We start from the raw sequence: 288,358 nt of genomic DNA, 5'->3' as shown, positions 1-288,358 counted from the left end.
CGACTAAGTTATTTCTTTCTGTAATTACTTATTGATTTTCGGCTATTTTTCCTCAACTTATTGATTTTTTGTTACATCAATAGTTATTGAATATTATTTTCAATATATTTATCAATTTATTTTTGGTTGCATCCATATATTTTTATTATCTACTGACTTTTTTTTCCCATATCTACTTTTTTATTTTTGGCCATATGTATCTACTATTTCTTATTTTTTTCTAAGTCTTTTTACATATTTTTTTAAAGCCAATCAACAGGCTTAAGTAAGCTCTAATAGATTAGCATTAATGAGTAATACTTCATTTAAATATTCTTAAAATCTACTTAAATTAACAATGTGTATAATAAACAAAAGGTATGTATATAGCATAATCTAGGCGGAAATGGCAAGTGTGACATCGCGAGTCAGGAGAGACAACACCGCTTGCTTCTTAAATGCCTCCGCTTGCTGTAGGAACACATCGACAGTACCGTTTAGTGAGATTTCGTTCACTGTTCTGAGGATCCTTAGCAGAGGGGAAAAGAATCCGATGTTAGTTTTATAATTTCCCACAACAAAGACGGGATTGGTACGCAAGTTACGTCAAGGTACATTAAGCTTTATGCAAAGACATAGTGATCTGGCGTTCTATCTTCTCTGCCTACCCCCACCGCGAAATGACTGAGTGGTTTGTTTGTTTTTTTTTTCTAAATCTATTTTCGATTTTTTCAATTGAAGATGTTTGTTTTTTTTTTATATCTACTTGTTTATTTTGCGCGCGCAGAATCAAATACAGTTCTACAGTTCAACATTCTACAGTTCTACAGTTCTACAATTCAACATATTAATGTTAATCTTGATAACTCCATAATATGTCAAATTTATTCACTCTCCACAAACATTTGGACAGACTCAAAGTATTATTTTAAAAGATTCTTACAAGAAAAATAAATATAACTTTATTTACGCATTTAAAATCCACTTACTTCCCATGAAAGACGACATGACTGAATTTCAGAAAGTCAAAGTCAAACTAGGGGTGAGTCAATAAAATCCCTAAGGGGTTAGTGATGTTCGCAACCGGTTACAAGAATAGAATAATTTGATCATTTGTATAACTGAGATACTCTACAATATTCGCAGATTTATTAATCGATTATGAAAATCGATATAATAAGATTTTATAAACGGTAGCCACATAAATCATTTGAGATAAATAAGAAAATTTCCTGAAATACATTGAAAAATTGAAATTGAAAAAGATGACAAAAAAAATGTTAAGGCATTTCGGTTTGTAAAAAAAAAATCTAAAAAAGCTCGCAAAAGTAATTTCTAAAACGCTCACCAACTCGTAACGAGATAAAATTGTTTTAAAATTATTTTTAAAAGTCGAATTTTTTTATTTATTTATTTTAAAGAAACAAGCAGTTAACAATGAAATACGAACATTAAAAAAATACAGTTTAAAGACAGATCAGCAATGTTTCTAAATAAGAATTATACATATTATTAAATTGTGTTACAACAAAAGGGTGTGTTTATGTATATTTGTATGTGAGTAAGTGTAGATGTGTTTTTATATGTATTAGTGTAGGAGTAAGTGTTCAGGTGTGTGTAAGTGTGAGCATCATTAAATAGTAAGTGGGATTATCTGGTAGCCAGAAATAAGGAATCTTAATTTATTTTTAAATAAATTAAAGGGCATGTAAAATATATCAATAGATGAAAAAAAAGCGTTAATGTTAAATCAAGAACGATAGAGGAAAGAGTGTTGTGCAAAGTTAGTGCAACAGACTGTTTTCACAACAGTTATTAGGATAGCCGATTATTTTTTACCATAGCTGATTACTTTTTGCCAAAACCTTATTTAAAAATGTTTTTTATCTACACCTCGCAGCGCAAAAAAAACTGTTTTGGTACATAAATAATTTGTTTTATGAAAGCAAAATCAACGGGTTTACATTTACAAACAATTGTTCTGTTTCTTTAATAAAAAAAATAAAAGAAAAACTAAAATATAAAAAAACAGACAACATAAAAAACTTGAAAATAACGTAAAATTTTTCATTCTCTGTTCACGTCAGAAATAAAAAGCCAACAATTATTGTTACATTGATCAAACAGAACAAATTGTTCTAAGTAATTATCTTTATTTGTAAAATCAAAAAAAAAAAAAACTCTTTAAATATCTGAAATTTTTCTGCACAGTGAAAAAGGTGATAATGTGCATAGCAGTCGTTTGTTATTTTCTTTCTTCTTTCAGTCTGTTTTGGTTAATAATTGCATTGATTTGCCTTTTGTGGGTTGTTAAGATAATATGGATATTTAAAGTATTATATTTAATCCCGATATATTTAATAACTAATAAGTTTAAAATCATTTCATCATTTGGATTCTCCCAAAAGACCTGGTCCTGACGGTTTTACCACGTTATTCATATGTAATTTCATTGTACTGTTATAATTTTTCAATAAAATAATGTTCATTTTCAATTACTTGGAAAAAATGACGTGTCACTTTTACATGCAAAATTGTTCATCAACATAATAAAGAAAACTCTAGGCTTACATATAAAATCTTAATTGTAGGCAAAAATTATCGCCGAACAAATTTCTCCTGTATTTTCCCCAGCACAAGCTATTATGGTAAGAATTCCTTTTTACGTGGATATTCTACAATTTTTAAAAGATGTTTTAATCACATTGATATCTATCATATAAGTTAACAAGTTTTTTAAGAACAATGCAATAAAAATTTGGGGAAAAAAACTTTCATGCATTTTTTAAATATTTTCATATGTATCTTGTGTTATTGAAGCAATATTTATTTTAGTTAATGGCTTTTCTCTTATGCATATAACTTTTACTCGTTAGTACTGTTTTTTTGTAACTTTTCAAATATTTTTTGTTACTCACATTAATTTCCTAATTTTTGATATTGCATTTCTTTTATTTCAATGACTTGTATTGTTTTTTTTCGTTCATATGTTTTTATTGTAGATTTAATAATAATTAATTAATCACTACGTACTTAAGCATGTATTATCCTACATAATATGGAAACTTCACTGGTCCATTAGAAATGAGTCTACCTTGTTATATTTCAACTCACTTCATTGTACTGTATGCTTCTTTAATTATTTTTTTTTAAATCATTTCAAAAACTCAGATGCCATTTTAGTTTGTAAACACAGTACAAAATACTTTTATTTCATTTTAATAAAAAGTATGAGAGAGTTTGGATGCCTGTATTTCATCAAAATAATAGAGTAGCTTAAAGTCAAAATGTGTAAATCTATTTGGAAGAAAATTGTTTGGTTTTTCCATATCACTTACAAATTTGGCTCATTTTTGAGGTTGTTGAAACTATTCGTTGAAGCCAACTCTTGTGGTAGCTTATTTCAACTAACAGCCCTAAAGCTTTTCCCTAAACTCAATTATGCCGATTTCCCGCTCAGCTATGCCAAAAGGACCGCGCATTGCTTTAAGATCTCCAAGATTGACAGCTGCCCATGTGAAGATGAAACACTTTAAGATACCCCCTACCTGTTGATACATTGCCCCTTTTTTCAGCTTTCAGAGACAAGAGCTGGAGGCGCGATGCAGCAGTTAGGGCGACGACCTATGCGATATCGAATCGGTGATACTTCATAAAGAACTAACACGAAAGGTAGTATCTTACGTGGTCAAGTTAGTGCACAACAATGGTAAAATAAACCAAAGTAGGACGCAAAATGCTGAACACTCTTCAAGTGGAACGGAAGGGCTGTTGATAACTGCCAACAGGTAGCTTCTTCTGAAGAGTTTGGGGTGTTTTCTCTTTACAATATAAAAAAAGGTGAAAAATTCTTGATTGGCTCACTATAGAATATTCCTCCTAATCTCAACACTGAAAGAGATAATAGAAGTTTTATAAAAGCAGAAAAACTCCACTTTAAGAAATATAAACCTCGTTAATAATAAGCAAGTTAAATAATAAATACAACTTCCATCTAAAATATGTGATAAAATTTCTACAGATTAGAAAATACTCCCGTGAGTTTAGGTTAAACGGTTTTTTCCAGTCTCAGACTGTGGCCTCAAAGTTGGGCACCTTGTTTCAGTTTGAACTTGAAATCAAAAAACCGGCAACTGTAGTGACTTTTGACTATTTTATAAATCTCTATCAAGTCACCCCTTTCCCTTCGTTCTGTTTTGCGCATCACTATGAGTACACATAGTTACCAACTGAGGAGTTTCGGCGGGGGTGAGGTAGGAGGAAGGGGATGATACGTCATCATCCCTCTCAGCCATCAGTCACTTGATGAGAAATTAAGGACGAGTATGAACCAGATAAAACTCTCTCGTTCTATAAACTTTTACTAATTAACTGACTGGCTTAATCCGTATCGTAAAGTTGATAAGGGTATTAAGAAAAAGCTCATCAATTGCGTGTAATGTGTTATTTTTGTTGTTATTTTATTATTTGAGTTGTATGTTATTATAAGGAAGGAAGGCATCAGGCGCCAGTCCAGAAACAGTATTGTATTTTAGTGTAAAATTACCTTTAAAACAAATAATTCACGTTGACCCTCCAAGAAACCGAACCAAGAACCTCAAGCGTAGTAGACAAACGCGATAACCAAACACTACGAGGCGAGGTTATCTCCACTCAGTTTTTTCGAAAACAATCGTGCAGGATTCTAATTCTATTTTACACCCCAGAATTATATGTAGAGACTAGAATTTGTTGTTTTACCTTTGAGATTTTAGACTTAACACGGATTTTATTTCTAGCTTGTCAAAACATGGAAATAATACAAAATCATGTATTGTGAATGTAAATAATAGATATTAAAATGAAATAAAACAAATAATTCTTTAAAAAAAATTTTTAACCATCATTGGTATATTTTTTCCTTACGATCTACAAGCATGTTTTTATTTTTCTAAATTTGTACCAATTATTCTCTCCGCCTCGTGGTCAAATCATCAGTGCGTTTGACAACCATGCAAGATGTCTCGGGTTCAATTCGCGACATGGTTGACATAAAATATTTATATATAAAGGTGTTCTTACACTAATCTCTGCGCCCTGATTACAATGGGAAGTTAATAGAGTTATCTTCAATTATCTATAAAGTCAAAACAAATTTTCTGTACGAATACTCACACAATATTTTTTTTTTTCATCTGCAGGTTACTGACGAACATACTTGTGTTAATGATAATTAGGTTGATTGGATTAATTACGTTTTTTTATTATTATTTTCATGTTAACTTTGTTAAATAGCTATTTTAAGGCATGTTTCACATTTTGTAAAATGTTTCCCTTGGCACGGGACACCCCAGTGAGGGAACATTATTCTGGATGAAAAAATTAATACAAACAATGTAAAAGTATAATACTTTAATACTTAAAATATTTATACATTTTGGTAAAGAAAATTCGATTTTATTTTATAGATAGTTGAGGATAACTCTGTTAACTTCCCATTGTAATCAGGGCTCTGGAATGATAATGAAGCGTAAGACTCCGTCGGAGCAAAATTGTATAAAAATAGTCATAATCACGCAGTATTGAATATCTGCATTGAAATGTATTTTTCAAAATCATTTCAATTACCATATTATAAGTCATTAAATACAAACGCATCTCGCTTTACTATTTTTTTTAGGCATGATATTGTCAATTACTTTCATCTCAAAACAATCTGCTCTATCATTTACTGTCTTTTTCTTTGCTGTAATTGTTTGTTCCTCTTTTATTGCATGTTCATACCAATTTTCAATAAAGCCAATACAAATGTATGGTCTTGATTCGGAACTTAGATCGAATTGATTGCCACTAAAATAAACAAAAAATAGAAAAAGACTAGTAAAAGGTTAAAAATATATATATTTTTAACAATTGGGTGTCCTTTCTTCGAGTATAACGTTAACGCCGTGGGATGGCCTGAGAATAATATCACACGTCAGAATAAGATCTTCTCTTCTGTCAACTGATTTGATCTTGTATTTCCTCAGAATATTCGCCAGAATAACCTTTTGCTCCAGCATTGCAAACCTCTGACCTAAAACAACAATAAAACAGCATTACCCCGAGCCCTAAAGGTGTTATGACCTACCGTTAAACCTGATACAGGAACATTTTAAACTACTTTTGGCAATTTCGGTTAAAGAGAATTGGACATAATTTATTTTTTACCGCCAAACCGGATGTAAAAAAATGTGGCGGTAGCTATTATAATTTTATTGTTAAAAAGTCTGGCGCAGACACTTTTAAACGTTTTATATTCGTTATTTAAGTATTTGTAAACAATTTTATTGATACTGTACCACAGTCTGCAAATGGTCTCTTACTTATTTTTCAAAAGTCACCTTAAAAAAAAAAGCGAATAAAACCTACATATTTTTTTTCCCTGTTCGCTGAACATTTTAATATCACTCATAAAAAAGCTTTAATTTATCAACGGGCTTTAGCTAGTTTATTGATTTATCTTAATACGTTTTTGGAATAATAATAAGAAATATAATTTTGTGATCCACATTGTTTTGTATGAAAAAATACATTTCTACATCATCTTATTAGATTAAATGTGACTTTTCTCAAACTCGGATGTTCTGTGCTATAATTCACCACTGAATTAGATTATTTTTGTTCTATCATTTTGTAAGATTTTCATAATATTGAATTTTTTATCAGATTTCCATATATTTATTTAATTATCTTTCGATATAACTCAAACTAAAAAAAATAAAAAAATATTAATGCTATACTATATTTCTTAAGAAGTAAACGCTGTTAAAGTGAAATAAAAAATAAAATGCCCCATCTGTTTGTATACGAATTTATTTTTTTAATAGGGTAATATCACATACTACGAATACTGATAAAATTACATGGAATACGTTGTTAGAAAAATAGTATTAGAGTTGGTTTTTGTTTTCGGCAATAAAGCGCCACATCAATCGACAATTTCTCATTGATGTGGCGAATTCAAACGTGGACGGATGAGTCTTAGCGACGATCCAAGGACAGGTGCACCAAAAGCGGCAGTCACCCAGGAAAACGCCCTTGCTGTGCCCAAACTCATCGGGGGAGATCGACATGTGACATATCACGAGATTTGGGCGTTATTGGGAATTTCAACGACCTCAATTTTAAAAAATTGCATTTAGAATTGTGCCTAACAAAATTCGTTTCTTATTGGATACCCCATCTATTAACGAAAAACAGAAATAAGGTAGGGTCAATTGGTGTCTAGGCCGCTTTAACACAGGAAATTCGAAAAATTTGAATTGCATCACCGTTTGTGATGAATCCTGGATTTACTCATATAAACCCGAAAATAAACGCCAATCATCTGTTTGGGTGTTCCAGGGTGAAGAAAACCCGACAAAAGTCATCCGTTCTCGTAGTGTGCCCAAAAAGACGGTCACGACATTTGTCTCAAAAGCAACAATTTATCTGCAATATTAAAGAATTGTTGCTGCCGATTGATACACAACCATTTGTTTGCCGGAAGTCATCTGTAAGCTTCGAAAAACCAACCTTCAGCTACGAATCATCCTCTACCTAGATAATGCAAGTTCGCATACAGCTCCTATGACAATATATTTTTTTAGAGAAACAAAACGTCAAATTGCTAAACCATCCTCTGTACATTTCTGACCTAAGGTTCGACAATTTTTGTACCTTTCCGAAAATCAAGAACGGACTGCGTGGTCAAAGGTTCAGTCGCCAAAAACACGATTTCAACTGTACCAACAAACGAGTGGAATAACCGCTTCCAGAGTTAGTTCGAGCGCATGCAAAAATGTATTAATCTTCGTGGAGAATACTTCTAAAAACAATAAAGTCTTTAAAAGCTATCGACTGTTTTATTCCAGCTCTATATGCAAAACTTGAAAGACAACCCTCCTGTAGTCTACTTGAATTATAAACGCCGATTCTAGGCACTCTTCTAAACTGAATTGTGACTGTTGCGGTGCAAAAATAAAAATAATAGTAGGTAATATATTAAAACACCCACATATAAAATTACTTTTTTCTAACCTTAGATAGTAGCATTGTTATGAATTGTTTTTATAATAAAATTTGTTACAAAACGTAGGCAAATAGCTTTTATTATTAAAATTTATTGGGACAGACAGGTAAAATATTTTTAAAAAGGGAATATGGAAGTCTAGGCATTTACATGGCTAATGACCTGCCATTGACTGGTTTGTGGCCACTTTACACACTGTGTAACATTAAACTGGCTACGCTTTAACATCCGTACTACCTTAACTCTTCCAACTGTTGACTTTTGTGAAGTTAGAGAGCTGAAACCTTTTTTGATGTGGGTGAAATTCATCTTTACTATGTGATATAAATAATACGCAAAGATGAATCTTTTTTTTAGGGAATAACCCGCTAAACTTCTATAAGAAGCTTGTCAACAGATGAGAAAGAGAGGATATGGAAGGAAATTATGAAAAATACACAACAACACCCAAACCAATTTCTTGGAAAAAAAAAAGATTTTTTTCTTGCTACTAGCGGGAATCAAATTCATTACGCCAGTTTCACGGTTGTGCGCCATGGCAACTACATACATATATATTATGGTTAGAGTCCTGACGCAGGGACGAGTACATTTTAAAACCGGTAGACATTAGAAAGTCGGCAAGTGGTTATATACTAACATTAGTTAAATTTTTGACAGCAAAATTAATGCTTTAAGTATAAATATAATGTATTTGATTTACATACAAAGAAAACGAAAATAATGATGGAAAATATTTGTCATCATCATAATTTCCTTTCCGCACCTAATGGTGCACAGGGCACTTAACTGGTACACTAATCACAGCGGATCTTAATATTTTTTGTTACATGAAGGTAAGATGATCAGTCTTACGCTTTAGGTGCCAATCAAGGGACTATGAAATATTATTGTCTAAAACTCTAATTTAAATCAATATTATATGTCAACTATGACGGGAATCGAACCCAAGACCTCTTGCATGGTAGGCAAACGCGCTGATCACTACACCAGTAAAATATTTCTACCAATACATAAATCTTAAAATTAGTAAATAATGGATAATACCTAGGCAATTTCGGGGTCCTGCTGAAAATGGAATATAAGCATAAGGATGCCTTCCTTTTGTATTTTCTGGTAAAAATCTATCAGGATCAAATACTTCTGGATTGGGGAAATAACGAGGGTCCTCATGTAGGGCGTGTATTTGTATCAAGACCCCAACACCGGCAGGAACCTTATAGTCTCCTGGTTAAACAAATATTTTTTTTAACATAAAGATAAATAGGTACATAGTCATTTCTATAAATATGTATGGTATTTTTGAGGTGAACCCGCCTTCAAACTCTCGCTTAAACACAGAAACTGCAGTTCACCCATAACAAGAGGTAAAAGAAATACCAAATAACGCAAAAAACAGACGACTTAGATCAACTTCACATGGTTTGGGCACCAAATATCATTAACAGCAAAATGACGGTGAATGTGCCGCCTAGTACCGACTACGACACGGTACAAACTACTAGTACTTGAACACATAATTTTCTACACGATACATAGTTTACCCTAAATATCTACACGGGATCATCTAAAAAAAATCCAATATATGCCTATTCAAAGTAACAAGATAAATGTATAATATTTCAAAAAAATAATTGGGTAACTGAAAAAATGAAGCATTTGCGTTTTTATATTTATCCAAATATTTCAATTTAGAAGTTATATTCAAATGGCCTAAAATAATCTTGACTGGAATAGGAATTAATTTGTGCTAGAGTAGAGTTCGAGTCTCGAATCTCTGATCCATGAGTCCACGATACTGCCATGGAACTGCAATCTTGCTCATTATTACATTTTAATCCTATGTCGAAAAAATTAAAAATACTCATCAAATGTTGAGACCATTTATGGTTGCTTCCATTTATGATAATACTTTTTCTGAAAAATATAATTTATCTGTCTTTAATATTAATAATATAATTAATTAATAGCATTACAAGATGATTATAATAATTCACACTGGTCGCGATCGTACGAATCCGACTAATAAAATAGAACTTTGATTTTTATTTATTTAGTTGCAGAAATCAGTCAAAAATCCTGCAAAAAGAAAATAATGTAGTAGTGCGTGTGCCTGCCACAAAATAAATAAATCAAATAAAAACTAAAAAATAATACAAAAAAATCAATCCACCCTTGGTAGATTTACCGTACCGTATGGATTTGTACGATCTGCGCTGCGATTATAATCGGAAGTAAAGGACATCATACCTTCATTTTGCCGTCATAGTTGAAGATAAATTCTCCCGAGTGATTACACATACACTACCGACGCTCTGTTTTCATGTTTTGGGTAGGCTCATCGACATGTACCAAGGAGCTACGTACGCCACGGTACAAATATCTACTCATTAAAAATAACAACAAATTTGTTTCACCTTTTTTAAATCTATTTTTAATTAAGTAAGGAACGTAGAGTAAATTTTTGGCGTCGTTTATTGGTTGAATTCGATCATTTGACTCGAGATGACGAGTCGACATACCGAGGTTAATAGAGAGAGTACAGAAGTTAAATATACCGTCTCAGTATGCCCCCCTGGGCCGCGATTATGAACGGCTATCTACATGGGTATATACTGAGACGGTATAAACTAATATCAATATTTATGTATGAAAGTGTGTATATTTGTATGAAAATGCAATGTGTCTTCGTCGGTAACCGGTAATTAAACATGTTTAGAAAAAAAAGTTGTAAACATATTCTATTTTTCATACAGAAAACTTAATTTTACTTTGTAGATAACTTCCCGAATAGGAATACGTACACTGATCTGTTTGAAATGGAACTCAATATTTAACATAACAGCATTTTGACACTAGGCGATACCAGAGAGGGGTGGTATTCTAAACTGCTCTCGCGGCACGAGAAAACAGTTTTTCTCGTGTATTTTGTATGTAAATACACGAGTTTTAAATAAAAATTAAACAGTATTCATTTCCTTTTCTAATCATTTATGGATTCCTTGATAAACTTACCCATTTTGACATCTTCAGATAAATTCCTTCCAATAATAGCAGCAGACGGATATAGTCCTTTCTAAATACTTCATTTCCACAGAATCAGCCATCGTCAGAGGTCTGTCTTCTCCCTTAAATACTGCATCAATTTCTTCGAATACCAAATCCTAAATGTAATAAAAACTAATATTATTTCAAACCAAATTCAGAGCTCGATTATTGTGAACTCCTAAATCTTATTAAATTTAAAACACCGAATCAAGTTACTAGAAGTACAGAGGTTCTTAACTATCTCGTTTTACTTTTGAGGCTCATTTTTTAATTTGGAAAGAACGAACACAATCTATAAAATACACATCCAATATAATATCATCTTATACTTTTACAGGATTTTTTTTCCAGTATGTAGTTAATTCCATGTTTAATTGTTGTTATAAAAAATAATTACTCATAAACAATATTTTGAGTTTGTCCGAATTTTTGTAGACAAGGACTGGATTCAACTCCCTGGAGAGCTGTTTATATTAACATATTACAACAGAGATGAAGAACATTTAAGAGAATAACATTTTCAGGCGTTGCCTAGTATGTAGGTGAAATAATTCAATTAGATAAATCTCACCCGCATAAATAAAGGTTTCAGCTCTTTAACTTCACAAACCTCAACAGATGAAAGAATTGAAGGAATATAGATGTTCAAATATGGGCAGAATGGTGAATGTTACACAGTGTGTAAAGTGGCCACTTAAACCAGTCATTGATAGGTCATAAGCCCTGTAGATGCCTAGACTTCGATATGACCTTCTCTTAAATATTCTTCATCTCTGTTTTAATATGTTAATAATTGCTTATAGTTTTGTTTATTAACAAACACAGTTTTAAAACAATTAAAAAATATTCTATCTAGTTTATACGTAATTAATAACTATCTTCGACAAAGACAGCATCGATTGTTTTACTTACCAAGATGCAGAACCAACCTGCCAATGGTTATGCCGGTTGGTAGAGCAATCTTGCTTCTTAATCGCGTCGCCTCGGATGTCGACATATTTCACGACAGTGGGCCTTCCCTTAGGAAAGCACTTTCTAACTTTTAATTTTTCTTTTTACATTTTGCTATATTATTTTAAAACATAACTATCTAATGAAATTTGTGATCTATTGTTGTATTACGAATGAATTGGGTCTTTTTTCTGTAATGTTCTAAATATCTGAATAAATAAATGAAATTAAATTAAATTAAATGAAATGAAATAATGTGTGTACATTTGTTTCTTTTCTCTTAACATTGAGTTTTACTTTTATTTTAATTACACCATGCTTTTTGGTTATTACAGATCTGTCTGTACATGGGTTTTAAGTTTTTTTTTTTTTTAAATATGTTTGTGTTCTTATGATTTAACCAAATGTTTTTCTGTTGGTTGTGAATGACCATTTTGAAAAATGCGAAGCAAGTCGTATGGAGTGGATTTGATCCTCGGACCTTATCCTGAGTTCGAGAAACCACCACACCGCGAAACTATTACCCGTCTCATTGCACGCTACGGGTACATTATGTACTAATGAAAATTTCAATAATTGCAATAACGAATGCGGGCAACAAAATGAACGAAGCACTAAGCACAGTAATTGCTAATAATAATACGAGATGTCAATCGTATGTATGTAATCGTATGTCATCGTATGTCAATCGTAATCGTATGTCAATCGAAGCTAAACAGGCAGTGCACAACGGAGTTTTAGTCCCAACACTTATGTTTGGAAGTGAAACATGGAACTGGCAGATGAAGGTTGAAAGCCGAGTGAACGCGGTTGAAATGCGATCTCTTAGACGAATGTGTGGGAAATCAATGCATGACAGGGTTACGAATGATGAAATCAGGCGAGAGTGTAAATCTGAGTCAAGTACAATTAATAAGATTAAGAAAAGGTCTCTGAGATGGTTTGGTCACATAGAACAAATGGAAGACGAAAGAATGGTAAAATAAGTATATATATGGCGAAAATGAACGGTAACGTGAGACGAGGACGACCAAGGAAGACGTGGCATGATCAGATTAACCAAAATCTAAAGTGTGGTCTTGTCAAAAGCAGACAGAACCGAAAGTCATGTATGACAAGATGTATGAATGAGGAAGATGCTAGGAATGTATGCCAGAATAGACGTGTGTGGCGGTCTATTCTCTCTGCATACCCCTATCGAGAAATGGCGCGATGGTAGTAGTAGTAGAACAATAATAAATCAAAAACACTCACCTGTTTATCCTGATACAATCCTAAAAGATAAAGCGTCCATGATATTGAGGCTCCACTCGTGTCATGCCCCTAAATTAATTAGTAAAATTTGACCTATCAGAATAATACAATAACTCTAGATATTGGTTAGTACTTTTTTGTGTTTTAAGATTTGAGTTTAAGAAAATAAATAACGGTTTTTTTTTAAATTCTTATAAGCGCAAATTAAAAATTTATTTTTTTACCTTTTACCGAATGGGTTTTTTTCGGTTTAAAAAAAATAAAATTATAGAGGAAATCTAGGAAACTTGAATAATCTAGGAAAAATATTTTTTTTATTTAAATTGTAGAGTAAAATAAATTGGGCTATCTAAAGCCTTACATGATAGCTCCAAATAGAACATGATGCCCTTACAAATTATGAGCCTTACACGAAAGTATCACTTGGTATAACACGCTTACGCAAGCTGTCTTGAGAATAAAGAAAAAAACACTTTTATACTTCAAGCCATATATGGCTCTGAATGCGGTAAGGGGTTCACATCTTTCATTCAAATAATCAAAGATACAAATGAAATTCATTCAATATATCCTTATTATGTAGGTATTGAAGGTAATGTATTATAAAATATAACATGTGACAGTATTAAACAATGCTCCATTTATTCAATTTTGTACCGTTTACTTTCTGTGCCATTGTATCATGTACACTTGGTAAACTTACCACCAACGTTGCTCAATGTATTTTTTAGTAAACTCTTTGCAATAATTTTCCACTCGGTAATTGTAGGAGTTAAAAGCATAAACGCCACTCTAGATGATCACTTTGTTTGGAAAAATCAACAAAATCAGTAGCGAAAAGACTATTTCTTTTCTCTGAATTTGCAACTCGTGCGTGGTACAACCAGCAGCGAAAATACTATTCATTTAAAGTTCAATGTGCACATTGAACTTACTAGAAATAGTTTTTTCGCTTCTGGTTTTTGGTTTTCTCAAAAATAGTGATCATGGACAGTGACGTTTTACCTTTTGTTGTTTTACATGTTTATAATTTTATTAATCTTTCAATTTTAAGCCATTTTGGATACATATGGTAATTAACAGATTTATTTATTTATTTGACGGACTTATGCCGTCCATTCTAACAATGGTAAATATAATTTCGTATTATTAATACAAGCACTAATAAAATAAAATACAATTAAATAAAATTAAAGCTAGGACAAAAAAAAAATTACTACCTAAAGACAAGATCCGGTCTATCTTAGTGAATTTTTAAATCTATAAAGACTTACATAAAAAAAGTCCAGATCTTTTCACGAGTTTACAATACGACACGATCGGGACATTGGTGCATGCAAGCCATAGTTTGTGCTGTGTTGATCGAGGAACAGTACATTATTATTTCGCAACTGGCGGATCGGATCATTGAATGCCACTTGTTCCAGTAACGATGGTACATTAATTAAGCCATTCAGCAAATTAAACATAAATATGGAGTCAATATTATTTCTACGTTTTTGTAGACTTGAGATTTTGAACATTGACTCCATTTCTCCGTAAGTGTAGTCTCCTCTCTCGAGGCCAATCATCCATGCTACTTTTCTTAGCAAACGATGTTGTACTGATTCGGTATGATTTATCCGCCCTACATAGAAGGGAAAGATAAACTAGTAAGACGCGTTTTGGTGTGTTCGACGAATTTTCAAGATTATTTCAAAGTGAAAATGACCAGATATGACAAGCCACCGTTTTCGCCAGACTCGGACCCCAGCTACTTTTTTTATATTTCCAAAAATGAAGATGACTATAAAAGGAAGATGTTTCGCGGCCATAGAAGAGATAAAATGGCTGACAGAATTGAAGGCCATATTTAAATGTGTGTTCCAGAAATGTTTCGAGTATTGAAAAAACGCTGGCTAAGTTTATTAAATCCGATGAAGATTACTTTAAAGGGAACACTATTAATATTGAGGAATAAAAATAGAATATTTAAAATTCCGTGTATTTTTTTTGTCAAACTGTGTATGAATGTGATATGTGTGTATACTGTGAGAGTTTTATTTACATTTTTTTTGTTTACATTTCAGTACATCTCTTATTACATATTTTACTTTGTTTATTGAAACGAAGAAAACCCACATAGGCATGGCCTGTGCGTGGGTATACCAATCTAAAATATATTATGAAATAAAATGAAGTTAAATAAAATCTACTGATAATTGTAATATATCAATATTTTTATAACTGTTAATATAATTTTCATACTGTTTATCTTTTTTAGACTTTTTAATTTGTATATGTAGATTAAATATGTCCATGTACTTGTAATTTTCTCAAACTGAACGGTTTGGGTAGGTAGGAAGAAATTGCCTTAAGGCAATATGCCTGCCCTTGTATGAATATAAAGTGTTAAATAAATACATAACTATTGAGCATGCATTTGTTTTAAATGCTTTATTTTACTTATAGTAGGGAAATATTACGTTTTTTTATTACATTTTTAAAGTAATAAAGGTCTATGAAATACTGTCAAGTAAAAAAATAATATTGCTAATTATTAGTAGCATAAAAAATACTTTTAAATTTGTAATTTTCAATTCCCGCAAAAACGATCATTCCATTGGCCACGCCCTAATACGTCACGATCCATGTTTATTCGTTCCTGGCCATTGAAATTTGTTTAGAATAATGTCACGAATCTTGACGTCACAACAACCGAGGCCAAAGACGTCGAATTTTTCTAGCAACGTATTTTTATTAAATATATTTTTCACATTTATGTATGAAAACATTTCTTCACAACATCCATTTTGATTTTGAAAATACAATTACTTATTCTAAATCCATTTCATATATTTTTATCAGTATTCGTAGTATGTGGTATTTTCCCTATTCTACTTACGTGTATTTTTATTATTGTATTTGCTACTAATATGTAAAAGGCACTCCAAGTGCCGTTTATTTCAATGAAATAAAATAAAAATATGGATGTCGGAATCTATATTCAATATAATATTTACATAATTTTGATATGTTTTTTAGTAAAATTGGAAAAAAAATAAGCAAAAATGTTTGTACTTTACCGCTATCATGAAGGTATCTACTTCTTCTCTTATTGAAGCTTCTGTGATATTCAATCCACTATCTTGGGCATCCAGGAGCATGTCTAGGAAGGCCACATGTGATTTTTTTCCTATTCAAAAATACAATCGAAATAAATGACAAGATAAATAAGGTTCTGAGGTTGATAAAAAAAGCAAAATGAATGGTAAATATAATTCAACAAAACTAGTTCTGTTTTCAGTATTTCTACAGCACCATGTAGGCACTTTTTGGACATTGTTTTACACTACAACAGGCCAAGAGGCCAAATTACATTGGTTAATTTCCACGGAGGCCGTCAACGAGGAAATATCGCATACTACGAATACCGATAAAAATTTAGGAAATGGATTTATAAAAGTTAATTGTATTTTCAAAATCAATATGGATATTGTGGAGAAATGTTTTTAAACATAAATTTAAAAAAGATTTTTTTTAAATATGTCACAATAAAAACGCGGCCGTTTTATAAGTATATTTTATTATAATAATTAGTAAAAAAAAATTTTTTTTCACGACAGTATTTCCTAGACTCTTATTACTTTAAAATTGTAAAAAAATGTTAAATTATTCATTTCAATAAAGCTAACAACGAAAAATTCAAGGGTGATGTGTGGATTTTTTTCTGTTTTTACAATTCATATTTATTGCATTTATTGATTTTGTATTCATATTTTTGTTCATCGTAATAAAACATTTCTTATATTCACTGGCCAATTAGACTTAAATAGATACGTTTAAAAAAAGAGATAAAAAATTGTTACGTTTTTATTAAATGGGCGAAATGGGTTGTTTTATTTTCTGTTTTTCATGCAAAAAAAAGACATTTTTGACTAGAGCGCGTCAATTTAAACTATACTCATTTGACTTAACTTTTTGCCGATTAATAATTAATAAGTTCTCAATAAAAAAAATCAAGATTTGACTAAAAGAAAATCATAAAAAATATGCTAAAAAAATATTAGGGTGACACTATCGAAAGCGCGCTCAACTTCAATTAATTGTAAATTAGTTAACTAATAAATAATATTCAAGAAACAATGCTCTAAAGTTTCATCATTTTAAAATCGTTTTGTTAAGTACATATTAGATGAAATAAAATGTGGTTAGCATCATTGTGCGCTTTTTTATTTCGATTTTAAATTTGTTTCCAATTAAGAATAATTAAAATTTCGGGAATGTCATTTAAATTTTTAAGTCCATTGTGTGGTATTTTTAAAGGCCCTGCTTTTGTTTCGGCCTTTTTATGGGATAGTGTTGTTGTCAATGTCTCGGGTACGTCGTGTGTTCTAGTTCTTGAAGAGTTTCGTTATTACTTATCAGAAATACGTATTTTTATTAGCACATTTTGTTTTTCCTTTTAAAAAAATAAGATTTTTGTATACCAATTCTGAATGTGTCATCTGCTATTGATTTCTCGACATTTTTTGCAGGGTAAGCTCTTCTGAATGCTCTTCGATCAGAGATAACCTTGTATGTGAAATCATGTAAGACCTTTAGACTTTTTTTCAATTGCCTGCCATCCGCAGTGAGATAGTATATAGCATCTAAAAACAGCCAGGGTCGTCTTGACCGAGTTGATATCAATTCGGATACTCTGAAAAAGGCACACGTTTTACAATATTTACGTATTGAAATATACATACCAATACATACATACATTGGCAGAAAATAATAAAATTAAGAAAACAAAAGACATAAATGAATTTAAAATCAAATTTGAAAAAAACAACTAGATAATTCAATTTTTTATTTATTTACATAAAGGTTAAAGCATAAAATTACACATTATTTGAGACCAACTACATGGGACTAAAAGTCCTGTGTTAAGTTAGGACCAGCAATTAGTTGACACAGACATCACTATCACAAATATGATATTTTATTTTATAGGATCAGAAACACAACAATAATAATAATAACAATAAAAAAACAAATGTATGACTCATCAATATGGTAATCAGTAAATTCAAACATTTTGAAAAACCCAAAGGCATAGAATTAAGAATATTCCAGAAACCGCATACGCGCATCAAACAGAAGGCGACTAAACTACTCTCAGAGGAGTAGTTTTGCGTTTTGACCCATTCTTTTCTTTGTAGACGTCGCACAGTACGCAACTTCTGATTTGAATTCAACTATGACGTGTTGTGTCGTTTTAAAGAGTAGAAATACTACTGGAATCTTAAAGAAACAAGATGGGATCACATTTTATATGTAAGTAGCAAATGCATGACTTAAAAATTGAATAATTTTTCCATCTGTAAAGAAAACAAAATGGACATTTTTTGGTGTTGCTAGGGTAGTCAATTATTTTACGCCACTTTGCTCATCTAATGAGAGAACTAATGAAAATTTGAGCTCTCGGATTAAACAACGCCGCGGAGGACATTTGACCGACATCATCTTTAAAACATAAAATTTTATTTAACATGACATAAAAATATCCGATTTATGAAAACAAATATTGTTTTTTTTTAAGTCCAATGTTTATTAATTAAATTACTCTTATTAAATACTGTGTTGTGTTAATCAATGTCTCCGAGTGTACAATAAAATTTTAGAGATATTAATAAATTCCCTTTTTCGTATAATTATCTTACATTTGTGTTATGATTATATTTTTCGCAATCTGGCAACATTACGCGGCGTCTTCACAAATGCACTCGGCGAAAGTGTGACAAATTGGGGTGCTTTTGGACACAGTCCGATGTGTTCAAATATGATTCTACGCTCCTTCTGGACTATTCTTAATTCTATGCCTAAAGGTTTATTGGCATATAATATATACCTAAAGGTATACGAGTAGTATATGCCAATAAACAAATAAGAAAAATATAGTTTTATCTCACTTGTAAATCGACTCCACATATTCTACGGGGTTTTCATCTTGAGCTTTGATGTTTATTCCCATAGCCGATTCTAAAACAAAATAAATATACCTTCCCCTAGAACTTGAAAAAATACAAGACAAACCAACTTAAAATAAACTCGATAAACATTATTCATTATTTATCCTCAAACTTTACAACATCATAAAAACTTTTTGAAATACTTCGAAACGAAATGTTTATTAGTGCATAATTTATTTACGTTAATCAAAATTTAAGTTATTTTTGTATAATCAAAAAAGTAGTAATACCAGCATAATATACCAATAAATTATACAGCATAAAAGTTAGGATGGAGTGGGTTTCACATGGTTGTTAAGTTCGGCATTGAATTATTATATATGTTTAATTCTTTTTATTTCGGAAAGAAATTTATTGAAATTAAGAAACCAAACAAAAAATAAACACATCGTTAAGAAAGAAAAACAGAGTGAATTTTACATGAAAAAAAAAACAAAGTTCGCGCACAGTACTTAGACAGTCCAAACATTGAGGATGTTCAGTGCTATGGGAAATTTATTTATTTATACTCTTACCTTGTTTGTATTCTTTTTTTAAACAGAATAATGTTCCCTCACTGGGGTGGGGTGTCCCGTGCCGGGGGAAACATTTTACAAAATGTGAAACATGCCTAAGATTAGCTATTTAACAAAGTTAACATAATAATAACAATAAAAAAAACGTAATTAATCCAATTAACCTAATTATCATTAACATAATAAACAATAAAAAACTGAAATAATCATAAAAAACAGTACCAATTTATATAGACCAATAGAACAAATTTCATAAACAGTACACACTTTACCTATTTGACTTGATCCACTCATCGATTCGTGCGCAACCCACCTCCACTATCCATTTCTTAATAGCAATTTTAAATTGTATATAAAAAATGTTTCTAACGCGCGGTAAAAATTATAGCATTTTATTGTATGCAGAAGTTTCTCGAAAATGTATGAAAAAAATCTACTTTGAACGACGTCACTAGTTCTTTTGGATCAACCAATGGTAAGAGTGTTGTGATAGATTTCCACTTTGCGGAAAGCCAATTCACCAATCCGCAGAAATTACCGAAGAGAACTTGTGACGAAAAATATTGTTTAAACATTTTTGGGTTAGTTTGATAGTCTATTAAAAAATACCAAAAGACGACTGAACTTCCTAATAGCCTACAATGCTTTGTTGTTGGAGACTCCTAACTTATTCAAATATTTTTTTAATAGGTATCCACATAAAATAATTTTGATGCTACTTACGACAAATGATATCTAAGGCTGCTCCAGTTATATAAGGGTAGATATTAAAAGGTTTTCCTGTTCCACAATGAGCTTTCAATTTTTCGACTAAAATTCGCGCTTTGGCATCGAAGATAATATTGAAGTCTTCCAGAATTTTGAAATGGAACGTAGGAGTCAACATTTTACGACTCGTAAACCATTTTTCTCCTGTAAATATGTAAATAAATTTATTTTAATTTTATTAGAAGCAAACTTAAAAATCTCCATTGAAGGAGTTATTGAGATATTTGCGAAAAACTTTGAAAAAAAAATTGAGAGATTTCTAATTATGCTTCACTAACTTAACGGAGAATGCTTAGTTTGCAGTATCAAGTAGTATAAATGAAATCTCTTTTTGCAAGATTTAGAGACAGTTTTGAATTACGCTATTATTTAGTTACAAAGGTTTTTTTTGACATCAATAACTAATTTTCCGTTTTTAGTGGAGATTTATAAATATGCTTTTAATACCTACGTATGCAAATCGGTGCAATATTTGTGTCCAGGCAGATAAAGAATACACTGTAGGTAACCTATTTTTAGACAGTTTTTTTTTACGCGGTTTCGAAATAACATGCTACAAAAAAAAACATTAATTTGACTCTTGTGTGGCTGCGGTGTAACACAAGTCTACATAGGATACAAGACTTGATATATTTATCTTTTTTATTTAAATGGTGAAGTTGTTTTTTTTGCAATCTTCAAATTGACATTTTCTCATCGGATTTGGAAAGTGAAATTTGTAAAAATATTCTGGATTTTAATACAAAAAATATTTATCCTTACCATGCTATAAATAATTATACGAATGCAAGTTATGCCAATATCACAATAAATCTGTTTTACTGTAAAATTTCTGTGCGCTTTCGAGAACGAGAATATATCTTTTAACAAGGAAAACAGAGACGCTGTTCTGTGGCCAGTGTTTGTGTGAAAGATACAAAAACAAAAGAAGAAATTCGCCCAATCAGTTGGCAACAGGAAAATATCGCTTTTTTACATTTTTAAAGTAATAAAGATCTATGAAATACTGTAAAATAATTTTAAAAATGCTAATTATAACTAATTATAACATATCTCAATCAATTTTGTTACATGAAGGTAAGGTGATCAGTTTTACGCTTCAGGGACTATGAAATATTCTAGTGTGAAAACACCCTTTTAAATAAATATTTCATTTCAACCGTGTCGGGAATCGAACCTGAGACCTCTTGCATGGTAGGCAAACGCGCTGACCATTACACCACGAGGCTGATAAGCATAAAAAATATTTTTAAATTTGTAATTTTGAATTCCCGCAGAAACGGTCATTTCATTGGCCACGCCCCTAATACGTTACGATTCGTACATTGAAATTATCACGAATCTTAACGTTACAACAACCAGGGCCAAACAAGTCGAATTTTTCTAGCAAAATATTTTTATTAAATTTCTTTTTCACATTTATGTCTGAAAATATTTCTTCACAGCATCCATTTTGATTTTAAAAATACAATTAATTATTCTAAATCCATTTCATATATTTTTATCAGTACCTATTCGTAGTAAGTGGTATTTTCTCTATTCTACTTACATGTATTTTTATTATTGTATTTGTAACTAATATGTAAAAGGCACTTCAAGTGCCGTTTATTTAAATGAAATTTTTAAAAAATATGAATGTCGGAATCTATATTCAATATAATATTTAAATAATTTTGATATATTTTTTATTAAAACTGAAAAAAAATTAAGCAAAATTTAAAAATTTATTTTTTACATCGATGAATGAAAACATTAATTATTCTAAATCCATTTCATAGTTTGTGATATTTCCCTATTGGCAGTAAGTAGGAGTGAACGCTAGTTATATGACTGGCGTATTTATTATTTTTAAGCTATTTTACTATACAGGCCTAAATTATATTGCAATCTTTGTAAATTATGGAAAATGAATTATTTAACGGTGTGTCTCAATGTTTTTCTTTTTTTCAAAAGTCTGAACGTAAAAATATCCTGTAGCTCGATGTAACATCACTGCGTGTAAATTAATTTTGAAGCGCGGCCTTTAATAGTCAACAATGCGTTATAGTAATATAATAAATTATATTATTCGTTTTTGGAATTTCTTGCATCGCTCTTTTCATTACTAAGCGCAGAGAGGTTTACGCAAGAGTAAAGTGATGGTGGTACTCGGCTCGTTTATCTCCAACAACGGCAGTTGCAAACCTGAGATTGATCGCAGGATTAAAATGCCTAAAGAAGCAATGAACCGTTTGGAGAAAATTTGGCGAGATCGAGGTATTTCAATAAACACAAAAAAGCGGTTGATGGAAGCCCTGGTATTCTCCGTTTTCCTACATGGGGCTGAAACGTGGACAATGCGTGCCTACGAGAGGAAGAGGATCGATGCATTCGAGATGTGGTGTGGACAAATGCATCGAAACTGGAAGAGCTCCATATTACAACTCGTCTGTCAGTGGTGCGTTTGAGAAGGATACTGTCTTTCTTTGGACATATTGCTTAGACGTGAGCCAGACAATCTAGAAAAGGCAATAATGTCTGGCCGAGTTGAAGGTAAAAGAAGGCGGGGTAGAATCCCATACAGATGGACTGACCAAGTAAAGGTGGCTACGTGGCTAAAATTTGATGAGTCAGTTCGTCGGGCCGAGGACAGACTAATCAGAAGTGTTCATGGTGATCACAATCCTCAGCATTGAGAGACCGACTTGGAAGAAGGCTGATAGTGAATAATCTTTGTTACGAATTTTCACAAGTATTTGGTCAAGTTATTTTTCAAAAATAAATTGAGCTACTTATTCCTTTTCTTAGAGGGGGGGGTCAGTGCTATTCAAGCTCCTGACGTCACTGCGACCTGTGAAGATATATTGTGACGGGTCTCCGTGAATAGTTCTCGCTCTCTAAGCCCAGGTCTTTAAAAAGCCTGGCTACTGTGTGGACGACGAGAGTTTAAATTTTGCCAAATCTCCCCCTCCAAGATCAGGTCTATAAAGAGCCTGGCTACTGTCTGGAAGGCGAGAGTTTACATTGCTAAATATCCTTCTCCAAGCCCAGATCCGTAAAGAATCGGGCTATTAGGTAGGGGGCGAGCTCTTTAATATCCTCTGGTTCAATCAGTGGTCTCCCGAGAATGAGGCTCTTTTTATGATGTAAAGCATTACATTTACATAGAATGTGTATAGGTATTTCCTCATCTGCACTGCAGAACCTACATCTAGAAGTTTCGGAAAGGTTCATTCTAGCAAGGTGTTTGTTTAATCTGCAGTGCCCTGAAAGGGCTCTAGTGATAACCCTCACTTGATTTCGGCTGAGCTTTATTAGGCCGAAGGAAATTGAGATACAATAAATATTGGAAAAAAAAATCAATCCCGTAATTATTTTTTTACAAGGAAACCTATCCACGATTTTTATTTTTCTAATACTTGTACTTTTTTACACGGTACTGCGTGAATCATATTCTCTGTGTAAATTGGCTCTTCACCATTTAGCATTTTGACTAGAGTAAATTACTATTATTTTTATAATTATTTATTTATTTATTTATTTTATTAGGTAAACAAACAGTATGTACACATATATTGCCAGTTTCTTTGTATATTAGTGTAAGAAACTCATGCACACACCGACAAAATTGTTTACACTTAATACAATAATTTAAATTATGTTCAATATAATAAATTGAAAAGAAACGAAATGAAAACATATATATATATTAATAATAATAAAGTTAAATATCTGCTTCTCTCAAAATTTCTATAATTTTTGACCCAAATTTATTGTCACAAAAAATATCAGCCTCGGTAAATATATTGTTATATTAGTCCCATATTCTAGGTATTGTAAATTGTTTAAAATAGTTTGTTGACGCGTTTTCAGTATAAAACAGAAGATTTTGTCTTTTAATAATGTAGGTAGGTACTTACCAGAAGAAGTTAGAATTCCCTGCCCGATCCAAGGGTGAAAGAATTGATAACCAAACGACTTTTCAATGTGCTTGGTTGATCCGAGAACAGTCTAAAATGTTGTTTGTAAAATACAGTAAAAGAAAATTAAGACTCGTGGCATTTAAGTAATAAAGAAAACATATGTGCAAACCTCAACATATTCCGCTTTATTTATGTTAATGGTGGCAACAGGACCAAACCAAAACCTGAATATTGGGCCATATCTTCGCACAATTTCTTTTAGGTTAATAAACATTTCTGTAAATAATAACGCAATACATTATATTATTGACTAAAGCATCAATTTATGGTCAAACATTTAAATAAATGTTAGTTTATATTTGAAAATAACCACTTATCGACTTTTCGATGTCTACCACTTATTTCTGTCAGGACAGTAATTAGATAGCATGCAAATCCCTTTATCACCATCGTAGGTCGTAGTACAAAAACATAAAAACAAATAAAATACGATTGTTTAATTTAGGCACAACATTTTTTAAAAATGATAACACCAAAAATGTTCATATTGTTCCTTTGTATTAGATGTTAACATAAGTTGTGTCCGTTTATTTATTCAATTTTAAAATGTGCAGCAAAAGTAATACAAAATAGTAAAGGTCATGCAAATGAAAATTTTCTGTTCAACAAGATAGTGTTTGCTTTCATCATCATCATCATTCCCTTCCCGCGCCGAATGGTGCATAGGGCACTGCATAGGTACACAAATCGCAGCGTATCTTGATCATTTTTGCTACATAAAGGTAATATGATCAGTCTCACGCTTCAGGTACCAGTCCAGGGACTATAAAATATTCTTGTTTGTTGGCTTTCACTCTACATACCTATATTGTTTTATTTTATTAATATAAAGTAGATAAAAGTGGTCATTTTTGACATTTTCCTCTATTCGCGTTCAATCGAGGGATTGAATCGGTGCAACATAAAGTTTTAAAATCTTTAATATTTAGAATTGAATCAAATACTTTCATAATTAACTATTATGATCGTCTAGAGTCTAGAGTATTTTCACATCTTCAGTTTAAAATTCAAAAGGATTTTGCATATTGATTGATTGTACACCGAGCTGCCGTTTTACAAGATCCGAATGTTTTTTTCCATACGCTCTGTAACTGCAGGAAATGCTTCAATCTAGCTCCTATTTTAGGAAACGAATTTTTTTTGTTCACAGTCAATTAAAAAATTAGTGTGGAAAAGTAGATTTCTCACAGTCCATGCGCTCTGTAGCTGCAAGACGGACTGTAATCTAGCTCCCACCTAATCAAAATTGATTTTGGAAACAAGTAACTAGAATCCCAACCGTCGATGCACTCTGTAGCTGCGAGACATGTTGGGATATTTATTGTACAGAACTCAATAGGTGATTTTCAAAAAAAAAGCGCTACACAAAATATAATCCAACTATACATATACATATAATGTATTCATATTTGGATTTTCGTAATATGTAACTAAATAAAAAATCACACAAAATCTTAGCAATATTCTGTCAGTACTGATGTTCAAAGTGACGTTATAGCGATTATAGCGAACTACATTTCTTCGCATGCGCTATCACTGCATGGATTGTGTTTAATGTGAGAATATAAAATTATTATCCTCTCCTAGAATATTATGATTTATCGCCACGAGGCATAGTCTATCTCGCTTAAGCGACGGTTTCACCAGATCTGGTATTTTTATACTAATTTGTGGTTAGAACTTGTGCAAAACAAAATATGCACGGTGAAGATTAGCGCATGCATGAGATGACAAAATGGGAAGGTCATCCGATAAAGTAGATCTCGTTAGATCTTTCGGCGCAAATGTTAAATAAATATACACATTTAAATAATGTTGCAATGAATCCCTGTTTCTTTATATTACATATTTTTACTTGGTAGTGCACTGCATGTATGGACATTCTGAGAAACCGCCTTTAATTTCCTGAATTAATTTTCATACACAAACCTATCCACCATTATTTTTTTAGTTAACTATATTTACATGGTATTGTATGGAACATATATATTTATCCCCCGTGTAAAACAGGTGTCAGGTGTAATATTCTATTTTTGAAATTGTGTTTACCTGCATCATCGAGAAGTGTCTGTAATGCATTACCAAGAATCGGTATACCTTTTGGTCCTGGAATAATATTTATCCTGTTTACCCAATGCCTCCATTTGATGTACTTGAAGAAAATCCATACCGCTAGTACTACAGCCAGTATTGATATCAATACCAATCTGTTATTCCATTTCTAAGAAAAATAAATATTGAACTTGTGAATAGTTTGTTTAATTACAAAATGAAAAAAAAACACTATAGCTAACGCAACTAAGTTTTATAGAAGTGACTCGACGGGTACTTTCGATGGACAGAAAACCAGTGACCAAAATATGTCTCAACTGCTTTGGCATATTGTGAAAAGGCGCTGATGCCGCCAAATATCAAAGCATTGTTTACTATGACTTTTAACCTTAGAGTATATACATCTTAGAACCTTAAGAGTATATACATCTTAGATATATATACTCTAAGCTTTTAACTATCTTTAAAATAGGTACCGACATATGTAAATACCTCAAAAATTAAAAAACCATCCCTGAAAACAAATCACTGCTGCATTAGGCATATTTCATAAAATAACATAGAGGATTAAGTTTTGTTTTATTATAATGATTTTTTAATTATTTTTATTAATGTAATAACATGCAAGCGCACTAACCAGTAAGTACTCTATGAGGCCGATTAATCTCTACTCGATTTCCTTTTGTAGGATTTTTACCTAAGTAGCTGCTAATTAATTTATTTTGAATACAAATTATTTTTTTTACTGTGTTGAGTGGATTTAGAAGATACATGTTAAATGGGTATTTGTACGAGTACTTCACCTCAACTTAAGTTGCGTTACCTATACCATCCTTCTAAGAGCAGGTTCTGTAGGAAATCTCATAAATTGGATAAGATATTGTTCATATCAATGACCAAACAACAACAAAAATGGTTTAATGCTCATTTTCATAAAAGCATAATAATATTATACTAGTAGATATTTTTTTTACCTTTTCTGTGAAAAACTCCTCCATGGTAACAAGTATCACTAGCTTCTCACCATGCAATGATGTGAATGTTTCAGCTCACCATGTCCCCATCTTAATTCCCAAAACTGGTTTTAAAAGACTAATTCTAATTGTAAACATTCAATTAACACTTGCTTGACATTTTATTCAATAAGGAGCCCTGACCAAAATTGAGCAGCAAGATTTTATGTGCAGTACAAAGGTTATTTTTTGTAATATTTATAGATTTTTAATAAGTTTTATACATCATAAAAGTCGGAAGGCAAACAAAAAGGACTAAATTAATTTATCTAACTTTTTGAACACTATATTATTATAATAAAATAAATAAAACAACTTTGATTTTAACCACTTTTTTTTTCCACCGACCGGTTTCTTAACTGTGTTAATTATTGTTAGTTATTTATAATTTGTTAAAAAAAAATAATTCCTAAAATATTTTCTTAACATTTTAAGTATTTCTAAATCTTTTAGAGAACTGGATTTTAACTCCATAACGATTTAATTTTATATACATGGACAACATTTCAACAGAGATGAAATAATATACAATAATATTCAACTATACAAAATAATTGAGGAACTAATGATTCTACAAAAATTAATTAGGTCTTGTTATGTAGGTAAATGTAAAATTATTAACGACTTTTAGACCGTTTTGTCACAACTTTGGTCGTTTTCCTATAAATTTAATATTACAAATGATATTTTATTGAAAAAATAATAATTAGGAAATGTGAGGAGTAACAGCTCAGCTTATAAAAACGAATGTAACATTATTAGATATTAGTATTATAATATATACTATATTACAGTGACTATTATTTTTTTCACTACTGTCTGTTTTCTCCAATCTCTGTTTTTGAAGAAAATAAATAAAAAAACAACACTATCAGGGAAAAATTGATGTACAATTTTCCCGTGCTATAATAAAGCGCTTTATACACCATCATGCGGAAAAGGGTAAAAAAAACACGTAGGCCTGGAATTCTTTTTTATGCATAAAAAATACAGTAGTTTTTATTTGTATGTTTCAGAAACACATGAAAATTTATTTATAATTATTTATTTTAAAAACTCTCAGTGTATTTTCAGAATATGTATGTATAAATGGAGAATGATTATGGTGATGACTTTAAAATTTAATTTGTTCAGTTATATTAGTTTTCTATAATTTCAGTACTTTTTTAATACTATAAACCATAAAACATTGTATGCATTAGATAAAAGTTACAATATGAATAACTTGTATATATTAAGCGTATATTTGTAGCAATATTTTTTTTAATACATTTGTAAGATTATCACATAAAATTGTCATAATGTTACAAAGTTAAGATGAGAATAAGCATTACAAATGTCCTGACTCAACACAATTATTTCTAGGCAGTCGAGGCAGGTCCGCACACGGGAATTTGACTGTTTTTTGTCCTCACTGCACATAAATATTTCTTCACAAACATCAAACAATCTGTTCATTACTATCCCACATTCCCCCAAATTGTCTATACATGTCTTAGTGACTTTTTGACTAACAAATTCCTTATGTACACAATCAATATTTAGTTTACACAGCTCCGAAACATTTTTGTTATTGTATTACGCATATATTTTATATTATAAAGTACATAATCATAATTACATTTGACCTTGACTAACAAAGTTTCAAAATATTTATCCCATAAAATGGTGGTATGATGTCACATTGTTTTTCGAAACATCAATTGAAAGACTATTTCAATCATAATAATTATTATTTATTTGATAATGACAAAAACCATATCATTAGGAAATAAACATACAATATGTAACAAATTTCAGTTAAGAAATGACCATTTAAAATATAAAGCTTTATTGATTTCACAGTTTAAAATACAATATAAAAAAATTAAAGTTCAAATTTGGTTTTGATTTCGATATATTCCTCCTCTGAACACTTCTTGGCATCTTGGCAACGTTGAAGTATATCCAAAATAGCTGAAAATAAAAATAAAAATTAAATAACAGGTACATAACAGATATGATGTTTTTTATTGTGAAATAATACTACAATGACTTTTGACTTCTAATCAAATTTAAGAGTGAAAAATTCATTATTTGATTTAAAAAATCCTAAAGACATCCACTTTGGTCAAACCAGTATTGTGTGGAAAATTTGTCAACACTCAGCGCCAGATCTAACGAGATCTAGGGCCTCGTTACTTACTGAAAGGGGACGGTTTTAAAAATTCACATTTTTTAAATTTTTTAAACACATTATTCTCCCCTCCCTTGTAAGCAGTGTCTGGTTTTGTGCCAACTGAACCTATGGCACATCCGGTTCTGTCCACCATCTCCTTAATCATTTCAACTATGATTTCAGACAGAATCCACTTTGCATCAGCATTGCAGAGCATTGAGATTTTAGGTTTATCATATAAACTTTACATTTATACCCCAAATTAAACCCAAGTTATTTCTTATTACATTTAAAAATTATACAATTTGACTACTGGTTCTAATATCTCTAGGTAAATAATTACTGTCAACAAGTATTTTCCTCTGGATCAGTAGTACATTACTATTTATAATTATTGCATAATTTATTTCTTTGTAAAGGAAAAATGAGAAACCGGCTGACAAACCGGTTTTTGCGGTTTAGTGGGTTTCATCATTTTTACTTTTATATTTTCTGTTCATGTATAATACCATACCTTCTTAAATAAAAATAAATTTTATAAAAAACCTTTTTTTTTCTACCGACCGGTTTCAAAGCTACACAAGCTTCTTTATCAAAGTATATTTAACTAATGAATCTTAACTTATTTTATTTACTTAGAAATCTTAGAAATTAAAAAGGTGATTCATAATAAGAAAAAAATAATAAATAAACAATATTTCTTTTAGTCCACTCCTGTCTTGTTTTAAAGATCATATCCATCTCACTTCACAATTCTCATCTTTACAAGAGCAACATAAAAAAGACTTAACTTATTAGCTCCATATGTTTCAATGTACAGTAAAACCCCCTTTTTACATTTTTCAAGGGAGCAAGAAAAAAAATGTAAAGCTGAGGAAAACGCTAATGTGAGGAAATAAATAAACAATTAATAAAAAATATAATTGATTAGCTACACTATAGTGTAAATATACTTCCAGAAAATTGTAAAAACGGTGATAAGTGGAAATTGTCAATATTTTTTTACCTATTTTCAATGATTTCACTAAAAACATTTTTATATTTTTTCAAACAATATTATGTAAAGTGTTTTTTTATTTGATTTAAAAACAGCATGTTAAAATTATGTTATGTGTAAATAAAAAATAAACCAAATTAGAATTTTGAATTTGCATAAAATAACATACAATAATTTTTCCCCTAATATGTTGGGAAATTTTATTTATACGGTATCACTTTTTTTTCTACGGCATAACTAAAAACAACTGTCATATAGATCGCGGCAAAATTGTTTCCACTTTTATGACAACTTTTTAAACCATCTTTTTTATAACTTTGAATATTTCTATTGTTATGTTTTAAACATTGCAATTTAATGATATTAAAACTTTGTTTCTAAACCTTTGTCAACTGCGTATCTTGATTTGTATAAGTCAACATTGCGTTTTTGTTCGTATTAAAACGAAGACTAACCGTAAAGGAAGACACTTAAACAAAAAGGTCAATTACACTGCACCTGCTTTGAATTTAGGTTAAGACAATAATTTATCGTTTATTAGTTCTTTACCTGTTTTTATTCTTTATTCGCGTAGCACACGCGGTGGCGTGCGGGCCGCTACATCAATATTACGACATAATTTTGACTTTTTTGACTCATCAAATGAATTCCGAAAATTTAAAATGTAAAACCAGGGTGATTAATAATGTAAAAAAGGTTAATTGGGGGTAATATTTGTATGAGAACGTATGGAGAAAAATGGGTCCTGAACATTTCGGTGTAAAAAGCGGGAAAATGTAAAATTGAGGAATGTAAAAACGAGGTTTTACTGTATATTTATTTGATAACATTTAGTAATCACTGTTAAAATAAAAAAGGATAAGACTCATTAGTTAAGAATAACTTGATAAAGAAGCTTGTGCAGCTTTGAAACCGGTCGGTAGAAAAAAATGGGTTAGAAACAAAGTTGTTTTATATTTATTCAATTATTATTATTGTCTTGACATGTTTTATTTGTACGAGAATGATAGAGGAAAAATATTATTTAACGATTTATCAATTTCGCACATTCTTCACGCTCTTTAAAATCATGTACTTACTATGTTTATCTTTTTCTGAAAGAAACATGGCTAGGGCGCTAAATCGCTTAACATTAGTTAGATTCTTGAGGTATGGGAGTGGACTAGAGTCGGCTTGCTTAAAGTCAGCGCCATTGCAGAGTGTATCCAGTATATCAGAGAGAACATCGCTTTCTAAGAAGTTCTGGAAGATTACTGGTAGTTGGACTGGAGGTATAGCCTAAAAATAAAACACAAAAATACATAAAGTAGGTTTTTATTATCCACATAGGGCCTTACTCATAAACCTGGAATAAGTTATGCCTAGACACGGTGTTCCTAAATTCAACTACATAACCTAAATATTTGCATTCTTATGATTTACTCAAATATTTAAACTTTTGGGACCATTTTCAACGAGTTTTAGATAACTAATTATTAAAAAATAGGAATCAAGTTACAGAAAAGCAGGATTCGAACCTCGGACCTCTGATCCATGAGTCCGCAACACTAGCCACAGAACCACAACCCGGGTCATTAATGCATTCCCGATTAGCTGTCATGAAAAGGGTTGATGGACTTCACTTTCTTTAATTAGGTAAGTATATTCATTTTTTACTTGACAAAAAATAACTAAATTGAAAGTGAGATAAAATATATATTTAGACATACTAACCTTTAAATATTTACTTCTTTCTTTGTCTCTTCCCCTCAGAAGTCTCCATTGAGTTAGGAACTGAATAGAAGATTTGGGTACCTGAAGACAATCGGGCAAATCGTCCAACTGCAAACTGTTTAAATCAACAGACTCGATACTTTGAACCCCGTTTACCATCTTTTCGAAACATTTATTCTCGCCTCTAATACTTTTTATGACATCAGTAACAGGGGATTCTACTGGAAGTAATTTCTCAGGTGATGCATTCATTTGGTATTTTGTGGTCGTTTCTTCTAATTCTTCCATCGGCGATTCGGGAATAGATGCTCCGAAGGGTATTTCTTGTATCGGTACTCTTACAAGTGGTGCCTGAAAACAAAAACAACAGTTATTAATCAAAGTAAAAAAACTTCCCTTTAGCATAATAACGTACACAGTTTGAAATTTCTTACATAATATACCTCTACTGCCGTCATAAACAAAAAGGCATTTTCTTGACAAAAATCACAAAATGAGTTCAATATAAGGTAAAGTTCTACAAGAAATTTTGAACCATTCGATATATGGTAATGAGCAGTAAAAAAAATATTTGAGCATGATAAACGGTATATTGTTTTTTTAAGTATTTAAGTTCTTTAGCAATAACACAACATCTTGAGATCCATAGGCAAAAACTCAATGTAGATACGACACACAGGTTTAATGCTTTAGAAACTAGGCAAAAACTCAATGTAGATATGACACAGAGGTTTAATGCTTTAGAAACAATCAACATATTGTGTTTTTACTTATTATTATTTACAGTTTATTTTATTTGCATAATAAATACCTAAAAATGACATATCTCAAAATACGACTTTTGCAAATAACTGCCTTTCTGCTTATGACGTCAGTATAGATTTACATGAAAATATAAAAAACGCGCATTCTTATTATTTATAGTTTCAGTCTATTTTTTAAGATATGCTATAGTGCGACAGCTAGAGCAACCGGACTTTCTAAATCTAATGGTCAAAAATAAATAAATAAAAGGTGTTCGTTCATTTTAAGAAAAACCCACAAAACAAGTGTCTATTTTACGGTGGAAATAAATTATTACTTTTACTTATTTTTTACCATTAGATTTAGAATGTCCAATTACTATAGCATGTCTAATTACTATAACACCCACCATATATATAGTTAAAATTTGTATGCCTTTTAAAATCATTATAAATTTAATAAGTAGAATAAAATTATTAAAAACGATGTAAATGAAAAAACAATGACTTAAAATATTAAATAAAATAAAATGAATATATTTAAATTTATTGTAACAGAGGAAAAATATTTTCGAGAAGGGAATATGGAAGTCTAGACATGTACAGGGCTTATGATCAGTCATTGGCTGGTTTAAGGGGTCACATTACACAATGTGTAACATTCACTATTCTGCCTATGTTTGATCATCCACATTTCCTCAACATTACCATCTAATGACTTTTGTGAAGTAAAGGAGCTGAAGCCGTTATTGATAATGGTGAGATTCATCTGAATAATTGAATAGAGTTAATGTTCTTAGTAAATAACACTATGCTCACACCAATCACTCGAGACCACTAATACAAACGCATAGCACTCAAGTAGGTAATAGATGCATGATTGACATGTATGTGTATTTTTTTGGAATGTTTATTATATTCGATATTTAATATTTTTCTTATATAAAGTGAGTAATTTATTATCAAAAAGGTTCGTAGCTTAAGTACTCATCAGGTATGATGAAAATAATTATATAGTCATTAGCAAAATAAGTGTTTAAAATAAAATATTAATTTTGGGCCGCGCAGCAGGGATGCCATACAATATTTGGAACACAGAGAAAGAGTTGATATCTTCGGCTTAGTAGAAAAAATTCCTACTCCACTTAACTTACCATAAGACATACACACGGATCAAAGATCATTTGAAATTATGAAACTTATTTTTTTAGAAAAATAAATATTTGCATTCCTATGATTTACCAAACATTTAATTTTGATGGCCATTTCCAACGAGTTGCAAATAACTCACTATTAGAAAATGGGAATCAAGTTGGGGTAGAATGGGGTTCGAACCACTGACCTTTGATCCGTGAGTCCGAGACACTAGCCACAGGACCACAACCCGATTCAACAATTTAAAATTAAAATTTTATAAGCTCTTGCAGCTCTTCCGATGAAATAATAAAATACTAATACAGAAAACAAACTATTTTATAACCTTTGATCTGAGATGAGGTGCCTTTTTTATTGGAGTAACTCTATCGCTGACAGGATTTATATCTTGCAGTTTAGTTTTGCTCTCAAGAAATCCATTGACGGGGTATTCCTCGGAAGATGGGGTTGTTGCTGGAGAAGATTTGGAGTTGGGCTAGAAATTAAGGAAATACTTAATAAATAATAATATAATAGCCAGAAATAGGGAAATGGTGAAGATGATGATTATTTTCATGCTCTCTGATGCCAGGATTGCATAATTAAAATAAGGAAAATATCCACTGTGTCTCCTTTGACTTACGCCTTTGGTTCCCATTTTCTGTGTTAACGCAACCAACTGTTTCTTAACAGCTGCATTTTTCGGCTCCAACAGCAGTATCTCCTGAAGGTCTGACGCTGCTCTGCGAAGGGAGCCGAGGGCCTCTCGAGCGCAGCTGCGGCGCTGGAGAGCCTTTACGTACTTGGGGTCCAGCTCCAAGGCTTTAGTGCAGTCGGCTTCTGCTGCATGCAAACTAAAGCAATAATGTATTTACTTTTAGGAGGTAAACAAAACAACACAAATTTCATTTGTAAATAGAACCTGCAATATGTGTAATCATCAATTAAATTGTATTGATATTAAAAACATATCTTTAATTTTCCTTCTTTTAAAAAACATGCACTATCCTGGATTCAAACTAAAGATATGAACTCTTTTTTTCTATGATTTATTTTGTTGCCCTTTAATAATAAGGAATATTTTTGTGTTTTTTTTTAAATATTTTTTATTTCCTTTTTTAATTACTATAAAAAAAATACCATATTATCTTTTACAGAATATTTTATTTTTTCTTTCTTAAGTTATACAAAAATATTATAACTGTCCATTATTTATTATAGGAGCAAAAATTCATGAACATTTTCTTGTATACCCACGAACAGGCCATGCCTTTGTGGGATTTTTTTGTTTACTATTTTTCTATTAATATGTATTTCGTTGATAGGTAATTATGCTTTTTTTATACTCTGTTTTATTATTATGTTTATTGTAAAAAAACAGAAAAATTTAATAAAAAAACTTCCTTTAAAAATGAAATCCACAAAAAAAATCCAATTATGATGTTGCACCTTGAATCCGCAGCCTATATTACGCGAGTTATGTGCAGTTCTGTATGTAGGCACATAATAAATGTTCACTGTATGGTCAACTATATTATATAAACGTATTTTTTCTCAAATTTGGACAAATCACTTTTTAAATGTTTGAGCCTCATTTACAGAACTTCATGAGCGTGGAAACATCAAAAGTTGCCTTCATACATTGCCATTGGTACAAATAAATCAAAATATTTATCAATTTGTGCCTCAGAAAAACATTTGATATTAAAAACTATTTCATGATCTGCCACTAAACTCTAATGTTGTTTTTTTTATGATTTTTATAAGTTTTAAGATATGTATGTAATAAAAAAAATATATGAGGTTTTTACAGAACTCGAAATTCACTTACTTTTCTTTTTTCAGATAGCATAAACCTCTATTGGCATAATATATTGCATCATAATTGTAAATATTTATCGCTCGTGTGTAGCACATAATAGCATCATCCCACTTTTGTAATTTAAGTAATTGGTTACCCTAAAATATTTTTAAAAAACCACTTAAGTTAGATGATTACATAAAATTATTAGAATTATTAATTGGTCATAATATTTTTTTTTATATAATAAATATGTACATATAAATAGACACTATCTTTCAATATCATCATCGTTTCGCTATCTGTACCCAATAGTTAATAGGGCACTGCATAGGAATTCCAAATGCAGTGTATATAATTCATTTGTGTTGCAGGGAAGGTAAGCTGGTTAGTCTTAACACTTCAGGAACAATTAAATATCGTAGTAAATATATATTATTTTTATTTATTTAATCCAATATAAAATACAAATACATAGTTAACAAAAATGTTTATACAATAGGTAGGTACATTCAATATATATATATATATATATATATATTATGGATATAGCCACTCCACTGGCCCACAGGCACGTTCCGGAGTGTCAGTGTATTATTTATTTATACGTAATTGTACATAATTTCACATCAATTGTGTAAAAATTCAAAAGAAATAAAAATAAATACCTTTTCTTTCTCAAGGAGAGACCTTTCTTTTAATAATTCTATTTGTTCATTGCTCATTTTGCCATCTAAAGGGGTTGGTTCTATATCCTTACTATATACCATTTCACAATCTTTATCCTGAAATAAGTAAACAAAATACAAATGAATATTTTTCAAACGTCAGAACTCAATACATTGAGAAAAAAACACAAACACATAGTCTACCACTCATTTTGTATTTTTCTTAAAAATTATTTCGTATTTATAGAATGAAAAATATCCAGGCTGCTTTCATACAAAAAACTGTAATAATCACCTACTGGAAATAGTGTTGATCACAAAAACAGCATTTTTAAATTTGCTGAAAATACCCACAGCACTAGAAAAATCTTATGGTATAGATGCTGATGGGAAGATTAATACCTCCAGAAATCTTAATAATGAAGTGAATAAATACATAATTATATGAATTTTATAAATTCATTTATTTAAAAATACCTGTAATAAAAATTTACGATTTAATACAGAATGTCACCTCATACGTTCGAAGTTTGAATGAGGTTCGATATTAGATCTGGCTGTTTTCTGCAAAATGCAAAAATAAATTCATGTTTATAATTTTTTTAACATATAATTAAATTATTTTGAAAGTTATTATAGCAAATGAATTAAGTGATTCTTTCAAATCAAGTACCCTAATATAAATATAAAACAATATGTTTAATATATAATGACACAACATAGATCTGAGTTTTACTAGGGCTGTCTATTTTCTGCAAAATGCACATCTTAGGCTATGTGGTCAGCCAGACTTTAAAAATCATTCAAACTGGTCAAATACATAGTTAAATATTTTTTGTTTTATAAAAAAAAACTAATGTATGCATTATCATTTGTCAAAGTAAAAAACATTCCAACTGTTTAGATTTGCTTATTCCCTCTTTTCACAAAAGTGCCTTAACCTCAGTTTTACTTTCTATGGCTGGCTGCTTTCTGCATAACCACGTTTCATTTAAATAAGTTCTGGGTCAGCGGTTATCAATTCTAGTAAGGATAGTTAACTGTTTTCTTTTTCTTGTACCTGGAAAGCCTTAAATTTATTGAGTTGACTACCTGTTTTAAAAGTGAGTGGCCATTTTCTCAAAGCATTTAAATTATATTTAATCAAATCGTCCACGGGACTTGACTCTACACAAAAGTAAAAAAATTGTGATTCTTGCATTATCGAAATAAAACAATTCTAATTGTGATATAGCTTCAGAACGCGATGATAATGTATTAAAGTATTTATCTTTAAAAAATTGTTTTGCATCAGCTTCAGAACTAACAACACGGCTTCAGGAATCCATCAGTATCAGTGTTAGTATATGGTTTACTGGCAAGAATTATTAAATACCGAGATTGAGAAAAACCATTTGGAATGGGCGAATTAAATAAATAATTAGACAGAAGATTGAATCAGAATTTAATTTGGTTTGTCCAGACGATTTACAAAAAGTTCAATGGCGATCTAGAGAACATTAAAGTAATGAATGCCTCGCGACCCACAGTCAAACATTCACTGTATATTGCGGTATTTAACATTGGTGTTTTTATTCTTCCAGTATCATTTATGAGTTCTGCTATTTATGGTGCGCGGGATGTATCATAATAAAATGTGAAGATTTTTATCACTTAACAGCTGATTAAGTTTATATTGAAATTATGTACACTTTTCAATATTTTAATTGCAAATAAATTTTTAACAGCTGAGGTAAATAATCTAAAACTAATACAAATAATGAAATATTAAACGTAAAATTACCTTTGATCTGAGAAATGGTGCCTTATTGATTGGGGTTACTCTGTCACTGGTGGGTTTCAAAATATCTTGCATATGGGTTTTACTGTCATTAAATCCATTGACAGGAAACTCTTCAGATGGGGTTGTAGCTGGAGATGATTTGGAATTTGGCTAGAAAAGAAGGGTAATTAGAGGAATCAACGCTATTCTAACAATTTAATTACAGTAGACATACAAAAATATTTTTTAAATTTGGTCACTGATGTATAGTAAATGGACACATTATTCCCCCACTAATTGCATCCTAGATTTAGCAAATATTACATTATACTTAAGAAATTAATGAAAAAAAGAGTAAAGCTAGGGTTTCCTAGGATAGCGGTGCCCGTATTTTAACGGCCGTAGTGAACGGTGATGCAGCGGACAGCCGTCGTAAAGGTGATTAGAAAGTGGTTTCCTAGGAAAACGGTGTTAAATGGTGTTGATAACACCGTTTTCCTAGCTTAAGACAACCACGATACACATGTACAGATAGAAAGAGTATATAAATAATGTATTAGTTGTATTTCTGAGAAGGAAATCATTTTCAAGGAGGGATATGGAAGTCAAGACATTTACAAGGCTTATGATCCGTCATTGGCTGGTTTTTTAAAAAAGTATTTTATTTATTTATACAAATAAATATATTAAAAAACAATAATGTATCCCTAACTTTATGAGGCCAAGAGCCCAATGTTGAGTTAAGATACAACATAATAAAAAGGGGAAGCATGCATATTATTAAGTAAGAACTTAAAATAAAAATTATTACATACTTTATTTTTATTTATTTATTTTTGCACCACAACGGGCCAGGAGGCCCAATTAGTGTGATAAATTACATTACAGAACACCCAGGCTTGAGAAAAATTACAAAAATCAATTTTCGTGTTCTCACCGGGAATGGAACCCGAAACCTTCCATGCAAGAGTCAAGGGTCTTGACCACTACACCACGGTATTTACACATGTATTTCAATAAACATCTGGACAACACGTTCAATAGTATATAAATCTATACAATATCTCGCAGCAGTCTCCTGCAATGGTCTCTTCCCTTAGACAAAATCCAAACTTTTACACTTCTCCTGAAAATGGCTTTTGATTTGGAGAACATAATAAGTATGAACGGAGCAGCGCACGAAGAGATCGCTCTGTTAGCATGTATTTAGTACGTACATACTCGTTAAAAATGTGTTTTCTACGCGTGCTTTTGCGTTCAGAATACCACTCCAGGACATAGAACACTTCACACACTGTAACGTTCACCATTCTGCCTATGTTAAAACATTCACATTACCTCAACTCTTCCATCTGTTGACTTTTGTGAAGTAAAAGAGCTGTTGTAATAAATTTCAATCTTAATAACTTCCTAGGGAGCGAAATCCAGCCTTATATACAAACATTTGGATATACTCAAAATATTGTTAATTATCTACTTATTCGAGAAATTGAATTATATTTATGAATGAAATGATAAAATTGTAGTTTTTTAGAGCTGCAGTGGACTTAAAGCATTTTCTCACCACGAACATCAGCATTCTTCTGCGTAGCGTCTGATTACAATGAAAGACCGTTAGAGAATAAAATCAATTATCCACGAATTGATTGTATGAATTATTTCTATCTATTTGATGATACATCATTAGTTATAGCAAATTTTATGAACTACTGTGACAGTATATAAACACTTTACCATTGCAAAGTTAAATTATCGGAATTCACATTTAACTTACGCCTTTGGTTCCCATTCTCTGTGTTAATGCGACCAGCTGTTTTTTTACGACTACATTTCCCGGCTCGAGCAGCAGGATCTCCCGAAGGTCGGACGCTGCTCTGCGGAGGGAACCGAGGGCCTCCCGAGCGCAACTGCGACGCTGGAGAGCCTTTACATACTTGGGGTCTAGCTCCAAAGCCTTAGTACAGTCGGCTTCTGCTGCATGTAAACTGAAACATTTACATAATTTTACATCTTTAACCAACACCGAGTATTTTGACTTAAACGGTAGTAATTAGCAGTTTCCGTGTCTAGTCGGATTAAGAGATAGATATAGAATCCTGGATGACTGTTTTTGACTCGGTGGCTACTTTTAGGTAAAAATCCTCAAAAATAGGTAAATTTAGTAAAAATAAGTCAGCCTCTTGTGGTTGATGCATTTGCCTGAAAATGTTTTATTTCACTGACTCTGGATTGGCACTTGAAGCATAAAACTGAACACCCAACTTTCATGTTATAGATGATCAAGGTACACAGCATTTGGTGTGCCAATGCAGTACCTAATGCGCAATAGATCGCATCATATTAGGTACAAATGGGATATGATGATGATTTAGTAATCAAATCCGTCACACCTGAAAAATACTATGAAATACTATTTCTTTAACTAGATTTTGAAATCATGTGTTGCTATGTGTGCTTTTAATTCTTCAAATCTTCTTTAAAATCAAAATTAAGAAGCGGCAAGTTGTGGTGAATGGTAACTAATTTTTTTACCATTTTCAGAGTAGTCTAGAGCAGCGGTTACCAATTCTTTTTAGCTATGGAACCCTGATTGATCTACCTTTTTAGACGGAACCCCATCTCGACAATAATAAAGTAAATTGACAAAAATGCTATTTTAAGACCCAAGACACCTCATTGTTTTTCCTCGCTACCCGCGCTATGTTTGTTAAGTCTGTCTGAGCAAATAGCTACGGTACACCCGAACAGAATTCTGGAATGTAATCATTTAAATGTATGGAAAGAAAAAACAACAAAAAAATAATTATTAAAATTTTAATTTAAGAATTAAAGTGTCGGCAGCGCCGGCGTCACGGCGTTGATTGCCTGTTTTCTACGACAATACGGCCTGACTCTCGGTATTCAGCACATGCTAAATATTTATTACAAATTTAGTAAGCATCCAAAATAAAGTCAAAATTTAGTTTTTATGTGTAATTTATTTTCCCTTGTTTCAAATGTTAAATTTGTAAATTATGATAAAGTTTTTAAATTAACTTACTTTTCCTTTTTTAGATAACATAAACCTCTATTGGCAAAATATATTGCATCATATTTGTGAAGGTTAATCGCTCGCGTGTAGCACCCTATTGCATCATCCCACTTTTGTAATTTGACAAATTGGTTACCCTGTTAACATAGATTTAAAAAAAGCACTTTTAGAAGATCAAAATTATTGTATTGCAATTGTTGTAATGCAAAATAGTAAAAATATCTCCATTCCTGAAAACACTAGTACTATAAAATACAACAATAAAAAAATATTTTCACAAAGAAGCTCATATAATTTTTAAAAGGCACAGACACAAATCAAATATTATTTTTTATTGTTTTAATTTTATTATTACTCTGTTAAACAATGTTTGAATTACAAACACACAAATAGAATACCTTTTCTTTCTCTAAAAGAGCCTCTTCTTTAAACTTTTCCAGTTTTTGTTCTTCACTCATTTCTCCATCTAAAGAGGTTGGTCCTATATCCTCTTCATCTACCATTTCACAAGCCTTATCCTGAAACAAATAATGAAGGATTTATCAAGGAGTTATTATGAAGGACTAAAAATGCATTAAAAATTCTTAAATCCAGCAGATTGATTTCTAATAAAGGCATAATTTTTTTAATGATTTGATGTTGAACCAACTAATTTATATTACAAGACTGTCTGCTTAAAAATTATGAATCTCGTATGCCGAAACATACGAAGAATACTGTTTTAAACTCTGAGACATGTGAGTACATTGTTCGTTGTACGATTTTGTGAATATTTCAAACATGACACTCAAAATGGCAAACCATTATTATTCGTGATGACATTGCTCGGTCAGGTAGCTGATGCAAGGTAATCCAAATAAACAACATTACTATAACAAATTATTTTCTATTTAGAAATAAAAAAAGAAAACTTAACCACATATTTATGCACTTTAATAACCTATTTTACAAAATGTGTACAAATAATCATATAATTTAGGGCTGTCATAGCAAATAGAACTTCATTATTTAAAAAAATAAGAAAGAACTATCAAGTCTTGTATTCTATGTAGACTCATGTGACATGATGGTGACACAAGTGTTAAAAATATTTAAATGTTAAAATGTGTATCAGCAAGAAGCTAATTCAATTTAAAAATCACATTACTAAATGTAAATCCCAATAAATTTACTATTCATTTAAAAAAATATTTTTTTGTAAGCAAGTTGATACAAAAAAAACATCTAGCTTAAGACTTTTTAAGTGAATGCAATAAGTATGATCAAAACATAACCTCACAAAAAATTAACTAGTCATCCTTCTGTTAAATTTTACTAAGAATTAAAATAAACCTAATATAAAGTGCTACGTTTAAAATACAATTTAATACTAACCGCGTCAAATTTGTCCCAACAAGAATAATCGAATCCTGATATATTTTTTACAGTTTTGGGTGATGGATTGACAGGTTTACTTTTCTTTATTTTACTTCTCACGGGGGGATATTCCTGTAAAGGAAGGGAAACCAACGTAAAATTCAACTCACTTTGTGTTCAGCTTAGTATATTAATCACCTTAACATATAATATAACTATAATCTTCAGCATTTATGAACCAGAAACACGTCTGATCCGACAGAACTTTGCCCCTTCTCAAAAGGACAAAGGTTGACTATATAGTTAAATTTAAAACTGTACACTAAAGACACGCAAAACAAAAATTATGCAAGAAGTAGCCCACTTAATTTATTTTTAAAATGTGCTTTAGTTTCAGAGCTAAAATTCTAGCGACCTGCTCAATCGGGACTCCCGTGAGTTCTGCTTCCTTTCTCTTCATATCCTTCTCCCAGTTACTCAAATCACTCATGTAAGAATGCAAATCTTGAGCATTGTCCCTGATCTGCTTTTGAAAGAGAACAGTTTTATCCATTTTCGCCGAGAAAAGCCAAGAGGAGACAAAGAAGTATCTGGAAAGTGTGGAAATTTTTCATTGAATTGTCAAACAAATAACGTTGTCATTGCCAACCAGTGTTGCCAGTTGTAAAAAATATTATATTTTTAAATACTAATGTAGGAACCTACTTCAATATGGACTAAACCAAAACCACCTCTACACCTTGTAGAGGGGGTTGTGACTAAACACGTAATGTTTCAACCATTCAACTAAAAACAAACATAAAAAAAAAATGGAAATATATTTTACTATATTATAAGCGCATTACTTTCTAAGACAGGATATTTACATGGAAATAATATTATTTACCCAATGTTACAAACTGCATCATCGTTTTAGCACTAAATTCGACATTTTTTATTTTCCCGATTAGCCTTTTTGAGTCAATTTAATTTATTTACTGGTGTACAGCATTATATAAACATATAATACACATTTTAAAAATCAAATAGTTATTCTTAAGTATTTACTTGCATCGTAATAATATAAAAGCAAGCTTACAATAATATGTAACTCATCATTACATTCAGTGTAGGCACAACAACTACTCGTATAGTTGATGAGGCATTATCCATATAATCTAGTATCTATTAAGTTATATAATAGGTAAATATAACATAATAATTTATTTTGTAAATTTAAATAATTTTTTTGGAGAAAATGCTTAGCTTGTTTCCATTATTAAGGCGCAAATGATTGCAGCAGTTAAAAATTGAGGATATTCATAATACAGATCTTAGGTATTTTATTCATAAAATTAACGCCCTTATCCAATTGTTACAATTAAATAAAGGAAAACATTTGCACATTCAAACATTGCAAAAATAACAAAAATACATCTAGCAATCAAAAAACAAGGACAATAAAATAAAATTAAAGGTACAAGAACACGTTTTACACAAAACTTTGAGCTTAGTCATTCAAAAAAATCTCTATCCTATGTACACTGAATTAAAGATGAAGAGATCTCCAAAATGCAGGAATACGGTCTAAAAACTCCAAGTAATGCCAGGAATTTACAAATTTACACATTCTAGTCGTTAGATTTGATTCGTAATAAATTTTAGAAGAATATGATATTTTAAAGAAATATTAGCCTACTTTTAATTTACCTACCTAAATATTTGACTATGGGAGCCATTTTAACGAGCTGTAAATGCTCAATATAAAAAAGTAGAATTTGGACTCTAACCTCGGACATGAAGGTAATGAAAAAGTTCAGTGTTTTTTTAATATTTTTAAAATTGTTAATAGACTATCAAACTAACCCAATTGTTTAAAATACGTTTATGTACTTGCCTATCGTTTTATCGTCGCAATGGTTTTTTTAAGTTTTGTAATTTTGAAATTGCTCCGCTTGTCACGTCACAAGTTATCGTCGGTGAGTTGTGCTTACATTTAAATGTAGAGCCACGTAGCGTCACAATACACTGAACGTTGAAGAAAATGGCTAATCGGAAACCGGAAATCTGTCACAACCTCAGAGTAATAATGCGCTAAGCTAAAGAGGAGCCCAAACGTAGGAAAACCATTATATGACTATTGGGTGTTAAGTTAGCTGCAGTTCGCAGCAAAACAGTGGGCCGTACTCAGGTCGAGAATTGCCAAATGGATATCAATTTGCATTGTAAATACTTTCAAATATGTACCTGTGTATTTATTATTGCAAGGTTATTCCAATTTATTTTTCTCTAATTCGCCTATATTTATTTTATGAAATTGAAAATACAAGTAAGTGTGTATTTTTTTATTCATTTTATTCACAATAAACTTATGTTACATTTATTGAGACATAAATCCAAACTCCATGGAACGAAAGTCCTCTGTCGAGTTTATTTGTTTGTCCGTTACATCTCCGAAACGGTAAGTCGTAGCGGCCTGAAATTTGGACATGTCATTTTAGATGCGATTTCAAGGTTAACGTTGCTATTTTCGAGTAAAATTTGAATCGACCTATACTTGATAAAGACTCAAACTTTATATGGATACCTAGTGCGGCCCCGACATATTGCTCGTAATCAATTGTCATTATTAACAGTAAGCATACTTTAATTCACAAATTTATCCCCTAAGTTGAGAAAAAATAGTATCTTAAATAAATATGGTAATGTAAGGAAAGTTTTTAAACAACATAATACGCGTGTCGGAACAATAAATTCCAAAAATCAATGTAAATCATGGAAAAATATTTGAAATCAATTAACTGACTCCTTTAACACCTTTGACGCTCCTACTGCTGCAACCAAGCATAGTGCAATTAACCATAGTCTATTTTTATTTATTATAACGTAAATATCCAAGTCATTAACAAACAAAGCCAAGCACAGCAACAAAAGCATCCGATAAAACCGTTATGCCTATGTTGTCAAACAAAACAAAATGGCTGCCAATTTGTTGCTAACCAACATCGCTTGCGTTCTATGAAACATAGTGATAGGGCTTCTTTATAGGTTGACTCATTATTACTTTGAGGTCCCAACACATACTTATGCTGTAATTGATTGGTTGATTCACAAGAACCTGTGACGTAGTTCAAAGTTGTTCATTTAATTGCCTGGCTTTCGACTGGTACCTGAAGGTCAAGACATATTACCTTACACTTATGTAATAAATTTTCAAGTTACGTACAATGAATTTGTTGTGTCAATGCAATGCCCTATGCACCATCTGGTGGCTACTCAGTTATAGTTATACCTCAGAGTAATAATGCGTAACCTAGAGAGAAGCTCTATCACTATGTTTCATAGAACGCAAGCGATGTTGGTTTGTTGGTTAGCAACCAATTGGTGGCCATTTTTTTTATTTGACAACATAACGTAACGGTTCAATCGGATGCTTTTGTAGCTGTGCTTGGCTTTGTTTGTAAATAACTTGGATATTTACGTTATAATAATTAAAAATCGACTATGGTGAATTGCAGTATGTTTGGTTGCAGCAGTAAAGCGTTAAAGATGTTAAAGAAGTCAGTAAATGAATAAATAAAATGAAAAAATAAACACAAACATGTATTTTCAGTTTTATAAAATAAATACAGGCGATTTATAGAAAAATAGATTAGAATAACCCTGCAATGATAAATACAAAGGTGCATATTTAAAAGTAATTACAATGCAAATCAATATCCATTTGGCAATTCTCAACCTGAGTACGGCCAATTGTTTTGCTGCGAACTGTAGCTAACTTAATACCCAATAGTCATAAAATGGTTTTCCTACGTTTGGGCTCCTCTCTAGGTTACGCATAATTACTCTGAGAGTTATACGTATTTCACAGTTGTTTTATACATTTGACTATAGTATAATACAATGCGATACATTATACTTAACATACTTAGGTAAAAAAAATAAAGATAACGCGGTAAATGAGAAATGGCAAAAATCATAAATTCTTCATTTGTTGGTATGGTTGCAATATATATTGAATGCCCTCGGTATAATACAAACTGTCTCGTGCCAAGAACTCAGGGGTTTACAGCAATTTTAAATGTAAAATATAATTTTTAAAAATATAAGTTTTTTTTAATATATATTTAACGTTTATTTAAATATACATTTCTTTTTCTCTTTTGATAAATTAACATAAATAAAGAAGAAACAGTCAGAATCTTAAACTATTTCTTTTAGCAAATTTAAACTTGATTTTGCAAGAGTGAAAAATGTTAATACAACTGATCTGGTTCCTGTGCAAGACTGTGCAATCTTGGAATAGGTGAATTAATAGCATAATTAGTAGCAGCAATTTCTATATGAAATGGCACATTATGTCTAGTAGTCCTAACAGGTATTTGGAATTGAATCATATTTAGAAAGTCAGGAGAGTCCGACATGCCATTTATTATCTTTAAGAGAAACATTAAATCACTCAGTGTCCGTCTTCTGGATAAACTTTCCAAATCAAGTGTATTCATTTAAAAGTCATAGTTTAAAATTTCAATTAGAATAGACAGCTTGTTATTAATAAAGCGTAAAAATTTCATCTGCACTCTCTCAAGTTTTAACGAATTAACTCCGCAAAACGAGTCCCTGATATTTGAATAGTTTTAAAGTATGCTCCTAACAAGTAATACATAATACATACAAAGTCGTGAAAGATAATACGGATTTAAAATCTATGACCGTCCTTAAAATATATTCTATCGATTTCATTGTTATATTCGTAATTTCATTAATATGAGGTATAAATGAATATTTTTGATTTCAGATACTATTTGTAAAACATGTTGATTTACACCATACTCAAATAAGAAAGGTTATTTTTCTTGCAAAAAGTTATGGATTTTTATTTGCTAATATTTAAGTGCAAATCGTTGCTACAACACAATTTGAATAATTCATTTAGGTTTGCTTGAAGAACATAACAATCATCAAGAGTTGAAATGGTTTTGTATATCTTGATGTCATCAGCAAACATGATTAATTCAACATTGTGAAATATGCATGTTATATCATTAATAAATAACGAAAATAAAATTGGTCCTAATTGAGAGCCCTGAGGAACTCCGCTAGTGCTTCAAATTGATCGGAATTAAAATGAAATCTTTTTACTCGACTCTCTTTTCTAGACGTTTGGTACTATTTAACCATTTAAAGATATCATCGCCCAATCCTAAGACCCTCAATTTACATATTAATACACGATGAGATACTTTATCAAAAGCTTTGCTAAAGTCCGTTTAAACAGTATCAACTTGTAGTCTTTTATTAAAAGATCCTAAAAATTTTCGTTCGTAAATTGTTAGATTCATCGAATTTGATCTCCCTTAAATAAATTCATGTTGATCAATGTATAATCATGATCTTCTTCTTTCTTGCTATAGACCTATGTGGTCTGTTCTCCAGAGTGGTGTTCCTCCTGTGAGGTGGATTCCCAGCTGTCCTTCCATCTTTTGGGAGGTTTTCTACGAGGACGAGTCACATGAGGAAAATAATGAAGTGCAACATAAGGGAGTCTGATAATGTCCATTCTTTGGAAATTATTGTACCAGTCCCCCCTTCGCCGTCTACTCCATCTTATGATGTCCTCTTATTCTGGTGTTCTTCACGCGATTTCTTAGTATTTGCCTTATATTATCCTCAGTGTCTTTATCTCAAAAGCCCTTAATACTTGTTTAGTCCTAACTGCGTCTGCGCTTGATTACGTACGCTTTGTAGATGATTATGAATTGCGGAAATATCACTTTTTTTTAACAATTTTATTTATAAAATTATGTTTGAAAACATTTCTCATGATTTTGAATATACGATGAATTTTTCGGAAGTTTTTATCTGTATTCGTAATATGTGATATTTCTCTATAATAATAATTATGATGACGATATAATTATTATTTTTCATTCGATAAGAAATGCACAGTTAATAAAAAGAGTACCTAGCACTTTTAACTTTTAATTCCAAAAAATGTCTATTATTTTTATAATATTCTAATTATGTAAGTAACAAAAGGGGGATCTTAGGCGTCAGAAGATATTTTTATTTTATATATAAATTTGATTAATTTTATAAAATTGCGTAACTCAGGGAATGTGTATAGGTTTCCTTTATTGCATTTTTCATTGGAATATATAAATTTTCGTAGGGAAAATTCGAGATACCGATATGATAATATCTTATATATTATAATCGATATTTTTTCTTAAATATGTTCAATTACATAAGTTACCGACGAAGGCGCTTAAACTTTTTATAGAAATATACACATTTTTGTGCAGAAATTTATGATAGTACTGTTGTAGATAATAATAATTTAAGAAAACTTATTTAAGAAAATGTGTATGGGTGTATGTGCATGGGTGTATGTACGTGTGTTTGTATGTACATGTGTATATATGTGTATATATGTATATATGTGTATGCGTGTATGTATATATGTCAAAATGTGTATACGAGTAAATTTATATTTTATTAGCCTGTGCTCTCTATTAATTTGTTAACTATTATCATATATTAGAATGTAATTGCCTAGCTTAGAACGGGGTATGTACCCTTGTTAGCTGGGCAAAGTGAACGTAAAATTGTATTTTTTATAAAAGGTATAAATAAATAATTAAATAACTCTGTTAACTTCCTATTAATTGCAATCGGGGCCCTGGGCCATATTTCATTGGGAAATTAACAAGTTATTAATAATTGTCTTCACATTCGTTTCAAATAATCAACAAGTTAATATAATATAATAATATAACAAATAATCAACAAGAAATTAACAAATTATTAATAATTGTCTTCACATTCGTTTGAAAATGCCTTAATAAGGCGAAACAATTGTCACGAAGTTTTTATTTTTATATGTTTATATTTGTAAAAATAAAATAAAGTGCTCAGTAGACTCAAATCAGTGTTTGATTTTTAAATATAAGTTATTAATAATGTTTAAGGTTAAATAGATTTATCTGTACGCAGAATTGAATACTTATATTTTTCAAATTATGTTCAATTATAGGTTACCGACGAAGATATTTTTTTTTTTTTTTAATATTTACACACTTTCGTAAAGAAAATTCGATTTTATAGACAACTGAAGATAACTCTGTTAATCTTTCATTGTAATCGGGGCCCTGACTTGTATTAAAAATTAAATAAACAGTGAAAAAATATCTGCCATTTTCATAAATACATTGAAACGTGCGTTTTCTGAGTGAATTAAAATGAAAGTGCCATAAAGCATACAGTAATATATGAAAGTGCATCGAATCCATTTATATTTTTAATATTTATATCATATTTCAAAGAAGCTACTAAATTTTCTGTTGCAAAAAAACTAAATGAAATGAGTTATCTCGGCTTTATATTGAGTCTTCAACTTTACAAAAGCCCTGTTTATGATTTTCTTAACCACTTTTCTAAGCTGATGGTCTAATTTTTTGAATAAATTAGAAAGACGCTGTTACTTTCTAACATTTCCCACGGTGGCCGAATACAATATGACTTTATCTTCATTTGCGTATGATTTAGCAGTTGTTCTAGATTTATAAATACGTACCCAACTAAAAAACGCTTGAATATTAAGTATTGTATTTATTTTAAGTGCATCTACAAAGAAATTGTCTTCTTCATAATTTCACTTTACTTTTATAGTGTTCTGTGATATCGAATACGGTAAAATCATTCTTTGACAGGATTTAATCAGAAAACACACGAGAATTCTATATTTTTATTTTTAAGTCGATTCATAATACCTTATCCTTAATTCAACTCAAACAGTTATATTATCCGTTGAGTAACTCAATAATAACGTATGGAATTATAGGATGGGGATGCACTAACATACTCGAGTCTGCTCAAAAATAGATCATTAAAATATATTTTAACAAACTGTTCAGGCACCCTACCCCGGTGGCTTATTTGAGGAATTCTGGATTTCAGATATAAGGCAATTATAAATTAAAATTCTACAAAATACCAAAAAGAACACTACCAGCAGTCAAACGAGAGGATAGGGTGTATCACTAACTTAAAATTTGGGCAAAGAACTTTCAGGTTTTTAGCACCCAAAACATAGAATGTATTGTTCGAACATTCTGAAACCATGACCCGGATTTAATTGAATAAATTTGTAAAAAAATATTGATGGGTTTGGGTAGATAAGTCAGAAGAATAACCTAAACATATTGATAAAATTATAGAAACGATAATTAAACTTCTACAATAAAAACGCCAGTAGGGAGTCATGTTTTGTTATTATTTTAAACTGCATTTAAAACATACGCGCCTTAAAACAGCTTATTCCTAATTACTAACTTACAATTTTTATTATTATTATTGATATTATTTGTAAATAATGTTGGTGTTAGTGTTAACATTGTCCGTATCTGAGCGGACATTTAAGTGTGTGAAGTAGAACCAGAATCCTGAACATGTATTCTGATCGCTCTCGCGAGAGTAGAGAACGTGCTTGCACGTAATTTACATTCTAATTATGCGCTAACAAAGCATTCTCTACACCTGCGAGAGCGTTCATAATCACACCCTAGAACGAGTGTTTTTGTTTCGATAGCTACTTAGTAACTTTTAAGTTCGCATCACAGAGTAGTGGTTGGCACGTTTGCCTGCGATGCTTAAGACTCGGGGTTGATTCTTGGCAATTTTGAAGGAATTTTGGATACTATCCGGGGTTCAAATTTACAATAATTTGTAGTCACTGGACTGGCCGAGGTACCCTGTATTTTATGTACCACAAAAGTGCTCTGCGCGTCATGAACGGAAAGTGGTGTTTTATTTATTTGTTTATTCATTGTAGTGGTCAAGACGCTCGACTCACACACGGAAGGTTCCGGGTTTGATTCCCGGTGAGAACAAAAAAAAATTTGTGTGATTTTTCTCAAGCCTGGGTGATCTGTGATGTAATTTACAACTGTAATTGGGTCTCCTGGCCTGTTGTTGCAAATCCTTCCCCTTCAAGGAAAAATGGAAAATGAAAATGAAAATAACTAACAATTGACTTTTTTTGCATGTGAAAATACATATCGAAATCATAATAATATACAGAGAAAACTTCATACATACATGTTTTTAGTAAATTTATCTTTGTTTATTTTTATATTACAAGACGCACGAAAAAAAAAACAAAACATCAACTATTCGTTTGCTTTAGTATTGTTGTGGAGATTCAAAATTGGTTTGGTCGAATAACACAATCCATTTTACTCCTACCTACCTCCGCTGTTTATTTATTTATAGCCTTTTTATGCTAATGGTTCACGAAAACATACAATTATGCTATTAATTAAAAGAATATCGTGTTTGCAATTCGTAATAAAAAATAAGTTAATTCATACTTATTGTTTGTTTTTATTCCAAAAAGCGACCCGTTTCTTAAGTTTTCGGGCTGCGCTTAAAAAATAGATGTAAATTGTCAATTAACCTGGCAGTAAATATATTATTATTGTGTGATTGTTGCATTTTCATTGGGAATTCTAACACGCGAAGTGGGAGCAAAAACACAGCTGTGGCCAATAACAAGATTTCATTTCCTCTCACTACAGTGCCAGCATTCGGCGAATGCGAACGCGATCGAAAGTGCATGCTATCCTTCCTACCCCGCTAATCGCGAATACCGAAATGCAACTAGTTTCGCTTAACCGCCTTTCAATATTATTTAAAGCACTTTCATTCACACGGTTCGTTGGCTTATTTTAATGTGTTGAAAATTTGTGATTTTAAAAATTAAGTGCGGGTGTTATTGTGTAAAGAGATGCTTTTATAGACGTTCAGTACCTATTAAGAAAAGCCGGGAAAGTCAATGGATGTGGCAACCCTAAGCTGACGGGGTAGCGATGCGCGCGCATACATGGTACACATGCGCCGCTGTTTTGCATGTTTTGGCGGGATGTTTTTCTGCAGATCTTTCAATAGCAAAAGTGAGTTTTTGAATATTTATTATTTAGTGCACTGTTTTTTTTTCCGAAATACATGTATTTTTCTGGTGAAAATGTTACCTGCATTTTAATCGTGCTTATTTAAATGACCAGTTTGCACTTACGTCGTCAAAACTGTTTCGCCGGTGTATTATTAAAGCTACTTTTAAGATTATTGCAAATGCTCGATGCAATTTTTTTTTCATGAATCGACTAAAGTAATTTTTTTCGTCTAAGCAGGTAAAAATATTTTAATGTATTAAGTTTATTTATAATATATACAGGTGACTGGAACTGAACCCGCCATAACAAATTCGCATATAGAGAAAGTCATTTGCTTTTTATTGGACCTTACTTTCCTTAGCTAAAACTTTATAGTTTGAAAGATATGTCAATTTTTATACTTTATTGAGATTTTTCCAAAATTCGACCTTCAAGCATTCAGAACTTTAAAAAAAAAATATTTTAGTATTTTTTTATTATTTGTTGGTAGTCATACACATTTGTGATTAAAATACGTCGGAACTTTCCTCAAACTAGGATTACAAAATAAGATATTACGCTTTTAAAAAAAGGTAACGAACTAGAGAAATAACTTAGAGTAGAATAAATTATTGAAACACCGTAGTTTTTTTCATTATTTCAGGTTTAATTTTATCGTAAAATTTTTATTTTTAAGTTTTTTTTTTAAAGCGGAATATCTAATTTTTTAACCCTAGTTTGAGGAAAGTTTCGACCTATTTTAATCACAAATGTTTATGAATACCAACAAATAAAATAAAAAAGTGCTAAAATAATGAAAAAACTTAAAGTTCTGAATGCTTGAAGGTCAAATTTTGAAAAAATCTCAATAAAGTATAAAAATTGACATATCTCTCAAAATATAAAACTTTAACTGGGCAAAGTAAGATCCAATAATTAGCAAATGACCTCCTCTATGTGCGAATTTGCTATGGCAGGTTCAATTCCAGTCATCTGTATATAAAAATGGAGCAATAAATGTACGCGAGAAAAAAAGTATTTTTATTTATCATGATCTCGCCGGGATCAAACAAAGAATCGTGCACAAGGCCCTTATCACCATCATCCCAGTGGTGCATAAAGCACTAAATTAGTAGATACAGCAATGCAGTTTGGCTCAATAATCTTTTAGATGAAGTTAAGGTGATGAATTTTACGCTTCAGGTGCCAGTTCAGGAAAAATGAAACAACGCAATAAAAAACGCACCGTAAGCAAATATTTTACGTTGACCTCATCAGGAATTGAACTTGGGATCTCAGGCTTGGTAGGAGAACGAGTTATTACTGGATCAAAACGTTTTGATAATATCATAGAACTTAAATCCAAACTAAAAATACTCGTATATATAAAATCGTCTTCATCTAAACTTCCATGCTGAATTAATTTAAGTTTTATTTTATTTATTTTTTCTTGGTAGATATCGTCGCAATTCTGGTAAAAGTCACTAACCTTAAAAACGACAGTTTTGAGTTGAATATGATTCGAAGCGTAAAATTATGCTCTTTAAAGAGGCAAACGTCACCAAGGTACTCGTTCGTAACTTGGTTAGAAAAAGTTGCGTCAATCCGAATTATTTATTTTTCACTATGTGCTTTCAATATAATCTCAAGAAGCATAGATCATCAAAAGCAGATATAATTTATTCACAGTTTAAGCAGATTCTAAAGTATTACAGGTTTCTTCTTAAAAACAACGGGTATTTGAATGAAAAAAGCAAACGTTTTAAAAGGTATTTCTTTAAATAAAACCTAATTTTAACCCCATTCCTTTCCATTGTCTAGATTATAAACAATCAAAAGTCACAATACAAAATTTAGCCACCTTGCCTCATTAAAAATCTTTCAGATATTTTTTAATGTACCAGACGTAAAAAGTTACTTATGGAATTGACATATTACAACAGAGGTGAAGAACATTTAAGAGAAGGTAATATAGAAGTCTAGGCATCTAGGCAGATGCCTAGACTTCTATATTACCTTATCTTAAATGTTCTTCATCTCTGTTGTAATATGTTAATATAAACAGCTCCAGGGAGTTTAATCCAGTTCTTGTCTACAAAAAATTGGACAAACTCAAAATATTGTTTATGGAATTGATTTAAAAAACGAGAAGGAATTGTGTTGTGTACTTAAAACCACCGAAACTCAAAAATAAGACTTTTTCTTGGTCTCTAAAGTTTAAAGTTGCCATATCTCAAAATGGTGATATTGGGTCAGTGAATTTTGTCTGAACAGCGACAATATGGAGTCCAAAATAATCGTTCACGGTTTTGATTGTATTTCACACATCGAACTACACTGTAATAAGTTAGTTTAGCGTAACAAAATATCACTTCAAACCTAGCGCAAGTTTTTGTTTTAATAATATGCAATCGCTTCACGGTCGGATTAGCGCTGAAATATATCCACTAATTAAAATCTTTGGAGCCACTGAAAACGAAAGTCCGCGTGTCGATATTTTGGGCAAATACTACCTGACCGTAGACGTAGGCGAGCTACTTTTCATTTTCTTTGTTTTCTGCAACGGTAAATAGAAAAGGTAAAACCACACAGATTCTATCAACCAGAGGCGGGCTTAACTGTACCTACCGAAGAAAAGATAAAGAAAAAAAACTTGATATTAATGTTACCTAAATTTGAACTAAGTACGTACTTTCTTATTGATAGCTTACCAAATAATATAACGTCACGTCACCTTAATTTGATGACAACGTAGATCACTAAATGATAACATTACAGGAGACAATAAAAACTTCATAAATTAGTAATTTTGTATGAAATAATAGTGGGTTTCTTTTTGGGAAATATTTTGTTTTAAGGTATACGGAGTTTTATTCAAACAAATGTAAACTACCTTACAGCTGACCACCAACTGACTTCTGCCTTATTCCAAGGAACATACATCTTCTTTGAAAAATGCTTTATTCGAAAAATGTGTTATATCTATTTTCTTTCGAAAATTTCTTTGTTCAAATGATAGAGATATATGCTATTTTTAAGGGTGAAAAATATTCAATCATAATGTCAAATGCAGAAAAAAATTATTTACGTTTTATTCAAGATTAAGGCAATGATAAGAGAAATCCTTTTCAGTGCTACTTACGAGTTTACAAATATAAGTCTGACACGTCAATTCATACATGATGTGTATAATATATTATTGTTTTATGGATACATTTATTTTTTAAAACAAAAGAAAAGAACAAGCATATTGATGTAAATCTATTTATTCCTATAATACATAGTTTAAACTCTTGATCAATAAGCCACTTTCTTATTTTGCTCCCCGTTACAAGGAATATTAAACTAACGATATTTTGGTAATAAAACAAAAATGATAGGTTACTAATTGCTAAGAGTTCTGCTACCGTACATATTAAAAAATCTTTGGAAATTCTAAACCATATGTATACGTAAAGCGTGTGTTAGGGTTATGTTTTAAGAAGAATTTTTTATTGATAACTATTAAATTGTTCTAAAACCATGCACAGCCAGTAGCCACAGTAATTTAGAAGGATTTTTTTCACCTTTTTTTGCCGTCACTTTTTAAATCTCTCCAGGTACAATTTTCTTAAGAATAGATTACCGTAGACGGTGCATCGTTTTAATATTGATTCTAGTTAAATGTCTCCACGACTTTATACCATACTCTTTTTGTGGATTCTTATGGTTACTTATGGAAATACAGGACGAGTATTATAGAACTACATATGTCTTTAACAATATTTTTTTTAATATATTTAATGTAAAATTTTAAATTTAGGTTTACATAAAAATGTATACCTTTCAACAGGTTGTACCTAGTTAGATAGACTACAAATAATCTATTTCTAAAAACATGGAGTAGATAAAAAACATGTTGTTTTGTGAGTAAACCTTTATTATGTCCGGCATTTCTTTCAATTACGTGTACATATTATCAAGGTGTGTTTTTATGTCTTCTGTTTACATACACGAATATTGTATTTTTATTTATTATAACAAAAATACGTGATAAGTTTGATTCCACTATTGATTATAATTTTCACCAATGACCGAATTTTTTCATGACCGACATCGTCAGACTGGTCGGATGTCGGTCACGACGAAACCCGGTTACTTAAAACATTTTAAATAAAAGTGGAATTAAACTAAATACGCATTTTTTCTACTCAAAATTCAGTTCCTCCAAAAAATATCAGTAAAAAAACTCAATCTATTTTTTTCAAATATAAATAATTCTTAAAAACATTTTTTTTTTTACAATTTTCGTAAGAGGTAAAACAGAGTATTAAAAAAATAAAGAATAATTACATAGCAATGAAATACATATTAACATTTACCAAAAAAATCCCACAGGTATAATATTTTTGTATAGTAATATGCCTACATAATAACTACTGTTTACTGATAGATAGAAATTTATCAGCTCTTTTTCCAAGGTAAATATTGATATTTTCTCTTTTGAGATAAAATAATATGTAGGTCTCTTCCTCTGTATTTGAAACGTATTCATTATCTTTAATTTTATATCTATTGACACATTGACAGGTGTAATGTATTGATTTACCTATCAATGAGGAAGTTCAGAGATTTTTTTATTGGTTAATAGACTATTAAACTTAGCCAAAACTTTATTTTTAATTTTCATGTATCGTATTTTCAGTGCCATGATTTTTTAAAGTCTTGTATTTCTGAAATTGCTCCGCGTGTGGCGTCTCAAGTTCTCTTCCGCGTCTTCTCTGTCAGTTCTGCCGATTGGTTCGTTAACGGTAATCAAACCGGAATAATCTTCCACAACTCTCTTATCATTGGTTGATGCATATGAACTAGTGAAGTCGTTCAAACTAGTTTGCCGTAAAATTTGATGCTCTAATTTTTACCGCACGTCAGAAAACATTTTTTTAATCCAATTTTCCGTAGGGCTGAAGATCGTCATTAAAGAGTCGAAACAAAATAATAGCCACTGCACGCCCCTGTTACAACAACAAGCAATAGATACATATCTATTCTGTCTACATTGAATTTATTTTACTTTTACGTTTATACCAACAGATAAGTTGGCTGTGCAATTAAATATATCGGTACGTATCACGCCATTTTCCTGTACAAATGCAACCACCAGATTAAGTGAGATAAACAAATGAAACTCATATTAATGCGTTTATTGGTGCATTTATGTTTTCCTTTCGAAAAAATCTCGGCTTTACAGCAGTAGGCAGTAGGTAATGCACGTAAGTGCATACTAATGCAAAATGTTTAAAATCGCCATCATTTATTTTATGACGAGAAATCTCTAAGCTTATATACTTATTTAATTTAAGCGAAACAACGAGAATTCAACAATGTATGTTTGTTGACTTTTTGTAGTTTTATAAAGTTCACATAAAATGATTGTGTTTAAATTTGTTGCAACAGAAAGGAAAAATATTTTTGAGAAGGGAATATGGGAGTCTAGGCATTTACAGGGCTTATGATCTGTCATTGGCAGGTTTTTTTTTTTATTAAAAAAAGAAATATATGCGTTCTTATGATTTACCCAAATATTTCATTTTGAAGGCCATTTTCAACGAGTTGTAAATAACTCACTATTAGAAAATGGAATCAAGTTGGGGTAGAGTGGGATTTAAAACACGTGAGTCCGAGACACTAGCCACGGGACCAGTTTAAGTGGCCACATTATACTCTGTGTAACATACAACTTTCTGCCTCAGTTTGAACATCCACATTTCCTCAATTCAAACCCTTCCATCTGTTGACTTTTGTGAAGTAAAAGAACTGAAACCTTTATCATGTGTGTGAGGTTCATCCGGCCGAACCAATTCACCTACTAGGCAACGCCTGAATACAATTTTTATTTTTTCTTATATTTCTTCTTTTACCAGGTAGTTAATTTGAATTTGTTGACAATGATTTGGGTATGTTCAAATACTTGCAGACTGGCTGAATTTTCTCCCTAGGGAATTGCTCATATTCAAAGTTGTTGCAGCAGAGTGCCAGTCGGCAAGCATTTGGACATACTCAAAACATTGTTGAATTAACTACCTGGTAAAAGAAGAAATATAAAAAAATTGGAAAATTGTTTTCAGGCGTTGCCCACATGATAAAGGTTTCAGCTTTTTTACTTCACAAAAGTCAACAGATGGAAGAGTTGAGAAAATGTGGATGTTCAAACATAGGCAGAATGGTGAATGTTACAATGACCGGTCATAAACCTTATCTTTGTTGCAACAAATGTAAATACGAACAACTCCCTAGGGAAATAATCCCGCCAGTCTGTAAGCATTTGGACATACTCAAAACATTGTTGAAAATGTTTGACTTACTAAGGAAGTTCTGTAAAAAAATTGAAAATTTTCTTACAAGGCGAAGTTTCTTTAGTTAAGAGTTCTTTAGAATCAACCAATTAATTACAGCGTTGTTATGTGTTGTGATAGGTTTCCGGTTCCCATTTCTTTAACGTTTAGTGTGTTTTCAGGCTATGGGACTCTACTTTTAAATGTCAGAAAAAATCACCGACGAGAACGTGTGAGGTCACGGGCAGAGTAATTTCAAAATTACAAAAATTTAAATAAGCATAGTGATCATAATACGACATATTAACATATTTAAAAATTGTTTTGGTAAAGTTTGATAGTCTATTAACAAATATTTGTTTTGAAAGGCAACAGAATTTCCTTATTATAATGTTATAAAAACACTAGGGATCTTTAGTCATTAAAAATACAAGGTGTTCTATTTATTAATTGAGTATTTGTTACGAAACTAAATTCATCAAGGCTGCGTTATTGCACCGTTCCTTTTTATAATCCTCATGGACTTCATCTTAAGGAAGTCAATTCCACTAGATCGAGGAATATCCATCTCCTCCTCCCGAAAACTCTGCGACCTAGAATACGCCGATGATGCAGTTATAATTGACGATTCAGTCAGGGGTCTTCAGGCCACTGTAGATAGCCCAAATAGGTACTCCGCATGCATGGGTTCAAAAATCAATATTCCAAAAACCCATGTACTGTGTAACACTTCATGCCTTGATGCCCAAAATTCCCTGGCTGTCAAACCAAGTCATCGAAAGTGTCGGGAGTTTCAAATACCTGGTAGTATGTGTAACGGAAAATGGCTGCTTTAAAAAAAAAACGCGAGGGGGGCTAAGAATAGCAGGCGCCACATTCAACCGCATAAAGGCTGTCTGGAGATCGGATATTAACTAAGTAAAAATCATGTTCAATGAAGCTTTTTAAGTTTTGTAATTTTTTGATTTGCGCGTTACGTCACTAGTTCTCTTCGGTGAGTTGTCATGATTTGTGAGTTGGCTTCTCGGAAACTGAAAATCTATCACATCACTCTATCATAGGTTGATGTAGAAGAACTTGCGACGTCATTTAATGTCGTTCATGTTTATTTATTTCAATCTATTTTTTCATGCATTTTAGAGAAACCTTGCAGTACAATACATTATCATTCCTTTTCTGAACCTAATGGTGCATAGGGCACTGCATTGATGAACAAATCGCAGCCCATATTCATCATTTTTGTTACATGAAGGTAAGACGATCAGTCTTACACTTCAGGTTCCAGTCCAGGGACCATGAAATATTCTAGTGTTAAAGCACCCTTTTAAATAAATATATCATAGCAACCATGTCGGAAATCGAACTCGAGACATCTTGCATAGTAGGCAGCGCTGACCATTACACCAAGAGGCGGACATTCAATTCCCTAATTTTTACCGCGTGTAAGAAAACATTTTTTGTGTCCAATTTCCCGTGGCGTTGTACTTCTATATTACAGAATTACGCTGGATAGATAGAATTTCATTTTCCACTTTCTTTTTTTTATTTATTTATTTATTCATACAAAGATAGGTTTATATTACAAAAAAGTAATGACGTATTTTTAACTCTACAAGGCCAAGAGCCCTGTGTTTAGTTAGGATTCAACACGGTGGAAAGTGGAATCATGCATATTATTAAAAAATACTAAAAATTAAAATTATTACAGAAACACACATTTTAATTAACATCTGGACTTTAATTAGCAGCAGTCATTATGTAAAGGACAATTGTCGTACAAAAAAATTGTACACGTGTACTTATATAATATTGTTAATTAAAATTGATTCCAAAGAGATTGTTTGCAAAAAAAAAGGATAAGAAAGGGTAAAGGATCACGAAATATGTTTATCTTGCTATTTCAGTAGTACGTGTTATATTCCCGACACATGCGAGCCAGTATGTATGTATAGTATGTTGCATTGCTTAAAAATAAAGTCAGTTTTAATATATCACGATGTCTGGGTGTTCTCGATTCCGGATTTATTTGTATTTTATGAGGATATTCGTTTTTCTTTTTTTAAAATTAAATTGAAAACATTCTATACACAATTTTATATAAAATTCCCAATGAGTTTTTGTCAAAAACTCATTTAGGGACATGCAGATAACTATATTTATTTACAGACGTTTTTATATTTTAAACTATAACATTATTTACAAAAGCAGAATAAAAATTATGATGCACTACAAAGTAGAAGAGTATGAAAAACTTTTAAATATAACAAAATAAACATAATCCAAGGTATGGAAATAAATTAAAAATAATATATTATATACATTATACAATCTGGGAAAGAAAAATTAAAAAATATAAAAAGTTTAAAAATTACATGCATGTATATATACAAGCTGAACTAGTACGAGAGTGCAAATGTTAAAAAATTACAAGAATAAAAAAGTTTTTTTTTTAATTAACAAAATATGTGTACCTAATACAGGTTAAAAAAATATCAAAAAGTATCTGTTTTCTAATTTATTGTATGATCTGTATTCTTTTTATGTATGAGAATTTTTCTAGAAATGGGTAATTTGTATCAATTTTACATTCGTGAGATTTGATAAAACAATGTTTTCGTTGGGTAAATAAATAAATAAAAGCCCCAAAAAATGCAATGTTAGCGTATACATCGAAAATGACATTGGGAAATACTGTTTTTAAATTTAGTATATATTAAGTATTCTCAGTTTTAAAAAATAAATATTTTTACTGGGAAATCTCCGTGGCGTTTTCCTCTCGTAATCCTCTCTTTTGTCCACTTCTTTCTATTTTGCATAGACTTACCAGGGTTCTAGTACCTAACTGCAAAATAATGAGTCCATTATGTATTATGTACCATGCACAGGTAAGTGTCGGGGAAAGATCTCACCCAACCGTGGCGAGATTAACTGCCCGCCTTGATACACTTTAGAGTCTAATTTGTTATGCAAAATAAATTGAAAAGTACGCGGAACTCTCTCTCTTGATCTGCGTTTTCTAACTATATTCATATTTATAGAAACCACGTAGAGAGTGAGTTTGAATTTATGGCGCTTAAAGATATTTATCCATTTGCGTAAGAAGATAAACATCTCCGAAATTCAACAATGTTTGAGTATGTCCAAATGCTTGCAGACTGGCTGGATTTCCTCCCCAGTTGCCTAGTATGTGCCTAGTTGCCTAGTAGGTGATTTGGTTCAACCGGATGAATCTCACCCACGTGATAAAGGTTTCAGCTCTTTTACTTTACAAAAGTCAACAGATAGAAGAGTTGAGGAAATGTGGATGTTCAAACATGGGCAGAATGGTGAATGTTACACAGTGTGTAAAGTGGCCACTTAAACCAGCCAATGACAGGTCATAAGCCCTGTAAATGCCTAGATTTCCATATTCTCTTCTCATAAATGTTTTCCCTCTCTGTTGAAATAAATTTATATATGAATTACTCCCTAGGGAGGAAATCCAGCCAGTCTGCAAGCATTTGGACATACTCAAACATTCTTGAATTAACTACCTGGTAAAAGAAGAAGTATAAAAATTGGAAAATTGTTTTCAGGCGTTGCCTAGTAGGTGATTTGGTCCAGCCGGATGAATCTCACCCACGTGATAAAGGTTTCTGCTCTTTTTTTTTTTTTGAAAATTTATTTATAAACCCTTACGGGTTATTTACTTCACAAAAGTCAACAGATGGAAGAGTTGAGGAAACGTGGATGTTCAAACATGGGCAGAATGGTGAATGTTACACAGTGTGTAAAGTGGCCACTTAAACCAGCCAATGACAGGTCATAAGCCCTGTAAATGCCTAAACTTACATATTATCTTCTCAAAAATGTTTTCGCTCTCTGTTGAAATAAATTTATTTCTCCGAAATTGATCAATATTTAAAAACTGAAAAAGAACCCACTGTGAGAAAGGGTTCGAAAGTCGGGCATTTAATGGGATTCTTCTCAGTTATTTGCTTTTGCCAAAGCAGTCGTGGTCACTGTGGTAGATGGAATCACATCGCCAGAATCCTCCTCCATCCGCCTGTGTCTCCAGGACTTCTTTAAAGAGATGCCGATCACCAAATAAGTATATCTTGTTGCACTCTTTTCTCGGGATCAAGGTGGTTATATCTGTCCCTATGCCATTAATTTCCAATTGTTTCTGTTTGTGACGTGACCAAAGACAAGCTGTTATACGATGGAAGAAAGAAGCTGTTATATCTCTTTTTCTTCGAGAATCAAAACGTTTGAGAGTGAGCCAACTTCTATGAAATCTGCTTCATTTTGCGGGAGCACCTAGTTTCAAATGAGTTTATATTATTTCCCTCTTTTTCTCTCAATATACTACTGTCTACTGTGAACCCAAGAGACATTGTATAGTAATATAAAAAACTCACCGTGTTCGCTGGGCTTCGAAAACAAATGATCATTTGATATAGAATTTATATTTGAAGCAGTAACTTAATGGTTATTCATTATAATAAAATAATCATAAAATAAAACAATAAATATTTTTTATTTTATCTGCCGATCGGTTTCAAAGCTACACAAGCGTCTTTATCAAGGTATAATTAACTAATGAATTCTATTCTACTGTATTTGCAGTGATTACTAAACATTACATCGACATACATGAAGCTAATAAATCAAGCCGTTTTGTCATGCTGTTCTTATAAAGATAGGAGGTGTGAAGTGAGATGGATACGATCCCATATATGAGGGTACTACTTTCAAACCCGGCAAAATCCATCTTCCTTTATTTTGAGCAAATCGCAAAAAACTGATACAATACTTTGCTTCAACCTTTTTTTTTTTTTTTTTTTTTTATTATAATCAGTTAATATTTTATCCGTGAGCAGCAGTGATGACATAAGCACGATTATGTCAAGAAACAGTAGTGAAATAATGAATTTAATTTTATTAATTACCAACTTTGCAATACTCAAGTAGAGGTTGCCTTGTTTGTAACAAAGTCGATAATTTAAAAGTCAAGTCTTACAAAGTAAGCCGAATTTTTAACTAACAATGTTAAAATTATTGTAAAAAATTGTATTTTGAATAAGTTTCAATTAATCGATATCTCACTTTTTTACATTTTGGATTTTGCCGGGTTTGCAAGTAGTACCCTCATATATATTATAAAATATTTATTTACATATTTATTTTAAATTATCATTTATTTACATACAGGCCTTCTATCTCCTTCCGGTTCTGCGTCGCCCTCATCCTCTGTCTCCCGGCAAACCTCTGAATACCATCTGACCATTTTATTGGTAGGCATCTTTGGGCCCTCGTGTTCCTCGGTCTCCACTTGCGAACACACTTTGTTCGTCTATCATCAGAGATTCGAGCGATATGGCTTACCCATTTCCATTTTAACAAACCAATCCTTTCTCCAACATCACATATCATGAACTTTGATTTGACTGCGGATGCAATCGTTAAAAAAACTGCAATAAAACTTTGTTAATACAGAAAAGTTTAATCTCAATAATTTATCTCTTGAAAAGCGACATTAGTATGTTAACCACTATTGCTTTTATATATGCAAATCTCACGACGAAAGTGCTGAGAAAAAAAGAAATTTATCTCTAGTGATTAATTAAATAACGCGTTATGCATCGTAAAAAATGTAATTATGCTTAGCTAAATAAATTATTCATCTCTTGAGATATTTATTAGAACTAGGAGACGGTCAATTAACTGCAAATACGTAATACAATGTCTGAGATATTAAACATTTTTATGATGACTATCAAAATGTTATTGATTTTATAGGTAAGGAAGTTTGGCGCTATCTATGTTTAGTACAATCTATTCAAATATTTAATACCGCCCTGCTTTATGTGTCCGTAACAATAAGTTTTCATACAAATAATTTCAGTGTGCCTACTAACACAAACGAAATTTGTATGTTAACTCATTCTATATCATAACTAAAGCATTCGTTCGTATGTATTTTTTTTTCTGGAAAAATACGTTTTTATAATTTCATCATCATCATACCATTGACACCAAATGCAGCTTACTTCGATCACCGTGATCAGTCTTACACTTCAGGTACCAGTCCAGGGACAGTGAAATATATTAGTGTTAGTTAAACCGTTAAATATTAAACGTTAACCCGGGACCTCAAACATGGTAGTCGAATACACAAAACCACTACACTACTAGGCCGACTTATTTCCACTCGATTTTCTTTTTAAAGATTTTCACCTCAGAGCAGCCATCGAGTCTAAAACACTCGTCCAGGGTTCTGGTTATATTTCACACACAGAACTGTATTTTTCATCCGCCTGTTCAAAAAATCTTTAAGATCAATATTTCACCAGAACCTCAAGAATGGTAGTAAAACGCGTCAACCGCTACACAACGAAGCGTCCAAACTTGTCCACTTGATTTCCTTGTTACGGATCTTTATCTGAGGGCAGCCATGATAGAAATTTAAATACACTAAAATACCTTAAAATAGAGCTCTGAGAAAAGTGCTAAAAAAGAGAGATATAATAAAATATAAAAAATGCAAGATCATAATTGGATACCAATAAAAAAGAGGCTAAAATACTTGTTTTTAAATTATTTTTTTATCAGTCGAATGCATTTCCATAAACATGTACCTAGAAATAAGCATAAAATAACGGTGCTATTAAAAAAAATAGAATCCCAAAATGGCATTATGGGTAAAGGTTTAAAAATGTATAACGAGATGCCTGAATGTATGAAGAATGAAAAGAGTTTGAATGAATTTGAAAAGAAATATTTTGTGTACTGTAAGATGATATAAATACATAATATGTTATAAAAGTAAATATAAATGTTACTTTTTATATAATATCAGCTAAATTAAGAAATAAATCAAAATATTTGAAAATCCAGTCCAAAGCACTTGTCCAAAGTATCGGTTCTATTTCACAAACAGAACCATATTCTTCATTGTTTTGGACACAGAGAACAAAATATTTATTGTACTCTTATTAATAAAATGTTTATTTAATATTGATTTCTCAGATGCGTTTTTTATAACCGTTAAAAAACAGTAAAATGTATCAAGAGGAACTTGAGTGAATCGAAGCATTAACAAAGCGTACAATAACAATATTAATTAATACTTAATTGCGAGTTTTTTTATAGGTCGCGTTCTACGGCAAACCCGCCTTTTTATCAGTTTTGTAAGAGGAAGTTTTCTGGGGGAAAATTTAATGAAATTGTTTACTGGTACGTAAGAACTAAACATTTAAATTAGAAATCTTGAAAATGATTTACAGTTAATATACTTAATAATAATTTCAATATTTCCAGCCTTTACATTGTACGCACAAAAAGAATACACGCGTACATGTTTAAGGCTGTATTCTGATCAAAAGTAAGGAAATCGTACGATTTTGTTATTTAAAAATGCCGTTCTTTCAGAATCGCGCCTATAAAAATATTACATAATTACATATTAGGTAAAATTAATTATTTGCCAAGGAATAAGATTAATAAATATACTCAAATATTTTATATAACTCAAATATTACTTTTAACGCTTCTTGAAATTTAGGCTTAACTTAGTTAGATAGGGTAGACTGGGTACGGTTGTGACAATTTTTATTTGATCGCCTATAATTTTGTTTGTATGCCAATTAGCTGAAAGGAAGGAATTTTATATAGTAAAGTGTACATTTGTCTACGTATACATACAACACTTTTGTCCCTAAATACAATGGTTAACTCATAGGAGCAAATTAGAACAAAAAAGAAAAAATGTCACAACCGACCACACCCCAGGGGCGGTTGTGACAGTGCTCAACGCACTCCTTCGCAAAAAAACAACCACCATGACAATAAAAAATACTTTACGTACAAAGTAATTACTGCTATTTAAGTATTAATGTTAAACTTAAAACATGGAAAAACACTTGATGAATCTCACCCGCATAAAGGGTTTCAGCTCTTTAACTTCACAAACATCAACAGATGAAAGAATTTAAGGAATATAGGTGTTCAAATATGGGCAGAATGGTAAATGTTACACAGTGTGTAAAGTGGCCACTAAACCAGCCATTGACAGGTCATAAGCCCTGTAGATGCCTAGACTTTTATATTACCTTATCTTAATTGTTCTTCATCTCTGTTGTATATGTTTATACAATGTACACAGTACACAAATCACCTTTACTGTATTTGCATGTGATTTCTTGATGGAAGGACGAAAATATAAAAGAACAATAAATTGATTGATAGATAGTTCTTGAAGAAATACTGAATAAAGTTCTCAGAAATTGCGTGGGATAGATTATCGTGTTCACTGTCTGTACATATAGTATATTGTATTCTACCCGTGCACAAGTAAATTGTGGAAGGCCAGATTTTATTAGGCAATTGTTAAAAATTATCAAGTCTGTTTTTAGCCCAATAGTCAATAGTACTAGATATGACAATTAATGCTATTTCTTTTTGATTCCGTAGCACGTTAATCGAAATAGCATAGCATGTTATATGCTATTGCTAAAAACAAAATCAATCTGATAGTTCAAAGTATCTTTCAAAATTTAAACCTACGGCCCCGTGCAAGACGATGCGCGCCACTATGAAGGTAAAAGGCGGCGTTATAGTTCTGCGGAGGAATGGTAAGCTACCAAAACTTCATGCCTTGGGTAAAAAAATATGTGTGTGTTAAGAAAACCAGACAAGAATGTGCTTTTAATAAATGCATGAGCGACGATGCGTCGCGTCGGTGGACTCGACGAGGAATCTATTATTTGTGTAGTAGTCTGATGATCAGTGGGTTTGTCTACGATGCAAGAGGTCTTGGGTTTGATTCCAGACACAGTCGACATGATATATTTATGTTTGTCCCCGGACTGGCACCTGAAGTGTAAGACGGATCATCTAACCTTCATGCATAATTTTTTTATTGATATACGCTGCCATTGATATACTAATGCTTTCAAAACAAAGATGTTTAGGCTACAAAATTACAGAGAGCTCCTTCGAGCAGCTTTTCTCGTTCGGCAACGAGCAATTTTTCCGTGTGGGCAACGCCAAGAACACTTGTGTCCTTAGATGCGGTGTGCGGTTTGTGGTGGGAAAGCTGTAGTAATGCAGTACTCTATGTACTATTAGGTATAAACAATGGAATAATGAAAACATGCTTTATTCTTCGAAATAAAAATGTTCATTTTATTATCTTGCCTGATCTTTGCATTTTGGTCTCAATTGTATTTTGTGGTCATCCATGAGTTTTGCATCTATTCATGCTATTTGCGTCATACATGCTATTATAAATACTACCGTCTGTCTATTTTTACTAGAATTCCCAAAAAAAAACAAACCAGACCCTTAATATCTGATAGAAAATGGCCTATTTTTGTATCCACCACTTCGACCTAAAATTAGGGTAGATCGACATTTATTACATATTATGTTATTTTGCATTTTTTTGTTTTTAATTTGAATATTTATCCAAATATTTCAATTCTAGGGGCCTTTTTCAACGAGTAAATAGCTCACTAATAGAAAATGGAAATCCAATTGTGGTAGACTAGGGGTCGAACCTCGGACACCAGCCACGGGACCACAACCCTGTTTCACAAAAAGACAATTATAATATAATAAATTCAAATCCACCCTTTGCATGAATTGTGAATTTTTGCCGTGGTATGAAATGGGTCAATCATATAATATCACGCAGTGGGCTCGTAGTTTGAACGTGTACTGCAGTCCAGTCTAAGTGAATGTAGTTTATAACTATAAGAGGTGCTATATTATAATGTCATTAGTTGGACGAACTGAGTTGCGGTCCAGTGGTTAGTGTCGCGGAATCACGGATCAAAGATCCGAGGTTCGGATCCCGGTCTACAATAACTTGATTTCCATTTTCGAATAGTGAAGTATCAAAATTACTCGCAAACGAGTGGAGGCGTATTAAAAAAGAAAAAAAGGGATTTATTTACGACTCGTTAAAAAAAAGTCCCAAAAATTGAAATCTTTGAAAAAATACAATATTTTTTTTTAGCTTTATTATCTATCTAATAAACAATAATCTTAGGTCAATACCGGCATTCATGTTCTTTGCTAATTCATTTCTTCTAACGTTGATAAGTTTAGTATTATTTAAATATTATTAAAACGTTGACGCAACAAGGAAATTATTTACCATTACAATAAATTTAGCAGCCGCTTTAAGCATTTGCTAATACCAATAATATTTCTTACAATCACATGATGCTAATGTTAATATTATTCCATTACCATTTAAGAGTTCATAACCTCAAAACGCTTCGTTGTTAGTAGTTTCCGCTGATGCCATCATCTGAAAAAAGCTAAATACATTACTGTCAGTGACCATTAAATAGATCGCGAAATTGTTTTGACGTTAGCTTTAATGATGATTACCTGCTTAAGCTAATTTTTATGACCCTAAAAACTTTTCAATTTCTTAGATATTAATTGCAGAAAAAATGAGAATTTTAGTAAAAATATTAAAGTGGATCATCACTTTCTTTTATTGGAACTGTTTTTGGCAATAATTTTACATTACTTCACTTACTTGATGGAGGTTTTTTTGTTTCAATTTAAAGTTCAGGTGACCTATAATCTACGATCATAATTTAAATAGCGTAAATCGGATTTAAGAGACCTAAGTAGGCACGTTTTTTTTTTTTTTTTTTTTTTTTTATTTTGTCTTTAAATAGTACAAACATAATAAATGAATGTCCTAATATTAAATTATATCTAATTATTATTAAAACATACACTAATTATTAACATTTTTCAAACGATATACGTACACTTAAAAAGAAAACTTCTATAAAGCTAACACGAATAAGATTACTTTTTAAAATTTATCTGCTAAACACATGTTTTTTTAATTGACATTTAAATTAAATAATATTTTTTTGCTCTCTTATTTCCAATGGTATTTCCTTATAATATAACTGTACAGCTCGGTGCATCAATGAGTTCTGTGTACTTGTTTTCCTACGAAATGGTAGTCTTACTTCATGTTTATTTCTTGTTTTATATACATGTTCACATTGATTAGAAAAAACCTTTTGAGTCAACTCTTTTGAGGTATAGCCATTAATCATTTTATGAACAAAAAACATTACATTAAAATATATTAGTTGACGTACTGTCATAATTTTTGCTTGTTTCAGCATCAACTTTATTCTGGTGTATTTTTTTTTTTCAAAATTACTCTCGCCCTATTCTGCAGAACAGTAAGTTTATTTTTTTCCCCTTCAGTTGCCAAAAACAAAATACTACTACAATAATTTATATGAGGCACAATTATGGAGTTATAAATCATCCTGCACGAATCTGCAGTTATATGTCTTCTGATTCTTCCCATAAGAGAAACCTTCCTTGCTGTTTTATTGGTTTGTTATTATTTTCAACCCAAAATAATTATATACAACAGGTAGATACATTTACAATAATGTACAATAATTATTGTAAATTGTTATTTCATAATGGATTTCTTTACTCAATGTTTTTTTTTATTTATTCAGTCAAAATTACACTAATTTAAATATAAGTTACCTTATTAAGACTTTTTAGGCTGTGTCCGTGTCAAGCCATAATAATTAACAATAAAAAACATAGTTAACTTAATTATATTGAAATATAATCACATGTAATACAATATAATAAAAATCCTGAAAAAAAGGTACAAGTAACAAATAATAAAATTCCAAAAAATACAATTTAAAAAAGATAATCAGACATAAATATTAAAATGTAAATTATACAAATTTAGATTCATACATAACCAAATAAAAGTATCATTGAAATCAACAAAATAAAAATAAAATATCGAAGTATCGAAAAAAATAAAAATAATAATAGTATCATTGAAATCAATAGAAAAAAAAAGTTAAAATATATCGTATATAAAAAAATAATTAAAATAATAATTGAGATATAGTTTCTATAAACTATACACTGTAGTAAGAAATAAAAGTAATAAATAATATGCATTGAGTGCTAAATTAAATAATACAAAAATACACAATGAAAAAAACAGTCAAATACATAGTTAAAAAAAACATAAAAATATCAAATATGTAAAAAGCAAATAAAAGTAAAAGTATGGAAGGAAAGCAGATTTGTCAATTTTTGCTTATTACTAATATCGAACTTTAAAAAAATTGACAACCTCGTCCCTATCGATGTGCAGCAACCAATTTCAAACATTTTTCTTAAATACATTGACACTAGTGGAGTTCTTTATGGCTGCAGGATGTTGATTAAAAAATTTCGGAGCCAGAAAGGTAAAGTTTCTTTGAGATAGCTTTGAGTGAACGGTAGGGCCAAGGTAATCCTTCTCGCAGATCGCGTCTGTATATTTTGCTGTATCCTGACTTTATCTACAGATTTCCAGAAGTTCACAGGTGCATCTAGAACTTCACAATTATCAAACAGTTTTTTTTAAGGATGGCGTAAAGGAACTTTTTTCATTGTTCTAAGCACGAGTTAATTACAATATGTATAAATATATTAATTTTATTTCAAAGCAGACATGTAATCTGCGCTTCAATAACAAAGATTACTTTACGAACTCAAAACAAAAAATTGAAAATTGTTTATCAGTTAGACCCTTTCTTCTTCTTCTCTGGTCTCAATCCTGGGATTGGCTGACCATTAACACACATATTTCTTTGCATAACATATGTTTTTTTTTTAATTGAGTTTGTGGTCAAACTTTTATTTAAATGTTTATAAATATGTGTATATAACCACTTACCGATGTTTTTTTATGGCTACCGGCTGTCAGCCCACTAATTACACTACCGTGTATATAGTAGGATTTATATGTTAATGTTATTGGTGTCTTGACGAAGAAACAGGTACGCAGCAAAACTGGTAGACATAAAAATGCTTTTTTTAATTGAAAAAAAAAACTGAAGTTCACTTTGTTTTAATGCAAAAAACATCAGTTGTTCCAGAATATCTATACTTTTATTATCAAAAAATCATCATTTTACATTGAAGGTTCATTATATTATTATCTCATTTGGTTCAAAAGTTATGATGTTTTGGAAATAGCAAAACATTTCCTGAACATTTCATTTAATGCGACTCCTGTTGGTGGGAAAACAAATTCCTACGTGGATGCGGGGCGAGAAATTGCGGGAGGCGAAGCCCTAGGGCTTCTACGATATTTTTAAGAGGAGTGGACTGTATTTTTATTTTAATGAAATAAGTGAATATCCTCGATATGCGGTATGCAGTATGAATCGGTCACAACCCCTAACGAATGAGATGGAGTAGGAATGGATGCCACTAACCTGCTTCGTTCTTGATGGAATTGCGGTGGTCCGACTGGTCAATTGCCAGCGGCACCAACACTAGGACAGGCCCCCGATCTGGATCTGAACACTGGTGGTTGATGAAAACAAAATAAACGCGCGATTCACTACAATATGTCTTATTGTGGTGGATGATCAAAGAATTCTAAGGTGGGAAGTGAACAGTGGTTGTGGATAAAAAGAATTTTGAAGTTGTGACAATATTTTAACAATGCATACTCACATAATTCGCAACTACCTATTGTTTATCCTATAAGGTACAGATTATCGTAACACGAGAGATTAATATTGTCAAACTCTTCTCTTTTATTAATTTTATGACTGAAGTGTTATTCGCCAACTTAAATCCGAAACAATAATTTTCATTTTCGTTTTGATGACAGTTATTTTTTTCCAGATATATTTCATTTTAACTAGACCTCAAAATACTTGGTGATGTCAATGTTCAAACGTACTATGCTTGTTAAAATAGAAACGCTTTTATATAGACGTGAAGGCGTATTTGATAAGAACTTCCGACATGAAAGTTAAGATTTATACGCCAGGATATGGATGGTAGGAAGATAATTGTAATCTATTCTGGTTTTAAACAATCTGATTTTGCGGCGGATGCAATTTTTTATTTCATACTTAGAAAGATAATTTATGACTCTTGAGTTTGTAGACAGTTTAATCAAGATAAGTGTTTAATTGGTGATTTCTAACACCTTTTTTGTATGTTTTACAAAAATGACAACAGTCAAATTCATTGCAAAAAAATACAGGAATAAATCTTTAAAGAATTTCGTACATTTACATTCGATAAATAAAGATTTTTAAATGCAATTTTATTTATTTTATTTCATTATAGATTTTTACAGCTATCACACTGCAATAAGTAAAACAAATGTTATCAATACTAGAGCTAATTGTAAAAATTCAATGTTAATATAAAAATACAGACTATAATACTCTCACCTTCTACACAATAGTCAGGTTCTTCAAAGACCTGGGCTTGGAGGGAGAGAACCATTCACGGGAACCCGTCACAATAGATCTTCATAGGTCGCAGTGATGTCGGGAGCTTGTATAGCACTGACCTCCACCCTTAAGAATAATAACAAACCATAGGAGGAAAGACTTTACATAATTGTGTGTGCGTGCGACGTTTGTGTTCATGTGTGTGCATGTGAATGCAAGGGTGAAGGTCCGTGTGTGTGGATGTGTAGGAAAAAGTGTTTATTTAAAGGAATGAGGGTATAGGATTTTAAATTGCAAAATTTCACAGTCCTAGGCTAGCACCTGAAGGACCCTGGACGAGTGTTTTCGACTAGATGACTACTCTCAGTTTGAAATCCTTTAAATTAAATTGAGTGAAGATAAGACTGCGACGTAGTGAAGTTGTTAGCGCATTCGCCTATCATGCTTGAGGTCCTTGGTTCGATTCATGATTTTAAAACTGGTACTACACAGCAATATTGTTTTTTTTTATGTTTTATTAACGCATACGGCTAAATTGCCATTTACAACATTTATAATATAAACATATTTGGTTTTATTATTTTTTTTCTAAAAACATTCATTTCGTACAAGAATAATAAAAATCAAACACAAAAATTATGTAATACATTCGGCAGAAGTTACAAACAATATAAAAATCCTTTTTTTTTTTTATTGAGTTAGCATCTATTACAATACACAGTATATAAACTAATATTTACACTTATTTTACTTACATATCTTTTTTTATCATTTTACATCATATAACATTTATTTTTGAATTCATTCAAACTTTTTTTATTCTTCATACTCGTACATTCGGGCATCTCTTCATACATTTTCAAACCTTTATATATAATACAATTTTGAGATGCTGTTTTTTTTTAAATGGCAGCCTTATTCTATCCTTATTTCTAGTAATATAATTATGGAAATTTAAAATTTAATTTTTATTTTATTGATTAAGTATTTGTGCATTTGATTGTTTAAAAATTTAAATTTAAAAACAACATATTATGTATCAGTCTTTTTTATTGCCATCTAATAAGGATCTGACCGCATATTTTTTATTTTATTATGCGAACTTACTAAATTGATTAATATAGCGAGAAAATCATAAGTTACTGTTTTAAATTTTAATTATACTACAGGTTTAACTACCATTCACCATCTTTGAAAAAGTTTAAAAGGTTAATTGTAAATACACTTGCAACTGAAACGTTCAGATTTTATTTGAATAGGAAAATGTTGATGTTGACATACAGAATAACGAGCAACATCATGTGTTACCTGATTTTCTTCTAATGTCTAACAGAGCTACCTTTCACCGTTAATATGAAAATACTATACTAATCTCGACATTAAAAAATTATATGAATAATCTCTCTCTTCATTCAAATAACTTTCTGTGTTATTTTGCTGTCGTTAAGTAATAACAAATGTCATTACAAGCCTCAATAAATTACAAAATGAAAGTCAACGCAGCCAATTAGAAAATCTTAATAAAAATCAACCTATTTTCAAGTATTACAACAGTGCCAGTGTAGTGTTTGTTCCTGACATTATGAATAAAAACTGAAATTATTATTCTCATATTCACCATATGAATATTCATAATTGTAGAAATCTTATATGAGCAAAAACATTGAAAGTGTTCCCATAGTTAAATTAAAATAAAAAGCTAATTAAAACAACCATTTTTCTTTCATTACATCTCATTTTGTATGCCTTGTGCATGTCAAAACTTGTAATAAATAATATATAATTAAATTATTCACTTTATTCTCACTACAATTTGCATTATAACATTCGATGTTGTTTTTGCATATTTGCTTAATCTTGATTAAATATCTTATACGAATGATTAAGAAATTTATACGTTAAGAATCATTTGATTATATTGCCTTCGCGCTTATAGATTACGAAGACAGAGAGTCCAGGAGTGAGTATACAGGTCAATGAGAGCCACATTCTGTATTTATATATATATAAAATACTAATATACATATTGACTACACAAATATCACTTTGTCAGCACTAGTTAACACTTAAAATTCACGATGCACTTGATATATTGTACTATAATACTAAATATGTATATTTCATAACCTTCCCTTTCTCTTTCATATTCTCTTTACATACATCCCCGTCCTAATTCCACCCCATGTACACAAGTATATTTCAGTTTATGTCATGTAATTTTTATATCATACGAGAATAGTTTATATTAATTATATTTATTTTCTTAGTTGTATTATATAATGAGAAAGTTCAGTGGTTATTTAAATATGTGTTTATTTGTTAATAGACTATCAAACTAAAGCAAAAACGAAAATGTAGGTATTTTAATGTATCGTATTATCATTACTACGATTTTTAAAAGTTTTGTTATTATTGAATTACTCTTCGGTGAGTTTTCCTGATGGTTGGTTGGCTTCCCGGAAACCGGAAATCTATCACAGCACTCTTATCATTGGTTGATTTAAGAGAATTTATGAGGTCATTTAAAGTAGTTATTTTCTTCGTACATTTTAGATAAATTTTGCAGTATAATTAAATGCTTTAATTTCTACCGCATGTTGCATAATATTTTTTATATCTGTTCTTTTACTTCACAGAAGTCAACAGGTGGAAGAGTTGTGAAAACGTAGATGTTTAAACAAAGGCAGAATGGTGAATGTTACGCAGTGTGTTAAGTGGCCACTTAAACCAGTAAATAACAAGTCAAAAGCCCTGTCTAGACGTCCATATTCCCATTGAAATATTAAAAGTTTTTGTTAAATTACTTCGAATAAAATTTGGCTTTTTACCAAATCATCAAATAAATTATTTGATATAGTTAATAATCACTAAGCATCTCTCAAGACAATTATAATTATCCAGTAATTTAAACCCGGAACATATTAAAAACGTTTAATTAGTATGTGATTTAAAACTATCATTAATTGTTATCTTAATCTTCTAAATAACCATTGTCTTGCATAAGCTTTGGAGATAAAAAATCTTTCCTTACCTTGTGAAATTTGTTTGGCTGAATTTTTTTTTGAAATTTTGGTTGGATATATTTTTTTAAATTTTGGCGAGTTAAATAGTACTTTTTTTTTTAACCACTGAACTTCCCTTTTGTGTGTAGGAACTACTTATAATTTACGACTGCCATAATAAATAACTATAAACCTTTTACTACATAAAAAATCTAGTTTTAATAGATAATTGATTTATTTCAAGGCCATTTTAACTGATTTAGATGTATTGTTATTTGTACCTTTATTCTATGAACAAAATATTTTGCGGGTTCATTTGTGTTCAGACAGTAGGTAATAATATACATACTCAGTACAATGAATAAAATAAAAAAAGGCATTTTAAGTCATATCCGTGAGCATAAATTTGTAAGTGTTTCAATAAGCTGTGTTACAAGGGCACTCCATTTATACTCCATTCACTGTACTGGGAGTTCCGATTCAGTACCCTGTGCACCACTGGGGTGAGAAAAAATAATAGATGACGAAATCTAATTTTACCTGAGTCGTAAATAAATTGAAAATTACATAAATCCCAGTCAACAAAAAAATAGTCTTTAGGCTTTTCTATCAAAGGCCGTCAGCATTATTGGTTACGCGAGTGCTCGATGGGATTGAGTGGTTTGTGGCTGGATGGACCGCCAGTGGACGAAGGTCCACCTATCATACTCATCCTGTGATCTCCCAACTTTCAATCTTTGTTATTCTCCTCGTCTCTATGGCCATGGGTAGCTACGGTTGCTATGGGAACAATTTTCCATATCCATAGCAACCAACATCAACATACACATATTTTCTCTTCTTGATAATTTCTGCCAACTACCGCATGTTTATAATTTTATCTGCCCGCATCTGCTCGTCCTATAATTATCTGCCCGCATCTAAACATCTTTGCATCATCTGACCACCGCTCCGCCACATTCATCTTTATATTTTGCAAATAACTATAGTGAAAGTGCCGTGTTCACCAAAAAAGGAAAAAACTACCCAGAAGCCAGGACTTGGAGATATTATCCGGATTCCTGTCCCTGATTCCCTCTCCTGTCTTCCTAAAGGTAGGATTTTTGTCTGCTAATGTTTGTTTGGCCGCATTCTGTTATTTTCCGCATTTTCCATCTCCGCGCAACGCATCTTTTATTTCCTTGCAAAATTTAACACAGATCAACGATTCAGTCAAACAATATTCACGCAAGATTATAATCGCCACCCCAATTATAATTAAACTTGATAAAACGTGTACATTTATTTTCTCGAATTCTCTTTAACATAAATTACAAAAATAATTTCGATGCTATACTAATGTGTTAAAACTTGTGTGACTTAAAATGCCTTTTGTATTATAAAAAATGGAGGTCAATGCTAAATACGAGTAAGCTCCTGATTTCACTCCGACTTTTGCAAATGTATTGTGATGAGCCCACGCAAGTTAATAATTCTCGCCCTCCTTAGCTTAGGTCTTTAAAAAGCCAGACCTCTGAGTAGAGGGCTAAAGATATCATGCCCAAATTTTTAAAGTGACGGGCTATTATATTATAATAGTTCCTTAAAGATGCGGCTCTTTTGGCAAGTAAAGGATCACTCACATAAAATGTGTAAAGGCGTTTCACCATCGGCACTGCAGAACCTAAATCAGACAGGTATTTTTTCAGTCTACAGTGCTCTGTAAGAGCTCTTGTGATAGCCCTCACTTGATTCCAAATAGTTTCACTAAGTCGAAAGCAAACCTTTGCCATAATCCCTTCAGAAGTTTCTTCGCATGGTGTTGACAAGGTGCTGATGTGTCGCTTGATACTCGTAGTTTATGCGAAGCAAGATTTTTAAGATGCCAACGTTTTAAATTCCTCTTACGCAAACGAATCCTTAACTGAAAGTAAATCATGATCGTGTTTTCTTGGCTCCAGAGTACAAATTGTGAACGTTTTCATAACTAATTATTATCTGAATTGTTGCACTATTTCTCACGTGTAATACGGCGCATTCACAAGCTATATCACTCTCTACGTGACATATCGTCATTGCCATGACAATGTCGTGTTGAAGAAATTATTTACTCTTAGTTAAATGTACTAACTTTCAATGGCTTCTAGAAACTTTGTGAGAAATACAAAGACGCAAGTTATTTCAATTGAAATAAATGTTTAAAAATATTTAGTAATGTGTTAAAAGTCAAAAGTGTAGGCCAAATAAAGAATATATGAATTAGAACCAGTCTCCTTAAAAATTGTTTCTGACTCGGTGTCTAATTTCATGTAAAATCCTGAAAAAGAAAATCGGCTGAAAATTAATCCGTTTCGCAATCTAGTTGTAAGCGTGATTACCCAAAATGTCTAAAAGGCAAGATGTTTGATTTCCAGCTGTAAAATATTTATTGAATAGGTGGTTTTTCACAGGAATTTTTACGTTCCGTTAACTGAAGTGTGAGACCGATAACCTTGCCTTCTAAAATGAATGTTGAATTATTATTTAGTACACATAGAAATCTTGAGAATCGTGTCTCAGATGAATTTGATAAAAAAGTATGCAGTGGATCAAGAAATAAAAAAACGGATCTGACAACCTTTATCAAGCGAAGGCGATCCTTTAAGCTGGACGATATACTGGAGATCTCTTCTTGACCACACTTGCTTACTTTAGTCTTAAGTCTCTGTCTTTAAAACCGTAAGGGATCATTGAAGGCAAAACCCCCGAACACTGTACTACGAAGCGGACTAGTCTATTTTTATTTTTTTTTCATGATTATTACCTGAGATTATGCATTAAACGGAAAACGCTCGTCCAGCGGTGCTATTCTTAGCTTCTCTCGCGGCCGTAGAAAACGCTTTTATCTCGCGTATTTACATACAAAATATTTGCGCGTATTTACAAACAAAATACGCGAGATTTAAGCGTTAAGTGCCGCGAAAACGGCTTTCGGTTTAACGCATACTCTCAGGTAATAATCCTCAGAAATTTCAGGTTTCAGGTTCAGAATTGCACCGTAGGGGTGGTATTCTGAATCTTCTCTATCCCCTAGAGAGTGATTAATTTGGGAATTTTTATTTTTTGCATGCACCTTAACTTTGCTTCATTTATGGCCACACTGATAATTAAACGTCAAATAAATACGGGTACGTGAAACCGGGTATGAAGATTTATATTTAGAACATTATTGCGACCCTAAGCATTACCCAAAACACTTAATTAGGTTGAATTGACCGAACCGTCTTTGTTTTTTTTCTGTTGTTTAAACAGTTTTATATGTCATTTGACGACAAGTCATCAGTATGGCCATTATATAAAACAAACTGTTGTCGAATTCAAAAAAATAAAATCCTTAAATTAACCACTCCCTAGGGGTGTAGAGAAGATTCAGAAAACGCATTTTTAACGCGTATTTACGTAACAAAAACACGCTAACAGAGCAATCTCTTCGCGTACAATTTCGTTCAGAATACCAGCCCAGGGTTCTGGTTATATTTTACACACAGAACTGTTTACTGTATCACCATGGGGATATTGTCGGTAAACTAATAAAAATCCTTTATATGATAAAAATTTTGAAAACAAGTAAAAAATGCAGTTATACACACGTCATTTTTCGAGCTTAACAATCTGATAAATCTCTTTTAATCCCCGGGGGTTAACTTTTAAAGTTGGCATGCGAAAAAACTCACAAAAAGTTTTTTTTTTTTGTATTCAGGTAAAAACCATTAATCCTATTTACCAAATGGTTTATTTTTTTTATTTTCCTATTTTATTAACATAAACGGCAATTTTGTCTGTAATACTAACGTATTGGGCTTAGTATTTTTTTTTTAAACATAAATTTCCTTTTACCCAAGATTTATAAAAAAAATTAAACCTAAAAATTAAACAACATATTCGGTAGAAAGTTTTTCTCCAAATCTCAACTATTAAAACAGTTTAAATGAACTAAGATGGTTTTCTGCGTATGTATCATGTCTAAAATATGAATAAGGAAGACCGGAAAAGACTTTTATTAAGTCAAACATTCCAATTATTTTTCTCAAATAGGCAATTATGGATTTAGAGGGTTTTACCAGTATACCGAGGATATTTTTATACGCGTACTTGTTTATAAATATTCATAAATCATTCACGCGTAGCGAAAGACGTTGATTTTGATATTTTACGTCCTCGATTTCTCTTAAAATGGCACACTCTTAGGCTAAAACGAATTAGTAAAGGACGTAAAGGTGCTCAATCGTTTGAAGGGTCATTGCGTTTTGAGACCTTCAATACATAGGTATTGTAACTTTGATCGACCTTGGAGTTTTGATTATTTGTTTAGAAAATAATAAAAGTTTTAATCAGTTTATTGTCTTCCGGTTTACTTTGTATTTCTATTGTTATTTAAAAAAAAATATATATTATTATATTTATTTAGCTAACTATGTATGTACTCATGTAATAACAAAAGCGGAATTTCAATTTCTTCAAATACTTAAATAAAAACAAAATCGTAAAATAATTCTCTTTTTACTAACGCCCAAAGGGCTTTTATATATACGGAGGTTATAAAAAATTTACAAATACAAAAATACAATTTAAAATGGAAATACGTACTAGAGGCATTATTATTATTCAAAAAAATTACGAATCATTAGTTCTTGGAGTTTGTTAAAGTAATTTTTTATTTTATTATTTTTTTATGTTTTAATTTGTTGAAATCTACGGTCATAATTATACATCATCATCAGCATTCCCCTTCCGCACAATGGTGCATAGGGCACTGCATTGGTACTGCAATCTTGATCATTTTTGTTACAAGAAGGTAAGATGATCAGTCTTACGGTTCAGGTGCCAGTCCGGGAATGTGAAATATTTTAGCGTAAAAAAACCTTTTCCCATAGCAAATTGAAAATATAATTTTGTGTACGAAATAGAACCAGAATCAACGATTTGTAAGCGCGTATTTCAATCATCTGTTACAAATGAACGTGAGGTGATCAGTCATACGCTTCAGGTGCCAGTTCAAGGAAAATGATATATTCCAGTGATAGTAGTGAAAGTACTTCCTCCATATACCTGAAAACCATTTTAAAGACCGCGAGTCGTCCGGTTTCGCCGTATACTTTTCCAAACTCACTGTGAAAGCAATAAAGTTAAATTCAATGAAAATCGTCATACAGGAAACTAGAACATTTTAAGAGAATAACTCGTTTTGACAAAATAATATTACTTTTTAGTAAAAGCAAAATGAAATTACAGTGTATGTAATATCTCCTTTTAAACCAATATTTCATGCCGATCTCGCCAGGAATCCAACTCCAGACCTCGAGTATGGTAACGAACGCATCAACAATTCTAAATCACTATTGTTTGATTCTGGTTCAAATACACGCAAAATTTATATTTTTTAATCTTTCGGATACAGACAAAATATTCTCAATTTTCATTTTTTTTTGTACATTTTATGGGAGTTTCATCGTACAACAAAATGTTCTTCTTGTTATTAAAGAAATATGGATGATCAAATTTGTAAGTGTCTTCTTCTTTTTAAGCCTTCTGTCCACCACTGCTGGATGTAGGCCTCTTCCATATTCTTCCATTTATCTCGGTCGTTTGCTACTTGCAGCCATTTCTTCCCCCTAAAGCAACTATGTCGTCGGACCATCTTTTTTAAGGTCTTCCGATGCCTCGCTTATTCACCCAAGGTCTCCATCTAAACATTTTAGAGGTCCATCTTCTGGAGTCTTGTCTCGCAACATGTCCTGCCTATTGCTACTTCAGTCCTGCTACGCGATCCATGATATCCGTTATTCTGGTCCTGTTCCTGATTTCTTCATTTCTTATTTTATCTCTTAGGCTTATTCCAAGAATGGATCATGTAAATTTCTAGACTTCCATATTAATTTCATTGTAAAGTTCTTCATGCCTAACAAATTACCTCATTATATTACTATGTAGCCATTACCTTCCTGAAAAGTGTATTTTCTTTGAACCCAGTCTAGAAATAATTAATTAATTCAGCCTCAGGAGACAATATATTATTTCAAGTTAACGCTTTGATACGATACTTACCACACCCGGTCTATTAAAAGTTTCATAGATTACTATTCGTACATTTAAATCAATAAAATAACGAGTCGGCATTCAAAAGTAATTAATTTCATAGTAAAATAATGTGTACTGCTATTTCCCATAACAGAACTGTCAATTTATATTATTCAAAATATGTTGGGTAAGAATATTTCTTAGATGTATGGGAGTTTTGCGTAGTTGTTTATTTTATTTGTATTACTACGTTATTTTTTCTTTCGTTACACTATATTCCTTCACTGTCTTCACTGGAAAAACTAGAATAAGGTGAATGCACTGGCCCTTGACCATGTGTATTTGATTGATCACAAATTGACAACACTGCAGTGAGGGCTACAATGAAAGCTTTTATTTTTCTCATTTTATGTTATTTTCGCGGTTCGATTGTATTTTATTATTATTAATTTTTTTTACTGTATTTTATTGTATTTAATTTAATTTAATTTTATTTATTTATTATTGTTTCATTTCCCAGTAAGTTTGGCAAATTATATGGAGGGTTTATATTGGATATTGTCATCCTTCCTCATTACTATAAATTGAACATAAAATGAACCACACATGTATGTGTTTTTTTTCCATGTTAAATATCTTATGCATTAAAATCTTAAATATTGAAGACGTGTTGAATGGTGGATATTCATACTTTGAAAATCGATTAATATAAATATTGACATAATCGAGAATCAAATGATACGATCTCGTGTATTATTATTTTCAATATCGGTATATTATCCGATAGCCCTGAAATCGTTTTCAATGTCAGATCTTAACGATATTGAAAGCGCTCTACTTTTAGATTTCCCCGCACGCGAATTGTATTGGTCAGTAACATTTACCACGTGACTTTCATTAAAATTGTGTAATAATAACTTTTACAATATAGTCATTATATAGACACGCCAAATCTAGGTCATCTGATTAAAATGATAAACAATATAAAAAAGGTTCATGCACATATCAATCCATGGTTAATCGCAAACTAACTGATTATTCTTAAAGTCCACCGTAATATGTTAGTTAATTATAACCTTATGTTAACAACCGGGTGTCCGTTGCAAAGTTTGAAATATTAATTATTAGTCGTGTGTAAATTCACTGAAATCATACGCCGTTAACGGTCAGTTATTTGTAACACGCTATTTGATAACTGGATTTAAGGCTACTATGCCTGAACAACTGATTTAATGACTAAAACGAAATAATAACTAGTGAAACTTTAGCTCGAAAATATAACAAATCCCTGGTACTTTCCGTTTCAACATGAATGGAGTATTTTCATATTATTTATCAATTACTTTTTTTACGCCTGTTAGCATACAGGCAGGTTGTGAAACTTCTCCAACAGTTTTTAACCATGGTAATTGACTCTATTACGCTTATCATCATTATTCCCATTACGCTGGTGCTAAGGGCACTGCAGTGGTGCACCAACCGCAGCGTATCTTGATCATTTTTGTAACATAATGGCCCGCATGTGTCGGAAATATAATATATACTGCCGAAATAACATAATTGACGTTTTTCATGATACTCTTCTCCCAACTTTTGCGAATAATCTCTTAGGAATAAATATTAGTTAATAAGTACAAACGTACAACTTATTTTTCATTATTGTGTATACTGTATAAGAACGTTAAAAAATGTATACAAATAAAACATCAAACGTAATTCTATAATTGAAGATATATATGCATGTGAAATTGTATCGACGAATACCTTTAAATAGCGTGTTTTCTAGTATGTATCGTGGTTGAATTACCTTATAAAATTCAAATTAAATTAAATAAAAGTGTGATGATCTATTATACGTTTACCTAGCCAAGGCCATTCTCAAAATTCGAGTAAATTTATATAATACTAGCGGACCCGACAGACGTTGTCCTGCCCGAACGTTGGCAAAATACTTTTAATTGATAAGTAGGTACCTAGGTACTTGTTTGTGATTGAATTCCAAAACTAAAAATTGTTTATTTTGAATTCAAGTAGGTACCTAGGTTCTTGTTTATGGTTGAATTCCAAAACATAAAATAAATATTTTTTCAAATATGGCATTCTTTTTGCAAACGTCAAACTCCGGTCGTCTTACCAACAAAGGGGTGAACTAATGTACGAATACGATTTTTAAAAAACTATTTTCTATTAGACATACTTAAGCATACGTCTCACTCCTGTATTTTTCTTACTATTTTTAATATTGTTTGGTAACATGTTAAATATTTAAGGTATACTGTATTGCAGTGTCCTTTTGCCATATTTATTACAATATCTAGGAACAGCTAGCCTTTCCATACTTTCAAACCTGATGTTGTAACCATGAACTAATTTGTGTTATACTTTAATTTTTAGATATTTTTAATACAAAATTTTGTGACTTCAAAAAAAAACTTTTTGAAACACTGTAAAATAAAACATTTGTCAGTGAGTAATAAGTTTATGTTCCTTTTATTATGTTTATTTTATTATAATATCAAAATGTTGAATTGGTCAACTATATTATGAAAACCCCTCACCTTCTAATCTCTCCTTCCTATGAACCCTTTTTTTTCTCGTGTCTTATAATAATTTTTTTCTTCTATTTAATGTGTAACATGTTCTCTCGTTATACTTGTGAAAAAATTTAACTGGATGTATGCACTATTTTTTGTATTTTGTATTCATAAGAACTGTTAACAACTGTTGTTTTTCCTTAATAAACAAAAAATAATAATAATAACATTCTTGGAGTGCGACGCATGCTGATAAATTAAGTTGTTTTACAGTAGAGCCATAACTGATCATTTATTTACAGATTTATACACAATATTGTGTTGGTTATTTTTTTTCGGATTAAAGTTGTTATGAAAATTGTCACAACGCAACGTTTTAATTAGTAATGGAGCTGAGAGACTGTTAAGTTTATTTATTTCCACATGAAAAGATCTGTTTAAAGAAACAATATTTTTTTAAGTCATAGGTACCTTGGTAGAATTGAAAAGGAGTTTAAATAAAATAAAATAGTATAACTCAATTTTTTTTTTTTTGTTATTTCTATGGAAGGATATATGAAAATCATAAAACGCGAATCGTTAGTTTATGAAAAACATGCTACTTCGTTTTTTATTTTAAAAAAATAATGCTGTCCCTGTTGAACAACTGCTTTGCCAGCAAGATAATAATGCACATTCTTGGTCAGGAGGTTTAAATAGTAAAATCATAATGTATTCCAGTTTCTACCTTATTTTAGATAGCCGCGACTTGTTGCAGATTGTTCGTGTAAGGATACCTTATTAACAAACTTCTGTCAAACGAAACGTATTCATTATTTAACTCACTCTTTTTAAATTTGAATGTATTGAATTCAAAAGTAAAACGTGATACATGATTTCGTGTTGAAAATACTTACAATGCACGACGGGCGTGGATTGCAAAATATTGATTATACAAAAAACATAAAACGATTGTTGAAACATTTACTCATTTCAACAATATTTTGAGTTTGTCCAAATTTTTGTGGACAAGGACTAGATTCAACTCCCTGGGGAGCGGTTTATATTACAACAGAGATGTATATTATATATTATTTGTCACTCCTTTAAGATACGCTTTAACCTCACGGTCTTTTTCCAGTAATACAAACATAAACCTTGTTCAGAACTTAAAAAATTCAATGTTAAAATTGTAAAATTGTACTGTCAGCGACACAATATTCCAATATCCTTATTTATTTTATTTTATTTTTATTTTATTAATTTTTCATGCCCATAAGGCTTTTACATACATGAAAGTTATATAAAATATGAGTATGTAAACAACATTAAATTTAAAAAATACAATATAAAGCAACAAAAAATAGAACAGTGTTTAGAAGTAAAATTGGTATAAAAAAAAAAAGATGAGTATATAAACAACATTTTTTTTTTAAAATACAATATAATGAAAATAAAAGATACGAACAGTGTTAAGAAGTATAGTTGGTATAAAAATAAAAATAAAAAGATGAGTGTATTAATAACATAAATTTAAAAAAATACAATATAAAGTAATAAAATATAGAACTGTGTTTAGAAGTTAATTTGGTTTTTAAAAAAATAAAAAAATAAAAATAATACATATATTTTATAAATCTAAATATATTATATCCGTTAGAGCTTTATTATGGTCCAAGCTGGTTTCTCAGCATGCGTCTCTATCTGAATATAGGAATAAATTAGAAAATGTATATAATACTCGGTTCACTACTGTAGATGGCCTAGCTCTCCCTAAATTCAATAATAAATACGGGAAAAGAACACTAGAGTACAATCTACCAAAAATGTATAATATGCTCCCATTAAATATGAAAAAACTTTTCTGGCTCAAGAGAAAGACGTCTGCTAAAAATCTGGCTTTTAGAACGTGGTTTTTTATATTGATTTTTTTTGGGTTTTTCTTTTTTATTTGGACAATTTTTTATTTTTTCGATGTTCAAGGGAACATATATTTTTCTTTTTTTTCCATTGTAATAAGAGTTTTTACATGTTATAGAATTTAGGAGATAAGATTATGTATTTATATAAAAACTTAACTTTAAGCACCTGCTGACAAACTGCATTTTATGCAGTTCAGTAGACCTTGATAATTTATATTTTAATTTTTGTATGCTTTTGATAAATAAATAAAAAATATTTTAAAATATAGATGAAGAACATTTTAGAGAAGGTAATATGGAAGTCTAGGCATCTACAGGGCTTATAACCTGTCATTGACTGGTTTCAGTGGCCACTTTACACACTGTGTAATATTCACCATTCTGCCCATATTTGATCATCTATATTCCTTCAATTCTTTCATCTGTTGATGTTTGTAAAGTTAATGAGTTTAAACCTTTATTTATGCGGGTGAGATTCATCTTATTGAATTATTCTACATACTAGGCAACGTCTGAATTTAAAAAAAATTATACTTCTTCATGGACCAGGTGGATTTATCAACAATATTTTGAGTTTGTCCAAATTTTTGTAGGCAAGGACTGTAGATGCCTAGACTTTTATATTATCTTCTTTAAAAAAAAATTCACCTCTGTTGTAATATATTGATTTACTTATTTATTTTAAGATTTTTTATACACTTTACTCATACTCATACATAAAAAAATGTAAGACGAAATTATTGCAAAAAATCACGTTTACTTGGGACTAAAATATTTCAATAACCTTCCACTAAAACTTACAGAAATCATTATCAAACCCTAACACGCACCTGACTCAATTTCAATGTTTATTTATACTTTTACATTGTTTGTATTCTTTTTTATATACAGAATAATGTTCCCTCACTGAGGTGTCCCGTGCCGAGGGAAGCATTTTACAAAATGTGAAACATGCCTAAGATTAGCTATTTAACAAAGTTAACATAATAATAACAATAAAAAAACGTAATTTATCCAATGAACCTAATTATCATTGACATAATAAACATTAAAAAACTAAAATAATCATAAAAAACATAACCAATTTATATACACCAATAGAACAATTTTCCACTATCCATTTCTTAATAGCAATTTTATATTGTGAGAACTTACTAATTGTCCTTATGGATAATGGAAGTAGATTGTACACTTTAACCTAGCAGTAGGCCAATCCTCTTTGACCGAAGGTTGTATTTTTTTATGTTTTTTGCAGCATCAGGGTGGAGTATCTAGGAACTCTTGTATTTGTAACGGAAGGTAGAGAATAATGTTGACGTGCGTATAGTAACAAAGCTTTTACATAAAGTTGTTTCATAGATTTTACATTAAGATTTTCAAATATACAGAGGGAGCTAGTTCTGATTGGGACTCTTAAGATAATTTTTATGAAAGCTTTTTGTACAATTATTATTTGATTGATTAGTGTGTCATAATTTAAAATTTAAATTTAAGGCGTAGATACATATTATTTTTTAAAATACATAAGAAAGACTCTTTTAAAAGTAGTAGGAGAATCCTGCACCAGAAAACCCCTTCGGAGAAACGAAACAGATAAACATCTTCAGCGATGTTGTTCACCATAGCGCTAGCGGGTAATCTTTCCAACAGGCACAACCAGCAGCAGGTCGGTCCTGTATATTATAATATGAAACAATCTATGCTGACGCTGTCTTGGGTAATTATTAGAAACATACATACAAACGCTCGTAATAATCTCAGAATTATTGACCATACCGCGTAACAATCGATAACAATGTGTGGTCAGATACACATTCCTTCTAGTTTGAGGGTGTATAGCGTTGTAAAAGTACATGCAATGTATCTCGATCATGTGGTACAGGAAGGTAAGGTGATCAATCTCGCGTTTCTAGTGCCAGTCTGAATAAAAAAATTCACTCTAAAACCACCTGATAAACAAAAATATGATGTTGAACCTCTGGGGAATCAAACCCAGAATCTTAATCATGGTAGGTGAACACGTCAACCATTAGACTACGAGGCATACTTTTCTCCACTCGATTTCCTTTTCCAGGATTTTTACCTAAGAGTAGCCATATTTTATTTTATTTATTTTATTTTGGAAATCAACAGTTCAACATACATATTTATAGTAAACAAACAGATATAGTGTATAAACTCAGAACTAATAACAGATTTCCACAAAGTATACAAAGTTAGTAAAGAAACATATCAAATAAATACATATCATTTGTACATATAAAAATGTTATTTTCATGTAATCAATAATCAAAGAATTTTTTTATATTTATTTTAAGAACATTAAGTTACTGTAAATTGGGCGGGATTAGGACAAGAATGCTTGAAGAGAGGATAAGTAGGGGAAGGGAGATGTACATATTTATTATTATAATGTCTACTAAGTTACATAATGCATATATTTTATATGTATGTGTATAGCAAACACTTGAGGTCCTGAGATCGATTCCTGCGGTGCTATTCTAAACCGCTTTCGCAATCGTAGAAAACACTTTTATCTCGCGTATTTGCATAGAAAATAAAAATTTATCTCTCGTATTTTCCAAGTAAAAGCTTTTTCTACGGCCACGAGAACGTTTGGATTATCACTTCTAGCAGGATAGATGTAAAATTAATAAAAATTGTTAATTAAATAAACAGGCTAACCACTAATGGTATTACCTGCCTGAATTCCCAACGAGACAGGTGATCGCAAATGTGTTCTGTGATTTTGTAACCATTATTCTAACTCTATTCCGTAATTCTGTCGTATAAAATAATGATTTTATTCAATTAGACGTATTTTTAAATTGTATTACCTTGTTATTTTATAATAGGCTCCGTTATTATGGACACAATACAATATACGGACAGATCTCAACAATGTGAAGAATTACATTTACAAATAATAAGGAGCTATTATTGCCTTTATTTAAAAAATGTGCACACATGGGTATGTAATGAAAAAGTATAATTTTGCATAAATTTAAATTAGGTTTTTTTCAATCATATTTAGAACACAATAAAAATTTACGGTAATGATTGGTAATTAAATGAATAAGACCGATTTTTTTTTATTAAAAAAATAATGTTAGGTACTTTCTTTTTCTCTCTTCTTTTCTACATCATCATCATCATTCCCTTAGCGCACCTAATCGTGCATAGGGCACTGCATAGGTACACCAATCGCAGCGTATCTCGATCATTTTTGTTACATGAAGATAAGATGATCAGACTTACACTTCAGGTACCAGTCCAGGGACTGTGAAATATTCCAGATTGAAAACATCCTTTGAAATGAATATTTCATATCAACCATGTCGCGAATCGAACCCGAGACCTGTTGCATGATAGGCAAACGCGCTGACCATTACGCGCTGCCTGGGAGACCTGATACTGATCTGATATATCAGTTTTTAGTTCAGTGTGGAAATTATTGAAATTTTTTATTCCTTTGAAATCGAAATTATTTTGACCATGGCCTCAATTATGAACGCTATCTTCATCTGTATATATCGAGACGGTATACTTAACTTCTGTATTATCTGTAGCTTCATCAGAATGTTCTACTTACTTGTCATCTTGTGATCGAATGATCGAAGCGAACCAATGAATGACCGCAAAAGTTAGTCCGCGTTCCTCACTTCATTAACATTAAAAACAGTTCTCATTTATATTTTAAATAGGCTTCTGTGATAGAAATTGCCCACTTCAAAGCGATTACAAACTCCAATAAATCCTAATTCAAGCAAAAAATACTCGCATGAACACGATTTTTAAAAGACTTTTGGCACTTGCAAAGGCGATATGCTTAACGATCGTCTGTATTCATCTACCTAACGACTACAAAGCCGGCTCCTTTAACGTCTCGATACTTTCACTCCGGGAGATAGCTAAACAGATGAAAAAATAAAAAAAAACAATTATTTTTTTATAGTGGAAACTTTCTTACGCCTAGATACTCTTATATGTTAATAGGACAGAATCTAGCGACATTTTTTTTTCCATCTAGCCACTCGTTTCGGAAACTGACAGTTATTTCAGAATTTAATTTGACTTATTTACTTTCTCTCTTATATTTTAAATAGGCTTTTAAGAAAATAGGTGCCAACCTCAAAACGTAAAAAAAATTAAGTAAATCGTAATTAAAGGAAAAATTGCTAGGTGGATTTTTTTTGACACTTTTAATGCGTAGATAAACGTATCGAGGGGTTCTAGACCCGTCGGTATAAACCGATGTACTTACCTCAAAACTCGATGGGGGGGGATCGGTAGTGTATCTTAATAGTCGGTCGAGATATTTTTATCTTTAACTATGACGTCATACTAAAGCTATGTCATTTCAGTTCGTAAATATGTGTACCGTGATGTACGCTTCCTCTTGTTGCATATCGATGTACATATCCAAAACTTGAAGGTGGAGGGACGGTAGTTTATCTTCGTAATCGCTAGAGAGAATTTATCTTCAACTTGCCGTCAAGGTGAAGGTATGATGTCTTTATCTTCCCATCATAATCCAGGTCCATGACTTGTTTGGAATTTAGGAATTTCGATATTATTTTTGGTATCTGAGTGACTTATTCATCTCAAATTTGTTTATTTTTTCTTCTTTGTAAATATAATTTATTTTGTAAATAGATTTTATTTTATTGTTATTATTTTTATTTTTTATATATAAATAACTTATGTCCGTTGGCCTTCCAAAATAAAATAAAATAAAATTCAACAATATTTTTCGATTATTTACTTCAGACTTTAATAGAACACACTTCTTTAATAAAATGCAAGAACCAAGTTCAAACGAGATCTATTTAATTCTCTGGGCTCATTTTGCGGCTTGAATACATCATGATTCTTGAACAAATAAAAATGGTATTTGTGCTGGAAAATTCAACGGTTTTCTGATGTGAATCCCAATTCTAAACTACAATGAACGCTTTACGGTAGTTGATCTCGAGTTTCGTATCAAAACACCATTATATTTGTCTATTTACCATTCAAGAACTAAGGTCATAGAGTAATAAGTCTCTTTTCTATTCTGACAATGAAGTACATCTGTCAGATAAACGTTTTCATTTTGATGTAAGATTTATTAAGATTACCTAGGTTTTTTTTTAAGAATTACAATTTACACATTCCAATTCATGATCCAAACTACAAATTTCAAAAATTAAATTAAATTATTTAGGCTGGAAGAGAAGAGAACAATATAATACTTGTCATTGTCATTTAAAATATAAAGAGCCTTACTCATAAACTTGGCATAAAGTTACACTTAAGTATAGTGATAATATTCGGATAGGAATACAATTCTTATTATAATAGTAGAATAAAGATGATATTCCCATCCGAATTACATCACTATACTAAGGCGTAACTTTACGCCGAGTTTATGAGTAAGGACCAAAAAAAACTAAAGAAAAAAACAGGGGTGTGTGGAATCACCCTGCAGTGGCTTGGAGAAATTTATTATCGGAGCATATTTATCGTTGCCATAGCCTCTAAGCTCTTTGAATACAATATAAACCAACTCGATATTAATACAATTTTAACTACAACCCCGTCTTATCTGTAAAAGATCATTGATATCTAATACAAAGACATACCCTGTAGAGTAATTTTTTTTTAAAAATAATTTTATAAAAATACCCATAGTTACTAAGTACAGGTAAACGTCGTTTTACGCCAAGGTTCCGTTCCGAGAGACACCGACCTAAAAAAAATCAGCGTAAAATTAACACAAATATAAAGAAAGATATAAAATTAAGTTCCATGTGAACATTCTAAGAACAATCTAGCATGTTTATTTAATACATATCCTATATATATTCTGAATAAATTAAAAATGTTTTTGATAAATACAGTTTAATTTCGTTTACAAAATAAAAAATAATCTCTTGATTCATTGTATATGATGATTTTTTTAATAATAAATACTTACTCACTAGTTCATCGGTACTTAATTAAATTCTAAAACTTTTTTGAAAAAAGCATCCAATTTCATTTGCTTTGATTGTTGCTTCTGTTCTTGCAAAACCGTAGCATAAACTACAAATTTTCGAATATTTTTTTAAATTTTTATAACAATAAAAAAAATATATACTCATACATTTTTATTTTTCTTAAAAACTAAACGAAAACTAACTCAGAAACAATTTCACACATACAATAGGCTGCTCGTGTACACGGTAATACAATAAAACAACGTGTAAAAGTGTGTCTATTAGAATTGCGGGGACTACTGTTGTCCGGTGTTGACCGAACCGGGGAATCCCACGCCGCCGCCGGCACCAACCGGCGTAATAGTAAATCGACGTAAATCGAACCAGCGCAAAACGACGTTTACCTGTACTGATAATTTACACCAGGGCCGAATTCAGCGAGCATGCATATGCTACCAAAAATTGGAGGATACTCGTTTTTGGTACCTATACAAAAAAAAATAACGTTTACAATCACATTCGTTTTTGGTGGATCCCAATCAGATTATTTCCCGGAATTCCATTTAATTTTGACCCATTTATTTTTTTCATTAGATTTTTAGGAACGGAAAGATTATAATTACTTGCGTTTATTATATTTTTAAAACGTACTTCTATCAGACTATCACTGTCACTAAGAAGAGCTTCGCAATTGTGCCGGTAGACGTAGTTTGACGTTTACAAAAAATAATATTTATATTTGAATATTAATTGTTTTAAGCTTTGTCATGAACAAATATTTACTAATAAAAAGTTACACAATCCGTTTTACAGTCTGACTATGTAATGAAGGCTAATCAAACGGATTGTTAGTTTTAAAAAAACAAGTTGAATCATTGTTGCGTTTTCGTCGAAATGGACAAAATGATGTGAAAAGACAATATTATAATTATTATATATAACCATTTTTTCTTTTGAACAAACCACATGGGTCTTATGTAGGTACCCTACATTCTGACAAGAGGAATGCGCCAATAGGTGTTTGCGGTTCAAATACTTTTGCTAGAATATGTGTAAGACAATAATTTAACCGCTTTTTCATAATTGTGGTTTGTAGCCTTTGTCCTGAACAAAGGCAAACTCGTTTTGATATAATCATTATTATTAAACATTAAAAAATGTTTAACTTAACTTTTTTGTAACGCAACTGGACCTAGTTTAAAAACTTTGAGTAACGACCGGAAATTAGTGTAAAATTACATGTTATAAAAAGAAAAAAAAACTTCCCACCTGATAACGCAAATATAAGACAATTAAAGTCATTTAAATAATTTTCTCGTAGATTCTTGACGATCTTTTTACACCTTTTAATGTTTTTTTTATTTTGATAGCGTTGGAGACGGATCTCGTCAACATAGTGCAAAATAAAAACTTTGCGTAAAGTTAGTTATTAAATGGTCCTAGGTCTTGATTGCTTTTTTGTCATTCGTAATCCACAAAATAGTACTTGTACGCTCGTTACGATCAGCTGTTTTGTGTCTGCTTTTTACAACTTCCAAGCACATCCTATTGTTTCTACTTTGCTAACCTGTTATACTTGTAAATGGCAAATAATTACCATATTTGAAGTAGATATTTTGCTATACAAAATAGGGTGACCAAAATTTCTGTTTTCACAAAACTGTTTGTTAAATAAATAATTAGATATATTTTTAACAATTATGATGCTGTTGAAAATATTGAAGTCTAAGCATTTACAGAGATTTGATCTGTCGTCGACGAGGTTAAGTGATTAAATCAATTTAATTAAACACTTTTTTCAAGTATATACCTACTATCTACAACTCTAGATATAAATATCAGTCCTGTCCGAAACTATATAGTACCGCTTCAGAATAAATTAAAGTGGTCTTATGTGTTTAGTTTTCTTTTTTTTTTAAAGGAATAACCCGCTAAGCTTCCATTTTGCGGCTTGTTAGCAGGTTGGATAGAGGGGGTATAGAAGGAGGTAATGAAAAATACACCACAACACCCAGAACAATTGAGAAAAAATCTTTCTTGGATTTTTTTCTTGCAACTGGCGAGAATCGAACCCGCGACGCCAGTTTCTCAGTTGGCCGTCTCACCAACTGCGCCACGATGCCTGTCAATTTAATATATTTAATCATGCTATTCCACAAATTTAATGCCAATTCAAAAAATAATGTAGATCAAATGATAACTTGACATGTTACACAGCATTCACTATTATGCCTACAGGTAGTTGGCTTCCATTTTTACGTCTTAAATTTTTAGATGAACTATATAGCAGTGGCGAATGGTGATTTTATTTACAGGTAAGGTATAAAATATTATATATTTGTACCTACATAGAAGGTTCATAATATAATGTAAGTTGATTTAAATTGATATTTTTCTGTGGTTCTGTGTGATACAACAACTCTCATCAATGAAATCAACTCAAACGGCGTTACGTCGTGATATATTATAATATATAAAAAATAGCACTACGAATTCAGTCGATATTAAGCATTCAATTGAAATGTCAACTGGCCGCATTGTTCTAGTAATTGACAGGGCTAAAAACGGCCGCGTAGAGCGCTATATGTCCTGTAATATAACGCACAAAAGTAATTATGGTCTTATGTCAAAAGTACCATCTCAAAGAAAAATAGTCCTTAAAAAACAACGTTTGAAATACTGTTTTCCAAATCAAGAATCTTCAAATAATTTGTGTATCTGCAAGTTTAATCTAGGAGGAAAAACCTGCACTGGGGTTGACATTCAAAATATAGCATACTTATTTGTATGAAAAAATAAGCTTAATAAATAAGCTAAATAAATAAGTTAATCGGCGTAATTATTTATTTGTTTTTCTGTAAAAAAAGTTACTGTAAAACATTATTATGGTTAGTCAAATATGATAGTAAGCTGCGCATAATCGCTTCTATACACGGTTTGCCCCTGCTATATAGTATACTTGCTTTTAATATTGCATTCGCATGCTTGTTGGTTTACGATTAAGAATTAAAATATGAAGAAAACCAGTGATATCTATTGTTGAAAAGGGGTGAATTTTTATGGACCCACATTTTTTTTTCTAAATTGGTTTCCAAGATAAACAACGGCGAGAATTTTAAGTAGATTGGAGATAAATCCATTTTGTAAATTAATGTTTGGCGCATACGCCTACTTGAGGTTCCAAATTGAATTCCTGGTAGGGTCAAAGTGAAAAATTAGAAATGAAGGTCGTTTAACATTACAGTATTTCATACTCCCTGGCTTGGCACCTGAAGCGTAAGACTGATCACCTTACCTTTACGTGACAGGTTGTTATCCCGGGTTTATGTTCGGGATTTTTTTCACACATTGAGAAAATATTTTTTACCCAAAAATATACGAACATTTTTATCATGGTCACTCTTAAGTGCAGTAACCTCAAGCAGAACTTGCAGGAAGACTACAACAGGAAACGGGTAGTTAAGCAGTGTAGATATACCAACTTCAGTATAAATGTAATATATAGCACTGCTGGTGCCATCAAGCTGTTTCCTCGTATAAGTAGGCAGAGAGAATAAAACGCTATAAGCTTAGCAACTTTAAAACAATAGTATTAACCCACATACAGACCTTGTATAAGTCTTAGTGGACATTTTCCCAAAATTATACATCATAACAATGGAAAATATCACATACTACAAATTCTGATGAAAATACATAAAGTGGATTTTGAAAAAAAAATGTATTTTATTAAAGGTATTGACATTGAAAAGGTGGACACATTTAAATACCTCGGCAGCATTCTAACAAAAACCCTCGACCCAGATATAGAAATTTAATGTAGAATTAAGACAGCAAGAGCTGCTTTTAATAAAATGAAATCCCTCTTCTGCAATGCTAATCTCAACTTGAAAATAAGGCAAAAATTGGTAAAATGTTATGTGTGGTCTGTATTGTTGTATGGCTGTGAGACTTGGACTCTGAAAGTGAACACTATGAATAGGCCAGAGGCTTTTGAGATGTGGTTGCATCGCAGAATGCTTAAGATATCTTGGACAGACCTGATAACGAACTCGGAAGTCTTAAGTCGAGCTAGAACAAACACAGAACTCTTAACCACCATAAAAGTTCGTAAAATTTCATATCTGGGGCATATAATGCGTGGAGAAAAGTACCACTTGCTCCATTTAATTTCGAAAGGCGAGATTGAGGGTCACAGAGAGGCTGGAAGAAGACAGATGTCCTGGCTGCGAAATATACGAGACTGGACTGGCTTCAGGACTGTGGAGCAGATTTTCCGGGCAGCACAGGACAGGGAGACTTTCGCCAGAGTGATTGCCTGACAGGGCACTAAGAGAAGAAGAAGAATTGTATTTTCAAAATCAATATCGATATTATGGATAAATGTTTTCATGCTTAACTTTTAAAATAAAATTATTTAAAACTGCATCTCTACAAAAACGCGACATGTTTGGCCTTGGCAATAATGACATCAAAATTCGAAACGGTGTTCCATTAAATTTTAAAAGGTGACAAACAAAGTTCAAAATTTAACTGAACCGTGACGTATTAGGGGTGTAGCCAATGCAGTGAACCGTTTTTGCGGGGATTTTAAATTATAAATTTTTAAAAAATTATACAACTAAGCACATTTTTTTTACTCGACAGTATTTCATATACCTTTTAAAACTGTTAAAAAAATAAAACGTCATGTTTTCCTTTTATTTTTTTATTTTATTGTTTATATTTGTAATAAATATGCATACGTTATTTCGGAAAAAAAAATGTAAAAAAAATTGTGACTAAACGAAATCTTGAAAATTTGTAACCTAACGATAATTCGCACCGAGGCGTGAGTGTTAAACTAAAGTGCAAATTTCTCATTTTTGGGGGTTAAATGCAAAACAATTACATATGTCACGAATTTGACAGTTTTAAAAGAAAGTAAGTTTAAATTAAAAAATTAAGGCATATTTTTTTTAATAATCTTACTCTACCCCAACTTGATTCCCATTTTCTAATAGTGAGTTGCACTCTTTGAAAATTGACCCAAAATCTAAATATTCCATTATTTTATAAAAACAAAATGTTTCCTTTTGAATAAAATAAAAGGAAAAAATGAGAATCAAGTTGGGAGGGTTCGAACGTCTGACCTCTGATCCGTGAGTCCGCAACACTATCCACGGGACCACAACGCGATTGTCATATTTTTATACCGCATCATATCGGTTCCTTATAACAGGCATTGCCCAAACCGAGTATTTTGCTGTATCACACTGTTTTGTTTGTTTGATGTATTCTTGATGCATAATAGAATATTTGTTTATAATTTTGAATTTGTGATGTAATATTTTTAATATATGAATTCTGAGTGAATTTTTAGGATGCGCAACAGGTGGTAGGTTTAAAAAAATTGGGGGGTCATGAAATGTTTTCATTCTCAAGGAGGCGGTGGGCGAAATAAGTTTGAGGGCCGGTGATTTGAACCAATGCGCATGACAATAGAATTGCTTCTCTAAAATAGTATTTTGTTTTTAAGTAAGAATCCTTGACGACTATCATTACAAATTTTGTAATAAATCTAAAAAGTAATTTAAATTTCACTATTTATAATTTGAATTGTACAGTGACACTTTTTTATAAAGATACGATATATATATACATTTCCTTATATATCTGTTATTTTAATTAACCCGTTAGGGTTACATTAGAAATATTATAAGGTCTAGTAATGTTATGTCTCGTCTGATTAGTATAGTCATCATGTGCTTTTCAAGGATCATTTTAAATGCGATCCAGCGTAATTTTTTAAGTGATAAAGTACTGTATTGTGCGAATGAATGGAATAAGAGTATTTTTTGTCATTTTTTACGTATAACAACACTCATATGTCAATTTGACTGTTGTTTAGCGCCAAAAATTATTACTTACTGTTCATTAATCCTTTGGGAACTCACATTAGTGTTTGTTGGTGAATTAACTGTGGTTTTTTTTAACATTTGCTCAATAAAGGACTAATTTTATAAATTGCTTGCATATTAAACAGTGTTTTTGAGTTGGTTTCATTCATGGATATCACACCGAGGAAAGAGGAAAAGATTATTACCTTAAGTGAACATACATCAATGACTTAGAAGGAGATTGAAATGAATGTTTTGTGAGTCAAGGAGCAGTCAGCAAGATTATTGAGCAGAAAAGAGGAACAGGGTCAGTTGAAGTAAAGAGAATTGGGAAATGTGGAAAAAACCCGAAAACTATTGTCGAAGATGAAATATCTTTAATCAGAAACAGTAAGTTAAGCCCCAGAAAAACAAGTTACGAACTTCAACGAGATTTGGCAGCCACTAGGGTGATGATACATGACTCAACAGTACGAAGAAGACTCATTGAATCTGAAAGAAAAGCAATTTGACCACAGAAAAAACAACTCCTGACGGCGCGTATGTTGAAGCAAATGCTCATTTGGGCTAGAAAATATACCAAATGGACTGTAGAAGACTTTCCCCACTTTCTCGTGCAGGAATATCGCACAAAAAAGTTCTTTGTATCTTTGTTTTGTCTGTCTTCTTACCGGTTCCCCAGAAGGCGATTATGCACCTCAGCGATGTCCAACTTCTTTGGGCATTCTTCAAATGGTTTTAAAGTTGAAATATTTTGATAAATAATAAAAAGACGTTGAAATTAGATACATAATCCAAATGTGTATGCTAAAGAACAAGATATATTTGAGTTTCCTTGTGAAGGTTGATTGTAAATTTATTATATTAAACATATTATTTAAATTCTTCAGATTATGAAGAATCAGAAATAAGAAAATTGATGTACAAAATACTTAAATGATGTGTTCTCAGAAATTAATGTTTAAAACAATGAGTCGTAGAAGAACTATCCCTGGCTTTAACTGATCTGCTTACCTCGCTATTAACAAATAAACACCAATCATATTGTCATGTATTTTTCTCAAGATTCGCTGGTAATTAAAACCGTATGGATACAGGCCATGGACATTTAAATACGGACTGGTCTAAGGTTTTGTGGTACCTACGTCTAAGTCTAAGCTGAAACATAAAACTAAAAGCTCTTTAACTTCAAAAACGACAACAGATGGAAGAATCGAAAGAATATAAATGTTCAAATATAGGCAGAATGATAATTGTTACACAGGGTGTAAAGTGACCACTTAAACCAGCCAATGACAGGTCATAAGCCCTACGGATCCCTAGACTTTTATATTCCCTTCTGTTAAATTTTCTTCGTGTCTGTTGTAATATGTTAATATCAACAGCTCCCGAGGGGGTTGAATCCAGTTCTGTCTACAAAAAATTTGACAAACTGAAGTTGATAACTATAGTCCAAAATATAGCTTGATTAGAATAACAGCTATCTAACTAATTTCATTAGTGATGGAAATTACTGATCACTGATCAAATCGATTTTATTAGTTATTTCATGCAATCATGAAACCCTATTTCCGAAAATTGATACAAAAAACGCAAAAACAAGGCTATTATAGTGTGTTTAACACAATTATTCACAAAAAAGGAGACATTTATACTTTTTTCATACATCAAATGAATAATTTTTTTATTCGATCAATTTACATTGATCAATTTGTCCCATCTCTAACGTTTTTGAAAAATTATGTAACCTTGTAAGAACGTCGTTAATAATTAGGTTTGTTTTAGTTTCCTTTAAGTTTTAAAGCTGATTTTATATATTCATGTTGATTTATGTTTCAAGCATTGTATTAAAAAAATAAATTAACACGCCAGATACAAATGATTTTTCGTGTGTCAATAAAAATAACTCCTTTGACGTTACTACAAAGTTATGTCGTCACTTTTTCTGACAACTGTCATTCTAATCATGTTACATTTTAAGGACTATAGGTACGTTACTTTAAGTATATTAATTTAACGCTGCTATTCAGGACTGAAACGGAGACTTATGTATCGGAAAACATACATTATTAAATATACGTTATTATATTACGACAGTTAAAAATATCCACCGAATAGATCTTGTTACTCAATCGATAAAGTCTCGGAGAATTAAAACTATAATTATTGGTTCAGGGCACTTTAAATCTTGATGGGCGAACTTGAACTTGTATAATAAATTATAGGTGAATGATATAAATTAAAATATTTGACAATTTTACTTACTTACAGGCTTCGGGTATTTGCTAAACAAAATATTTATCATAAAAAAGTAGATTGAAAAAAATACATGTCAAAAGATATACAAAATATCCGGATGCAAAGGACATATTTTTATTATATTTTATTTATTTCACATAAATGCCTGGAGGCTTTTACAAGCATGGTAGATAGATAAAATATATAAAGTAAGAAATAAAATATAACATTCGGTACACTCAAATACATATTTCTACATATAACTAGTAAGAATATAAAGATAACATGAAATACATAAATATTGTACAACATTTCAATGAATTTTACTTTGTTTCATTTTTTATCTTGTTTTGATTACATTTATGATCACACACTATTTATATATGTGTTTATATTTTTTTCCTATATTTAAAATGTATCCAAGTAAATGGCTATTCTTTAATTTTAACTGTATTATTTTATTCTATTTTCTTACTTTCAAAAAATATTTCTTCAAACCATTTTTATCTGGTTTTGTTGAGTTTTTTTTCTTCATAATAATATTTTTCAAAACATTAAAAACAAAATAATATATGTTCATTATTTTACACGTATAAAGTATTATGTCAGTACTCTTTTATTTGATTAATTATTAAAACTAATGTCTGAGCACCCGATGACAAACTATTATTGAATAGTTTATCGGGACAAAATATATTTTTATACTTTGTTTTCTTTATAATGTATTAATATTGTAATAATGTGTATATTTTATTGAAAAACTATGAAAAAAAAACAGTATACCCAGTAAGAACATAGAAATAAAAATGTTGCTACACTAATACACAGTTGTCAGCAGGTAGAAAAGAAAATTATAAAAAAATATTTATATGCCTTAAAATGTTTAACATCTGTTAAAAAAAAGTAAACGAAACTTATACAAATAAGGATAAATAAAAAAAATAGATTTATTTAATTGAAAATGACTTTTAATAATACTGGTACCTCTCGTACATAAATATGTATATTTTTTTTTTATGGAACAAACGATAGAAAACAATGCGCGTTAGTGCGTTGCAAGAAAGTTATGAGATAGATAACATACATTGACGGTATGAATAATGAAAGGGTTTTGTTCTTTAAAAATATAACTATTACAAAATTGTGTTTTTACTTATTTTTCAATTTGAAAAAGAAAACATATTTTTCATCTTATATTAGGATGTTTCAGATTTAAAAATAATATAACATTTGAGTGTGTCGGGATACTTATTCAGATCTCTATCTCTGTTTAAATGTAAATTAACATTATATTTCCTTCAACGGTAGGACATTCCGCCGAATTGTTGACGATAGAAATAATTACGCAAATCTGCGCTACTGACGAATAATGTTGTACTCCGGATAAGCGATTTCACGCCTGGCGAGCGGGTCACTAACTTCGTACTGACAACGAGTCGCAGACAGCCAACTATTTGCAGACTAAAATTATAGTGAGCTTTGGATAAAATACACAACGCCGTCACAAATGTTCAAAATAAAACTGACATTATAACAAGCGTATCGACAATTCTTTAAGCTTTTCAGGGGTGGCGTTCTGGATCTTTTAAACCCCCTAGAGAGCGATTAATTTCGTGACGGTAAGGTTCCTTCTTTTGGTTCTCTCCTGAAATGCGGAATCCGTTGGTTTCGGGTGAAAGAAAAAGGAACCTCCTAATTCTTGCGGTGGAACCATAGCCAAAAATTCGCCAGTAATACTGAAGTGGCTGGTCTCGATAACACCCCCCTGAAGAATTTATCTTGTACAACATAATATATTCTGATATAACATGGAAAGCATAGTATTACACCCTCTATTTGCTTTCTGGAATATCAAAAAAAGGATTCTGTGCTGCAATCCACCATTGTAATTTTATAAATTATTATTATGCAATTATCTTTTTAATTGCTCGATGTATAAGATGGTAAACTCGAAGTTAAAAGGGCAATAAAAGCTGTAATGTTAAATCGCGGTTCATAACGAAATTTACGAAAGCCATTTTCAGGGGAAGTGTGCAGGTTTGGATTTTGTCTAAGGGAAGAGACCATTGCAGGAGACTGCTGCGAGATGTTGCATAGATTTATATACTATTAAGCGTGTTGTCCGGGTGTTTATTGAAATAATTTTCAATTTTTATTCTTGCTATTATTTAATAATCTACAGGCGTCCACTTTCTATTATATTGTATACCAACTACCAACTCAACACAGTGTTCTTGGCCTAATAGAGTAAGGGATACTTTATTATTATTATTTTGTAATAAATATGTACATATTTGTATGAATAAATAAATAAAAAAGTAAATTTAAAAAATAAAATCAAAATAAAATTGGAATTTTATAAAGTAACTTAATTTTTGATCCAAAAAAATTTGAATGGCAAAAAACATAGCAAGGCCTTTAAAATGGGTTTCCGGTGTGAAATATGTAGATGTTTTTTGTAAATTGTTAAAAATCTTATATCCATTACATTTAAATTTGTTAGTGAAGACTCTTAGTGGAAGATCATTGTAATTTACTACTGAATAATTAGTTGAAAAATTATATTTTATTTTATCGGCATGAAATAAAATCAAGTAAAAAAATCAGGTAGCTAAATAAACTGCATTAAATTTAACGCTGCACTGCGCTGCATGCACAACGCCACTTAACCTTTAATTGCATTAATAATTATTATAATTAATTTGATATTATATGAATACGATCTCAGTTCTCATAACGACATGAGTGATGGACTGCTGTATGGGCGATTATGATTGTTGTGTTAAGTGTGAGAATAAAGCAGGTAACAGGTAATATCTACTAGGTCAGGTCACCCGTACAGAAATGACCTTTGTTGCTTACAATTAGTGATGGTATAACCGGTTATAACCATAGCATAATTCGATTATCCGAATAAAAATTTTAAATGTTTGACTTCCGCTTTTATTTACAATTTGATCCTAAAACAATATGTGGGATAATATTATTATATCCAATTTTGTAAACGTTCGGATTCATACTAACTATCATTTAATGAATTTTATTTTAATACCCATATTTTTTTTTTATTAATTCTGCATACATAATTTTTTTTGACAAAAACAAAACCTTGTCAAAAATAGGCTTTATTATTTGTTGAAAATTGGAAGAGTACTGTCAGAAATAAGGTTTTTTTTAAATTATTATTTAACAAGCACAATTTTTACATATTTAGATAAAAAATACAAAACGAAACAAAATACCACACCAAAAAGAAGTAAATTTTGTCCTGAGTCTTGAATTTATATTCTTATATTTCCGTATTTTTTTCATGATTGAAAAGTTTACTAATTGATCAATAAAACCATTACCTAATCCGCATCTAATGGTGTAAAGGTTTAATTGGCAATTAGTAGATCAGATGCATTTTATTTCCATCATCATTCAAACATAAAGTTGAGACGAGCAAGCTTATAACTCAAATGCCGGTCTAGGAACTATAAAACGCAACAATGGAAAAAACACCAAACGTTATATATTTCACATTAAGCTTGTCAAGACCTTATTCGTGGTAGACAAACATGCTAGCAACAACACAATAACCATCGCAATCATTATTCTTTATCACCTAATGGTGCAAATAGCACTACATTGTATATCAATGCTAGTGTATCTTGATATTTTTTTTGTTATATGAAGTATTTCGCTTCAGGAGTCAGTTCGATTATAAAATACAGAAGTTGAAAATACCTTTAACCATTTCGGAAATCGAAAATAGAGAATCGAACTCAAATCCTCTAACATGGTAAGCAATCTTGATGATCGTTAGACTACGAGGAACAGCACAAAGTTGACAGAATCATTGGTAATTTTAAAATGAAGGAAATGATGGATCAAAAAAGGACCTAGTTGATCCTAAAAGATCTTTTTGAAATCTAAAATCCTGAAAATAAGAATACTCTTAAAAGCAAATAATCACTTTTTTTTCGTAGATTTGGTCGATTATTTTTCGAAAATCAATCATAAATATAACCAATAACAACTTATTCGGATATTACTATCTATCGGTATAGCGCATCACTACTATGCAACTAAATTACAAGTACAGGGTCATTAGGAACAACGTCTCGGCGTAAAAGATCATTCCGATAAAAAATATCACATACATATATGTAGGTTACGATATTAACCCATTTTTCAGGTAATTTTGATTGTTGTTTTACAGCTAAGATGGGAAAAATATGCAAATAATTATCATGATTTCTATTATTCTCTATTTTGATAGGTTTAGCGTCCTCGCCAGCTGGTATTAAAACAATCGTAGTAATAACACATTTCAATGGAGATGAAGAATCTTTTCTGAGAAGAAAACATGGAAATCTAGACATTTACAGGATTTTTATATTATTTTACTTTTAAATGTAGGTAACAACACTTTCTGAAAGAAGAAGTACTTCTTCCAACCAACAAAACAATTCATTGATACCGAGACTGCATAGGTTAGGTAACACTTATGGAACGGCTGCAGACATTATGTCCAATTCTTTACCATCTTATAAGTCAACAATATCAAGTTTATTTGTAGCTGCTCGTCAAACTATTATTGACAATTCAATTCCATAAATTTAAAAAAAATACTTACGTGTTTATTTTTATTACCTTATACTTGTTTTTTATTTTTTACTATTATATCAAATTGCATTGTAGTATTGGCAAATACGCATTACATAGATATATATTTTTATTTCTTATTTTTTCGTGATAATATATGCTTGCTTGTTTATTAATTTAACTTAAAAATGTCTTTCTTGCTTACCGTAACACTTTATTTATTGTTTGCTTTACAGAATTTATTTCATAAGCTTATATCTTTGCATTTTTTGTTTATATGCTTACTGTTTTTTTTTTGCATACCTTTGTTATTATTGTTTTTTATTTTTTTACTTTGTAAAACTTTTTATCATATCCTTTTTAACTAATTTCACAATTTTTTTCTGTTTATTATTTAGTATGTTAGCATGTATTTCATTTTTATTTTTTGTAAATGCCTTTTGGGCGTTAATGAACAAAATAAATCAATATATATGCTAAAGGCGCTTTTAAAAAATGTGACAAATGAAAAACAAAATAAATATAATTGAAGAAAAAAATCGTTACAATTTAAAACAAATGGACTTAATGGAATATACATTAGCATTAAACAGGTCATGTCTTTGAGATTTTTTTTGTGTTTTACATTTATTGTAAAAAGCGAAAAAAATATATAAATGTACATTGTATGCCAAATAACCGATATTTTGGATGCGGTCTAGGATATTAAAAAATCCGTAATTGTAGTATTCAAAAATGGCACTTAATAATTAATAGTTGCTTGTGCCGCGATTTGGCATGTGAAAGTTTTTAAATAAAAAAAAAATTGTGGGCGGCTCTACAGCAGTAACGTATTATGTTTATAATTAGTATACATATTTATGTTTATAATTAGTTTATGTACATCTATATTATTTATATGACAAAACGCACAGTAAAAGAACAAAAACCTAACATATGCTATACACTTGTGGAGCAGTAGATTCAGTATTGGTTTGGGCGAATGAGACAATCCATTTTACTTCTACCTAGCTCCACTATCAATTTTTTTATAGCCTTTTTGAACATTTTTTCGTTACTAATTGTTTTAATAGATAGTGGAAGTAGGTTATTGATATATTGATAGTTTCTGGAAAATCGAGACGTTTGAGCGTCATGAAAAATAGGTATTAAATATTATTCATATGTAAAATCTTCTTCGATGGCGCTAATTCTGCTTTTAATAAAACTTTTGCCTCCAATTCTGCCTGTCCTCAGCAACCATTTTCCAATTTGCAACTTATAGGAGCTGTGATGCAATATTCAAAATTATTTATATTACAATCTAATTTGTCATGAAGACCGAATTCGGAAAGTACAATTAAAATTCAAATCTGTTTCAATCATGTAACTTTTCTAAAAAACTATTAATCATTGAAGCATAAATTTTTTTTGCGCTAGTTAAAAGATTTCTTATTTTCATAATAATCAATTAAATCAACAAACGAATTTAGTTCCCAGTCTGCGAACAGAAGAGTACAATTATTTGTACTTTGAGTTCAAAACACTAATTAGATTCCTATCTTATTTTTATTTATTAAAAGTTAATTAAATACTTCCAAGGATCGTTATTCAAATATTTTGTAACATCGAGAGTAAGAGATGTAAAGATAATAAATGTATGATTACTGTAGAACAGGGGTCTTCAATTTTTTATCTAAGAACAGAACTGAGTAGTTTATGTCTTAAAACAAACCACAGGCGGCTCCTAACCGAAAATAATAACAGCTCATTTATTTATAATACATTTCAAAGACTTTACTTGTGTCAAAGTAATAAGGCGCCTAGGGCCTTAATTATGATGAGAAGATAAGGACGTCATTCCTTTACCATGACAGTATAGTGGAAGATAAATAATCCCGAGTGATTACGAAGATACACTACTGACGCCCCCTTCAAGTTTTGGGTTGGTACATCGATATGAAAAAGGGAAAGCGTACGTCACGAGACACATATCTACGCCCTAAAGTTACATAGTTTCAGTATTACGTCATGGTTGAAGATTAAATTCTCCCGACTGATTACGAAGATACACTTCCGATCCCCCACCACCAAATTTTGATGTAAGTACATCGGTTTGTACCGATGGGTCTAGTACCCCTCGATACACATATATACACATTAAAAGTGACAAAAATTCAGTCCCACCGAACAATTTTTCCTTTAATTACGATTAATTTAAATTTTCAATCATTCTGAGGTTGGAACTTGTTTTCTTAAAAGCCTATTAAAAATATGAGAGAGAAAGAAGTAAATTTTGAAGTCGAATTAAATTTTGACATAACTGTCAGTTTGCAAAACGAACGCCGGATACAAAAAATAATTTCGCTAGATTCTGCCCTATTAATAAATAAGAGTATCTAGGCATAAGGAGGTTACTACTATAAAATATAAATACATATATTCCATCAGTTTTAACATCTTTCTGACTATTCGTATCGAGAGCTGGCCTTGTAATCGCTCAGTAGATAAATACAGACAATAGTTACGCATACCAACCCAGTAATTTTCAAAAATTATATAAAAATCATGTTCAAGCCAACATTTTTTGCTTGAATTAGGATTTATTGGAGTTTATAGTCGCTTTGAAGTGAACACTTTTTGTCACAGAAGCCTATTTAAAATATAAATGAGAACTATTATGAAGTAAGGTACGCGGACTAAATTATTGGGGTCGTTCATTGGTTGGTTTTGATCATGTGATGTCGCGTTGACAAGTAGGTAGGAACTAGGAACATACCGAGGTAGAAACAGATAGTGCAGAAGTTAAGTATACCGTCTCAATATGTACAGGTGAAGATAGCGTTCATAATTGCGGCTCTGCTGTAGATTCGGCATTTCGCTCTATAGCATAGAACAAAGGCGTTGCGAATTTTAGGATAAGCTTTTGGTTTAACAACAAACAATAATACTATAGTTATAAATCAAAATAATAAGTCAGTGTTGTGCAATGACAGCCTGTGCATTAGAACGCCAAATCCGTCATTGTTTTTGGTTAGAAACATACAACTTAATCAAACAAATTCTTACTAATACTCTGTTAGTACACATGTGCAAAGTTAGATTACAAGTTACAAGCGTTCTTAAGGTTTTACCTTAGCTGTCCTGGGACTGCACGGATCATGTATATTATTGTCTTTCTCTGACGCATGACTTACTGCTATGAAGCGAAGTCTATACCACTCACGCCACGGTTTCGCCACATTTGGTATTTTTTCATTCAAATTTAGCTTTAAAACTCCTGCAAACAAAATATGACGATTAGCGCATTCGTAAGCTAACAAGATAAGAAGATCGCCGCGCCGCGCCGGTTAGAAATGATCTCGCTAGATCTTTTCGCGCTAGTATTGAATAAAATGTGAATAAAATGGTACAATAAATATAACCATGCAACTTTTACCAGAAAACGGAGATAAACAGAATATGGAAATATTTTGAAGTTAATAAGTGTCTGTGAAATACTATTGAGTAAAAAAAAACTTTTTGTACTTATTAGTAGCATAAAAAATAATCTTAAATTCCCGCGAAAACGGTTCATTGCACTGACCGCGCCCCTAATACGTAACGATTCGGTAAAATTTTGAACTTTTGTTTGCGACCGCTGAAATTCAAATAGAACATCATCATGAATCTTGACGTCACAATTGTAAAGGCCAAACATGTCGCCTTTTTGTAATGAAATATTTTTTAACAACTTAATTTTTAAAATTATGTACGAGAACATTTCTCCACAATGTTGATTTTGGAAATACAACTAATTTTTCTAAATCCATTTCTCATGTTTTTATCGGTATTCGTAGTATCTGATATTTCCCTATTATACTGCTTCTAAATCACGGTCTGAGCCCCGCTCTATCTCGATTTGATTCCCGTTTTCTAAATACTATTAAACTATTTTTTTTTAATTCCCCCGAAATGAAAATTCATGATAAATTATAGATTCCCAAAAATAAAAAAAAAGTGCGCGTCGGATTTGAAATGCTCTGTACAAATATGGCTCGCGGACCGGAATCGGGAGACTCCTGCCACAGAACGTATACAGTCAAATTTCCTAACAAATAGACCTTCAGTTAAATTTTCAATTTAGTTAGAAATTTTCAGTAGCTCTGCGATATTATCGCCTTCCTTTGCTCTTTGGTAAGCGAGCGTATTACCGTTTACTTTTACATTTTGTATTGCGGTACTTCTAGCGTCCACGAGGACAAAAATCTCCATAATTTACAATTCAGTTACTGTTTGTTCATTAATTTGCATGTCATAACTAAGTCATAATTATTCCCTTATTGCACCCATTGGTACGCCAACCGCAGCGTATCTCGATAATTTATTAGTAACATGAAGTTAAGATGATCAGTACTTACTTACTTAGCGTGTCCGGTTGGATAATATCCTGCCACTCCAATACACGGCGACAGATATCACCTTGTCGTTTGCCACAATTAGGTCCCCAGGAGTGCAGCCTTCTCCCATGAGCGGGCATGTCAGGAAGTGGCTTTCGTCCTAGGTCACACAATATATCATCACCAGAGAGGTACCCCCACCTTTGGAGATTTATTTATGTCGTGTAACATCCACCCGTAGTCTATTGAGGGCGATCCATTGGGAGTATGGTAGGTGTTCACCACCTTGAATACCCTCATTTGGATCCATCCACGGTCTCGCTCCAAGATCCTGTAGCCATAGTTCTTCTCTCCGCTGTTGTGATTATTCATTTTTAAATCAATACTTCACGTCAGCCATGTCGGTAATCCAACCCGAGACTTCGATGATGGGCGAATGCGCTGGCCATTTTACCACGAAGAGAACAGCATACATTTAGCGAGTTTTAATCATTAAACATAAACCAAGTTTTAAAATATTGTGTCTGTTTAGGTAGCTTTTAAACATCAAACATATATATAGATTTGTAGGTTCAAAATATTATGTACATTTAGGTGGGTTTTAAAGATTAAAAACTGTTTTCATTTATGGAGCTTATGAACTTGGTTTTAGTGGCCACTTACCACCACTTTGCCTGTATTTAAACATGTAGATTCAGACATGCACAAAATATGTTTGATTTGTTTATTCTTTCAAAATTACACTCGTTTACAGGTTCATGAACTTATTAAAGCTTTTTGGGCCGTGCCCGAGTTAAGTCATAATAATTAACAAGAATAAAAAGAACTTAGTAAAATAAATTAAATTACAATAACCTCTGATGCAAAAGAATAACAATTCAGAAAAATAAAGAATAAATAATAAAGAATAAAACAATACAAAATTACATTTTAAAGAAGATAACATAAAAAATAATCAAATAAAAATATTTTCTAATACAAATTATAAAAATTTATTTACATACATAATTAAGAATACAAAATAGTATAATCATTAAAATCAATAAAAAATAATACAAAAACCTAATTGAAATCATAATTGACGTAATCAGATTGATAAAATATTTATTTTCAATATAAACGTTAATATAATTTTAATACGTTATCTATGCATTGTTTAACTGTTTGACAAATATGTTAACTCTCAAAATTTATATCAGGTGAATTTAAACTGCTGACAGGTTAATAAGACCAGACACTTTTTTCTGTGCATTTTTTTACGAAAAATAGGTACCTAGTATATTCTAGAAAGTAGTAGTCTTAGGTTTTCAATGCAAAAAGAGCACAAAAAGTGATAATTGAATGCATTCTACTGGGAACAATGGCGAACTGATTTATTCAAGAAGAGAAAGCAAAAAGAGGAAAACTCACCTATTGAAAATAGTTTTTACCCAATTAAAAGCAACTGGTCCATTTATTAACTGATTTATTAATTTTTGCATTAATCAAATAAAGAAAATTTAAACAAACTAAATATGTTACAAAAGAAAGTCGACGTGCAAGTGTATATTCGATCTTATGGACAGCGAAAGAACGGCTAAAAATATTTACGATACGAATGTTGAATGATGCAGAAATAGAGGAAGACCGAGAAAGACATGGCATGGCCAAATTCAACAAATACTTAAAGATGGACATGTTAAAAGTCGGAATAATCGGCGCGCATTCATGAGAAGATGTATGAAGTATGCAAAGACAGAGGATTTGTCTTTCTATTCTCTCTGCCTACCCTTACGGGGAAACGGTGTGACGGCGTGATGTTTTGTTGTTGTTACATTTCCCCGTTGGGGTAGGTAGAGAGTAAGTAGATGAATCGCCACACATATCTATCCTGACAAACATTCTTAGCTTCTTCCACGTTCATAAATCTTGTCATACCTGCCCTTCGGTTGTGTCTGCTTTTGTCATTTTTTTATTTGCATACAATATTAGATTTGTATTATTTTTTTATAACATATTAAATTTATTTTCTTTACAGGACTCACCAAGCCAATTAATATGACTTGTCGGTAAAGATCCTTAACATAAAAACATATGCTAACACTACATAGTTGTATAATAATAATTACTACTAACTTACATATAAGGAGCGTAAAAAAAATACGTACAATTTATGTTTTCAAATAATATTTAGAAAAATGCAAAAAAATTATATGATATCGCAATTAAAAGATAAAAAATAAATAAATACAAAACCGGAATACGAAAATTTAAAACAGAAGTGTGTACATAATTAATAGGCACCAAGCCTTTTTTAAAAAACATGAATTTTTTACAAATCTATATCTATATCCATATCTTTATCTATATCTTTATCTATACCCGTACATGCACACATACATATCCATACATACATATATACACATACACATACATATATATATGAACATATATATATATACGCATATATAAATATCATGTCAATATTACATATTTATATTCCTGCCCTGTATATATCTATATTTACAAATATTACATTTTTATAACATTATTTTATATTTTTTATTTGTTTATTTTTTCATACATATCTTAATTTACATACAAATATAATTACAAAAATACACTTAAGAAAAATACATTTTAAAATTAAGCTATAACATGAATTGGAAATAATGCCCACAAAGACATCAGCGTCCGATCGTGGGCCATTCCTTGTTTAATTATAAAAAAGTTTATCGCACATATATATGGTATGATATGACCATGAAAAGAAAGAAAAGAAAAATAAAAGAAAATATAAACTCCGATCGAAAAGTCAGTCTCTAATTTTGCCCTTGATAATTTTTAACATGACCAGGCTTAAGATTTTGGTTTATCGGATCATGCCAAATCATCCTTGGTCGTCTTACATTACCGTTCATTCTCGCCATATACACATCTATTCTACCATTCTTTCGGCAGCCATTCATTCTACATGACCAAACCATCTCAGAAATCATATTATTTCATAATGCAGATTATTATTAGCTCAAAAAAGTTACACCACCGTTTTTTGTGAAAATCTCAAAGGTTTTAATTTAGGTTAAAATAACATTTTTTATTACACTGACAGACTATTTAACGGTTGCATGCAGGTGAGTTTATATGCAGTTGATAAAAATGACAGTGCAGTCAACTGTGGCGTCGGCTAATTAATTTGTAGAGAATAAAGTAGGTACTTAACAAAGCACATGATACTTGCATTCATTATACACCCAGATTCTAATTGTATGTCCGTTGTAAATAGTTACTGTTATATATTCAAATTGTGAACTATTGCAGTTGACAATTTGTATATGTTTCAAAAAATGGGGGCGGATAAATCTGTACACTAAAATTATAGTGAGATTGGTCGAATAGATTTATTTTAATTTTAATAACCAACGACACTCGCATCTTACATAGACACATTTAAAACAAAACATAAATTAGCCCGTATTCCTTTACATATTTCCTTAGAATGCGTCTTACAATAATCAAAAGGAATTGAAAAAACGAAGCAAAAAAAAAATCACAAATATTGTAAAATAAACATGAATAAAATCTTTGAGTTTTTCTACTGACATTTCTTGGTGGAACTGCATTTTAATTATAATAATTAAAATTCTTTATAGTTTTATTCCACTTTTATTTATAATTTTTTTACCAGTGACCGGGTTTTGTCGTGACTGACATCGTCAGACTGGTGGGAGACTAGACAAATTTCTTTGTTATATACATGTGCAAGCAGGGGTTGTAAATCATATTTTTTTATAATTATGTAAAAAAAAAATATTTTATTTACATAATTATATGAAATCATTATTTACAATAAAATAAATTTAAATTTAAATTCTTTTATTTACATTATTATATAAAATCATGATTTACAACCCCTGCTTGCACTTATATGTAACATAGAAATTTGTTTAGTCTCCCACCAGTCTGACGGCGTCGGTCACGGCGAAAGAAGTATTTTTATTATTATAATGAATAAAATCAAATAAAGAAGCATTTTTTAAAGAATTAATTATGAAATCCACATATTTTTAGTACTGGTGACTAGTTTCATTGCTTTCGAAACCTCCTCGAGACTGGTATCTTTAATGTAAAATTATTTTTCCGAAAACAGTAAACATAAAGCATTTAAAATTATATTATAGTAATTGAATATATTTTTTTTTTCTGAGGGGTCATTAGGGTCATTTCTGAGGGGTCAAATGTTATAGGATAAATACATTTTTTTTTATCAAGTTCTTGGTCGAATAATTAAGGATAGGATTATTCCGCTGTATTTTCCTGCCGTAATTTAATATACTATCACCCATCAACACGCCAAAAATCGGGTTTGAGTCATTTAGTATACCTAGATTATCTATGTTAAATCCTAAGATCAAACTTATCTCGTTTTTAAAAAAAAATGCTTATTTTGAAGAGCTGTATCTCCAAACTGTTAAATATTTGCAAATTATTATTTGTTTTACATATAGAAATTTTTAACGAGTTTAACAATTACGTTGGAAATTTTTGAATACATAAAAGACACCTGAGTATATTTTTTTAAAGATGGCATTTGCAAAAATACTGCAACCCGTATGATATTTTTAGGAAAAAGGCTTGATCAAATCAAATTTTAAAAAAAATAAAATATGCATTCCCCATATAATATAAAAGTTTTAAACCTCAATCCATTATTTGTATTCAGATACCTTGGTATTATAATCTAAATTATTTATTGCGAGTAAAACCAATTGATCCTAGTTTTCAATAATTTTTTGTTCATCCTAAAAGGCGTGCTAAATGCGTTTTATTATTACGTTTTTTTGTATGCAATCCAATAAACGAAACGTCAATTATAAGTCATACTAAATTGAGTTATCCAAGGCGATTAATTCAAATTCTTAGGTTTAACTTTCATTCTTAAACACCACATTAAAATCCTTCATCTTGAACTCTCTCGTTTTAAATGTTAACTCTCTCAACTTAACCTAATTTTCTACACTCACAATACAACGCAACGTACCATTTATAATGCAGAGATAAATGTAATTTCAACGCCTGGTAAAGACCTTTTATAATGTTGATCTACTTTTAGAAGTGAACACATTAATTTATCAACAATGTTGAAGAATTCCTTGCTCATAAATATTGTGTACATATTTTAATTGACATTTGTTTTCTCCCTTTTTGAACATAGCAAAGATAATTACACCGTTTTGTTTAGGAGTGTTCGGGCATATGTAAAATACAGTTTTATAAAACAGAACCAGCAGGGATGCTATTCTGAACCGCTCTCGCGGCACGAGAAAGCAGTATTTCTCGTGTATTTTGTATGTAAATACGAGAGTTAATACAGCCTCGAGAGCGTTTGGAATACAACCCCAGGACACTTTTTTTCGACTATGATTAACTAAGTAAACATCCGAAAAAAGGAAATCGAGTGGAGATAACTCCGCCTTGTAGTGTAATTATTTTATTTTTTTTCATTTTCCGTTTTACATAACACTTTTGTTTTAAATATAAATATCTCACTGGGCACAACCCGTGTTGAGGCATTCATTTACATGATTTAATATATACTTATAGTGCCTAAAAAATATACATAAGATAATATGTATTCATACTTAAATCCACACAGATAAATAAAAGTAAGTAAATAAAAACAATACAATATTATTAGTACAGCTCACATCGTGTAGACATTCGGTCAAGTAACAAGCTACTGTCGTAGGCACATTTACATCGGCAAGTTCCTGGTGGCCCAACATCCGTACAAATGCCAAATATTCATCGAGACACTGTGTGGATACAAATGCAAAACATGAAATGCAAAAATGATTTTATACAAACAAGTCAAGTAATGGTTGGCGCGTTCGCGTACTATGCTTGAGGTGGTTTGACTCTTGACAAGTTCGGTATAAAATCTCCGCTTAAGAAGTGGTTTTCAGAGCAATATTTCAATGTCCCTGAAGCGTATGACTGATCACCGTGTTGACCTTATCTGTATGTCACATGTGATTAAGATATTCTGCATTGATGTACCAATGCAGTGCCTTATGAATTCAATGAATGTCACACTTTTTAAAGTGATCACTGATGACAGGTCATAACCCCCGTATATTTTAGAAACCTATATTTTATAATGATTCTATCGACTGCGTTGATATATTATCTAGATATTAATTTATATCTACTAAGTTAACTAATTTAAATAGTCACAATATGTGATAGTGTCATTATATTATATCCCCCCATACCAGCACATTTAATAAAAATCCAAGAGATTTAAAAATCTAGTAGTCTTGTCTACTGAGATTTGAACATACTTAAAACATTTTAAGAAATTTCATTTTAAAATTTCTATGTTGTTTTTTGTAGCTTTATTATTGTTTTAAGACCAACTTTAAAAAAAACATTAATTTGAAAGAAAGCGTATTTAATATATTATCAATGAACTAGATCTTATACATAAAAACAGTAAAAAACTAAATGGACGGAATATTTGCATGGAAATACATCTAAAAATACATCCAATAAAAACCGGTTTAAGAAAAAAATTGATTTGCATAAACGATTAGAAGTTCATTATCATTTATTTTTTATAAGCATGACGAACATTTATGTAAATTGAAGTATCCGGTGTCAGGGCGTAATGAGGAATCCAGTTCTGGGTGTACCCTGGACGTGTGTTTTCGACTCGATCGCTACTATCAGGCGAAAACTCTGAAAAAGATAATCTCGTGGAAACACCACATTTGCATCCCTTTTAACTCTGCAAGTAATTTATGTATTTTTTCGTAAATACTATGTATACTACGGTGATGGTAAAGGTCAAAGTGTTTTTAAGAATTTGCATGTTGGTGTAGTGAGTGACCTGACGAAGAGACGGGCACGTCTCGAAACCCGGCAGACATAAAAGTCGGTAAGTGTTTTAATACTAATATTTACTAACATCAATTAAAGTGTTTAACCACAAAGTTAATGCTTCGAACATAAATATTTTTTATTTTTTATTTTTTATTAATATTTGAAGCATTAACTTTGCGGTCAAATATTTTATTAAATGTTTTTAAATATTTGTACTTAACCACTTACCGACTATTTGTAATTTTATTTTTTTAACATATAGGTACAGTAAAATTGCATTTTACAAAATGTGTAATATAAACATATTTGGTTTATTACAATATTTGAGTTTGTCCAAATGTTTGTAGACAAAAGACTGGATTTCACCCCCTCGGGAGTCATTAAGTCATAAAATTACAACAGGGATGGAGAATACCTTAGAAAAGGAAATATGAAAGTCTAGGCATTTACAGGGCTTATGACCCGTCATTGGCTGCTTTAAGTCGCCACTTTACACACTGTATAACATTCACCATTTGGACAAACTCAAATATTGTAATAAAACCAACTGGTCCAAGAAGAAGTTTAAAAAATGGAAAGTTGTTTTCAGGCGTTGCCTAGTATGTGAAATTATTCAGTCAGATGGATCTCTTCACAACAATAAAGGTTTCAGCTCTTTAACTTCACTAAAATCAACAAATGGAATAAATGAAGAAATATGAATGTTTTAACATAGGCAAAATAGTGAATGTTACACAGTGTGCAAAGTGGCCACTTAAACCAGCCAATGACAGGTCATAAGCCCTGTACATGCCTAGACTTTCATTTTCCATTTTCTTAGGTAATCTCCATCCCTGTTGTAATTTGTTAATATTTGGTTTGATTATTTTTTAAAAAAACATACATTACTAAGATTTATACCCGTATGCAGGGACAAACCTTAAGGTGAGGAAAGTACATTCTATTGTCTTCACCTTTGGGTTATTCTCTGCATTTGAAATTAGAATGTACTTTCCTCACCTTAAGTTTTGTCTCTGCATACGGGTATTGGAAACAAAAATCAAACCTAAAAATTGTATTATGCATTCAGTAGAAGTTTAAAACAATTCAAAATAAATGTAAAAAACAAAAAAATAATAAAATATTTTAACGTGCTTATATAACGTGGCGGCCTCCGTGGTGTAGTGGTCAAGACGCTTGATTCACGCTCGGAAGGTTCCGGGTTCGATTCCCGGTGAGAACACAAAAATTAAAAATGTGATTTTTCTCAAGCCTGGGTGCTCTGTGATGTAATTCACCACTGTAATTAGGCCTCCTGGCCTGTTGTGGTGCAAAAAAAAAAAAAAAAAAGTAAAGTAAAGTAAAATAACAGGAAAATCATAAAGCACTGTTTCATATAACAGTTATAAGGATTAATTCCCATTTACCATCTTTGAAAGGGTTCATTAGGTTTGCTCGATAATAAAATTTTTGAAATCGGGTTGTGGTCCTGTGGCTAGTGTCTCGGACTCACGGACCAAAGGTCCGTGGTTCGAATCCCACTCTACCCCAACTTGATTCCATTTTCTAATAGTGAGTTATTTACAACTCGTTGAAAATGGCCCTCAAAATTAAATATTTGGGTAAATCATAAGAACGCAAATATTTCTTTTTATAAAAAAAAAAAAAAAAAGAACAATATCCTACACTAAATATATCCGGTACGTGGGAATAACTATTGCCGAGTTCCTGGAATCTATTTAATATAGCATTACAAATATACACTGTCCATGAATTGTTGGTACAAAACGGTGGTACCTTTCAGTAATTCTTCCAGGCACCCTGAAGTTGATGAGAGATAAAAGTTCTGGAAGATCCCATATTGAATTTACAATTTTGGATAATTTGAATATGTCTATAATTTTTTTTCGATCGGTAAGTTTCAACAAATTTAATGTTTTTAAATTTGTTGAAATTTGTTTTAAGTTTAAAATTTATATGCCTTAAGAATTTTTTTGGATTTTTTGATCGAAAACGACACCTAAGTCGCGGACTTCAAAAGTTGAGACTAATTGTAAATTACCCATCAGATATGTAATTTATTCATTTATTTTATTGGGTAAACAAACAGTATGTACACAAATATTGTAAATTTCTTTGTATATTAGTGTAGGACACTCATGAACACACCAAAAAAAATGTTTACACTTAATACAATAATTTTAATTATGTTAAATATAATAAATGTTAAATAAACGAAATGATAAAATATGGATATAAAAATAAAGTTAAATATCCGCTTCTTTCAAAATTTCTATGATTTTTGACCTAAATTTACATACATTGTCACAAAAAATATCAGCCTCGGTAAATCTATTGTTATATTGGTCGCATATTCTAGGTATTGTAGACTGTTTAAAATAGTTTGTTGACGCGTTTTCTGTGTAAAATAGAAGATTTTGTTTTGTCGGTCTAGATGGCACACGGAATGGAAGTCTTTCGATTAGGTTAGGAGAATCAATTTTATTATTTATTAATTTGAATAAAAATAATTATGTTTACCGGTTTTGAGATGTACCCGTCTCTTCGTCAGGACATCAACTAAACCAATATGCAGATCCACTATACAACGTGTCGAAACCAGTAGACATGGTAGACATAGAAAAGTCGACAAGTGGTTATATTATTATTATATTACAAATTCCATATTATAATACAAATTTTGTTCATGAATTAAAACGAATTCTCACTCGTTATTCATTAGGAAAATACAAGATTTATTTTCAAATATAATACTAATTTAACTTTGTTTCCTGGAGTACGTGATTTTTTATTTCTTTATTTAACATGTTACACACATAATTTAAATTGTACATTGGTGGATTTATTGCCATACGGCAACTTCTTCCAACCAACTGATGATGATGATTTCACTAAATAAAAGTTAAGTTTTTTTTTTTATTGCTTAAAAAACTTATATTTTTTAAAATACTAATGTTATATTCTTTTTTTAATTATTATTATCTAGTTATTCTCAACTTTACTGTTATATTTATATTTAGAACATAAGATTTTCTCATGGCATATTGTTATATTTTATTTAGAGATGTTATGTTTCTTTTTTACTTTTTGTTTTTTGTATTATATCTTCACTAAATTTTTTAGCTTTAATTATTCTATTATTTCATACTATGTAATACATGTTTATTGTGCACTGCTGTGATTATTTCTGTAAATGATTATTTTTTGTAAAAGGTTCTTTGAACCGTTGATGTATAAATAAATATCGCCAGCCTAAAGCAACAGTCTAAAGAACGTATTCTAAGATAATCTGAGTTTGAGATTTGCAAAAGGTCTGACTGAATTAAGTTATTTGAAGAAGATTATTAATAATATAATATACTATCTTTTCACATAGGTTAACTATTTAACTTCAGTATTTTATTATTTAAAAAAACGTTTACTTAATTTACTAACATATCTGCGTGTGTAAAAAACGAAAATTTCGAGTTTATCTAGCTGTTGCTTTGGGCAATAACACAAAGTTAGTTGGTAAAAATCTCATTAAATTTCTTTACAAAAATGCCTAGTTCCCAACTTTTGCTTGGACCTGGCGACATTATATCACAAAACCTCTCACTGGAACTAATTTTCACACGTCCAACATTTGATAGCATTGTTGAAAATCTGATTGCTATAGTTTACATTATTATTATCATCGCGCCGTGCATTATTCATTGGCATATGTCATTACCTGGGAACGTACTATACTTACATAACACTCATTACGATAGGGAAATCAAGTACGCTTTTTATGGAGCATGTTATGACATTTCGCCATTGACATATTAATGCATAGACGCGCCCTAAAGAGTAAAATATTTTTATAAAGTAGTGACACGAAAACATACCCTGTTTATATACCAGGGCTGCATTCAACAATAGGAAAATATAACTTTTTTTCAAACATTTTAAAAGTAATAAAGGTCTATGAAATACTGTCCAGTAAAAAAATAAATTGTTACGTATTAGTATCTAGCATAAAAAATATTTTTAAATTTGTAATTTTGAATTCCCGCGAAAACGGTCATTACATTGGACTCGCCCCTAGTACGTCACTATTCATGTTTATTTATTCCTGACGATTCAAATTTGTTCACAACATTGTCACGAATCTTGACGTCACAACTATCAATTCCAAACAGGTCGCGTTTTTCTATCGACGTATTTTTAAAATTATTTTTAAAAATTTTAAAATGAAAACATTTTCTCACGATATCCATATTGATTTTGAAAATACAATTAATTATTCTAAATCCCTTTCGTATATTTTCACTGGTATTCTTAGTATGTGATATTTCCCTATTGTGCAAATGCTACCAAAAATTGGAGGATACTCGTTTTTGGCATATAAAAAGTTTGTTTTTTAACAGTTTACAATTAACATTCTTTGGTGGGCCCCAATCAGATTCTTTAGTGTCTTTCTATTTATTTCTTTTCACTGGATTTTAGGGAATGCAAAAATAATATTAATTTACATTTATCATATTTCAAAAACGTATTCCTATCTATGCAGCCCTGTAAGTAAGAAGAGCATCACAATTCCGCGACTAGGTGTACTTTGAAGTTTACAAAAAATTATATTTATATTTGAATATTAATTGTTTTAAGCTTTGTTAACCGCTCATGAACAAATATTTTCCAATAAAATGTTACACAATCCTTTTTACAATGTTAACTTGAAATATTTTTTACACGCTTTCATGATACACGCAAGCATTTTGGATTCTATTCTAAACGTCACACCTGGCTGGCGGTCGAAGAACAACTAAATACGCGTCGGGCGTGACTGAGCGTTGGGCATGAGTTGAGTGTCATAATGTTTGAGGGCTCAGGGCATGTCTATGCGTATAAATATGTCAATGCATTTCGCTGGTTTGATAACACAGCCTGTGCAAGATCCAGTTGGTTATAAACACTAGTAGTAATAATAACCAATGACGTATATAGTACACATTGCAAGTGCGTTATAGATGGCTTTTCAATTTGTGGGCAATTGCCTTTGTTATTTGTTTAATTTTATTAATTATTATACATTTTTGTATTTTTAAAATAAACATAAGAGGTAAAACAAAGTATTTAAGAAAATTACATTGCAGTGAAATACATATTAACAGTGAAAATAGTAAACAAAAATCTCACAAAGGCATGGCCTATTTGTGAGTATACAAAAAATGTTTATGAATTTTTTGCTTCTATAATAAATAAACAGGTATAATATTTATTGTGTTATATAAGAAAGAGAAAAGAAAATACATAATACTTTTTTATTTTATAATAATTAAAAAAGGAAATAAAAAATACAAAAACACATAAAGATATTCCTTTTATTAAAGAGCAACAAAATACATCATAAAAAAAAGAGTCAATATCTTTAGTTTGAATCCAGGATAGTGCTTGATTTTTAAAGGAAGAAAATTTTAGAATCTTGGGATGAATGAAATATTATCAGTTAAAAAAGAATTAACAATTTTTGGGCCTGTAAAAGATACATGTCTCTGTGCTAGCTTCGTTTTACAATGTGGTAATTCTAGCATACGATTTCTTCTTTGACTTGATCTCTACTGACTCTACCACAATTTGGTTTTCCTTTTCTAATAATGAGTCATTTATAACTCATTAAAATTTTAACATTTAGGTAAATCATAAAAACTATAATATTTATTTTTAAAATAAACTATTTATGTCTGCAAAATGTTCATATTTATAGTTTTGTATAAAAACTAGCATGTGCTCAGCGCGCATTGGTGTTCCCTTCTAATAGCACATTGGTTTTATATTTTTGTGCAATTACTATGGTAAAGGTGTATAGGTATAGTGGGATTTGGATGTTAGTGTAATGAGTGTACTGACGTTAAAATGGGTATGTCTCGAAACCGGTAGACATAGAAAAGTTGGTAAGCGGTTACATACGAATATTAAGTAATATTTATCGAAATATTTAACCGCAAATGAAATTAATGCTGAAAAACAAATACTACCTGGATAATATTTCTTTGATTTCTTGGTCATGGAATCGATTACAAACCATATCAGTTTATTTCCTATATTATGCAAACTTACTACATTTTCTTCATTAGAAAGTTAAAGTGATAAGCAGTTATATGTATTTATTTAGCGCCTTATGCCATAACAATTTATTATTATTGGACCAAAATAAGATGGGAAATAAAACTAAATATTTAAAGCCTTAAATTGGGACAATATATCAGACCAGACACCCTTGAGCAGTGGTTCGGTATTATGAATGCACAATATTCTCCAAAAGTAAGAGTATTTGCCTCTTAAACATAGTTTTTCTGATGTGAAAGATGTATCTCTAAAGTGATCATGTTCAGCTGCCTGACTGATCTTCCTATCGGCATGACCAGAGGCAGGTTGGTTCTGGAAGTCGGGAGGTAAAACAGTCTATGCTGACGCTGGCTGTCGGGCTAAGTGAAAAATATTACCTATAAAACTATTCTGAACAGCAAAAGACTTTCTCTACTTCCCCGTAAACCGATGTAAAGACCATGGGTCTTCCTGCTGGTTTCGCACATACCTAAAAAAACAACCAAAAAAATTGACATAAATTACATTTATAATTTTTTTTTAATTTGTAAAAAAATTGTGATTTTCATAAGAAACCCCATAGTCTACGGATAAGAGAAAAAAAATTACTACACCAAAGTGAGGATTTTCATTTGACATTTAGCCAGCCTGTGTGTAAGTATGATTGTAAATTAAGATAAATAAATTATTTTTAAGCTTAACATATTACAACAGAGATGACGAACATTATGTGCAGTGAAGGGGCGGGCCCTCATCATTATATTTTATTTCTCAAACAACCTCACCGTTTTCATGCTAATTAAACGCCAAAAACATACGAATCGGTTTAATTTCAATTCATAATTTGTTGAGTTTTTGTGTTTTTTCTAAACAAATGCTAAATTTGTTGGTTTTTTATCTGCGCAGAAATCTGACATATTGCACATTTCAGAACCCACCCAACATAACTGTAGCGTTGTAAAATACATTTCTGACATCAACGAGTCCACTTATTGGTCAGTTTTTATTGCACGTGTAGATAAATCAAAAGATAAATAATTATCGTTAATGTTATTTGGAACGGACTTTATTACTTCAGCGCCAGGTAAACACTTAATTAGGCGGGCAAGTTTTAATGTTTATTTATTGAAACTTAGACGCATTCACAATTTTTTAAAGTCATTACTTAAACATGAAATCGTAAACTTCGAAGCTAGATTTATAATTATTTTTCTAACAAATTACAAAATAGATGGAAAACATTTAATTGATTTCTTTGGAGATTTTTAAACTTCTTCTTGGACCAGCTGCAGCGATCTGATTCTGAGTCCGTGCTATCGCAAGTTAACGCTCCCGTGGCCGTATTATTTCGTGTATTTACATACAAAATACACGAGAAAAACTGGTTTCTCGTGCCACGAGAGTGGTTCAAAATAGCACATCTGTTAACAAAAGCTCGTGTTAAATTATCGCGAACTTAGAATCAGACTGCAGTTGGTTTATTGGAAAATAATTTTTAGGGTTGCTTGGTATGTAAAATATTTCAATCAAATGATTTTCTTCACAACAATAAAGGTATCAGCTCATTAACTTCACTAAAATCAACAGATGGAAGAATTTAAGAAATATGGATGTTTAATCCTTGTAATTTTTATAATCCGCATGCTCTGACAGTTCAGGATTACTGGTTATATTGTTATTTGTGTGTCTATGTGAGAGTTGTGGATTTTGTTACTGTTCAAAAATCAATAAATTAATCATTTAAATTTTATTTTGATAAATGGTAATTGATTAAAGTAATTTTATAATACAACAACGTGTTAAGTTTGTATGAAATCACTATTTGCACAAACTATTAGATAAACGTAGTTATTTTATTTAACATAAAAAACACTTATTTCATTTAAATTATCTATAGAGAATTCTTGATGGCATTCCATTGTAATGATGTAATAACTTATATGTACATATACTGGTCTAGTCAGACTGGTCTAGTCAGACTGGTCTAGTCAGACTGGTCTAGACTAGACCAGTCTGAAGATGCTCATTAGAGGGTGAAAGCACTAATTGGTCAAAATAAATAAGTGGAAGTGTACAGAATATTTTTTAATTAATAACTTATATGTAAATATAAGTTATTACATCAATAAAAAACACTGTTTTTTGTGTTTTTTTTTTGTTTTTATTTTTTTTTTTTTACAATAAACATAATAATAAAACAGAGTATTAAAAAAATAAAGCATAATTACATATCAATGAAATACATATTAATGGAAAAATAGTAAACAAAAAAATCCCACAAAGGTATGGGCTGTTCGTGGGTATACAAGAAAATGTTCATGAATTTTTGCTCCTATAGTAAATAATGGACAGTTATAATATTTTTGTATAACATAAGAAAGAAAAAATAAAATATTCCGTAAAAGATAATATGTTATTTCTTAAAAGTAATTTAAAAGGGAAATAAAAAATATTGAAAAAAAACACAAAAATATTCCTTGTTTCAAATATAAATTTAATGCATATAGCGGGTGAAAGCTAACCTTAACTACAAACATTTGGGCGTACTTTTGATTCACCTAACTGATATAAAACCAACTATAAAAATTGAAAAAAGGGTATTTGGGTGTTACCCACATTAATAAAGGTTCCAGCTGTTTTACTTCATAAAATTCAACAAGTATTACTCGTGGCACTCAAACCAGCCAATGACAGGTCATAAGTCCTGTAAATGTTTAGACTTTTATGTTTTCTTCTCAAAAATGTTTTCCCTCTCTGTTACAATAATGTTTTATTCGAATAGTTTCAAAAAGCCCTTTATATAGGTACTAGGTAGCGAAAAGTTACACAAAGAATTCGGGGCTTAAGAATTATTACAACATAAAAATTCAAATAAAAAAAAGGTTACGCATTATTCAAATATAACTGTCTTGCGAAATGCGAATTACCAACATTTTTCTTTTTTTAAAAATTATTAATACCTAATATTAAAACTAGAGATGTGCGTTTCGGTTATTTAAAAGAACCATTTTGTGAAACAGTTTCTTAATAACAGTTTCGAGCAGCATTTGCAAAAAAAGGACTTTAAACAACAGCTGGAACTGTTTCATAAAAGATTGTTAAAATGTTACTTTTTACAGGCCACTCTGCTCTCTAAACTGTTATTTAAGAAACAGTTTCATATATCCTGAAACATTTATTTACGCTAATAGTTTCTATTGTGTCTAAAGATAGTATTTAAATAAGTGTTTTAAAATAACAGTTTATATTTTTGCGAAACTTTTTTAGCTGTTTCGGAAGAATAACTATTTAATATATTTCATCATCTCTAATATGAACATGAATTACAACATATTCATTGTTTAATGGCTTTGCTTTCACGGAATTCGCGTTACAAATATTTATGGAGGTTTTTTTCTTTATTTTCAGTTAAATCGAGCATCACTGAAAGAATTACTTTCAGAAGAAGAATGGTCACACTTTGTAGGAGATGACAGAAATTGTAAGTTTTTGAAACAATTTTATTTACTAACTATTAAATAAATCTATATAAATACCGTTTATGTATAGATCTTTTTATAAGAATTGTATTTAAAAATTCATTAACTTTGCCCTACCCAAATGATTTTTTTAGTTGAAAGTTAACATAAATAAATTTTATCCTAAGTATTTATTTTTTTCTTACGTGTATAATTTTTTGCTTTTTTTTCTGTTTTCTTGTGTGTTGTAATTTACCCCTTTCAACACCCAGTGGAGCCATAGAGCACTGCATTGGTAAACCAAATGCAGTGTAATGAAATAATTTGTTACATGAAGGTAAGGTGATCAGTTTTACGTTCAGGTGCCAGTCCAGGAGCAATGAAAACCTTGGCGTAAAAAAATATTTAAAAATCCATATTTTACGTTCATCCTGCCAGGAATTTAACCCAGGACTTCAAGAATGTTAGGCAAACGCGTAAACCAATACACAAAGGGGCGGACTTATCTACACTAGATTCCCTTATTTAGGATTTTTTCTGAGAGCGGCCACCGTTTCAAAAACACTTGTCCAGGGTTATAGATATCCACTATTGCTAACAAAACTGTTATTGCTACAGGGAGGAAAGACATTTTTGTGAAAGAAATATTGAAGTATGTAAAAGCGTTTAGGGCTTATGATATGTCGTTGGCTGGTTTAAGTGATCACTACACACTGTCTACTGTCTATTCGGATGAAGAATACATTCGTGAAATTGAACCAGAGCCCTGGACGAATGCTTTCGAATTGGTGACTACTGAATTCAATTAAAGCAAAGTAATGTTCAGACACCTCATCAACCACATATTATCTAGTTGAAATCGCAACTGGGCCAATATGCTTAATTTTTTTTAATTTCAATAGATTATTTGTATAAACTCGTTGAATTTTATTCATTTAATAAATGGAGTGAATGACTTCAAATTTCATAACGAAATTGTATGGTTAAATCCGTCAAAATAGATGCTCAATTACAATGTTTTGGTGACCTGCTATTACGTTATACTGTGGTTATGGTTAATTCGCGGATACAGACATATATTTGTTGTAACCTCCACGCAGATTTCTCGTCAACTCTGATTAAGCTCATTTATTTCTAAGTTCATAAAATATGAATACATTTTTTTTCTAAACATGTTTAATTACAAGATACCAACGTAGGCCCTTAAAATTTTCTTACAAATGTACACATTTTCATACATAAACATCGATTTTACTTCATACCGTGATGATAATACATATTATGTACCAATGCAGATAGCATTAAATGCTTTTGTTATTTTATTTATTTATTCATTAACGCACATTGTCCACGTAAACAATTTATAGGGTTTAAATATTACAATTAAAGAGTAGTTTAAAACATTAAAAAAAAGAAAAGAAGCATTGACAAACATAAGGGACATCGAGACAAGATCTGGACTATTTATTTAGTGCTCGTTCAAATCGTTGTAAACCCAAACCAAAAAAGTTCAGATCTTGTCTTGAGTTAACAATACGACAAAGACGGGTCATTGGAGAATTAACACTACTTCATTGTTTCTCAACCTACGAGTCGCAGTATTAAATTTTACTTGTCCCAGTAATGATAGAACATCGATTATACCATTTAGTATGCCGAACATATATATGGAGTCAATATTAGTTCTACGTTTTGGTAGACTAGAAATATTTAACATTGACTCTATATCAGCATAAGAATAATTACCTTTCTCTAGTCCAAGCATCCACGCTACTTTTCGAAGCAAGCGATGTTGGACTGATTCAATGTGATTTATGCGATTGACATAGAATGGAGACCAGACTACGGAGGTATATTCTGGAAGAGGGCGAACAGTTGAGCAATAAAGAGTTTTATTGTACGGACATTAGTAAAATCAGAGGATATTCTGTTAAAGCCAAGTAATTTCAGTGATTTATTTACTGTATTATCTATATGCTCGTTTATGTCAGTTTATAGTCCAAAACAACTCCTTAATCTCTACATCAATTTTGGAGTTTCCTAATAGGTAGTTTTGTTCTATGAAATGACATTATTTTGCATGTTTTAATATTTAGTTCTAATTTGTTGACTTTACACCATTGGTTAAAAGAGTTAATGTCTGATTGAAGAAGAAAACAGTCTTGTAAAGTTTGAATTATTTTGAGAATTTTGTTGTCGTCCACGAAGAGCCAAAAGTGAGAGTAAGAGAATGATTTAGCAACATCATTAATAAACAAATTGAAAAGCAGGGGTGCCAAATGAGCACCCTGAGGTACACCAGATGTAATATCAACACTTGTTGATAAATAGTTATTTATCCGACCATTTTGTTTCCTACCAGTAAAATACGATTTAATAAATGAGAGTAATGGATCTCTTATTCCCAAGGCATGTAACTATGTAATTTTATGCAAATTACAAATTTTCTAATTGGCCCCTGTTACTATAAATTTAAAAGAACGACGTCGATTAAGTCTTTGAGCACTTTTCGAGCCTAATACTTTTCTTTATTCATTATTTTTGTTAAGGATTATAATGATATGAATTATTATATAAGTACGTAGCTTCTAAACAAAAAATATATCACGGTGTGTCACAAGCTGCACAATAACCCCGCGATCGCGGCGTTTCGTGTCAAATTCAAACTTATTTGAACCTAAATGGCGCCCCCAATGTCATTCATCCGAAAAAAAAATTAAATGGCGTCGGACGTCACATATCGATATATAATTTTCGCGTGAAACCGCCATCGTGCGAACTGTTCCGCAATGGTCGGATAAAATAATACATTATTTGAATACAATACCCATTGTCAACGTAATATTTTTGGAATTGATAATATAGAATGGCTTGAGTTGCAAAACGGATTAACGTTTCCTATTTTCAAAACCAATCGAGTGTGGAGAAACTGAGTATTGCCCTTGTGCAGACTAATATTTCTGCTTTATGGAAATGTAAGGTCACTTGAAGAGTTAACGCGCTGTATAACAGATAGGTACTACACAGACCAGGTTAGAATGCGAAACTAATGCCATATTTCGTTAGTTGTATTTTTACTAAATATAAATGTGAAAAGAATTAAGTGCTATATTTTTAATTCTATATTCGAAAAATTACCGAAATTCCCATTGGGGATTTGGGACTTCCGGGATGTTTTCAATTTTTTAGACTTTTTATGGCTGAAATTGTGTCATCAATTCTAAGGGTGGTATTATATCATGCGTCATTGTTCAACATTACAATTCTTGTTTGCATCATGCTGCCAAATAAGAATTTCTCTTTTGTGGCCTCAAAATCGTTTAACGTCCTGGATGAACATATTATGTTCTCCAAAACGAAAGCCATTTTCAGAGAAAGTGTACAAGTCTGGATTTTGTCTAAGGGAAGAGACCATTGCAGGAGACTGCTGCGAGATATTGCATAGATTTTTATACTATTAAGCGTGTTGCCCAGATGTTTATTGAAATATATGTATGTTTATGTGATAATATTTCATTTTTATTTTGGCTTTTATTTAATTATGTACATGCTTCCACTTTCTATTATGTTGTATCCCAACTCAACACAGGGCCCTTGGCCTCATAGAGTTTGGCATACGTTATTATATGTATTTGTATTAATAAAAAATAAATTTTTAAAATAAAAAAAACATGGAAATGCACGAAAATTACTCATGAATTTAAATGCCATTTTCTTCGCTTTTATTTATTTCCAATAAACATTTTGTTTCTTACAGTATCTTAAATAAATTTCTGCCACGATATACTTTCAGACCTAGTTTTATCGTACGTATGTACCTTAAGCCTCTTTACCATTTTTTACTGCCATTCTGTACGTCATCTTTCTAATTAACGAATTGGTTAAGTTTTGCACCATCCTCAATACTCGTCCATTCGCATCCATGGTGTTTGTAATTCACGTTCGAAACCACTATTGCGAGTGATGTTCAAGTTTGAACATTTATCTATAGATTACATTGTACATTAATGGGTTAAGTGTTCTGGGATATAGAGTGCATTGCCACGTCACAATTGGAGTACTACAAGCCAACTGGAAAAAATAAATTTCAACTGTCATTTTAACATAGCATATTACAACAGAAATTGTACTGAAAAGTTTCTTGAAAATGTACAGAAAAAATAATAAAAAATATTTTGATAAAAACGCACTACTTTAAATGACGTCACTGGTTCATGTGAATCGACCTATGATCTGAGAGCTATGGAAGATTTCCGGTATGCTTGTCGCTTCTGGACCAATGGGAAGAACTGAATGAGAATAAGCGGAAATGAACCTCTGACGTTACACGCGGAGTTATTTCAGAAATACAAAACTTTGAAAAATCGTAGCGCCGATAATACGATATGTATTTTTTTTAATTTTTTTAATTGACTTAGTTTAACAGTCTAACAAATATTTTTTTTTTAAAAAACCACTGAACTTCCTCATTGAGTCAAAAACACTCGTCCAAGATTCTGGGTCTATTTTACACACAGAACTATAGTTTTCACCCGCCCAGACACTCGGAAATAAAACCTTAATATTGGAAACTAAATAGACAGCCAAATTTTTATATTTTTAAACGTTATTTTTCATGTTGCTTTTTTATATTTATAATAATTAGGATTTATGATTTTTTTGTTTACAACCATTCAATAACGTTCCAGATAAGAATTTCGTAATTAATGTTGTAAAAATTAATAAATTATTCAACGATTTGACACGATTTGAAAACTTGATTCATCGAAGTTTGATGACAAAACGAGTACATTATATTACATTATATTATTAGTTGTTGTTTTAATTATTATTGGTGTACTAATGCAGTGCCTAATGCACCATTAGGTGCCGAAAGGGAATGATGATGACGTTTTTATTATTACAGATAACTTGTATAGCTCCATTTTTCTAATATAATACCCCAAGGGGCGTTTTTATCATCACATGCTATGGATTCATTCAAATAATTTTGGTGGATTTTAATTTTTTTCCGAAATATCTCTCCACTCTTACAGGTTCGCACTTCTGCTAGGAGATCATTATATGTCATTAGGCTTACGACCGCAAATACGCGTTTTATATACGCGCAAATTAGTGCGCTGTTTACGTACAAGTATAATAACTTTTCCATCGCCTTAAATGTAGTTGATCTAATCGTAAAACTGCTCGTCAGCCAGTTTATCTCGAAGGTAGTTCTTTTAGATATTCTGGAGCAGAGTTTTGCAGGATCCGTTACATTTTAGCTTTAGAAAGCATCACCTATATTAAAAATTATAAAATTGTAATTACTACATAACCACCAACACATCAGTCTAATAAAAAATAAGATTAAAACTTTAGAAAATAATGCCAAAGGTTTGATATTGACAAGCCACAAGACAAGAAAATATTGACAAAGGTTTGACATAGAACAGCCCAGCAAAAAATCAATGAAACTAGAGCTAATTATTGAGCAAACTGCGTGTTACAATTAAACCATGGTTAATTCATAACTGAATGATATCATCATACACATACACGTCAGCGAGTTTTCTTTATTGACGGATTATAACTGTGCAGAAAAATATTTTATGGAAAACTATGATGTACGAATTTCATAAAATCTTATCAAATCAATAAAACTACAAAAATAATTAAGAATATAAGCGAGAAATATGACGCTATAGCACTTAACAAACCATTACTCTATTTCCTTTTAGTGGTAGACAAAGAGGATAAAACGCCCATGTACAGACCTCGGTAACTGTAGGTTTACAAATCTTCCCATGCACGAACGTAGATTCTTCCGATTTTTCGCATTTTCATCCTTAAGTATTCGTCAGGTTTGATTATGCCATGTCTTTCTCTCTCTTTTTCGTTTTCTGCATCCATCAACATTGGCATTGTACTTTTCAGCCATTTTTTCGCAGCCCATTCTCTCGACATATAGATTTTGTTGATGATGCTTATCTCAGCTTCACATTATGCACGGATTTTGTCATTCATACCTGTGGGATCAAATTTTTATACATTTTTAGGGCCATTTTCAATGAGTTGCAAATAACTCACTATTAAAAAATGGGAATCAAGTTGAGATAGAGTGGGATTTGAACCACGGACCTTTGAGCCGTGAGTCCGAGACACTAGCCACGTAACCACAACCCAATTCATTCATTCATTTTTAAAGCATTTAGCCTACTTTTATCCTTATCTTTCCAAGCCCATACTTTTCTTCCACGGATATGGGTCAGCACAAGGATTCTTTTGTGAACTGCTAATTTCGCCTGCCACGACAAAACCTTATTTGCCACAGTTGACTTTAATGGGCCGTTTTCGCACCACAGCAAAAATCAACCCAGCACGATAAAATAACATAAGGTAGATTGATTTTTATCGTATTATAATTATTTTGTTTATTTAATGACGGTAATTTATATTTATACTTACGCACCCACACACACGCACCCTCTCCCTCATTCATTCCCACACGCACATGTACCGTCTCCCTCATTCATTCACGCATACACACATTCACATACACATGAATACAAACGTCACACACATACAATTACGCAAACTCTTTTCTTATATATTATGTGGCATTAGATTTACAGTGGATTTTTGAAATTGGCTCTAGCATTGTTAATATTTTTCTACTTATTTTGTTCATGTAATAGCTGTAAAAATCCCAAATAAAATAAAATAAAATAAAATAAATGCATTAACCATTACACTATGACGCCGGCCAATCTCCACTCGATTTTCTTCTGCAAAATGTTTAACTGGGAGTAGAAACTAAATAAATAATACGAACCCACCGTAATTTTACCGTGCCGTGTGGATTTGGACGATACATGTGAAATTGGCCGTAGATTGAGTTTCTCTACTGACAGTGTCTTGGAGAAACAGCATTTTAATTTCAATAAATAATCAAGTACCTACGTTCTTTAGTAATGACCACTTTTTTTAAATGCAAAACTAAAATATCTACCTAATTACGTACCTAATCTTGATTTTAGTGCATCGTTCACCCTTGTACCGGTTCTCATAATCATTTTCTGTGTTCCATCACCAGAAGATATTACTCGTCAATTTGATTCATTAGTCAACATTTCACTCCGTTACCTGATTTATTTCAATAGGTCACGGAGGCTTAACTTTTCATGGCGAATTCGCTGAATCGTGTCCATAGATCTTTATTTGTAAGCCAGTATAGATGCTTTCTGGTTGACGAACGACCGTCATGATGGAACAATGCTTATTTCCGTGTCTGCAATGGTATCTAATCACTCTAACTGCTTTGGGCAGATAACGGAACCATAAAGACGAATTCTTAACCAGACTTCCCTCCATTTACACGATCCTCCGTTTAACAGAACGTCACGTAAATTTAAAACACACTATTTTTCTGTTTGTTGGAAAATGAGATAAAAATGTACAAAAACGTTGTTTTACTTTGACGTAAGCATTTTTTTTTTTCAAAAAACTAATGTAAAAAATATTAACATTGCTCCTAAAGGTATCTGAAAATTCATGCTATCAATTTATGAAAAAAATATTCCTATGCAATGTAGAGATACGTAATGAACATTACACACTGACACGTTTATTCCCCGGCAACGTAACAGTTCAATTTAACGAGTAGACAAGAACATAACCTGCTAACGAAAAGCGGACGGTAGCTAAAAACGAATTTCATTCAGTTTTGTAAAAGGTTGGAATTATTTGAAGAAAGGAAAGGAACGCGGAAATGGACCTACCTTTGATACGATGAGGATGTTCTTCAATTTTGGGCACTGGATGTTGAAATTCACTATACATTATGTTACGATTTATGATAACCTTTACGATGCGCGACAAATCCAAAAATTTGTATGTAATCTTTAGTAATGTCAAAAATGTTGTTTGTTATGTTCCAAATCGAAAATCTTCTAATTTTGTATTTCTTCTATCTTGATGTAAAATAGGTACCATAAGGATGGGTCAAGTGAAGGATGGGAAAGAAAGGTAATCGACCAGGAAAAATATATACATAAATGCCGTATACTGAACATAACCTATTTGACAAAAACAGTTTTGTTTCAATGCTTGAATAAAGTTTTCACTTATTATTTTCGGGTTTAAAAACGATCACATACAAAACGGCTCGTACGTGGCGTCGCATCATTTTGACGTCACAGGTCATGCTCGCTGAATTAACTTCTAACAAATATTACGTATGGCACGGTATCGTAGTGCCTGCAGTGAACCCGAATATTAAGTGAGTACCTATCGGTGAACCAAGTAAAACATACGAATATCGTTTATGTTAGTAGTCACACTAGAGTGTTCAATTTGGAAACGTTCGGTCACTCACATATAAGACAAGGTTTATTAAAGATTTTAATGGACCGAACGTGTCGTTTGTATATTGTTTTGCCCATAGGACGCGTCTCGTTTTCAGGTAATTCAAAACATACGTATTTTCTCTGTAGAAATTTTACAAAACGCCGCGCCACACGGAAAAAATAATAATACCGCTCCCATCGAAATATAATTTGAAAATGTTAGTAAAAAAAACGTGAAGGGGCCATGCTGTTATTTCGTAAAAAATATTTATACTTTCGTGCAAATTTGTAATTTCGTATACAAAGAGGGAGCTTGCAATGCAACGCATCTCCGAACATTATGTCACATTGCTTCTTACATAACGTTACATTTATTTTTTATCTAAATACACGATGTAATCATGTCATACCTTACCTACCGATGATAATAATTTAATAAACTTAGAGCAACAATCTTCTCGTGTAAAACATTATGCCATATCTAATCTTGATTTTAAATCTTGACATAAATCACGAACAATCAGAATATCAAATAAACTTGTTTTTTATTCATAAAAATTGCGGTGAAAATGAGGAATCTACAAAATGAAAAAGTTTTTTTTTATTATTTTTATTTGAACCGGGTTGTGGTCACGTGACTGACGTCACGAACTTCTGGATCAGAGGTCCAATATTCGAACCTCGCTCTATTACTATTTGATTCCCATTTTCTTAGAGTTAAGGCTGTAGTCGGGTAAAACGAACGCAAAATTAGAAAATCATACGATTTTGCCATTTTAAAACGAATGTTTTTTTTTAATCGTGCAGTAATAAAAAAATTAAAAAAACATAAATTAGATTAAAACAATATTTTTTTAGAGGTATTTATGTTAAAAAATATACTTAAAAGTTTTATGTAACTAAAATCAAATTACTTCTAGACCGGCAGATTACGCCATTTCAAATTTAGACTAAGCTTAGGTATTTGGGATCTCAATAAAGACTAAGTATTGAACAAAAATTTGATGTAATAATTAAAAAAAATAACATAAAAGTGGTTGCGGCAAAATCTTATTTTTTTGTTTTTGAAAAGAAATATAAGAATTTTAAATCACATAAATTTTTATGACATCTTTCTTTATTTCTACTTAAAATTATGCCTTCGGTAATACTTAAAAAAAATATATTGAAATACTTTTGTTGAAACCTTTTTTAATAGAATTGTATTCTTTTTTTTTTTTAAAGAAGTTAATTCTGGTTGTAATAATCCATTTAAAACAATATCTTATTGACTTTTTATAACCGTCAGACCTGCCCTAATTGTTATCGATTTTGCCATTTTAAAACGAATGTTTTTACAGTAATCGCGCAATAATAAAAAAAATTAAATGATATATTAGATAAAAACAATCTTTTTTATAGGTATTTCCATTAAAAAATATACTTGAAAGTTTTATATAACTATAATATAATTACTTTTAGACCGACAGATTACGCCATTTCAAATTTAGACTAAGCTTAGGTATCTGGGATCTCAGTAAAGCCTAAGTATTGAACTAAAATTTGTTATAACTCGTTGAAAATGGCTCATCGATTTTTTTTGGTAAAGCACAGCGCAAATATTTGTTTTTTTAGATAATTTTAATGGCGTGTCACCTTAAAGGCAAATATATATATGTTTAAAGATATATTTATTTATTTGTTGTAGTTTTGTTACTCTAAGTTTTATATTTTAACTTTTCACTAAATTTTCGGGGCAAAAAATACGTTCCTAAACTCCTGAACGAGTGTTATGTTTTATGGTGATAATCCTGATTATGACTAATCCTAACAAATTCACAGGCACAGGGCTGGTTGTGTCACTATAAGATGTCTCTTTATATTTAATCAATACTACTTGGTGAATTATGTTGTGATTATAAAAAAACAAAATCATTTGTGTCTTTTGAAAATTTCGATTGAGGTAATGATTTTTCCTTCCTAGATGAACACGTTTCCCTTGGAGCCGTCCGGCTGCACGCGCACGCCCACGCCCGGGCGCGGCGCTCCCCCGTGCCGGGCGCCCTCGTGCGGGTCGCCACCGTGCACTCGGCCCTGCACGGCCCGCTGGGGATCCGCCTGCGGCGCGCCCCCGCCCTACTGGACCCGCACTTCCTGCTCGTGCGACGCTGGGCCAACCGCACGGAGCCGCTGGTCGGCCCCGTGCAGGACGGTGCGTGCCACTACAGAGGAGACACGGCGGCGTTATCGTTCTGCGGAGGAGTGGTAAGCGATCAAAATCCTCATAACATATTTAAATATTAAGTGCATATTAATGTATGTTAGGAAAACCAGACAATAACGTGTTTTAACTCTTTAACAAATGTGCTAAAAAATCCCTCAGCAAACGGTGCTGTAACGTCGTGTTACGTTTAGCAAAATACGAGATATTTTGAAATAAATTAATACATATAGCCGCCGTTTAGCTAAAAGTCACCAATCCAAAAAACACAATTTTGAGAAATCACGATTTGAATGTTCAGAGACCAAGGAAAAGGCATATTTTTGTGTTTTGGGGGTTTTATACATACCATATAATGCATGAACGCCTTTCAATGAATTCCAGTCGTAACTTTTTTCCTTCTGTTACATTTTTAAATATCTAGAAGGTTTTTAATGAGGAAAGGTGGCTAAAATTTGGTTACGTGACTTTTGCTAGTTTATAATCTGGACAATGCAAGCTACGAGAGTTAATGAAGGAAATATTAGAAATTATGATTATGTTGTTGTGGTTTTAAAGTTAAAATTATTTTTTATTTAAAGACATTGAAAATGAATATTGTAAAAAACAAATAATTCGGATTTAAGCAACTTTTTTCTAACTATCTTAACTTGGTGACGTTTGCCTATTAAAGAACGTAATTTTACGCTTCAAATGGCATATTTAACTCAAAGCTGTAATTTTTGGGGTTATTGGCTTTTGCTTGAACGTCTGCACTGTTTAATAATCTATTTTGCATAATTTATAAAAAATAATCAAATAATGTAGGCCTGTTATGGCAAAATACGCCACATTATTTTTTTAATTAAGATTAATGCATATAATATTTTCAAGTCTTGTATTCTACGTAGAATCCAAAGTATAAGTCGTGTAGGTATTTTTTTATGTGAACTTGTGTATTATCAATTATGATTTATTGTTTTCATTTTTTATTTCATATTTATTTCAGTAAATTTAAAAAAAATTGTAATAAAAATAAAATAAAGAATAGTGTATAACTGTATTAATATGATTAAAATTAATTTTCACTTCAATTAACTTCTTTTTTTTAAAACTCCTGTAATGGTTTTTAAGACAAGCGCCGTGGCGCAGTTGGTTAGACGGCTTACTGCGAAACTGGCGTCGCGGATTCGATTCCCGCCAGTTGCAAGAAAGAAATCCAAGAAAGATTTTTTCTCAATTGGTCTGGGTGTTGTGGTGAAATTTTCACTGCTGCTTTCCATACCCTCTCTTTTCTACCTGCTGTCAAGCCTTTGAAATAAAGTTAGTTTATTTAGTTAAAGCTTTTAGAGTTATTCCTTTTTTAAAAAAAGCAATAACTGTACCTCTCAAATATAAATTATTTCCATCTCAAAAAAATATCTTAAACTATCGTTTGCATTAAAAATATGCTGAGTGTCTTATATTAGAATATCTAGGAAGCGCATAAATTTGTTCAATCAGTTGATTACATAAACATTGCTTTTAAACTCAATTTGAACCGAATAAATCTGTTTTTATCCTTGTATCTGATCGTTTCGTTTTGTTTCAGAGAGGAATAATTTCATACAACAATAGTTTGTACACTGTCCATCCAATGCCAAAAAGATTTTCCGCACAAAGCGATCATCATCACGTCATCATTCGCAGGTCAACTAGAAACACAAATAATGACGCGGATTTGCATAATGTAAATTCAGGGAATAAGAACAAATCCCCGCTGAGTATTTTAGAAAACAATAAATTGCTGCAGGAAAACGTTAGAAAGATTCACAAATGGAGCAAATATAGACGGAAATCGCAAGCAGATCCGATAGAAGATAAAAGTGGCGATAACCAAATGATACGAGAAGATAGTGTAGCAAATACGACTAATCATATACGAAATGATATGTTTATAACTAATTTTCAATTGAATGGATCTCCGACTATCGGGAAAAGAAGCAAGAGGTCATTGGTTCCAGCAATTTTCGTCGAAACAGCTGTGTTTGTTGATAGAGACCTACACAAGCATATGGTGCTAAATTATCCTAAGGACACGGAACGCGAGTTGGTAAGATTCGTTTTGGCAATGATCAACGCTGTCCAACTTTTATACCACGACCCAACTCTGGGACAGACCGTAAACTTCGTGCTGAAAAGGCTGGAAATTCTGCACGAAGACCCAGCGGCTCTCAAACGGCCGCATGACATTGACAGGTTTCTGAGTAACTTTTGCGCTTGGCAAAGGCTTGAAAATCCGACTGGAGATAACGACCCATTACATTGGGACCATGCCCTTATTCTGACGGGCCTTGATCTTTATGTTGTTAGCAAACATGGAAAAGTTAGCAGTCAAGTTGTTGGTAAGATATTTTCTAAATCAACTTATTAATTAACCAGAAAATTTCCTAATCTTGTTGACATAACCGTTTCATCGATCATTATCTAATAGTTTATTATTTTAGGCTTGGCACCAGTAGCGGGAATGTGTACGGTGACCAGTAGCTGTACAGTTAATGAAGGAAGACATTTTGAAAGCGTCTACGTAGTAGCTCATGAAATTGGTCACAAGTAAGACTTTAAAACGATTCTTAGTAGGTACTTAGGCAAAGGTCGTGCAAGATGGATACGGTGGCAAAACGGGCAACTACCTACTTATCATATCTGACTGTTAACGCAAAAGTGAGACAAAACATTAGCATGTATTGTTAGCTTATGCTACTCCCATCGTGGACAAATCAGTCTGCCACGGTGGGCAACAAAAGTAAACGTGCATAGGTTATGCAAATTATCATATTTTAAAATTCAAAATCAGGTGATATGCTGTTTTATTGCGATGTCTGTGATACTTAATGTACATCAATTTATACCCTTGGTTTGTGTGTTAACTGTAATGTATATAATTTATTAAGAAAGTCTAACATTTTGCGAAATTTCGTTTACGGACTGCAATTTGATGTGCAGGGCCAGACAGCTACAGCCGAAAATTCAAATAAACACATGATTTAATACCTTATATTACAGAGTACGATAGCTGAAGCGATCAAAGCCAAAAAGAGTTCCATCAATGGGGCTTCCTAAAAATAAGGAATAAGTGTACCTACCCTTCAGCACCTTAAAGCGTCTTGTCAAGTCTTGATACTGGTTATACTTTTGTAACAGTTATACGAATGATTAGGATACAAATAATTTGTCTTACTCATTTTGCTTGACTAGGCTACCCGTTATGCCTACACCCTACGGGCAAAACGGATGTTTTCCAATGGTTTTTTTTTCAGTATTACACATTACTTGAACATGTTAATTCCTAGTTTTTCTCATTATATGTCAATTTTAGTCATTGAAAAGGCGTTGTTAATATGTTTTAATTGTTTTTACTAAGCGATCCTTCTTGCACGACCTTCCCCTAAGTATTTACATATCTTGTATAAATCTTGTAAGATTCTAAGGCAAAATTTGTGTCATTAGCTTGGGTATGCGACACGATGGCCCTTTGGCAGAAAATGAATGCGATCCAAGTAGTTACATCATGTCTCCAACACTTGGAAGTGGAAAAATTACCTGGTCACCCTGCAGTAGACGATATCTGCAGAACTTCTTAGAGTGAGTAACCACTTATGATACTTATTTTGAATTATATTGAAATTTCAACTGAAAACAGATCAAATTCTTTGTATTTTACTTCTCTAGGCTACAAAACATTTTCCTGGTTAGGTATTTTGCTAACCTCTCCACTTATTAATTTTAATAGGAGAAGTTCGGGTAACCCCGGACTGCGGGCAACTCCGGATATTTAAATATTTACGAAACCGACCGCAGTACACAGATAAAATCTTACCGTTAGAGTATAAAATAATCCAAGTTGTGTTCCGAGCACCGAATGAGTTAGAAACTAGTATGGATTTTGTTTTTCTCGAAAAATCTTCATTGTTCCTGTCGAACTTTATTGAAGGTTAATAATTATAACTAGTTAGCTAACGTAGGTACTTGATTTTTATTTGAATTTAAGGAAATTTAATGTATTTATCGTTCGTAATATGAGAGATGTGGCTAAATATGACCGGATAATAGAACACTATAGATTTATATGTTGTGTTATCCAGATGTTTATTAAAATTTATGTTTTTGTAATAATTTTAACAACAACAAACCATCACGCCGTTTCCCCGTAAGGGTAGGCAGAAAGGATAGAACGCCACACCACTCTATCTTTTCATACAGATCTCGCTTCATCTACATTCATACATCTTCTCATGCACGCGCGCCGATTATTCCAACTTTTGACATGTCCATCTTCAAGTATTTTTGAATTTGGTCATGCCATGTCTTTCTCGGTCTTCCTCTATTTCTGCATCCATCAACATTCGCATTGTAAATGTTCTTAGCCGTTCTTTCGCTGTCCATTCGTTCTACATGTCCAAACCAGCGCAGAGCTCCTTTCTTAATTTTGTCGATAATGCTTGTCTCAGCCTTACATAATGTACGGATCTTAAAATTTGTGCATCTATCGTACATAGTTTTTCCAGAGATCGCATTTCGACAGGATACCGCCTACTTTCATCTCTGTTTTTGCAAGTCCACACTACGCTCCCATACATCAGGGTCGGGACCAGGACTCCGTTGTGAACAGCTAGTTTTGCCTGTTGTGACAATCATTTATTTGCATTTTTATTTGTAATTATTTTTATTTTTGGTATTCTTTAATAATATGCATGCTTCCACTTTCCATTATGTTGTATCCCAAGTCAACACAGGGCTCTTAGCCCCATAAGAGTTAAATATACTTTTTTTGCGTAATGTGTATATTTCTGTGAATAAATTAATCATTTTGGCGCCTTTGGACATGATTTTATGTTTTGAATTTAGCATAATTGTTTTACTTTATTAAAAATGATTTATCAATTAGCTTATTTATTAAAATTATTTCTATTTCCTAATTTCAGGGCAAATTGAAAGAATGTGATTAAAGGGGCTTCAAGCTTTTTTTTAAAAGTGAAGTGAAAAAGTTTTTTTTTTTTGTATTTCCATGGCTACTTGAACTTCCCCTAAACAAAATTATTAATAAAAACTTTTACAGCGATCCCAATCTGAATTATAATATAATAATACGGATAAGTACAAAATAAATTAAGCAATAATAATAATAATAGAAAATCTAGAAACCAAAAAAGCATGTTGCAATGCAAATAAAAAGTAACTCAGCTTAACAAAGAAAGAGAAAAAAAAAACATAACGCATTTTTAGTTACGTAGAAAACATTTTATTTATTTATTTGACTAATTGTAGTCTGCATTACTTAACGGGCTGTTTAACCCATTATGTAATGCAAACTGTAAATATACGTTAGACGTTATTGAATAGAAAGCAGATAGCTGCTAAACTGCCGATATGTACAGAAAAATAGATCCATGTTATCCGCAGAAGGAAGCCGTATTCAGCAAGCGAATTGCCCTAATAATGGGTGAATTCTGACTTGCATTTGTACGGCTTCTGGGTGTGTAAAACACTGCATAAGTTCTCACTCTAGTATAACTATTAGGAATATACAAACTGATATCTTTCAGTATAATTTGATTATACAGGGGGTTCTTTAAACCCTGTCACATCCGAAACCACGATGATCGGTATGGGCAAGAAAACATATTAGCATATTAAAAAAAATATTTAGAACAAAGAAAAATTTTAAAAATAAAATATCTAATAAAACAAATGGTTGCTTACTTCTGCAGGGAAGAAGTGAGGGGAGCGCGGAGCAGTATCAGACTCCCCTCTTCCCCCTTTTCTTTTCCCCCCTGCAGAAGTAAGCAACCATTTGCTTTTTTGGATATTTTTAAATTTTATTCGTTCTAAAAAAATACTTTAATGTGCCAACATGTCTTCATGCTCATACTGACCATCGTGGTTTCGGATTTGACAGGGTTGAAACAACATCCTGTATATACTTTTAGAAATCAGCTTACCAATAGAAATGTTTCCTGAGAAAAATTTGACGACGAGATTTGAGGGTGTTGTAATCCAGCATCCCTGCTAAAAATAATGATGAATACAAGAATGGAGAATTATTAACCAAAATTATCCAAAATACGCATTGTACCTTTTTAACCTTTAAATTTATAGCCAGGTATATTACATGAGAGTACCCACAGGACCAAAATCAGTTAAATCTTACAATATATATAAATGTACAGAATATGTATTTTTATTTATTTTAGTACTCAACAGTCAAGATGTCTCCTGGACCACGGTAGTTCAGCTGGAAAATTGGACCACAGTGCTGAAGGCCTTCTACCAGGAGAACGATTTGGTGCCGATCAGCAATGTTAGTATCAACATATTGTACCTTCTAATGAGGAACATCAGCCCCATGGGAAATGTGATACAATAATGTTTTCTTGCGCGCAGTAAAAATTTAATAAATTTTACGGTAAAGTTTCCTGAAAACATACGAAAAAAAATATTAATAAAAACGAACTACTTTGAACGACGTCACTGGTTCATATAAATCAACCAATGATAAAATAGTTATAGAAGACTTCCAGTTTGCTTGCCGTCAACGGGCTAATGGGCAGGACTGACTCTGACGTCACGCGCGGAGTTACTTCCGAAATACAAAACTTCAAAAAATGATATAGCTGATAATACGATTTATAATGATTATTTTTTTAATTTTCAAACCGCGCATAAGAAAAAATCATTGTATTCAATTTGCCGTAAAGCTGAAGTTCCTCATTGGACTTCTTCGAGCCAACCAAAAAAAAGTTAAATCCAATTTTTAGATTACAACAGAAATGGAATAATGAAAGTCTAGGCATTTACAGGGCTTATATGACCTGCAATTGGCTGGTCCAAGTTGCCACATTACTGTGTTAATTTCACCATTCCGCCAATGTTTGAACATCCGCATTTCCTCAACTCTTCCATCTGTTGACTTGTAAGTAATTGTTACAGGCGCCATGGCGGCAAACTGTGAAACTGGCGTCGCGGGTTCGATTCCCGCCAGTTGCAAGAGAAAAATCAAAGAAAGATTTTTTCTCAATTGGTCTGGGTGTTGTGGTGTATTTTTCATTACCTCCTTCCATATCCCCTCTATCCCACCTGCTGACAATCCTCTAAATAGAAGCTTAGCGGGTTATTCCTTAAAAAAAAAAAAAAAAACATAATGCCTACCTACTAACAATCTTTTCAATGTGACTGGATTGAATTGTAGTAAATAACTTTTAAATAAGCAGTGCTAAATGATAATTGGCCGATTTATCTTTTGGTGACTTATATGCAGGGCGTTGGAGACAAGAAATTCAAAAATAATGATAACAATAATCTGATGTTATCAAATTTATAAAATTACGATTACAATAATGGACATAAGCTTTCGTTTTTCTACCATTTGTGTTTGCAATATGGTTATGAGAAAGAATTACAATATCCAACAAAGGCCCTCCATATAATTTTGCCAAACTCACAGTGAAAGAAGTAGAGTTAAATTCAATTGAAATCGCGATATATGAAAATGAACGTTTTAAAGTAACTCGTTTAATGACAAAAAAATATTGCTTTGTTGTGCGAGTGAAACCGATAGGAAGACCCACAAAACGGCTTGGTGGGGTATGTGGAAGAATGTTCTTTCACCTTTATTGATGGGGGTGAGATTCATCTGGCTGAATTATTTCACTTACTAAGCAACGCCTGAAAACACTTGAAAAATTTTATTTTATTTATATGTTTGTATTTTTTTTATCACTTTTTCTTTCCTTGGTTCCTCTTTCTCTCTCCTTCCAAACTCATTATCTGATCCCACGTTTTCCTCATCATTTAATATGTATAACATAATGTACTTTAAAAAAATTATATTCATATAAATATGTGCAAGCCTAATTATGTTTTTTTTTTATATATTTTATTTTAACATATGTTTGTATATTTTAATATACAAGTATATTTATGGTTTTTAATACAAAATTTTGACTAATCTCTTCTTTTGACCCGTCTGTTTTTTGGTTGGCTGGAAGATATTGCTTTTAGCAATAAGTCCGCCAAAGTACTTATTCTTTGTCCTTGAATTTTTAAATAAATAAATATGAATTGGTTTTTTTTAATTACACAAAAACAACAGAACTGATAGGTATATGGTATATGGTATTATTCATAAATAAAATCGAAAATATCATTATATCCCTATCCGCATCTGATAGTGCATATGGCACTACTTTGGAACACCAAATGCGGCGTATCTCAATCATCTGTTACATGAAGGTAAGCTGATCAGTCTTACGCTTTTGGTTCCAGTCCTGGGACAGTGAAATATTGCAGTCATCAAATTTAACATCAAATTAACAATATTTTTAGTACATCAAAATACAAGTAAACAAGGTTAGATTTAACTCCCGGAAGAGTTATTAAATTGGCTTTTTTTGCCACAGAGAGGGAAAACATTTTCGAGAATATTCACCAGTCTGCCAGTGTGTAAAGTTGCCACTTAAACCAGCCGATGACAGGTATCAGCTCTTACTTTCTTGTTAAAGACAACATTTTGTTTTTGTTGTTTACATAATGAAATCAGCTCTGGAACATTTCAGCCTGTTTACTGGAATAAATTATTTTAATTACTTTCCAGGTATGCTGAAATACGGTAAAGAGAGTCGCCACGCTTCCCAACAGCCTCTGTCCGAAGTTTGTAGGGACCTGCATTGTCGCAGAGAGCGCTATACGTGGACATCCCATCCTGCATTAGAAGGCACCAGGTGCGGAGATCATAAGGTTAGCAAAAAACGCATGATGAATAGTTTAACCACAGTGGTGTTAACATAAGTTGTGTCCTTTTTTTCCAAATGAAGAGAATTTGAGTACATAACAAAATAAAAATACAAAAAATTAGCCAATAATGTATTCTCCTTCATTATTTTACAAGAAATTAGTCAAATTCAAAGATCCATATCAACAGAAGGTGTCGAAAATGCTCAATGTTGTCTACTTGACATTCCATTTTGATGACTTTTGTAATCAATTTTTTTTAGTGAAGGTATAACCGGCTAAGTCTCTATTTTTTAAAGGATTGTCAGTAGATGAAAAAAAGAGGATATATAAGGAAGTTATGAAAATTACATCACAACACCTATACCAATTAAGAAAAAAATATTTCTTACAATTGGCGGGAATGGAACCTACGACTCCAGTTTCACAATTAGCTGTCTAACTAACTGCGCCACAGTGCCTGTAAAATAATGTAGGTAACGTAAAAAAAAAAACAGTATCTTGTAGAGCAGAAAATTTTAATTCGAATGACGAACCCATAGAATGAAGAATAGTCTTAATAGACCAACCTTAACCATTTTGTTTTAATTTCGGTTCTCATTTTAAAATTCGGAAAAAAATAGACGCAACTTACATTTGTTAACACTAAGTTTATTAAAAAAAAAATTATCAAACTAAGTTTTCATTTTGTAATATCTAAATGGCAACAGAGTTCAATTAAGACCAGTTACGATGGATAAATGAGTTTTGAATATACATTTTTTGGAATGAATTGTAGAAAAATTAAGCCGTGATGAGAATTTAGAACAGAAAAGACAGATCAAAAATGCTTCCTTTTTAGTTAGGAAAGTTAAATAATGAAAGAAAGAAGAGTCTTCATATGAGTCAAAACAAATGTGAGATTTATACCCGTATGCAGAGACAAACCTTAAGGTGAGGTAAGTACATTCTATTGTCTTCACCTTCGGGTTATTCTCCGCATATGAGATTAGAATGTACTTTCCTCACCTTAAGATTTGTCTCTGCATACTGGTATTAGGATCCAGAAGTTTTAGGAATCTATTTTGTATTCTATCTAGTTGTGATATATAAATTGTATATAGAGAATTCCAAACAATATAATAATGGATACATTTTTTATTTCAAAATAAGTCCTTTGATTTTTCAAACTCAGAACGACTGCATTAGTTTTTGTTTCCCAATTTTATGTCAATTAATGGCTGAAGAAATTATTGAATGCGAGTATTTTGCTATTGTACTTTATTTTATTTATTTATTTATTTATTTAACTTTTTGTAAATAATGTTATTTGTACATTGGCGGGCTTATTGCCAAATGGCAATTTCTTCCAACCAACCAATAACAACTTTATCCCAGAGATAATGTAGAACTACTACTAGTTCTTTATCCCACCTACATAGAATACAAGACTTAACATATATCTCTTATTTTTTAAAATAATGAACTTTTGTTTTGCTATAACAGGCCTAAATTTTACGATTATTTTTTCAAATTTTAGAAAGTAGGTTATTTCACACCATAAATAATATGTGTTAATTTTTTGACACGACATTACAGCACCGTCTCTGGAGGAATTTTTTAACACAGTCAGTCAAAGTTTGGTAAGTTCAATAATAGTTTATTTCTGTGTTTCCAGTGGTGTAGAGGGGGTAGGTGTGTTGGTCGCGGGGGACGAGAGACAAGCGCTGTTCCGCCCTCGCCCTTGGCGGGCGGCTGGGCCTCCTGGAGCCCCTGGCTGGACTGTGCCTCGGGCTGTTTGCACTCGGATGGGGGCCGCCTCTCCCAAGGCAGCAGTGGGATCACCGTCACCAGCAGAAGATGTGATCAACCCAGGTTAAGAACGAACTGTTACAGAATGGCTGGTGGAGGGAAGGCTACAGCTCAGGTTTTCCCGATCGCACTTGTTTCTCTCGGTTATGAAGCAAGCCATACAGCAACCCATACCAATATCGCCGTCAAAATTGAAAAAATTATATTGAGGGTGACAGACAAATTTACTATATTATGTACTGAGGTACATTTGCGGTGATCGAGGCATTAAAAGCAGTAAATGTTAATTCTAGTTTTATTTATATACATATTAGGATATTATGTTTTTGGCTAGTAAAATAATACATTTTTTACTGTCTTAGAAAAGAATTACTTACCCTAGTTAGACAGTCAAAGCAACTTTATATTAGTATTTCAATTTTATGTGTATATAATAATACAATATGATAAATAAATAAATAAAATTGCGATGTAATTTTTTTTTATTGTACACGAGCTTTATAGCCATGATTGCAAAAATAGCAAGGATAAAACCACAATCAACACCCTAATTGCGTTTTTTGTATCTCTCTTGTGTTCATATCATCAATTTACATCAATCACACAAAAAATTTCAACATCTGTTCAATTTACAGGCCTGAAAATGGCGGTGAATATTGTGATGGCTTCCCTAAAAAGTATCGAACGTGCATTGCATCGCAGGTATATTAATCAACAAAATTATTTATTTAATTTCATACTGAAAATTGTGTTTACAGAAGTCATCTTTTTGTTTTCAGTGTCTAAATGTTCCTCGAATGACAATCAGTGAGTTCTCAGATCAAATCTGTTTGAGAGCGAGAGAAGTGGATGCAGATTTGATTGGAACTGGTTTTCAGAGATACAATTCAGATGGTAAAAACAATTTGTTTAAATATTTCGCTCATTAAGAGTTTTAAAGTAAGTTTAATATCATTCATAACATCAAAGTTTAAAAAAATATATGTCAACTAACCCAAAAGTTGTATTTCATAATATTTTGTGTACATTTTTTTCTCATAGGATCCACTCAAATGGACACATCATAAATTTCTTAATTTTTTTGAAAATTTTTTTTCAATTGAACCATAGTAAATGGTTTAAAATAAATATTATTTGACTAAGAAACTGGGATACTTTTGTTACTGACTGTTATTTGCAGGGACGCAATACCTCATCATGGGGAAGTTCAGTCGTTTTTTTATATGTTAATAGACTATTTAACTTAGCAAAAAAAGTATACATCAGCTGTGATTTTTTTGAAGTTTTGCATTTTTGAAATTACTTCGCGTATGACATATCAAGTTCTCATATTCATCTTCTTGATGAGTTCAGCTGATCCATCAGTTGACTTACTGTAAACTGAAAACCTATCACAACTCTCTTATCATTGGTTGATTCGGAAGTACTCTAGTGACGTCATGCAAAGTAGTTCATTTTTATTGAAATCATTTTTATTGTTTTTTTCGTACACCTTCAGGAAACTTTACGGTTCAATTCAATGCTCTAATTTTTACCGCGCGTAAGAATATTTTTTTATAATAAATTTCTCATAGGGGTAAACTTCTTCGTGTTTTTGTAGGCGTTCTTTTGGATGTAAATCTCTTTTCGATATATTTTATACTGACTGCTATAGCTGTCATTTCCTAAATTTGAGATACGATTTTGACGGCTTTAGCTAGAATAATAGCGATAGCTCAGATGCATGATAATCAATCATAATACTCGTATGTTCATATACCACTGATTTTCTGAAATTGAACGGTTTGAGTAGGTAGAGAGAAATTGTCTTCAGACAATTGGTCCGCCTTATGCATGTGTATGTAAACTGAATATAATTAATAATTAAGTGTTTAAATAAATAAATTATGAGAACGTTCAGTTGTTTTTTTTAATATTTCTTTATTTGTTAATAAACTATAAAACTAAGCCAAAAAAAGAATATTTTATTTTTATATATCGTATAATCATCGCTATGCTTTTTTAAAGTTTCGTAATTTTAAATTACTCCCGCTCGTGATGTCACTAGTAGTCATCGGTGAGTTTTCCTGACTGGTGAGTTGGCTTTCCGGAAACCGGAAATCTATCCAACGCTGTAGTTGATAGGTTAAATTGCAAGAACTTGCGACGTAATTCCAAGTAGTTCATTTTTATACTTTTTTCATACATTTTTGAGAAACTTCTTCATTATAATTAAATTTGATAATAATCTATTTTTCTTGTCAAAGTTTTAAAAATATGAATACAAATATTTCTGTTTTACAATATTTTGGGGATGTACCTGCTCAAAATATTGTTTACACCTAGTTTATCCAACTAAATAAATGACTTTAATCTACTAATATCACGACATTCAATAAACACTAAAAATATTGCTTTAATTTTATGTAACTCCGATGTTATTATTTTTTACCTTTAAAAACATCACATTTTGATTTTAATTTAATAAACATACTCTATTGTTTTAATTTAGCTGCCGACGCCTGTTCGGTTTGGTGCCATACCAGGGGTGGGGGTCTCAAGAGCCGAGGGTGGACTTTTCCTGATGGTACCACATGTCTGACCAAACAAGGAAAGAAACCCATGCACTGCATTAGCGGCATGTGTGTGGTAAGAACACGACGTTTTCGTCATCCTCATTAATATTTTTTTTTTTTTTTTTGATTCATCGAAATTGTTTTTATTTCAATTTATTTATTTAAAAAAATAACAAACGCATAAATTACAAACAAAAATTAAGGGCATAAGTACATATTATAAAAAGGGAACATAAAAGAGACTCTTGTCAAAGTAGTAGGAAAATTCTGCTCAGGAAAACCCCTTCGGATACATGGAACAGATCAACATCCAGAGGGATGTTTTTCAGTATAGCGGTAGCCCTTCCAACAGGCATAACCATCGGCAGGTTAGTCCTGTATATGGGAATATGAAACAATCTATGCTGACGCTATCTTAGGTATTTATCAGGAACATACAAACCAATGCTCATCATGATCTTAGGATCATCGACCATACCACGCAACAATCGATAAAAATATGTAGTTAAATACAGATTCTTTCTAGTCTCTAAACAAAAACATATATATCTTGTTTTTTGTTTTGTACACCATTTAGTGGAAAGGATCTTAATTATATTGTTTTGGTATGTGTTACAATCAATATAGTATAAAGTTTCCGCAAACCAAGTTTCTTAAAATTTCCATTGAAAACAAACATAAAAATGGCATTTTTCCATAAAAAATTATGAAGCGCCATCTATGAATAATTAGTTTCATATTTTTGTTTAGAATCACCTTAAGTTAAGTTTTAAGTCATCCACAAATAACGGAAAACGCCAGTTCAAAATTAAATTAGTAATATCATTATTGAAAATTGAAATTAAACATAAATTATATGTGATTTTTAAATAATAGGGAAATAGCACGAACTTTTTCGCAACTTTAAATTAATAAGGGTCTATAAAATACTGTCGAGTAAAAAAAAATTTTGTTCATGTTATTAGTAGCGTAATTTTTTTTAAAATTAATAATTCTAAATTCCCGCGAAAAAGGTCCATCGAATTGGCCACGCCCCTAATCCGTCACGATTTGGTTGAATTTGAACTTTTTTTGTGACCGTTTAAATTTACATAGAACATCATCACGAATCTTAACGTCACAATTGTAAAGGCCAAATATGTCGCATTTTAGTAGAGACATATTTTTAAACGATTTGATTTTAAAAGTTAGCCATGAAAACATTTCTCCATAAGATCCATATTAATTTTGAAAATACAATTAATTCTTCTAAATCCATTACACATATTTGTATTGGTATTTGCAGTATGTGATATTTCCTTATTGGGTTTAAACTAAATTTGAAACATCACAATAATTATTATTTTCAAAAAGATTTTAAATATTCGGCTGCAATTCAAATGAAAACTGTTCTTAAAACATGAAATGAAAATAAAATACTTTAAGCATATTTGAAATCATGTAAAATAAAATTGATGACAAAATAATCTACCTATCATGTATCTGAGAATTTAATAATTTTATCCTAAATTTTTTTATTACATCGCCTATTTTAAACCAGGAATTCAAATGCTCCAATTCCGAAGATCTGGAGTTCTCTAGCACTTTGGGTCAGTGTGCTCGGGACATCGAGGAGTCCTCATCCTCCACATCTTCCGTCAGCAGCGGCCCGTGGAGGAGATCCAGTGGACCACAATGGCTCTCAGCAAGTGGTTGCCACTACCACTGTGTCTCGCCGGGATCTGGGATACGACTAGTCAAGCAAAAAGGAACTGCACCTAAAAATAGTATCCAACTGTGCAAGCCAGATGAAATTGTATGATATTTTAATACTTTCAGTTTACTTTATCGATAAAAACTCGCAATAAAACAGAGTCATAACTCAAAAAAGCAGAATTTCCAGGAGAGCCAAAAAACTCAATTAACATGTTTTTTCAACACCGTGTATTTTTCATTAGGTTTTTTTTTTTTTTTTATTTACACCTATTAAAGCAAAGCCGATGAGTCATATATATTTAGATTTATCTTAAAAATGCTATGGGAAACATTTTTTTTTTTTAAACTCGATTGTCATAAAGAAAATAGTTCAAATGTGACTCTGTTTAAGAATGGCAGTAGTCAAATAAGTGTTAGTGTGAGTATGTTGTTCAGCTGTCAAGTGGGAAATTCTTAAAACTAGCATTTTTTAACGTATGAGTTTTTTTTTGTAATTTTTTCTATGTAGGTACTAATCTTAAAATCAGATTTTTTTTAATTATGACTCTATTTTATTGGATGTACAATATGTGTTTTCTTAATTTTGTATAATTGATATTCATATCTTCATTTTCTTTAGTTATTTTATCTTCAGTTTTATTTTATCTGCAAAGTCAGTATTCCAATACTAGTCCTATCAACGCTAATTGGGAAGGTAATGTGTGACATTTCTGCTTTTGACATTTTAGATAACTAAACTTACGGTTTATCAATTTGCACTGGTTGGTCCATGATTGGCCTCTACAAAATAATATTACAATATTATGAACCTTTTTTAGATTTGTCTGTACTTATTTATGATAGATTTATTTTCAATTTGCAGGGTTGTGGACGTCTTAAAACTCCTCATGAACATGCAACCTATGTGTGTACTAAATACAAAGAAAGAGTCAGAAGACTATCAGGTGTTGGAATGCAAATATCTCCCGCAGTTGGTATGTTTCATTTCACATTTTCATTTTCAAAATCATTTACTTAGTTTTGAAGTCAGTAATTTCAAGTTTATGCACTAATATTTTAATTTTTCAGAGGATCCTGATAGACCTTGTCGGATAGCCTGTCAAGATGATTCAGTTTCTCATAGATTTTATTTGGTGAATGGACAGGAAGGATGGTTTCCGTTTGGTACTTCATGCAGTAAAACAAAAGTTGCCTACTGCATTAGCGGAAAATGTTTGGTAAACTACCGAGTTACTTATATCAAGTGTCTTCTTCTTCTTCACGTATCATACCAGGTCCCCCCGATGTTGATGACCACTTGGGAGAAAGCCTTCCAGTCCTGAATAGTGCGGAAAAGCTTCTTTGTGGTTCTAATCCTGGTCCGTTTTCGAATGTTATAAGACAGGAAAACTGTTTTCTTCAAAATCTCCTATGTCCTATTTTTCACCTCTCAACGCATGGCCAAAATATGAAATCTTACAGAGCTTAAGGGTGGTGAACATTTCTGTATTTGTATTGATTCTCTCTCTATCTCTCTCTCTTATTTATTGTTGGTTGTCATATCGGTCCAAGAGATTATTTACATTCAAGGGTAATCAATAAATACTTAACCCATCTTTACTTCTTCTTATACCAGACTTAAAACATTGTTGCTTAAACAAACTGGTGTAAGAAGTAGAAAAATTGAAAAATAGTTTTCAAGCATTGCCTAGTTGATGTATTGGTTCAGCCGAATGAATCTCACCCACATGATAAAGGTTTCAACTTTTTTACTTTACAAAAGTCAACAGATGGAAGAGTTGAGGAAATGAGGATGTTTAAACAAAAGCAGAATGGTGAATGTTACACAGTGTGTAAAGTGGCCACTAAAAACAAGCCAATTACAGGTCATAAGCCCTGAAAATGTATAAACTTCCATATTCCATTTTAAAAAAGATAATAATTCAATTTTCTGTATATAACTCACATCCATAAAAAACATTTTTGTATATGTGTTTTAGGAATTTGGTTCAGATAGCACTCCACTTTCAGAATCAGAGTTTACACTTCCCTTGCTACCGAGGAATAACAAAACATCTCAATTAAGAATGCGAGCAAGAACTAAAAGGAGCATGGATAAACGTGATAATCCCATAAGGATCAAAGTTTCTTTAGACCAAGAACATTTAGACGAAATAATATCTACACTCAATTTATCAGGTAATTTTAATATTTTGTAATCAGTAAATACCTTACTAAAATCATGAGTCATGAAAAACAGAAAGCCGTAGTAATAACAATGAATTCTCTTAATAGAATGAAATTCAAGAAATATTTTTTTAATTTTGGCTATCTCCCAAGAAGGCAGCAAATTGATAATAATTATAACTGGAATGGTAAAAAACTTTCAAAACATTAACACATATCTGTACACTGAACAAATATATTATTACTGTGTTTAATTTTCTTTTTTTTTCTCTCTCTATTGGTAACCAAATCGTTTGGTACAAGTAACACGCCCCTGTTCCTAGTAATAGGTATAGTCATAGCATGATCTAGGCAGACATGGTAAGTGTGTCATCTCAAGTCAGAAGTGATAACACCGCTTGCTCCTTAAATGCTTGTCTTTGCTGTAGGAACACATTGACAGTGCTGTTTAGTAAGATTTTGTTATCTGTTCTGAGGATCCTTGGCAGAGGGGAAAAGAATCCGACGTTGGTCTAAAATTTGCCAGAGCAAAGACAGCATTAGTACGCAAGTTATGGTGAGGTACATTAAAGTTAATCTGAGCAAAGATATCATGGGCACCTTTATAGTTAGATATTATTTTGCACAAGAATATTAAACGAGCCAAAACCCTGCTGAACTCTAAACTGAAAATGTGAAAGTATTCTAGACTATCATAATAGTTAATTATTATGATAGTCTAGAATATTGTAGTAGTAAGTATTATAGTAAGTATTTAAGCCATTTCAAAATAGTACCAATTTTAAAAATTTACATTGAACCAATTGTTTTATTTATATATTTTTTAATTTAATTTTACAATAAGTACGCCCAAGGCGCATTTACAAAAATAATACAGATAAGTATAAACATAGTAATAATTTAAAAAATAAACAACACGAGGTTTTTTTTTAAGACATGCAGAAACCAAAAAAACATGCAGTAATGCAAAATAAAAAGTAAAACTTTGCATAATAAAATGAGAGAAAAATATGGATACAATATGTAACATTAATAGTTAGGTATAAAAATATGCATTGAGAAAAAATAGGAAAATAGTAGGCGTACAAAGTAAATAAGAAAAATTTTCGGATTAAAAGGCCAATTGTAAATATTAAAAAAAAAAACTTTAAAAATTGGTAAGTTTTAACAAATTAATATTAAAAATAAATAGGTAATTAAATTACAGTTAGTGTATAAGATAGGAATATATATGGTACATATGCTGCAATAGTACAATTGATGCAATAATACAAATAAGTTATCCACATTGCCCTTTGACAAAATCCAGTTAGTATGTATGTATTTTGAGAATGACCTTGAATTTTCATTGCTTGATTATGCTCTTCAAGAGCATTGTATATTCTTGGCACCACATAAGAAAATTGACAATGTCCAAAAGTTATACTGATTTTAGGTGTTTTGTAATTAAAATTATTTGAATACATTGAATGCCCTAACTTACTGGGACCTCTTTCTAAGGTGAAGTGGGTTGTTAATGCCTCCCTCACATATATTTTATTGATGTCCAGCAATTTCATTTAGCGTAATAATGGATGAATTATTTTTAATTTGTTTTTTTTCAGGAGTATATCAACATCAAAGTGATGGTCCAATAAATAATGACAGACCTGAATATTTCATCGTAGATTTTGGTAATCCAATATTTGTAGCCCCAGAAGAATCAATCATGGCCAAAGTTGGCAGACATTACATACATTGGAACTACTAATGCTAAAATTAATTGAACTCAATGGAAGGACAGATGCCTTTCAATGTGATAAATTGTTGTATATCTTACTATGTTGTTTTAGAATTTTTAATTAATTTAGATAACATAAAAAATGCTAGTGATATTATTTTTAGTAAATGAAGGAGCATACAGTACAGTGTAAACAAATTATTTGAAGCTGTTTATAAGATGTTCATTTTTTTATTCTCACTCTTCTGTCCTCTTATTTTTAAAAATCCGATCTGTGTTCTTGTGTACTTTTAAGTTAATCATATTATGTATATTGCTTTAGCAATAATTTTCCTCTTGGTAATATTTCTAATTTAATTATTTGTTATGTTTATTTTTAGTTATCTATAATGTTATTGCAATTGTGTTGCATGTACAATTTTTTGAATAAATACCTATGTTTTTTTAATGCTTTATTTTATTATTCTTACTATTTTCGTAAATTGTCTTTTTCATCTGATAGAAGATTGAAATATTTCCAAAATTATAATCATAATTATGTAATAATTATCTAAAAGAATAAGTTTATTATAAAATGTCAATAAGTCTTTGATTCGAGCAATAAATAATATACTTTGGATAATTTCGATATAATTTAATGATACATTTTACACTTTAGATTACAAGGGCTCCATAATAATATATTGTGTGTAAAAAATCTCATTATTTTACTTGCAGAAGAATAAGTTTCCAATAAGATTTATTGTCTTACTATCTAAAAGTGTTATAATATTATGTATTAAAACTACTATTAAGGGTGTCAGTCAGTTGCTTGTGGGACCTCTTTCAATAAATACTTTGTTGTTTCATTTACAATATTATTGTTACATCATAAGATTGGCATCCATGGTATAATAGTGAAGACGCTTGACTCACGCACAGAAGGTTCTGGGTTCGTTTCCCAGTGAGAACACAACTGTTGAATGTGGTTTTTCTCAAGCCTGGGTGTTCTATGCTGTAATTCACCACTGTAATTGAGCCTCCTGGCATGTTATGGTACAAAAAAATCAAAAGAAATAAATTAATAAAACATTTAAAATTTATGAAATTACATATCCACGTTTATGAAAACTGGTAGGTAATTTTTTAGCATCGCCTTCAATTACACTTATGTTCTGCCTTCTTCTTCTTCGATAGTGCTACAGCCCAAATCGAGCCTTGGCCTCCTTCAACTTTTGCCTCCAATTCTGCCTGCCCAAAGCAGCCATTTTCCAATTTGCAACTTGTAGAAGCTGTGCTGTATCTTTTTTCTCCCACCTCAGTCTGGGTCTTCCAATCCTTCTTTTACACCCTGGATGTACATTCATGTCTCTCTTAGTTACTCGTTATGTTCTGCCTACCAAACAATTTAATTTGAATTTTCCACATTTATTATTGAATCATTTTCTGGGTTGTAGTCTCGTGTCAATAACTCACCGATCGGAGGGTTTAAATCTTGCTCCACTCCAACTTGATTACCATGTAAAAGTACATGCTGTTATTTATGGCTAGTTAACAATGCATCCAAAATCAAAATATTTGGGTAAATCTTAAGAATTTAAATATTTTTTTGAAAAAATTACTGATACTACTAAAGCAATTTCATCCAGAGACTGATTAAGTAAATGTTATCAGCTGTGGTCCCGTGGCTAGTGTTGCAGACTAACGGATCAGATGTATAAGGTTTGAATTCCTCTCTACCCCAACTTCATTCCCAACTTTTAGTAGTTAGTCATGTACAACTCATCCTAAAATTTAAATATTTGGATAAATCATAAGAATTCAAATATTTATTTATTACATTTAAAAAAATTAGTTCTAAATTCAGGATTAAACCAAAATAATTATATTTTCAGGTAACCCTTCCAAAGAAAGATAATAAAAACTGTGACTCGTGTAGTAGACGTTAGAGTAAGTATAATCTTTTTTTTTAAATCAGCACTAGAGTCAAAAGCTTTTCTTTTTTCGTTGATCAATAAAAACACTATTATAGGATAATAAGGAGTCTTTTAGATTTCCTTGTAACAATAGTAACAATGTAAGTTTGAGTACCTACTTAAGAACAAACTCATTGGTAAATCGTGTAAATAAAATTCACCTTTGCGTTTGAAATTAAATTTGCGATAGCGGAAAATAAATAACATTTTCCAAACTGACAATGTGAGCTAAAAGAAGCAGCCAACAACTTATCAAATATGTACTTGGACCGGAGAAAATCAACATGTAATAACACTGACTAATGTAATAGTTCTACATTATCTCTGTGACTAATAAGAGCTGCTATTCCAAACGCTCTCGCGGCCGTAGAAAAAGCTTTAATTTTTTGTATGTAAACACGCGAGACAAAGTGTTGTCTACGGCACGAGAGCGTTCGGAATAGCAACGCTGGAGTTGAATTCATTATCTTTCTTGTCGGCGATCACGCGTAGTTCACGCTATTAGAGAAATTGGTCTCCAAGAACACTGCAGGCACAATTTCGTATGGAGGCAAAGATAATGATGAACGGCGATGAATGATGATATGATTGCGGCGTTGTGCGAGTTAAGGCGAAGTTATAAAAACTCACGCAGCGAAATAGCGAAAATACTCCAATCAATTGAAACGGCGTGCATACATAATCGCGCGCGGGCCGAACAGTGTAGCCAAACCCAGAAATGTTCCATCAGGCGTTGCAAGCTCACAAAACCAAAATTAGCCTATATCTTAGAGTATAAAAGGCCAATATCTACTTCCATGTGATTTTTCTGGCTCAAATAGATTGAAACAAATTATCAGCTCAACCACTCCATAATAATAAGTACCTACCTATTTGTATACATAAAAGTAATTGTCGTAAAAAAAATCACGAAATACAGATCAAAAGTATAGCATTTACATATTACATGAAAGGGGACTTAGGAAACACCCCATTCAGAATTGACTAAGTTTGTGTTGGTTTAGGTGTTATATTGTACTATAAATTACAATCATCCTTTTGCTTACTGATTTCGTAGATACTTAATTTTTTTTTAAACTATCGCTTCCATGATTTTTTGCAAGTTCTCTCTACCCTCTAAGTAGGTACCTATTTTCCTTTTAATTTTTAGAAAGTTTAGTTCGTTATATTTTCGACGTATGCTAACACTGAAATTAGTTTTTTTTTTATTATTTATCCGCAAAATATCTGATATGTTCTCGAAATCTTTTTTGACGAAAAATTTCATACTGAATATTATGATATCTTGAAAATTTATTTCATCGAAATACTTTTTTGGCTTTTTATCAGAAAATTCGTTAAATTTTCAAGTACTGCGTTTAAAATATAACGGTAATGTTGTGATGGCAACATTTACAAAAAGTCAGAATAGCGTTTTTGGGCTAACTTGTCTTCGCCACTCCCGCAGTGTGACAAATATCAGTACTTATAGGTAATTATAGGATTTGTGATCATATTTAACGTGTTCTTCGGTTAAATCGCGGCTTTCGAACATTTTCCTAAAAAAGAATCTCGTAAAACAAGTGAGTTTAAACTACATCCTGCTCAATGCACTTGCCGACATTTGCTACTCGCCTATTTTTAGCGATATTTTGCCGGTTGCATTTGAGAAATTCTACTGATTTCTGTATAGTCTTCATTACTTTGGTGCATTTTTTTATGTTTTGTTCTCCGGTGCGCGTTCCTATTTTTAAATCGGTTGTTTTGTGTTTTTTTTTAAATTCCACTTCAACGGGAAGATTTCACTTCTTGTGGAATTCCGTACGTCCTGCGCTACATAAATTAGTATTGTTTGTCAATACTCACGACATTTACTTCCGTTTGATTGTTCCGTCGTTGGTTTACTACTTAATTTGGTCGCTCGCAAACAAGTTTACGAAAATATTTGTACGTGAGTACTGTGCTATTTTTACGCGAATATCCTCTTCGGATCCTTTCGGTTCCAGGATTATACACTCTGGTGAACATGTAAGCATAATATAAAATAATATTCATAAATCATCCCTTAAAATGTGTTATATCTGAGTGACCTAGAAACTCGTTTCTGCTAACAACTGTGAAATTCGATCTTATTGATGTATTATTTGGGAGGTATTCAAACCCAAAATTCTCCAAATTTGTTTACTGTCACGTTAATTCGAAATGATAAACACCTTTATAAAATATTGCGTTGATTTGGTTCTATCTGACATACTTCGCAAGTGTGTCATTAAACCCCCCATAAGAAATTAACCTGTTTGTCAATAACCGTGACAGCGAGTGGCCATTCACAATATTTATAAACTGGAAGTAGTATTTGTATATTCTCTAACTTATCAAATTATCAGTGACTTAATGGATTTTAATTAATATTTTATAATAGTGACACATGCCTATTTGCTTTTGAATCTGGAAATTATATACCTAAATATTTTGTATTAAGTATTTCACAGAACATCAAAAAAAAATTATTAAAAAACTTAGTTTCTTCAACTTAAAGTAGTGACCCCGTTCTATGATTGTTATCAAGTCTGGACATTCTTAATTATTATTGATTTCCGTCTACGTATTGGGAATTATTAGGTATTTAAAATTGTCAAAATTATTTCTACGTTTTGCAAAAATTGTATGTAGTGCATTTTAATTGTTGTAAGAAGTGACATATTTATGTTGGAGCAGCTAGTGTAATAAAAACAAATAAACCATCACGCCGTTTCTCTGTTGGGGTAGGCAGAGAGGATAGAATACAACATCATTGTCTTTACGTATGGCCTGTATAGACCTCATGTCGATTATTCCTACTTTTGGACTTCTCTATCTTCAAGTATTTGTTGGATTTCGTTTACCGTGTCTATCAGTCTCCCTCGTTTTCTGCGTCCATCAACATTTGCCTTGTAGATATTTTTATCCATTCTGACGCTGTCCATTTGCTCTACATGTCCAAACCGATGCAGTACCCATTTCTTAATTATGTCCATAATGCTTATCTCAGTCTAGCATAATGTACATGAATTTGATGAAATGACATTTTGATTTTCGTATCCAGTTTATGATCTTGTCTGCTGATTTTGAAGAAAAGTAAGTCTTCTAATGAAAGAACCAATGTATTATGAAACTGAAAATAAAAAAATAATGGTATAAATTAATAAGGATCACTTAAAGAAAGTAGATTCTTTAGGCATTTGTTGAACATTTGACCTTTGGATTTGCATCCCTCTGCCTCCGAGGTACAGATATAAACTCTCATATTTTTATATTTATTATTATTTTTTCTTTTTTCTTTTATTGAAAAAACATAGAGTACAATTACATAGTTTTATAGAATATACAGTAAGACTTAATTCTAATGGACCAGTGAAGTTTCCACATTAGGTTTATATATATTACAAAAGAGATGAAGAACTTTTTTTTCGAAAGTAATGTTATATATTTACGCAGTAAAACTTATAAGGTCCTTTAGAATTTATAAATAAATTAACGATTTTACCAAAGACACAATTTTTTAAGAGGTCACAAAAGCAATGAAACCGGTCACAGATAATTCTAAATTTATCAAATTTACAAACTGTCGCTGTAGATGGTTCTTCTTCAGTTGATTAATTCCCTGTTACTAGTCATGACGAGCACATTCCATTACCGACATATTTATTTACAGATAGTGTGCTTCTATTCAAGTAGAAATATGTAGATACACTCCTCTGGTGATGACATCACTAAGTCCTAAATACTAGATTTGTCTGGGTCAATGTTAGAAAGTTCACTGATTGGATGTGAATAATATATTAAATAATCTCAAATCCATATTCACCTATACCACTTTTTAAAAATATATTTAACTATCTATATTTTAAATTAATTATTTTAGATTAATAATATGCAGTTATAGTGTTGAACCTGTTCATTGTATAAAATATTTAGGCATCATAATTGATAGAAACTTAAAAATTAGTGGTTAAATACAAAGTTGTTTTATTTATTTTCTTATAATGAATAACCACAAATTAAGTGCTTCAAATATAAAATTTATAAATAATAAGAATATTCATTCAAAAAAATTGCACCAAGATAATTTTTAAATATTACACCATGCAAAAATTTACTTTATTATAAAATTAATAAACTATACCGAAATATGCAATTGATAAATGCTCGACGATTGGATTTATAAATTTATTTTCTATACATATAAATAAAACAAAAAATAACAAGATTCATTATTAAAACTTCTTAATAAAATTTATCTGAATATAATGTAAAATTTACTATCAATTTTAAACACTTAAACGATATTTCACTTTGAAATCATCAAAAGGATTGTACTTTTTGGAAATTGTTTAAATTTGAAAGAAATACTATTTATTTGTGATAAATTCTGAAAAATGTGATATGTAGCATATCGCGGGCCTATCACATCGTTATACCACCTCGGAGTTAGATATAAAGCGAAGAATAAGTTTGTATAATCGCTATTCCAGCTGTATACCGAGAATAACCTCATGCGATAATAAGTGAGAATTTTTACTATAACCTTCCTTATTCTACCTCTATTCTTAGGTACAATTTTATACCTGGGCCCCAATTAAAATGGGGAGTTATCTTCAATTGAATTATGCCCACGTAGAAGGCTGTACGTGATTTTGTAGTTTTTTAGAGTAATTCAACAAAAACTTATACTTTTAGGCAAAGCTCTATTAAGTCAATTATATCACTTTTAAAAAAAATGCCTATTTCTCAATATTCTATGATTGTCAATGGTATCTCGTTGCCATACATTCTGTTTAATAAATACTAGTACTAATGATATTTAAAAGACCCGTATAAATGATTTTTCTTTTTTTTTTTCCAAGTTGGCACAACCGTACAACACTAAGTTTGAGTGTGATCTGTTATGCAGTCAAAAACATTGGTTGTACTCAAGTGCATATTGTGATTTTACCATAGAGAAAAAAAAATAACAAAGAATTTGTCTTAAATTTTGCGTTGCATATGAAATTTCGGGTTCAGACGCATTGAAAATGTTGCAGAAAGCCTGCGATGACTACTATATCGAGGATAAGAGCATTTGAGTGGTACAAAGTATTCAAAGAGGGCCGTGAAGTGGTTGAAGACTAGCTTCGTCCTGGACGTCCTTCAAATACTGAAGAAAATATTGACCAAGTGAAGAAATTGGTGCTTGAAAATCATCATTATAGCTTGAGATAGCTTGCACGTGAACTAAACATCTCTCACAAATCAATTTAAATGATTTTGGTTATTATGTTTTGGGCATGAGACGCGTCGCAATGCTGCTTGGTCCAAAAGCACTGAATTTTTTTCAAATGCAGTGACAAACTCAATTGGCTGAGGACATGCTAGAACGAGTTAGAATGGACCCCAAATTCATAGAGCGCAACTTGTGATGACACATGGGTTTATGAGTACGACATGCAAACTAGCCAACAGGCATCGGATTAGTGCTTACCCAATGAGCCAAAACTGAAATAACCGCATCAAAGTCGCTCAAAAATCAAAACCATGCTCACTGTTTTCTTCAATATTTGTGGTATTGTTCACTCGGAATTTCTTCCTGACGGCCAAACAGTGAATGAACAATATTATTTGAGCGTTATGAGACTGTAGGAAGAATGCGCAGGAGCTGATTTGTTGTTATAGCGAGAAAGATATTTACGGATTACATCGCAGTTATTTATTAAGTAAAGTCACACACTGGTTACATACTATATTTCGTACAGAAGGAATTTACAATAGCAAACACTGATGAGGAGCTTGCAGTCAGGCAAACTTTACGGCTGTTTGTTTTGCCCGCCACAAGACGTTTGAGAGAGAACATCCACAGAAAAATCCCAAATTTCTGGTTAAACAAATGTGAAAAAACCACTGAACTTCCCCATTGAATTGTGCCCAGGTTTAGAAGTCAGGGCCTCGGTAATCGTTATGTCTAAAATAATATTTTTTTTAAATTAATAAATGGCAGACTCATAATATATGCATTAAAAGATGTTCATTCTATAGAACTGATTTAATCAGTTATTTTTGAGTTCCAAATAATCAACATGAAACCTCACTTCGTGTCCCACTGTAAGTGAGAGTTGTCGGAGATTATTTTTATTTATTTCCTTTCTTGGAATGCAGGTGTCGAGTCACTAAACATTAAAATTCATGATAACACCTCCACTGAAGGTAAACATTTTCAAATCAACATAAAACATATGTGTTCAATTAAAACTTTTAAACTGTTTTGTCATTTTCTCATTCTTACATTAATTAACCCTTTCTATGGTAAAATATTTTAGATCTTTTCTTTTTTTTTTAATTTTGTTGACATGCATATTCCTGAAGTAATTATGTATAGGCTTGAAGTTTTATATGTGAAAATTTGATAAATCACAAAAATTTGATGCTTAGATTTCCATTTTCTCAAAAATATTCTGTTAGAATTCAACCTTCTTAGATACTTTTTTTTATTTTGTAAAAATATACATTTTGCGTTTTTAATAAACTAAACTCTTTTAATATTTTTAAGATAATTGTTAAGCAATATATTAAGATAAAATCTGTTTGTGATTGGTGTTTTAAATATAAAAATCTTTAAAAAAGAAAACAAGCAAAAATAAATGTCACCTTTATTTATTAGTTTTATGATCAACTACAACTACACAATTTATAGTAATAATTAAAAATCTTTTTTAAAAAAAATGTTTTTTACTAAATCAGTACCGGATTAATTTAGACATCTCCCTTTCCGCGCCCTGTGGTGCATAGGTCACTACATTGGTACACCAACCGCAGTGTATCTTGATCATTTTTGTTACATGAATGTAAGATGATCCGTCTTACGCTTCCGATTTCCGTCCAGGTACTATAAAGTATTCTGGTGTAAAAACACATTTTCAAATTTGATTTTTTTACCACTGAAGAATCATGTTTATATTAATTCATATCATAATTCCCTTTCCGCGCCTTATAGTGCATAGGGCACTGCACTGGTACACCGACCGCAGAGTATCTTGATCATTTTTGTTACAAGAAGCAAGTGGAAAACACCCTTCTTAATAAATATTTCACATTAACCATGTCGGGAATCGAACCCAAGACCTCTAGCATCGTAGGCAAACACGCTGACCATAACACCACGAGGCTGATTATTAACTAATGTTTTTTTTTTATTAATCAATGGTTTCTTATGTTCTAATTTATGTTTAAGTTTACTTGATTCTCTTTTTGCAATGTTTTATAACATAATTGAAAATTATTATGTACAGAATGTTCCGAAGAATTGTTTAAAGAATGAAAGAAAACAACATTTGCACAGACTTCACATTCAATATCAGTGAAACAAAACAAACACAGGATGTTAACATTATTCACGATACTCCAGTGAATAATTCCAGAGATTTTTATAGTGGAACCTCTAATTTTACACAATTTTTGCACGGCAGTTAAAAAATAATCGTTTTATAAAGCTTCTATGTTTATAAAACCATGTTTCATATATACAAGACCTGCAAAAGGGTTAAATCATATAATATTTCACCTGTCTATTATCGTATGAAATCTTACTGTTCTGTGGGCGTTGTATTATTGTACTGAATTATTATTTGTATGTCATCATTCATAGTTCCTTACTCACTGTTGCTTCACCAACCCACTACATACAATATCTCACCAACTGATGTTGGGCTTATGGTTTAAATACACCACTCACAAGTAACAAGCCACTTGTAAATTTGATTAAATATAATATAAATTTATTAGCTACCTACAGCAGAAAATGTGATGTAAAAAGAGATTTATTTATAAGAATTCGCATTCACAAATTCAAAAGCATACATGGCCGATTAAAAATAATGCTGTCTATCACGACACACATTGTATTTTTTTACAAAAATGGCTTGTATTTAAATCTTCCACAATAATATTCAAGAAAGTATTTGAGAAGAGAGTATGAAACTTTAGGTATTTACAGGGCTTCTGACCTAAATTTACTAGTTTCATTGATCACTTTACTCACTTTGTAACACTCATCGTTTTCCCTGTATGGAAAATGACAGGTCATAAGCCCGGTAAATGTCTAGACTTACATACCCTCTTGTCAAGGAGATTCGTCATCTCTATCAATTTAAGCATTCTCAAAATATTGTTGATGATAATGAACCAAACAGTATTTTCAATTACATTTACTGTGTTGATTTCCATTCACAGCTATTTACATAAAAAACTGACCTCAAAATTTAAATATTTGGGTAAACAATGAGCAAAAATTTTAATTAAATAAAATATATTATTAATAATAAATACACCTGGCTTTCGATTTACACAGGGGATAATATATTCCACGCAATACCCTATAACAAAAAAATGTATAAATTGAGTATACTTAAATAATAATTGTGGATCGGAAAATCAATTCAGGATAACGACAAATAAAATAAACATATTACAACAGAGATAAAGAACATTTCAGAGAAGGTAATATAGAAGTCTAGGTTTAAGTGGCCACTTTACACACTGTGTAACGTTCGCCATTCTGCCCATATTTGAACATCTATATTCCTTCGATTCTTCATCTGTTGATGTTTGTGAAGTTAAAGAGCTGAAACCTTTATTGATGCGGATGAGATTCGTGTAATTGAATTATTTCATCTACATACTAGGTAACGCCTGAAAATTTTATTTTTTCAATTTCTATATTTCTTCATGGACTAGGTGGATTTATCAACAATATTTTGAGTTTGTCCAAATTTTTGTAGACAAGGAATGGATTCAACTCCCTGGGGAGCTGTTAACATTAACATATTACAACAGAGATGAAGAACATTTCAGAGAAGGTGTACAGGGCTTATGACCTGTCCATAAGCCATAAGCCCTGTAGATGCCTAAACTTCTATATTACATTCTCTGAAATGTTATTCATCTCTGTTGTAATATTTTAATGTTAACAGCTCCCAAGGAGTTGAATCCAGTCCTTGTCTACAAAAATTTGGACAAATTCAAAATATTGTAAATAAAATAAACTTATTATTCAGTATATCTGAATTTTTTATATGACTAAATACAATATAAGTACCCGTTTACACATGCTTAGTGCAGCGTCGTTATCATCACTTGCGATATCCAGAACCTTTCGCACCCGTCTACGCACACTGAGTGGGAAGTAGATACACCCCTTATGTAGGATCATCCAAAAATTAATAAATAGTACTACCATTACGCATTATTGAGAAAAAAATTACTCCATGTTATATCAAAACGTGTAAAATGAGAGTTTTCTGAAATATTTTATTTAATTACCATCCACTACATCTCCCTGCTTGATTCTGCAAAGAAGATAATATGTAGTCTTGAAATCTGTGTTTGAATTAAACTCATTAAAATTCATAATTAAAAATTCTGCTTTAATTCATCGATCCGATATTAATCGTTTGTGCCTGCCTTAAACATTTAGAATATGTTGACTTGTGATCAACATGTTCAAATATTTACTTTTATTAACTAGTTGCATAGCTTGTCCCTGAGATAAGCCAACTTATTTCACACAATATTAATAACCGAGTCGTGAATGAATTGATGCATATAAATGCATAAGTATATTTAATAGTCAATTGATTCATTTTGTAATTATATACCGCATAATTTATCTTAATAGATTATTTCTATAATATATATTTCTCCTATCTCGGCTCTGACTGCTTCGAAGGTAGCCAAAGCCACAAAGATATATGATTACATATCGCTGGGATTTAATCTTCATTTCAACTTTAGTTGTCAATGAATAGGCTTCATCATGACTTATACAAGACAAAGTAATTAAATTTTCTTCTCTTATTATGTGTTTTTGTGCGGTTTGTTACTGGTCAAACATTTTGAAACTTCACAAAAAGTTGTATCTTTGTCATTTGTCAAACCTGATCATTATTATACTACTTGTTTGTCAATTTTTTGCATCCAGTAAATTCAAATGTTCTAATTCTTGTACAAAAGCTATATGAACCCATACTCTTACTAGTATTTCAATACAGAAATAATGTAAATATAAGGTAATCAAGGTAATTTTTCTTTTTAATAATAATGTTCTTTTCATTATATGAAAAAAAAAAATCAATATACTTTCCCATATTATTTTTATTTAATCTATACTACCGATTTTTTTTGCCTAGTCAGTCATTTTGGGACAACAGTTTTCAATATGAATATATCCTCAAAAATAACTTCAACTTTTTAGTAATATGTCGACCGGTTTTGAGGTTACTTCCTCATCACCAGGACTCACAACTAAAATGTTAATATGGTTTAGTCAAATTTATAAATAAATAGTGTAAAATATCAAACCACAAAGAGAAAAATGTTTTAGGTATTAATGTAGTAAATATATACCGACATAAACTTGGAAGTCAGTTAGCTTTATTTTTGTCGCATAATTTCTTTTTATAATTTATTTATATACTTATTTTGTCTTTTTCGTTTACAGAAAAAATAGAAAATAGCAGAATGGCGGTCAACGTATATTCAACAAATGTGACGACAGAAAACCTCTCTCGACATGATATGTTGGCGTGGGTTAACGATTGTCTCCAGTCTAGCTTTTCCAAAATAGAAGAGTTATGTACGGGTGCTGCGTACTGCCAATTTATGGATATGCTTTTTCTCGGTAGTGTCCCAATGAAAAGAATCAAGTTTAAAACGAATTTGGAACACGAATATATACAAAACTTCAAAATACTCCAAGCCTCTTTTAAAAAAATGAATGTCGACAAGGTAAGCCTGGATGCTTTATTTATGCACTATTTTGTATATTATTCGTAATTTGATATTTTTTTATTTTGAATTAATTTTGTTGTGTTGAAAAGGTAGATTATTGAAAAAATGTATTTAAAAAACTCTCAGGTCAGTATTTACATTTTTATAGAAGAAATTCACACATGTCTGTGAATCCTATTCAGCCGTTACGAAATTTATCGATCCAAACACTTATTAATTTTGCATGGTTGTTGTAAAAAACTATTGTCCTTTCCTAAATAACCATACTAATATGGATGTCCAAGTTGAATATATACATTTTTTTTTCTTCTTCATATTTAAGTATGTAGTCAAATAAAAAATAAAAACATATATTTAATATTTGTTAAACGTGACGACCTCTTATGCAGCAAGATGTGTTCAAAGATAATATAATAAAATGTGATACTTTCTACTATCAAATCACAAAAAATAGTGGGCTTTAAAAATCTGTCAAAAATTGCAAGTGTTTCATTAATAATTAACATAAGTTCTGATATAAATTGGCAATATTATAATGAAGATGATTTTATCACAAATGAAATAACATTAAATATGAAACTCATAAATTGAATTAGGAGAAAACATTATGCTTAATTAAAATTTAGGCAAAAAATATTCAAATAACCTGCAATGTTTTTACTAAAATATTAAATGTACATTCAAACCCAATATCATAATATATGCCATCAGTAGGACACTAATATTAACTACCTCATATGATGATATTAACATTTTATAAAAATAGTTATGTTATAAACAAATAATGAATAAATATATGCAAAATGTAATCCGTTATAAAAAGAGTTGACTGGATTAATGATTGTCGATGTGGAATAATAATGAAAAAAAACCACTGACAGGAATAATAATTGTCAAGTAACAAATTCTTCGCAAGCATAACTTCTTCTTAAAAATTTAATGATCACAGAAAAATAATTATTTTTGTAATTATTAAATTAATTTTTTAATTGCAGTGAATTAATTTTTATTACTGTTAAGATACTTATGTGTATAAATGTGCATATTTATATGCAACTGTTTTCACATTCATTTCTTGCAATCCATCCATAAATCACAAAGTAATAACCATGTGAGTAGATTTCCGTTTTTAGATTAAAACAATGTAATAATATGATTTATTTTCATTGTAAGAAGTACACTTTTTGCATGGTCAATATCTAATTAGCCTTATTAATATTCATTTCTCTATTCATTAGTATATCTCCTGTATTTAAATTAACATATCAATTAAAATATCTAGGTATATACAGGGTGTTCTTTAAACCCTGTCACATCCGAAACCACGATGATCAGTATGAGCAAGAAGACATATTGGCACACTAAAATATTTATTTAGAACGAATAAAATTTTAAAAAATAAAATATCAAAAAAAGCAAATGGTTGCTTACTTCTGCAGGGGTGAAACGAGGAGGGGGAAGGGGGGAATCTGGCACTGCGTCGCGCTCCCCTCACTTCTCCCCTGCAGAAGTAAACAACCATTTGTTTTTTTAAATATTTTATTTTTGTAAATTTTATTCATTCTAAAAATTTATTTTAATGTGCCAATATGTCTACTTGTTCATACTGATCATCGTGGTTTCGGATGTGACAGGGTTTAAAGAACACCCAGTATAATTATAGTGTGTACAAATTATGATGATGTCATCAAAAATATAAACTCAATTCTTAGAATGTAAAATTTATACATAAAAAACTAACTTTGTGGTTATTCATTATAATTTAAACTAAAATAGAACAACTTACAACTTTGTTTTTAACCACTTTTATTTTTTACCGGCTGGTTTCGAACCTTCCTAACAAGCTTCTTTATCAAAGTATACTTTATTAATGAATATTATCCTATTTTATTTTTTGAGGTAATAAGTAAAGTCTTTTTGTGATGTAATGTTTTGTCTTTATAAAGGTAGGAGGTGCGAGGTGAGGAGGATAGGATCTTTATTACTATCAGACAGAAATGGACTATATTTTGAAGTATTGTCTATTATAATAATTTATAAATTTTTTGTTATGATTTATCACTTTTTTAAATTTCTTAGTTGTCTAATTTTAATGTTTTTTTTTTTTAACATAGTCGGTCTCGTGGTCTAATAATGGTCAGCGTGTTTGCCTACTATGCAAGAGGTCTCGGGTTCGATTCCCGACATGGTTGACACAAAATATTGATTTAAAAAGGTGTTCTTAAACTAGAATATTTTATAATCCCTGGACCAGTACCTGCAGCGTAAAACTGATCATCTTACCTTCATGTGACAAAAATGATCAAGATACTCTGCGATTGGTGTACCAACGCAGTGCCCTTTTGCACCATTAGGTGCGGAAAGGGAATGATGATTTTTCAACATGTAGAACCTTTAACAGAGTGTCTAGTAAAATTATGATTAATTTCTATCAGATGGTTTGCGGATTCAGAAAAATGAATATTATTTAGGCGCCCTCTGTGCTCTTTTCTTTTAGTTTTTCCAATGTAAATTGAATCGCAATCATTACAAGATTAATTGGTAACCAGATTTATTCTATTTTGAGACTTTATCTTTGTGATTTTAACAATATACCAATATCATTAGTTGTATAGAATACATTACCTCCGTGTGTTAGGATTTAATATTCACTAGTAATAACACTGTTCAAAATAAAACAGGATACTATTCATTAGTAAAGTATCACAGTAATAAGGTGCCACAGCTATAGAGACGGCATTTTGCTCTAATGCATAAAACAAAAGCGTTGTAAATTTTTGGTTTGGTTTTTTATTTAACAACAAACGTGTGATGGACTTTTCCTGTTTTCGCCTGCAAATCACAACCTGAGTACCTACAGCTCATTGTTTTGCTGTAACCTGACTTCGTGATTGATAATCCTAGAATAATTTTGTCCATATAGGCGGTTCTACAGCCTTACTACTCTGAGAGTAAAGTGTAGCTTCTAAACTGGTTGGTAAAAAATAAGTGATTAAAAAAAATATTGGTCTTATTTTAATTTCAATTCTCGCGTTTAATTTAAATTATTGATTTATTTATTTAGAATTTCTGAAATTAGTCTTTTCATTTTTACCCCCATTCTGTAAAATATTTTTTATGTTCTAGTAAAATGGTTTCAGGTACATGACTTAACATAATAATTCCCTTGTGGCATTTGTGGAAACTTACATGCCAATGTTTCCATGCCAATGGACATATATATATAAAGGTTTAGGCAGTATGGTGAATGTTACACAGTGTGAAAAGTGATCACTTAAAAGTTCATAACTCCTGTATACCTAAACCTCCATTTTCTCTTTAAAAAAATGTCTAGCAGCATTTTTAAAAATGATCCCATATACTATAGTTGTGTAATTCTTTGAATAGAATCATCACCATTCGCTTTCCACACCTAATATCACAACTGGAATATGCATCGTCAGTCTGGAGCCCTTTGTACAACTGCAACTCTTTTAACTTGGAAAGAGTTCAGCGGAAGTTTTTACACTGCACACAGTTCTCAAAGGGTAAACCTATAAATGAAATTCGCTACCAAACTTTGATGTCTGAGTTGAGGTTACCATCGCTGGTTAAGAAGGACAATTGCTGTCCTCACCATAATGCACAAAGTGATATGCACTATAATAGATTGCCCTAAATGACTGTCCCTGATAAACTTTCGTGTACCCACAAGGACCACCAGACTCCAAAAATGAAAAACATTCCACAGAACAGCTAATAATACTGAATAATACCATTATGCTGAGCTGTTGGACTTGCTCCACACCACTCCTGCTGCTATCAAATTAGCTATCCTATCCATCGAATGTCCATCCCTTCAATTCTCCCCTATTTAATGTGTTTCTCCATATATCTTCACTTTATTTCCTTTTTCTTTTTTAGAATGAATTACATGTTAAGTGTAATAGTTATAATTTAATTTTTCTTATTTTCTGTAATATTTTATGTACTTTTAACAGTGTATTGCAAGAACCCTTCGTGCGTTTATTAAATAAATAGTGTGTTGGTACACCAATTGCAGCATACTTGATCCCTTTTGTTACATGAAGGTAAGATGATCAGTCTCACACTTCAGGTGCAAGTCCAGGTCCACTATGAAATATTCTAATGTAAGAACACCTTATTAAGTAAATATTTCATGTCAACCTGTCATAAATCGAACGCCAGACCTCTCGCATGGTAGGCAATTGCGCTGATCAGTGGTGGACAGGAATATAATAAGTAACCTGGTTAAAAAAATCCATTTTTTATTTAGTAATAATTTACCATGAAATGTCATGAATTTTCATTGTCAGAATGTCATAAATGTTAATTCAATCAATTACTCCAATGTTTAATATGGTAGTAAAAACAATTTGAACTGGAGAATAAGAATTGCGTCGAGTAGAGAATAGGACGCGTATAACCAGCGGGTTGACTTTCCCCAGGTGATACCAGTGGACAAGCTCGTTAAGGGCCGCTTTCAGGACAACTTTGAATTCTTGCAGTGGTTTAAGAAGTTCTTCGACGCCAACTACGACGGGCGAGACTACCACGGGGCAGAGGCCCGCGGGGGCCAACCTCTGGGGGGGGGCGAGCCCGACCTCGGCCTCCCGCTGGGGGGGGTTGTGTCCCTGCACCGCCCCACCACACGTACGCTGTACTTACTATGCAGACAAACGCTCCCGAAAGATACTTCGCATTCCGTACAACTCGATCTCTGAATTTGTATTATTTTTGCACCGCCAAGAAACCCAATGAGGAAGTTCAGTGTTCTTTTATAATTTTAAAAACTAGAATGATTTGCTATAGATTATCAAACTAAGTCCAAAAAATATATTTTTTCTATGGTATTATCATCGCTATGATTTTTTTAATGTTTTGTAATTTTGGAAATCCTCTTTGAAACCTTGAAATTGCACCGCCTGCGATGTCACGAGTTCATGTCGGTGAGGTTTCTGAAAATGTTAAACCCTGTACAATTATAAAACAAATTAATTGTACCCGCCAAATGTCGAAAAACATGGCTACCCCGAAAACCGGAAATATTTTGCCGGTTGGCACAGAAACATAACAATGCTATAATTTGATGGTTATTATAAACACATGGTCACTTTGACCTGTAACATTGCAAAGTTTTTTTTCTAAATTGGTTGCAACAGGGAGGGAAAACATTGTTAAGAAGGGAATATGGAAGTCTAGGCATGTACAGGGCTTATGACCTGTCATTGGCTGATTTAAGTGGCCACTTTACCCACTATGTAACATTCACCATTCTGCCTATGTTTTAACATTCACCATTCTGCCTTTGTTTTAACATCCACATTTCCTCAATTCTTCCATCTGTTGACTTTGTGAAGTGGGTGAGATCATTCACCCCTTTTTTAATGTGGGTGAGATTCATCTGGCTGAATTATTTCACCTACTAGGCAACGCCTGAAAACACTTTTGCTTCTTATACCAGTTAGTTTAATCAACAATACTTTGAATATGTCCAAATATTTGCAGACAGGCTGGATTTTCTCCTCATGGAGTTATTAAGATCTAAAGCTGTTGCAACAGAGGGATATTCCCCTCTCAACAATATTTTCCTTGTCTATTGCAACGAATTTAGATCTGAAAAACTTCCTGAGATGTAAATCCAGACTATCTGCAAAAATTTGGACGTACCCAAAACATTGTTAATTAATTTCTATTTTAACCATTTTTTATAGATTTTTTTCATACATTTTTGAAAAACCTTATTTAATAAAACATAATTTTTACGAGTAAGAAAAAAATCATTATATCTAACTTCCCGTAGCACTGAACTTCCTCATTTCAGTGGGTACTTGCAATAAATCACAGGGAATCTAACGCGGAACTCTCCTGCGTGTCAATCTGGACCATTTTATTATTATTTATTTATGAGACTGCAATATTCTAATAAAACTTCTAATGCTGGCCTCTTCAAAACAAATGTAGGATCTTTTGTATTAAAGTAAGCTGCTTTTATGTATCTGATTACATTTCCTATTATTATTATATTTTTAATGAAAATATCATTATGTTAGAATATCGTGGTTTTTCATGAATAACAACTAAAATGCAGTTTCTTCAGCAGAGGGGTTTAGATCGTGGAAGTATTTTATGTTATAGAGAAGCCTTTGAAAAGGAAGTTGGTCTCGGAATGTGAAGTGTCTGTCGGTGTATGTTTGCACCGTTGTGAAGTCTCGTGTTTCTCTTCCAGCAGTAGGAATAGTCCGCATGGGTAGACATCACGTTGGGTCACATTCCCACTCGCACCCCACGCGATGCTTCACCGTAGATTTCTTTTCCTTTTATACATCGTGTATTTTTTGTTCTCTTTTGTTTCATCACGCACGCGCGCTTAGATCGTGCCCATTGACAAATTGGTGAAGGGACGGTTCCAGGATAACTTTGAATTTTTGCAATGGTTCAAAAAGTTCTTTGATGCAAATTACGGAGGCAACGACTACGACGCCCTCGGGCAGAGGGAGGGACTCCCCATGGGCATGGGAGGAGCATCGGCCCCCCGAGGCAGCGGCCAGGTCAAGAAGCCCCAGCAACTAATGGCCCCGCCCATGAAAACTCCACAGAAACCCACCAGCAGTAATACTCTTCTTTTTCTATACCTCTCACTTATACGCATCGCTCATTTGGCCCAATCACCATCTTGATACTGAGAAATCTTCATTGATATTTGGAGGTCTAGGATCATCCGCCATTTACAAAACCATAGTTAGAATTGCGAATTAAAGCGCCGAATAACAAATTTCATAATCATTTTACCAGTGTCTTCTCTACTGGAATATATCTTGAAAAAATTATTGCCTCAATACAAGTTTTATCCAGTGCGATCAAAACTTCTATTTGTCTAAATAACCTTATAGCGGCTTAACGTCTGAGATAGAGCATCTGCGCTTAGTAAATATGATTATAAGTTTACCTAAACTGAGCTCAAATAAAATGTTATACCTAGTTAAATTCCCACGATCCTAAACCTCCCGTATTTTACTTTATCCCGAGTAAAATCATCATTGAAAATTTCAACATTCATTTTTATTTATAATTTCTTAGTAATCATTAGTCAATTGGCATTTAAAGTTATTTAGAGAACTTCAAAATTTAAATGTTGTCATCAAAATTGTTAGATTCGCAGTACAATTTATTTTGTGTTTGTGGCATGAAAATATTACAAATATTTTTTGAAGCCCCAAGATATTGCAAGCTTTCATTTGTAAATTACTTCTGAAAATCAGTTTATACAATACATGTTACATTTGCCACAAATTATTTCTATGGGTCACATAATATCACATAAGTCAATCACATAAGTCAACTTATTCAACAAAAAAAAATACTTGCTCATCTTGTAGTATGCACCTATGTTCACACGTGTTCCAAAACGCGGAAGTCAAAAAACGTTATTAAGGATAGTATTATCAATGTAATTTATCACACAAAATAAATGTATTAGTTATCAGCCAAAAAAAGTTTTCTCGGAGAAGAACCTTTTCCAACTTTATGCCTTAAACGGCGTTACATTGAAGAGTTATCACATGACTATGTATTCCTGATTATTAGCAATAATCCAATTCCTATAAGTATGGAGAAAAAAATGATATTCTTTTAATGTTAGATTTGATTCCTGCAATGTTTGAGACACAAAAAATTGTCTCCTGAAAAGTAAGGCATTTTGACTTATATGATTGTTCCCCCTGCCCATAGATTTGTTTTAAAGGAACAATAATATGGGCAAACAATGTGTAACATTTGTTGTTTTTGCAAACCACTTTTACAATGCAATACAAGTATATTTGCAATTTTTAATACCTGTTTTCACTATATCTGGGCTTTGAAACATAAGTAGTATTTTTTAACTTGATTTGGACAAAAATATCAAAGATTTATTGTATGTATATAAATGGCCATATTTTTAAAAGTTAGTTGTAAAAAATGAGATATTATTTACTTTAATAGTTATTGTTATTCTAATCAGCACAAATCTTGCACAGTATTAGTTACAGACTATTTTGGTTCAAGGTTCTTTACACTCTGTTGGTGATTGATTTCATTCACAATATGCATAAACTAAGTCAGTTGTTATTGACCCTTGATAATCCATTTTATTAAAATTTAACCACAATTACAATATTAGTTTATACTAATATTCTATTGAACATTCTACTCTTGTCATAGTTGTTAAAATTACATTAAAAAAAAATCTTATTCAAAAAGATTGCTACATTATGCCTTAAAAAATATTTCAATTTAAAAATTTCAATGGGTGGCTGTGTATTAAAAATTATCCTACTTTTTTAATTATTGATTTCGTATTTTTGTTTACAGTGGCTAGAGTTATGGGGAATTCAAAACCTTCAGCCAGAGTAGCTCCTCAACCCAAAGGGGGTGATATCAAAATAGATGAATTAACATGCCAGGTATTGAACTTTTCATCAAAGAATATATTTAAAATATACCTTCTGACTTCATAATATTTTAGTATCTGTTGTTAATTTACATTTTAATACGTATAAATACATTTTTTTTATTCTATTGTTCAAGTTACACGAAATGAAATTGACAGTAGAAGGACTAGAAAAAGAAAGAGATTTCTACTTTGGAAAATTAAGAGACGTGGAAGTGTTATGTCAAGAAGCAGAAGGCTCAGAATTGGTCCAGAAAATTCTGGAAATTCTTTACGCCACAGAGGTAATGTATCTCACCTTGAAATACTTATTTTAAATTCATTACATAAATTTCTCGTGACTATTACAGCATGTTTGGACCATGATTTGTAAGTTCTCTAGCTGTCTGTGCATGACAATATTATATGAATCTATTTTTGTTTTCAATCCTGTAATTTTTCAGGATGCTAACGGTTTTAATACAGATGTTACTACTGATACTTCCATCTAATTTGCTGTTAATTTTCTTTTGTAAGTTACTTGAAAATGTATAACAGCAACAAGTTTGCACACTGTTTGTATTGTTTTGTGTGTTTTGTTAGACACAAACCCTTACTCTAGTATAGTAGCTATGTTTATCGCTTTTATCGTATTATGATATAATTTACCGGGACTTAAAGTTCTTCCAGAAAATACTCAAAATTGTATTACATGTTTACTGGTGAAAGAAAACAATTTTAAAACATAGCCGTATCTCTGTAACTTAGATTTTCACAACCTGTGTGGTTGTTCTGTATTGTTATGCTCTGTGTTAGCACTTTTTGATGACTGTTTGGACAGAATGGCAACGCTTATCATTTGGGCTGATTTAGTTGACTACGAAATATCAACAAGAAGCACTTAGTGCTAGAAACATAGGGCATAACAACCCAGAAGAAAGCCATCTGTATATCTTTGTTAATTATAAAAACACATTACTTATGCGTGAATAAAGTGTAGGACTTTGATCCGAATAAACAATTGTTTTATGTATAACCATTTGGTGGTGGTAGTAATCTTAGTTTGGTCAAAATTTTTAAATTATTCCCTAGGCTTTCTACAAACAAAATGACTTAAAATATCAAACTTATTCCGTATTTTGAGGTTTGAATTGGTTTTCTCTTGGCCATGTTACTTTTAAAAATGTAATGTCCCTTTTTAAACTCGGTACATCAAAAAATTGGTACATACAAATAAAAGTTAGGCATTTACCTAATTTTTTTATAGTCTTACAGAAATTGGATATTTTCATACAAATAAATACACAAATTCGTATTTAGCCATTCTACATTATATTTTGCATCAGTTGAACTAAATTGCCTCTAGCATCATGTTGTTTCTCTAGACCGTGTAGATAAAGGTCGTCAGTACAAATGCTATAAAATGTACTTTAAATTTCAAATAATTGTTATCAAGTATTTTGCTAAGCTTGAATGTAATCATATTTACTCTTTATTTATAAACAAATTACCATGTAATTCACTCATCATTAATTTTTCTATTGAAATGGGTTTTCTACTATTATTTAATAATATATTTTAAAAACTATTTCATAATATTCACTATAGTGAAACAAAGTGACTGCTAGAGGCTCTTTTTATTTAAGTTTCGTTGATATTTTGCCAAAACCTCTGTATTTTTATAATTTGACCCAGTGGTAAATTTTATTTTTAAAATATTTGTACAGGAAAAAACATTGCTTCTTGTTCCTAGATTACCATTCTTTTATTAAAATCTAAATTGATTTTCATTACATATTAAATAAAATGCCAGTTCTTTTCTCAGAATTAATGTGTTTTTGCAAAATAATGACGATTTATCTGTAACCTATTTACTAATATAATAAAAAGTATATTATATTACATTACTTATCAAACATAAACAAAATTAAACTAATAATTCCCACTAATATCTGACACTTCATCACAATTCAATACTATGTAGTTATAAATATTTTGATGTCCTTTTTCTTCAACTTTATAAAATGCTCTGGTGAAATGTGAGATAAGGGAAAAATTTCATTGATTGTTTAAAATGTTTAGGATGGCTTCGCTCCCCCTGAAGAACTGGATGGAGATAATCCACAAGGAAATGAAGAAGAAGAAGAGTATTAGAATTAAGAAACCCATGACACTGCGCTTCGATAGACTTCTCTCTCTCTCTCTCTGTCTCTCTCGCCACCTTCTCAAGAATGGAAAACATGTTATTTATCCGAAGCTATCACAAACAAGGCTTTAATATTTTTAGTAAAATTTCACGGGAAGAGAGACAGGAGTGGCTACTTAATCCCTTCTATAGTAATTAAACAATAAAGGATGCCCGTCCTTTGCACATGTATAAAATGAGAGTATAGTTATAATGTTTTATACCACTCACCCTATTACTCCCACCTCTAATCAAACATTTCCCGCTATTTTATTCGAGATTACGCGAGTTCTGCCGTGACAGAACTGGTTTCAGGGTTAAACTGTATTAGTTACACCTTGAAATCCTAAACATAAGTACATATTTAAAAGCTTTGGTATTTTAATGGATAACTAGGAAATCTCAAGTCCCTTCCCTTGCTAATGTTCTCTCGTAAAATCGGAGGTGTTAATCCCCGGGAAATGACCAAAATTACCATGTAAAAATATTGTTGGACCATTTTCTTTTAATATTGGCTGATCTTTCTTAATTTTTTTTTATTGATTTTCAATGTGATAAAAATATTAGATAGTGAGAAATATACATTCAATATTATTTATACTTATCTCGTTATAGGAATAGAATGTGTAAATTATCTCGCACTATTGTAAATAAATAAAAGTAAAGATTTACCTTTGATGAATTTTCTATTCTTTTGTAATTTTTTCGAATTTGTGGTACTTTTTTAACATCCTGTTAATAAAGGGTTGCGTTTTATTCGCTGTGTGAAACTAAACTAAAAATAATATGTATTGAATATTTTATTGATACATTTATAAGCATGAATTTTACTATTATTTATGTTAAAGGCATTAACTTTGTGGTCAAACATTTTAATTCATGTTAGTAAATATTAGTATTTAACCACTTACCGACTTTTTTATGTCTACCAGTTTCGAGACGTACCCGTCTCTTCGTCAGGACACTCACTACACCAACATGCAAATACAAAAATACACTTTCACCTTTATCGTCACTGTAGTGTACATAGTATTTTTCGAATATAATAAAATTTCGTAATATTTTTCGTACGGTACTACGGTGACGATAAAGATGTATTTTAGTATTTGGATGTTGGTATAGTGAGCGTCCTGACGAAGAGACGGGTACGTCTCGAAACTGGTTGTCATAAAAAGTCGATAAGTAATTAACTACTAATATGTTATTATTACAGTTATGTTTGTTAACAATTTATTTTTTTAAATAAATTGTTTTGAGGTCAATTAAATGGCGTTGAAATTGTCTGTTTTTTAAATCCACTGAGATTGTATTACGTAGTTAGTTTGAACAAGAACTAATTTTTATTGATAATTCAATTACCCATAATATTACATTAAAATGGTAAATCTTTGGGTGTCAACAGATAAACAATGGATGCATTATACCTAAACCATTACTATACTTTCCCTATTGCTGTTTTTATTTAAGGTATGTTAGCAAAAGAATCCTATCCTCATGATGCGAGCCCAGCTTTAGCTCACAGTATGCAAACATAGATATTAGAATGTAAAGATTACGCTGTAGGAAGACAAGTGACCGTCTCAAGTAGTGAGGATAAACTTGCCTATATATTATATAAAGTATCGTATTTTTATATTATTCGAAGACATTATACCGAATCTTGAGATTTCTTAGTTTTTCTTGCGAGTCGAGTGTATAATAAGGAAGTGAATTTTGCATTTATCGTATTTTACTTAGATCGACGTTCTGATTTGAAAATAATTATGTTAAATAAAATTAAGTAAAAATGTTAATCTTTGTTTTTTATTCATCCTGATACCATTCCTATTTTAATTTTCAAGCACAAACATTAAGCAGTTTTAATCCAATGGATTGTTTATCTACTTCAACATATACTTAGAAAACAATGCTCTTCTAAAACATTTATCTTATTTCTACTAACCAAACTTAAAACTAGAGTGACTTGAAAAGAAACGGAGGCAAATTCTGATAGAAATCTTTTACAAGAAAATAAATAGGACTTGATGATTTATATCCTGCAAACCTAATCAAATATGTTATTTTTTTAAGATAATAAACCTATTCCATTTTTTAAAAAGCCAAATGGAAGACTGATCTACCAGTGTAAGTTATTGCGATACTCTTGTGACATAAGACTTGTTCAAATTATTAGACTAAAGAGAAAAAGTATGACCTTTTTAACTATCTCTACTGGCTGGTATTGTTTTTTAATATCAAACATTTTATGTAAAGGCAACATCCTGGTGTGATTTTTTTTAGACTGATATCCAAAATGTCATTTGTAAGTAATTTCTTGTTTTTAAGTAGCAACAAAGTAGACACATTATATTATGAGCACTCGGGCGAATTTTTGTATTTTACTGTTAGATGGTTTAAGCTGTTTTAATAATTTTAAAGATTATTTTTATTTAAAAATAGTATTTAGTGATATTTTGAAAATGGGTTGAAAAAGTATCATTTTTCAAAGAAATGTTGCAGTAATAAAGACATTATTTAATAAAAGTCAATACACTCAACAGGAAATAGCCAAGAAGACACATGTTTTAAAAAAAACTGTCAGAAGGATAAAAAAAAATCCCTAAAAATAAACGGGGACTATATGGGTATAATCGTGCTGGTAATTGTTGGTGGAAGAGGAAAATCACCCCCAGGAGCCAAAAAAAAATTGTTGAAATGGTGTTGATGGACTGCAAAGATACATCTAAGGTACCCTGTGACCAGATTAAAGATTTTGATATTCATGTATCACCAGTTACAGTCGGGAGAAGGCTTTTTGAAAGTACTTTTACTGGGACTTTTTTACGGGACTGTATTTTTATGCAAAATGGGGCTCCCCGTCATAAAGCGGAAAATGTCTAAACATTTTTGACAAATAAGGACGTCAAAACATTACCGTGACCAGGTATGAACATGAAACATGTATGTCCAAACATGAACAACATAGAAAAGTTATGGGCAATAGTTAAAAACAACATTTAAAAGGAGAGCATTACCAGTAAACAGCGGTTGATTGAAAAATTCATTGAAATTTAGCATCAGCACCCCGATATCCACATTGCTGTCCACAAACTCATATATTGAGTATGCCCAAAAGATAAAAATGCTAACAAATAATAATAAAGGGATGCATACAAAGCACTAATATATTAACACACATTTATTTGTGTCATTTTTCTATCAATAAATTCATATAACCAGAAAACCTGTATTTTAGTCTAATAATTTGAACACATCTGTGTCATTTTACTTTTTTTAATACGTCAATTTTGGTGGTATGTTTATGTACCACTTTGTTCTAGGTGCCCTATAAAGGGTTAACACTATTCTTAAATGAATACTGATTTTTTTTTATGTTCTGACAAAATTTAAACTAATTTTTTTAGTACATCTTTCTGGTCATATTTTTTTTAAATTTATTGAAATGTAGTCATATACACAATGATACAGTTATAAAATAACATACTTATTACTAGACTAAAAATGATTTTAAACTTATAATCAATGTTTATATACATAAATTTATACACATGTATCGTAATAAGTTATAGTAGAAGGCAACAATCGGCTATCGCCGACTGTTAAATGGTAGGAAATTTGAAATAAAAAAACTGTTTTACCAGAATTTACATGAATATTTTATCTGCCATTTGAAACATAAATAAATTTAAAAAATTACACGTGTGTGGGATCCGATCGCTAGGGCATTTCATATATACAATCTAGCGGCCGATCTGTGAAACAGTAAAATATATAAGCTAAGCTTTTTGTTATTAATTGAAAAACAAACTGTTTTACCTACATTTATATAAATATTTTATCTGCCATTTGAAAAAATATAAAAAATACACGTGTGTGGGATCCGATCGCTAGGCGTTTCAATATACAATCTAGCTGCCGATCTATGAAACGTTAAAATATATAAACCAAGATTTTTTTAATTACTTGGAAAAAAAAGCCATGACGTTCAAAATACTAGTTTCTTAATAGAGAATCTTTAAATATTATTTGTAATCTGCAAGCTTGTTTTAGTACTGAAAAAACACTACTAGGTTAAAGACGTAAAATATAGTGTACTTTTTTGTATGGAGTAATAAGCTGAGGTAATCGGCTAGTTTCATCGTTTACTGAGAACGGGCTAGACACTAGGCGCACTTTATAGATTTTTTTGTAGGAAGATATAAATGGTGGTGGTGATTTATATAAGAATAATAATTATTTTATTTATTTTCCCATAAACATTGTTACTGTAAAACATTATTATAGAAAGTCAAATATGATGGTAAGCTGTGCATAATCGCTTATTTGGACGATTTGCCCCTGCTGGGTGGTGCAGATCCCATGGATCAACATTCTAGGGCTTGATGTCTCTTATCATGAACAATGCGCTCTTACTTACAAGATTAGTACGAGTAGTTAGTATGCATGCAGATGCATTCTTATAAAAAATAAACCACAAACATTTTAATTTTCTGTCTTTTTCCATATCTCTCTGGAATCCATAGCTAGTGTCGCAGACTCATGGATCAGAGGTTCGAACCCAACTTTATCACAACGTAATCCCTATTTCTAATAGTGATTTATTTACCAACTTCTTGAAAATGGGCCACAAAATTAAAATATTTGGGTAATCATATTAATATTTATTTTTTAAATAAATAAAATACGTTTTGGCGTATCAAGGAATTTTGTAGGAATAGAAAAAATCTTTTAAATTTAATTCAATTTTTATTTCTAGATTCTTAAATAATTGTATAAAATACTTTCTAATATAAAGGGTATTTTTAAAAAATGTGTTTTTAGTTATTTGAATTTGTACTATTAATTATTACAATTTTTTCTTGTTTTATGTATGAAAAATGTTTTGACAAAAATTATATAAAAAATATGAATATAAAAACATTGTTCAAATTTATCAATTTAAAAGTAATTTACTTTAAAAAATATTATTCAATATTATCAATAAAAAAAAAATTGGCAACCATATAAAATAATTTGAATCGGGTTGTGGTCCCGTGGCTAGTGTCTCGGACTCACGGATCGAAGGTCCGTGGTTCGAATCCCACTCTACCCCAACTTGGTTCCCATTTTCTAATAGTGAGTTATTTACAACTCGTTGAAAATGGCCCTCAAAATAAAATATTTGCGTAAATTATAAAAACGCAAATATTTGTTTTTTTTTAAAAAAAAAAAATCAATGAGGGAATTTTTTTTAACAAAAAACTTGCAAATTTGGTAGTTTGATGGATGCCAGAAAGCTTTTTACCAGTGAAAAGTGTCACACACGGCATTGTAGTGATGTGATAGTGATACCTTGATCATAAAACACATACTTAAACATTTAAGTGTTTTTAATCCTACTTAAGAACCATCTGTGGAATTCCAGAATTCCACATAAAAAATTACAAATATCTACATCAATGACATTGACAGTCCTTAATACAAACTATGATCTGTTAAGTCAATACAATTTATTTTTTTACTAAAGAAATTTCCTTAAGATCTTAAATATAAGATTATATTTTACAACGGCTTCTATACTAGATGCATTAAAAGGTATTTCTACAAGTTTCAACATCTAATGACTTGTCTTGTGCAGTACTATAAAGTAAAGAATTTAATCCTCGAAACTTATTCGTACTAGAATTAATATAAAATACATTCACTATATTTTACAGTGACATTAAACTACTTTCACTATCTACTAAATATATTAAAGCCTGGATACTACCAATTTGAGAATCTCCATGGAGAGCAGTTTACTGCTCTGTTGACGGGTTGACTGTGGTTGTCTTCAATGGATTTACTTTTCGAATTGGGAGTGCTCAAATTGGTATGATGGAAAGTATCTGAAGAGCTTGATGCAACAGCTGAGTTTGGATTGATGGTATATTTTTTAACTGTAAAATTAGCATCTAATCTCGAGTGAGACGCTGTTGCGCTACCTCTTGAATGCAAACTCGTATACTTGTTCTCAGCCAAAGATTTACTACACTCTATTCTAGGAATCGGTATAGAGAAATTAGCAAACTTGGATATTTCTGGCTGCATTCTGTCTACTTTAGTATTGGTGCAGGTAGGTTTACTAAAAGAGCCTTTAAAAAAGAAGGTATCGTCGTCAAAGTTGCGATCTTCGCTTTTCTTTTTTGTGATACTTAAAACTTCATCATCACAAATGACATATTTCTTTGTAGATTTTGCAACCTCATTATAACATTTTTCAGGCTTAGTTTTCTGGGCAATTTGATTTAATTTATGAGATGGATTATTTAAAGGTAAATCACCCCTACTTATGACCGTATCTTCGTGCTCATTATCTGAAAAACAATTAGACTTGCTGTTGTAAGTATTGTTATCATCGCTAAATTGCCTGCTGCGCATAATGTTGCTCGCCAGCTTTTTACCAAAGTCATCATCGGAAACATTCATTACAGACACATTTTCTAGTATCTTTCTGGCGGGATGACTTACTGTTGACGATTTTAATATGAATGTACAAACAGATTTATTGCTTGTGTGCGTAGACGTAGTAAGAGTAGACTTTTCAGAATTAAGAAATTTACAAACTTTCGATGAATCGGGGACGGCTGTGCTGGTGCTAAAATTAGAATCTAAAAAAATACAGTTTTATTAAATAAATTCAATTTTAAAAAGAAATTTATAATAGGATAGCTTAAATGAAATTTACCTTCAATCCTCGATCTCTTGTTTTCACTTACAATCTCATTGAAATCTCTGTGAATTATTTTTCTTTTCAATGTTCTTTCCATGGGTATTTTAAATATTTCGCTTTCACTGTAGTCGACAAATTTTGGTTCTTTGAAAGTAGATGAAGAAAAATTACTTGTTTTATGGTGATCATCAGAAATACAACCCACAACTCCAGTAGTATTCCTATTATGTGATGAATGTGGTAAGTCAATGTTATTTCTGTGTCTCGTAAATTGATCCACCTTATTATTAATTGAAACAGTATCATTTTGTGGGTGGAAACTTCTATCAGAAAATGTATTTCTAGATTTTCCCATTGGTCGAGTATAAAGGCTGTCTTTAAATTTTCCAACATTGGATGCTCTGTTAACAAATTGTTCAGTTTCCCTCGAAGGATTCGGGAAAGTATTTCTTGGTCTTTCTCTAGAATCTCGGTAGTTATCAAAATCTAAGCAACTTTCCCCAAACGGATAGTTGGTATGTTTTCTCAAAGGATTAGGTAATGTTTTTTTGGATCTTTCCACAGGTATACTTAAAGGATCCTCTTCGTAATCCCCAAATTCTGAAACGCTCTCACCAAATGTAGAAAATGGTCTTCCCATCGAATCGGGGATTTGCAGTGTTGCGTTGAAATTTCCAGTTTTTTCTGTGGATCCATATTTTCTTAGGGTTGCCAAAGTATCGGTATATTCCCTAGGAAGTTGAAAGGGAGCATCTTCGTAGTCGTTAAATTCGGATACTCTATCATTAAGATTCTTACTGCCATTATTTGTATGTGACATTTTAATTCTAGAAGAATATGGTATTGCGAATTTTTCACCCGGTATTTTAGAATACCCTTCTTTATGATACGAGAAAGATTTCAAGTTCTTTGAATTGTCTTTGAGTGATGAACGAATCATCTGTTCATTAAAAGTTTTAGTTTTATTAAGATATTCTTGTCCCATTTTAAGGAACGAAACACTATTTTTAGGAAAATGAACTGATAACATGCTCTCTGATTCGCTGTTCCTAGCAGAGTGAGTTTGTTTTGTGGAAATAGTGGAAGCACTACGATTCCACCCATATTTACTTGATGTGCTCTGTTTTGCCCCCCCACAAACTCTATACTCAATTGATGGCTTTGAATTCCAAAGAACATTAGATGGGTTCTTAAATAAATGTTTACTATGCTCTAAAGTTTGCCGAGTCTCTTTGGCAATGTTTGTAGCATTTCTATTAGCAAATGACATGTGCTTTTGTTTATAATTCCAACTCGATGTAGGATGGATTAAACTCTGATTTACACATGTTTCAAATGAGTCAAAATCATCAAATCGTTGATAAAGATTCTTGTAATTAGCTTTAGAAAGGTTATACATCCTTTTGGGTGAAATCAAGTTCAACGATGAGGATTCGCCAACTAAAAAAAATAGATATAATTGCTTCACTTATTTTAAATATAGTTTCTTACAATACTTAGCAATAGTTCTCCAAAATACAGAACTCTGGTGCTGGAAAAAAACTCATTATCTAATTTTTATTTGTCAACTTGGTACTTAAAATAGCGCCAAATAACAATATTTTGAATTGGTTCAAATGTTTGTAGACTAAAGAGTGGATTTTACCCCCTAGGTAGGTTATTAATATTAACACAGTGCATAAAGTAGCCGCTTAAACCAGCCAATGACAGGTTATAAGCCCTGTAAATGCCTAAAACTCCATATTTCCTTCTCTAAAATGTTCACCATTTCTGTTGTAATGTGTTAAGTATTCCAAATAATCAAATATTGTCAATATTTTGAGTTACATCTGTCTAAATCTTTGAAGCCAAGTACTGGGTTTAACCCACAGATGTGTTTACTTAATATTGTATTGTTATTAATATATTTTCAAATTAATTAGTTCACATTTTACGAATACATACGTGAAATTAAATTTACAGATATTTTTTCTTAAAAAAAAGTGTAGAAACACTCCTCACATTTCTTAAAATATTTATTGAATTTAACATTTTACTGTCTAAAACATCTCTGCTTAAAATTTTTTCAATAAATAAATAAACATAATACAAAGGTAAAAAAATAAAGGTAAAATAAGTGCAAACTTACATTTTCCCGAAACTAGTTTTCCATTCTTGAAAACAATAGTATCATTACTATCGATTACTGGTTTTTGTGAAGTTACATAATTTCCTAAAATTACAAAATGTAAATTAATATTCTATAATTGTTCCAGTCCAGGGACTATGAAATATTAAAGTCTAAATCACTATTTTGACATATTTAATGCTGACAATGTTGAGAATTTAACCAAACACCTTGAACATGGTAATAAAATATGCTAACCACTGCACCACATGGTTGACTTTATATATATATATAGTCAGAGTCTAGGTTCAAGGCCCTAGGAAGAAATGCGATAGTGTGTTATGACGCTGTCCAGTTGAGTTTATATAAAAATTAGCTGATCAATATTCACAAATATATTATATTCTTCAATATCGAGGCGTCAATATTTATCGAAACTCAACACATTACCGCATTCCTTCCGTGCGCCTTGAATGTAGACCCCGCCTATACCTAACATAATGGATTGTTCATCATTTTCTTAGCCATACTAATTTATCTTGACGGTATAAATGTTGAAGCCGGTAAATATTTCTGACATTTAAAGTTAAACCCTGTAAAATTATAAAAAAACATACGTTATATGTACCTGCTAAATGTTAAAACACACGAAATGTCAAAAAACATGGCTACCCCAGAAACCGGAAATCTGTTGCCGGTTGTCACAGCAACAAAATGCTACAATTGAGTAGTTATTATAAACACGTGGTCACATGAACCTGTGACATTGCAAAGTAGTCAATTTTTATTAATTTTTTCATACATTTTTGAGAAACTTAGTCATACAATTAAATGCTCAAATTTTTGTTTTGTACACATATTAAGCAGTTAAGTGCCATAAGCGCACTAACACGCTATCCATTTCCGTGCTCAAAGAGCCGGCCATAAAAAAATAGCGCATACTAGCGAGATCATATATTCCAAAATATTTAGATTTTGTACACTCGGAGACATCTGTCCGAATCTTTTGAGGAATTATTAAAATAATCGTCACGACAGTGGTTCAAATGAGAGCTGTTTGACGTTTATCACTTAATGCAGGGTTGACACATAATTTTGGGAGTCCCCTTTAATATTGCTTATTATTTTTTGTCAAACTTATTTTGTTGTAATATCTGTTGTACTATTTTGCCACGGTTTAACAGTTCATTTCTTTTCTTTGTACAGTAGAACCGCAATGTAACAAAATCCAAGGAACCAAAAGATAAAAATTTGTAATCACAAATTCCCACATATAACAAAAAAAAACATACTAGATATGTATATGTTACGCGCTGTTGCAAAAAAATGTTTCACGGCTTCAAAAAACAAAACAGACGGACTGACATACTCGGCAGTATTCGGAGGTTTTTCTTCACACACACGCTTACATACATACACACGCACTTTGACAGTTCTGGGTGCCGACAGACCGCTGCGCGTTGCCGAAAAGGCCATAAAACAGTTTGCATAAGGCAGATGCAGCGGCAGGGCAGCTTTGAAAGTACGAAATATTTTTTTAATCTTTTAACATTTTTTTTATTTCGTTATAAATTTACGTAAATGTATTGGCATTTTTTTGTACGGGACAAAAATGATTATGTTAAGGTTTAACTTGAAAAAATTGCCTACTATTTCGCAGCCTGCTGAGAACTGCCATAGCAATACCTAGTGGCACAAAAAATGATAAAATTTAAATGCATGTTAATTGAACATGAAATTTAAATAAACATTATTATATACCTTTTCCATGATCTTCTTTCGATTCTTTGCGTTTCTTGTGACGCAAAACTGTTTCAGTTGTCACGCTGATTTCAAGTGATCTTTTTTTATTATTTTTTGATGAAATGCTGTTTCGCAATAAATCACTTGTCTGTAACGATGAAAGGACAGAGTCTAATCCGGAGTTTTCCAAACACTCGATTGCCTTTTGCGGATCAGACCTTAAAATATAAGATCTCTCCTTCTGAATGACCAAAGATTTGACGTCATTACTTTTCGTATTACGAACAACCTCGTTGCTGCTTTTATGCGCAATTTTATTATTCTTTGTTAATTTAACATCAGTAATTTTTGCTTTGTCTCTAGAACGCCTTTTAGGCAAAACTAATTGTTTTTCCTTCGTGCGATGATCGATTTGATAATTTTTCGTGTCTCTTCGTTGAATAGTTTTTTTAGGTGCTTTATTTTTTTCATCTGCTTTCTTCAACTTGCCAGAAACAATGTTTGCATTCTCTTTTTTGCTGAAGATTTCAAAAATAGAGTCATTTAAATCAGATTCTTTATTGTTAGAGTCCTTACTAATGTTCATATTTTGGAGAATGACTTGACATGCTTGCGTTACATTTCTGTCCAGAGCGGAAATAACTTTATTATTAGATTTTTTTTTATCAATGTCTTTTAATACGTTGGTGACAAATTTACTGGTATCTTCTTTAGGGTTTCCATCTTTAAGTTCGCAAGGTATCAAGTTTTCGGTGTCACCAAAATATTTATTGAAATTTTTTGTATTATTTTTTCTTAGGCAATAGTGTCTCAAGTTATCCCCGCCCTTTTTCTTGTCTCGCAATATACTGTTAACATTTTGAGTATCATCACTTTCGGGTGGTTTGGATATTTTAGACGTTTCCTTGTTTTTTAAAGAATACACACTTCGGATATCCTTTTTTTCTAAGAAGGAACAATTTTTTTTATCAACGGCTTGTTCTAAATCAGCAAAATCCGAGGATCGCGAGTACAACTTTCTCCGAATGAAGGACGGCTTTGAGGAAGAGTTGGAATAAAACTGATCCGAACTTCTGTTGCTTGTAGAGTGGCTCGAGTCCCCAGATGCCATATTCTCCCCAGAATCATCCGGAGTAGCATTATGAACATTTGGTTTAGCGATGGTTTTGCTATTTATATTTTTATTGATTTGAGCTAATAACTTTTTCAATGTACTTGTTTTATTTAAACCGTTGGCTGATGTATTTTTTGATTCATTTATCGATGAAAGGGTTTTTCCGTTGTTTAACGATGTTTGTGATTTAGACTCACAACATTTCTTTATTAGATTTTCCTCACTCACTGTAGAACTATTAGAATATGTCTTTGCATTTGCTGAAAATTTGTTGGCTTGAAGAGTTTTCGGTACTAATATATCAGAACGATCATTCTTCATTGTTGGAGTAGGTTGTTTCATTTCGCGAGTTTCAGTAGAGGGATTTGATTGTTGGACTATTGAAAATTTTGCGTTGGCTTTAGCGCCACCTATGACTCTATGTATGTCGATATCAAAGTTCTCAGAATGTTTTCCGATATGGACCAGCTCTTGAAAACATACACTTATTCTTCTTCCACTCAATTTATTATTTCTCAGACTGGTTCTTGCAATAACATCTAGAAAAATAAAGGAAAATAATTTTTAACAACAAATTTTGAAGAAAAATGTTAAAATTTAAACTGCAATTTTATTTAAACTTTGTTCTGTGATTTATTATTGGATATTTTTGTTTAGCTAGAAGTTTTATAATGTTATGATTTTATAATGCCGCAGATAAAAATTAAGTGATTTCACGAAAAACAAAATTTTCAAAAGCTTTGTAAAACTGCACTTGAAATACAAAATTGGTATTAATGTTATTGTCAGTACATACAATTAACTCAACTTCATCTGATACTAATTTTCTAGTTTTACAACAGTGAAAACTGGCTTACTTAAGATTTAATAAGAATACATCTTGAGAACAGTAGCTAACCATTAGCAATACCAAAAAATAAAACCATATATAACCCGTGGACGAATAATTTCTATTCAACAAAGAAACAAGCTATTTATTTAATTGTACAAAAATCGGGAAAGTTTTTGTTTGTCTAATTAAATGCCAATGGGCCAGATGAACTAAGCAGCATAATCAAGTCTATTAAAATATTCAGAATTTTAATTTATATTTTTAACGGCAATATGAATATTTCCTGGCAAATTTAAGACACCAAATATAATACAAATTCACAAAACAGGCTCCTTAAGTAAAACTAACAATTACCTACCAATTACTTTAATCTCGCAACTACCTTGAACAGTTTGTTAAAAACCAAATTATGCATTTTCTGGAGTCTTATGCTATTTTATCACAAAACCAATTTGGCTTTCGATCTAATCATATCACAGAAGATGCAATATTTAATCTTACAAAATACATATATCCTACTTTAAATTCAACTTCTTTTTTACTAACAAACGACAAAATACGACGGCAAGGCTTATTACGGGAGTAAAAAAACACTATCACAACATCTTCGACAGTATTTAAATCCCTTCATAAAACGGCTCTAAGATACCTATCGGACCTCTGTACCCGGTCACGAGAGTCCGAACTCTCATGCCAAAGAAAATCTACTCTTAAGTCAGCATTTGATTCAGACAGAGGAAAACTTGTCGAACTTAAGACTGTGTGGTAAAGCATTTGACATTATAAATACATTTTTAATTGTATGATTCTAATGAGTACAAGAAAAAATGAACAAGGCTTACTTTCTTTTTCCTCTGAAATCTTCCTAGAATTAATATTTATTTCAGAACCATCAACTGTTCTGGACCTGCGCCTATCCTTTGTATTACCCCGACTATTCGAATGGCTTTTTGTTTCTGTAGTCCCGCTAGCTGGAGGCTTGACTTTTACAGATTTTGCTCCCGCAGTACTGGGAACTAATAATTTATCTTTCTCAGCACTCGCGTTTAGTTTTAACGGTGTATTATTTTTACTGACGAGTAAATTCTTTGATATCGAACCTGAAAGATTCAGTACGCAGCTTGCGTCGAGGATTCTAGATTGTGATCGAGTACGATATCTCGGTGAAGAAGTTTCATTCAATGATGTCTGAATTCTGCTTGACCTCCTTGCATGAGCCGGGGTAAATATTCCTTGATTTTTACTGTTCTGTTCAATTGGTGATTGCACAGGCTCAGTATCTTGAATTGGCCGACTATTAACAGGTGTACTCGTAAGTAAACTTGAACTTTGAGGGGAGTTAGTAAATCGTTTGGGGGTTTTAGTAATCATTGAAGCCATAACTGGAATTTCACTTAGAGACACATATACGAAATCAGGATAACTTAAGCGACCATTTATAAGAGACTGTAATCATACGCGTGTAAAATATCATTTATTCGATTCGAACGCAGTTATCGAGCATCAAACGGACCTTTCAAACGGCTTTCAAATTTTGAAACAAAATGCATAGATATCACTAGCATAGAGAATTTACATTCAAAATTGTGGGTCATAAGTCACAACTGTATAGATTGTTGTAGCGCGCCAGACCAACACCGATATACATACAAGCCTGCCACTGAAACAAAATGGCCGCCGCATAGGCCTTTAGTAAATCTGTGTATGAGTCAGTATAAGTACAACTGTCAAATGTTACTGCTGTAAAATACTTAGAGACGAGTTGCAATGAGTTTAGTTAACAGTATTATAATGTAAACCTTACATTTTTGACGAAAGTAACATTAAATAGTTACGTATATATATAAAACAATACGTATATTTAAATATTTACATTTATAAATATATATACATATATACAAATTATTCATTACAACATATTAAAAATTCAATCATTCAAATGGTTTCATAAATAAAATTAGATGTTTTCACTAAGTACTCAAGTAAAAAAATCATTTTCATTTAATTTGAATATATTCAACACACAATAAAATAACGGTATACATATAAGTAATAAACTTTTAAAATAGGTGAAAGACAGTAATGGCAGTTTCTACAATTACATTTAATATATCCCACCTATCAATGAATAAAACCAAAAGTTTAAGCTGTTTTATAAAATCTTAAAGATATTGGTACTTGTACTAAACTACTTTTTTACTGAATTACAAAAATCAATAAATATACACAAAGAAAAAAATATTAATTTAATAACACAAATGAAAAAAAAAATTATAGTATATATACTCAATGACGGCAAAAATATTGTTTTACAATTTTACTATAGTATAATATTTACTGAATTACAAGAAAAAGTTACATTACAAAAGGTAACCAATATCATCATAATTCCCTTTTCGCACCTAATAGTGCATAGGGCACTGCATAAGTACACCAATCCCTGTGCATCTTGATCATTTTTGTTACACGAAGGTAAGATGATCAGTCTTGCGCTTCAGTTAATTACAATTTTTTCAATAAATATTTCGTTATATAAATTTATTGCAACAGAGAGGGAAAACATTATTGAGATGGGAATATGGAAGTCTAGGCATTTACAGGGCTTATGACCTATCGTTGGCTGGTTTAAGTGGCCACTGTACAACTGTGTAACATTTACCATTCTGCCCATGTTTAAACATCCAAAGTTCCTAAACTCTTCCATCCGTTGACTTTGACTTCTTTAATGTTATTGACTACTGCCTTTTATAAAAAAAGAGTTCAGGAAATGTGGATGTTTAAACATGGGCAGAATGGTGAATGTTACGCCGTGTGTAAAGTGGCCACTTAAACCAGCCAATGACAGGTCATAAGCCCTGTAAATGACTAGACTTCTATATTCAGTTCTCAAAAATGTTTTCCCTCTCTGTTGCAACAAATTTAAATATGAATAACTCCTTAGGGAGGAAATCCAGCCAGTCTGCAAGCATTTGGAAATACTCAGACATTGTTAAAATATTTCGTGTCGACCATGTCGGGAATCGAACCCGAGACCTCTTGCATGGTAGGCAAATGCGCTGACCACTGCACCACGAGGCCGACAAAGAATAAACAAAAAGGATAAATTAATTCAACAATGTTTTGGGTATGTCCAAATGTTTGCCGAGTGGCTGGATTTTCTCCCTGGGGAAATATTTATATCTGAATTTGTTGCAAACAGAGAGGAAAAACATTTTTGAAAAGAGGATATGAAAGTCTAGCCATTTACAAGGCTTATGACATGTCATTGGCTGGTTTAAGTAGCCACTTTATACATGATAAAGGTTTCAGCTCTTTAACTTCACAAAAATCAACAAATGGATGAGTTGAGGAAACGTGGATGTTTAAACATATGCAGAATGGTGAATGTAACCTCTATAAATGGACATTTCTAACTCACTATTTACTCTAATTGATACACTTAATATTTGGGATAGGGGATAGTTGGAAATATCCTAAAGTAACTGCACTTTCCTTTTTAAAAATGGTCCAATCGCCGAATCCGACACTTGTCACTAATTTACCACAAAGTTCACGAAAATGATAAAAACGTTTAGCGGCCACAAACTTCGGGTTTGTGGTTATACTATTTTGAATGGAAGTATGCAATTGCTCCACTTCCTTGGGACGAATCAGTTCGCAGGCACTTTCTTGGGAAGATATGGTTGGTGTTGATAAGTAAATGGACAGTTGGGAAGAATAGATGGTAATGCTGTTTTTACTGGTCGAATTCTCGATAAAGGTACGGTTATTTTTTCCATATAACTGTTCATAATGGGAACCTCCCTCTCGATCTCTGACGGTAAGAAATGAGCTTCAAATACCTGAAAATGCAATAAAATAAATATGTTAGCTGTATAAATGTATAAAATCATGTAACTATTAAACCTTTTATTATCATATTTTTTCGTTCTGTCTTTTACGGCTTCTTAAACTTATAATTCTTTTCTTAGACGACTTGTATCCTAACATCATGATTTTGATTGGCCGGCAAGAGACGGGCTAGTATTCCAAACGCTCTCATGGCCGTATTGTCTCGTGTATTTACATACAAAATACACGAGAAAAACTGTTTTCTCGTGCCACAAGAGTAGTTCAGAATAGCACCCCAGATTTAACGAGTTTTGATTTTTCTTGCGAGGATATTTAAAAGCTAGGGTTTTCGTAAATAGGCCTCAAACGTTACGAGCTTTAAAAGCCAACATTACTCAAGAAATCAGAAAGATAAACCAAAAGATGCTGCTACGGGTTACAGAGAATTTTCAATCACGACTTCAACGATGTTTACAAAAGCGTGGTGACCATAGAATTAAGAATAGTCCAGAAACCGTAAACGCACATCAAAGAGAAGGCGACTAAACTACTCATAAATGACTAGGTTTACGTTTTGACCCATTAGTTTCTTTGAAGACGTCTCTCAGTAAGCATCTCCTGATTTGAATTCAACTATGCCGTGTTGTGTCTTTTTAAAGTCTAAAAATACTGCTAGGATCTTAAAAAAACAGGATGCAATCATATTTCATGTATAATTAGCAAATGAACGTGTATGTAACAAATGCATTACTGAAAAATTGAATTATTTTTCCATCTGTCAGATTTTCTAAGAAACAAAATGAACATTTCGTTAGTGTTGCAAGAGTAGTATTTTTTTTTACCCTACTTTGCTCATCTAATTAGAGAAATAATGAAAATTGAACCTCGATTAAACAACGCCGTGGTGGACATTTGACCGCCATTATCTTTAAAACATCAAATATTATTTAATTTGATATAAAAACATCCGTTTAATGTAAAATATAATTTGTTTTTTATTTTAATTTAAAATTTAATTAATTCAATTACTCTAATTAAATGACCCTTAACTTATCTACTCTATTGTGTTAATCAATATTTCCGCGTGCACAATAAAATTTTAAAGAAATTAACACAGTTGCTTTTTTTTACCTTACATTTGTGTTATGATTATGTTTTTTCCCATCGTGCAACATTACACGACGGCATCACGAATGCGCGTGGTGAAAGTGAGGCATAGTGGGGGGATTATTGGACACAGTCCAATGTATGCAAATATGATTCTACGCTCCTTCTGGACTATTCTTAATTTTATGGTGGTGACCATTTAAAAGACGTTATTTTCAACTACAAAAAAAATTTTTTAGAACTGAATTACATGTGTATTAAAAATATATGTTTTTGACCTTGGTGGTTTCACTAACATATTTCTTTATTTATTACATATACGGCCTGAGCCATTACAAAAGTTATTTGACTGAAAATATAATATAATAGATATAAATCCATTGATTTGCTTCATTAAGCAAAGATAAACGAGGGCAATAAAATAATAGTTTACAATCCATATAATAACATTCGAAAAACCGCCAATACCCATTGCGCCACCCTGTAAATTATACTGGCGGCTAATAGTATATTTCTTGGAATTAATTCACTAAAATGTGTTAAACATATTGTAAATAGTACTATTTTCTCAGACACTTTTTTGTTTATATTGCTAACATAATATGACTTATTGTGTAAATAAATAAAATCAAAAAGTTGAGGCATATCGTCAAGGGCCATAAAAAAACATAGATTCGCTGTCTAACGTTTACAATACATACTTTGTCTATGGTCATGTCATGTCACAATGCATAGACCAAAGATATGTTCATAACCACAGACTACAAGATTGAACTCATATGCAATGTATCCCCTCGCCCCTGTCTATGTCTATTGTCATTTGTCATAATCTTGTACTATATAATCTGTGGTCATAATATGTCATAATAGTCGCACATGTTCTTGGTCGGTTTACTTATTTGAAAACTACAGTTGATATTTTAATGCAGATTTTCATAAATAAAATTGATTTTGACTATGGATATCATACTAAATAAATTCAAACCCCTCAAAAAACCGAATCATCATAATGATATTTCTAATTCTGATGACTCTGATGAATTTTTTGGATCTAAGGCGAACATGCTTAAACCAATCGTAAAATTAGAATATATTGATAAAAAAAAAGAAAAGGCACAATTTAAAAGGGAAAGTGAAAATGTGAATTCACAAAATTTCGAAGAAAACGACAAAAAAGAGCAGTTGACATCTTTAAAGAAAAATATTAAGAAAGAAAAATCAGTAATGAAAAATCGGCATGACCCAACAACGGTACTTACAAAGAAAAATAGTGAAATTACTGACGGAAAAAAAAATGAATTACATGTTTCTATTAAAAATATTTCGATAAAAAATGAACCTGTATCTGAAGATGAAATACAGTTCCCAAAGAAAAAAAAAATCAAAAAAGAAAAAGTACTTACACTGGCCAACGCGGAAACTGTTAAGAATACAAGGAATTCGAATGGTAAAATGATGGAAGGTAGATTGAAAGAACAAGAATTTAGAACTGAAATTACAATTAAGCAGGAAGAGGAGACAGATAACGAGTTACGTAAGCATTCTCCGAAGAAGAAAAAACACAAAAAATATGAGGTCGTCAGTAATGATTTATTGCCTGAACAAATCAAAAAGAAAAAAGAAAAAGATTCTTCCACTTCAGTTACAGAATTTAGTCTAGAGAGTAATATTAAAATAAAACAAGAAAAATCATCAATTATAGTAAAACACCAAAAGGACAAACATGTGGATAGTGATTCTATCGGTTTTTTATCACTAAAAAGCATTATAAAGGAAAAAAATAAACAGATTTCGATTGAAGAAACCAGTCTTATTAAAAATAGTAATTTTACAATAAAACAAGAACCAGAAAGTGAAGACGAGTTGCGAAAGTCTCGAAAAAAAAGAAAACACGAAGACAATAAAACAAATGAGGGTGCCTGCAATACTGTTAACACCTCAATAAAAGAGCAAATGAATCGTGAAATATTAAACATTCCTTCTACTAGTAAGCCTTTTGACCGAGTTGACTCGATTGCAAATTCTCCAGTTAAGAAAAAACATAAAGAAGTCTTAAAAAGAAATTCTGTTGAAAACATACTACCAGAAGTCATTGAAAAGAAAAAAGAAAAGCAATTTACAAGTAAAGAAACAAACGATAAACATAATAATATTACAATTAAACGAGAGCCGGAAACAGAACACGAATTATTACGTGAAAAGTCACGCAAACAAAAAAAGTGTAAAAGCAATGAAACAAATATTGAGATTGTTTCTGATTTACTAAATATTTCCAAAATAATACAAGAAGACAATGGTGAAATGATCAATAGTAATTATTCTGAATTACACAGAGAGTCTTTTAATCGAGACATGTCTGCAGTCAAACCCAAGGCACGCACGAAGCTTTTAGAACTAAAAGTGTCATCAAAGAAAAGAAAAACTGTAAGAAATTGTGATGAAAATATTGATGGAGATGTAACTGAGCATTTACCAGATAGTAGAGTAGAAGATGAAAGTAGCGATTGCAAAAATATGTCTGATAATGAAACCCAAGATAAAATGGGAGCAAAACTTTTAGGGAAAAAAACTAAATTCAAAAACATGATAACACCAACTGAATGTGTGAATGATGATTACTTTTTTGAGGTAAATAATTTACAAAACTGTTTCTAACTAATTAGCGAATTAATCTTTTTTTTGCTAATTGAAGTGCCCGTTTGCTCCAGTTTGGAAACTCGATGGCAACTAATTAATCCCAATTTGCCTGATTTGGAGTCGGGGAAGCATTTTTTAATCAATATGCTAGTTCCGCATATTGGCGGAGTTATCATATTTATGTTTTTCCGTATTTTGCATTTTTTATTATTTAATATCGGAGACAATATGATAGTAAAATTTGTTCGATTTTTTTCAAGAACTAAATATTTTAGGCTGGCAGTGAACAGGTTAACCTATTGTTTGTTGCATAGATCAACTTTTCAGGACAGCCGATTAGACATTAAAAAGAATTTATTATATGCATAACTTTCTAATGTCAGGATTCAAATTAAGTTCGAAGCTAAATTTGGACATTTTAATTGGATCTGTTGAAAAGTTGATGGTTTCATAATAGCTGCCGTCAAACTGTTTTCTCAATGTGCGAAAATAAATTGACTAAATATTTTTTTCGCAAACCAGTTGTCATTATTATTATATTACCTTGATAAGTGTATCGATTTTGAGATTTGGAAAATGAAACACAAACAATAAAATGTTATATTTTTCAATAAAATAAATAAAAACAACTTTGTTTTTAACCACTTATTTTATATTTTTTCTACTAACCGGTTTCAAAGCTATACAAGCTTCTTTATCAATTGGATGATTTGAGAAGTTATGAATATTTGTGTCTGTATATGTTGGTTTACGGTAGATATTGAATCAAATAACGAATAACTCCAAAATAAGTGCTTCAAATATAAATTTTATGTTATATTTTCTGTTCATATAGCTCTTGAGTTCAGTAAATATAATATTGGACTGGGAAGTTCCAGCACTGCATCAGTTAGTCAAGCACGTGGTTCGACATCCATCTCTCAAAGTCAGAGAAGAGATTGCGAATGCTGGTTTACCACAAAAACATGGCCACTTCACTCCCAAAGAAGACAAAATAATTGTCAGAAATTGGAAACGACTGTGCATAGTAAGTTTGTAAAATAATTTATTTTTTTGTAATCTGTATGGAATGTAGAAATAAGACTAGAAATGTAGCAATCTGGGGACAGCTGTCATAAACCAGAGGCGATTCCGTTGGCTGACTGCAAATGTTTCCTGAGAACGTTTACCCGCTCAACAAAGCATTGGGTTCTCTAGTACTGGGCGGACATTTTGTCGGTAGTTCATGTCTGAACTATGGGATGCGGACTTCGCGTTGAAGTATTCAGAGTAGTTGTCGGCTGAGAGGGAAGCTTGAAAGGCTATGTTTAGATACCCATATTTAAAAAAAAAATCCTTCTGTTTATTTCATCTTGATAAAATAAATTTATTTGCAGAAATATAATCTGCCCGACTGCCCTGATGTTTTTGCAAGATGGCGTAATACAACTAATGCTACTAAGCTTCAAAATGCTCGCAGGAATGCCATTTTATTTCTATCAAAAGGACTTCCAGAACGCACTCCCGTGCAAGTCTACAATCGGTTTTTGCACAGTATTGGAACTACATCAAAAGGAAGGTTGGTATTAACCTTTTGCATTTGAGACTACTTTTAGTTATTTTTATATGGATATCTTTTTCAAATTCTAACCTAAATAGATTGTATAAGTATAAACGTGGGATTAACATACCTTTATATATACATACAGTAAAACTCCATTTGTCCTAACTCCAGTCATCCGGATTGCCAAATATCCGGATTGATCAGGAAATAAAAAATAAAGGAGATGATATAATAATGAATAAGAAAGGGCGCTGGCGGCCGGCGCGTTTATTTGTCGAAGCAATTAACTTTGCTGGACATGTTTTAGTAATGTGATAAAGTCTGGCACTCAATAATCCCGATAGTTGGAGTTTTATTGTATTTGTTATCTGTATGCCTGGGTATTGGGAAGATTCTTTATTAAAAAAATAACCATAACTAGATGTGTAGTATATTTGCATCTGAATAAACGAAACCAGTAATAGTAAAAAACCAATGTTACATGTGAAATATTTGGAAACTTTTCAGGTTTACAGTTAAAGAAATGGAGTTAATTGAGATTTTCATGACAGACAAGCAGTACGAAGGATTAAGTCAATTATTTTTGGGTGGAGTTTTAGGAAGAGACCCGCATTCCATTTGGCGATATATTTCAAGAATAAAGGAAAAAGGTATTTTCATTTTGCTTCGATCCAACTTCACAAAGTTTTATATAGCTGAAATCCCTGCCATTCCCAATTTAGGATGGAGGCTGTATTTGAATCTGAAACATTTCACCAGCCTTAAATGCATTAACTTCAAAATTAATATGAGTTGTTCATCAAAACTGTACATATTTTTCCTATTGTAAAAAAAGTTTATTTTTTTAAATGCACATTACATATTTATTTATTTATTGTACTTACAGCCTAAGCCAATTACATTTATATGAAGAAACATATGTATAAGAAACTGAACACAAATAACATAAAACTATACAGCAAAAACAAGCAAGGGCAATAAAATAATGATCTACAATACATTCATAAACGCAATAAACAAATAAGAAAACATATCGAAAATTTAAAAATCTATGTCCTCTAATGACCACAAGATTGAACATATATCTATATTATAATTATCATATTCCATGAAGGCCTTGTTCTACATAGTAAATGGTGACTTATTATAGGTATATACAAAGGGTTTTTTTTTGTGTTTGCTTTCATTTCCTTACACTGCGGCCCTCTTATAGCTCCAGAGCTGAAGCGTATAAGACCAAGGATAGTAATAAAACTACAAAGTCAAAAGGTTCAAAAGTTGTTAAGGTCTTCTATGGGGATGTCTTGACCTTTTTTTACTGATAAGTCAGTATTCCTTTATGTATTTAACAGGCGCATGTGGTGACTATAATGAATCTATAATCAGAACATAATTATTATCATTAGGGATGTTGACAAAAAATAATTACACTTTTTTTTTATATGTGCAGTCTTATAATTTACCTAAACATTTCAACTGTCGGGCTATTTTCTGTGGTGTAGTGTGGTTCTGGTAGCATTATTTTGAGTTTCAGATTCTTCATTATATTTTTATCACTCCAAACACCAAAAAATACATTGTGACGGCAAAAGGGCGATTAACTGAGGCCCAAAGAGCTGATTAAATGAGGCCTTTAAATTTAAAGATTAAGTGAGGAATTTTTTAGCAGGTAACTGTTACCTGCTATTTAATGTTAATCTACTTGAATCGAACCCATGGTAAATTTACAATATATATCTAAAGACATTTATTTCAAATGTGTAGTAAATAATATCATGTTGGGGAAAAAGTAATTTCGTATTTCGCACCCTTTTTTTTCACCAAAGCATATCTCATTCTTTATTGGTCACTTTGGATCATACTATATGGCGTTGTAAAGGTGCGAGTGTATACTACAAACGCTTCTTTGACAGTATTGTGCTTGGTCGGTTCAGTTGTGAACTATCGTGGTCTCAAAGGAAGAAATTCACCATATTTTACATTTTTACTACCTAAAAAGGAAAAATGCGTCGAAAGCGGCCATTTGCAACGGATCCGAGGCCGATACTCTTTCGGTTCGTGCTGCACAACAGTGGTTTGAGCGATTTCGTTCTGGTGTAGTGGAAGTGAATGATCTGGCAGGCCTGTCGTCGAAAATCGAGATAGACTGTCATGTTAGCAGTCGTAGCATCGCCCAGGAGCTGAATATTGACCATTAAACCGTTTTGAACCATTTGCAGAAGGCTTGATTTAAAAAAAATCTCGACGTTTGGGTGCCACACGAGCTGACGCAAAAAAACCTCATGGACCAAATTCCATTTGCGAATCGCAACAAAATCGACCCATTTCTGAAGCGGATGGTGACTGGTGATGAAAAGTAGGTCACTTACGACAATGTCAAGCGACAGAGATCGTGGTTGAAAGCTAACGAAGCGGCCCAGACCGTGGCCAAGCCCAGGACTGACGGCCAGGAAAGTGTTGTTGTGTTTGGTGGAATTGGCAGGGATTACTCTACCATGAGCTGCTCCCCTATGGCCAAATGCTCAATTCTGAACTCTACTGTGAACAACTTAACCATTTGAAGCTGGCGATCAAACAGAAGCAGCCAGCATTGGTGAATAGGAGAGGAATCGTGTTTCATCAGGACGCCAGGCCACACACATCTTTGATGACGCGCCAGAAGCTGTGGGAGCTCGGATGGGAAGTTCTTATGCATTTTTTAGTTCTTATCACCTGTTCCTGTCTATGGCCAACGCACTTGGGGGTACAAATTTGGCCTCAATAGAGGAAAATTGGGTGTCTGAGTTTTTTGCCAACAGGGACAAGGGTTTCTACAAGAGGGGCATTATGAAGTTGGATTCTCGTTGGCAACAAGTTATCGAACAGAACGACGCATATTTGACTTAAATTGGATGATTGTAACACTTTCTACAAAGCATTGAAATAAAGCAAAAAATACGAAATTTAAACCAACCTTAAAAGGTTGAATTTTTGCAGATATGCAACTTTCTGTGAACTTGGGCTCCCGGCAGCCTCCGTGGTGAAGTGGTTAAGACCCTTGACTCACGCACGGAAGGTTTAGGGTTCGATTCTTGGTGAGAACACAAAATTAAATGTGATTAAAGCAACTTTTTATCAATCTCTGTTATTATTTTATTTTTTTTACTACACAAACCAAATGTCTTATTTAGATATTATTTTATAAGCAAAATAAAAACATTAAAATAACTGCTTTTACTAATGCCATCTAGCGGTCGATCTGGGAAACGTCAAAATATATATGCTAAGATTTTTGTTATTATTATTTTATTTTTTTAATGATTGAAAAAGAAACTGTTTTACCAGAATTTATGTAAATATTTTATCTGCCACTTGAAACATTTTTTTTTTTTTTAATTACACGTGTGAGGATTCGGTCGTTAGGCGTTTATTATTATTAATTTTAAGCGAGCAGCTTAAAGCTGATATGCTTAAATCTATTTACACTAAAGTTAGTTGTTGGCACACTTTAACTTTTCCGAAAACAAATCTAGTCCATTTTTGAACCCATTGAAACTACGCATTGAGATCAGCTCTTGTGGCAGCCTATTTCAACCGTCAACAACCCTATTGCTCAGGAAATGCTTCCGTGGAAATCCACGTCTAAATAGATTGAATCTCGTTTTCTCCAGCCTGAGGCTGTGGCCTCGAAGACGAGCATCTTGTTTAAGCTTGAACATTGTTTCATATATAAACAATATTTTTGTCATCCTCGTTGACTGGAAGTGTGGTGTCTTTTGTAATCCAGTTACTCGGTGGTCGGGTAAGGTGAGGAGGTGGATGGTCTGAGGTCGGGTTTGCCCACGTTGACCAGACTTCCAGCGGGCCCGTACAAAGAGAGGACAGATGCAATAAATCATTTCTAGAGTAATAATATATAGATTAAAAATTTACCTTAGATTAATATGAAACCAATTGATTACCTTACATGAGACGAATTAATCATCTCACCTTCATGTGCATACAGGGTGTTCTTTAAACCCTGTCACATCCGAAACCACGATGATCAGTATGAGCAAAAAGACATATACATATATATTGTATACAATTTGGTAATTTATTTATTTTTTATAAAAAAAGAAACATTAGCGTTCTACCCAAATATTAAAATTTTGGTGGTCATTTTCAGCAAGGCGTAAATAACTCACTATTAGAAAGTGGAAATCATGTTGGGGTAGAGTGGGGTCTGAACCTCGGACCTCTGATCTGTGAGTCCGCAACACGAGCCACGGGACCACAATATAATACTGCAACTCTCAAATGGCAGAGGTTCAGTAAATATTTACAAAAAATAGTATTGATTCTATAATGACATGAGATGTTATGACAATTACAACTATTTTAATTAGGATATTATGTTCAAATGGTTATAAAAATTATTTTTTTTCAGAAAAATTAAATATCGATGGACATCAACCACGCGCTGTGTGGACTTTAGAACTCTGTAACACATTTATTCGAAATCTTCTTAAGCTTATGAATTTAAAACACAATTTGCCGGAAGATAGTCTAGACTTGGAAGTATTGAAAAACAATAAGATTGAAATGGCCACTTGGAAGGAATTAGCCAAACAAATGAAGATGAGGCCAATTCAACTAAAAGTACACTGGCTTGGTAAACTATACATACAGCTATTCTCAAAAAAAAAGATTTATTTATCTCATCTTCGTCGCAAATTGATTAAAATGTAAGAACATGTTTTTTCTTTAGAAATTTTTTTTAAAATTCAGATTACGGTTCCGCCATAGAGCTGCAGACCAAATTTTTTTAAAGTTAATTGTTATGGAAGTTACAAGATTGGTGTTCTTATTTTGTAAAGGTGTAATTTAATTCACAGATTACATTCTACAAGTTATGCGTATTGGCAAGAGGTAGACTGGAAAGAAATAGCAAAAAAATTTGAAAATCTTACTTCATTATTTTTATTCAAGAAATTTTATGAAGTTTCAACCCTTTTTGTACCAAAAACTATGTTAACACGATTTGATGGTGAGTATTCAAAATACTGAATATAAATATTCAATATATTAATACTAGCTTGCTTAACCTTTCCGAGCCTGAAAGTGAAAAAAAACCCGTGAGTTCTTGAAGGGGATACCGGGAATATCCCAGTTAAAATGCTATAAATACAACTTTAAAAATTAAAAAATAATAATGTCATTATGATTGTTATAACGGTAGTGTTTATAAAACTGTTTCATAATATTTCTAGTTTTCTGCAAAATTCATCATAAAATACTGTTGCTAATGCTATGTATGCCATGTGACGTTGCACTGCACTCACTGTTACACGTTTAACAACAGTACTGATCTAAACTCTCACTACGCGTCGGTACAGCGGGGAGTTGGAGGGGGAATGCGTGTAAAGTGCAAAGTATGAAATCCGGATTTTTGTTGTTATGATTGGGAAACTGGAAAAAAGCCACCAAATAGCAAAAAGCACACGTTCAAACTGACTAATATATAAAATATTATTAAACCGTAGAGCGATGAATTGTAATGTTTTCTGTTTGCACGGGGAGAAAGCAAAGACAAATGTGAATTGTTATTTAAGGAATTTGGCAGAAAAATATGTAAATAATTTTGATACATTTTTAGCATTCCTATGGGGTAGGATTAAAAAAATGAAATCAATATGATGATTAACAAAAAAGTTATTGAAAAATATGCTACCTGGGGGACCCTAGATACCCCCTTAGACCCGAAAGGGTTTAACCCTTAGAACTCCTTTGGTGGGAGCCGTAGAAATGAAACGTGGAAACTTTCTTATTTTTTAAAATAAATTGATACCATTATTCCCATATATTAGAGAAACGATAAATCTCTTCCATAAATAAAGAAAGCATACCCGATAAAGAAGATTTCTGTTTGAAAATATAAAAAAGCTGAATTTTTAAAAAATAGTCAGCCTGTCACGTAATGTTTTTGAAGAAATTAGTGATTTTCTTGAAAATTTTAATGTATCTGATACTGAAAGTGTTCACAAATAATAGTGGTTATTCTTCGAGTGACGAAATTGATGAGGATTCTATCCCAGTACAGGTCGATCAGGAAGTTTCGGAAGTGGATGACAGATTTGGTTACGGATGAAGATTTAACTTGATTTTCATTAACTGTGAAAAATACCAGATTTAAAATACCCAAATAAAGGCCTACTTGCAGAACAAGGGTTTTTTAAACTTTTTACGCAAAACAAATTACAACAGAGATGGAGAATACCTTAAATAAGGGAATATGGAAGTCAAGGCATTTACAGGGCTTATGACCTGTCATTAAGATTAACAAATTACAACAGGGATGGACCTTAAATAAGGGAATATGGATGTTCAAACATAGGCAAAATGGTGAATGTTACACAGTGTGTAAAGTGGCCACTTAAACCAGCCAATGACAGGTCATAAGCCCTGTAAATGCCTTGACTTCCATATTCCCTTATTTAAGGTATTCTCCATCCCTGTTGTAATTTGTTAATCTTAATGACCCCCGAGGGGGTGAAATCCAGTCTTTTGTCTATGAACATTTGGACAAACTCAAATATTGTAATTTTTACGGATAAGTCATTAAAATAAATTGTTAACGAAAACTAGTAGATATGCACTGGAAAAAATAAATAAATGACCACTTCAACAGCACTCTCTCTTTCGGCAGTTTCTTTGGCTTTTTCCGGTTGTAAGAAGTAGATGATAAACAAATACCATATTTATATCAAAGTAGGAATAAAAAAGTTCAGCCTGCAGTGTGACACAAAAAAATATGGTAAAGCAGTGATTTTGCAACTGATAGCGATCCAGGATTGTGTTTTGTGAATAAATAACAATAATTAACATTAAAATACCTATGTAATAATCATTCACAAATGAACCCACCAATCGACAGAAGAAAAAAAAATATTCCAAGAATGACTTACAGAAAAGCAAAATGTCACAAGTTTATGAGATTTATTCATATTCTACTAAACATTATTTGGTAGATACCTCTCTATCTCACTCAATTTCAATATGAAAATACTCTTTTATTACTAATATTGCATCTTGCTACGTAAAGTATTAATATATGTAATATTTTTTGTTTTCCAGATGTTGTGAAGGATTTGTATGACAAAATTATAATAAAGGGGGCCAAATTAGTGAATAAAAAACTGCTTCTCTTAGAACTTAAAAGCGATGGTTTGTATTTTAGGGACCATAAATGAGTTACAGAAATATGTTTTATTGATATTACGTAATGTATTTTTAACAGAAAATACATTAAGTAAATGTATTTCTGCTTCAGATTAAAGGATCATGTTGTATAAATTTTCAATGTTGTTTAAAATTGAGATAATGAATTTTTTAGAGTAGAATTTATTTCTACGTGAGCACATAAATGTTTATTTTTACATGCATATAAAATGAATTCTGATTTATATGCAAAATATAAAATTTAGTAATATGTAAATAAAATCATTTACGATCTTTGTGAATATTTCTTAATAAAACCGCATAATGAATTAAAAACTTTTTTAGTACTTGTAGGAAGTTTTAAATGTGATCTCATAAAATTTGACAAAAATATGGGAAAAATTCAAGTAAAACAAGCTGTTTACAATATTCGACATAGAAATTATAGCATTCTATAATACAATTTTTTTACTGCCACGAAATCTTGTAACAAACATAATCCCCACTGGAAGAAATGAGGCCTTAAAACCAGTCATACCGATTCTCTCACTGTGATATAAACAGGAGGCTAATATGGCAAAATAAAGTTAGTAAATAAAAAAACAGACTTTATATTGTATATTTTATTTGAATAAAGGTTGGCATGAAAAGAATAATTAATAATTATGATTCTCAACAGTGAAAAATGTTTTTTTTTTGGTTTGCTTTTTTAAAATTATTTTCCAAAACATGTACAGTAGTCTCCCGGTAATCTGGCAGATATCGAACTAGAGCACTGCCGAATTACTGGAAATTACTAAGAATGATGCATTTAAACGGTAGAAACTATGTTTTATTGTTATATTGTATTATACACATACTGGAGTACATACACATAATTGAAGTATTAACATAAACAAAAACTACAATAATGAAAAAATTTACCTACAATACAGTACTACTGTAGTTTTGTATCAAATAGTCTACATTATTTCATTGAAGTAAAAGGCCTGTATAAAAACACCGGATTACTGGTGGGGCCGGAGAAGTGAAGTGCCGGATTACAGAGGGAGTACTTTACTTGAAATTATGAATTTAAATGTAATGCAACAATTTCACTTCCAAACCTTAGATTTCTTATTGAAGCATTACAAACCGTAAACATATTTGTACAATTCTAAAATCAACGGACAAAATAAATATCTTAAAAATCTAGCAAAGTATATTTATTCACACCTGAGTGTCAACTTGTAACAATTTACGGACGTAGTTTAAATTACGCCTTGTGTGAATTATGAAATATGGCCCAAAAACTTACACCGAGCTTGAACTAGAAAGGCAGTTAGTCTAAAGTAATTTAGGCGAGCCATCTTTTTGTGTGTTCGCCAGCAATAGGAATGGTCACTTTTGTTAAAATGATAAATGTTTGTATAGATAACAGCCTACATATTAACCAGCATTTGTGGATTTTACAGTTTAAATATACAAAGTGTTTTTAAAACAATTTTTGTTAATAAAATTATTATTTCATATTTTCTTTTATATATATGTAGTTATTTTTAATCTGTTTACAGAAAATATGTTTTTAGATTTTTGTTTTTAATTATATTTGGCCAGAAATATTCTGAAATTATAATATGTACATATTGTAACTTTCTAATGAAATATATTAGTTTCTTAAATAATGTTTTAAAAAAATATTTCCATAATAGGGTATAAAATAAATGAAAATTTAAATACTGATTTAATGTAATAATAATAACAAGGAAATAAAATGTCACCTAATTACATTCAGAGAAAACTTCATCTAACATTCATATTATATCGGTAAAATGTATTAATGAGGAACTTCAGCCCTACGGGAAATTGGATACAAACAATGTTTTCTTACGCGGGGTAAAAATTAGAGCATTAAATTGTACAGCAAAGTTTCTTGAAAATGTACAGAAAAAATAATAAAAAATATTTTGATAAAAACGCACTACTTTAAATGACGTCACTGGTTCATGTGAATCAACCTATGATCTGAGAGCTATGGAAGATTTCCGGTCTGCTTGTCGCTTCTGGAGCAATGGGAAGAACTGAATGAGAATAAGCGGAAATGAACCTCTGACGTCACACGCGGAGTTATTTCAGAAATACAAAACTTTAAAAAATCGTAGCGCCGATAATACGATATGTAAAAATTTAAAAAAAAAATTTGACTTAGTTTAACAGTCTATTAACAAATAAAAAATTTGAAAAAAACCACTGAACTTCCTCATTATAAATAAATATTTGATTATTATAAATGCTTAAGCCAACCAATCACAGGTCATAAGTCCTGTCTACGCTTTGCCTACCATATTCCCTTCTCAAAAAACTTTTACATAATATGTCAAATTGAATATTGATTATTTAAAAAATTGCTGATAAATCATTACAAAGAAAAGCATATTATTTGAATTACCAATATTCATTTAAAAACTCATGAATTATTATACTTTTATAATTGTGCAAAAATATACATATGGAAATCGATATTTTAAATGTATTATTTTATTGAGAAACTGTAGTAAATAGGTTCATGTGATTTCGGGAAGGTTTCAAAATGTGCCTCTCTCCAGTCTTGAATCTCTGTATGGTTGTTCCACTACAGTCTGTGCGGTAGGTCATTTTACATTTTTAATCTGTTTAGCAGTCAAGATTGTCTTATTTTTTTTTTTGCTAAATAGCAAATGTATATGGGAATGATACGACATTCCCGTGTTGTGATAGTGCATGTCAGTTACTTTTGCTAGTGAGATGTCAATTTATACAATTAGACATTGAAAAATCAGATGGTTTTTTGAAGGGATCACGTGTATTTAACTATCAAAATTAATCAATATTCTTACAAATGGAACAATCAAGGAATAAAAATATGTTATTACAAATGGAAAAATCAAGGAAATAACCTAGGCTTAAAAATACTAGAGCAAAAATGCCATAAAATTATGAATATGTACCACATCATGAATTTTATATCAAAACTTTTATCTGTAAAAATCATTATAACAATAAATAAAGGTATATAACACATTCAAATAGATTATTTATTAATATTCTTGGTGGAAGTTCACTGTGGATTAAATTATCACTGATCACGTCTTTCATTTGTATAATTTGCAAATTGTATAAAGGAATAAATTGTTAAAAAATATTTAAACTTAGCATATATACCTACAAATCATCAAACAGCATAATGTTATGTATTATCTTGGTGAAATTATAAATTATGTAAAATATTATTTGATTCTTACAGAAAACTGTACAAATGATGTTCATTTAATTCAATTTAATTCAACAATGTTTTGAGTATGTTCAAATGCTTTCAGACTGGATTTTCTCCTTGGAGAAGGGAATATGGGAGTCTAGGCATTTGCAGGGCTTATGACCTGTCATTGGCTGGTTTAAGTGGCCACTTTACACAAAATGTTTTCCCTCTCTGTTGCAACAAATTTGAATATTAACATCTCCCCAGGGAGAAAATCTAGCCAGTCTGCAAGCATTTGGACATACTCAAAACATTGGTAAAAAAAGAAGCATAAAAAAAAATTCAGGCGTTGCCTAGTAGGTGAATTGGTTCAGCCGGATGAATCTCACCCACATTATAAAGGTTTTAGCTCTTTTATTTAACAAAAATCAATAGATGGAAGAGTTGAGGAAATGTGGATGTTCAAACATAGGCAGAATGGTGAATGTGACTGTGTGTAAAGTGGTTACTTAAACCAGCCAATGACGGGTCATAAGCCCTATAAATGCCTAGACTCCCATATTCCCCTCTCTGTTGCAACAAATTAAAAATTTGATTCAGTTGAAATCTTTACTTCATTTTGGTAGTCCTGTGGTAGTGTCACGGATTTACAGATCGGGGGTCTGGGATACGAACCCCACTTTTTTATGATTTTTCCTGATTTTTATTTTATTCCCTTTTCCTCTCATTGAGTTATTTACAACTATTTGAAAATGTCATGAAACATTGTACAAATGCAAATATTTTTTTATTCACTAAACAGTTTTTATGAGAAGTATTAAAATAAACGATATATCATTACAAAATTGGATAGTATTCAATGGGAATTTTAGATCCCATGGTCTGATGACACTCAACTTAATTTCTCTTTCTAATAGAATCTCCAAATATTTGTAGACAAATGCAGAATTTCACTCTTATTATGTTATGTCAAGATAAACGAGTATCTCAACAGATATGGTTAGTTTTTGTCTATGTTCATTTTCCTTTGAATTTTGAAGCTTGTAAATAAGCTTATTTGCATGGAAACATCCACATGTGAGACTCCAAAAATCTATTATTTTTTAAATGTATTTTTTGTTTTTAGGGAATTTAGATCTAGACTTCTAAAATTCCCTTAAACAATTATCTGTCTGTTGATATACTCGCCTATCTTTTATACACTTGCTTTTCGTTTTGCACAGTTTTGAAATAATTGGTTGAAGGTGATTACGGTACATTTTGAAGAATTATATAAAGAATTAAGAAAAACAACATCACAGAATCTGATAACAGGATTCACAATCTAAATACATATAAATCAAGTATCCGAAACCTTAAATTGAATTGTTATTTGAAGTGGATATTCGCAAGAGTTGATGTCTTGGCGGAATATTTGCGTGTGTTGCCACGCTAAGTTTCCACTTCCACCACTAAAGTTTGCAGATACTGTAAACTCGGAGATGTTTTTTATATCTTTCAATGTGAAATTTGACTCTGAAACAAAATAATCATAAATATGTTATTGACATGTACACGCAGCGACAGCATGCAGGCATTGTTGTCGTGGGTGAGTGGTGATGAGTAAATACAATATTATTTTTTCATTTTATTTTAAATTTACAATGGTAAATATGTACAGACATTTTATTTATGGTTTTCCAAATTCTATTCTTGTATAATATAACTTTATTTATGACTCATTATGTATACTGATAATTATAAATTTGAAATCATTTTTAGTCTAGTTTTAAGTACAAACATATTATATTGTAACCGTATTATTGTATATATGACTAGATTTCGATCAATATTTTTTTTTTAAATTAAAGGAACTTTTTTGACCCAAATTTTCATTGAATTATTTATTCAACAAACAATGAAAACGGTTCAGCGCTGCGGGAAATTGGATGCAAAAAAATGTTTTCGTACACGCGGTAAAATAGAGCATTTAATTGTACTGCAAAATTTATCGAGAATGTATGAAAAAAATTATAAAAATTGTTTTAATTAAAAACGAACTACTTTGAAACGTCACGAGTTCTTGTGAACAATAACCAATCAATTATAGAGTTGTGATAAATTTCCAGTTTTCGGGTAGCCATTTTTAAAACTTTTAGTGTATTTTGACAGATATGAAATTTTACTTTTAAATGTCCGCACAAGTTACCGTTACATAATTTTTTTTTTTACATTTTCGGCTTAGTTTAATATTTTATTAACAAAGAAAATTTTTAATTAAAAACCACTGGACTCACTCTTATGAAATGGTAAAAATATTTAACCATAAAAAAGTTTTCCTTTTTAGGAAAGTGAATCCAACTGTCTTGAGCTTCAATTTTATACAAATAAGAGTGCAAATGGTAATTATTAAGCCTTTAGTATAATTGTTATATGAAACAGTGCTTTATGATTTTCTTGTTATATTTATCCTTTAAAATATTTTGTTATTTAATTTGATTTTTAGATTTTTTAAAAAGTGTTTCAAACTTCTACTGAATGTGTTATATAATTTTTAGGTTAAATTTTTGTTTCTAAATAAATAATTAAACCAAATATGTTTATTATAAGTTTTGTAAAAGGCAATTTTGCCGTATATGTTGGTAATTTTTAAAAAAAAGCATGGAGGAGTATACAAATATGTGTTTTAGTGGTTAACTAAAAATAAGCCTGATTTTGAAGTTACCTAGTTGTAGTAATTACCCACCGGTATAATGATTACATGAAAAAACTCTTGAAAATAAGAGAAATAGGAATTTGCAAATAAAAATAAAACATTTCAAAATTATTAGGCCTTTAATAATATTGAATACTTTACCTTCTGATTTGGGAATTATTATACAGTTATCACTAAGGCAAACATTCCAGCCAACATTTCCTGATTCATATGTTTTCGAAGAAGTTTTTATGTTTATAGATTCTATGACCATTCTTAAATATGTCATAACCTTCCAAGTTATTTTCGCTGAGTCAGCGTTTTCTGCAATTATGAAAAAAAGAAAAAAAACTATTGACTTAGTTTTGTCCAACATAAAAATGACATACAAGAAATATTTTAAAGAAAAAATACCTTCACGGGCAAGATACACCATCTTCCAATCGCTCTCTTCTTTCCGAAATATATTTTGTACATCATATGCTCCATTCATCCATTGTTTTCTCGTTTCCAAGATGTTACCATCGGGTAATACGACTTCGTATAAATCTCTAGAAGTAGAATATCGAATGCAAATTTCTTTGTGTTCCCCAAATTTCCAGACATGAGGAGTCCAAGGTTTTGTTTCTTGCCTTTGAAGCCTCCATGACAATGATCCGGATGATCTCCCAACTTTTTCATCGCTTCCCGCTTTTCTGCAAAATAGTCATTTATTAAAACATTGTGTAAACACAATTATTATTACTATACCACTCGAGTCATCTGATTCCGATAAATAGACATCTCAAGAGTCATCGGCTGGTAAACCAGCACTTAAAGTGCTCTCTTTTGACCACTCTGTCTATGATTGAAAATTCAAGTATTATTCAAGAGTAACAAAACCCGCTTTGGAGGCTTTTTCTACTTTTGAGCAAATCATAACTGCTTTACAATATACATATCATAATAAACCTACCAGTCGGAGTGGGCTTTGCAACTCACTTGAGGATTTATTTTGATATGTCATATTTTGTAGATTTTTAAAAACATGAATAAATGATATCACTATCTTTGTTTTTTTTTCAAAATTCTGAGAGCGGGTTTTGTAACTCTATGGCTCATTTTTATTATTTTTAAATTGTATTCTAATGGCCATATTTGACTGCTTATTAATCAGAATTCAATTGAAAAATAAAATTGCATCTGTATGTTCTTTGTTTACAATAAAAAATAAAAAAAAACAATTATTCTCCTAAAGGTGGGTAACCATTGCATTGTAAGCAATATGCATGGGCCGCGGTTTTTACTACAATGGATAATCCCGATGAACTCAGCATTATTGGCACATTAGATAGATACCCACTTGAAAGACTCAGCGTCTCTTAGGTAAGTATTACAAATATTGATGATTATTCTGTATGATTTTGTTTGATGTTATATATACCAACCTTTCAATCATCAATTCGACTAACTCCTTGTACAGTCTGTTGGAAAGAAACTTCTTTCTGACTTCAGATAGCTGTTTCCACCTTTCATTGCGTAACCTCACAATGAGGTTGACTAAATCAGGTTCCGGGCATTTGTTCCTTCTCCGCAATATAGACTTATGATCGCTCGAGTACCGCCAAGTGACATCTTGAATATCATCTTTAGAATAGGCTATCACATATTCCAACTTCTTACCCCAGCCTGCTTCGTACAAAAGGGGAGAATCTATGATATTTTCACACGGATCACAGTGCAACCATTTTTTGTTAGTGTACGAATAGACCTGATAATTTCATAATATACAAATTAAATCAAAATCATTGATAATATTGATTTACACATCATGTTTTGGTCATCAAAATCAAATTGAGGACGTTTAGTAGTAAAGGAACCAATTTAACTGGATATACTAGCAGAGTATGTGGATTAATAGAATTAACGACATTTTAATAAGAGTTTTTAATTTTAAAAAAAATAATCCTTCTTCGCTATAAGACTTGGTTCAGGTCCATTTTAACTGAAAATTTCAATATTTTCTCAATTCATTTTTCTGCACCTAATGGTACATGCATAGGTTACACAACATTAGCACCTACACCAATCGCCGTGTATTTTTATAATTTGTTATATGAAGGAAATGTGATCAATATATTTCAGACACCAGTCCAGGGTTTATGAAAAAATATGATAATAAGAAATCAGCTTTTTCTTGCAGCATATCTTTATCATTTTTGTTACCTAAAGGTAAGGATGATTAGTCTTATGATTCAGGCAGTCCAGGGACTATGAAATATGTATTCTAGTGTAAAAACACATTTTTAAATAACTATTTTATGCCAGAAATTGAACCCGAGGCCTCTTGCATGGTAGGCAAACATGCTGACCTAGTGAATATTACAGTGTGTAAAGTGATCACTCAAACCAGACTATGACTGGTGACAAGCCCTGTTTATGCCTTAACTTCCATATTATATTATTAAAAACGTTCTTCATCACTGTTATCTACAAATATTTAAAGTAATTTTGATTTTTCTAGAAAGGTTAGTGTAAATATTTGATAAATTGTAAAAAAATATATGCTCACCTCTGTCCATACATGATCCGTTGTATCGACTATAAACCTAGTGTCATAATCCAAAGCCCTGCATAAAAGGGTGAAACAATTAGCCCATTCACCGCACCTCCCTTTTCTAGTTGACAAAAGAATGCCAGGATCATTGTACCGGGGAAACTCTGTAACTGCCTGACACTTTTGGCATTTAAAAACCTATAAAAAAGTAATATAATTGCAACTTTTGTTGTCAACAATCTTTAAAACATACATAAAATACTATTTGTAATACAATGTACTAATTCATGTTTATTGTACTATTTAAAAATATGTGCCAATAAAATCGGCCACATTTTGGGCCTTGAAAATCTTCTGCATACTATTACAGAAGGAACTGTAAATGGGACAAAATGTAACCATATACGACGACCCTTGTAAGAGTACCCCAATTAAATTGTGCCAGAAATCCGACGATATCTTGTACCATGACTTTTCCAAATAAGAAAGCGGTCTGATAGCTGAGATAAATAACTGTCTTCTAAAGCGGGTGCAAGGCCTTTTATAAGTGAACTTTGGCAAATATTGTAGTGGGGATAATTTTTTTTATTATTTTTCTAATTAATAACAAATTAAAATGCAATATTACAACTAAATACAATTTTTTACAATAATCAAATACATATATTTACATTAACATTTCCCATTACGTAAAACAAATAAACAATTCTTGTGTACATAATGGGGAGTGACATCTTACAATAGATTATTTTATTTTAATCAATAATATTTTTAAAATAACATATATAAATTACAAAAAAGATATTAACGATGTTTTCAAACAGTGTTACATAAAAAAGAATTAAAGATGTATTTTTTTACTTCTTTCTTAAATATATTGTATTCCTGACTGTACTTTTTACTATCTTTGTTCATTTCATTAAAGAAAAATATTCCTCTGTAAGTATAATGATGTTGTGCAGTAGTTGTTTTTAATTTAGGAATTAAGATATTACCACCTGTTCTAGGTCGCGTACTTATGTTTTGAGACCTAGAAATACTACTATTTATTTTATCTTTATATATTTGAAGCAAACAATTCTTTTTATATAGCAATTTTATATCAACCTTAAATTTTTTAAATAATTGAACAGTGGGAAAAGTAGACGGTTTTTTCAAAATAACTTTTATAATTTTTGTATTTTTTCAACTGGTAAGATATTTGTTTTAAAAGCACCACCCCATCCGATTATTCCGTACTGTAATATGGATTGGGCGAATGCAAAGTAAATTGATTTTAATTTTTCGATGTTTAATATATTCCTTAATCTAATAAATACATATATAAGTTTTCTCATTTTATTAACAATATTATTTATTTGCTCCTTCCATTTTATATTTTTATCAATTATAATGCCTAAATATTTAATGCTATTTTTTTCAGTAATTTGAAGGCAATTATCATTATGAAACTGATATCCTTCATTGTATTTTGTTGTGTGTATACAAATATTTATAGGAGGTATAATTTGTTCTTTCAATGTAAAAGTGATGTAATATGTTTTTTTCAGTATTCAGAGACAAAATATTGTCATCAAACCATTATTTAAATTTATTAATATCTATATTTAAATTTTAAATTTACTTCGTCCCATGAAGATCCTTTTATAATGAGTACGGTATCATCAGCATATGAAATAATATCACCATTCATATTTTGTATATTAAAAATATTATTAACATATATAATAAATAAAATAGGTCCAATTACTGTTCCTTGCGGTATCCCAAAATCTGAACAAATTATTTTATTACTAAAAGTGTCATTAAGTTTCACTATTTGTTGACGTTCTCTTAAGTAACTTTGAAACCAAGATAAAACATTTCCGCAAATACCAATTTGAATTAATTTACTAATTAGTTTATCATGAGATATACTGTCAAAAGCTTTTCTTAAGTCAATAAAAAAACCTAAACACTTTTTACCATCGTCGAGACTTTTATAAATGATCGAAGTTAATTTAGCTAAAGCATCTTGTGTGCTTGTATTTTCTTTAAAACCATACTGATGTGAATTAAGTAAATTGTTTTTCTGAAGGAAATTTGTAAGTTGTTTTTCAACAGATTTTTCAAAAATTTTTGCTATATTAGAGGTAAGGGATATTGGTCGATAATTAGTAACGTTTGTTGAGTCACCAGATTTGTATATTGGTATAACTATAGATTTTTTATAAATTGTGGGAAACAATCCTTTCTCTAAACTTTTGTTTATTATATAAGTAATAAGAGTTATTATTTCTTTACAAATTTCTTTAATGGTCTTAACGCTAATTCTATCATATCCTGGACTAGCTGACACTCTCAGACTTTTGATTATGCTTTCCACATTTTTTTCGCTAATTGATTCAAAATCGGAGAACTTATTACTAACCATTTTATTACTGCTATCTTTACTAGTGCGATTTTGAGATTTGTTAATTTTGTTTGCTAAATTTATACCCACATTAGAGAAATAGTCATTGAAAATGTCAGCACATTTTTTTGGATATTTTCCTACTTCAATCAGTTCTGAATTGTGAGAAACGTTTTTGATAGAAAATGTATTATTTTTTTTGGAATTAATATTGTTAATAACATTCCAAAAACATTTGTAATCATGTCCGGCTTCTATAATTTTTTCTCGAAAATATTTCTCTTTAGTTTTTCTGGTTATTGAGGTAAGTTTATTTCTGTATATTTTGTAGTCGGTTATAATTTTATTATTATTTGGATATTTTTTGGTTAGTTTAAAAAATCTTTGTTTTTTATTGACTTTACCAGTCCATAAGTAATCCACGGTTTGATTAATCTATTTCTAGCGTTTATGGAATAAACAGAATGTACAGTGCAGTTATTAATATGTGACAATAATGTTATTTCGAAGTTTTCTGAACAAGTATCAGGATCTGAGGAGTTGTAAATATCATTCCAATTTTCCGAATGTAATTTTTGTTTAAGTAGATCTATATTAATTACCGATTTTTTATGGATACTAGAGCTCTTATTTTCTAATTTAAAATTATTATTTTTATATACAAATATACAAGTATGATGATCAGTAATATCAGTTTTCCATAAAATGGATAATGCTTTTTGAGTCTCGTTAATATTTGTCCGGATATGATCAATACAAAATGATTTTTGGCCGTTTATTTCTCTAGTATAGTTATTTATACATGATTTATAGTTATTTTTTATTAATTTCCTTCAGACCTCCGCGGGAGATGAAGGGCACAGGGGTAGATGGTCAGTTGCGACGTTAAAAGGGTAACGTTGTGGGACTGAGACAGCGATACATAGGCAAAAACTTGTAGGTACCCATTTCGTTTTAAGTTACAATAGTTTATTTTCGATGTAGCTCGTACAGAAGTAAACTGTCTATTATGTAATGTCAGTGCCTGTCATATATCGATTTCACACATTCCACATTATTTTAATAAAAATGAATTTTAATCGGTTTACTCTGCTTTTGTCCATCTCTTTCAAGTTTATACAAAATAAAAGTATTCTTACCTCTACCCGTATAGTCTCAGACAGACTAAGAGAAGTTGTGTTATGCGAGTACTTAGTAGAACTGGAACATATATTGCATGGAGGGCTGTCTACCCAGTTGAAGAAACTTTCTTTGAACCAAGTCATCAATTCCGGTAGTAACGCATCCTGTAATGTCATTTCTGGCTCAGATGTTAAATCTGAAAAATAAATTAATACTTCTACACACATTTCAATTTGGTCAGTTTGGTCAGTATGGTCAGTATGTTAGACCGCCACGCAGGAGGTTAGTGCTTTTCTTAAGTCTGCGCCAGTGTGAAATTCTTACTCTGAGTAATAATTCCTCCAGGTCGAAGTGATCACATTAAGATTCTTTTTATTTTTATTAAATGCATAGTTGGAACTCCAATTACTTTTAGTACAATATATTGAGACCTTTGTAAATTGTCCTAACAATTACGCACGGAAGTAAAACATGGAACTGGCAGAGGAAGGATGAAAGCAAAGTGAATTCGGGCCAAATGCTGTCTCTTGGGCAAATGTGTGGGAAATTAATGTATGACAAGGTTATGAATTATGAAAAGGTGAGAGTGAAAATCTGTAAAAAATTAAGAAAGCATGTAGAACGAAATGACACAGACCTGGTGTTCGCATATTATTCACAACAGTCTATAACGCATAGAAAACAATTGTCATTATTTATTATTATTATTAAATCATTTTTTTAAAAAATGTATTCCTAGGAGTTACACCAAACTCATTTTTGGACAGAAAAATATTTACATAAAGGTATGGTAATAATATAGTACCAAGTGATAATATGTACATAAAACTGAAATACATAGAAAGTTGAGTATTTAATACAAAGAAATTAAATTAAAACATCATCATATACATTTACATAAGAAATATCTGAGGTAAAACAAGAACTTTAAACTAAATTTCACCTTTCCCATACCTTCTCAAGTAGTAATTTAAAAAAATTGGAATGTGGAAGTTCAGTGTTTTTTTTTATTTGTTAATAAACTATTAAACTAAGCCAAAATTTAAAAAAAATAGTTTTGTATTTTTTTATCAGAACTAGGATTTTTTCAGTTTTGTATTTCTGAAATAACTCCACATGTGATATCAGAGGTTCTCTTCTGCTTATTCTCGTTCACATCTCGATTGGTCCATTCACAGCAAGCAAACCAGAAATCTTCCATAACTCTCTTATCATAGGTTAATTCATATGAACCAGTGACGTTGTTCAAAGTAGTTCCTTTTTATTTGAATATTTATTGTTATATTTTGTACATTTTCAGGAAATAAAAAAAAGAGATATTAACACTAGTATTCTTATCTTTATACCCACACATAAAAAACTGTACGTCTATACTTTTTTTATCTAACAAAGGGGAAATCAAAAACATTGAAATTCTACAGATTGAGAGTAATACTCAACACACATCATCTATTCAAAAGTAGAAATAATGCATAAAAGAATTGCTTTTCTCACAGTAAATCAACTAATAAAATATAATGTGGTAATTTTCATTGACAACATATACTGTATTCTACTTGGTTAGTCAACTAAAAACTAAATAGTTCTTAATAGTATGAAGGCTGTCTGGAGATCGGATATTTACTCAGTGAAAATCAAATGCTGCCTATATAACGCCTGCATTGTACCTATTCTCTACGGATGCAAATCGTGGCACCTCACTAGGGCCCAAAACAGCAAAATACTGAGTTTTGAGAATAGATATCTTAGAAGAATCTCGAGTGTGCGGTGGTTTGGCTTTGTAAGAAATGAAGTAATAAGAGAATGGATGCAGCAAAATTTGGTGATAACTGTCATCAAGCAGAGGTGATGACGTTGGGCGGATGCCTCCTGAGAGCCTTAACCATGCTTGTCTACTTTACAAGGCATCAGGTTCTTGACGTCCTGGATGTCCGCTGCTGACTGTTCGTCGGCAGTTTGTCAGAACTACGAGACGCGAACCTGACTTGGGAAATTGCACAGGAGCTGGCCGCCGACAGAGATGCCTAGAGGCTCTTTGTGTACACTATATGCTCCAACTAGGAAGCGGACATGGAATGATGATGATGATGAACATAAAAAGGAGATTAAATCATATAAAAAATATACTCAAATTTAACCAACAATGCCATACTTGCATATGAAACTAGAGATAACAAAGATAGGATTACAAATGAGGAGAAAAACAGAGCCTCGAAACTCATTGTATTGAGTCACCTAAAGAAATAAAAATCCATAAAATATTTCAAATATATTTTTAAAACATGTTTTGATATTTTTTTTAATTAAATGTAATGTGAGTAAAAGTTTAATTTCAATTAACTTAGTAAAGCATAAATAATAAATTTAAATGCAACTTTTCTCAGGCCTGAGTGATCCGTGCTGTAATTGGGCATCATGCCATTCTCTTCACTATTGTAACATGTATATTTAATTACAAGTCATTGGATATATATGTACATCATCAGATGGCATTAATTTATTTATGATAATTTATATAGCATCATTTTTGTGAAAATCACCCCCAAGGTTCTGGTACAATAAGTATCTCAACATGCCTTGCAGCTACAGAGCGCATAGGTGGATGGGATTCTAGTTCTAATTATATGGAAGCTAGATTACAACACGTCTTGCAGCTACATAGCACACGGCCCCCGTTTAAACTGCTCAAAAAAATGTAGAGTTATTAATTTATAAATAATCATTTATAAATAGAATCTAGATTACATGTCTTGCAGCTACAGAGCGCATGGGTTAAAAATCTAGACCCCATTTACTGTTGAAGTTTAATTTAGACATAATATGAAAGCTAAGATCACCAAAGGGTATGGAGCTACATAGCGCATCGCCCAACTTAAAAATGATTTTTAAAAGTTTATGAAAAAAAATACAGTAATAATACATCGAGCAAAGTACTAGTAAGTTTGGCCAGTGTACATGATGCAACAGCACAAAAAGTAAACGGTAGAAATCTAAACAAAGATGGCAATCCTTAAAATATTATTACGCGGTGGCCAATGACCGAAAGGTGGGTATTTAAGGTGTGCAGGGTCCATTGTCCCCTTCCTAGTACATAACTGTAAAAACATTTGGCTCACAGTTGCTTGCTTTTTGGGAGATAGTAGATGCACATGTGTGCAAGTAGTGTAGGTATCAAAAGATCTATCCGCTTCTTGACAACTTTGTTATTATGAGGCACATGTTTCCCGCTTCAAATTTCTGATTATTGTTATTTTACATTGATTTAGATAATCTTGTGTTATTTTTGACATTTAATTAATTTTTTGTGATACAGGGAAAAACGTGTCATTTGCATTTTTTAATAAATGTAGATAAGTAACACTATTTTTTATGGATATTGTTCTATAATAAATAGTTAAATTCGGCACTTGATCGTCGCAAATAAACACATTTTTAAACAATTTTAACAGATGTACAGTTGTAAAATCACAAGAGCTTAAGGTGTTGAAATATATTTTGCAAAATAATACTTTGTTTTTGTCTAAAACAATACTTTAAATGAATGTTATCTTTCTTTTCACTCTTTGTTTATAGGATATCCACACATTAGCGACTTATAAATATTAACTCAATGTTTTAATAATTAAACGCATACTTTTGAATTTTAAGCTTAAGTTGGAGAGAGGAACTATATTTCACACTAAGCCTGTTTGGCGGATGGGCATGTACATTTATTTAAATCTAACACATTTTAATAATTGGAAGCTGATTATTACAGAGGCAGATGGCAACTATTTACTGATTTCACAGTGGCAATACGAATAGATAAAAACTTATCTTTGATATTCGAGTATTGGTTAATTTTTTCAAAGGTTTTGTATTTTATTTCTCAATGAAATTTAAGAAAAGATAAAGATGTACCTTTTTTAATTTTGGACTGTCTGTCTCTCATGCGGTTAATGGCCCTGAATTGTAGAGTTTCTAATGGAATGCATGATTTGGCTTTGAAGACCAGTTCAGGATCTTCATACTTCAAGACTCTGAAAAAATGTACTTCTACACTCTCTAGGAATGCGTTAGACGAGACCTACAAAAAAGTTTTTGGCATTAAAGAAAACATTATTTTAAAATTAATGTGCTTAAATGGATATAACGTTTCTGCAATTTATTGTAATTATGGTAATGAGCTACTATAAAGTAAGTACCAATAATTTATCTTAGTTACTTACGTTATTCCAAGTGCGAGGAACACTCTCCATAGCTAATTATTTAAAATATTGTATTTATATGCAAAGCACACAAAATCTTTACTGTTCAAGTAGTAAGTGGTTCAAAGTCAATTATAACGCTGTAATTTTATTCACAAAACATATTTTTAAAACAATTATCCAATTTGTAATATTATGTAAAATTGTCCTGTAAGTTTTAAATACCCGATTTTAAAACTAATTTCTCCTATCAGTATTCTCTTTAAATTTAATGTTTAAAAATATATTAACATACACGTTTTACATTTTTTGACTTCAATAGAGTGAAGAAGGATTCTAGACAATCTAGACTGTGGACATGTTTTTGACATATGACATAAAAACATGATAATATAAAAAAGATACTCTATTTTCTATGGTTTGTGTAAACTTCAATAAAGCCTTGTTTACACCTGAACAATACAATATTGTTTTGTCCCAAGACTCGACCACGTGTAAACAGCAATTTGTAGGACAAGACTTTGTCTCTGGACATCGCCCCCGAGATAGACGGGCAGGCCGGGAGCAAATTATTCTCCGCGGAACAATGATTACCCCCACCACCGCGCGCAGTACTCGACCATTGTCCACTTGTAAACAGCAATTGTAGAACAAAAACATGTCTCGGGACATCGCCATCGAGATAGACAGACAAGCTATTTTGGCGGAACAATTACTACCCCCACCACCGCACGCGGCCGCCAGCGGCCGCCAGCGAGAGTTTTTCAGAAAAAGGTAAGAAATCTGTGGAATTTCGAGCAACGGAATAATACATTTTCATTTATCAACGAGGACATTAGCAGGAATTTTACACACAAAAAGCTTAATAGTTAGCAGTACTTTCTGTATATATTTTTTTTTAAAGGAATAACCCGCTAAGCCTCTATTTTGAGGCTTGTCAGCAGGTGGGATAGAGGGGATATGGAAAGAGGCAATGAAAAATACACCACAACACCCAGACCAATTGAGAAAAAAATCTTCCTTGGATTTTTTTCTTGCAACTGGCGGTAATCGAACCCGCGACGCCAGTTTTACAAATAGCCGTCTAACCAACTGCGCCACGGTGCCTGATAATATAAAATAGGTAAAGGTTTAGTAAATAAGCATAATCAGAGTATAATATATGAAAACAAGTAATACATTTTGTTGTTTTAACCTAAGATTAGTGATATGCTTTTATTTAGAATTTTCATTCACATCGTTTTGTAAATAATTTTTTTAATTAATAATTATTAAACTAAATTTATTTTTTATTATTACTATTATACTTACTTAAATCAATGCAAATGCAAATTTATAAAATGTCAGTTTTTGTAAGTATTCGAAAGATTATCCTAGCAATATTATTTCTTTACTCTTACTTCTACTTTAATTCATAATGCTTAATTTTGTTTTCCTTTAATACTGCGTATACTTTTTTCGTCTAATTAATATTATTTTAACATGCTATTTAATAAGAATGTATTTTTTGTTGCCCCGAGTCCCGAAAGTCCTGAATAATAAGTCACTGGGATACACATACAGCAAGATAAATAAAAATAAAAATATGCTACTACTACTACCACCATCACGCCATTTCCTCGTAAGGGCAGGAAAAGAGAATGGACTGCCACACACGTCTATCCTGGAACCATACATACCTTGTTTCTTCCACTTTCATACATCTTGTCATACATGCCCTTCGGTTCTGCCTGATTTTGACAAGACCAGACTTAAGATTTTGGTGTATCTGATCATGTCATGTCTTCCTTGGTCATCCTTGTCTCACATTACCGATACGAGAAATTGTGAATAAGTAACATTACTTATTATTTGTCTGTTCGAATAAAAATAAATGTTTTAATAATATATGCTTTCAGATATTTAAAAACATAATTGGAAAATGGCCAAGTTGGGATTTTTATTTTTTCGGCATCCCAACACTGATCAACGGCCTCATCGTATTGTCCTCGTATGAACACTCACGGACAGGAGACAAGACCTTATGCCGACACCGAATCAACCGACACCGATTTTCTCAACGTGAGCGTGTGTCACTTGGAAGTTTGTTGGTTGTAAATGTTTTTTTTTTTTAAGTTTTACAATTTTTTTCCGAAAATGTCGCGTAAATGGCAACTGGAGGAAATTATAAAGTTAATTTCTCTTTATAGCGATCACGACTGTTTATGGCGCATTTGATTGCCCAACTTATAGGGAAAAACAATGTAGAAAAAACGCCATGGAGGTAATTATAACTACAGTAGAAATCCTAGGTTTCTCTGTTAAAGAATTGAAATTGACAATTAAAAGTCTGCGGTCACCTTACCTGAGTGAAGTTAAAAAGATCCATGACTCTGCGAGGTCGGGGGTTAATTCAGATGCTATATATAAGCCAAAAATACCGTGGTTTAATAAAATGGATTCATTCATTAATTACGTGCGATTAAAAAGAAACACAATAAATCATATGGCACGTACATCTTTATTATGGCATATTAAATAAATAGGTATAGGTTACTCAATTCTAGTTGAGGCAAACCAATATATTCAAAGGCTTCCAAAAGATACAGTAGTGTGTGTTTATTGAACTCGTAAGCCCAATTTGCACGAATCGTCTAAATCCACACGGCACAGTAAAATGAAGGTGGATTGACATTTATTATATTATTTTGTATTTATTTAAAATTTATTCAGGGGCTACTCTTAGGGGAAAATCCAGCAAAAGTAAATCAAGTGCGGATTAGTCACCTTATTGTGTTTGCCTGGCATCAAATAAATACATTTAAATAAATAAAAAAAATTGGAGCTTTAAATGTGCCGTGTGGATTTTTACAGCTGTGTGTAATGCGCCCTATTTCCAATTAGGATTTATGACTAGATTAAAATATTCCTAACGCAGGCATACGATGATGTTTAAACTTGCTATTTAATACACATTTACTGAGATACAATAAAAAATAAAACAAAAAAAAATATATAATAGCGAACGGTTATGCTGCGGTAGCAATTCCAGTGAATTCGGGTAAATGTAATTTAATCTCGGTGCTGATTACTGGTAAATAGTTAATTAAATATTTTGGTGTACGCATTTAAAATATAGTATCAAAAATATAAAACATTGATTTGAAAGACAAAATAATAAATAAAACAATGTTTTTTGCCATCATGATGTTTCTAAAGGTATAGATTTATTTATAAATCAACCGACTCGCAATCGTCAAGCATTATTTGTTGGAAAGTTCAACTGCTTTCCATCACCATTTTTAAGATTCAATGTATCATGAAAATACTATATCAAGTTTTATTCTATTTCTCATTTATATGAGTATGTCTTTTTTAGATATCTGCGCGCCATCCAATCCCTAATCCATAGTTTTTTCTTATTATTATATTGTTCATCTTCCAACAATTCCAAATACATCATGGTATAAAAGAAATCATATTTTTCGGGAACTCGCTCGCAACAAACGCCGCGCCGTTGTGTATTCATTTTCGTAGCGGTGACGTGTGAACTGCGGCCAAATTTTCGTATTGTCCCAGCGCTTATGTTCTGCGCGGTCAAGGCTGTCCACGGAGCCGGGACATGACCGCGCTCAGCCACCGTACGGGCTGGGCGTGAAATATAGTTCCTCTCCAACCGTAGCTTATAATCTTATAATTAATTTGAAAATAAGTTGTCATATGTTAGAAAACAATGAGTTAATGTTTATAAGTCGTTAGTGTGTAGTAGTGTAGTCATGTTTTAGACAAACAGTGGAAAAAAGAAGACTATTTATTTAATAGGATTGTTTTATACTTTATTCTTAACAAAATATGTGACAAATAGTAGAATAATGGAAACTTTAAAAAATAGTGCGCCTGTAACCTTAAATTCATAAAATTTGATATGATTCCATTAAAACCGTTTAAAAATGCATCAGTTTTTGACGCGACAGTACATACATTTTGCTATTTGGAACACTACGCCAATAATTTATAAATTAAAACAGTGCTACTTAAAGTGAACTGACATTTATTGATAAATACATAATATTTCAAATATCTGCCTTCTTATAACATACAAAATGATCAATCAAACCACTCATATGCGCGTACGTGTAATATTCATGTAAAAAAGTGAATTGAACAGGAATGTTGCGTCTCATAAAACGAAATGATACAGACCAAAATGGACACCAAGTCGTTGGAACAATAAGCATAATCCCTCAGTAACTATACACGTGCGTTTCCAGAAATTATCAACAGCCAGTGCCCCAGTGGACCACATGGCGACGGTATCTACCTACTATCTACAAAAGCTTCTCTTCGGACATCTATCTTCCTTTGTTAACCATGGAGTTGAAACGGTGTTTTTTATTGCTTAATTCTTGGCATGAATGAACACTTGACAAATTTACTACTTTGCTCTATTTTTTGTAAATTTATTGATGTCATTTTAACTTTGCTGGAATTTCACTCGTCCATGCGCTTTGTTGCTGCACGATGATTGGTTATCTAGCTTTCATATATCAACTTAGAAAAACCTAAATTTTGTAAATGTGGTCTAGAATTCCAATCGTCTATACGCTTAGTAGCTGCAAGACGTGTTGTAATCTTACTCCGTTTTATTACTCATATTATTAATTTTTGAAATATCATTAATACAATAAACTTATTTGTCAATTTTTAAAATGTGTAAATGGGGGCTAAATTTCTAACTGTCTATGCGCTCTGTAGCTGCAAGACGTCATGTAATATAGCTCCTATCTGTTATAACTTTTGATTGATCTTAATTGAAAACGAGGGACTAGAATCCCAACCGTCCATGCGCTCTGTAGCTGCAAGACGTACTGGGATATTTATTCACTGTACAGCGCCCTTGAGGTGATTTTCACAAAAATGGCGCTATATAAATATTCCAACTATATATATATATATGACAATATTGTCATATTATTGTATTGTCCTCGTGTAAACAAGGCTTAAAAGTAGGAACCTTGATTTTGTTTTCTGACACGTATTTTGTGACATTTGACGTTTCTAAAATGACGTTTTACGTTTTCTTGCAAAAGATTTAAAATTTCGAGTCCCGTTATTATAAAATAATATATGTGGAAATTCGATTTTATTTTTAAATATCTATCAGCACACATACTTCTTGTTTGTTTATGAACCTCAGGGTAAAAGTCAACATGTCGAAAGTTTGGAAATTTATTGGTCAGTATCAAGACATTATTTTAAAAGTAAAATGCGCAAACACATCTCGAGTTTTTCTAATATCTCCTTATATTTTGTCATTCAGATATTGGTGCAAATATAACAGATGATATGTATAAAGGCGTATATCACGGATCTAAAAAACATGAATCCGATTTAGAACAGGTTATGAAAAGATGCTGGGATGGAGGAATGGAAAAAATGATTATTACTGGGGGAAACCTAACAGATTGTAAAGCGGCGTTAAAATTGGCGGAAACTGATGGTTTGTTAATATATTATTTATCTTTCGGTTTGATATTCTACGGTTACTCCACACAATAAATGCGATATTGCTGCCATAAATAAAGGACATGAGAAATTGCTTAATGTGTAAATAACTGCTTTAAAACACTTGTGATTTGAGAAGCCAAATTTTCTACCCACACCAAAGTTATATTTGATGAATTAATGGGTCTTGGTACGAGCAATGAGGTATTGTTTTACCATGAGCAATTAATGTATTGTTGAAAAAATATGACTTTCATTCTTAATGGTGGATATAGTTTCCTTTAGTTACAGCATGTGTAGAATTGATGAGTTTGAATCATGGTATGAATCATGAATCATGGTTTTTCTATGTATGTAAAAGTATCGCACCCCTCTTTAAAGGTGTCCGATAACCACACAAAGTGAAGTATGGAAATCAAAAATGCCAGATTTGAAGTTCTCTGCAAAGCCGTACTTACAAATAGCCATGTCAATATTACAATGTATTTCTTTTTTTTTTTTTTTTAATCACTGAAGAATAAAAAAAATAATTACACATTCTGCTATATACGATCAAAGATGAAAAAATCTAAGGAGTGTTAACATGTTTTTTTTTATTTCAGCAAGGTTATACACCACTGTAGGTTGCCATCCTACTAGGTGCAATGAATTCCAAGAAAATCCTGAGAAGTATTTAAGCGATTTAAAAGAATTAGCCATCACCGGTGGTAATAAAATAGTGGCAATTGGAGAATGTGGTTTGGATTATGATCGCCTTAAATTTTGTCAAAAAGATGTCCAGAAAAAGTAAGAAAATAATCTATTACAGGCATAGAACTAAGAATAGTCCAGAAGGAGCGTAGAATCTTATTTGAATACATCGGACTGTGTCCAATAATTCCCCTACTTAGACACACTTTCGCCGCGCGCATACTTGAAGTCACCGAGTAATATTGCCAGATCGCAAAGAATATAACCATAACACAAATGTAAGGTAAAAAAAACTATTTGTTAATTTTTCGAAAAATTTTTGCGCACTCGGAAACATTGATTGACACAACAGAGTAGATAAGTAAAGGGTCATTTAATAAAAGTAATTGAATGAATGAAATTTGAACTTAAAAATATAAAACAAATTTTATTTTACATAAAACGGATATTTTTATATCATGTTAAATAATATTTGATGTTTTAAAGATAATATCGGTCAAATGTCCACTACGGCGTTGTTTAATCGAGGTTCGATTTTCATTATTTCTCTTATTATATGAGCAAAGTAGGGTAAAAAAATTGACTACCCGGGCAACACTAACGAAATTTCCATTTTGTTCCTTCGACAATCTGACAGATGGAAAAATAATTCAATTTTTAAGTAATGCATTTGTGACATACACATTCATTTGCTAATTACACATGAAATGTGATTGCATCCTGTTTCTTTAAGATCCTAGCAGTATTTCTACACTTGAAAAGGACACAACACGGCATGGTTAAATTCGAATCAGGAGTTGTGTACTGAGCAACGTCTACAAAGAAACTAATGGGTCAAAACGTAAACCTACTCATTTATGAGTAGTTGAGTCACCTTCTGTTTGATGTGCGTATGCAGTTTCTGGACTATTCTTAATTCTATGATTACGGGTTAAACTCATATTCTAATCATAAATTTTCCTGCTTTTGGGTGGCAATAGAAGAATATGGTTTGCATTATGATTATTATTTTAACTGTAAATAGGAGTAGAGATTCCAACCACTCATACCCTCCGTAGCTGCAAAAATGAGGAAGTTCAGTTATTATTGATAGACTATCAAACTAAGCCAAAATTAAAAAAACATATTTAGGTACATCGTAGGTATTATCAGTGCTGTTTTTGTAATTACTCCCAACAGTATCGTTACACGTTCTAGTCGGTAAGTCGACTTCCCGGAAACCGGAAATCCATCACGGAGGAACTTGTGATCTAGTTCATTTTTGAGATACTTAGCCATACAATTAAATGCTATAATTTTTACAGCACGTATGAAAACATTTTTAATATTCAGTTTCCCATATCACTGAATTTCCTCTTTGTTATAATCCTCATATCTATAAATTAAATTAATTTTTAAAAAGTCTATCTAGAGTATAGGTATTTCTCCCATATGTTATAATATTATCATCATTCCCTTTCCACACCTAATGGTGCATAGGGCACTGCATTGGTGCACCAATCCCAGCGTATCTTGATCATTTTTGTTACATGGAGGTAAGATGATCAGTCTTACACTTCAGGTGCCAGAACAGGGACTATGAAATATTCTAGTGTGAAAAAACCTTTTCAAATAAATGTTTCATATAAACCATGCCGGGAATCGAATCCGAGACCTCTTGCATGGTAGGCAAACACGCTGACCATTACACCACGAAGCCGACTAATAATATTATGGTCTGTATTATAAACATTAGTTAGTATTTTTAAAATGTCATAAGTTTTTGTTTGAGTAATTTATAAAACAAAATTTTATAGCCTGAATTTGCAATTAATTATTACAATATTTTGAGTTTGTCCAAATGTTTGTAGATAGGACTGGATTTCATCCTCTGGGGAGCCATTAAGATTAACAAATTACAACAAGGATGGAGAGCATTTTAGCATTTTTAAAGGAATATGGAAGTCTAGGCATTTACAGGGCTTATTCAGGCGTTGCCTAGTATGTGAAATAGTTCGATCAGATGAATCTCTTCACAACAATAAAGGTTTCAGCTCTTTAACTTAACTAAAATCAACAGATAGAAGCATTGAAGAAATATGGATGTTCAAACATAGGCAAAATGGTGAATGTTTGTAAAAAAAAAAACAGTGTGTAAAGTGGTCACTTAAACCAGCCAATGACAGGTCTTGAGGCCCATAAATGCCTAGACTTCCATATTCCCTTCTTTAAAATGTTCTCCATCCACAAAATTTGTTAATCGACATATTGTTGTATTTATGAATCTAATACCAAAAAATAATCAATGATGATAATTTTTTTGTTTCTCAGATACTTTAATTACCAATTACAATTGTGTGAGTCGTTAAACTTGCCTCTCTTCTTGCACTGCCGAGCTGCGTGGGACGACTTCTTGGAAATATTATCAGTCAATCAAGAAAAGTTACGAGGAGGAGTTGTACATTCTTTCGATGGCACAGAGGAAAACATGAGAAAAGCTATAGATATGGGATTTTACATTGGAATTAATGGATGGTATGTTGGTATAATTTACATTTGAGATCTTCAATTTACTTCTTGTCCTTAAGGTACTCAGGAAACTGCATTAGTACATAAATTGCAGTGCATGCCAATATTCTTATGCTCAAGATGGGCAGAATGATCAGTATTACACTTTAGACTCCAGTTGAGTGGGAATTAATCCTAGAAACACACGCATAGTTGCCAAATGAGCTTACCGTTAAACAAAAAAGAAAAAAGTGGACTCAACAATGTTTTGAGTATGTCCAAATGTTTGCAGACAGGCTGGATTTCCTCCCTAGGGAGTTATCTAGATCTAAATTTGTTGCAATAGAGGGAAAACGTTTTTGAGAAGGGAATTGCAACAAATTTAAATATAGATTCCCTAGGGACGAAACCCAGCCTGTCTGCAAACATTTGGACATACTCAAAACATTGTTGAATTAACTAACTGGTAAAAGAAGAAGTACAAAAATTAGAAAATTTGTTTTCAGGCGTTGCCTAGAAGGTGAATTGGTTCAGCCGGATGAATCTTACCCATATGATAAAGTTTTCATTTAGATTTGAATTAGCTTAATTCAGCTCTTTTACTTCACAAAAGTCAACAGATGGAAGAGTTGAGGAAATGTGGATGTTTAAACACAGGCATAATGGTGAATGTTACACAGTGTGTAAAGTGACTTTTTAAACCAGCTAATGACAGGTTATAAATATATATTATTATATATTTATAACTTATATTTATATAGGCTATCTCTGCAAATGCCTAGACTTCCATATTCCTTAAAAAATTTCCCTCTGTTGCAACAAATTTAGATCTAAAAAAGTTTAATGATAATTATTTAAAATAATATTTTATAATACATAAATATTACAAGAATTTCAGTATGCAGACCTTGATAAATTAATGTCCTAATAGAAAACTTGTAAAAATTTTAATAGATTATTGTATGAGTTTTTATTTTGTTCTTCTTTTATTTTTTTTCAATTTACTCTCTTCTTTTCCCATTTCCTCATCCTCCTGGTGAACTTTATGACATGTTATGTTTTAATTGGTTTTTTTATTACTCTGTATGCTTTAATTAATAGTGTTGGTTTCAATCAAATAAAAAAAAACTGTTTTACCACAAATTAAAATAGGAAATCTCTGAATTTGTAATTTGGAGATGTCTTACTAATGAACTGGAAGATCAATGTATCATTGTAGAATTAATTGAATAAATAAATATGTTAACTTACAATCTAATTCTTTGCAGCTCATTGAAAACAAGTGATAATCTGGATGTTGTTTCTAAAATACCGGCCGACAAAATATTGGTTGAAACTGATTGCCCGTGGTGTGAAATAAGGCCAACACATGCTGGCGCTAAATTTGTAAAAACACAGTATCCTTCAGTAAAAAAGGAAAAATTTAGTCAAGGATCCATGGTAAAGGGGAGAAACGAACCAATTAATATTGTGTAAGTATAATAATCCTCAGTTGTAAATCTAGGTTAGCAGAAGGCGTGTATTACTAAAAATAGATGAAGTTAGGAGACTGCCATAAAATCTATACCAGTTGATAAATATCTCAACAAAAATAGAGAACTTTTTTGAGAAGGATTATTAAATTCTAGTCATACAGGGCTTGTGACCTGTCACTGGCTAGCTTTACAGACTGTACCATTCACCAACCTGCGCACATGTTATGAACATTAATATTTTAAGGGTCCACTGCAATAATGCTGAATGTCCTGGCAATCTAGTTCTGAGATATTTGCGTTTAAAAGTTTCAACTAGATAATGCAAAGCTGCAGGATTAATAAAGCATAAGGATTTAAAAAAATGAATACATGAACTTTAAGTTTACATATCGGAGTATTGTTTTTTAATACTTATAAACAAAATATATTCCTATAATTCTGAGAAATCAGGAAAATAAGCATTTAAGTCTCAAAAAATTTGCACTATACTGATGAATGTCCACACTTTTACACAGTCAAAAACGATGATTGTCCGAGGTCATGCTAAATTAATTATTTTCTTCTACTACATTTGCAGCATGCGAAAGCTGGTCATAATAGTATTTCGTCTCAAGCCTACAGAACTTTTTCAGGAACTGCAGGTCGTTGTACTTTGCAGATGATATAGGCAGCTTGCTATATGCTGCATCAGGTAACTTGAATCCACCATCTTCCATATTCACCTTCATGGATTTGAAAGAAGCTGGTGTGTTTACTACGCTTGATTCCCATGGAGTGTGGTAAAATTTCTTGTGAAACACGAGTCGTGGATGCTCTTTATGGACTCTGAATTTACGTACAGGTCTTGTGGGGAATGAGCACGTCTTCTTGTAACGGTTTTAGGAATGCAGTCCAGCCTTAAAAGAAATCTTGTGAGCATTCGATGACATTGAAAGGTTTTGGTTTCCGTTGAACTTTACATACATGCTCAGCCCATTCGTGTGGGAGTTCAACCCTTGTTTTTTGGTTAATGAAAGCCATATTTCGGTCGCATTCCATATAGGAATGTCCTGTGATTGGAAAAATCACAGTGACAGAATCCAAGCGATTACAGTAGTGTACAATATAGTGTAGGAATGTGAAATCGTATAATTCTCGTTCTGGCCACAGCATGAGTCACAGAAAATGGTCAAAGTCTTGACCTGGGTATCCATTTCATGGAATATGCAGTGATGTGAGGCTACATCATCTGCACCTTTCTTTCCAGCACTTTCATCATAGGCGTAGAAATAAGAAGAGGCATCAGCAAGAACATGTATATTAAATAGATTGTAGTTTAGTCGTCTTTTATAATATACGTCGTTTGTTGTGATGTTAGGTACGTGAAGATTTTACCTCGCAGGGAAACTGTTGAATTGAACTATTATTTTGGCCCTCTGCTTATCACTGTTAACTAACGCCTACAGGCAAAGTCATTTCCAGTCTCGCGTCTTTGCAATCGAAGTTTCTTCAAAACATCGCTCATTCTTCCTGTAGATTTTTTCATTTTCGTACTCATATTTCTTGTTGTATCTATGCATTCCTCATTGTTTTCCGTTTTAGCAAAAAACACAAATTCACATAAACGGACCCAACTCAACTGCTAGTCAAAACTGAACTGAAAAAAATATGAAATAAATGACAGAATGATGAAATAAAAAATGGCGGTCGGTGTTGTCTGTGGACATTCATCATTATTGCTTTAAACGGGTGTGACATCAATCGTTCTAGTCGTAGCTATCTTTTTTCAATAAATTTATCTTGAGCCTGTCTGCGTTATTGCGCAGTTTGTAAATGTGAAAATATACTATGTAGATCAAGGAACCGAATGGCATAGTTAGTTTGAATTGGTAAAATTTTGGACATTCAGCATTATTGCAGTGGACCCTTCATTTGGACTCATTCAAAATATTTTAGCTAATGCATTTTTCGTATTATATCTATTTCTGCCTCCACATTATATGTGGATTGTTACTTTATTCACCAATGAAAATAGTCCATTAAAAAATATTTTTTTAAATTGAGATAGGTATTTTTAACCCTTAATCGAAATATTTATACACATCAAAAACTCACTTATAAATTGGGCAGGATATGAGTATGTATTGATTTATAACGAGCATTATCATAGTGCCCATCCACACCTAATGGTGCATAAGGTACCACACCGGTTGTAGTGCATCACGATGGCCAGATCAGTATTAAGTTTCAGGTGTCAGTCTCGAGACAATGCAATATTAGTGAGAAAACACCGTTTAAAAAAATATGTATTTCTTGCAAACCTCGTTGGGGGAATCAAATTTACGATCTTATGCATGGTAATCAAATTCACTAACCACTATCTTGTCACAAATACTATATCTTGTTTAATTTATTTACCCTTTTCAGACAAGTCCTAGAAGTTTTAGCAGGTGCAAGAAACGAAGACCCAGATGTACTGTGCACAACTATTCTAGAAAACACCAAGAAATTATTCTCCTTGAAATGAAACAATTTGAAAGGAAACTTTGTTGGTTCATTGCAATAATTGTTTTTGCTGTTCAAAATCTACTCTAAATGGTATTTTACAAAATGTGATGTAAAAAGTTGTCCAAAAAATAGTTGTTCCTTCTAATTTATAAACTTTCTGATTTTATTTAATTTTTATATTTCCAACTTACTAAATTTTAATGAAATAATGTTACTATTGTGTTGTTTAAACACTTTTATATATACAATAAAGTTTTACTGACCACCAAATATTCAAAACCCCATCTCTGAGTGAAATGTCCTTTAGATTTCTATCTGAAGAAATAATTAACATGAAATCTTGTACACATGTATTTACATAATTTTAAAGCAGGTTTAAATCATTTTAATAAAAATACTATAAATAAGGAGACATAGTGTAAATAAGAGTTTTATGAATAATAAATAGCAAAGTTATTTATAAAAACATGTGTTTTTATTTAATTATGAATTATTACAACAATAACAAAAAAAAATATGAAAAGAAAAATATAAATTATTGATTTTAAAATATACATACACCAGGTATTAAAAAAAATACATTTACGCTTCCGATCAAAAGATTTCAAAATATACAGACATAGAAAATGTGTTGTGTAAATATAAATTCTCTCTTAACTTCTAGGGATATCCGACAAGGCTAGGGGAATGTTGAAAATAACTCGCACAACACAAAGTGGCCATACACACTTCTAGATAAACTAAGATAATCCTCTCCCTCAGTCAATAGGCTGAGAATTTTTTAAGGAATGAAAATTAAATGCTTCGATAGATTCTTTTCCTTAAAAAAAATCCATTAATAAAATCTTTTGGAAACTTACACATAACAGCTATGTATTCTTTAAGTCTGATTTATGTGTACTTTTTGAGGGTAAGATGTTTAAAATTATTTTTTATGTATATTACGGAATGATTCAGTGTATTTTAGAATAGTGATCAACTTGTTTATGGAACCAGCCGTAATATTCGGCAGCATACAGCTGTGTAGAGTTAAGTGCTTGAAGGGTCTTGGCTTGAAGAATCGCAGGTGCCCAATTGTCCCTGAAATAATAAAATAAATTCACTGATAAAAATGGAAAATTGTCACACTATGTTGGGATTAACTTAATGAAAAGGCAGGGATAGTTTTGTTTTATGTACAGATTATAAAATAAATCAATTTAAATTTACATATATCGGTAGTCAGATGGCAGAAGGGACTATCTGTATTTTTTTCTGTGTTTTAGTTTTCAAAGGTTTTGTAAATAAACATTTCGGTAAATACACATAATTTTTTTTTATATAAACAGCATTATTTAGAATGGTGATTTGTTATTTCAAAATAACACTAAAATATTTTAGTTTGTGGATCGAAGTCTTGAAATTGAGTCTTATTTCAGCTTTCCTGAACATTTTTGAAAATTACAGATGGTCCCTTCTGCCACCTGACTACCGATATGTATTATGTGAATGTAACAAAAGGATTGATATACAGGGTGTTCTTTAAACCCTGTCACATCCGAAACCACGATGATCAGTATGAGCAAGAAGACATATTGGCATATTAAAATATTTTTTTAGAATGACTAAAATCTTAAAAAATAACATATAGAAAAAAAACAAATGGTTGATTATTTCTGCAGGGGAGAAACGAGGAGGGGGAGTCTGAACCGCACGGCCGCGCACCCCTCGCTTCTCCCCTGCAGAAGTAAGCAAGCATTTGTTTTTTTAAAAATGTTATTCATTCTTAACATTTTTTTTAATATGCTAATATGTCTTCTTGCCTATACTGATCATCGTGGTTTAGGATGTGACGGGGTTTAAAGAACACCTGTATAACTGCTGTATATAACATAGAAATCAAGATTGAAATGTCACTATCTAAATATTTGAGTTGTTCCATTCTTCTTTTTTTCTTCCCATATCCTCTCCTCTCTTCATAGTATAGTGTTATTTTTTTATTTTTGTTTTTAATTTTGTATAAAATTTTAAGATTCAGTATAATTCCTTAGAATATATCCATGTACTTGCAATTTTATCAAACTGAACGGTTTGGGTAGATAGGAAGAAATTGCCTTAAGGCAATCAATATGCCCATCCTTATATGTATATAGTGTTAAATAAAATAAATAAATAACATAAAGTGCAAAAGTAAATACAACATATGTATTTAAGAAAGAAGTGAAAAATAAATTCATATTTCTTTTTCGTGAGGCACTGATTGAAAACACCGTATATGTATATTTTAAAATTTATGTTTTTCTGATAATATTAACTAATTAAAAGTAAAATAAACACATTATAGTAAGACGTCACTCCCCATTATGTCCACAAGAATTGTTTTTTCTTTTACGTAGTGGGAAACGTTAATGTTAATATATGAATTAAAAATATATAAAAAATTGTACTTGGTTGTATTATTTTATACTTGTATTTTTTTTAGTAAACTATAAAAAATAATATGTCGTACATATTTTTACTCCTTTTTGTAATTTTTATTGTAAGGTAAAAGCCACTGCGTTGTGTGTATATGAAGAAAATAAAAGCTATTGTTGGTCGCAGGGTTATGCCCAGTGAGGTGTTCATATAGAAAAGAAAACGTTTTATGTGAAATAAATAAATAAATATTCAAAACGAAATTATCACCTTACCTTAATGCAAATTAAAAAATATGTTGTAAATTTGTGATGCCAACATTTTGTAATCGAGCCTTAACCATAACCAAGAAATAATTGTAGGTAGTTTAAAAAAGTAAAAGGAATAACCCACTAAGCCTCTATTTTAGAGGCTTGTCAGCAGGTGGGGAAGAGGGGATATGGAAGGAGGTTATGAAAATACACCACATCAATAGGGTATTTTCACGCTTTTTTTTTATTTTGCAAAAAAATAGAAAAAAAATTACGATGGTAACTGTACAGTTTTTATTTTTTTATGTCCACGCGTTAATTTTTCAGAGCTGTTTAAAAACGTATACTTTGAATTGGCGCCAAAACGAACATTCGGATGCCGTATGGGCTTGTGACGTCACGCGTTACGAATTTGACTGACCGTTCAAACAAATTCATACGAATCTGTATAGCCTAAGTGTTGTTTTTGTTATAATCGGTTGTTTTACACTGTTTTAACTAATTAACGCGCATAAAATGTCTTTAGTTATAAGATACAAGTACTGTTTAGTTCCGATGTGCACAAACACTACGGTGAAGACGCAAAATAAAGCTTTTTTGGCCATTCCTAGTACCTAATGAAAAAATGCAGAAAAAATGGTTGAACGCATTTGAACGTTATGAAACGAGATGTTAAAAAAAACAAACCACTATTCTTTTTTCCGTAGGTCTTGTTCAGTACAAAATACTATATTTTATGATGTAGACTATAAACATTTACTAACATTAGGTACTGAAATTAGCACTTATAAAGCTTGACAGGTACTACAATACTAAAATAGTTTATTCTTTGAACGTTATTGTTTATATTTGTATTATATTTCTGTACTTATGTTACTTAGTTTAATTTGTGGATCTGTTGGTTTTCTATATGAATAAAAAATAAAATTACTAAAAAATTGCTGTATGAAAACCTACCTTATTTATTTGTGAAATTTATTGTATTTACAAAATGGCAACTGACCTTGAGATGCTGGACAGTCTTCACACTTGCAGGAATCTATTATTTCCTAGACTTCATCGCAAATCAACGTCACCGAGTACGATTTGGTTCTAACTTTATGTTCTGCTGGGGTGACTCGACCTTTTACCATTCAAATATCACCCGTCCGTTTTACTTGAATGTAATTTATGGCATTGTCTCCGTAATTTACCCTAGCTGATATATTAATAAGTAAATCACATTTAATAAAAAAAGGCTTTAACACGCACTCGAGCAACAGAGATGTTTACAAGCAATGGTATTTTATGGATTATGTTGTGTCAAAGTCACGTTACTTCCCTTTTGCATTAAATGTACGCAAAACAATATATTTATAGTACATGCAAATAATACAACTATTTAAATGAATACATTCTGGAAGCAAACATTATATTTTTGCTTACCTTACGGCCTTTACATTTCTATACTCGGAACTTAAAAAGTTTGTATTGGATGAGAAAAAAATACGTATCATGATTATATATATTTTGGGCAAGTTATCGGATTTTCCTTGTAAAAAACCAATTTCAGTCATACTGCTATGGATGTTTATAAATGAAAACAAAAAAAAAAAACAAAGGAAAAGACGAAATTTAACTATAAAAAACAAATAAAAAGCCACAAGCCGCCCGCGTCGGAGTATCTCAGTATAGGATTTGAGTGAATGTAGGATATATAAGTCACGCGTGACGTCATCAACCCTTTTGGCCAGTTACGGGCCGTTTTATTTCTATCAAACTTTAAATAAGAAATTATAAATGAAAACATTCGTTTCAGATTTTGATAGTAATATGGTTCCAATTGTAAAAATATTCTTTAAATACTGAATACATTAAAAATCATATCCCCAGTTTATGAAAATACCCTATTGAGCAATTGAGTAAATAATCTTTTTTAGATTTTTGACGTTGTGACTTTCATGATGCCAGCTTCACAGTTGGTCCTCTAGCTGACTGCGCCTGTCTCCTAATAGATAAAAATAATTTACAGATTTTGAAAAATAACTTACACAAATACTTTGGTCATCAGAAACGTTGATGTTACTTCGAAACACTGACATGAAAAGCCTTTCACAGCATTCCAAACTATTGCAGAATAGCTCTGGACCGCGTTTAAAAAACCGGGTACGTATTGGTCAATGGTAGCGTGCACTGCGGGCCACTTGTCAACTACATAATCCCTGACGTTCCCATACAGCTGTACAGCTTGGTTGGCCACAATGAGAGACATGCCCTTGGCCAGTTCTGCGTACGGTTTACTGAACTCTACAGTGGCGGAATAGTAGTAGGGAGCGTTCTTCTCCGCCCACATATATCCCTTGGCTGTAGTGGCTAAGCTTCGTGACCACGCCACTTGACAAATCTCCCGAGCTCCGACTTTGTCCAGTAGCTGGCCAGTTCTGCTCTCTGGAAAAATTAACCAAATTGGCATAAGTATGTAGTTCGACAGAGTTGAGAATACAAGTCTAGATGTTGAGTCTTTCATTTACATTTCTTAATTTTAAAAACCCATATGGGTTATAAATACATATTTTAAGGTGAAATCATATTATATCTCATGTAGTTAGTACAGCAGCCATTATGTGCATTTTAAAATTAGTCTTTGACATAATTTTTCAAGTAATCAAGTATGGCATTGTAGTATTTAAGCCCACTGGATAGTACTTTTAACTGTCCTCGCTTTTTGAATGTGGTAGTGTTGTCGATGTCTAGTACTATATTTGTGTATGTCAGTATTTTTGTGTTACTGTTATGTCAGTGTCTCGTATTTCAATCCAGTAAGGATTCTGTCTGTAAGGATTTGGATATATGTTAAATATCAAATCAGTTATGTAATATAGGATTTGAGATTTATCATCATCATTCCATGTTCGCTTCCTAGTTAAAGCATATGGTGTCCACAAAGAGCCTCCAGGCATCTGTCGGCTGCCAGCTTCTGTGCATCCCCCCAAGTCAGGTTTGAGCTCGTAGCTGTGACATAAACTGCCGACGAACGGTCAGCAGCGGACGGAAGTATCCAAGCGTGGTTAAAGCTCTCAAAAGGCATCCGCAGTATATGACACTCCTCCGTTTGATGACAGTTGTCACCAAAGTTTGCTGCGTCCGTTCTATTATTACTTCATTCCTTACATACAATTGAATTTAAAATTCAACATTAACTCTGCAAATGTATTACATGTAAATAAATATGTAAATTCAATCGAATAAAAGAGGAAGCGAGAGTGCTAGCTGGCGATAGGGTCTTCTGGAGACAACTGGTGATGTCCACGTGGAAAAGAAGAACAATATGTAAATTCATGATCATCCTTATTTAATATTTTTTTTATTAAATATTATGTTGTTTTTTGTTGTGATTTGATGACTTAATCTCTTTCAAATGGCTTTTCTGAATATACTTTAATTAATCAGTGTGAATTTTAGAAAAAAGAACAACAAAACAATTTTTTTTACTTTTCCCAATTACATACATCGGATGGATGCGCTAATTTTATGGACAAAAACAATGATTTGGAATAGTATAACTTACTTTCAAAGGATCCTGAAGTCTGAACATCAAGGGTTAAAAGTAATCCAGCTATGACCGGTACGAGGAATAATGATCCCAGTATCCAGAATATACTCCTAGACTTGACCGTTTTCTTTGACATATTCTAGAAAGAAAATTAGGCTTTTTAATTAAATTATAGAACAAACAGAGAATTACAGCTCTAAACATGCAGATCACTGGTGTGCATCCATACATACAGAAGAGCAGATTAGAATTAACTGTAATTTACATGAATTCTTCACACAAACCTATTAAAATAAAATTACAATACAATTTTGACATCTTTGTTTTAAAATTTGAGCAAACACATTTAAACAAAATATATAGAGTGAATAATCCCGGAGTGTAAAATGTTCGGTAAAACTAATTAATTTAAACACAAGAACAATATTAAAAAGGGATACCTATCACAGGATTTTCCAGGTGAGAGAGATTTAATTACAAGACTAAGATTTAAGTAGGCACCCTAATTCAAATTTGTGGATTTAATTCTTCGATTTAGTTTTCCTCTATGCAATCCCAACGAACACAGGGTAAAACTTCCATAGAGAAATACAGCATTATTATTAAATTCTAATATAATTCTAATACATCTAAATAATGAATTATGACTATATTTCGAGATTGACCGAATCTTATGAGGATAAGTACTGCGAGATCTCTGCTGATTTGATTGGGGTTAAAATGCATTCTTAATATGTAGTTATAAAGATTAAAATTATTTGAATCTGAGAACCTAAATATTCTCCAAAATGTTAAAAATACCATATGCTTGTTAGTTACAATTTAGATCAAAATGTTTTGTAAAATCAGTAGCGTACTAGTTTTATACTTAAAGCTTAACGTTATAATTTAAGTCAATAGACAATAAGAATGGATTGTGTTGCTTTAGAATGATGAGTAGTCGAGGTATACATTACACTTTATTTTTATTATGTGGAGATAATACTTTGTTGAATATTATTACGATGTATGATAAAATGGTTTTAAAAGTTTTACAGCACTAAGATACCAGTTTGCAGTTGACACCTCGTTTTGTGACCCACGGATAACCCAAAAGATAACCATACTTACTCTATGTACTAAGATTGTGTTTATCATTATTATGGCATTTTTCATTTATTCAAAAAATATTCTGTTATTACTGCAGGTGAAAAGGTATGAATTTAAATGGTTATGTACAATTTAATAAATTTGGTTCTGTGATGGCAAAAGGTTATATCTGTCACAGACACTATTTTACAGGAGAGCAAAATCGGTTGAGCAGGGTATTATAAAAGGTAATTCCACGTATCTTATATCTTTACCCTTATATTATTATAGCTGTGTCCTTTTGCCACATCAAAGAATATATTATTTGGGACATGTTTTGGAACAAACTTGAAAAATGACAAAATAATCATTTGCCATCACAGTACCGAATTGATGTAAAAAGGTACTTTAGTGTCTTAATAAAACAACAGAGATCATTTTTAAAAACTTTCTTTTCGAATCGGCATGGAAATTTCCAAAATCATTTTAAAAATAATTTACGCATCTATGGACATGTCATTTAAATGAAGAAATAAAATAATAAATATCTATTACATATATTTTTTTTAGTGCAAAAATATTTTGCAGATACGGGTACGGGAATTATTTTTTCTTAATCCCTGTGGCGAAATATAAAAATATTCAGTTTTTAATTGCGTCAATGAGGTACAATTGCTTTCTATACAGTGGCATTTAACAGTATCAACATTAGAAAAATAATGATATAAATGTAATTATAAAACATTAAATGATTATTGTTTTAGCTTATTTATATTAGGGTTCTATTACATTTTTTTTTAATGTGAAAAAAAATACGGCACTTACTCATTATAATTACACTATGGTGACATTGGAAACCTCATTGCAGATGCTATAAGGTAATTAACATAATGCAAAGTACTGACATAAATCTCTATGCAAAAAATTATGTCAATCGGTCGCTCCGTCGAGACAAACAAATAAACACACTTTCGCATTTATAATACTAGTATGGATTATGCTACATTGGAATGCATGGTAGAAGATCTGCCTTATCTTTTTCCTTTGCACTTTGGTAAGGTGGACCCTGTTGAATGTGGTACAAATTATTGTCTCCCTAGCTTCTTTTTTGTCAAAAAAACAAATAACCACTCCATTTCCCCCCGTAAGGGTACGCAGAGAGGATAGAACACCATGTCACTCTGTCTTTGCAAACAGACCTTGCTTCCTATACATTCATACATCTTCTCATGCACGCTAGAGATGGGCTTTAGTTTTTTTAAATAAAAGTAGCAATAACAGTTGCCGTTTCGGATATGGATAAAGATTTGAAGTTAGGGCGACTCGCGGTATGGAGGGTATGGGGGTTGAATATTTCAAGCAAAGTGAAATGTTTTTTTTAATTTACTTCTGCGCTTGATGATTTAGTTTTTGTTTTTTTGAAACAATTAAATTTATTTTTGTTAAACTGTTTTAAGTGTTTCGTTAAGCAGTTACGTTTTTTTACCATCTCTTGCCACGCATGCCGATTATCTTATGGTATTTGTTATTTTTAGTTAAGTTCACAATATATACGTAAAACGGTGTTTCATCATTAATAGTTTCCTTAAATTTAATTGTAAAAGCTAATTCTTTTCAAAACGAAGCCATCTGATATTGAGCCAGCTAAAGCTATAACCACAAGTGTTTTCTCCCGTTTGTTATTGCATTTTGAAATGCATTAGTACTCAAAAACTCAGTATGATCCATTACCGAAATATTTAAATATGGGCAAAACTAATTTACAGTGAATACACTTCACTATTATGGTGAATTATTTAAATTTTTGAGTACCACATAAAAACAAATAATACCATATAGTGGAAATTATTAAGAATTTGGAGTTCATTCACTTAACACTGAAGGAAATAGATTAGTCTATGTCTTTTAGCCAATAAAATCATATTTTTCAATGCTTGGAGTATTATTATAGTAAACAACACATATGATGTACACATTCGCTCTAATATACAAACAATTGCTTGAAATTAAATTAATTTCATTTTAATACTATATCAATAATGAGGGAAAATTGGAATTTACAAGAGCCAAAATTTATTCTACCACTGTGCGTTAAATCTATATTTATTAAATGTGTAAATTTAAACATACTACTTTCTCAATGGAATGAAATTCAGTTGATAACATTATCTCAGTTACAAACTAATTCACACAACATTATACACAATCATCGCATTACAATACATACATGTATATAATACAATACATACATGTATATAATACAATACATACATGTATGTAATACATGTATGTACCAGCATTGTATGTCTCTGTAAGGGCGGGCGGCAACTTGTTAAATAAGTTTATTATCTTCTGCATTATTTGTTTCATCAACATCGTCAGACATGAAAAATATTTTTTTAAAACACAATCCACTCTGTTCATAAGATTACTAATGAGAAAGTTAGATGGTTTCTTTTAATTTTTTTTATTTGTTAATAGACTACTAAGCCAATTTAAAAAAAAAAACTATTTTTATTAGGTTTAGATGGAACTAATTGTTATTATCAATATACCTTTGGTAATAGCTTTCTTTGTTTACGGCGAGTATTTGAGAATTGTTATTTACAGGCAAGTAAGAACTAAAAATTATTGTTGAATGAACACCCGAGCTGAAAGGGTTAATTGTGTCGTCAGCACAGGACATCCCAGAACACATTCATTTTTACATATTGTATTTATATATGTTTTACAAGAAATAAATTAATAAGAGACTTATCAATAAAATAATTCTTTTGTTTAAAGTGCAATATTTATTTTTAATACAATAAATAAAAGAATTGAGGTTATCACTCCAATGCACAATGAGTGAAGTCAACTTGTATTTATGTAGAGATATCGTAAGAGGCAACAATGTCTCATTTATGGAATTTGAAATATTTTTTTGTTTTGATATCTGGAGCTCAAATAGTTCTTTAAATAAATTACTAAAATAAAACCATTCAAATTTATATAGTTATATGTTAAACACACATATGAGGCGCTGAGAGCCAGATGAATTTAAGTGACATTTAAACTGTTTTTGTCAAAATGGCTTCCAAACATTTTAAGACTTGTTTTTTTATACGAAATGACTAAGACTACAGTTGAACGTAGTTATGCAGAAAGCAGCCAGCCATAGAAAAGTGAAACAGAGATAATAGCACCTCTATGAAGCGAGCAAATAATCGAATCTACACAACGGGTAAAATGTTTTTGACTTTGACAAATGATACACAATGAAAACATTAGTGTTTTTTAATATTACGAACAAGAACCGAAGTATGTATTTGACCAGTTTTAATGATTTTTAAAGTATTTTCAGATTTTTCTAGTGCTGTAAGTGTTTTTTTGCAAATTGAGAAATGCCGTTTTTGTGATCGACACTATTTTCAGAAGGTGATTAATACAGTTTTTTGTATAAAAGCGACTTGATCTTACTGCACCCGATAACACCAATCACTTTTTTTATAAATTTTGGACTGGCTGCTTTCTGCGTATATTTATTCAATTAATGTTACGAATTTTCTTAAGATAAATTAAATAAAAATAAATTATGTAAACTGACAGCTCATACAAATTTGATGGTAGTTTCTGGGGCATAATTGTATTGTGAAACTTTAATTTAGCTGCACATTTTTTTCTCCGTTTATTTAGTTTCCTGCTCAATTTTTTATTTATATTAGCGCATGAGTTAGCGTGGCTTAAAACTTGGGATTTTTTTTCATTTTATTTTCCAGTAAACATAAATGCAATATTTCAAATTTCAATTTTAGTAACGTACAATTTATTTATGTTTTAAGAAGGATAAAAAATATTTTGATTAAATAAGTTTTTGTAAAAAACATATTTTTTATAGATATATTTATATTTTAAGTGTCCAAATTCTATTTTTATATTTCCTGTTAATTATTTACAAGTGAGGGTGCCTGTATGTTTATTTGTAATTGTTATAGTATGTAAATGTACTAAGTACCATTAACAATAAAATAAAAATATATAAATAAATGTATAGATAAGGAAGGACAAACTAAGACGGAGAAAGACATGGCATGACCATTTTCAACAAATACTTGAAGATGGACAAGTCAAAAGTCAGGATAAATGTTGTGCGTGTATGAATATAGAGGGAGGGAGGTCTGTAAGCTAAGACTAATTTAAGTGGCGTTGTATCCTCTCTGCCTACCCCTACACGGTGTAATAGTTTGTGTGTTGTTTGTACACAGATAATTCGTAAAAATAAAATTAATTTGTCTGCTTCTTTTCATCTAACTGCGTGATATTTCGGGTTCATAGTGTCAACATAACTAACACGATTGATGAACAGAAAAAATATATTGATGTTTATTGTAGATATTATGCTTATTTGAATTCTGCGATAATTGTAATATAATCTCCAATATGTTTTATTTCTGCAACACAGCTCCGTATAGGGTTTAAATAACCCAAATTGCACAATGACAATCATCATCGTCACCCCTTTTACACCCAGTGGTGCATAGGGCACTGCATTGGTAAACCAAATGCACCGTATTTTAATCATCTGTTACTAGTGACCGGCCAAAGTTTCAAGTAAAACAAGTTTCTGTTTCGGTCAAAAATTGTCCGAAACCGAAACCTATTTAGATTTGAGATATTGGATTGTTTTCCATTCAAATAATTAGTTATTGTACTGTCATTGTCTAACATAAAAAATCAAAACTAGACTGATTTTGTGATTTGTTGACCGCAGTTAGTATTTCTAAGATCTTTAATATTTATATTTTTCAACAATATTTTGAGGTTGTCCAAATTTTGTAGACCTTTTTAAGCCCTGTAGATGCCTGGACCTGTATTGCCTTCTCTAAAAAGTTCTTCATCTCTGTTGTAATCTGTTAATATAAACAGCTCCCCAGGGAGTTTAATCCAGTTCTTGTCTACAAAAATTTGGACAAACTCAAAATATTGTTGATGAATTCACCTGGTCCATGAAGAAGAATAATAAAAATTTCAGGCGTTGCCTAGTATGATGGTGAAATAATTCAATCACATGAATCTCACCCACATAAATAAAGGTTTCAGCTCTTTAACTTCACAAACATCAACAGATGAAAGAATCGAAGGAATATAGATGTTCAAATATGGGCAGAATGGTGAATGTTACACAGTGTGTAAAGTGGCCACTTAAACCAGCCAATGACGGGTCATAAGCGCCCTGTAGATGCCTGGACTTCTATATTCCCTTCTCTAAAAAGTTCTTCATCTCTGTTGTAATCTGTTAATTTATATTTTTGTAATTTCTTTATAGTAAATAAGTTAAAGTTCCTAAAGCGTTCATTAAAGAACTGTTACATATAAGTTATAGCTTAACACTGAACCAAAAAGTGCTTATAAAATACAAATTTATTCATTGAATTGATGCCTTTTACTTCATTATGTATTTTATTTAATACTTATTTTTATGAACTCAAAGGTTTAACAATAAAAACACAATTTTGGGCATTTTCTAGTGACATTTAAATATGTTTCGGTTTGGGCTGAAACGAGAACTGAAGCCGAAATTCGGTTTCGGAGGAAAACCTTGTTTCGGTCGGTCACTATCTGTTACATGAAGGAAAGGTGAATCTTACGCTTCAGTGCCTGAAATATTGAAGTTTCAACCTTTTTAATCAATATAGTACATCCACCCTGCTAGGAATGGAACCCAGGACCTCGAGAAAGGCTCTACCTCTAGGCAAACACACCAACTGCTTCACAACAAGATGGACTTATCTCTGCTCGATTTCCTTATTCAGGATTTTTACCCGAGGGCAGCCATCGAGTCGAAAACAGTCATGCAAGGTTTGATTCTATTTCACACACATAACTGTATTCTTAATCCGCCTGGACACAGACAAAATTTAAAAGAAATAAAAAAATTGCGCAATTTATATGGATTATTTATTCGATACATCAAACAGAGTTATCACAGTTGCTTTAATTTGTAAGTTAGTGCGAATATAAATAACTTATTTACCATTCAGTTTGAATAAAACTGATAAATAAGGATTTCTCTGTGACTAGTTATGAGTTTAGAAATCACAAACATGCTTAGTTATTTGAGATTAAAAGGCAAACGTCGCACAAATGTAATTCATTGCTAAAATAGTTGGCCAACAATATGCACAGGTGCTTACACACCAGTTAAATCAATATGGTGATGACAAGTAATTTTGAACACGTAAATCAAATTTATTTGAGAAACGTAACCTTAATGACGCTACCTGGACCATCCCTGGAAATTCATACGTATTCATCTCACATTAACTCTAAGCAGGTACTTAATAAATAAATAATTTCGTGATTTATTACAGAATCGAAATCAAATAGGGTCGGAAAAAAGTTAAGAAATGCTGTGTAGGTAAAAATACTGACATGTTGTTTTATCGTGTTGTAGAAAAGATTGTTGAATTAAAGTTTCTCTGTCACACTAAAGTGATAAAATATGGAATTAAATACTTTTAAGAAAGTTGAAGCAATTAATTGCGCACTTTAAAACTTTTAGGTGGAAACTTCATTGATATTTAATATCAAAAGAATCCCAACGAATAGAATAAAATAATAACGCTGCTCACTCGAGGTCTCAATAAAAAAAAACATCACTAGCCGGAATAAAACCTGATTTATGCTTACGCCAAGGTAGGCGTTGCAATTAGGGCACCGCAATTTTATGAGTGACAAATAAACCTATAGTTTCTTCTGCATTCACGCGGATTCTTATTCTAGATATATCAAATTTGACAATCCACTGTTAAAACCTTTGGATAAACTTACCTTAGTAGCATTGTTAGAACTATTCGAGTTTCGAGTAGTATGAGAATTTTTACTTTTTACGTTTTTTGCAGCCATGTTAAGCGTTAGTTTATATAAAGTTAGACTCTTCTGTCACAAAAAATTATTAAAGCACCAACTTTTATGTGATATTATATGAAACACGCGTTTCGCTAAAACTACTAACAATTTACTAGAATTTAAGTTGGCAGTTGGAACAATCAACACTCACACGCGACACGAGTACAGAAAATGCAAAAAGCAAAACCGTACAAAGAATAAATTGAAACGAAAGGGGCGAAACGGCTAGAAACACCGCACAGATAGGTGTTGGTCGGCGATGATGAGAACAGGTAACTAATAATGTGAATGGAATAAATTATCGAGAGCCATTTTAGAAACGACCGAATTGGCCCGATTAACGAATGTAAAAGCCTGCCAAAATCTGACAACGAATACGAAACGTGTTTGCAGCTTGTAACTTTCTAAACATCTTTTTACCACCCGTGACACATCACTACTCGGTCAAACATCGATAGTTCAGTGACGACATGACTCGGAAACAAGATTTGTAAATGAAAATGGTGTTCATGCATGCGTATTTTCTTTTGTATTTGTAACAATACCTTTTTCATGATGATTGAAGAAAGGAAAGCAAATAATTTTATTTAATTTATGAATTGAAGCACTCTAAAACCTACGCCAAAAAACGAATTTCAGCTGCGGCGCGCATCTTCCACGGGCATTTCAACGTGTTAAAACCTGACCAAGATCAAATGTAGACACGCGACAATGACCTTTATGAATAAATGACCTAAGGCGATTTTAGCGTAACACTTTTATTCTTAACGACACTGAACTTGAAATCCAGTTGTACGACTTTGGTATGTGGAAATATGGATTTTTGCCGCTTATAAATGGAAAGAAAAGTACTCGTATATTGTAGGTATTACGTAAAGTTTATGAGCTTAAAATCTATTAGATGCGTAGAAATAATATTTTTTGTATCCAGGAAACAATCTACTTTATATCCAATATTAAAAAAAAAAAAAATCTATTATTCATAAAATCTATTATTATTATCATCAAAATATTTTAAATAAAATGTTGTTAACAATCCGAAACTTTTGCAGACGAATAATTCTTGGTGAATTTAATTTTTCTGTAGAATTCTCATCTTAAAAATTTTCTGAGCATAAAAAACAATGAAAAGTAAATCAAAATACTTAGTCATGTATTAAAAAAAAAAACACTTACTACGAATCGGAAGTACAAAAAACAAAATGATTCATAATAATTATTAATATCATTGTTGGATTTAAGGGAGGGCAACCGGGGTTACTGCCCGGGGCCTCCACAAGAGAGGGGCCCCCACATAAATTGTACTTATTAACAAAATATATGTTCTGACACAACGAAAGAGTACCTAGTATGCTCTAACCAGCATATCTTTTGAGAAGATGAGTGGTCTCGAAACCGCTCTATTTTCCATCATTTGGAATGACATTTTGGAGCGATTTAATGCTACAAACAAGATCTTGCAGGACCCGAAAATGATTCATGAGTCTGTAATGTGTGCATTGGAATCATAGAAATTATTTTTTGAATCCAAAAGAGACGAGTTTGATAATTACGAAGAAGCTGCTAAAGGAGTATGAAGTACTGACCAGCAGGTGTAATCTCGCACCAGAACTAGAAATGTGAGGTTGGATCCGCTCGATTATATGAAAGTGCAAGGTGCTAACCTGTCGCTAAAAGATAAATTTAAAGTGGCAGGCTTTATCCCAGTAATTGATCAGCTGGGTGTTTCTCTTGCTGAAAGATTGCATGCATACGATGCTGGGTGTTTGAAATGTGGATTTCTTAATCACTTAGAGGATATGAACGCTGCTAATTTGTATGCTGCAGCAGAAGAATTGGTAAAAGTTTACAAAAACGATTTAAAACCTAGTGTTGGTAATAAATTGGTTTAATTTGTATCATTGATAGATTTATACAAAAAGGACTATAAAAAAGACCTATCTAAGACACCAGTCTTTTCCATTAGCGAAATAACCGTATAAAATTTTACTATTGTTCGACGGCGTCATAAACATCTTATTTATTTTCAAAGATAAATATCAGTAATGAGGAACTTCAGCCCTACGGGAAATTGGATACAAAAAACCTTTTCTTGCGCGCGACATTAAATAGTATGGCAAAGTTTCTTGAAAATGTAAGAAAAAATAATAAAAATGCACAACTTTGATTGACGTCACTGGTTCAAATGAATCAACCAATGATGTGACAGCTGTGAAGGATATCCGGTTGGCGTACCGTAAACGGACCAATGGGAAGATCTAACAGAGAACAACCTCTGACGTCACACGCAGAGTTATTTCAGAAATACAAAACTTAAATCATAGTGCTGATAACAACCGTGTTAACATATCATGTTAACACATCGATGTAAATTAAAAAAAAATTTTTTTGGCTTAGTTTAATAGTCTATTAACAAATAAAAAAAATTAAAAAACACTGTACTTCCTCATTATACTTGTCGGACAAACGTCTCTAAATAAAGCTAAATAAAGCCTTGCTACTGTTATTAATGTTTCCTTATATGCATTCAGTGGTGCATAGGGCACTGCATTTTTATTCTAATCAAGAACATTTTTGAAACATAAATTTTAAGTTACATTGAAGGCAAGATGATCGGTTTTACGCTTCATTTCCAGTCCAAAGGTTATAAAATACTGCAGTGAAAAAAAAAGGTCAAAGCTAAGCAGATCGATCCTGCGGGAATCGAACCCAGAACCTTAGACATTGTAATCAGTATGCCACAATGCCGACTAATCTCCACTCCATTTCTATTTACAGGATTTTTAATCAAGAGTAGTCATCGATTCGTTCAGGGATCTGGTTCTTATTCACATACAGAACTGTATTCTTCATTCTACCTGGGGACGTAAATTTTTGTTTTTGAAAAATTTGGTGGATTCAACTCAAAGCTGAACAATAAAAAAAAACTATATCCCTTAAAACTGTTTTTCCTCTCTGATGAAATAAATGTAAAAAAAAATATATTATGCTGTAATGAACATAGTTACTTTTGTTTTTTTTATTTCGATTTTTTAAAGTAGTACATATTATTATGCCACAGAAACCTTATCAAAACATTGCAACCTTGCATAAAGCTTAGGTAATATTAAATTTACAAAGTATCGCAATATCTTGGCACACATGCAATAATCATGGACGTAAAGGATTAGCGCAATCTATTATTTTATTTATCTGTAAATCAAGACTTGCATTCAGAAAATTGGAAGTATAGAAAATCATACTAGATACAATATAATAACAATATACACCAAACCAGTGGCGGTATTTTCATGGAAGCCCATAATCCGGGCATGCCTAACCAATTTCAAATCAAAATGATCATGTTGCATATGAAAGAACAGATCGAACATATTTCACGATTGTTTATTTTGCTCTTATTTTCTTCTGTCTTTGTTACGGAGTTTCGACAAGGTTATTTTTCACAAAATTGGTTAAAGACCTATACTGATAATTTACTTGAATTTTTGTGCACACGTAATATATAAAATGCGTTCGGAGATTGCCAATGTTGTCTTATGTGCAGGTTTAAAGTGTGTGTAAGAATTAATTAGAAATGGCACATTAAATTTTATTATAAAATAAGAAATGATTTCATCTTGAAGACCAGCTACTGATTTACGAATTTCACAATCTGTTAAGTTACATAAAAGGAACCAAAACCGTTTAATTGCCATTTGCTCTCATCAAATGATTATAATATAAACGAATAATATAATATAACATAAACATTGTAAACAAATTATTTTGTTGATTTTGGGCTTTTTTCTCCTATGACAAAAATGTGTGGAATTCGTCTTGTTATGATGATTTAAATAATTTAACAAACGCCATAAATAGGCATCAAAATACACAGATGTATTTAAACTCTGTTATTAGTTTCCACAACATCGGTAAACAAAAGATAGAAACTGCCCTATCTGGGCAATGATGAGAGGAGATTATCACAATTTAAAAGTTGACAATCGAACTCTTTAACAAGTTGAGATGAGTCCGCCTCGTAGTGTAGCGGTTGTTATTTAAAGTTTTTTTTTTATTTCACTAAAATCAACCTTGTCACTTTTATATGTATATGTTTTTTTTATGGTTTAATATTAATTTTACTATTTTAATTTGCCTATTTACAATCTGCCAAAATAAACCTTTTTTATCCTATATTAATTATCATTTATCAGTATTATATTTATGTATCTATGGGTTCCGATGATGATTATTCAACTATATGCTGACGTGCTCTATATTATGGTGATCGTACTTATTGGTAATGATTGATATCTGAGGAACAACTTATATTTTTAAAAATATAGTCCTTAAGAATTTTCTGTATTTTGTTAATTTCAATAAATATATAGCAAGGGCGAATTCCTTTAATAACCGATTATTTTCAGCTTACCATATTTTTTGGCATCGAAAGTAATGTTCCATTACTATTAGGAAAAAATATGTCACAAGCCATCGTTTGCATTTCTTGCATTAGTAAATTGACATAATACTTAGTTTAAAATTTCATTCCATACAGCGAGCCAGTGTGCTTTTATCGGCCAAAATTATTACTACTGGATTACACGAGCTTGCGCGGCCAAAGATAAAACATGAACTTCATTAACTTCTTACACCCCAAATTTTAGATTTACGTTAGAAAAATTACACTTACAATTTCTGTTGAATTTTGCAGCTTTCCTAAATGCAATTTAGTCTTTCAACACATTTTCATTAGGGCTATTATTCTTTAAAATAAAACTGTTTGACTTAAGACCGTGTAAGGGAGGTAACATCATACGCACCGGTTATATGTGGGAAAGAGATGTTTTGAATGATGGTTTGAAAGTGTATTTATTGTAAAAATTTTACAAACAGACATTTTAATCCTTAATATCAGAGTATCAGTAAAAATCCTTTGGTGGGTTTTAAAAAACAAATATCCAGTTATAAAATGATTTATGCAGACGGTGACAGTTCAATTATAGGTTTTTTTTAAATATGTGAGTTGCATTATTCTTTCACCTTGCTTGTAATGTACAAGGTTTATAATATTTACTTCGAAGGGATAGTTATTTATTTGTTTAATTCAAAAAGTATAAATTATTCTATTAAATTTACTTCAATGAAAAACTTTGTTTAGTTATTTAGTTGATATATTATGTAAGGATCGGGTGGGAGGTTTCGGCTGTGGTCTGTTTCAGGAGCCTCTCCGCATTTGCTCTAGTGATGAGGAAACCACAGAAAATTCGTCAGGAAAAGGCAGACTGTTGTAATTCGTCAACAGATCTTCCGATCCACTTAAAGAATGTTCGGCATTTGGTGTCCTGCTATCATTGCGTTTACTATATCTATCATATATAATGTTACCTTTCTTGAATTATAGGTTATTCTTCAGTCCCTATTTAAAGTTCAAAAATAATGTTTGAGTTATGATAAAAACGTTACTAGTAAATTAATAGTGAATAGTGCTGAAAGTAAATATATATGAAAAATTATATAAAGTATAATTTACATAGTTTCATGAATATTAAATTGATATAAAATCGATGAAAGAATGATTCTAAAACGGCGAGTGATATTTTGTTTGGTGAACTAGAGTACTGGGTGAGGAATACTTAAAAATAATTTAGTTTTTATCATTATTCACTAAGCAATAGTGATTTATTTCAAGACGAGCTACAATAGTCGCAAGTAAGAAAAGATATATTAGTACGCTAATGAATAATACAATTTTATAAATAACTTTTCCAATAGGAGTGATAGTATGGGAAATAGCCGTACGGATGAATCGTTCGCTTTCTAGTAACTAGGATTGGGGTTTGAATCCCCACAGGTCCAAGTTTTTTGCAATGACGTTTTTTTTCAATCAAATGTTTGTGTTAAATTAGAAAATATTTTAACTAAAACTACTAGCCGCTAACACTATTTGTTATGGATTATTTATCAAATATAAAATAGTAATTTTTGGATGTGCCATACTACCGCTATGGAAATGATTGCAGCTTACCAATCTAAAAACTCACCGCTCGCTACTGATCTATAGTAAGTATTTCAAAACGAACTCAGAAAAATAATCTTATGAATATTTTCAAAGATATTATATTATCATGCATATTTATGGAATGTCGTAATATGCCTTCTGGGTGCTTTGTAGACTGCACTGCTTGTAGTGAAGAAAGCATAAATCATGTTTACAGACAAGCAAATTTAAAAAAATGGGCATGCCTTACTGGTTGACCCTAGGCACCAAACACAATTTGTTGAGAAGGTTTCACAATTTGGGCTTATCTCCACTTGATATCCTTATTCAGGATTTTTATCTGAGAGCAGGAATCGAGTCGAAAGCACTGGTCCAATATTCTGACTACACTTTACAGACATAACTGTTGTCTTAATTCGCCCGGACACAGAGAAAATTACTAACATTAATTTTAACATATTACAACAGAGATGAATAACATTGTAGAGAGGGTAATATAGAAGTCTAGGCATCTACAGGGCTTACGCTCTGTCATTGGCTGGTTTATGTGGCCACTTTACACACTATGTAACATTTACCATTCCGCCCATATTTGATTATCTATTTTCCTTCAATTCGTTCATCTGTTGAAGTTTGTGAAGTTAAAGAGCTGAAACCTTTATTTATGCGGGTGAGATTCATATAATTTAATTATTTTACCTACATACTAGACAAGACCTGAGTTTTTTTTCAATTTCCATACTTCTTCATGGACCAGGTGGATTTATCTACAATTTTTTGAGTTTGTCCAAATTTTTGACGACAAGGACTGAATTCAACTCCCTGGGGAGCTGTTAACATTAACATATTACAACAGAGATGAAGAACATTTTAGGGAAGGTAATATAGAAGTCTAGGCATCTACAGGGCTGGTTCTATATTACCTTCTCTATAATGTTCTTCATCTCTGTTGCAATATGTTAATGTTAACACCTCCCCAGGGAGTTGAATCCAGTCCTTGTCTCAAAAAATTTCGACAAACTAAAAAAATTGTTAATATTAATTTAATTATTGTTTTTTCAGTATTCCTAAGTTCTTTTTTTCCACCATTTAATAATGTTTTTTTTTATGTCACCGTTTAATAATTTATTTGTATTCTCTCAAATAGATATTTGATATAATGAATTAAATAAATAAGTAATCAAGTGCCTATTTTAAATACACATTAAAAAGAAAGGTTTTACAATATAATCAACACAGAATTATCGAAATTATAGAACAGGTTATTTTCACAAAGATGACATTAGTAATAATTTAAACAGAGCGTGTTGCAATCTACTGCGTAGGTACGTAAAGAAAGAATCGAATCATGTATGTAGAGCAAAAGAGCAAGGAATATTTTTTTTGTTTACTCATATCAGATAAGGTGTTTAAAAATTTGCTTCTAAAGGAACGAAAATCCCCTAATGATGGTATGCATGTGTGCTCTAATTTTTCCCTGTATATGTGCGTCTGTGTATACGCACTTTTTAAACATTTAAAGCAATGCGAGGTTTGCTTGCAACTAACTCAAGCTGAAGAACAAATAGCGCGATATCAGAATGGTTTGATGAGTTAATTTGATGGTTTATTTCGATCGATTTTCAAATGTTTTTAGGCAAGCAATGTCTACATTGTTTCTATAGATGGATCGTCACTGATACATAGGTATATTTTAATTTAATTTTATTAATTTAAAACGTAGGCAAATAAAATATAACAAAAATACATTTAATAATGATCTCATGCAAAAGTAAACTTATACCTTACACAAATGAACTTTTCTAGACATTCCTATCACAAAATATTGTTTCTGTAAAAATTTAGGAGGTTTGGATTTTTTAATGAATAGTTCCACTTATTCTATGTTTTTGATTTCCAGTATATGAGTCAGGATGTAGAATTTCTATAAAATAGTATTTTTGTTTTTGTTAAAATCACAGCAGTTAATTTTTTATCATAAAAAAAACCTGAAAATTTATCTTTTTGTAGATATTTGGCTTGGTGAAAACGGTCCCCAATTGAGGCCAACGATTTATTTTTATTTATTTATTTATTCATATTTTTTTCCATTATAAACTATGAATAATAATAAAAATAATGTGACCTCACTGGGGTTACCCGTGCCGAGGACACTTAACAATATACTTAAAAAAATATATTTTTACATTTGAGAATAAACAAAGAAGAGTTAATAATCAGAGATAGTTAACAAAATGTTCAGACAGTTTTGAAAACTACGTATTTATGTTTATAATTAATTTACGTACATCTATATTATTTATATTACAAAACGCACAATGAAAGAACAAAAACATAACATAAGCTATACATTTGTGGAGCAGTTGATTTAATATTGGTTTGGGCGAATGAGGCAATCCATTTGACTTCTACCTAGTTCCACTATCAATTTTTTTATAGCTTTTTTGAACATTTTCTTGTTACTAATTATTTTAATAGATAGTGGAAGTAGGTTATAGATTTTAATATAATAATACTCAAAATCCCTTTGTCCGAAAGTGGTATTAGTTTGTATTTGTTTAAGTTATCTTTGTGTTGAGGATCTAGTGATTATATTATTTGTATGTGATGTATTGTAGGGGTTATGTCTTTCATTTGAGTAATAATAATTTTTGAATCTGTAATTTAAAATAATAGTATTTTCATGATTCACCCCAACACTTTAATTTTAGGGGTCATTTTTAATGAGTTGTAAATGACTCACTATTATAAAATGGGAATAAAGTTGTGGTAAAGTGGGGTTCATTCCTCGGGCCTCTAATCTATGAGTATGTGAGACTGGCCCCGGTATTAATGATATAACGCATGATCTCATGAATAATATACCAAAATGGGGTTAATATACTAAAATGAATTTTTTTATTATTTATTATGAACTAAATATCTTTGTTTAAATTGTAAATCTGAACCGATTGATAGTACGCATTGTTTTTTAATAGGCCATTTCAAGTTTATTCTCTCAAACAAAGATTATTTGGGCTCATAGACATCGATATAGAGCCAAAAAAAACTTACCTGAAGCGATTTAAGAGCGGCTTTAATTCCTTCATCATCTTTGTTAGATCGTTGCAAACCTTCATAAACTGTTTTAAAGTGAGAAACAGCATTGAATATTTGTTTCGCATGTAATGTTGGGTAAATTGTAGACCAATTACTTTCTGAAAAAAAAAAAACAAATATAAACATTAAAGAATGTGGATTTTCACAGCCTTGTAGATACTGATTGTGTTTTATTTGTATTGAGGAAGATCATTTCAGATGATAGACGCTGTTATGCGGTCCGTAACTTCGCCATGACATAATATGGCATAACTCAGAATAAAGTTATGAGTAAATTTTAGATTTTGACCCAGATTTAACCTGCAATCAGGATTTCATTCAATTAAGTAAGATAAAGGTAGGAACCGGGTTGTGGTCCTGTAGGAGATTCAGAATCCTATTTTGTAAAAAAAAAATAAGAGACGAATAACTCAATAATCTAACATATATATTAATAGTAAAGTAGCGAACTATAATATAATATTATTTATGTTTAAGTAACATGTATTCTTGGCACATATATATACTTTATATTTGTATAATAACGTTTTTAATTTCTTACATTTGATTAGCTAGACATTTATAATTAAGTAGTTTTAGTTTTTCTTTTTTATGTTATTGTTTTATTAGTATAGGACTACTTATGCTCTAAAGATAGAAAATCTCCACCTTAGAACAGGCTGTGCCATGTTAGATGGAGACTATCATAAACAGAGAACACTCCGTTTTCATTTTACATTAATTGTGTTTTATATAGATTCCCTGTTATTAAGTGTGTATATTATTTTTTTGCAATAAATTTATAAATAAATTAAAAAAAATATTTTTAAATTAGAGCTCCCCAGCTCATACATCATTCCCAAAACAACCACCAGAAGTCATAAAGGTCAGCCTAAAGAGCATGCATAAGTGAGAAATGCGCAATCAGATCTCAGACTTCCCGTTTCTGCCTATCCGCGATTTACCCGCGAAATATCAGAACTTCTTGTATGAAAATTAGTTAAGTTTTAACGGAGTGAGTTTTTCAGGAGGAAGCAAAAACTTTGCGATTGTCCGCTCAGAGGCGAGATTCTGCACATGCGTTAGAAATCCGCTATACAAGAAGTTCCAATATTTCATGGGTAAATTGAGTCTGAGATCTGATGGGGCATTTCTCACTTTCGCGTGCTTTTTATAGGCTGACCTTTATGACATCTGGCGGTTGTTTTGGGAATGATCTAAAAGCCGGGGACTTCAAATTTAAAAAAGATTATAGGTCATTACACAACAATTCTTATTGTGAAACATTTGGAAATAGTTTTGTACTTGTAAATATTGCAGATTTCTTACCTATAAATAATAAAATATAAGTAGTTTGTGTAACGTAAGTTCGTTGTAAATCTCTCCACAATTTATAATTGGATTCTTTTTTTCTAAGTCCTTCCACAAAACAAAACACCATTTCTTTGGTTTTAATATCATTAAGTTGTTTTCTCCCAGTGTAAGTACTTGGCAGTCTTTTTAATAATTGTTCTAAAACATCCGAATTATTCCAGGCATCAGATTTCTCGAAATACAGCTTCTACAATAAAAATTATATTCCATTAAAAAATATGTATGCATCTAATAATTATAGCTGATAATGCAACCACACCAGTGTATAGTACACAAACGTAGTACTGTCATCATCATCATTTCTTTATTTGAACTCCAAATGCAACACATCAACGATCATTAATTTGTAATATACTTGAAAGCAAGATGATCAGTTTCACACTTCAGGTGCCAGTCCAGGGCCCAGCAGTACCATGTACACAAGTCATTTATTTTATTTTTATATACACACTATTTAAAGTGCAAATACAGAATAATAATTACAAACTAAGGCTCTGTTCATGTTAAATAAAATAGAAATAAGAGGTGTGTTTCCAAAGCTTTAAGAATTTTGGATTATTACGGGCCATGAAAAGGCTCAGGAAAAAGGGGGTACACACTGGGTGCCAGGTCAGGTGGGTGTGGCAGTAATTCCCAACGCAAATCACTTAAAACATTCTTGGTTTTGCTTGACTTGTAGTCTCGCATTGTCTTGCTACAGTAAAAGGCCGTTTACATGTGGCCAATACAATATTGTTTTGTCCCAGGACTCGACCATTAACAAAGTAAACAGCAATTTGCAGGACAAAACATTGTCCCGAGACATTGTCGCGGAGACGCGGGCAGGTTATCTACGTGGAAGAATTATTACCCCCCCCCACCGCGTGCGACGGCATTGTTCTCGTGTTAACGCGCTTGGACAAGACCTTGTGACTGGCTCGCAATAGCAATTTACTCGAGGCGTGTGCGTTGAAAAAAAGATAAATTATGATTAGCAAATTGTTACACCCAGTGAAAAAGTGCCTTCGATACTATAAATTTTAATTCTACGTCTTTAAGTAGATAAAATTTTCAATAAGTAGTAAAAGTGTCTTACCCTCAATACACATGCTTGGTTATTTAGCAAACCTTCTAGTTCTTTTGGCATTCCTTTTTTCTTTGTATTAATAAAGTCGAGAATCCCAATAACTTCATCATTGCTTAATTTGTTCGTATTGTCAGCATTTGATATGTGCGCTTTCAATAGATCGATCAGATAAGTTACTACATATTTCACATAATGTTTCATATCTATCATTGGTACCATAAGTTCACGCCAAACTGCAATTATCATAAATTAAATAGTAAAATGAACACAAAAACAATTACCAAATACTCTCTTAAAAATCTCAGTATCTACTCGTAATGATAAGTAGCCTTAACTCACAAAAGCAGAGTTTAAAGATATGTATCTGATTAACAACAAGTTTATTCAAATAACCAATTTTTATATGAAAATAATCAATGGTGTTTTGTCATTTTGAGTATCGATTCAATAACCTAAAAGGAGAATTTTTTGAGATGGCCAAAGCTCTCATTTCTTGAAGAAATGATATAACTTGCACTTATTTTCTTTTTAAGATCATCAAATACTTTAGTGAGTAAATTGGATGGTCATATAAAATTGCCGAAGATAGTCCAAAACAGTTATATCAATATAAACTATGATTCATTTTTTAACCTCTTAATATACATTTAAGTTTTTATTTTGACAGCACACTATCCATTATTTTATTTGGTTTATTTAAGCCCAACCGGCATTTTTACACCCGACAAATATGATAGGTATATTTATAATATATAATAAAAACTTAAACATAGGGATAAATATATGTAAATTCAAGCGCTGAAATAGAAAACAGAGAAAAAACAAAGCAAACAACGGAATTAAATTAGTTATGATAAACTTAACAATAAACTATTATTATGTGACACCAGTGGTATTTGTTACATGCCACTTAGTATTTTGTGCTCAAATACAGAAACATTGAAATTGTTGCTAATGAAACAAAAAATAATTTAATTTTTGCAATGTGAAAAGGTACTTATATGAAGTCATGTAAATAAAAATGTAATGCTGACTTAACATTTAAAAAATACTACGTAGATAGACCTTCATACTGATTAATGATTAGTTAAAAATTTTATGAAGGTAGATTAAAATTCATAGTGCTTACTTATAAACCTAGTATAAAGTTACTACTAGGCATACTTGTAAAATAAGGATGAGTACCATCCTTTTTATACTACTATAATGAGGATGGTATTCATATCCTTGGTGTAATTTTATACCAGGTTTATAAAAAAGACCTCTTGCTGTTTGAATTAAAAACCTAACAGCTTAAAACATATTTTACACATTATGTACATTGTTTAAAGAAACATAGGTTTATGTAAATTAAAACAATTGGCTCATAAGTGCTCAAAAGTTAGGAAATTAACTGTGATGAATTAAACATATTAAAAAAAAAATTACAACACTAGAGATCACAGAGTTTGATCCTGCGGGTAGGCAGCGAGAATAGAATGTTACACTACTTCATATTTACATAAAGAACTCGGTTCCTCTACATTCATACATCTTATCTTTAACCAAACAGTATTTTTCTAAATAAAGTTAGTACATTTATTTAATGGTATTTTTTATTACCTTGCAGGCCAATCTTTATGTCTTTTAAGCCTCCTTGTCCAATGGCCCATAGGAGAGACAATCCAATAGGAGGACGATTTTGGTAGGAACTCATGAGATTTACAATTTTTGTATTGCATTTAGGAAAATAATTGCTATTAGTATTGGCTACCAGTTGGATAAATATTTTATACCCGGTCGCTGGTAAACCTATAATATTAATAATAAAATGTACAATGTAATAAAAATGGTTAAATAATAAAGCAATACAGTTTCTTTTGGTTAGTTAAGCCAGAAATCAATTGGGGTAGCTACTTATTATGACTTATTTCAAAGGAATAAAACCATAATTAAAATCATACTATTGTGGCTGATAAATCAAAATCTCTCAAAAGTAAAAATGGAACAATAAATTAAAGCTAACTTAATACCCAATAGTCATAGAATGGTATTCCTACATTTGGGTTCCTCTATAGCTTGGCGCATTATTACTCTGAGGAATTAAATATAGAAACAAAAAATCTTCTCTGTAATATAACGATTAAGTAAGTTTTGCACTGACTTGGTATAAAATAATAATGATAATCTCTTTTATCTTCCTTAATCTCTCCTCCTTTCCTCTTTCCTCTTTTTTCCCTTTTCTCATTGAGTAATAGTTTTGATTTAAGGTAATTTATAAACAAATACGTTTATTTCTATTTTTGTATATCTTTAGATTTTTAATCTTTATTTTTTATTGAATATGTTATGTAACTGGAATTATAAATATAAAACTATAACTTTATTGGTTGGTTGAAAGAAATTGCCATTTGGCAATAAGCCCGCCAATGTACAAATAACATTAGGTACAAAAAGTTAAATAAATAAAATAAGACAGGACATTACAACTTTAGAATTGGCTCTGCACTTTATAGCCATTTTACTGGAATAAAAATTAAAAAAAAAAAAAAAAAATTAAAAAAATTACAACTTTAATTAAATTTCTATTGTATTTTAGAAACAAAGATATTCAAAAATAATGTATGATGATTTACCTGAATATTTACATTTTTCGCCCATTTTCTGCTATATTAAAATGGAATGGAATACAAGCTATGTTAGAGAGGCATTTCAATCCTCGGGCCTTCTAATTGATTTTTCACACAATATATTATTTATTAATTTGGTAATGTATCCAAAATAAAACATGTTTATTGGATTATAATTCTACTTTATTATTTAAAAAATATACAAAGGGTATATTGTGACGCGTTTCGTCTTGTTAGGACATTTTCAAACAAACTAACTTAAATATTTACAAAGTTTCCTTATATACTAAAAATAATTGCTATTTTATGTTTGTGGATTTATATACAAGCCAAAATAAGTAGAGTAATTAAAATTCAATTAGGGTATACTGAGTATATTAGAGGAATATTTTGGTTATATTGGGGAAAAACCTTCCATTATTTGAAAATATTTGTTATGACTTAAAAATTAATATAATAATTATAAAAATATTGATTTCATTTATATAGGTTTATTTTGAAAATTATTGTTGAAACTCTACATTGGTGTTTTACACAGGTTTCATTCATGTTTAATGTCAACTAAGGTAAAAATACATTCAGATTTTATAATATTATTTCATTTTAATTTAATTTATTGGGAACATGACAAGTTTTTATATATTTAGTAGGTATATAATAAATAATTATTATACTTTTACATAATATGGAATATCAAGTTTACAATTACAAGATTACAATTATAAATAATTTAGTTTTTATTTTTTGAAAATATTAAGTAAAGGTGAATTAACTAGGTTTAACTGTTCATTTATAAGTATATTAGCAGGGTTATTGTCATTTTTTATTATTTCTAGCTGTTCTAACAGATTAATACCCGTAGGCAGAGACAAAACTTAAGGTGAGGAAAGTACACTCTGATTTCTATGCAGAGAATAACCCGAAGGTGAAGACAATAGAATGTACTTTCCTCACCTTAAGGTTTGTCTCTGCATACGGGTATAAGTCTACAGCCTTTATTTTCTATGTGTAATGGTTCAGGTTTATTTTTGTCGGTCAAATTATGTTTGTTATTTACGAGGTGTTTTGCAAATTAGGAATTTTCAGGTTTTTGTTTAATGAATGCACTTTTATGTTCTTTGAATCTGCCTGATTGACCAATATAAATGGCATCGCATTCCTCACATGTTAATTTGTAAATGCCACTTTTATCCAGAATATTTATATTCTCTTTACAATTTTTCAATTATTGAATTTTAATTACTCTACTTATTTTGGCTTGTATAGAAATCCACAAACATAAAATAGCAATTATTTTTAGTATATAAGGAAACTTTGTAAATATTTAAGTTAGTTTGTTTGAAAATGTCCTAATAAGACGAAACGTGTCATAATATACCCTTTGTATATTTTATAAAAAATAAAGTAGAATTATAATCCAATAAACTTGTTTTATTTTGGATGCATTACCAAATTAAATATGGAATTCTACCAATTGTCTGCATACACAATAAATATTATTTATTAGTAAAAATTTAATGTAATTAATTACCTTTTATCATATTATTTGCAATAGACGAAAGGCACAGTTCGAGGAAGAGTTGTACATTATTATTGCTCGCTTCGTCAATGACTTTTTGGAGTTCATTTTTCAAAGCTAAAGGCACTGCACGGAACGGATAGTCCAGGAGACAGTTGGAATATGTTTCATCATTTTGGTCGGCCGTAATTTTGCTGTTCAGGAACCTCGCAACATCCAGCAGTCGGGATACTCCTGTTCCCCCCACATTGGCTACATAAACAGCATGAATCTCGCTTGGATCAATCTAAAAATATTGAATTAAATTTATTTTTTTTGTTTTAATTTTGAAACCACGTAAAACGAGGTTCCAGTGTAATTTCTATATTGACAGATATTAAAAAGGATGTCGGGAATTTCTTTGAGAAGGTAATAAGGAAGTCAAGGTGTTTACAGGCCTTTTGCATGTTAATGCAGCTTCGAGGTACCTGCTCTGGAGAAGTTTTTATGAAATCATTTAGAAAATGTACCGCTTTACTTGATGTAAAAATCGGAGGTAAATTTTTTATGTTTTCAACTAACCAAGGAAAGTGCTTGTTCCACAGTTTTCGGTTGTTTAACTTTCTTTACTTCGGGGGATTTCTTCTCCTCTGGTTTTTGGTTTTGTGCGGATTTTTTGGGGTTAGATTTTTTTGCTTGCTTCTCGTTTTTGGTTTTCTTTTCGTCTTCATCATCAGACGTACTAAATATAGAAGGGACTTCGAGTGGAGCTGTAATTAGTTAATTAATGAAGATATGAAACAAACTCAGCTACTTATAAAGGATTTATTTGTGCAATAGGTGCTACTAGATTTTTTAAAATACGAACTCTTTCTCGTCGGCTTAACAATTGTCTCGGTTTTTTTATTTTCCTCAACCACAGGCTTTGCTTTACCATTCATAGAACCCTTCTCTCTTTTGGGACGAACGACAACTTCCCACTGTCCTAACATGTTTAATTTGGGTTATTAAAAATAACTAAACAAAACACTTTCAAACGACTACGAGACACGGCAGCTGTGCAAACGTCAAAAAGATGAAGAGTTTTGAAAGCTTGCTCTGATTGGCTGTGCTATTTTTTTTCGGTGTTCACGTGGCATTATATTTTGCTTACGTGATTGCTTAAACTTGAAGTAAGTACTTAAACAAATTAATAAACGGGGCTAAAAGTTTAATTTACAAATAAAGGATACCTACGCTTTGAAACAATATGACATAATAATATATTATCGCTTTTTTGCATGAACAACGTGTTATCTCGAAAAATGCAATTTCACAGGAAGTTCACTTTTACACTTTTAAACATTTACAACATTTAAAAAGTATAAAACCTGAACGAATGTTTATTTTTACCATGAACCTTAATTGAAAATAAAGGAATTGATTGAAAATCTATTGTGAAAAACAAGTTTTTTTTTTACTTATCTTGCTTAAATTGCATTTTTCCAGATAACAAGTTGTTCTTGCAAAGAGGCGATATTTTAAATTTATTTTTATCAAATAATTCATCAAAACTTTTGATGTTTTTGTTGAGGATATTTTGATTTTGCCTGTATATTATTAAGCACTAAATTGTTTATTTTAGTTAACATGAAGATTTTTGGAAATATTCTCAGTGATGAGTTTTTAGCAGTATGAATACTTACATATTTATTTTATAATTTTTAATCATCATCATTACCTTTCTGCACCTAATGGTGCGTAGGGCACTGGATTGGTACACCAATCGCAGCATATCTCGATCAATTTTGTTACATGAAGGTAAGGTGATCAGTCTTACGCTTCAGGTACCAATCCAGGGACTATGAAATATTCTAGTGTGAAACCACCCTTTTAAATAAATATTTCATATCAACCATGTCGGGAATCGAACCCGAGACCTCTTGCATGGTAGGCTAACGCGCTGACCATTACACCACGAGGCCGATGTGATTTTATTGTTATTTAATTGTGTTCAAAATATACCCGCAATTAGGCTGATGAAATTACTTTATTTATAAAAGTAATACGTGATTATTAAAATATAATTTATTTTATTTTGTTTTTTACAAAATGATTTTCGTATTATGTTACACAAATTCTTCAGTCTTACGTCATACTAATACATAATAAAATGAAATTATTTTTAGGAAAAACAATATTATTATTCTATTCTATGTAAGGGTGTATAAATAAGAGCAAAGTAATAAACTAATGAATAAATGTTTATAGAAAGAATATAATTCTTTGGTAATAAATTTAGTTTTCACATACAAATGTCAAACCATTGTTCAATCATAAAACGAGAAAAAAAATGTTAAAATGACTTATGTGTACAAATTGAAATAGCTGAAAAACAGTCTTTTTAAAATACGCTTTATACTAGAAAGTATTTTGTACAATGAAATGGAATCATATTATAAAGGTTTTTTCGATTCCTACAAAATTTTTCGATATGCCGAAATGTGTTTTATTTATTCATAAAATAAAATATTTGTATTCTGATGATTATCCACGTATTTAAATTTTGGGGACCATTTTCAAGAAGTTGGTAAATAAATCACTATTAGAAAATAAAAATTAAGTTGTGATAGAGTGGAGTTTGAACTTCTGATCCATAAGTCCGTGGCACTAGCTATGAATTCCAAACTGGAAATTATGTTGTGATAGGGTGGAGTTTGAACCTCTGATCCATAAGTCCGTGGCACTAGCCATGAATTCCAAACTGGAAATTAAGTTGTGATAGAGTGGAGTTTGAACCTCTGATCCATAAGTCCGTGGCACTAGCTATGAATTCCAAACTGGAAATTAAGTTGTGAGAGAGTGGAGTTTGAACCTCTGATTCATAAGTCCGTAGAACTAGCTATGAATTCCAACCCACGTACTTAAGTTATGGAAATTGTCCAAAAATTCATGAAAGTTAATTAAATGCATTTGCATACATACTCGTTACTCGTACTTGTAAATAAGAGTACGATGGTCGTGATAAAAGACATTAAGCCCCAGAATGAATGGGATCTACTTCCAGTTTGTATTCACAGGATCATAAAATTTCATACATTATAACGTGGACTATTTTATTGTATTTCAGCAGTATCGTTTGGAATTTATTTTATTTTAGTTTAAAATAAAACAATCTAATTGAAATTAGTTTTTAATTTGAAAGTGTTTTTTAGTTTTTAATTTATTAAATAAATAATTTCAATGATGCATGGTTTCATATATTATATTTTTTTAAATACTTATCTCTGTACATATGTAGCGCGTTTATCATAATATTATGATAGTATTACTAAATGAAAAATATAATGTAATACGACGCTAAGTGTTTTGTCTAAGTAAAATTATTTTACACCTGCATCATTTTTTAATTCATTTTTTTATTAGAAAAATAAATATTTGCGTTCTTATAATTTACGCAAATATTTAATTTTGAGGGCCATTTTCAACGAGTTGTAAATAACTCACTAGTAGAAAATGGGAATCAAGTTGGGGTAGAGTAGGATTCGAACCACGGACCTTCGATCCGTGAGTCCGAGACACTAGCCACGGGACCACAACCCGATTATAATTTCGTATAATAATAGAATAATTTTGTAATTATATTTTTATACATTTATCTAAATCACTATACCTTATAAATAAGTTCAGCCTTGAAAGCTGTGCTTAGTTTACGCAGAACATTTATTTGTTTTAAATATATAATGTCTTCAAACAATATTATTTCTATTAACAAAATCTTGATTTTTATCTCTGATAAGTTTTTCTTGTAAATATCTTATAAATTGAGTTGAATTTGCAGAATCTTGTTGAAAATTGTTGCATAACGTCTGAACCTGTAAAAATAAACAAATAATGTTGATTGGCTGAGTCAATTACAATAAAATCATAAAACTGTTATTCGTTAGTTTTTTTTTTTCAAAATAATGCTGTCTAATTTTTAACTTAAAACAGTGGCGCTGTTGGTTAAACGGCCTGCTGTAAAACTAACGTCGCGAGTTTAATTCGCGCTAGTTGAAAGAACAATTTCCAAGAATTATTTTTTCTCAATTAGTCTGTGTGTTGTGGTGTATTTTCATACATTATTTCCAGATGTATTCTTGTTTTTCCCACCCTCTGAAAAGACTTTAAAAAACCTAGAGGCTTAGCGGGTTATTCCATAAAAAAATATTTTTAAAACAAACATCAAGTACCTATAATAAAATATAACATTCTTAAACACGTCTTTTTGATTTTCATTTATTGTTTATGTAGTGTTTATGTCTATTTTTGTAAATGATCACATTGTCATGATTTATTTTCATAACTAAATAAAACCGCTGTGGTATATGTATATAACAGCTAAAAGTTGACATTGACATCGTCTCACACACGGTGGTCCTAGTTCGATTCCTGGTGAGATTACAATAATTATAACTAATACGTGATTTTTTCAAATATTGATGTTTTGTGCTATAAACAACAACTGTAATTTATTTTACTGCACGAATTCATTTTTAAAATCTTGCATGTAAATTACCTTACTGGAGCTGATGTGAAATATTTCAAAATTATAAAACGAAACCAGTAAAAGCATGTAGACACGATACACGATGTAGGTTAATAATGAGAAGTGACATAATGTTTACTTTTTAAATAGAATTCCACGTAAGAAAAAATATTAATAAATAACACGCATTTACGGGTCCATTCATAGATGTTCAAATGTAGATTATTTTAGATTATTTGTTTAATTTGCAACATGTACATACATATAAAAGAGGTATGTAGGTACTATATATATTTTTTTAAAACTAATAATTTATACTTACTGCATAGGCAGAGAGAAAAACTGCCAATACGAAGCCGCCCACGACATCCCACCAGTGATGGCGATGGTCAGATATTCTGGAAAGGGATGCTACAATGGCCCATATGAAAGCAATAATCTGGAGCAAGAAGGGCCACAGCCATGGGCCTTTACAACGGTGTTGCAGATACCACTAAACACACAAGAGAACGAACAACAATAAACAATCTATCCTTGACCCGTCTCTAAATTGAAAATATTAGGATATCCACAATCAATATGCATTTCCACCATATCGCATAGATTATATAGGTAGGTACTATAGAATGGAGAAAAAAAACATTCGGCTCTTCGTTGCGGCTCCCAATGTCTCTTGATAAAAATATAGATACCATCTTTCCACATTATGCTTTATTTTTTGCGAGTTTTCCCTTGTAAATATACTTTCTATTTTAAGTACTAAGTACTTTCGGCATGTGATGAGAGGTGAAAAATATACAATTTTACAAGTCATTCTACTGGGAAGGATTGAAGGAAGACGCAATGCAGGTAGAAGGCGCATCTCTTGGCTTAAAATCTTTCGCGACTGGTTCCATTGCAGCACCCAGTCCTTGTTCAGGGTAGCTGCAAATAAAGTAAGAATCGCAACGATGATTTCCAACCTCCATTGGGGAGAAGAACCATAAGAAGAAAAAGAAGATTATGAGTGTATTAAAAAAAATACAATTTGGTACGTACAATGTATCCTGTTTTTTTTTCCTTTTTTAAAAAATATGTTTTGGGTACTGATAAATAAACTTTTTATCAAATAAATTTTGAACGAATTTTTTCTGCTGTTTTTCTCGTTTTTATATTCTCTATACTATATTATGATTTACATATAATGCAATTTGTTTTTTTAAATAAGTATATGAAAATACAGAATGTGGCTGTCATGAACTCATGTAGGCTCACCCCTGCTTAGAATAATAAGTTATGGAATATTTATTATTAACTATCCTCATCCCTACTAGAAATGAAAATTTGAGAATTCCATTTGATTTGGCGAATTGTCTTCATTCTGAGGCACGACAAACAAACATTATTCGCGTGTGGGCTTGTCGTTCCCGATCCCGGGTAATTTTAAAATGTCACTAGATATGCATTTGAAAAGAGATTCAATAGAGATGAGGAAAACTCAATGTCATACATATTTCTAGTCTACAAAAACGTAGAATTAATATTGACTCCATATATATGTTCGGCATACTAAATAGTATAATCGATGTTCCATCATTACTGGGATAAGTAAAATTCAATATTCTGACTCGTAGATTGAGAAACAATGAAGTACTGTTCATCGATCAGCATAGAACAAACTATGGCCTAAAGTCTCCAATGACCCGCCTTTGTCGTATTGTTAACTCAAGACAAGATCTGGACTTTTTTGGTTTAAGTTTACAATGATTTAAACGAGCACTAAATAAATAGTCCAGATCTTGTCTCGATGTCCCTTATGTTTGTCAATGCTTCTTTTAAAAAAAATAAATGTTTTAAACTATTCTTTTATTGTAATATTTAAACCTTATAAATTGTATACATGGATAATGTCCGTTAATAAATAAATAAATAAATGTAGATTTCTTTAGCCCATTGTACTTTGTACTCGTATACTATATCCACTCATGTACAGGTTTCAAAATTCACATATCAAATATGTTATTAATCTCTTTTGAAGTGTTATCAAACTTTTTCATAGTTTGGGCACAGATTTCCAGTGTCAGATTTTTCGCATAATTTTCTACTCCCCAATAAAGTACCTAATTTTAATCTCCTGCATTTTTCACATTTTAAATTTACTGAATACCTAGGAAAAAGTTCTGGGGCCGGATACAGGTTTATCTTTTTTAATCTAACATCTCAATATTCGATTTCAATAATCGAATATCAAAAAGTATGAATCGTTGTTCTAAAGTTCATTGTAATTCATTATAAAAGTAATTTAACGGCGATGGATAAATCTACAAGATTCGGAAATATAATTCATTGAAAATCAATTGAAGTACATGCTAACAAATGGGTAGGAATCAAGTTTTTTTTTTTATTAAAAAAAATAATCTAAATTGAATACTTACAAATAAGAATAACGCCATATAAACCGATACCATTGTGTGTCCCGAGAGAAAACTTCTGTTGTTGTCTATTACTGTGTGGAATGAATAATTGTTTGTATTTGTACACTCGAAATATTGTACATATGCCCTGAAAAAAAAATATTTGTTCAAAAACAATCAAAAATGATAACAGTAAATAATTTTTATAATAAACAAAAATAAATGAGTAACATGTCGGCATCACGGTATGTAAATTTTATTATTCTGTGGATTGGCCTATTTAATGTAGTTAGGCGTTGATCCGTTCGACAATAATAGGGAAATATCACTACTACGAATACCGATAAAATATATGAAATGGATTTAGAATAATTAATTGCATTTTCAATATCAATATGGATACTGTGGAGAAATGTTTTCATATATAACTTTTAAAAGGAAATTATAAAAAAAATGTCACTAGAAAAACGCGACATGTTTGGCATTGATAATTTCGACGTCAAGAATCGTGACAATGTTTTATAAAAGTTTAAACGGTTGGAAACAAAGTTGTAAATTAACATGAATCGTGACGTATTAGGGCCGTGGGCAATTACAATGACCGTTTTCGCGGGAATTCAAAATTATAAATTTAAAATATTTTTTTATGCTAGTAGTAAAAAAGATTTTTTTACTTGACAATATTTCAGAGACCCTTAAGTATTTAAAATTATAAAAAAAATAGATATTTCCATATTGAATAGGGTTATAATTTCTAAAACTGCAGTACAACTTATAAAGGGCTATTAAAGAACGAGTCTGTATAACTAAGAAATTCCATTCTTCATATGAAAATTTGAATATACAGGATGTTCTTTAAACCCTTTCACGTCTGAAACCACGATGATCAGTATGAGAAAAAAGACATATTGGCGATCGCTCCTCTCCTGCAGAAGTGAGCAACCATTTGTTATTTTTCTATATTTTATTTTTTATGATTTAAGTCATTCTAAAAAAATATTTTAATGTACCGATATGTATTCTTGCTCATACTGATCATCGTGGTTTCGGATGTGACAGGGTTTAAAGAAAACCCTGTATAATTGAAACTTTGTCAGTAGCGTTCGAGAATATGTAGGTACTTTTCTACCAATATCAATTTAATTCGTTAGTATATCACTATTCAACGATACTATATAATTTAAAGTCAATGTTCGAAATATATTATGGAAAATTCAATTAGGATAATATATTATTTTATTCGTTTGTCAATGGGCATTTATAATTAAAACCTGCATAATGTCTACACACGCAGTCATGCAAAAATAGGCAGGTAAAGTCGTCGCCAGATAATAATGTCTACATTGATTTGATTTTCAGTATACTTTCATTATTTTACTTGATAAAAAACAGCAGAATAAATAAGATACCATATAAAATAATATTTTAACCAAGCAATTTACGGAAATAGAAATTAAGGCGAATCGGCATAGTCATATTATTATTATTATAATTTTTATTAACGCTCAAAGGGCTTTTACATATACAAAGGTTATAAACAATTTACATTTATAAAAATCCAATATATTAAATCATTTACAAATAAAAGTGATTAAAACTGTTTTTGTCAATCAAATGGCGGCCTCCGTAGTGTAGCGATCAAGACGCTTGACTCACTTAAGGAAGGTTCCGGGTTCGATTTCCGATGAGAACTCAAAAATTATAATGTAATTTTTCTCAAGCCTGGGTGTTTCGTGATGTTATTTACCACTGTTATTAGGCCTCCTGGCTTGTTATGGTGCAAAAAAAAAATAAAAAAAATAGCAACGTACCCATCAGAGCAGCCAACCGCCTTATCTGGCATACAAACTTCTAAAAACGTCGGTCTCGGTGTTCCTATGGTGAACTTGATGATCTCCATGATGGCCAATCCAAGTGCTAGACCCTGAAAGTATCCTCGCAGCCAAATGTACGAAGAGTTAATGTTTTTCAGGAATTTGCTGAAGGAATAACCATCATTATCTGATACATGCACTGCCATTTCATTAAAGATAATCTAAAACGGAGAAGAAAAAATATTCAGTTGAAAAACAAAATGGCTGCTATAATTTATTTTTTAAAAGCGCGTCTAAAAATATAGGTATTGAATGGATTTTCCATAAAAAGTATTCGTAATACAAACAATATTGTAGATAAATGTTGTGAATTGATTGCTCAAGTGTTACACAGTAACATAATCAGTAAGAATCGGGTTGTGGTCCCGTGGCTAGTGTTGCAGACTCACGGATCCGAGCTCCGAGGTTCGAACCCCACTCTACCCAAATTGATTTCCATTTTCTAATAGTGAGTTATTTACAACTCGTTGAAAATGGCTACCAAAATTGAAATATTTGGGTAAATTATAAAAGCGCTAATATTTATTTTTTTCCATATTAAAAAATACAGCTTTTCATGCAAACAATAATGTAAGTATAAAATTTATAATATTGTTAATTGAATTGGCATTCACTTCGTAACACTTCCTTATAAATTATTATGAAAATAAAACGATGTTTTTAGTGTTACACAATTTTTATTCTTTTATAAGAACACTACTACAGTTTCGGGAGAGCACTCATCCTATCGACGGGTTAAACTAAAAGAGTTTTATATCACCCGTCGATGGGAAGAGTGCTCACCCGAAACTCTAGTAGTGTTCTTGTAAAATAATAAAAAATGTGTAACACTAATAAAGACGTTTTATTTTCATTTTAATTTTTGAATTTCATATTTTACTTAAATTATTATTAGGGGTTCGAACTGTCAGTAGGGTCGCAGTGAGTCACATCTTGCAGGAGGGTGTGATTCTATTAAATGCTGCGAATGCCCAGTTGCATCCTACCGGAAAGTATAGGAGAGGGCTTGGTAAAAGGTTTGATTGTTTAAAAATATGTTATTACATTCAAAATATTAAAATAATGTTATGATGCATTGATTATGTTTTAAAAAATGGCGTGGAAGAGGACTGGAATAGCGTAGAGGGGAGCGGAAACTGGAGAAGGATGGCCAGAGACAGGAGCCGATTGAGAGGACGTCTGGAGGAGACCAAATTCCACCCAGGAATTAAACGTCTTGGAGAATAATGTGTATTAAATAATATTGTTCTTACTAATAGTATTGGCACGAAGGCACTAATTGTACACAAGACAACATCAGTCACAGTTTCCTCTCCAGGGATAAACGATAGCGCTCGGTCATTGCAGTAAAACCCAGCTTTGTATGTTGGCAGAATACCGAATTCGAACAAACACAAAAGTGTGATAGCTGAAATCAAATGAATGCAACTTTCAATTTTTATTTCATTTGTTTTTTTTTCATGCATCTACACCATAGATTTTATAATATACTTGTATTCTAGATTTAGTATACCCACGCACTGGCTATGCCTGCGTGGGATTTTTGTTTTTATAATAAAGGGATATATTATTATGTAATTAAAAATGAAACGACAGTAAAAAAAATACTGTTATTTTTTGAATTACTAAATCTAGTTAGTTTTTTTAATGGGCATGCTTATTATTTATTAATCAATCCACCGAAAATTCGTATTTCTTATAAGCAGAAAAAAATGGCGTTCCAATGTTGGATACCAATCAGTTCGAAGTATTATTATATACCTAGGTACATACACCTACCTCATAGTTCTGAATGTACTCATTTATAAATAAATAAATAAACCCACTACTTAGGTACACTATATGGCTTATTGGCACTCAAATAAATCATGAATTGACGTTAAAGTTGATGGATTTTTTTTATTCGAAAGTCAATAAAAATATTTTATTTTACGCGAAACATTTAAGTGGAAAAATCTTGAATGATTTTGTTATTTTATTTTTACTAATTTTGTAATGCATGACAAACAAAACCAGGAGATTGTTTCTTAAGTTATAAAAACATTATAGTGTACCTTATTTATATTCCATGCCATAAACTTGGTCTAATGAAATCTAATAAGTAATGATGCCCTTTGAGGCATAAGCAGAATTTTCATATTATTACTATATACTACATTACGAGTTATGATTATTAATATTAAATGAATTGAAATTATAGCTACATATTATCATTTCATCATCATCATTTCCTTTCCACACCTAATGGTGCATAGGGCACTGCAATCGTATAGCCTCGGATGACGATATATTTCATGACAGTGGGATTTCTCTTAGGATGGCAATTTCCAAATTGTAATATGTATATCCATTTAACATGACTTTTTTTTGCCCTTTTCTATTTAATTAAATTTGATTAGTATATTTTGTAATGTGTTTAGAATTAATTGGATACGATGCAATGTTCTCAATGTAACTAAAAATAAATAAATTAAATGAAATGGATATTCGACCACGTTCGAATTCATTTGACCAATATCTAACTGTCATGAGAAGGATCCCCATTAACAGCATCCAATTCCGCATTTTCCATCCATCCAAATGAAATTGGTACACCAATCGCAGCGAATCTTGATCATTTTTGTTGCATGAAGGTAAGATGATCAGTCTTGCGCTTAAGGTACCAGTCCAGGGACTATGCCATGTTCTATTGTGAAACACCCTTTCAAATAAATATTTCATATCAACCATGTCGGGAATCGAACCCGAGACCTTTTGCATGGAAGGCTAACGCGCTGACAATTCATTTTCATTGATGTTCAATTACTCACGCAAAATTGCTAAATAGGTACGTTTGATATTTTGTCTGCTAATACCTAATGGCGGATAATATTGTCCGGCCACACCGTTGTTGAAAAATAATTAATAATAAGCTATAAATCATACGTCTATAATGATTTGACATAATATGACTTTTTTTGTATCGACATTCAATAATCCTTTTTAGATACCAAAAGTCGTTGATTATGTATAAAACTGTATTAATACATATAAAAAATTATAGTAAAAAAAAATAGTTTATAAACTTACCAAGGATTAATATAGCTATGTTAGCTATCCATCTCAAATAGATTACCATTTTGAAGATTCGTCCTAAAGATAGCGAAATTATATTAAATCCGTAAACCTGAAATATGATAAAACAATTAATTTTGTGAATTTACGGATTAATAAAATAACATGTGGATTTTATCGTTTTTTATTGTGCTTAGTGTATAGCTAAATGATAAGAATTATATTTATGGTCGTTTGATAAATAACACATTTTACCGCAAGCTACATTGAGCAATTTTACATGTAAACATAAACATTTACTGTTTAAAGAATGAGTTATTTAAATTGCTAAAAACGAGATAAAAGACACGTTATTTGTTTTAATTTGATGTTACAAATCTCAGAGGTAAATGAATATGGGCATTTAATTTTTCCTGTTGGTAAAATAGATCGGTTTTTGTTACAAAATATTATAAAACTTCTAGAAAAATTGTGAAAAAATTGTAGAAGCCTATCTATAGAAAGAAAAAGGCGCCGCGACGCGACGTGCCGATGCCGACGCCATTATTTTGCATCCGACTTTTTAATATTTACACATAAGTTATTACGTCATTAATGCTTCAATATTAATTTATTATATTTCAAAAATCATGAAGTATTTTTGTATTTAAAAAAAAAAAAAGAAATATTAGCGTTCTTATAACTTATCCAAATAATTACATTTTGGTGACCATTTTCAACGAGTTGAAAAAAACTCACTATTAGAAAATGGAAATCAAGTTGGGGTATAGTGGGGTTTGAACCTCGGACCTCTGATCCGTGAGTCCGCAACCACGAAACAGCCACGAAACCACAACCCGATTCAAATATAAAAACATATTTGTCCCGATAAATGATTAAATAAGCTAATAAACTATAAAGTTTCAGATCTTTAACTTCAATGAAATCAACAGATGGAAGAATTAAAGAAATACGGATGAAACAAAGGCAAAATGGTGAATGTTACACAGTGTGTAAAGTGGCCATTTAAACCAGACAATGACAGGTCATACTCCCTGTAAATGTCTAGACTTCCATATTTCCTTCTCTAAAATGTTCTCCATCTCTGTTGTAATTTGTTATCATTAAATAATAGTTTGTCATCGGGTGCCAAGACATTAGGTTTAATTAAGATTAAAAACAAAAGACTGCAGACATAATTTTGTACACAAATAAAATAATGAACATATATTTAGTTTGTTTTTTTATGCTTTGAAAATAAAAAAATTGTATAAAGAATAAAAAACTGTCATAAACGTTTTTTTAATACAAAGCGAAGACATGATATTTTTTTATTTCGAAGTACATTACTGCCTACATTTGATTAGCAGATGAATGAATATAATTCTACGTGTGACGTCATGGAAGATAAGAAGATAAAATTCATGAATTAATTACGTTTTTCTATTGCCTTCATGAGTCATTATTTTTCTGATGATTTTTATATTACTACGTGGGCCAAATTCAAAAAGGTGCTGGGTTCGATGCCTGACAAGGTGGACATGAAATATATGTATATATTTTTTAATGAAATTAAAATCTTTGCGTTCTTATGATTTACCTGAATATTAAAATTTTTGGGGCCATTTTCAACAGGTTCGATAACAACCATGAAATTGGTAGAGTCTAGAGCACAAAACTTCTATGGAATCAGGACGACAGAATATATTGTACCAAAGCCATTTAATAAGCTTCATGCCGAGGTAAAGAACTCCATGAGTTTGCAGCAACGAGGAAAACGATTGAAGGGTCTCAAGAATCAAAACTTCAAGTTGTAAAGTTGTGTTTATCCAGTCCAAATATATTTGTGTTGTTCAATTTTAACAATGGTTTTTTTTTATTTGTTTTTGTGATTATTTGATATTTTGTGATAATTTACTATTAAAAAAATGTATTGGAAACGCACCGATAAACTTTTATTTTTGATTAGTTTGGCCCGATCTAGATTTTGTTTACTTTTGTACATTAATTTGAATATATAATAAAAAATAAAAATAATTAAACGAGTTGTAAATAACAAGTTGTAAATGGTAGCTAAGTTGTGGTAAAACAGGGTTCGAACCTCGGACCTCTGATCCGTGAGACCGCAACACTTGCCACGGAACCACGAGCCGATTCAAAAGATTTAAATTTGAAAGATTTTAAAGAAATTTGTTTTAATTTTTTTTAACTGCAACATGAGACTCTGCGATTGGAGCGTCTAAGTGCCCTATGCACGACTTGGTGCGGAAAGAAGAATGGTAACGATGAAGATTTAACAGTATCTTTTGTGAATGTAACTCACTAATAGCTCAAAATTCTCCATTAGGATGAGCAATGTAAAATATAAGAAGATGTGCGATTTGGATTTGATTTGACTAGCTCTCTGCTACAAACGGAAGTTGAGTTACATAGACATTAATATTATTTAGCCTTTTTAGATAAAACTAAATCTACTCTCATAACATACACCACTGATTTCACACACATCACTCAATAACACACACACCGCACTTTAAACTCATAAAGCAATAACAACACCAGCACAAATAAAATCATAAAATTATGTACATACATTATCATTAGGTAGGTACATCTTGTCCTGTTTACTAATTTAAATTATATGTAATTGTGTTGTGTATGTTACTGGTGCTGCGGTTAATATTTTTTCGGTAATAATTTCTACGTATTATACCAACATAGTTGCACAATAATAAATAAATAAATTAGAATAATCGTTACACAAGAAAGTTCAATGCTACGGGAAATTGGACTCATTAAATGATTTCTAACGCGCGGTAAAAATTAGAGCATTTAATAGGGAAATATCACGACTACGAATACCGATAAAAATATATAAAATGGACTTAGAATAATTAATTGTTTTTTGAAAAATAAATATTTGCGTTCTTATGTTTTACCCGAATATTTAATTTTGAGGGCCATTTTTAACGAGTTGTCAATAACTCGCTATTAGAAAATGGGAATCTAGTTGGGGTAGAGTGGGATTCGAACCAAGGACCTTTGAGCCGTGAGTCCGAGACACTAGCCACGGACCACAACCCGACTCAAAATCAATATGGATATTGTGGATAAATGTTTTATTTTAAAAAATGTCACTAGAAAAGCGCGATATGTTAGGCATTGATAGTTGTGACGTCAAGATTCGTGATGATGTTCTTTAAAAATTTGAATGGTTTTGGAACAAAGTTTAAAATGAACATGGGTTGTGACGTATTAGGGGCGTGGCCAATGCAATGACTGTTTTTGTGGGAATTCAAAAGCACAAATTTAAAAATATTTTTTATGCTGATAAGTAGCAAAAAATTTTTTTTTACTTAACAGAATTTTAAAGACCCCGTTTACTTTTAAAATGTTTTAAAAAACGTAATATTTCCCTATTGTACGGCGAAGTTTCTTGAAAATGTATGAAAAAATAATAAAAATGAACTACTTTGAACGACGTCACTGGTTCTTCCGAATCAACCAATGATAGTGTTGTGATATATTTCTCAGTTTACGGGAAGAAAACTGACCAATCTGTATGACTCACCGTCTAGAACTTGTGACGTCATAGCGGTGCAATTTTAAAATCACAAAACTTTTGAAAATCATTGCGCCGATAATACGATACATATTTAATAAAAAAAATTGGCTTAGTTGGAGACTATTCACTAATATTATCTACAAAAAATACTTAACTTTCCCGTTAATAGTAAGAAATGACTCACCTACCCAAGTTCCATACACTAATGTTTAATATCACAGTTGATCTAAGTAGATGGTAAACATTAAATAGTTAGTTAGTGCTGTTTAGATCATGTTGACTAACAGTCGATAAACTTAATGACATAACCAATCGGTGTCATCACAACACATCGCGGTGGGCGAGATATTGCCTTCACGACAATGGTACCACTAGCCTTCAATTCATTTTAAATACTAAAAAGATATCTTTTTATATCGAAAAATTCATAGTGACGATCTGATTATTATCTTATCAGACCTTATCGCGAAAGTAAGCTAATGATTACTAATACAGTAAATACTCGTGTGACGATGCATAAATAATTGTTTCTAATTTTGTGTGCAAATTCAATATTTAGATAATGCAAAAACCACTCTGAGGATTGTTTTTTTTAAAAAAAATTTTATTAAAAGTACACATGGATAAAAATTAAGATACATAAACAAGGAATACATCTAATAAATATTGTGGCTTATAATATTAGAAATCAAACACTGATTTGAGTCTACTGAACACTTTATTTTATTTTTACAAATATAAACATATAAAAATAAAAACTTCGTGACAGTTGTTTCGCCTTGTCAGGGCATTTTCAAACGAATATGAAGATTATATGGATTGAATGTCCTTATATAGTTATATAATTCAAGGTACTTAAGTAGAAAATAAAAATAATCTTATGAACATATACATTAATCATAATTGAGGGAAAAACCAATGGTTAAGGGCGAGGGTAAGTGTTTAATAGGTAATCGGGAATTTAGGTATTTATATTTGAATTTCGGGAAAAATATAACACAGTAAGTATTTATTGACATACAAGTATGTATTGTGAGATAATTAATGAAGCTTCATAGTTTTGTAAATTTAGATAATTGCTGTCGAAAAAACATCAATTATATTATAATAGGTTTCTGTTCATTTTAATTTTAAAACATGATCGAAATATTATGAGGAAATTTATATAAACAAAAATGTATTATTATACAATATTTCTATTTTTAAGGATTTCTTATCAAAATATATAAATGCAATTGTAACATGATTCATCTATTAATTACGCGTCATATAAGCGTGTACAAAAAGGAACAAAGTGAAGAATAACAGTCTATTTAAATATGTTTAATAGTGGTGAAAATATTAGGTTGGTTTGTTCATTTATTATTTTAAAATTAGGAATATTTAGATATTTATTCATTTCCAATTGTTCAAGTATATTAAGTTTACGCCCTTTGCTTTCAACGTGTAATGGAATTGGTTTATTTGAGATATGAATTTTATGATTATTTTCAATTAAGTGATTGGCAAATTGAGATTCTTGTTTTTTACTTTTAAAGGATCTTATGTGTTCTGAATATCTAGTTAAGAAAGAGCGCCCAGTTTGCCCCACGTAAACTACATTACAGTCGTTACATTCAAGTTTGTTGGTATATTACAAAAGAGATAAAAAACATTTTAGAGAAGGTAATATAGAAGTCTAGGCATCTACAGGGCTTATGACCTGTCATAGGCTGGCTTAAGTGGCCACTTTACACACTGTTTAACATTCACCATTCTGCCCGTATTTGAACATCCATATCCCTTCTATTATTTTATCTGTTGATGTTTGTGAAGTAAAAGAGCTGAAACCTTTATTTATGCGGGTGAGATTCGTGTAGTTGAATTATTTTACCTACATACTAGGCAACGCCTGAAAAAATTTTTTTTCAATTTTTATACTTCTTCATATATATATAGGTGGATTTATCAACAATATTTTGAGTTTGTCCAAATTTTTATAGACAAGGACTGGATTCAACTCCTTGGGGAGCTGTTATTATTACATAAATTACTTGTTACATTTATTATTAAATCTAAGGTCAGTAGGAATTAAATTAAAAATGTAAGGTACAATAAAATTAAATGTTCTACTGCCATATTAAATACTAATTTTAGGGATCACTAAACAACCATCATTATAAGTTATAAGTAAAGCGAGTGTTGTGATTATGATGGAAAATTAATTATCACCATTCTAGATGAAAAAGAAAATAATTTCAATAGTTAAATGTTTTTTAAAACATATTTTGTCGAATTTTCCACTAATGGTTTAAAGCGGTTAAAAAATGGCGCGTTTTGCAAAATGGCCGTTTCCGCTTCTTGTTAGATTGTCGCCCAAAATAAATTATTTTACAGATCGATTAACAAGAGCTGGCGCGTTCACGAAACTCACATAAACGCATTTAAAATATACTGAACTTCCTCATTTGATGTAGGATGTAGGTAATGGCTAACCTAATATAATTCGTACAAGTTATATAAGTACGCACGTGAGCAAACGTTAGGTAAGAAATATGAAAATGACGTAAACAGATGGTAGAATTGAAATAATTTTTTTCTCTATCCTCTCTACACTCTTTCCTCTATCGTTCTTGCTCTAACTATAATGCTTTTTTTCATCTATAGGTATATTTTACATGCCCCTTAATTTATTTAAAAATAAATTAAGACTTCTTATTTCTGGCTGCGATACGATCCCACTTACTATTTAATGATGCTCACACTTACACACACCTGAACAGTTACTCCTACACAAATACACATAAACACACCCTTTTGTTGTAACATAATTTAATAATAGTAGGCTGCTGCGAGTGCCTTGGACAGCCAGAAGGACGAATGCATCGATAATGGAAGAGCTCCATATTACAACTCGTGTGTCAGTGGTGTGTTTGAGAAGGATACTGTCTTTCTTTGGACATATTGCTAGACGTGAGCCAGACAATCTAGAAAAGGCAATAATGTCTGGCCAAATTGAAGGTAGAATTCCAAGAATAGAATAGAAGCCGGGGTAGAATTCCATATAGATAGACTGACCAAATAAAGGTGGCTACGGTGCTAAAATTTGATGAGTCAGTACGTCGGGCTGAGGACAGACTGGAAGGGAACAGACTAATCAGAAGTGTTCATGGTGATCACGATCCTCAGCATTGAGGGACCGACTTGGAAGAAGAAGAATTTAATAATATGTATGATTCTTATTTAGAAACTTTGCTGGTCTGCCTTTAAACTATATTTTTTTTAATGTTACTATGTCATTGTCGACTGTTTGCTTCTTTAAAATAAATAATAATAAAATGGATCTTCAAATATATACAGAATGGCGAATGTTACACAGTGTGTAAAGTGCCAAATTAAATAAGCCAATGACAAGTTGTAAGATCTGTAAATGCCAAGACTTCCATATTCCTTAAAATTATCCTTTGTTAGTCATATAAACAACATAACAAGTAAATCACTGAAAATGTTAGGCTTCATGTTACGTGGGACTTTCAAGTAATTCAAAATATGCATATTTTAAACCTTTGTAGAAAATTTATCCGACATCGCAGAAAAAAATTATTAACACCGTTACCAGTGTAATTTTGTTAATTGCTTGGTAAAAAAAAGTGACGTAGGGGTTATAAAAATCATGACAAAATATCTGTATCCGACAGCCCTCAATATCGTGGGGGGTCGGCGCGGCTTCGTCTTCCTGGTTCCTCGCAATCGGCCCACCCGGCGTAAACGGGAGGCCTGGGAACCCGGCACGCGGCGATGAAAGCACCGAAAGCTAGGTCAACCTCAGTAGTCCTGAAAAGGACTTTCCACCCGGTCCAAGTGGTAAAAAGAGGCGAGCGCAGTCGGAGCGATCAAGGCGGCGGCCACAGCAAGGAGCGAAGACCGAGCGGGAGGCGGCGGCGGACTCGGGAGCACAGCACAGAAATAAAACACTCGTGTCGGAGGACAGCAGAGAACTGATTTATTCATTAGAGTTACACGGCTTATAAAGCGTCGCTCGCCGCGCTAGACGAGTTGCCCCGTAGCGCCGCGCAGATTGGCTCGAGGCGGCGCGGGTGGGCTATCCCCACCACTGCCGGCCCTGCAGTAGCCACGAGCGTTGTAAATACGGGCGCGTTATGCGCGCGCGGGCCATTTCGCTACTAGCCACGACGAGCGAAGCACGTGTAACCAAACAAGCATGTAAATATTACAATAATACATAGTAAAACCAATATCGACAGTATATAAATTTCTATATATTTTCCCGGCATAGGTCGAGGCCGAACCCGCAAGTGACAACTGCGTCTTTATTAAGGGTTCAGCACTCGACTTACAGCTATGCCGGGCCCTATATTTATTGATAGTAACATTTTATTTTTTATTTTATTTTATTTAATTTATACAAATAATACGGCCAACGTGGCCGTTCCTATGGGCATTCATGCGCGTCCGGAACACTCCCCCCGTGCAGCTCGCCTGCACTGTGGACATCCCGGCCGCGCGGTCCCTCGTTAGGTAGAATAACTGCTACCTTCACAGCTGGTCTGGTGTAAGTCCCGCTTGTTGTCTTGACGTCCACCACACGAACTTGCCCGTCCCGGGCAGGGTCAGCCCGCGTTATCCTTCCTCGGGGCCATCGGTTCCGCGGCAAGTTGGGGTCGATGATAATCGCCAGGTCTCCCACCTGAAGGGGTGGCGCTGGATCACGCCATTTCTTGCGTTGCGCTAGCGTGGGTAGATACTCTGTCAGCCAGCGACGCCAGAACATATCGGCGATCTGCTGCGAGATACGCCACTGTTTGCGGAGACAGGCTCCTTCTTCCGTCTTGTCGAAATACGCTAACGTCGGCTGTGTGTTGGCGGCTCCAAGTAAAAAATGGTTTGGGGTGAGCGGTTCGTCGTCGTCTGCCTGTGTTGAAATGTGGGTCAGGGGGTGATTATTGACCGAATACTCCGCTTCCGCTAGTACGGTCTTGAGCGTTTCCTCGCGAGGCGTCTGCTCCTTTAGCGTCGCTTGTAGAGCTCTCTTCACCGACCTTATGAGCCTTTCCCAGGCTCCCCCCATGTGGGGTGATGAAGCAGGTATGAACCTCCATTCCATTTGGCGATTCGTTATTTCAGTGAGCAGCTTGGGGTTTGTCAGAAGTTCGGCCACGGCTTCACGGAGCTCCCTGTCGGCCCCGTGGAAGTTAGTGGCGTTATCTGAGTACATCACCTTGGGACAGCCTCTTCGGGCGGCCATCCTTCTGATTGCCATGATAGCCGCATCACTCTCTAGGGATGAAGCGAGCTCGATGTGTATTGCTCGCGTCGTTAGGCACGTGAATAGGGCGCCGTATCTTTTCTCTCGCCGGCGGCCTATGGTCACTGTCATAGGCCCAAAGAAGTCTAGGCCACAGTGAGTGAACGGAGGCATGCGGTACGCTAGCCTGGCTTCAGGCAGTTGACCCATGAGTGGCGCGCGTGGTTTACTACGTGCCGCTTGGCACGCGGGGCATTCACGCGCTATCTTCTTCGTCCTATTTCTGAGCTTCAGTATGAAGAACCGAACTCTGATATCCGCTAGGGTTCTCTCCACGCCCGGGTGTCCACCCGTCGTGTGGTAGTGTGAGATGAGGAGGCGCACATATTGGCAATCGCCATCTAAAACGGGCGGCGCGACGCTTCCTGTCGCGACGCCCTCTGCGGCCTGCAGTCGGGTTCCCATTCGGATTATGCCTTCGCCGTCTAGGAAAGGGCAAGTCGCGTGCAGGCGACTTCCCGGTGGGATGGGTTTCTTTGTTTTAAGCATCTCGAGCTCCTCTCGAAAGGCGGTTTCTTGTGATCGTCTGATCCAGCTTACTTCGGCTGCTAATGTCTCGGTGGCGCGCAACTCGCGGTCCCCGCCCGGTTGTGCTGCGGGGACCGTGCGGCGGCATCGTGCGATGAATCGCTGCATCCATGCTGTGGTCCGGATGAGTTTTATCCAGGAGGAAAAACGCTCCGGCCGGGGAAGGGCCTCTTCCCTATTCGCATGACCGACGAAGTGGCGCGTCGGTTTTGCCTCTAACTGGTCCCCGGACGGCTTGATAAGGGCTTTCTCCTTAGGCCATTGGGCCTCCGGGCTGCGTAGGAATCGTGGGCCGTTGAACCACAATCCTCCGGGCCCTAGGTCGGGAGGGTCCTTGTCTCGGGTCCCCAGGTCAGCGGGGTTGTCTTTCGTTGGGACCCATTTCCACTCCGTCAGGTTCGTCAGTTCGTCGATTTCTCCGAGGCGGTTGGCCACAAAGGTGGAGTACTTCAGGGGGTCAGTCCGGATCCAACATAGGACTGTGCTGGAGTCCGTCCAGTACACGGTGCGCGTAATGTTGGCCCGGCTTTCTTTCTTCAGGGTGGCGGCCATACGGGCCGCTAGCAGCGCGGCTTGTAACTCTAGCCGCGGCACAGAGAGTGGTCTCAGCGGAGCCACTTTGCATTTTGCCATTACGAATTTCGCTGACTCGTTGTTCGTAAAATACGCGACGGTGCAGCAGGCTTGTTCCGATGCGTCGCAAAATACGTGTAGGGTTATGGGGTCCGTTTTAGAGCGCAATGAGCAGCGCGGGATCGCACAACCGTTCTCGCTCAGGAGCTGTAGCCATTCTTGCCATTTCTCCACGTGGTCGGGCGTCAGGGGTTGATCCCATCCCGTATTGGATCGCCATACGGCTTGCAGCAGTATCTTCGCCCGGATCGTAAGGCAGGCTATGAAGCCCACCGGGTCGAAGATGCTCATGGCCGCACTCAGCATCTCGCGCTTCGTGGGCCTCCGTGGTATTGCAGGTATTCCTTCTTCGTGGTTGAACACGAAGTTGTCACTCCGAGGGTCCCAGACAATTCCCAGGATACGCTCCGTTGT

General features: G+C 31.6%; 11 protein-coding genes, 1 long non-coding RNA gene, 1 other non-coding gene and 1 pseudogene across 24 annotated transcripts in view; 4 read left to right on the top strand and 10 right to left on the bottom strand.

Annotated features, from left to right (window-relative positions):
• Nucleotides 1–5,841: 5,841 nt before the first annotated feature.
• Nucleotides 5,842–27,578, bottom strand: LOC148282832 (cytochrome P450 4C1-like). Its single transcript, XM_088224479.1, is given in 13 exon segments — nucleotides 5,842–6,034; nucleotides 9,059–9,238; nucleotides 11,027–11,082; nucleotides 11,084–11,175; nucleotides 13,265–13,333; nucleotides 16,330–16,439; nucleotides 17,734–17,945; nucleotides 19,201–19,270; nucleotides 20,499–20,687; nucleotides 24,443–24,533; nucleotides 24,615–24,721; nucleotides 26,555–26,726; nucleotides 27,532–27,578. Coding segments are annotated over 13 exon segments (1,542 nt in total). The 5' UTR covers nucleotides 27,556–27,578; the 3' UTR covers nucleotides 5,842–5,864.
• A 1,706-nt stretch (nucleotides 27,579–29,284) lies between these two features.
• On the bottom strand, nucleotides 29,285–43,623 carry spag (RNA polymerase II-associated protein spaghetti). 2 transcript variants are annotated; one of them, XM_088224517.1, is made up of 13 exons: nucleotides 43,349–43,623; nucleotides 42,952–43,065; nucleotides 41,976–42,095; nucleotides 41,587–41,714; nucleotides 40,321–40,531; nucleotides 38,568–38,717; nucleotides 36,785–36,901; nucleotides 36,147–36,274; nucleotides 34,959–35,169; nucleotides 34,662–34,811; nucleotides 32,439–32,789; nucleotides 31,805–32,003; nucleotides 29,285–29,526 (listed from the first exon to the last, which is right to left on the bottom strand). In XM_088224517.1, exons 1-13 carry the CDS (start codon nucleotides 43,484–43,486, stop codon nucleotides 29,438–29,440), a joined length of 2,106 nt encoding a protein of 701 aa, XP_088080643.1. In that variant the 5' UTR covers nucleotides 43,487–43,623; the 3' UTR covers nucleotides 29,285–29,437. The 2 variants fall into 2 exon arrangements, with proteins under 2 accessions (XP_088080643.1, XP_088080644.1); XM_088224518.1 differs by lacking the exon at nucleotides 42,952–43,065 and having other exon boundaries at nucleotides 43,104–43,376.
• Nucleotides 43,624–52,483: 8,860 nt separating this feature from the next.
• Nucleotides 52,484–155,958, top strand: LOC148282830 (A disintegrin and metalloproteinase with thrombospondin motifs adt-1-like). Its single transcript, XM_088224516.1, has 17 exons — nucleotides 52,484–52,865; nucleotides 126,259–126,331; nucleotides 136,599–136,879; nucleotides 138,406–139,198; nucleotides 139,301–139,406; nucleotides 140,304–140,438; nucleotides 143,048–143,154; nucleotides 145,447–145,589; nucleotides 147,241–147,437; nucleotides 148,010–148,076; nucleotides 148,154–148,268; nucleotides 149,866–150,002; nucleotides 151,470–151,724; nucleotides 152,487–152,598; nucleotides 152,693–152,841; nucleotides 153,604–153,802; nucleotides 155,395–155,958. Exons 1-17 carry the CDS (start codon nucleotides 52,782–52,784, stop codon nucleotides 155,538–155,540), a joined length of 3,099 nt encoding a protein of 1,032 aa, XP_088080642.1. The 5' UTR covers nucleotides 52,484–52,781; the 3' UTR covers nucleotides 155,541–155,958.
• Nucleotides 155,959–156,094: 136 nt separating this feature from the next.
• LOC148282829 (uncharacterized) lies at nucleotides 156,095–157,083 on the bottom strand. The gene is made up of 2 exons (XR_015822018.1): nucleotides 156,966–157,083; nucleotides 156,095–156,885 (listed from the first exon to the last, which is right to left on the bottom strand). It is a non-coding gene; the product is annotated as an uncharacterized LOC148282829 (long non-coding RNA).
• Nucleotides 157,084–158,838: 1,755 nt separating this feature from the next.
• On the top strand, nucleotides 158,839–179,829 carry Eb1 (microtubule-associated protein RP/EB family member 1). Of its 5 annotated transcripts, XM_088224514.1 has the most exons (7): nucleotides 158,839–158,936; nucleotides 167,952–168,238; nucleotides 174,616–174,853; nucleotides 176,594–176,685; nucleotides 176,810–176,956; nucleotides 177,116–177,183; nucleotides 178,734–178,783. In XM_088224514.1, exons 2-6 carry the CDS (start codon nucleotides 167,972–167,974, stop codon nucleotides 177,161–177,163), a joined length of 792 nt encoding a protein of 263 aa, XP_088080640.1. In that variant the 5' UTR covers nucleotides 158,839–158,936; nucleotides 167,952–167,971; the 3' UTR covers nucleotides 177,164–177,183; nucleotides 178,734–178,783. The 5 variants fall into 5 exon arrangements, with proteins under 5 accessions (XP_088080640.1, XP_088080636.1, XP_088080641.1 ...); XM_088224510.1 differs by lacking the exon at nucleotides 177,116–177,183 and having other exon boundaries at nucleotides 158,845–158,936; nucleotides 178,734–179,829; XM_088224512.1 differs by lacking the exon at nucleotides 177,116–177,183 and having other exon boundaries at nucleotides 158,891–159,027; nucleotides 178,734–179,829.
• Nucleotides 179,830–185,037: 5,208 nt separating this feature from the next.
• Nucleotides 185,038–193,029, bottom strand: LOC148282827 (uncharacterized). Its single transcript, XM_088224509.1, has 6 exons — nucleotides 192,166–193,029; nucleotides 189,396–191,030; nucleotides 187,656–187,739; nucleotides 185,543–186,967; nucleotides 185,422–185,465; nucleotides 185,038–185,171 (listed from the first exon to the last, which is right to left on the bottom strand). Exons 1-6 carry the CDS (start codon nucleotides 192,701–192,703, stop codon nucleotides 185,145–185,147), a joined length of 3,753 nt encoding a protein of 1,250 aa, XP_088080635.1. The 5' UTR covers nucleotides 192,704–193,029; the 3' UTR covers nucleotides 185,038–185,144.
• Nucleotides 193,030–194,328: 1,299 nt separating this feature from the next.
• On the bottom strand, nucleotides 194,329–194,401 carry TRNAG-ACC (transfer RNA glycine (anticodon ACC)). The gene has a single exon. It is a non-coding gene; the product is annotated as a tRNA-Gly (tRNA).
• Nucleotides 194,402–197,086: 2,685 nt separating this feature from the next.
• On the top strand, nucleotides 197,087–208,799 carry LOC148282825 (uncharacterized). The gene is made up of 7 exons (XM_088224504.1): nucleotides 197,087–198,889; nucleotides 199,734–199,925; nucleotides 200,275–200,456; nucleotides 200,949–201,091; nucleotides 204,850–205,147; nucleotides 205,298–205,449; nucleotides 207,537–208,799. Exons 1-7 carry the CDS (start codon nucleotides 197,219–197,221, stop codon nucleotides 207,650–207,652), a joined length of 2,754 nt encoding a protein of 917 aa, XP_088080630.1. The 5' UTR covers nucleotides 197,087–197,218; the 3' UTR covers nucleotides 207,653–208,799.
• A 2,735-nt stretch (nucleotides 208,800–211,534) lies between these two features.
• On the bottom strand, nucleotides 211,535–224,121 carry Pngl (N-glycanase Pngl). 4 transcript variants are annotated; one of them, XM_088224505.1, is made up of 9 exons: nucleotides 223,971–224,121; nucleotides 223,767–223,885; nucleotides 223,459–223,624; nucleotides 219,576–219,754; nucleotides 216,060–216,242; nucleotides 214,936–215,258; nucleotides 213,923–214,203; nucleotides 213,671–213,832; nucleotides 211,535–212,349 (listed from the first exon to the last, which is right to left on the bottom strand). In XM_088224505.1, exons 2-9 carry the CDS (start codon nucleotides 223,794–223,796, stop codon nucleotides 212,174–212,176), a joined length of 1,500 nt encoding a protein of 499 aa, XP_088080631.1. In that variant the 5' UTR covers nucleotides 223,797–223,885; nucleotides 223,971–224,121; the 3' UTR covers nucleotides 211,535–212,173. The 4 variants fall into 4 exon arrangements, with proteins under 4 accessions (XP_088080631.1, XP_088080632.1, XP_088080633.1 ...); XM_088224506.1 differs by having other exon boundaries at nucleotides 224,041–224,084; XM_088224507.1 differs by lacking the exon at nucleotides 223,767–223,885 and having other exon boundaries at nucleotides 223,459–223,577; nucleotides 224,041–224,118.
• Nucleotides 224,122–228,741: 4,620 nt separating this feature from the next.
• LOC148282822 (deoxyribonuclease TATDN1) lies at nucleotides 228,742–236,834 on the top strand. Its single transcript, XM_088224503.1, has 6 exons — nucleotides 228,742–228,959; nucleotides 229,045–229,224; nucleotides 229,832–230,015; nucleotides 232,230–232,433; nucleotides 233,675–233,878; nucleotides 236,288–236,834. Exons 1-6 carry the CDS (start codon nucleotides 228,911–228,913, stop codon nucleotides 236,385–236,387), a joined length of 921 nt encoding a protein of 306 aa, XP_088080629.1. The 5' UTR covers nucleotides 228,742–228,910; the 3' UTR covers nucleotides 236,388–236,834.
• LOC148282823 (uncharacterized) lies at nucleotides 234,257–235,251 on the bottom strand (annotated as a pseudogene).
• Nucleotides 236,825–267,236, bottom strand: Tmem214 (Transmembrane protein 214). The gene is made up of 10 exons (XM_088224502.1): nucleotides 266,975–267,236; nucleotides 266,689–266,876; nucleotides 266,140–266,413; nucleotides 263,602–263,790; nucleotides 262,009–262,232; nucleotides 260,889–261,120; nucleotides 259,536–259,678; nucleotides 242,561–242,684; nucleotides 241,044–241,440; nucleotides 236,825–237,448 (listed from the first exon to the last, which is right to left on the bottom strand). The coding sequence occupies exons 1-10, from the start codon at nucleotides 267,096–267,098 to the stop codon at nucleotides 237,322–237,324; spliced, it is 2,022 nt and encodes a 673-aa protein (XP_088080628.1). The 5' UTR covers nucleotides 267,099–267,236; the 3' UTR covers nucleotides 236,825–237,321.
• Nucleotides 267,237–268,320: 1,084 nt separating this feature from the next.
• LOC148282820 (phospholipid phosphatase 3-like) lies at nucleotides 268,321–281,855 on the bottom strand. Of its 4 annotated transcripts, none has more exons than XM_088224523.1 (8): nucleotides 280,402–280,477; nucleotides 279,514–279,830; nucleotides 277,950–278,046; nucleotides 276,134–276,288; nucleotides 274,818–275,041; nucleotides 273,028–273,154; nucleotides 270,936–271,106; nucleotides 268,321–269,960 (listed from the first exon to the last, which is right to left on the bottom strand). In XM_088224523.1, the coding sequence occupies exons 2-8, from the start codon at nucleotides 279,562–279,564 to the stop codon at nucleotides 269,835–269,837; spliced, it is 951 nt and encodes a 316-aa protein (XP_088080649.1). In that variant the 5' UTR covers nucleotides 279,565–279,830; nucleotides 280,402–280,477; the 3' UTR covers nucleotides 268,321–269,834. The 4 variants fall into 4 exon arrangements, with proteins under 4 accessions (XP_088080649.1, XP_088080648.1, XP_088080650.1 ...); XM_088224522.1 differs by having other exon boundaries at nucleotides 279,514–279,907; nucleotides 280,402–280,452; XM_088224524.1 differs by lacking the exons at nucleotides 279,514–279,830; nucleotides 280,402–280,477 and adding an exon at nucleotides 281,663–281,855.
• Nucleotides 281,856–285,910: 4,055 nt separating this feature from the next.
• The window catches only part of LOC148282819 (uncharacterized), a 4,938-nt gene continuing 2,490 nt past the window's right edge, over nucleotides 285,911–288,358 (bottom strand). Inside the window, exon 1 of the mRNA XM_088224519.1 lies at nucleotides 285,911–288,358. This exon is cut by the window's right edge and continues 2,490 nt beyond it. Coding sequence (XP_088080645.1) covers nucleotides 285,911–288,358 — 2,448 coding nt within the window.

Source organism: Micrasema longulum, unplaced genomic scaffold (genome assembly GCF_059751315.1).
Source record: "Micrasema longulum isolate JH-2025_06_02 unplaced genomic scaffold, ASM5975131v1 h1tg000287l, whole genome shotgun sequence".
Taxonomy (NCBI): Eukaryota; Metazoa; Arthropoda; class Insecta; order Trichoptera; family Brachycentridae; genus Micrasema; species Micrasema longulum.
This window is presented reverse-complemented; position numbering and strand designations above follow the sequence as displayed.

Excerpts from the sequence above, each read along its gene's own strand:
- Pngl (XM_088224505.1), bottom strand. The coding sequence starts at position 223,796 with ATGGAGAGTGTTCCTCGCACTTGGAATAAC. Across the intron at positions 213,833-213,922 it reads GGTGTATCTTGCCCGTGAAG|AAAACGCTGACTCAGCGAAA; the intron begins GTATTTTTTCTT and ends TCATAATTGCAG. Across the intron at positions 212,350-213,670 it reads AATAATTCCCAAATCAGAAG|AGTCAAATTTCACATTGAAA; the intron begins GTAAAGTATTCA and ends ATTTTGTTTCAG.
- LOC148282825 (XM_088224504.1), top strand. The coding sequence starts at position 197,219 with ATGGATATCATACTAAATAAATTCAAACCCCTCAAAAAACCGAATCAT. Across the intron at positions 198,890-199,733 it reads ATGATGATTACTTTTTTGAG|CTCTTGAGTTCAGTAAATAT; the intron begins GTAAATAATTTA and ends CTGTTCATATAG. Across the intron at positions 205,148-205,297 it reads CGTCGCAAATTGATTAAAAT|ATTACATTCTACAAGTTATG; the intron begins GTAAGAACATGT and ends TTTAATTCACAG.
- LOC148282827 (XM_088224509.1), bottom strand. The coding sequence starts at position 192,703 with ATGGCTTCAATGATTACTAAAACCCCCAAACGATTTACTAACTCCCCT. Across the intron at positions 187,740-189,395 it reads GAAAGAAGATCATGGAAAAG|GAAATTATGTAACTTCACAA; the intron begins GTATATAATAAT and ends TTGTAATTTTAG. Across the intron at positions 185,466-185,542 it reads CAAGAGATCGAGGATTGAAG|ATTCTAATTTTAGCACCAGC; the intron begins GTAAATTTCATT and ends GTATTTTTTTAG.
- Eb1 (XM_088224510.1), top strand. The coding sequence starts at position 167,972 with ATGGCGGTCAACGTATATTCAACAAATGTGACGACAGAAAACCTCTCT. Across the intron at positions 176,686-176,809 it reads TAGATGAATTAACATGCCAG|TTACACGAAATGAAATTGAC; the intron begins GTATTGAACTTT and ends CTATTGTTCAAG. Across the intron at positions 176,957-178,733 it reads AAATTCTTTACGCCACAGAG|GATGGCTTCGCTCCCCCTGA; the intron begins GTAATGTATCTC and ends TAAAATGTTTAG.
- Tmem214 (XM_088224502.1), bottom strand. The coding sequence starts at position 267,098 with ATGTTAGGACAGTGGGAAGTTGTCGTTCGTCCCAAAAGAGAGAAGGGT. Across the intron at positions 242,685-259,535 it reads CCGCTCTTAAATCGCTTCAG|AATATGTCAAAGAAAACGGT; the intron begins GTAAGTTTTTTT and ends TTTTCTTTCTAG. Across the intron at positions 241,441-242,560 it reads GACTTCAGGATCCTTTGAAA|AGAGCAGAACTGGCCAGCTA; the intron begins GTAAGTTATACT and ends TAATTTTTCCAG.
- LOC148282820 (XM_088224523.1), bottom strand. The coding sequence starts at position 279,564 with ATGGTTGTTATCGAACCTGTTGAAAATGGCCCCAAAAATTTTAATATT. Across the intron at positions 276,289-277,949 it reads CATAGCTATATTAATCCTTG|CTATCACACTTTTGTGTTTG; the intron begins GTAAGTTTATAA and ends ATTTGATTTCAG. Across the intron at positions 269,961-270,935 it reads TTTTTCTCTCTGCCTATGCA|GTTCAGACGTTATGCAACAA; the intron begins GTAAGTATAAAT and ends TTATTTTTACAG.
- LOC148282822 (XM_088224503.1), top strand. The coding sequence starts at position 228,911 with ATGAACCTCAGGGTAAAAGTCAACATGTCGAAAGTTTGGAAATTTATT. Across the intron at positions 230,016-232,229 it reads CAAAAAGATGTCCAGAAAAA|ATACTTTAATTACCAATTAC; the intron begins GTAAGAAAATAA and ends TTTGTTTCTCAG. Across the intron at positions 232,434-233,674 it reads TACATTGGAATTAATGGATG|CTCATTGAAAACAAGTGATA; the intron begins GTATGTTGGTAT and ends AATTCTTTGCAG.
- spag (XM_088224517.1), bottom strand. The coding sequence starts at position 43,486 with ATGGATAAAACTGTTCTCTTTCAAAAGCAGATCAGGGACAATGCTCAA. Across the intron at positions 41,715-41,975 it reads CTCTTTTAGAGAAAGAAAAG|GGTAACCAATTTGTCAAATT; the intron begins GTATTCTATTTG and ends CTATGTTAACAG. Across the intron at positions 32,004-32,438 it reads AAAGAAGTAAATATTTAAAG|GCTATACCTCCAGTCCAACT; the intron begins GTTAGTATGTCT and ends TTTTATTTTTAG.
- LOC148282830 (XM_088224516.1), top strand. The coding sequence starts at position 52,782 with ATGCGCGCGCATACATGGTACACATGCGCCGCTGTTTTGCATGTTTTG. Across the intron at positions 140,439-143,047 it reads TATCTGCAGAACTTCTTAGA|TACTCAACAGTCAAGATGTC; the intron begins GTGAGTAACCAC and ends TATTTATTTTAG. Across the intron at positions 148,077-148,153 it reads GAACGTGCATTGCATCGCAG|TGTCTAAATGTTCCTCGAAT; the intron begins GTATATTAATCA and ends TTTTGTTTTCAG.